Consider the following 216,350-nt stretch of genomic DNA (forward strand, 5'->3'; position numbering starts at 1 on the left):
GGTGTACAGATTATCATGAGATACTTTACCTCAGACGAGTAAAACCTCTTAGTATTTGATTCTGTGCACAAGCTATTATTGACAAATAGACACAGACTGCCACCACAAGCCTCTTAATATTTGATTTCGTGCACCAGCTAATATTGACAAATAGATACAGACCACCACCCCTTGTCTTACCGAAGGCAGTTGTTCTGTCTTAACGATGCACAGAAAAAACAGCCAACTGTATATTATCCATGTCGTCGTTCAACCACGACTTGGTGAAACATAAGATATCACAGTTTTAATATCCCATTGGTAGGATATTCTTGAACGGTGCCCATCCAGTTTAATCTCCAATGATTGCCCGTTGGCCAATAGGGTGGATCGCCGACAAATTCTCAAGCCACCCCGACCTGCGTCCCCTGTATCGGCGTCTTCTCTTCATGCGAATGGTGAGGATTTGGGCCTGGTCATATATCGCAAGTAAATCCTTCACGTCCATCTCGTTAAAGAAAAACTCTTCAGTTTGAGGATAGCAATCACTGTTTTGATGTCCAGAAGCCTTTTTCGAACATAAGAGACGGTGGCAGAAACATTATGTACAAAATAAGTTACAAAGATTGCGAAAAAACACACAAAATAGTACTATTGGTTAGGTGCCTGTAAAACGGCAGCCATTTTGTCCGGCGCCATTCAGCCCTAATCAATGGATTTTCATTACTATGAATAAAGATATACATATGTTGGTCGCAGATACCTTAAAAAAGGGTTGGGGCGTGGATCAGAAAACCAGTCAGTATCTGGTGTGACCACCATTTGTCTCATGCAGTGTATTTGCCTCATGCACATCTCCTTAGCATAGGGTTGATCAGGCTGTGGATTGTGACCTGTGGAATGTTGTCCCATTCCTTTTCAATGACTGTGCAAAGTTGCTGGATATTGGCGGGAACTGAAACACGCTGTCGTACACATTGATCCAGAGCATCCCAAACATTATCAATTGGCGACATGGGTAATGCATTTTCATACTGAAACATAAGGTGATGGCGATGGATCAATGGATCTCATCACGGTATCCCTGTGCATTCAAATTGCCATCAATAAAATGCAAATGTGTATTTCAGCTCATGAATCATGGGACCAACACTTTACGTGTTGCCTTTACATTTTTGTTCAGTATATGTTCTCTACTTTATGTAGACGCTCCGGGGTACATTTCCTCTACATACGATTCTAGAATCAGCTTCCCCTTCCCCAATCCTAACCCTAACCATTAGTGGGGAAAATGCTAAACTGACACTGGATCAGCATCTAGGGGCAACATAACCTTACTCCTATTTAGAATGTCTCCACATCTTAGCCACACATGTGGTGGTCACAGATCCCCTGTTGTGTGGATCATGCTGAGATGTAGGCTAGTTAAACATGTCCTAATCCCTGTTGTTTAAAGTGTTCATTACTGGCATACGTTCAGAGAGGGGCCAAACCACACATGGCAACCCCTCACCGCAGTCACTGCCTCAGCTGGGCCGAGGCCAGTTTGCTTCATAGCTACAATAACACAAGTTTCTATGCTAATCCTGCTAATCACTATGCTAAGCCACTCTGAGCTAGGCTACCTGTACACACTAAGCTTAGTTTACCTAAACACTATACAATGAAAGAAGGTAGGATATGGTATTTCCCCTGAAAAATGGAAGTGGGTCTCCACTCAAGCATATTTTTACGTCCTACTTTGTCCTCTCTGCTCTTTTTTTTCTTAATCATGTAAGATTTATTCCATGACAGACATTTCCAAACAACATTATGGACAGGACGAAGAAACAGAATGATGAATAATGTCATAAACATCAACATCCACCTTTATGGCTAAAGACCAGGGTCTCGTTTCCCAGCTGCGATGTTATGAGCCAACTTTTGTGTATCCCAAACAAGCATGTAGAGAGAACTTTCTCTAAGTGCATTATTAGACCACGTGTTGATATTGATAGGTTCAAAAGAAAAGCAGCGCTGCTCTCAGATCAGCTTTCTCCGTTCAAATCTTACCGTAACATTATAATTATTACACAATACTGACGACGGATCAGCTCCTAGAGATATATTACCACGCATAAGCGCATGAGCAATGGAGCAAACGGAGCAGCCGCATCCCCGCTTTTGAAATAGGGGTGCAAACGTATACTTTTGCACACCCAGTTTTTTACCAGAAAAGTATCATGACCCATTGAGTAATTGTCACACCCTGGTCTATATTTATTATGTTATCTTCATTTATTGGGTCAGGCCAGGGTGTGACATGGGTTTATTTGTAGTGTGTTTCGTCTTGGGGTTGTGTGGGGTGTATAGATTAGTCTATGGCTGCCTGAGGCGTTCTTAATCAGAGTCAGGTGATTATCGTTGTCTCTGATTGGGAACCATATTTAGGTAGCCTGGGTTTCACTGTGTGTTTGTGGGTGACTGTTCCTGTCTCTGTGTTTGTTGCACCAGTCAGGGCTGTTTCGGTTTTCGACGTTTGTTGTTTTGTATTGTTCGTGGTTTCTTCATCATTAAAGATGTATCTAACGAACCACGCTGCATTTTGGTCCGATCCGTGGTCCACCTCTTCTTCGGAGGAGGAGTTGGAAGAAACCCGTTACAGTAATTTGTCATTTTCAATGATTAGTCATGTTTTGAGCAAGTCTGTCTTAAAATAGATATGTATATAATAATACACTGATTTACATCCCCTCCCCCCCATGGCATCAACATGAATAGTTTTGCCCACTCAAAGGTTTCCCTTCCCGCCACTGTTTTGTTCAGTGCAGTTAGAAAGCACTAGTTGACAGTGATGGGGAAACTAAGCTTCCTGAAGCATTGAGCATTTCCAGCCAATTGTGTCGAAAATAGGTTAATTACTTGAGGCTTTGATTAACACGTTGTACACTAGTAGCACCTGCTGGTCAAAAGAATTTAGAACTGCCAAATGATTATAGGTGACATCGCACATCCCGTAGCACGTGCACAGGGTAGCCTTTTTGTCTTCCACCAAACCAATACCAAACCAATCAGGTGGTTGATCGACAAAACAAAGCTTCGGACGTTATTGATCACGCTTCTGATAAAGTGATACAAGCATCGGCACACTGCTTCCATGTTAACTGCGATTTTGACGCATGCCTCGGAGCTCCGATATCAAACATACCATCACTACTAGTTGCACTACTTGCGTTTAAAATGAAAAGGCATCTGCAAAATAAATCTATTTTGCTGTGCTCTTACATTTGTATCGATGTTTCATGTCCGAAGCACTCAGGGTGTTGCTAAATATCACTAGTAAGCCTAATATTACATGATTAAATCTGTTAATTACTTTTTCTCTCCAATCTGTTTACAGCCATTTAACACCATTCTGCATTTTTGCCATCTAGTTTCACAACATTAATCAGTTAAATCACGTTGTTAAAATGTTTTCATACAGTAAGAAAATAAACAATCCTGGATGAGCACCAAATGCATATGCGAGTGCCTCATTCACATAAAAAACAGTTTAAGCTTGCCCCGAAAATGTGGTCAGAGGCTCTGTATGGAGGCTGTGACACAATTGCAGAGCCTCTGGAGGCATGCAGAGGCCAAATTGAGCTCCGTACTGCATCGCCGTGCGCCTCCCAAATTTTGGAACAATGCGGGGGACATGATTGGTTGATGGAAGATAGGGGCGTGTGGTCCAGTATGAACCCAAACTCACTTCCTTGACAACTTCCTTCACAACAGCTCTGCTCTGCACAGCGAAGTGCAACAAGTATAAATGCCCTGACTTCTGCAGTAAATCTATATGGCCCACTACAGATTTCGGGTTGAACATGCAGAGCCTTTAAGTACTCCATTATGTTGAGCCAGATGTCATGCATTTCAATGGAGACGTTCACAACGGAGTGAAAATACAATGCCTCCTTGCTGTTGAAGGTTCCGAGACAGATACCGCATACTTTGACATTTTGTGAAATTTTGTATCTTCTTCAGTCCAGCCAGTCTGTCAAAGAACAGGAAGTTAACAAAACAGAAGAAGATAACAAATATGTGGTATTCGGTGATGGCTTCCTGGGATAGCTTGCAACTTGCAAACAATTACCCATTCTTACAAGTGAATACTATTTTAATAGTAATGTTAAATAATACTCATTGCCTGTTAAGCCAATTATATAATATAACTTTTGCTTCCTGTTGAAGTTGATAGTGATGGTAATGACGTTTGTTTTTGATGATAATTGCTAAGTGGAGTTCGCAGGCTACAATGGTGTCTTCAACCTCACCTAGCTTTTAGCTAGCTAGCTGCAGTGTAATCTAGCTTGACTTACAATAACATTAGAGAAACAAGTTGAGGAAAACTTAACTTAACAAAACCTGTCTTATCACCTGAAACAATTTATTTATCCTGTCTCGAATGGTCATATTTTGCAATCTCCTAAAATAAATGCCTTCTCTGATGAGAGACATGCTCTCCTCCATTTTGCGTTACAAACACTTGTCCATTCAGTAGCGGGGCAAGACTCCGTTTTTTAATTTTTTTATTTTACCTTTATTTAACCAGGCAAGTCAGTTAAGAACAAATTCTTATTTTCAATGACGGCCTAGGAACAGTGGGTTATCTGCCTGTTCAGGGTCAGAACGACAGATTTATACCTTGTCAGCTCGGGAAGACGAAGATGACAACCAGTGTAATGAAATACGTCACTATGTGAACGGGGCATTACAATGTAGCCAAGCTGCATGTGCCTATAGTATGTGTAAAATGAAAAAGAACAGGATATTTGTACCTCAATAAAAGAGCTCTGCTTTGCTTGGTAAGTAATATTAAGTATATCCTCGTTTCATCAAATGTGTATGCTGCTGAGACAGCTCTTCAAACAAAAAAAAAGTCCATGTCAGATGACGGGATGGGCATGAGTTTCGATGAACATCAAAACTAGATCTTTAACCAGAGATTACATTTTTTTCAAATACTGAACAATTATTTGGTGGAATGTGCTTAGAAATATTTGTTATTTTGTGAGTGTCTTGTCTGCTAATTTAACAAAACAAGGCACTCCATTCTGCAACCTCTCGTCTCTTGGCCCTCCCAACCCCACGGGACTGCAGCTCCCGCTCAACCCGCCCAACCCAGTCAAAGCTCTTCTCTGTCCTGGCACCCCAAAGGTGGAACAAGCTTACCTCTAACGTCAGGACAGCGGAGTTCCTGCCTATATTTCGAAAATGTCTGAAACCTTAGACCCCCCCCCCCCAAAAAAAACGTATCTTTTCCAACTAGCACTGACTTTGCTGATAAATACTTTGTTGAGAGAAAATGTACATGATAAGTGTGTGATGTGTTATTGTCTCACCTAGCTATGTAAAGATGAATGCATTCATAAGTCATTCTGGATAAAAGCGTCTGCTAAATGACTCAATTGTAAACATTTAAAATGTAAGGCTATGCCATTGCACAGCCATAGGATCCTACAAGCAAGCTCCACTACTGAGGTTACTGCCTTTTTGAAAATTGTATTCCACAATATAGTTGATATTATGGTTTCAATAAATCAATCTTAAATGGCACTTTTTTTAATTGACTGAATATATATGGGGCAAATTAGCCATTAGGATGGTTATGACAAATTAGGCATTGTTGCACACTGTTGGTATATAGGCCTAGATAAATGCACAGATTGTTTGCTGGCATTGTGTTCCAAAAATACATATTTTTTTCATTTGAGGACTCGAGTTCAATATAATTTGTGTCAGGACCAAAGAAAAACAGTTGTGTTCTGTTAATAAATATGGATTCCCCCTGTAAATAAACACTAGAATTGTAAGAAATGTTTAAATCCTTTTTTTTTACCCCACTTTTACCTATGGCTGGAAATAGGTTATTGAGGAGTCTTATTGTGCTTACCCAATAATAATGCACTAAATCACAGATTGAGCACATCATTGCGCATGTCACACATCATAAAACACATTGAGGCAAATGTTTTTGACAGTACCCTAGTTGCAAAATAGAACTCAATTGATTTAACATGGCGCCGGAGGAGATGGCTGCCTTTTTACGGGATTCTAACCAGCTCTGCTATTTTGTTTGTTTTTTCACATTGTTTGTAACTTATTTTGTACATAACGTTTCTGCAACTGTCTTTTATGACCGAAAAGAGTTTCTGGATATCAGAATAGCAATTACTCACCGCGAACTGGATGAAGATTGTTTCTTTAATGAGTCCGACGCGAAGGATATACTGCTTCCCTGAGACCAGGTCCAAATCCTGTCATTCGCTTGAAGAAAAGATGGAAATACGGGGGCGGAGGTCAGGGTGCTTTGTGAGTGGGTAAACTGCCTTTACCATCCGTTCTATTGGCCAAAGTGCAATCACTGGATAATAAACTGGATGATCTACGATCAAGACTATCTTAACAACGGGACATTAAAAACTGTAATATCTTATGTTTCACAGAGTCATGGCTGAACGACGGCACCGATAATATAGAGCTGACTGGGTTTTCCGTGAATCGCCAGGACAAAGCAGCTAGGTCTAGTAAGACGAGGGGTGGGGGTGTGTGTCTATTTGTCAATAACAGCAGGTGCATGATGTCCAATATTAAAGAACACTTGAGGTATTGCTCACCTGAGGTAGAGTACCTCATGATAAGCTGTAGATCACACTATCTACCGAGATACTTTTCATCTATATGATTCGGAGCCATCTATTTAACACCGCAAACTGATGCTGGCACTAAGACCACAGTCAATGAGCTGTATAAGGCCATAAGCAAACATGAAAATGCTCATCCAGATGTGGCGCTCCTAATGGTCGGGGACGTTAATGCAGGCAAACTCTGTTTTACCTCATTTCTACCAGCATGTGACATGTGCAACCAGAGGAAAAAAACTCTAGACCACCTTTAATCCACACAAAGAGACGCATACAAACCTCTCCCTCGCCCTCCAATTGACTGACCTTTATGTCTTAAAGTAATGATGGACTAACTGGTCACAACACAACTGATTGGTTCAAATGTATTAAGAAGGAAAGAAATTCCACAAATTAACTTTTAACAAGGCATACCTGTTAATTGAAATGCATTCCAGGCGACTACCTCATAAAGCTGGTTGAGAGAATGCCAAGAGTGTGCAAAGCTGTCATTAAGGCAAAGGGTGGCTACTTTGAAGAATCTCAAATATAAAATATATTTTGATTTGTTTATCACTTTTTTGGCTACTACGTGATTCTATGTGTATTATTTAATAGTTTTTAGGTATTCACCATAATTCTATATTGTAGAAAATAATTAAATAAAGAAAAGCTCTGGAATGAGCAGATGTATGGGTAATTTTTGACTGGTACTGTACATCTTATTCAATCATTGCACCCACACTGCTCGCGCACGTTAACAAGCCTCTGCGTAGCCAGGCGCTAAAATAGAAATTGGATCGATTTGTGACACTTTATGCACTGCAAGTCCCATCTCTCCCATCTCCTCATTGGTTTTTAGGAGCATATACGTGGGTGAGGTCCACACTCCAGTGCAGTTTATGGTGGTAATGCACCTTAAAGTTGAATGCCAACCTCCATATAAAGTCCAAAGATAAAGAAGTCTGAAGGAGAAGAGAGCCCATTACTGGTGGAGCCTGAGCCCATTACTGGTAAGTAATCTAAATTAACGAAAAGTAGCAGAAGCAGCATGTACTGTACATGGTAGAAAGTGTTGTATTAACACTGATGTATTGTTTTTGTCGGTAATTTTCAATGCAAAGAATCTATTCAACCACAGTGCTCTACCACCGCCGCCACCACCTCCACCGATACGGCCCCCAGCTCTACTGCCGCCACCTCTACCTCCATCACATCTACCTCTGCCACAACCTCCACCTGCAGCCTACACTTGCTCAAAATGTTGGTAATTTTAGGGAATATATACACTACCGTTCAAAAGTTTGGGGTCACTTAGAAATGAGTATTGTTTTTGAAGGAAAAGCACATTTTTTGTCCAGTAAAATAACATCAGATTGATCAGAAATACAGTGTAGACATTGCTAATGCTGTAAATGACTATTGTAGCTGGAAACGGCTGATTTTTTTATGGAATATCTACATAGGCTTACAGATGCTCATTATCAGAAACCATTACTCCTGTGTTCCAACTATTTATCATTTTAAAACTATTTTTCAATTATGTTAGCAGAGCTGAAAACTGTTGTCCTGATTAAATAAGCAATAAATCTGGCCTTCTTTAGACTAGTTGAGTATCTGGAGCATCAGCATTTGCGGGTTCGAATACAGGCTCAAAATGTCCAGAAACAAAGTACTTTCTTCTGAAACTCATCAGTCTATTCTTGCTCTGAGAAATTAAGGCTATCCCATGCGAGAAATTGCCAGGAAACTAAATATCTCGTACAAGGCTGCGCACTACTCCCTTCACAGAACAGTGCAAACTGGCTCTAACCAGAATAGAAAGAGGAGTGGGTGGCCCTGGTGCACAACTGAGCAAGAGGATAAGTAAATTAGAGTGTCTAGTTTGAGAAACAGATGCCTCACAAGTCCTCAACTGGCAGCTGTTTGCACTGTTCTGATAATGGGCCTCTGCATGACTATGTAGATATTATGCATTTTTTAAATTCAGCTACAATAGAAATTAACTAAGTCTGCACTGTATTTATGATCAATTTGATGTTATTTTAATGGACAAAAAATGTGCTTTTCTTTCAAGAACAAGGACATTTCTAAGTGACCCCAAACTTTTGAACGTTAGTGTACTTGCACATAGTAATTATAAGTGTTTATTGTACCAATACTCATGTGTTCTTATTGTTTGTTTTTTCTTAAACCAACAACCAACAGCTTCAGCAGTTCTATTGGAGTTTTCCCCCAGGCTGAGGCTCCAGGAGTTGAGGCCTAGGAAGAGGAAGGCGGAGTCTGCGGCTGTACTAACAGCCTCACCTTAAAAAAAAGGTTGCTGGAGATAAAGGTTTGACAAAAACATCAACAAGATGTTACGAGCTTGGCACCCCTATATTTGGGAAGTTTCTCCCATTCTTCTCTGCAGATCCTCTCAAGCTCTGCCAGGTTGGATGGGGAGCATTGCTGCACAGCTAATTTCCAGATCTCTCCAGAGATGTTTGATCGGGTTCAAGTCCGGGCTCTGGCTGGGCCACTCAAGGACATTGAGACTTTTCCTGAAGCCAATCCTGTGTTGTCTTGGCTGTGTGCATTGTCCAGTTGGAAGGTGAACCTTCACCCCAGTCTGAGGTCCTGAGCACTCTGGAGTGGGTGTTCATCAAGGATTTCTCTGTACTTTGCTCCATTCATCTTTCCATTGATCCTGACTAGTCACTCAGTCCCTGACGTTGAAAAACATCCCCACAGCATGATGCTGTCACCACCATGCTTCACCGTAGGGATGGTGCCAGGTTTCCTCCAGATGTGACACTTGGCATTCAGGTCAAAGAGTTCAATCTTGGTTCCATTCAGTAGTGGCTTCCGTCTGGCCACTCTACCATAAAGGCCTGATTGGTGGAGTGCTGCAGAGATGGTTGTCCTTCTGGAAGGTTCTCTCATCTCCATAGAGGAACTCTGAAGCTCGGTCCGACTGTCCACTTGGTCACCTCCTTGAGGCCCTTCTCCCCCGATATCTCAGTTCGACCGAGTGGCCAGCTCCAGGGATAGTCTTGATCGTTCCAAGCTTCTTAATTTTAAGAATGATGGAGGCCACTGTTCTCTTGGGGACCTTCAATGCTGCGTAAATGTTTTGGTACCCTTTCCCAGATCTGTGCCTCGACACAATTCTGTCTCGGAGCTCTATGGAAAATTCCTTCAACCTCATGGCTTGGTTTTTGCTCTGACATGCGCTGTCAATTGTGATACCAATCAAATGAATTTACCACAGGTGAACTCCAATCGAATTGTAGAAACATCTCACAGATGATCAATGGAAACAGGGTGCAAAGAAGGTCTATTTTGAGTATCATAGTAAAGGGTCTGAATACTTATTTAAATAATGTTTTCATTTTTAATCCATTTTGCAAACATTTCTATAAACCTGTTTATGGGCTATTGATAAGGAAATGTTTTACTTTAATCCATTTTAGAATGTTTATTTTACCTTTATTTAACTAGTCAAATCAGTTAAGAACAAATTCTTATTTTCAATGACAGCCTAGGAACAATGGGTTAACTGCCTTGTTCAGGGGCAGAAAGACAGATTTTTACCTTGTCGGCTCGGGGATTTGATCTTGCAACGTTCCGGTTACTCGTCCAATGCTCTAACCACTAGGCTACCTGTCACCAGAATATGTCTGTAACGTATGAAAATGTTGAAAAAGTCAAGGGGACTGAATACTTTCCAAATGCACTGTATTTATATAAAGAAATCTGAAAACTAAATTGCAATAGGTGGGCCCACAATATGCACAGTGCATGCTGCAAATACCAAATAGATGATTGTTGAGTTGTGACTGTCAGTGAAAACGAGAGACACCCAGATAGTTATATCACAATATTCAAAAATACGATTGTGGAAAAACTGTCTGAAAGCAAATGGCTATTGCTGTAAAGAGATGACAATGAAAAGACTTCAATCCGTCTTTTAGTTATCAAAATGCTTAGGCTAATGTCACCCGGTGAGTGTGCATATTCACTGCCTTTATCATTGGGTCAGTGCCACTTTTGTTTGTTTTTGGACAATAGTTTCCTCTTCCAGGTTAATAAATGGACATCATATTGTGTTTGTGACACCCCTTTTCGTAGGCCGAATACATGGATCAGACAACATTGTTTTTATTGATCTGTTTGTCAGTGTCAGCAGAGTAGGCTACCGTGTCATTTTTTTGTAGTATTACATTTTTTATTTGATTGTGCTCACTTGGGTGTCCCGTACCAGTAAGAAATTAAATCTACTTTCACCCCTGCATACTGTATAGTTATGGTAAAATGTCACTGTTTTTACATACTATTCTAATGACACCATATAGACGCACAGTATTATGTAACAGTAGGGGATGTGTCAGGTGTAAACTGACTTTCTTAATCCTGTCCTTGTCTCCTTCCTTTCTTTGTTTGCTTCATTCACACTGTGTTGAGAAGATGGGATGGGTGAAAGCAACATGGTGGATGGTGGAAAGCACTGGGCTTACTTTCACATGTCCAATCCTTGTTACAGTATATCAGCGCTGGTAAAAAAAACAACAACAACCTGGCCACTATTGACCAATGAACATTCATGTGGGCATGGTCTCTCACATAAATGCATACATATCAGACAAGGATCTTTGTATAGTGACACAAATGTGTACACAAGTTCCACACACTGTCAGACTCAACATATATAAGCACGATCACACGTTGGCGCAAAAACGGGCACATGTTTATGTCTCTTGATCTGTTTGACTCAGAGTGATGAAGTTTGGCACACACGCTCAGGGTGGTGAATCTAGCTAACCTGTAGAGTATGGTTGAGTTTGGCTGCATGGTGGCGGTGTTGGACAAGACAAAATGTTAACGCAAGCTTATTGGTTCATGGCGGCCACGTTGTTTTAGGTAGACTTGTAAGTAAGCAGACATTTAAAGTGGTCAATATCATTGAAACGTGTCGAAAATAAATGAACAGCATTTTGCATGACTTGGTTGACATTGAGTTCTGGTTTGCATCCCCTCTAGATAGTCTTAGAAATATGTTTCATGTGGAGGATGCACATTATCACTTGACTGATAAAAACCACCTACCGGCCACCACCTCAGAAGCTAGGGTCTTCATCATTGCCCAACCGATGGCAACAATCAAACACTGTGCATTATGGGCTTGTGAAGGGTTAATTGCTTATCTTATGTGTTAAAAATGTAATAGGTTCTACATTAAATACAGTATTTTGTTGCCCCCCTTCCTGACCCACACACATACTGTATAAGCTACACGTGTAGGCCATTTGTAGCCCATCTGTCGTCCTGTCAGGCTTCAGCAACGTCTGAGCTCTGGAATACGACCCAAGATTGATTTATAATTTAAACGTAACCAAACCTTTGTCCATCACCTTATTTACTGCCCCCCAGTGGCATGAAGTAACATCCCCAAAAAACACAAACTATAATCCTACAACACATAAATGGCTCCTAACCTCCTAAGCATAGGCTACTTTCAATCCCTAACACTAAAACTAAAACTGAAACTAAATAATATTTAAACGAAATAGAAATGTTTTTATCAAACTGAAAGTGGATAAAAACAAATAAATCAAACATGAAAACGAACAAACTAAACAGAATATCAAATAAAAATCCCAAAATGAATAGAAATATCAACTAATGTGAACACACACACACACAAATCAAATGTATTTGTTACAAAATGGATGGTGTTGAGAGATAGATGGGAGGGTTGAATGGAGATGATGGGTGGGACTACTATCAAGATAACCAATGTAAAATGTATAGAGTTTCAGATATTTTGTGAAATAGCAGTTACAAATAGAAATCAAACTGGATGGATATCAGAAATAGAGGAAGACAAAATATAACTATTGTAAAATAGATTGTGCCTGTAAAATGTGTATAATATGTATAAACTGAAGGTAGAAGCCTAAGTGTTATTGTTCATTAGTTTACTCCAATTGGGGGAAGGGTGGTAGGGTTTGTGGGGAATAATAAAGGTATATTCTAAAAAGAAAACGTATGTATGTCTATATAGGTATGTATATATGTGTATATGTATGCATATGTGTATGTTTATGAATATTTATATTTACAAAAAAAATATTAATAGGGGATTGGAAATGATGCAGACAATTACACTGATGGAAGCAACAATCTTTCCGCAATATTAAGCTGATCCACCCCTTAAAAGAAAAAAAAGAAAGAAAAGAAAGAAAGAAAAAAGAACCAAAGTATTTGTCACATACACCAATAACAGCAGGTATAAAAAGTGTAGCGAAATGCTTGTGCTAGCTCTCTCAACAATGTAGTACATTAAAATAATTACCAATAAGGTAACACCTCATTTTGAGTTTTCCTTATAATACTATAAGTATTGTAAGTGTAATAATTCATAGTTACACTGTAATAACAACGTACGGTATAACTGGTGGTAATTGCAGTCTGTAATTACAGAGGGGTAACAATGAATGCTTGTTACCATGCTTGTTACAAATGTTAAAGACTTCGATAGCATCCCAACACACCACATTTCAGCCTATACAAGCCACATGAGGAGTGTTAGCAACTGATAACCAGCCAGGGCTTTGGAGTCTACCCAAGCCCAACAGCAAAAACAGGTTCAAAAATTTAACATCAAAAAATACTTTCAATTGTAAAATGTTTAACTGTGCATTTGACAATGGGTCAATTACTTTAACTGGCAATTAAACATTTAGATATTAGACACATTAATAAACGGTTGTGGTTGAAATTGTGAGATCATCATTCGTGCTTGCCAAAATGTAAGCCTATTAAGCTTGGTTGAATAATGGTTTAGAAATGCACTTAAATGGTCATAAGACAAACTATTATTCCATCATGTAAAGGTATTACTGATGAGAAACATTCACACTTTTGGATGCATTGATAAAATTATTTATTAATCCCAGGAGGCATCATGTCAAGATCCGCCCATCTGCGCAACGCGCTTGATATAATGATGACATTGAGCGTGCCCACATGTGTTGACACTTACATCATGTGACAGTGTGCAAAGAACGGAGTCGAGAAAAAGGTGGGTGTACAAAATCCAGACATGAGAGATTGACTCGAAAGAAACAAAGACGTCAACATAGGAGAGAGAAAGTACTTTTTCATTGCAATTATTTGTTTAGCTTTTTGGATACATGAAATTCTGCTGGACGATTAAGCATAGGCAGTTAGTTAGCTAATTAACATTTGCCAGCTAGCCTAGACTTGCTAGAAAATGTTAGCTGGTGTTTTTGTTAGGCCTACCAACTATGCTAGCTAGCTGTATTTAACCCCTTATTTTTGGCACTAAACAGTCTCTACACTCTTAGAAAAAAGGTGCCATCTAGAACCTAAAACGGTTCTACATCTGTCCCCATAGGATAGCTGGTCAGTCACATGAATGAAGCAAACTTTTCTGATTAATTAATTATCAATGATGAATAAGTTAAACCATGCAAATATAACTTTCTGCAGTATATAAAATAACTAACGGGACTGCCCCGGTCGAGCTCCTGACAGATGATGACAATGATTCATTTAAGATTGACTTCCAGTGACCCATAAGTAGAATTTCCACGACAGTAGAACCCTTTTGGGTTCCATTTGGGTTCCATGTCAGCCACCAACTGTGCAAGTCCTCCAACTTAAAAAGATGAGAGAGGCCTGTAATTTTCATCATAGTTACACTTCAACTATGACAGACAAAATGAGAAAAAAAATCCAGAAAATCACATTGTAGGATTTTTTAAAATGAATTTATTTGCAAATTGTGGAACTTGCACAATTGGAGGCTGACTAAATACTTTTTTGCCCCACTGTATACTTCCGTTCATTTTTTCAACTGGTACCGGGGGACCATCAGACAAGGCCTGTGGGCGTCCTAGAGCAAGACAACTGTACGTGTTCGTGAGAGTCTCACCTTTCCACAGAGGGGTCATATTAGTGTGTAGCCAAAACTGTTCGGACTTTACAGACAGAGGTTGGCAGATCGACTCAAACGACTTCAGACGAGTTCCAATACGCTTGCGGGGGTTGATTGTGTGAGAAGACTGAAGTCTCATGGTCTGACAAACACCTGCCTTTCACCGCAGATGCGACATATGCAGATGCAATGGATTGAGACGCAGCCAATGCAAAAAAAGAGATTCTCTTGCTTAAACTGACAGATTTTCATGGGGATTGTTAAAATGCTAGTCAGATTTCCGTGGGGCACAGACATCAGTGGGCTAGCTAGCCACTTGTATCAACACACTGTGCTGAGTAACGTCAGCTAATTTCTTTTCAATGTAGCCACCTGTAGCTTATGAGTGTTAGCAAGCACTATTAATTCTAGCTGGATAACAAAACAACTACTAGCTAGGCCTAGCCTAAATTATTATTAGGAAGGTTTCAAGTTTTTAATGTCACATGGACAAGTACAGTGAAATGCCTTTCTTGCAAACTCAAAACCCAACATTGCAATAATCAATAACAATGTAATACTTTTAAAAAACTTGAGAAATAATAAGAAATATGAAGAACACAATAAGTAAGTAAGTAAGCATACTATATACAGGGTCAGTTCCATATTTACAATGTGAAGGGATTCTGGAGTGATATAGGTGGATATGTATGAGGGTAAGGTGACTAGGCAACAGGATATAAGATAAAAAGAGTAGCAGCAGCTTGTAGGTGAGTGGGTGTGCTTGTGTGTAGAGTCAGTATAAATGTTTGCACATCAGTGGTGGTTCCTCAAAGGTGGAAGGGAGGACCATCCAACTCAGCAAATTAAAAATAAGATAAAAAAGTTATCCTTTTTAGATTAAACCATACTACATATATTCACATCACCAAATAATTGATTAAAACACATTGTTTTACAATCGTCTACTGTCGTCTCAACAACACACTCTTGGCCAACACAATGGTGTAGCCGGAGGACAGCTATTCCCCGTCCTCCTCTGGCTAAATTGACATCAATACACAACCTAGGAGGCTTGTAGGCCTCACCCCTTTCCATACACCTAAATGGTAATTATGACCACTTCCGGAGGATGTCCTCCAACCAATCAAAACTTTTGCAATATGAACTGACATGTTGTCCATCCAATCATAGAATTGTTATCAGAGAAAAAACCTATTGTGGTGCATTGGGGTTGTGCCACAGAGTGTTATGGGGGTTCTTTGTTTTGAGAGGGAACGTTCAGCTAGCAAGGGAAACTACAAGGAGCTTGCAGAGGTAATTTCATGTTATATGATGCTTTACTTACTAACCATATGGACCTTTCTACTATCTTATCAGGGGTGTCGAAATCAATTCAGAATTATTTGATTGTTTCCATCACATCATCCATTAAAAGTGGGATTAAGAAGAGAGATTGACGAAGCACATTTTTAGGCTTTCCACTTTCCTCTGGTATTTATTTTGCATAGGTGATAACACAATCACTCGGACAGACACAAGCAAAAACTCATTACATGAATGTTGCAGCAGCCTAGGCTACACCTAAACATTAGAGATCTGATATGCTGTATAGGATGAAACGAGACGATTGTTCAGTCTGATCAACTGTAGACTACTAATAATAGCAGCTGTATACAGTCTATGTGCCCTGTCCATCTTGCAAGGCTGCCTAGACCATTTCAATCCAACATTATTAACTGGAATTAAGCAATCAACATAACAGTGATGACATAGACTTTAAATTAATTTTTAATTAAACCTACAATTGCAAAGGTCTGTATGATGCAAATATGCATAAAGCAAGTTCAGACCTGCAAGTTCTATTGTCTCTGTGTCTGGATAAAGGAAACCCCCTGTTAGTCTAGTCTAAATTTAAATAATATGAACAAGTATAAGATTGCTGCAGTTTGACAAGATGTTCATCCTCCCCAGGGCCAGGTGTTAGAAAAACTGGACCCATCATAGTCCATATAAAACCTTTTTGCAACTGATTAATCACTGTCATACCCTATAGGGTCCAGAGTTTTCCTGGTTAGGTTACCATATAAGGAAAAACTCTAGGCCTCAGGGGGGAAAATGGCCCCACCACTCTGGGATGTGTGGTGCCACCAGTCTGCTCACAGCTGTCAGTTATTGCCAGGTATGTGGATGATCAGGGCATTATTCAGGAATGTTTCTTGGGCTACTTTGATGTGTCAAGTGGGCAAGATGCACAGTCTGTTTGACTTTATGAAAATCTCAGATGTCTGACTTTAACTTCATGGAAATACATGTTGCACAAACCTATGATGGAGCTGCTGCAATGGAAAGTATCTGCAATTTGTATTTACAGCGACAGTTAGTCCCATCCTGTTCCCTGATTAAGAGGTGATGACCACTCCACTACCACTGTCAACTCTCTCCTGACATGAACGGAAGCCACTTCCTCTCCAAACACTGTGAGTAGACCTGTCAATTTTCTCTCATTATTGTATGCAGTCAATCAAATACACAAACACAATCACATTATTACACATCAAATGATTTTGTTCCTTGCTTGGACTAACTCATTCTTAGGTCTTTTGTGTTATTGTTTTTGTCTTCCCATTCAAATTCTGTCCTGACCTCAGTGGAAGTTGAGCTCTTCTCCAACACCATCCATCCATGATGAACCTCTCCTGCACTGACGCCTCTGAACACCTCAATCCCTGACTTGCATTGAAGACTATGAACACCTCAACTTATGCCTCATACTCTCATTCAATCACTGATGTGATCCCTTCCCAACACTGTGTAAGTAGCCCACTCATTCCCATTCCCCATAATATTGTACAATAAATGTCTTTATTCAATTCTACGAGATGGCACTGAAGGGTAGGGCTGCCGTCTTATCGGCTCTCAACCAATCATGCTAATTTGTTTGATTCTCCACGTTGTTCATAATTTCTTTTATATATAATGTTGCTGCTACCGTCTCTTATGACTAAAAAGAGCTTCTGGACATCATAACTGGGATTACTCACCTCAAGTTGGACGAGGAGTTCTTCTTCAATGAGTCGGCCGCGAGGGATATACTTAAATCAGTTTAACCAAATTTCTAACAGCATGTTAAAGTGCAACTAGAGTGAAAACAATTCTAGACCACCTTTACTCCACACACAGAGACGTGTACAAAGCTCTCCCTCGCCCTCCATTTGGCAAATATGACCATAGCTCTATCCTTCTGATTCCTGCTTACAAGCAAAACTGAAATCTATAAAAAAGTGGTCAGATGAAGCAGATGCTAAACTACATGACTGTTTTGCTAGTACAGACTGGAATATGTTATGGGATTCTTCTGATGGCATTGAGGAGTACACCACATCAGTCACTGGCTTTATCAATAAGTGCATTGAGGACGTCGACCAAACCACAGTGACTGTACGTACATACCCCAACCAGAAGCCATGGATTACAGGCAATATTCGAACAGAGCTAAAGGGCACAGCTGCCGCTTTCAAGGAGTGGGACTCTAACCTGGAAGCTTATAAGAACCCATGCTATGCCCTCTGACAAACCATCAAACAGGCAAAGCGTCAATACAGGACTAAGATGAAATCGTACTACACCAGCTTCGATGCTCGTCGGATGTGGCAGGGATGGCAAACTATTACAGACTACAAAGGGAAGCACAGCCGAGAGCTGCCCAGTGACAAAAGCCTACCATATGTGCTGAAAATCTTTTATGATCGCTTCGAGGAAAGTAACACTGAAACAGGCATGAGAGCATCAGCAGTTCTGATGACTGTGTGATCACGCTCTCCGCAGCCGATGTGAGTAAGACCCAGGTAAACATTCACAAGGCCGCTGGGCCGGATTACCAGGACGTGTACTCTGAGAATGTGTTGACCAACTGGCAAGTGTCTTCACTGACATGTTCAATCTGAGTCTGTAATACCAACATGTTTCAAGCAGACCACCATAGTCCCTGTACCCAAGACCACTAAGGTAACCTATAGCACTCACTTAGCCATGAAATGCTTTGAAAGGCTGGTCATGGCTCACATCAACACCATTATCCCAGAAACCCTGAACCCACTCTATTTGCATACCACACCAACAGATCCACAGATGATGCAATCTCTATTGCATTTCACACTGCCCTTTCCCAAATGGACAAAAGGAACACCTACGTGAGAATGCTATTCATTGACTACAGCTCAGCGTTCAACACCATAGTGCCCTCAAAGCTCATCACTAAGCTTAGGACCCTGGGACTAAACACCTCCCTCTGCAACTGGATTCTAGACTTCCTGACGGGCCAACCCCAGGTGGTAAGGGTAGGTAAACAACACATCTGCCACCCTGATCCTCAACATGGGGGCCCTTTAGGGGTGTGTGTTCAGTCCCCACCTGTATTCCCTGTTCACTCATGACCGCGTGGCCAGGCACAAGTCCAACACCATCATTATGTTTGCTGATGACAACAGTGGAAGGCCTGACCACCGACAACGATGAGACAGCCTATAGGGAGGAGGTCAGAGACCTGACCGTGTGGTGCAAGGACAACAACTTCTCCCTCAACGTGATGAAGACAAAGGAGATTATTGTGGACTACAAGGAAAGGAGGACCGAGCACGCCCCCATTCTCAGCGACGAGGCTGTAGTGGAGCAAGTTGAGAGCTTCAAGTTCATTGGCGTACACATCACCAACATACTAACATGGTCCAAGCACATCAAGACAGTCGTGAAGAGGGCATGACAAAGCCAATTCCCCCTCAGGAGACTGAAAAGATTTGGTATGGGTCCTCAGATCCTCAAAAGGTTCTACAGCTGCACCATCGAGAGCATCCTGAATGTTTGCACCACTGCCTGGCTTCAAAACAGCTTCTACTCCCAAGTCTCCCCCACGCTGCTGCTAACCCTACCTGCATGTACATAATTACCTCAATTACCTTGACACCGGTGCCCCTGTATATTGACACATTGACTCTGAACTGGTACCCCTTGTACATAGCCCCTCTAATGTTATTTCCTGCTGCTCCTTAATTATTTATTTTTCTTATCTCTTGCTTTTTCTTTGTATTTTCTTAAAACTGCATTGTTGGTTAAGGGCTTGTAAGTAAGCATTTCACTGTAAAGTCTACACCTGTTGTATTCGGCGCATGTGTGACAAATAACATTTGATTTCATTTAATTTAATTTGAAATGCTTTAGGTTAAAATGGTACGTTTTTGACGATTTTTGAAACATACTTTGTATGTGGTCTGCACCTGTACTGTGTGTCTCCCATCCTCTCCCATAAATTATTTAAGTCACCAGCCACCACTGATGTGCATATTATATGTGAGTGTGCATGATGATGGAGTGAGTGTGTGTGTGTGTGTGTGTGTGTGTGTGTGTGTGTGTGTGTGTGTGTGTGTCGGGCCCTGTGAGTGTACATAGAGACAGTGCAAAAATACAAACAAAAGGTCAATAAAGATACAAGGTTAACTCAGTCTGTGTAGCTGTTTTGTTATAAGTCTTATTGCTTGGGGATAGAAGCAGCTCAAGAGCTTGTTGGTGTCAGACTTGCGCTGGTACTGTTTGCTGTTCGGATGCAGAGAGAATAGTCTATGGCTTGGGTGGTTGGAGTCTCTAGCAATTTTCTGGTCCTTCCTTCCACACCGCCTGATATAAATATCCTGGATGGCAAGGAGCTCAGGCCCAGTGTTGTACTGGGCTGTCCGCACCGCTCTCTGTAGTGCCATGCGATTGAGGGCGATGCCATACCCGGCAGTGATGCAGCCAGTCAAGATGCTCTCAATGGTACATACACTATATATACAAAAGTATGTGGACACATCTTCAAATTAGTGGATTCTGCATTTTTCAGCCACACCAGTTGCTGACAGGTGTATAAATTTGAGCACACCACCATGCAATCTCCATAGACAAACATTGGCAGTAGAATGGCCTTACTGGAGAGCTCAGTGACTTTCAAAGTGGCACCGTCATAGGATGCCACCTTTCCAACAGGTCAGTTCGTCAACTTTCTGCCTTGCTCGAGCTGCCCAGGTCAACTGTAAGTGCTGTTATTGTGAAATGGAAACGTCTAGGAGCAATGGCGGTTCAGCCACGAAGTGGTAGGCCATACAAGCTCACAGAATGGGACCGCCGAGTGCTGTTGCACATAGCGCATTAAAATCACCTGACCTCGGTTGCAATACTCACTACCAAGTTCCAATCTGCCTCTGTAAGCAACTTCAGCACAATAACTTTTCTTCTGGAACTTCATGAAATGGGTTTCCATAGCCGAGTAGCAGCACACAAGCCTAAGATCACCATGTACAATGCCAAGCATTGTCTGGAGTGGTGTAAAGATCGTTGTCATTGGACTCTGGAGCAGTGGAAACGCATTCTCTGGAGTGATGAATCACACTTCACTATCTGGCAGTCAGACAGGCAAATCTGGGTTTGGCAGATGCCAGGAGAATGCTACCTGCCCCCAATGCATAGTGCCAATTGTAAAGTTTGGTGGAGAGGGAATATTGGTCTGGGGCTATTTTCCATTGTGCGGGCCAGACCCCTTAGTTCCAGTGAAGGGAAATCTTAACGCTACAGCATACAATGACATTTTAGACAATTCTGTGCTTCCAACTTTGTGGCAACAGTTGGGGAAGGCTCTTTCCTGTTTCAGCATGACAATGGCCATGTACATAAAGCAAAGTCCATATGGTTTGCCTGCACAGAGCCCTGAGCTGAACTCCATCGAACACCTTTGGGATGAATAAGAACACCGACTGCGAGCCAGGCGTAATCTCTCAACATCAGTGCTCAACCTCACTAAGGCTTTTGTGGCTGAATGGAAGCAATTCCCCTCAGCAATGTTCCAACGTCTCTTATAGCAGCAAAGGGGGGGCCAACTCTATATTAATGCCAATCATTTTGGAATGAGATGTTCCACGAGCACAAAACGTTTTTTTAGGATTTGATAGCCCATGTCAAACTTTTTCAAATTCATGAGTGTGAATAGGTGCTGTTGCACCTTCTTCATGACTGTGCGTGTGTGTTTGCATTTTACGTGTTCCTACTCAATGTATAAACACACATTAAGTTCCCCTCAATATATGCTTCATTTTAACGAGCTAAATCCTGCGTAACACTTAGTAGTTACATTCTCCTCATGCAGATATTACATGTACTCTGTTGTGTACTTGTGGGTTTATCCTCTCACTTGGATGGCAAGGAGGTTCAGGTTGTCATCATGGGTAATGTACATGTTAAGTGAGGATGACCTATATCTGGTCTGTTTTTGTAACCTCAATCAAGTTAACCCAGATACACTGTCAAGGGGGTAAGTGCTAGCAACAGCATTGAGTGGAGATTTGGAAGAATGCGCATTCACGGGTAGGTAATTAGAGCCTTTTGAGCCCCAACCTTTAATCTCGAACACCCAGCACATCTGTCCACACGAGATTATAGTCTTGTGACAGTTATTACAGAATTGGGATACAGCTAACAAGAAACAAAAAACAAAATTGGTGAATTTAGTGGAAACTTGCCCATTTGTAACTAGCACGTAACAAGCATTCATTGTGACACCTCTGTAATTTCAGACTGTAATTACCACCAGTTACATGTTGCTATTACAGTGTAACTATGATTTATTACAATTAACTACAATACGTGTTACGGTGTAATTAAACATGTAATCACATTGTAAGAAGGACCCCTTAAAAATAAGTATTAGTATCAATAATAATAATGAAAAGAGTCAAGTAAAAATAAAACAAGTAGTAGAAGAGTGAATAGTAATAATGGACTGTATTTACAAATATGAAGTGGATAGTTCAATAAATAGTAAACAATAAAAAAAGCAGCGTTGACTGTCTGTGTATGATACACGCACGTACGCACACGTACACACACGCACACACGCACGTACACACACACACACACACACACACATGCACGCGCGCACACACACACGCACACACACACACACGCGCGCGCGCACACACACACGCACACACACACACGCACACAATGTGTATCAGCTCAACCTTAAAGCCCCCCACAGAGAGAATTTGGAAAATCAATAGGAGGGCATGGGGAAAGAATCAAGGCTGAGGATGTCTTAGCCGTGATGTAGTTTAAGTCCCAAATGACACTCTGATCCCTATATCACGCAGTACTTTTGACAAACCCTATGGGCCCTATGGTCAAAAGTAGTGCACTAAATAAGGAATAGGGTGCCATTTGGGATATCACCTATATCAAGCCTAACACAGAGGGAGGGCAAAGTGTGTAAACTCCACGGAGGAAGCACAGCATGAGTGGGGGTGTGTGCGTTCCTGTGTGTGTGTACACACACATGTGTATGCAGAGACACAGTATTTCAAGTGTCACTCAGAGACCTCCTGAGGAAAATGTAGTACAGTATGATTTCAAGGATCTCTAGGCAATGATGAGAGGGAACAGAATGTTCAGCAGGATATGTTTAATGCAGCCACCACATGAAGCCTTATGCTGCGCAATAACTGCAGTACTGGTGTGGTGTAAGATTATGCTTTCCATCCAAATAGTGTCCTACGGTTATTGGCATCCTAGAAATAGAATGAGTAGAATGAAACCACTGGCTTTGGCAAATTGACTGGTAACTCATGAGTACACTTAAAAGGGCAAACCTGGATATCCGTTCTATTAAGTCTCATGTTGTGAAGCTGCTGAAGATACGACTGCCACTTATTGCTTTTTTAAAGGTGAAATGGCACGCTCTGACACATTCTCTACTGTAATAATACGCACGCACACATGTAAGCATACACTTCCTCCCTCTCGCCCACCCACAAATGTCTGATTTCGCAACACTACAACAATCTCACGCTAATTTACACAGAGTTCCGGCTGGTGTGTTAAACTAGGAGACACCTACGTCTTCTTCTGTAGTGTCACCGCTAAAGACGAAACCTGGCTGTTGACGTTCAAATCTAGTCCTCTAATGATGTATACATTGTCAGCGTAACTGAAGGACAGCCCCAGGTAAGACTATTTTATCACAATCTACCCTACTTCTCTCTGCAGCTGTCTTGAACATGTTTTAGAACACACCCTGTCGTGCGTGTGTGTGTGTGTGTGTGTGTGTGTGTGTGTGTGTGTGTGTGTGTGTGTGTGTGTGTGTGTGTGTGTGTGTGTGTGTGTGTGTGTGTGTGTGTGTGTGTGTGAAAAGATTATTATAATTTTCAGATTTCATATTAGTTTTCATTTCTATTAGTTTAATTTAAAAAAAATGTTTATTGTAAGTTAGTTTTCAGATTTGATTTACTCGTTTTTATTTACTTTTAGTAATGTATGTGTGTGTGTGTGTGTGTGTGTGTGTGTGTGTGTGTGTGTGTGTGTGTGTGTGTGTGTGTGTGTGTGTGTGTGTGTTGTTAGCTACCTAACTACAGTTGCTATCTATCTCTTCAGAAGGCTAGCTACTGCTGTTATCTATATCACTCAACAACAGCTACAGTGTACCTTTCCTCTTAACATACAACTTTTAGATACTAACCACAGGATTCAAAATAGAAGGGAAAGGTGAGATGGTTGTTGTCTGGAGGATTTCTGTATACATTCTGCATACATTCTGTATACATCTGGCCTTTCTGTGGACATTGTGTTAAGAAACCTCCAACCGAGCTTCAATGCCATACAATACTCCTTCCGTGGCCTCCAACTGCTCTTAAATGCTAGTAAAACGAAATACCTAGGTGTCTGGCTAGACTGTAAACTCTCCTTCCCTACACACATTAAGCATCCCCAATCAAAAATTAAATCTAGAATCGGCTTTCTATTTCGCAACAAAGCCTCCTTCCCTCATGCTGCCAAACATACTCTTGTAAAACTGACTAATCTACCGATCCTTGACTTGGGCGATGTCATTTACAAAATAGCCTCCACCACTCGACTCAGCAAATTGGATGCAGTCTATCACAGTGCCATCCGTTTTGTCACCAAAGCCCCATATGCTACCCACAACTGCGACCTGCATGCTCTCATTGGCTGGTCTTCGCTACATATTCGTCGCCAAACCCACTGGCTCCAGGTCATCTATAAGTCTTTGCTAGGTAAGGCTCTGCCTTATCTCAGCTTACTAGTCACCATAGCAACACCCACCCACTCCAGTAGCACGCGCTCCAGCAGGTATATTTCACTGGTCATCCCCAAAGCCAAAATCTCCTTTAGCTGCCTTTCCTTCCAGTTCTCTGATGCTAATGACTGGAACGAAGTGCAAAAAGCACTGAAGTCGGAGACATATATCTCCCTCACTAACTTTAAGCATCAGCTGTCAGAGCAGCTTACTGATCACTGCAGCTGCACACAGCCCATCTGTAAATAGCCCATCCAACCAACTACCTACCTCATCCCATATTTGGTTTTGTTTTTCTGCTCTTTTGCACACCAGTATTTCTACTTGCACATCCTCATCTGCACATCTATCCCTCCAGTGTTAATTGCTAAATTGTAATTACTTCTCCACTATGGCCTTTTTATTGCCTTACCTCCTTACTTCATTTGCACACACTGTATACAGATTTTCTATTGTGTTATTGACTGTACATTTGTTTGTCCCATGTGTATCTCTGCGTTGTTGTTTTTGTCGCACTCCTTTGCTTTATCATGGCCAGGTCGCAGTTGTAAATGAGAAAGTGTTCTCAACTGGCCTACCTAGTTAAATAAAGGTGAAATTTAAAAAAATGAATAATAACATCTGCTTTGACTTGCTTTCTTGTTGGCTAGCCAGCTAGCTAGACGCGATAGCTAACATTAGCATTTTAGCTACTGCTTTTAAATAGCGAGTAGGCCAACTCTTACAAACCCCGTAATTTGAAATAGAAGTGACTGGCGAGACAGTTGTTGTATAGGCTTTGTCCTTTTAGCTAACGCCAGTTGTGGATTGCTTGGCTTGCTAAATATCTAGCGTGTTTGTCTGCAGTGAGTGTGCACTCCTGAGCTTGTGTCTTCCCTTGTCTCGAGAAGGAACCTTCTAAACCACTGGAGAATTTTGAAAAAAAATGTAAAGCTGCTGGACAAATCACATGCAGGCTTGTCTCGGCCAAAGCATATGATGTCATTATCCAGCAAATTTCAAGTGTTTTATGTAACGATTTGTCTCAAAACAAGTTTGAAATGGGGTTTTACAAAGTGGATTTTCTCTAATTTATGCTTACTACAGTGGTTACTACAGTCCTCCTTTAAAAGTTGTGCCATTCTGCGGCACACTTTGCGTGCTGCTGCAGCATTCTGTGGCACATCATTTCATTTTCAGCCATTTTTTCTGTTACTGCAAGTTATTGCTAGTTTGACCATCAGAGGGCATCTTTGAGAAGCATTTGATAGTATTCCATATTGGCATTACCAGATAATTTAAACCCTTTTTCTGTAATAACATAGTATATGGGACTGATTTTAAGAAATTTGGCTTAATTATTTGGAGTAATATTATGGTGTTTTTATTCAGAGAAAAACAAAACCCTTAGGGTTTCCGCTGTACAACGTGATGGTCAGGAGTAGGCTACAGGATTGAAGGATTCTAAATTGTTTTCCCTCATGAGACAACTTTGTTCCAATATTTCTGAAAAATCAGTGATATTTATTCCCATAGTATGCATTTTGAAAGAGTATTTTTTTATTACTATTTTATTAACGAAATATATATTTGTTTATTAGGCTACTGTGCAGTTTAGAATACATACTGTAGTAAACATATTGTAGTTAACAAGTGCCTAATTCCTTACATAAGGGAGAGCAGGCCATGTCTGTACTCACGAATGTGGGGCATCTGGGAGACCGGTGTTATTTCATAGTTGTGATGTCCTCAATATTATTCTACAATGTCGAAAATATTAAAAAAATAAAGAAAAATCCAGGAATGAGTAGGTGTCCAAACTTTTGACTGGTACTTGCTTAATTAATTTGATTAATATCATGGTGTTTGTACTCCATGACAAATGAAAAACTCTCTTGGTTTCCGTTAGGATGGAACATAAAATATATCACTGTACAACTTGCCGCTCATAAATTCAGTGTTGTCAGATTGTCAGTTTGTAAATTCAGACCGTTTCACTCTTGGAGCCAAAGAGAAGGGTTGATTTGAGCGTTCTGGCCTTACAACGGCAGGCAAGCACCCAAGCTAACGTTGACTAGCTTGCTAGCTACTTCCAGACACAAATGAGACCACTCTGACCATTTTACTTGCTCTAGTAGAGCTGCCGTTTTCATGTTAATGAGGGCGTTGGTGACTGTTACTGTGCTGCTTGAAACAATTGAATTACGCTTTTTTGCCGACGTTTACTTACACCAGCCATATTCAACCGTTGTTGAGCACTCGTAAAATAATTATACTGCCCAATGGTACACTCAGACGAGAGTGCTCTGAAATCGGTGTAGATAGCCAGAGCGAATTTACGACATTGGCAACACAGGTCATCATGGTAATTGTCATTTCTGGTCACAACTTGCAGACTTGTTTACGTGCTGCTGTGCGTTTTGTTGCCAACCTTACTTTGCTACCTGACAACTTTACAGTTTTTACTTTTTAATTACCGTTTATATTTTTTGTTTTTCCCTCACTAAGCTTTTTTTTCATTCAACTTTTTCATTCCGGAAGCTTTATCTGGACATGGTTCGTCAAGACCTCCAACAGCCGAAGCTAAGTAGTAACATTAACTGATTTTTGTACTCTGACGTCCTTGGGTAGGCAGAGGGAGTCTGGAAGGGCATCAAGGAATCTTTGGGTTGTCTGAGAATTTATAACATGGCTTTAGATGCTCCTTGGTTGGGGTCTGAGAAGATTATATGTTGTGATTTCAAACGTAATAATAGTCCAGGATTCTGAGGAAAAACATTAAGATCCACAACATTTATTCCATGGGACAAAACTAGGTCCAGAGTATGACTGTGGCAGTGAGTAGGTCCGGAGACATGTTGGACAAAACCAACTGAGGCGATAATGGCTCCGAAAGCCTTTTGGAGTGGGACTGTGGATTTTCCACGTGAATATTAAAGTCACCAAAAAATTGAATATTATCTGCTATGAATACAAGGTCCGATAGAGGGAACTCAGAGAACTCAGTGAGGAATGCTGTATATGGCCCTGGAGGCCTGTAAACAGTAGCTATAAAAAGTGATTGAGTAGGCTGCATAGATTTCATGACTAGAAGCCTCTTGATGCTATGGGGGCGCTATTTCATTTTTGGATAAAAAGACGTGCCCGTTTTAAGCGCAATATTTTGTCACAAAATTATGCTTGACTATGCATATAATTGATAGCTTTGGAAAGAAAACACTCTGACGTTTCCAGAACTGCAAAGATATTCTCTGTGCGTGCCCTAGAACGTGAGCTACAGGCAAAACCAAGATGAAACGGCATCCAGGAAATCAGCAGGATTTTTGAGGCTCCGTTTTCCATTGTCTCCTTATATGGCTGTGAATGCGAGAGGAATGAGACTGCCCTTTCTGTCATTTCCCCAAGGTGTCTGCAGCATTGTGACGTATTTGTAGGCATATCATTGGAAGATTGACCATAAGAGACCACATTTACCAGTTGTCCGCACGGTGTCCTGCGCCGAAATTGGTGCGCAAACCTCAGCTGCAAGTATTTTTCCATGGAATTCAGAGAAGAAAGCAGGCTTCCACGAACGATATATCAATGAATAGATATGTGAAAAAACACCTTGAGGATTGATTCCAAACAACGTTTGCCATGTTTCGGTCGATATTATGGAGTTAATTCGGAAAAAGTTTGACGTTGTTGGTGACTGAATTTTCGGTTCGTTTCGGTAGCCAAATGTGATGTACAAAACGGAGCGATTTCTCCTACACAAAGATTCTTTCAGGAAAAACTGAACATTTGCTATGTAACTGAGAGTCTCCTCATTGAAAACATCCGAAGCTCTTCAAAGGTAAATGATTTTATTTATTTGGTTATCTGGTTTTTGTGAAAATGTTGCGTGCTAAATGCTACTCAAAATGCTAAGCTAGCTTTGCATACTCTTACACAAATTAGTGAATTGCTATGGTTCAAAAGCATATTTTGAAAATCTGAGATGACAGTGTTGTTAAGAAAAGGCTAAGCTTGAGAGCAGGCGCATTATTTTCATTTTATTTGCGATTTTCAGAAATCGTTAACATTGCGTTATGCTAATGAGCCTGAGGCTTTAGTCACGATCCCGGATCCGGGATGGGGAGTATCAAGAGGAGACGAAATCGTCGTTTTTTTTGTGTAAATTGAAATTTGCTATTGTATATGTTAGCAACACCTTCGCCTTTGCGGGATCTGTGGGGGATATGATCACTAGTGTAACCTGGAGGTGAGGCCTCATTTAACACAGTAAATTCATCAGGCTTAAGCCATGATTCAGTCAGGCCAATCACATCAAGATTATGATCAGTGATTAGTTCATTGACTATAACTACCTTGGAAGTGAGGGATCTAACATTAAGTAGCCCTATTTTGAGATGTGAGGTATCACGATCTCTTTCAATAATGGTAGGAATGGAGGAGGTTTTTATTCTAGTGAGATTGCTAAGGCAAACACCGCCATGTTAAGTTTTGGGGATAGCTGAGCTGACTAACACTGACTGTGCTAGTGGCAGACTCCAATAAGCTGGCAGGCTGGCGAACAGCCTGCTGCCTGGCCTGCACCCTATTTCATTGTGGAGCTAAGGGAGTTAGAGCCATGTCTATGTTTGTAGATAAGATGAGAGCACCCCTCCAGCTAGGATGGAGTCAGTCACTCCTCAACAGGCCAGGCTTGTTCATGTGAGGGGGCCAGAGACAATTTTTCGATACAGACACATCGTTCTAGCTAATTTACACGCCGAAGCTATGTTGCGCTTGGTGACCTCTGAATGTTTCACCCTAACATCGTTGGTGCCGACGTGGATAACAATATCCCTATACTCTCTACACTCGCCAGTTTTAGCCTTAGCCAGCACCATCTTCAGATTAGCCTTAACGTTGGTAGCCCTGCCCCCTGGGAAACAGTGTATGATTGCTGAATGATTCGTTTTAAGTCTTATGCTGCGGGTAATGGAGTCACCAATGACTAGGGTTTTCAATTTGTCAGAGCTAATGGTGGGAGCCTTCGGCGTCTCAGACCCGGTGACGGGAGGAGTAGTGACCAGAGAAGGCTCGGCTCACTGCTTAATGGGGAGAACCGGTTGAAAGTTTCCCTCGACTGAATGAGTGACACCGGTTGAGCATTCCTACAGCATTTCCCTCCAGAAGCCATGAGAAAGTTGTCCAGCTGCGGGGACCGTGCGAGGGGATTTATACTACTATCTGTACTTACTGGTGGCACAGACACTGTTTCATCCTTTCCTACATGGAATTTACCCTTGCCTAACGATTGCATCAGAAGCTGGGCTTGCAGCACAGCTATCCTCGTCGTAAGGCGATCGTTCTCCTGTATATTATGAGTACAGCGACTGCAATTAGAAGTCATCATGTTAAGTCTTTATTGAAGACTCATCTCTTCAGTAGGATCTGTTTGAGTGTAGTCTGGCCCAGGAGTGTGAAGGTGAACGGAAAGGCACTGGAGCAACAAACCACCCTTGCTGTCTCAACCCACCCTTGCTGTCTTGGTGTCTCTGCCACTCTCCACTGGGATTCTCTGCCTCTAACCCTATTATAGGGGCAGAGTCACTGGCTTACTGGTGCTCTTCTTGCCATCCCTAGGAGGGCTGCGTCACTTGAGTGGGTTGAGTCACTGACGTGGTCTTCCTTTCTGGGTTGATGCCCCCCTTTTGGTTGTGCCATGACGGGGATCTTTGTGGGGCTATACTCGGCCTTGTCTCAGGATGTTAATTTGGTGGTTGAAGATATCCCTCTAGTGGTGTGGGGGCTGTGCTTTGGCAAAGTGGGTGGGGTTATATCCTGCCTGTTTGGCCCTGTCTGGGGGTATCATCACTGTTTGGCCACAGTGTCTCCTGACCCCTCCTGTCTCAACTTCCAGTATTTATGCTGAAGTAGTCCATGTGTCGGTGGGCTTGTGTCAGTCTGTTATATCTGGAGTATTTGTCCTGTCTTATCCTGTGTCCTGTGTGAATTTAAGCATGCTCTCTCTAGTTCTCTCTTTCTTTCTCTCTCTCAGATGACCTGAGCCCTAGGACCATGCCTCAGGACTACCTGGCATGATGACTCCTTGTTATCCCCTGTCCACCTGGCCGTGCTGCCGCTCCAGTTTCAACTGTTCTGCCTGCGGCTATGGAACCCTGACTTGTTCACTATGATTACTATTATTTGACCATGCTGGTCATTTATGAACATTTGAACATCTTGGCCATGTTCTGTTATAATCTCCACCCGGCACAGCCAGAAGAGGACTGGCCACCACTCATATCCTGGTTCCTCTCTAGGATTCTTCCTAGGTTTTGGCCTTTCTAGGATATTTTTCCAAGCTACCATGCTTATACACCTGCATTGCTTGCTGTCTGGGGTTTTAGGCTGGGTTTCTGTGCAGCACTTTTATATATTAGCTGATGTAAGAAGGGCTATATAAATACATTTGATTTGATTTACGAAAGCATAGGAATGTCCATTGAGAACGCACAACAACTATACCATTTAGCTAAGCTAAAAATGACAGGAATAATCAAGTCAATAAACGTTGGGTAGATAGATAGCCCACAGTTAATATATTGGCACGTTTTATGTATAACTACTAACGTTAGGTAGCTAGCTAACATACCGATACATACTGCTGTAATGATATGCTATGTGGTTCGTAAGGACAGCATAGCTAACAAATTGTCAGGCAACATAACGTGTAAGGTAACATATTTGAAAAGTCATTACATTGAGTAGCAAGCTACCCCTTGGTCGTCAGGGCAAATCTGGTCTGGATAGCTGGATCTGAATCCCCCCATCCTATTAGACTTCTTTAGTAAAGGTTGAATAGTCTGTTGTAGTAGACTAATGCTAGTAACTTGCAACAAATTGTTGTTGTTACTATCTCGTTCCTTTCCCTCAACACCTGCACAGGATCAGTACATCCGACCTGCGGGACAGGTACAGAATAGCAACAACAACTGCCCGAGTTACACCAGGAATGCACAATCCATCCATCAGCACTCAGACTGTCTGCAATAGGCTGAGAGAGGCTTGACTGAGGGCTTGTAGGTCTGTTGTAAGGAAGGTCCTCACCAGACATAAATTTGGAGATGGAGGGTCCGTCATGATCTGGGGTGGTGTGTCACAGCATCATCAGACTGCGCTTGTTGTAATTGCAGGCAATCTCAACGCTGTGCATTACAGGGAAGACATCCTCCACCCTCATGTGATACCCTTCCTGCAGGCTCATCCTGACATGACCCTCCAGCATGATAATGGCACCAGCCATACTGCTCGTTCTGTGCGTTATTTCCTGCAAGACAGGAATGTCAGTGTTCTGCCATGGCCAGCGAAAATCTCGGATCTCAATCCCATTGAGCACATCTGGGACCTGTTGGATCAGAGGGTGAGGGCTAGGGCCATTCCACCCAGAAATGTCCGGGAACTTAGAGGTGCCTTGGTGGAAGAGTGGGGTAACATCTCACAGCAAGAACTGCAAATCTGGTGCAGTCCATGAGGAGGAGATGCACTGCAGTACTTAATGCAGCCGGTGGCCACACCAGATACTGACTGTTACTTTTTATTTTTGACCCTCCCCCCTTTATTCAATTTCTGTTAGTCACATGTCTTTGGAACAAATATTTACACATGTTAAGTTTGCTGAAAATGAACGCAGTTGACAGTGAGAGGACGTTTCTTTTTTTGCTGAGTTTATATTACATACATACATACCGGGATTGATAAATCATGCAATTATTATTCTCAAGCTAACCAAAAGCATTTAGCTACGAATGCCTGTTCTCGCCATTTTTCAGCTGAATTAATCTAACTTTCTTTCATGGCCACTCATAAGAAGGCCAAGTCATATGTTTCATAGTCGATATATAATCATGTTTCATGACAGTGTAACGGTTAGCTTTTCTTTTTTTTACAGAAGCATGAAATAACAAAATATGTCTGTCAGGGAATGCTCTTCTGATATGTCAGATGAAGAGTTAGACCAGATAGTCAGCGCCATTAAGGCAAGGATGCCCCACGCACGCTTCAGAATGGTCAAAGGAAGTCTCAGAGCAATGGGCCATCGTGTACAATGACGAAGAGTTATGGTATGGAGTCTTTTCAGCGTGTAGATGGTGCAGGTATCATTGCATATTTCCCATCACCTAATGAACAACCACAATACCAGTCTGGCGTTAAGCTTTCTGTGCTGTATTGACGTACCCTGAAAATGACATCTGCTGCTTTAGATTGAACGGTCATATCTCAGTTATTGTTTTCATATCTGCAAAATGTAAATCGTTTTCTTTACTTTCAGAGAGCGAGCTGATCCAGGGGTCAAAAATGTTGATATTGCCAGATGTTCACTATCTGAAGGAACAGGCTGTGGAAGCTTTATTGCTGGCAAAAGTGTCCATAACCACAGGTAAATAGACTGTTCTGTGTTATTTTTCTCTCTTCCTCTCTGCCTGTCTTGTTGTACATGGAACCAGTCTCACGTGCATTAATTAAAAAACACTTAAGATGTCAGCTGCTAATTTTCAGATTTACACTGGACTATCTGTTGCTATCTGTTGCTGCCAAGTCATGATTTCCCCAGGGGGTTAGCCTTGCAATAACCAAGTGGTGAGACACATAGATAGGTTCTGAACTGGTATTCATACCAAAGGTTTTAGGGTCCATACACAGATCGGCTACATACTGTAGCTTGCTACACATCCATAGGCATACAGTTATTTTTATCCTCCACTACACAATAAGAAAGTAAATAGTTAGCTAGCTGTGTTACTTCAGCTGCATTGCAAGGCAAGCTTACACAATTGTACATTCAATTTGCTGTAAATGCTATATTTAGCTGGCTAGATTCTTTACATCCACTGTTTCACAAGACAACAGCCTGGTTTGCTGATTTTCTCAGGAGTCCCTAAAACATTAAACAACACGAATTACACGAATTACACATTCCTTCTCATGTCATAACACTAGCTAGCTAGATGGCTAATGTTAGCTAGTCAGATTTGCTAACTTGCTAAATAGCACTTTATGTAAATTATCTTTAACAAACATTTATCTCTACATACTAACATATTCCTCTCAATTGTACATGTTTTTGCTTGACTCGTTATGACATTACAATGACATTTGGTTCCACCGTAATGTTGTGTCAGCCATCTTCACCCAGGGACCGGGTGGCTCGTGTCAAATTCATCATTGGAACCACTCGATATGATTGGTCATATAAAAACCTTGGGACCCAAGTGCATAATGAGTGCTCTAACTCCCCCTTGTGGTGGTCTGGAGCAATGAAGCCGTGACGCTGGGTACCTCTAAGTCCCGCGGTGTATGCTCGCAACTTTTAAAGGAGGAACCACTGTACAAGTAAGGGGCGAGTCAACAACATGATTTGGGTAAAACAGAATATGAGCTTTTAAAAATCAGACTTTCACAGGACAGTTACTTTAAGTAAATTGTTGGCAATAAATTCTACCTATAAAATGACCAACTCGCTTCACATTACCAATCTATCACAGACCAAATAACACATCATTTCCCTCTCTCTAGATGCTAATGAAATGGATTTGAAATGGATGTTTCTGGTAGAATATCGGCCAGGGATGGGCAACTACAGACCTCAGGGCCGGAGTTGTGTCACACTGTTTCCCCGTCTAGGAAACACATCTGATTTTAGGCTGGGTGTAGCACTTCGTGACATCGGCTGATGTAAAAATGGCTTTATAAATGCATTTGATTGATTGATTAAACTAATGCATTCTAAACTGAAGATCATAATTAGTTGATTATTGTAGTCAGGTGTGTTACCTGGGGCTGGGGAAAAATTGTGACACAAATCAGGCCCCCGTTGCGCATCCCTGATATAGACCTACATGTCCTACTGTAAGCAGTATGATCACACTCCGTTCTGGATTTGTCTCATTTGCATTAGACACACAGTGTGGAGTCCCTTGGGGGGCCAGCTGTCTCTAACGTGAGATTAGGAGAGATGTCTGATGAGTGCTGGAGCAGCATACACACAAGTTAGCACAGATACAAACATTCACGCAAGCACGCACACACACACACACACACACATGCTAGTACAGACAATAACATGTGCACGCACTCAATGTCACAAACACACAGACACAGATACCTTTGAGGAGTCCTGGAGACCACAGGAGGTTGGTGGCACCTTAATTGGGGAGGCTGGGGCGGAATAGGTGGAATGGTATCAAATACGTGGGTTCCATATTTTTGATGCCGTTCCATTTACTCAGTTCCAGCCATTATTAGGATCCATCCTCCCCTCAGCAACCTCCACTGCGGCAGACACGTACATTCACACACACACACTCTCCCCATGGACATGAGCTGCAAGCACTGCGTGAAGCTAGTACTCACTGGGGTCTGCCTCAGCGTGCGAGCCTCCCCACTATCTCCAATCTTCACTTGTGTGCTGTGCCATTATACACGCTAACTGACACACTGTGTATGTTAGCAAACGCGCGCGCACACACACACACACGCACACACACACACACACACACACACACACACACTGATAGACATGACATGCGTGTTTCAGTCTATGTGTGTATATGCTTATTGACATATCTCGTGCCACGCCATTACGCAGGCTTATAGCCATCAGCATATTTACCAGCAGTGTGCCAACTCATATGACCATCCTCTGTTCCAGAACTATGTGCATGACATGTAGCCGTTAAGAAACATGGTTGTCAAAAGGGTTTGTGGAAGGTTTATGCGTAACACAGGAAGTGGGTTGGAATGGTCCGATAGTGAGTAGCATCTGCTTAAGATCGCAGATGCATTTAATGCCAATGTAAGAAGGTAATTGTGTTTATGGTATTATAATCGGAGGCAAAGCAATATCAAAACAGGTGCAGATATAAAACAGGTGTAGAGAGGTTGGACGGTTTTCATTTGTTTTCTCATTAGATTCTCACACATTTTCCTTGTGCATTTTCACACATTTTTCTCCAATAAACAGAAACAGGCAGCTTTTTTTACATGTATTTTTATTTTATTTAACCTGTATTTAACTAGGTTAGTCAGTTAAGAACGATTTCTTATTTACAATGACGGCCTACCCCGACCAAACCCTCACCTAACCGGACGACGCTGCACCAATTGTGTGCCGCCCTATGGGACTCCCGATCACGGCTGGTTGTGATACAGCCCGGGATCAAACCAGGGTCTGTAGTGACGCCTCTAGCACTGAGTGCCATTAGACCGCTGCACCACACAAGGAAATGTTGGCCTAGTATCCATCCCGCCACCACGTGTGTTTCAGTTGGAGGCACATGTCAAGTGAGTGAGGCACGTCATCACAATTAGTTAATGTGCTAATGTGCAGGACAGAATAGTCCTCATCTGGTCAAAAATCCCATCTGTTAATCTTCTCTTAAACCACATGCAGCTAATCCTGCATTGGCCTGGTGCTGGACAATAACTATGGCCAACACTAGTCTTGTTAAATTAGAGGTGGCAGGTAGCCTGGTGGTTAGAGCGTTGAGCCAGTAACCGAAAGTGTTGCCAGATCAAATCCCTGAGCTGACAAGGTAAAAATCGGTTGTTCTGCCCCTGAACAAGGCACTGCTCCTAGGCCTTCATTGTAAATAAGAATTTGTTTTTAGTTTACTAATTAAAAATTTGAGAAAGGAGTTTGAAGTTTACAGCCATTTTGGCCTTTTAGCCTGTCAAGGAAAGCCGGAGGTAATGTTAGATAATGTTAACCGACCACTTTACCACTTAGACAGTTCCACCTCTTTTATCCCATGATACAAATGTTTCTGGCCTCAATTTCCCAGATTTAGTTTTGAGCCCTTTTCCCCCTTCTTTGTGCATGTCCATGCTAGAGTTAGAGACCCAGTGCAGTCAAAAACGTGAAATTGCTGTGTTCTATATATATTTCCACACCATGCGGTTGGAATAATATTGTGAAATATTGTAAAAAATTAGGATAATGCCCTTTCAGTGTACAGCTGTTTGAAAATAGTTTCAGCCTGTTTTGGTGGGATGGAGTTTTGGCCTGGCTGGTGACATCACCAAAATTAATCAATAGACCAATGAGAAAGAGTTCCAAACCTTTCTACCAATAACAGCTAGTTTTCAATTTCCCCTCCCCACTTAGACCACTCCCAATTGTCCTTTGCTAAGAAGCTATTTTTGTTTATTTTTTACCATTTGAATTGAAAACAATCACATTAAGGTACTTAATTGTTACCCAGAAATTAAATGACATTGAGATATTCATGTATTGATAGTGTGTGTGTGTGTGTGTGTGTGTGTGTGTGTGTGTGTGTGTGTGTGTGCGTGCGTGCGTGTGTGCGTGCGACAGCTCAAAGAGAGGGAGAGAGACTCATCTCATATGGTGAGCTTGCATATTCTCTCCATCCCTCTTTTATCCCTCTTTCCCCTTTTTATCCTCTTCCTTCTGCGCCCTTCTTTCTCCATCCCTCTTTCTCTCATTCTACCTTTCCTCTATCTCCATCCAACCTTCTCTCTCTCTACCATCTTCTACCATTTTCCTTCTCTCCCACTTTCCCGCTTTCCTTTTCTCTCTCTCTCTCTCTACTTCCGTGTCTCTCTAGGAGAAAAAGGTGTTTAATCAGGATAAAAGCGTTCCTGTCAGAAAGCTTCGCTGCTCAAAGCCAGATTACACTCAGTTGGCATTACCTCTGCAATGCTAGTCACAGTGGAATATGGGTTCTCTCTCTCCTATCTCTTTTTCTCTCTCTCCACTCTGTTACCTTCATTGTTGCTCCTCTGCTCCAAGCTTCTCGACAAGAGACGCATCACCTCTATAAAAACGTCCTCAATTCCCCTATAGTGCGGTCGTTATTTCCATGTACTGATAGAATAATCATTGGCAAACCTAGGACATAGACAGTACTAACCTACTCCCTCCCTCCAGCATTTGTGATAAGCAGGGTTGGGGTCAATTCCATTTCAGTGACAGTCAATTCAGGAAGTACACTGAAATTAGAATTAGAATTCTCTCCATTGTTTTTCAGCTAGGAAATGTGGAATTGGAATTTGGTTTACTTTCTGAATTGACTAGGATTGGAATGGAATTGACCGGTGTGAGTGTGTGTGCTTGTGTGTGTGTGCGTGTGTGTGTGTGTGTGTGTGTGTGTGCATTCATGTGACAGAAGACAAGGGGGATGTGGAGTGTCTACAAATCACACCGGAGAAAAAGAAAGAGAGTAGAAACAAGGCGAGAAAGAGAGCGAGCGTAGGTGCAAGGGAGGCTGAGCTAGAGATGGCAAATGTTTCTAACATCTGTTTCGCTGGCATTTCCAGTCTGATTGAGAGGAGGAAAGAAGGAGGGAAGAGAAAAATATATATAACTCATCACCCGGCCTTGTCTTAAGACAGACCTCCATAATCAGTCCTCACTCCTCCTCATCCTCCCCCCCACGTCTGTGCTTCTCCTACACACTGATAATAATTGGGCTGACCTCTCAGAGTGTAAGAGAGATCAATGATGTGGTTTGGATGCGAGTCTGGTCTTTTCTTTCTCCCCGACCCAGGCAAAGGTCATTCATTGTCAGTTGGGGCGTTGCAGCCAAGGTATGCATTGTGCTGTGTGTGTCTGGAATCTAACGACTGATATGAGAAGGATTCAGGGATTCTTACTTTGCAGCTGTGACACCTATGATCTTAGGATTTAAAAAAACTGGTTGTTTGACGACATGGTTGAGTAATTATCATGGTTATTAACAAATGAAGGACGCAACTAATATGTGTCAGCATGTGTGAGTGGGGGGTACCCAGGAAGTGTATTGTCCACTTCCTGGGTTACGACCTCATAGGTGGAGGCCAAGCACTGAAGCCACGCGATTGGCTCTCAGACAGCACTCTCTTTGTGCCAGTTAAGACACTGCGTGTGATTCTCCTTTGTTCCTTTTTCACGTGAACTAGAAATAGACGAGGGGAGAAAATAACTTGAGGCAGGCATCCTCTCTCAGCTGCTAAGTCACCTCCCACACTCAGAATAGACTTGTTTGCAGATTTAAAAGTGCAGCACTGGGGGTGATAATTAAGCAAACGAGCTGAGAAGAATTCAAAGAACCTCTAACATCCAATTCAAGAGGTGTTGACAGTGGAAATACATAGCTGTGAAAGAATCAACTCTGGGGGCGAATACAATGAGGTCGGAATACATTGTGCATTCACATTGCGTCCCACTCTTATCTCTTTGGGGCTTTCCTGGCTTTACTTATTCTTTTACTTCCATTGTCTGAATAAGTCACTGGTTGTGAGTCGTTAGGCTCGCCTGCCATCTTTTGACTCAAGCCTACTGTTGAGAATAGGATTATTTGAGATGTTATAGAAGCGTGTATTTTTTTTTTGGCCCAGGCTTTTGTGTTGCGGATTAAATACATTCAGTACTTTGAAATCAAATAGACATGCTCAAGGGTTTAAATCAAGCACACCCATAATGCCCAACAAGATAGTATTGTATCTATTGATATTTGGATCAAAGTCAATTACTTTTGTTTCCTTTATACCCAAATTTAATACCCAAACTTAATCTGAGTACTTACATGATGACATAACCCAAGGCACACAAGTTTTTTTTTCCTTTTTTGATTTGAATCCGTTCGAGCTGCCCAAAAGAAACAGAACCAGCATATACAAATAAAAAGTATCTCTGAGTGATCAGCTTTCTCTCTATATCGCTCTCTCGTCCTCTCTCTCTCTCGTCCTCTCTCTCTCTCTCCCTCTCTCTCTCTCTGTGTACTCTCCCTGTCTACCTCTCTCTAGTCAAAAAAGGGCAAAGGATTTGATGTTTAATTAACGTTGCACAATGCGAAAGGCCTTTCATTGACACCAATGACAGCCAGATCAGATGTTAACATTTGGCTGAAGCATTTGATGGGGCTCTGTAAATTGGAAGTGCACCACGGCTGTGTGCGTGTTGACTCTATCAAACAGGCCTGTGTGATTAAACAGAGGGGCCTGACAGCAGTGAATATACAGTGCATTCAGACCCCTTGACTTTTTCAACATTTCGTTATGTTACAGCCTTATTCTAAAATGTATTACATCATTATTTCCTCATCAATCGACACACAATACCCCATAAAGACAAAGTGAAAACAATAGAAATTTCTAAAAATAGAAATTTTAGCAAATGTATATAAAAAAAATGGAAATACCTCATTTACATAAGAATTCAGACACTTTGCTATGAGACTCGAAATTGAGCTCAGGTGCATCCTGTTTCCATTGATCATCCTTGAGATGTTTCTACAACTTGATTGGAGTCCAGCTGTGGTAAATTTAATTGATTGGACATGAGGTGGAAGGATCTACGTAGAGCTCTACATAGAGCTCAGAGACAGGATTGTGATGGGAGAAGCTTCCAGAAGGACAACCATCTCTTCGGCACTCCACCAATCAGGCCTTTATGGTAGAGTGGCCAGATGGAAGCCACTCCTCAGTAAAAAGCACATGACAGCCCACTTGGAGTTTGCCAAAAGGCATCTAAAGGACTCTCAGACCATGAGAAACAAGATTCGCTGGTCTGATGAATCCAAGATTGAACCCTATGGCCTGAATATCATCCATCATCCATCATCCATCACGTCTGAAACCTGTCATCATCCCTACGGTGAAGCATGGTGGGGGCAGCATTATGCTGTGGGGATGTTTTTCTGCGGCAGGTGACTGGGAGACAAGTCAGGTTGAGGGAACGATGAACGGAGCGAAGTAAAAAGAGATCCTTGATGAAAACCTGCTCCAGAGCGCTCAGGACCTCAGACTGGGGCAAATGTTCACCATACAACAGGACAATGATCCTAAGCACACAGCCAAGACAATGCAGGAGTGGCTTTGCGACAAGTCTCTGAATGTCCTTGACTGGCCCAGCCAGAGCCAGGACTTGAACCCGATCGAGCATCTCTGGAGAGACCTGAAAATAGCTGTGCAGTGACACTCGCCACCCAACCTGACAGAGCTTGAGAGGATCTGCAGAGAAGAACGGGAGAAACTTCCCAAATACAGGTGGGCCAAGATTGAAGCATCATACCCCAGGAGACTCAAGGCTGTAATCGCTGCCAAAGGTGCTTCAAGAAAGTACTGAGTAAAGGGTCTGGATAATTATGTAAATGTAATATAATAATATCACTAATCACCTTTCTACTCCTTCACACACTCTTTTGCCTTCTAGTTTTAGGCATGATTCCTGCAGCATTTCCAACACCTGTCAATGCTTTCTCACAGTATCTAGTAAATGTCTGGTAAATATCTGGTAAATGTCAGACCATTCCCAGACAGTTCTAACCAAATTCTTTCTTGAGAAAATGTAAGTATTTTTTGACCATTTCAATTGAAAACAATCACATTAAGCTACTTAATTGTTACCCAGAAGTGATATTGAGGTGTGTGTGTGTGTGTGTGTGTGTGTGTGTGTGTGTGTGTGTGTGTGTGTGTGTGTGTGTGTGTGTGTGTGTGTGTGTGTGTGTGTGTGTGTGTGTGTGTGTGTGTGTGTGTGTGTGTGTGTGTGTGTGTGTGTGTGTGACCTCCAGCAGGGAACACATATCAAACGTGACACCTGTTTTTTATTTAACATCCTACTTTGCTCTTAACCTCTATTACTCCATTCTGTTGTTATATGGCCATCTAAATGCGGCGTCATCTTACGGTACCGTACAAGAAAAAATTAAATGTATAAGAAGAAATAAAATCACATGAGTATTTTTTTATTGCCATGTTTTCTTCGGAATCATCAGTCCTTATGTAAATCACCGATCAAAGCAAGTGCAAAGTAGCCTGCTCCTGTCTAGACGCCCAGTGTGCTGTCCATGGTGCTGATTATAATTTCTATATCCCCGTTCCCCCATCTCTCTCTCTCTCTCTCTCTCTCTCTCTATCTATCTCTCTTTCTCTATCACACACACACACACACCCTCCTTCGCTCTGTTTTCCCAAGTGCACCATCTCCCTGCCTCAACTGCCTTGCCTCACAGTGCCCATGTCTAGGCTGTCTCCCTTATGCAAACGTGAATTAACTTCCCAGTAATGGGGATCGCTGTGAACCGGGGCGCTCGCATTTCCACCTAAGCGGAGAGAGACAGACAGCACGGACGAATAACAGACTCGACGTCGATGAAGTGTGTCATTTAATAACTGGAGCACCGCGTCCGTTTATCATACTCGTGCTTATAAGCGTTTTTTACTCTCAAAAAAGAGCCCCACTCGGCAAGTTATCGCCAATAAGACCAGGATAACAAGTCTGGTAAACCTCTCTACAGACCGACAAATAGCAAAGTTGATGACCCAGAAGGTATGATTTCAAAAAATGTTGAATTCATTGTGTTATGTGGTGTTTGTTGTTTCGGCAAATAGCCTCACCAAAAACATGACAGGAATATTCATGTTTATATGTGTGGAGAAAGCCAGTTATAATGTTATTCAGCGACTGCATACGTGTTTTTCATCCATTTATTCTGACTGCAGTAGTCTAGACTGTAGATGGGGTTTGAATCATTGTGTTTTGAATTCACAGGAATGAATTAATGCCGGTTGACACATGTAAAAAAAAAAAAAAAAATGAGAGAGAGGGAAAGTGGGTTATTTCAGCCGCTTGTGTGACATGTAGCCTAGTCGTGTTGTCCATCCGTATGAAGCTTCATTTACAGCGATCATCACTATTCAATGAAATAAATAATATGAGCAATAATGTTGAACATAGAGAGATTTTTCCATTGGCGAGAGAGGGGGGGGTTGGGCGACGACCAATTAGAATGCAGGAGGAAAGTGTAATATTAGTAATTTATTAAGATACAGTATAGTTCTCCTAGTTTTATTTTGCGCATGCCAATGAAACTTGTATGATCAAAGTGTGGTCACAGTTTAAAAGATGCCGTCCCAAATGCTATCGAGCATCTAGCCTACTCATGCGGAGCAAATTGCCTGGCTGTTGAAAGCGCAAGTGAAACAAAAGCACGTTTGGTTTTGAAGGTAAGAGGAGGAAGTGCGAGAGCTGTTACAATGTCAACATTGATCCTTGCAGTAGCCTTATCCGTGGTTTTTGAGTTGGCCCATTTATTGTTTTTGCGCAGCCTGAAAAAGATTGCAATCCTTGGATGAAACCAAAGCTGGGCAGGGGGGAAAAAATTGAGCTTTACCACACGCTGGGTTGTCAGGTGGCACTGATGTGAGTCTTGTTAGCAATGCTTGCCTGCTTTCAACACCTATGAGTCGTTCATGGGCCAGAGTACCATATGTCCACCTACTTTGAAGGTTGATACATTATCCAGAGCTGGCTGGAGCTTTTTGGGGGGGCTTAAGTGAGATTTGGGTTAGGGTGAGGGGTTATGGTGGGGGGGGGGGGCGCACCAAGTGGGCACATAAGAGGCGAGAGAAGATGTCGCAATTTTATAATTAATTTCCTGCAATTCTACACATTTAGCTATGACTTATGCCATGTTAATGATATCTGAGTGAGAGTGACTAGCAAAATCGATGGTGGTCCCCTGGAATCAGGGCCCCTGGGCACGTGCCCTGCGTGCCCGGTCAGTATTCGGTCACTCACGATTACTACATGTTTAGATAACTGGCTAGACTAACTTACCAATCTAAAAATTGTTAGCTGACATGGCTAATTGAGTGGCTGTCAGTCAGTGACTGACAAAACAAGATATAAACTGCTGAAGCGCAACCAAATTTAAAACTTGAACCTTGTATTTTACTATTCTAACTTTCAACAGTAAGTTGAGACCCCGACTGAGTTCCAAAAGGTTATGTCGCTTATGCCTGGAGCCGGCCCTGACATTATGTAACTAACTTCTCTTGCCTCCCCCTGTGACTTTGTCAGTGACATAGAACCCTTGAAGCCACCTATCCTACCACCCTCAGGGTATAAGGGTGTGATGAGGATGTGGAGTTATTCACATGTTTTCTGGAAGGGAGTGACGATGACTCGTCGAACTAGAGATGATGACCATGTCCTCACTCTGGCACAGACTCAGTCCCACAATTATAGAGTAATTTATACTACGAGGCAAAATGAGTCACCGCATCTAATTCACAGAGTGACAGACCCCACCACGCACCTGGCCAAAGATAGACCGCTAATCAAGATAAATCTATAGCATTTTTTCCACACCATTCATTTATATGTAGTCCATTATATCAAATAGACTTCAGCAACTCTCCCTCTACGGTGAGATTGGCATGAGGATGAGAGTTATGTTTGGCACTGAATAGTATGTGCGCCATAATGTTCCCGACTCTACAGTATTAGGTCACTGTGTCTTTCATGCCATCAAATTAACATTGGGTTTAGCGCCGGCGCCCTTTGAACATGAGCTTTTTTTCAAATGACCTCAATAGCGTGGCCTAACTGCATTAGTGGCTTCAGTTAGAAAAAAATGTCTGGAAAAGAGAAGAGAGCTGCCAGGCTATGGAAGCTTGCAGGCAGTTTTGAGTCTCTCTGTCTCTCTCATTTTCACTCTATCACTCTTGTTTTCACTCTATCACTCTTGTTTTCACTCTCTCTCTCTGGCTGCACTCATGTCAAACTTTCAGTACCTCCCATCGTGCTCCCTCTTTCTTTCACACACCACACACACACACGCACGCACGCACGCACACACACACACACGCACACGCACACACACGCACACGCACACGCGCACGCGCACACACACACAGGTTATTATAGTTAAGTGTTTTTATATTCGTATTTTATATGTTTTTTTATTTGATTTGAAAATCAGTTTCGTTTATGTTTTTATTTAGTATTAGTTGTATAAAAACATTTTTATTTCATTTTATAATATTTTGTTTCAGTTTTCGGGACACAAAGCATGCTTAGGAGGCTCGGAGCCATTTGTGTTTTATAGTGTGTCACTTCTTGCAAATGGGGTCAGTCATAGGTTAGAGGCTCGATTCAATAAGCATTGCCGAAGTTCAGCGCTATAGTGCTCCTAACAGCAAAAGCACATGATTTCACGTGGGAAATGTGAAAGCGTGTTTTTGGAACACCTCACATGTGATCACGTGAAATTCATGTGGTTTTCCGTAAGGGGCCTTGTCATGCCAAATAGTGTCCCCCTCTACGTCACAATGGGATTCGATAAACTATTAGCGTCCGTTGCTATATCAGCGGTGTGACGGCCTAACGATTCGAATTTTGGAGATCGTTACAGTCTAAATCACGTTCTTTTCATCATCGCCATGCAAACCAGGCCGTTTTCCACGACAATGGCAAAAGAAAAATGACAAAAGAAAACGTGTAATCTGCTTTACACATTAAAGTGACTTTACCTTACAGATCAGGAAGTCAGCTAATGTCCCACTCCATTCATACACTGACTTGTCTGGCTGTCATGCATTTATTTTATCCTGCCCTTCCCTTATCTACAATTTCAGTAGTCCTCCATTATGACCTTGCATAGCTCATATATGTATCTATTGTAGGTCCGAGGGTACAACTATGAATAATGTGGAACAAATAAAGGCCGTCAAAGGACATCTTACATCTTACAATAGTGACCACCTCAAAGGCCAGGCACTGCCACTCTCTTTGTTCTGAGTGTTTGCAGTGCTAGTGTTTTTAGTTAATTCATCTGTGTATCTCACATATTATGTGCCCAGTTTCATAGAGCGGGAAAACTTTCTTAGCAGATAATGACGACAACATTAGCTGTAGATGATGTAATGAAATGTTGGAGGGTGGTTGGTAATGGAGGACATCAGGTGGATCCACGTCTGGGTGTTGGGTAGGACCCCTAGGTCTTGGAGAACAGGAGCAGAGTTAACAGAAAAAAAGGTAGGAAATGTAAACAAGCAAACAGACAGGTTACACTTCACTGTGAGAACATGTGATGGATTAGTGCAGCGTTTTAAAATAAATTAACAGCAGGCTATCATTTCTACCTGGTCAAAAACCTACACATCCTTCTCAGCCCGTGCCTGAAGGTGGTCCTCGAAGGCGCTCTGATCTGGTTCGAAAAACTTCCACCACATCAGGTGGGGATTCAGTGATCTGAAAGTGCGTTATACAAAAAATAGCAATAGACAAACAACACTAAGTCAATCACAAAATTGAAAGACTACAGTTTATGCAGTAATTGTATATACAATTGCATTGTTTACCTCAGTCAATAGCTGTGGCTCCCGTCCGTACTCGGCCTGGATGCGGCTGTTGTCTGCAAAGAGAATTACCTTCACGTTGTTCTCCCACCATTCCTGGTACCAATCAAGGGACTTGCCCATGGCAGTCTTGAGCGTCTGGTTGGTCAATTCACCTGGAGGAGGGGGAATGGAAGCGATATCTATTGAAATATTTCTGATTATGTACCATGGAAAAACAAAAGAAATTTGACATAATGTTAACAAACAACATTTTATTTCAAACCCTGTTTTAAATAAGCTTTTATTAACTGGTGATGTTTATATCACACTAATTCCTTACCGGCATAATTCTTTGTATATCAATTCAGTGTTTAGAATGTTTGTTTACATTATGACCTGCCCCAAACCCTGCTGTGCCCATTCTTATATAAAACCTATATTTAACTCCAATTGTTTTACAGTGACCTACATAATGGGTAAAAATAAAGCTCATATCTCCTAACCCCAGGAGTATAAGGGCAGGTCATTACTATGTCCTTGATTTGCGCATAGAGGCCTGGTTTCATAGGATAGTATATGGCAGGGGCAGGACATGCATTATGTATAGCTCATGCTGTATTGAATATCTGCCGAGATGGAGGTGTGCATTCCAGTTCTCAGATGGACAGCTAGATTACACCATGTTGCATCAATGAGAAAAAGCTGAATTCTGAGAGTGAAATAAAAAATTAAATTAAAAAATCCAGGGCTCCCATTCCCCCGAGATAGCTTTTGCAAACATTTTCTATATTTTCTTGTGAGCTGGTAGATTTTGAAACCATTAATTAGTTAGTGCATCTATTGCAAAGTGATGGTTGTGGATGTGAGTTATTACGGATATCTGACAAGAGAGGGAAAAGAGAGAAATAATGTTGGAAGTCATTATATTGACTTCCTGGGCTGAGGGATGCGGAAGGAAAGGGGAAGCAAGCACAGGAGGATTCATACACAGAGGAAGCTCTTGGAATTTGAAGCTTACACAAACAGATAAAGTAGCAACTGTTTCTATTTAAACAACCTTACTCGAGGTAAGATGTCCTCCCTCTCTGCTTTTGTGCTAATCGTAGGCTTAGCATCTGCAGAGAAAAAAGACAAACTATGACTTCATATCAATATGTGTGCTTTGTTTTGGTGTAATATATCCTTCCGGTAAAGCTATAACCTATTAAGATCACAGCTTTGCTTTGTTTGACTTCAAACAAACAGAACTGTTTGATTTGATGTGATTTGATTTGAACTAGGCCCACCGAGGGTGAATCATTTTTCCTAGCTTGAGAGCAAAAACATTCGTTGGACTTTAAATGACTTTCCTGAGCATTTGCCACGTCTTGTCAAAAGAGTGAATAATTTAGCCTGTGAAAATGTCAAACAGACATTCTCAGTATGCGAAAAGATGTTTTGGGGTTTTGAAAAGTCAGCCAAAGATGTTTAAGCACTGACAGGAGAGGCTAGCTTGGCTTCTAATGAGCCAGTTGAAATGCAACTGAGATGCAACAAAGAATATTGAAAAGGAAGTGATGTTAGTGTTGCACAGCGATAGTTTATTCTGAACATAATTAATCAGCAGTCTGAGAACACAAAGAAAACACTGTTTGCCCAGAAGGAAAATGTAAATTGTATCGAGCGTTTTTCCTAAACATTTGTCGTTAGGTGTGAAATGAAGCTATCTACCATTGATTGTCTCTTCTTGTTGGTAACAGAACATTTCAGGCTTGTACCCTTAAAATGATCACTAGCGTTGTACATTTGTTATTTAATTTAAAAAATATATATATATATTTTCTATGCATCGGAGATTGTAGGCTACCTTCTCAAGGTCAGTTACTTTGTTACAGTATCATCATGTACTTTATAGGCCTTTCATTGTTTGTGGATATTTAGTACAGTACACATAGACACATACATATATGACACGAACAGGTTGGCTGTCTGTTTGCCTCTGCGGCGCACAGTTATGTTCCGGATTTCTGTGCTTGCCTCATAGACTGATTTGTACCTGGAAAACCAGGTGGGGTAGACTCTAGCCAAACGAGTATAGCATCCACCGATCAAATAAGCAAATGAGAAAATGAAAAACAGCAGGTGCTACAGAACTAAAAACCAGCAGCACTGCAGAACTGAAAACCAGCAGGACTGCAGAACACAAGTGGTGCTATCGTGCACCCCTGCCTCGTTCCCTGTGGGTTCTTTCCCGAACTCTGGTGATTGGAGTGTGGTCCTGCTGTCTTCTCCAACCTTCTCCCCCTCTCAGACTTCTCCTGGATCTCCGTGGAGACTGGATGGGAATAGAGTTAGTAAGAGACTCTTGACATCAATAAAGTACTCCCCAGTCATCCCAACACGAAGCGATATGCCTCTAATTAAAACGTCTGTCTTCACCAAGGTGTGTGTGTGTGTGTGTGCGTGTGTGGGGGATCTGCTTAGTCACGGGCGCTAAGGGTGCAAGTTACCTGCCAGGCCGTTAATAGCGACGCGAGCCGCCCATCTCTGAGAAACAAGACTGGCACGATGCCAAAACTCATGGCATGGCAGGGGTTGGTCTATGTTGCTTTTCTAAGAAGGTTGTTAATTCTACACACAGGCAGAAAGTACAAGTCTCAGGTTGGGGCGGTGCTAGCGAGTGATAAGGCTGGGTTTTGGCTAGCTGCTAAATGAAAGAGTTAAGCCTAGAAGGTGGACAGGGGTTCTTTAGTTTTCAAATATGCACATGCTTTCATACTGCTTTTTATACTTTGCAGGCTATTCCTCATTTAATCAAGTGATTCCGTTATTTTGGCAGTTACATTTGAGTCATTTAGCAGACACTCTTATCCAGATCAACTAAGGTTAAGTGCCTTGCTTAAAGGTACATTGGCAGATTTTCACAGAGTCAGCTCGCGGATTCAAACCAATTACTTTTCCGTTTCTGGCCCAACAATCTTAACCGCTACGCAACCTGCACCCTCTCAGTTACCTGTACAGTACATATGCAATTAATTTTCCAATAGAGATAGTGACTTCAACATCCAATCACGATATTATAATCTACAAGCTCTCACAGTCTCACGTCAGAATTAAACGTTCATCCATGTTTCTCAAACATCAAATTTCGAAGTTGTTCCAGATGACAATTGTTGATGTGTTTAAGGTTACGTTTAGGCATTAACTCTGAATTTTTAAGGTTAGGGTTTAGTTTAGGCATTAACTCTGAATTTGCAAGGTTAGGCATTAACTCAGAATAGTTAAGGTAACGGTTAAGGTTAGGGACAGGCTTAAAACAAAAATTTTGAAAAATGATGTGGAACGCACAACCTTTGGATCCAAAAGCAGATGCTTTTCCCCTTTCATCATCTACAACAGACTAGCAAAACTGAAACCTACTTGAAGGTAAGCGTGCTCATTATTGGCTCTAGTGACCGGTTTCCACGTCAGTTCCTGACGTTCTCAGACAAGGATGGACGTTGAATACTGACTTGTATCACGGGTGACCTTGCTGATAATGCTCGGTGTCCCATGATGCTTCTGTACCGACCTGGAGCATCCCTGGGTTCAAATACTGTACTGACCTGGAGCGTCCCTGGGTTCAAATACTGTACTGACCTGGAGCATCCCTGGGTTCAAATACTGTACTGACCTGGAGCGTCCCTGGGTTCAAATACTGTACTGACCTGGAGCATCCCGGGGTTAAAATACTGTACTGACCTGGAGCAAATCCTGACCTGGAGCATCCCTCAAATACTGTACTGACCTGGAGCATCCCTGGGTTCAAATACTGTACTGACCTGGAGTGTCCCTGGGTTCAAATACTGTACTGACCTGGAGCGTCCCTGGGTTCAAATACTGTACTGACCTGGAGCGTCCCTGGGTTCAAATACTGTACTGACCTGGAGCATCCCGGGGTTAAAATACTGTACTGACCTGGAGCGTCCCTGGGTTCAAATACTGTACTGACCTGGAGCATCCCTGGGTTCAAATACTGTACTGACCTGGAGCATCCCTGGGTTCAAATACTGTACTGACCTGGAGTGTCCCTCGGTTCAAATACTGTACTGACCTGGAGCGTCCCTGGGTTCAAATACTGTACTGACCTGGAGCATCCCTGGGTTCAAATACTGTACTGACCTGGAGCATCCCTGGGTTCAAATACTTTGAGAATTTGCTCTAGCCTGCCCTGGAGTGCCAGATGGGCGGGGTTTTACAGTTTTGCAACTATTCTATTGGCACCAGGCAAGCTAATCAATTCCAGCTAATTATTTGAAATTAATTGAAATACTATTTGTAACAAAGTCTGAGCTAGAGTCAGATCCTCAGCACCACAGTGAGAGGACCCATTCACTTCAATCTGATGAACAGGCCAGCCTAATAGAATATCTGATCCCCAATCATTGACACCGCAGCAGAGACGTGCGCAAGTAACCATGCCAATCTATAATGGATGAGGGCCAATGAAGTGTGAAATAGCCTTATGATGACTTGGTATTGGATTTTTTTGCTATGTCTACGTGTGTGTGCGAGCGTGGAGGAGGAGGAAGCAGTTGGGTCCTATCCGGGTGTGATGAAGGCTTCTGCTATGTGCAACAGTATGATTGCTTGGGCTATAAAGCCTCCCAGATTCCCAATCATTGACAGCGCAGCAGAGACATTTGCAACTGACCTATTCAAACGTTTTCTAATGTGTCCTAATGTCCAAAATAGCATTAGTATGCATTGCTAGTTTATCACTTCATGCTAATTAGGACTTCCATACAAACTCAAGCATGGTAGGCCTTTCCTGCTGTCAAATTACCTAGTGGCCTTATGAGTGGAATGTTATTAATATTTGTCAGAATTTCATAATTAAAAACCCACCCAAATCCCAGTGTTTCGATGTTAAACAGTTTTGTTAAAGTTCAGTCTTCTGTGATATATATAAAGTGTAATACTGGGATGCAAACTCAAAATGTAATTCATTTCAACTCTATATCTTCATAGTACAGGTGTCTTCTGTCCTTTAAGCCCATAACCATGGGTGTGAGGTGTATACCTTTTGTTTCAAAGTAGATTTGTTTAAGACGACCAAGAATCACTCTGTGTGACCCTGATTTAGCCCATTGCAGTAGAAGGTTAAGTACTTCAAGTTTCTGAGAGCGGCCCCCCATCCCTCTTTCTTTCCCTTTCCACCCTACCTAGATAGAGGAGTATTTTTAGAGGTTTGACCATGGCCTCTTTAACTCAAGGCTGTGACAAATAGAGACACCAGAGAGAGAGAGAGAGAGAGAGAGAGAGAGAGAGAGAAAGGCGGAGTTAGAGAGGAAGGCGGAGTTAGAGAGGAAGGCGGAGTTAGAGAGGAAGAAAAAACACCTCTCACTCTCCTCCGATTGTTAATTTGTCTCCACCTCACCCCATCAGTCTTCCATGTCACCCGGAGAATCGATTTTGACAAGTCATGGTACCACATAACCCCCAATATAGGCTTTGCTTTAGAAGGAAATGCCCACATTGGTCTTCCTAACCATGACTGTCCCAACTCAATACTGTAGCCTATCTGTTGCCTCTTGGCACTCTCTTCAACTCTCTCCTGTTTCTCTCCCTCCCTCTCATACCCCTCTCTCTCTCTTTCTCTCTCCATCCCTCTATCTCTCTCCCCAAACCTAATGACCAGTCTATTCCAGACTCCAGCAGCGTACATTAAAATGCAGATCCCTCTCTCCTCTCTCTGAATGGCCTCAATCAAATTGCCTTTCTTCCTAGTTTGAATGATAGCCTGGACGCTAACTACCCAGCCTGTTTCTGGAAGGCCCGGCACATCCCTAACTCTAATGGAGAGAGAATGGTCACCTCTCGACAGATGCATCACCGGTCCTTAGGTGACCGTTACATAGAATGCATTGTGGTGCCAAAGGTGAGATATAGGCCTGGTATACAGTTAACTCTTTTCTGAGCATTAGCACGAATCCGAGGACACCGTTTTAGATCCATCTCGCAAGGAGGTGAAATAATTATTGGAGAATTGGACTGAGATTCTCTTATTTCTTCTTTTTCTTTTTACTGAAAGCCCTCATTCTAACTGTCGCTGGATAAGAAAGAGATGTCATTCCAGTTGTTATGGGAACATTGGCATGGCATCTCTGCCCATCGATGGGACACCTAGTCAGTTGTGAAGGCGTTCCAATGAATTCTGCATTTAACCCAACTCATCTGAATTAGAGCGGTACAGGGAACCTGCCTTAATTGACATCCTCAGCACCTCGGGAGCAGATGTTGGGTATTAACTGCCTTCTTCAAGGGCAGATTTTTTTCCACCTTGCCGGCTCAGGGATTCAAACCAGCAACCTTTCTGTTACTGGTCCAATGCTCTTAACTGCTAGGCTACCTGCCTCAACCAGGTTGGCTGACATCATCACAGAAATAATCAGATAGCGAGCAACAATGACAAGAAGCTGCCATGTGGGGAATCGTACGTCGCTCGTTTCAGCTTGTTGTATCTTGTTATTGACATCATGTCCTGTTTTGAGGGGTTTTGATTGATGTCATGTCTATGCTAATATGGCAAAAATGTGTTAGCTAGCCAACAAGTATTTATGTTTTCAATAAACTTTGGAGGCAAAATAGAGTTTTCACGTTGTCAACCGTCTAAGCCAACCCCGTCTGTTTTGCCCCATAGTTGCGCACACGTTGGTTTTGTTGCTAAACAACCAAGCCGTCTATTGAGGTGAACAGAATCAATTATCCGACGGTGTCTGTGACGAGGATACTGCACAGTGTCATCTGATTGGGCTGTTGAGCGGCTGAGATGCAGTTGTCAGAGCACGTTGCTGACTCTCAATAACGCTGTTGCAGCTTTACAGTCTAGGGCCCTGTAAGGAATGCATAGCATATCATAATAGCATAATGTGACATAATACTTCCTGATGCCTTCATAAGCATGTGTCGTTAACGTGTGTTTTAGCACTATAGTAGTGCAATTTGACGCGGTTTCCTGTAAAGAAAGTCTAAGTGCATGCCTACATTTACTGTTTTGTGTGTGATAATTAAGTACGCTTAATGCAACATCTTTTTGAGGGCAGACCCATCACACTTTTTTTTGGCATGTGACCTGGGTTCAAATACTATTTGAAATAATTTCACTTACTATATATGTGCTTGTTTGAGCTTGCCTGGCTTAAGGGAACCATTGGAATACTCCAAATACTTCAAACTCTGCCCATATGGCATTTAAGCTCAAGTTAACACAACGTATTTGAAAGACTTCAAATACTATTTGAACCTATGTATGTATGGCTGTGTTTAGACAGCATTTCAGATATTTTTTTCACAAGTTGGTATTTTGACCAATCAGATCAGCTCTGAAATAGATATGATGTGGAAAGATCTGATTTGATTGGTCAATAGACCGATTAGTGGAAAAATATCAGAATTGGGCTGCCTGTCTAAATGCAGCCTTTGTGTGACGTTGCCCTTATTGTGTTTTCCGGTGGGGCAGACACATGCTGTGGCCTTGCTAAGCTCTGTGTACGACAAACCCTTTAATTGCTTTGTTGAACCTGATAGTTAGCTATGGAGCAAATTCACCAGCACATATGGCATATTAACTTTGACTACATGCACCCGGAGAACAATAGAAACAATGTGCCACAATTACAGTTTTTCTCAATTGCTAAAGCACTAAAACCCATTTGGCTGAACAAAGTTCTCAGTTGCATGGACTCATTTAGCTAATTATGCAGTCTTTTGTCAATACCTTAAACCATTTCACATGGTAAAACACCATTTGCAGATCTCACTTAGACTTTTCAGCAAAACTCTAAACACATTCTCATTCTCAAAACACATTCTGCACTCTAATGCACATGTCATCCATACTGGTAAACACAAGTGGCAACAATCAAATACAAATAGAGAACATATGTCATTGATTGAACACAACCACTCAAAATTGATTTAACCTGTTTCAAATGATGCGACACAACCAATATAAGCCAGTTCAGAGAGCAAACAGGTTGTTGAAGGTGGGAAGGAGAAAGTCTGAGAATGGATACTTTAGTACAGTGCATTGTAGGCTGTATACTGTACAATGGACAAATTGTATGGCCCTGAACATTGTGCTTTCCATTTATTAACAGTACTGACTGCTCAATAGATTTTGACTGGTTGCAGGTTCATAGAATTACAGTATCACAGAGACAAAGGACAAGTTTGTGAGATGCAGGGTACAGTACTGTAAAAATAGGGGTACAAGGAGGAGGAAGAATAAAAAACAAAATTGCAAAGAGCAAAGCAGAGTAGTAATTTCTGATCAATTTTGAGCTACTATGATAGAACATGTTTTCGTTCATCAAAAGACAATGACGGACAAAAATGAATATTTTTTTAGATTAAAAATGTATTTCTCTCTGAGAATTGTATGTTTTGAACAAAGTGTTTTCTATTTTTCTAGTGTATTGTTTACTGACTGCTTGAGAGCGTATATCATTTTGATCACTTTGGTTATGATTTGAGAGCAGTGATTGATTTTGAACACAGGTAAAACTGTTTTGAGGCGAATGTTTCATTTTGCAAGAGGAGACAGAGGTTATGTAAATAGTGCTTGAAGTTGAGGTTTTGTGTTTAGTGTTTTCAGGAAATGGAGCAAGGTTTCAGAAATTGTGTTTTAGCAATTGAGAAAAACTGTAATAGCTTGACACCACTGAAGAAAACACAGAGGAAACAAATTAGCAACGATCCATGATTAGGTTTTCCACATTGATTGTCTTGTAAGGCACAGATTCCATGTGCATTTTTCCTGCGTGAGTTTTCACGGTGCCAATAAATCAAGGAACCGATATTGTTGTGTATCAGTTCTTTTGTCTCCACAGGCTGAATTCAGATTTTTTTTTTGCCAAAAAAAAGTTTATTCAGAAGCTTCAGAGATTCAATGGAGGGGAGGGTGTGTGTGTATTTGTATGTGCATACATGCATGTGTGTTTTGTGTGTGCTTATACAGTATGTGCATACATGCATGTGTGTTTTGTGTGTGATTTTACAGTATGTGCATACATGCATGTGTGTTTTGTGTGTGCTTATACAGTATGTGCATACATGCATGTGTGTTTTTGTGGGTGCGTATATGCATACATATATGTGTGTATGTGTTTCCTGAATCTAGCGAGTGGGCGAGAGCCTTATTGCCAGAGTTCTCTGTGGTGCTCTACGATCCATTAATGGAGAGAGAGAGAGAGAGAGAGAGAGAGATATTGAGGGTATTGAGATATTCTGGCTGACTAAAAAGTATTTGGTCAGCCACCAATTGTGCAAGTTCTCCCACTTAAAAAGATGAGAGAGGCCTGTAATTTTCATTGTAGGTACACTTCAACTATGACAGACAAAATGAGGAAAGAAAATCCAGAAAATCACACTGTAGGATTTTTTATTAATTTATTTGCAAATTATGGTGGAAAATAAGTATTTGGTCACCTACAAACAAGCAAGATGTCTGGCTCTCACAGACCTGTAACTTCTTCTTTAAGAGGCTCCTCTATCCTCCACTCGTTACCTCTATTAATGGCACCTGTTTGAACTTGTTATCAGTATAAAAGACACCTGTCCACAACCTCAAACAGTCACACTCCAAACTCCACTGTGGCCAAGACCAAAGAGCTGTCAAAGGACACCAGAAACAAAATTGTAGACATGCACCAGGCTGGGAAGACTGAATCTGCAATAGGTAAGCAGCTTGGTTTGAAGAAATCAACTGTGTGAGCAATTATTAGGAAATGGAAGACATACAAGACCACTGATAATCTTCCTCGATCTGGGGCTCCACGCAAGTTCTCACCCCGTGGGGTCAAAATGATCACAAGAACAGTGAGCAAAAATCCCAGAACCACACGGTGGGACCTAGTGAATGACCTGCAGAGAGCTGGGACCAAAGTAACAAAGCCTACCATCAGTAACAAACTACGCCGCCAGGGACTCAAATCCTGCAGTGCCAGACGTGTCACCCTGCTTAAGCCAGTACATGTCCAGGCCCGTCTGAAGTTTGCTAGAGAGCATTTGGATGATCCAGAAGAAGATTGGGAGAATGTCATATGGTCAGATGAAACCCAAATAGAACTTTTTGGTAAAAACTCAACTTGTCGTGTTTGGAGGACAAAGAATGCTGAGTTGCATCCAAAGAACACCATACCTACTGTGAAGCATGAGCGTGGAAACATCATGCTTTGGGGCTGTTTTTCTGCAAAGGGACCAGGACGACTGATCCGTGTAATGGAATGAATGGGGCCATGTATCGTGAGATTTTGAGTGAAAACCTCCTTCCATCAGCAAGGGCATTGAAGATGAAACGTGGCTGGGTCTTTCAGCATGACAATGATCCCAAACACACCGCCCGGGCAACGAAGGAGTGACTTTGTAAGAAGCATTTCAAGGTCCTGGAGTGGCCTAGCCAGTCTCCAGATCTCAACCCCATAAAAAATATTTGAAGGGAGTTGAAAGTCCGTATTGCCCAGCAACAGCACCAAAACATTACTGTTCTAGAGGAGATCTGCATGGAGGAATGGGCCAAAATACCAGCAACAGTGTGTGAAACCCTTGTGAAGACTTACAGAAAACGTTTGACATCCGTCATTGCCAACAAAGGGTATATAACAAAGTATTGAGTTAAACTTTTGTTATTGACCAAATACTTATTTTCCACCATAATTTGCAAATAAATTCATTAATAATCCTACAATGTTATTTTCTGGATTTTTTTTCTCATTTTGTCTGTCATAGTTGAAGTGTACCTATGATGAAAATGACAGGCCTCTCTCATCTTTTTAAGTGGGAGAACTTTCACAATTGGTGGCTGACTAAATACTTTTTTTGCCCCACTGTACATAAGGTGTATATCTTTGTTTTTTTTAAATGTGTGTGTGCATGTGAGTGTGTGAGAGTTAGGCAACATGGAGGAGATTACTGAGTAGTTTGGTTCATCAGGCTAACCCCCAGTCTTCACTTGAAGTTATTGAGGGATGATGATGTTTTGGCAATGTAATGATTAGAATTCCAGAGTATGTTACCTTAATATCTGATAGAGAATTGACTATGTGAGGTGCGGAAGTGGGGAGGGTGAAGGATATCGCAGTGTCTTGTATATATAGGTGGATTTCAGAATTAACCTGGAAGAATCCATTGAAGGGTTTAGGTAAACTGTCTGGGAGGTATGAGTATTTGTAGATGGAAGTGCATAATTGGCGTACATTAATGTTGTAAATAGACAAGATATTGAGTTTCTTGGACATAGGTGCTGATGGTTCTGATGATACCAACATATGTCATCACTTTGCTGCAGACAAATTGAATACGATCTTTCCAGGATAACTTTTCGTTATTTAGAACTCAGAGGAATCTAGGAGATGTGACTTATTCTATTTCACTCCCACCAATTGAGATTCTGGCTTTTTTTAAACAATATTTATTATTCTTTCTATTGAAAACAACAATATTGGATTTTTTTAACATTTAAAAAAATAATGTGTTTTCTCTGAAACCAATTCAAAAAATTTGCCCATGCCAAATGTGGGGTTGGATAATCTGATCCTAGGTCTATGTCCAGGGGCAACTTTCTACATCTAATCCCAAGCCTCCGCAGATACAAAGATGCTGTAAAAGCCTCTAACATCACATACCATAGTGTCCCCTCCTGTATTCCCTGTATACCCACGACAGCGTGGCCTCACACAGTTCCACCTCCATAATCAAGTTTACTCACAACACAACAGTAGTAGCCCTGCTTATCAACAATGATGAGACAGCCTACACGGAGGAGATAGGACACTCTGACAGTGTGGTGCCAGGTAAACAACCCCTCCCTCAACGTTAACAAAACACGCCCCCCATCCTCATCAAGCAGGGCCGCCGTGGAGGCGGTCAATAACTTCAAATTCCTCATCTACAGCACATCTCAAAGAAGCTGAAATGGTCTAACCACACGGGCATCGTGGTAAAGAAGCACGGCAGCGATTCTTCAACCTCAGGATGCTGAAGAAATGTAAACTGTCCCAGAGGGCCCTCACTGTGTTCTACAGGAGCACCATGGAGAGCATACTGTTGGACTGCAACTCAGCCTGGCAACCCGACAATCACACCTGCAACCCTGTGCATGTGACCATTAAACACACTGAATCTGAATCATACCTTAACCATGCACGTATGTGGGTAGTTGAGCAACCAAACTTTAGTATGACCAAGTAAATTATTTCCTCAAGAGCTGGGTTTCTATTTCCATTGCCAGTTAATCTAATCTGTGTCCTTCAAGGCAAAAGATCATGTCAAACTTCCCCTGTTTTCGTTTCTAGCTGAGTATAACCATGTGTCCTCTGAGTATAATCTAGTCATGGAAGATTTAAGGGCCCATCCATGTCAGTTAAATCATAGCCACTTCCTGATAACTTTCCTCATCCTATCAGACGACCCTTATGGTTTACAGCCGAGGAGAACAGCTTTAACGACATCATCCGTTGACATCATAATGACATCAAGAGCTTAGGGTTTTGATGCTAATTCCTTCCAACCTAAACCCCCTATCCCCTTTTTGCTTGTCATTTTTCTTTCACTGGATCATTGTTGCTTTGATTGCATTTAAGAAGGTTTATAGAGGGACTATATTTGACCGGGGTTAGCTTTATGTCAGTCTTGAATGGCACCTTAATGTCAGTGGTGCATGTTGAACACCCACTGGTGATCGGTGAATCAAAGAGAAAGAGTTCTGTTTTGCTTGTAAAGGCTGTGCACATAGTGAACCGGAAAATGTTGTTCCTGGTGCCGATTTTTTTATTTCCTCCATCATTCCTAAGATTAGCTATAGGTGGGGATAGAATAGGATTCCTCGCGAGGTAATTGGCAGATATGTACTTTTATCCATTTGATCTGCTGTAGGGTTTTGGGGTCAGGAGGTGGGATTATAAGGTCACAACAACAAGTCCCTTTCTCTGTAATAGGAGTCCATTGTGTAGCATACAGAGCGAGTGTTTCAGACAGAAAAAGACATGACAGTTGTTTGCGTGTCTACCCCATGCCTTTTATAGCTCCCCCGTTGGACACACGGCCAGAGCCTTCAGCCTGCAGTTGCATCCCTTTGTAAAACATCCATGCGGTTTGATCTTCTATCACAGGTGCTGGGATTCCAACTGTCCATGTCATTAACCTTTCCAATGCCAAATAGGTCACAGCAGTTATATCTTGATGTGGTACAGTGCCATGACTAATACTATACAATTGTCATAATAATAGGATATAATGAAAAGGGAAATGAGATCATTCTACCATCAAGAGGTTTATCCCACGTGCATTTTTTTATCAACAAGTTAAATTGAAGGTATCAGTTATGACAATTTTCATCGATAACATGAAATGTATACCTCTTTTCACTGTAAAAAAAATCCTGTTGTTTTTACAGTAACTTACTGCCAGCCAGTTACCTGTAAGTTACTGAAATTAATATATCTATGTTACCATAAATTCCAAAGAAACGTTGGTTTCACATACATTACTGTAAAGTTCACATTAATGTTGTCACGCCCTGATCTGTTTCACCTGTCCTTGTGCTTGTCTCCACTCCCTCCAGGTGTCACCCATCTTCCCCACTTATCCTCTGGGTATTTATACCTGTGTTTTCTGTCTGTCTGTGCCAGTTTGTCTTGATTGTTCAAGCCTACCAGCATTTTGTCTCAGCTCCTGTTTTTCCCCAGTCTCCCGTTTTCTCATCCTCCTGTTTTTTGACCATTGCCTGTCCTGACCACTTTGCCTGACCCTGACCCTGCCTGCCATCCTGTACCTTTGCTCCACCTCTGGATTACTGACCTCTGCCTGACCTGACCCTGAGTTTGTCTGTCATCCTGTACCTTGGCCTCTAGTCTGGATTATCAACCCCTTGCCTGACCTTGACCTGACCTTTGCTTGCCCCTGTTGTTACAATAAACATTGTTGCGTCACACAGTCTGCACTTGGGTCTTACCTTGATTCCTGATAAATGTACTGTTAAACAAAAGTTTATTTGGAATTTACAGTAACATACTGTACTTTTTTTTACAGTAACTTACAGGTAACTGGCGGCCATTAAGTTACCATAAAAACAACAGGAAATGTTTAGTGTATGCGATCTCGATAATATAAAATGCTTGTGACCTGATTCCCTGAATACCCCTCTGCAGAGGCATACAGAGATGATGTACGCATATTGTGGGTTTGGATCTGGCCTATATACAGTAAATTCATTCCATTACTGGACATATTAAAGAAATCATGTTTGAGTGAAATCTTTGCTTATGCTATGCTCAAAGCATCCAAATGGCACTCCGGAGAAAGACAGTATGAGTAATCTGTCTGGATGGTATGCACTTAGTCCAAATCACTCTCGATTTGTGTTGGACTAGTCATTCCCGTTATACTGCATTCATGGGATTATGCAACCATCTTAAATAGGGCAAGAATGGTTATATATGTTATGATATTATATTGCTTGATTATGTGTGCATACAGGTGCACTTGATATCCTAGCCTAGCCATCTATCAAGCATCATGAAAGTGGTTTAGCATGGCATTGTTCACCATTGTTCACAGACAGGCAGACAAAGAGAGACAGCGAGTCTGGTGTAGAGAATAGTGCTAAATCACAAGCGTGGTAAATCGATTGATTTCAGAAGAGGAGAGCAACATTGAAGCCGCTACATAACTTGTACTGGAGTAGCGGCGGTTGGAGCTGAAGGGAATCACTTCAATAAATCGAGTTAAGGTCAATGGTGCTTTCTTCACACACTATTTTTCAGAGAGCTGTAAGGATCAGCCTTAAAGTGATGTAGCTGGCGGGAGAATGCCAGAAGCTTCATAAATTCTCCAAAAAAGGCAGAAGACAAAAATGTGGGAGCAAAGACCTGGCCTTGGTGTCTTCTTTAGATTCTCATTCGTTCCAGTCTCCTGGAATAACAAGGGCCTAAAGCATCCTGTGTAATTGAAAAAGGTGGGAATTTCTAGATTTGCACACACTGTTAAAGGGGAACGGGTTGGGTGGAGTAATTTTATCTGGAACTCCCTGCTTCCTCCAACCAATACCCATTTCAGACAGAATATGTACCTGTAAAAAATACAAGGCAATGTTTATATGACCGCCTTTCAAATAGCCCCTTATTTATCACTTTCTTACAGGTATACCCTTTTTCACTGTAACTAAAAATCCTATCGTTTTTATGGTAACTTACTGTAAGCTGTAAACTACTGTAAAAAAAATCCTCTTCATTCTGTACTTTAAACTTTAATCTTTCAGAGTCTATTGATGCACCCGTGCTTCAATCTAAGTAACACAATAAAAAATCCTCGTAAAAATGCGTCAGTTTAAGCTGGAGATATCATGGGCTCAATCCACCCAATCCACATCTGCGGTGGAAGGTGACTGAGTTAGAGCAGTGTTTGTCAGACAATGAGACATTCTGAAAACCGGTCTTCTCATGAAAACATCTTTAGCATCCGAATGTTTTGGCCTACAAACTGAAAGAGGAAACTGTCACAAACACAATGGTGTTCTCTGTTTTGCTCTATGAGTGTCACGGGACTCTGAAGGTAACCCAAACAAACAAAAGGAAGTATGGAGGTAGTTTTGTGCAAACAAAAATAAGGGGTTAAATATGTGTCCAAAAAAACTACAAATATTTCATGAGCTTTCTTATATCTCAGACACTTGAAAATTGTATTCGTTATGATACATTTTTTGACTGTCTTTTTTGCCATTTGTGAATGTGTTATTCAACGTGTTTCTATGGGCTATAGTAGTAAAAGTAGTAAATTCAATATTTTATCAAATAATTTTATATGTATATATTTTTGATTAGATAAAGGTGTTCTAAAAATTACATTAAAAATATCTAAATGATACATGATATAACCATCTTAAAATAATTCTGTATGTTAGCTTAGTAAACTCTAATGAGGTTCTCTCTCTACTTTTAGTAGGTTTTCACCTCACCAATGAGGGAGAGGGAATGGGGAGGATGAGGGAGTGGGGAGGATGAAGAGGGAGGGGGTAAGTGGGTGAGATATTGTCATTATACATGCAGTGGCCAGTTTATTACGTACACCCCTCTAGTACCGGGTCGGGCCCTCCTTTGACTCCAGAACAGGCTGATTTCTTTGGGATATGGAAACATTGCTTAATTGTTATCAAGTGACCTAACGTGTGCAAGAAAAACATTCCCCACACCATTACACCACCACCACCACCATGTATTGTTGACACCAGGAAGGATGGGGCCATGGACTCACGCAACAAGAACCGGGATTCGTCGGACCAAGCAACATTTTTCCACTCCTCAATTGTCCAGTGTTGGTGATCGTGTGCCCACTTCTTCATGTTTTTAGCTGATAGGACAGGAACCCAGTGTGGGCGTTTGCTGCAATAGTCCATCCCTGACAAGGACCATCGAGTTGTGCGTTCTGATATGCTGTTCTGCACATCACTGTTGCACTGTTATTTGCCTGTTAGCTTGTATGATTTTTGCCATTCTCCTTCAACCATTCTCCTTCATCAAGGAGCTGTTTTCACCCACAGGACTGCCTCTGACAGTTTTTTGTTTGTCGCACCATTCTCGGTAAACCCTAGACACTGCTGTGTCTACGAACAGTAACTGAATGCCTCGATGCCTGTCTGCCTGCTTTATATAGCAAGCCAAGGCCACGTGAATCACTGTCTGTAAGAACGAACCATTTTCGTGAACGGGGTGTACCTAATAAACTGTCCACTGAGTATAATTGCATAATGGAACTGCATGGGATTTGTATGTGAACTCTATGTCCAATTACAAGACAACCTTGTTCAGTAATCATCTCATATTTTAGCTGGCGGTGAACTATGTGGCCATTGAGGACAGCAATGTTATTTTCTGAGCGCATTCCACAAAGCTGTTGTCCGCCTTATCCACTGCCCCCATTTTGAGGTTATGGTCAAGCACACAGTTTACATTTTATGTGGCCAACATGGTTGCTGTCTGGACAGTGGAGAGGACATGGACGTCTCGTTTGTCATCCCACTTTACTGCCAGCTGTTGACCATTCTGTTTGAACTCCACCTCCCCTCTCTGCATCTACTGAATGCCGGCATCCCCTTCCTGTTCGACTGCACTGTGCCACAGGCCCCTGTGCTGTGGAGAGCAGATGCTGGAAGAGTGTGAGACTGCTGTACCAATTGACCACATACAAATTGTGAGCCTTCCCAAGATGAGGAGCCAGCATGGTCATCACCACGGACCCAGACACCCCAAGCCCCTCATAATGTTGGATGTCAGTGGTGGATCCTGTGTAGACTATAATGTCCTAGATAAATCCTGTCTTCACAAATCAAATCAAAGTTTATTTGTCACATGCTTCGTAAGCAACAAGTGTAGACTCTATGAAATACTCAGACTCATTGTCAGAATTTACAAAAATCTCCAGAATTTCCACATTTGTGAGTTGCCTCCTTTTGAAAGACATTGCTAATACTACCTATGAGTCCAATAGTAACATACATAAATGACAACACTGAATGGCTTTGAGGTTACGTGGTTGACTGCCAGCACGCACCAAGTCATCATCAGAAAATGGTTTGTGTGGTAATTCTTTATTTCTTTCCTGTTTTGTTCATGTTTTTAAGTACTGGTGACAAATCATGCATTCTGATTATTGCATATATTTAATGTACACTTATTATGTGTGTAAAATACTTTTTGATGGTTGTACTAATGCTAAGCAAATTGCCAGCTATATGTGGAGCCATGCTTGACAGCTCTTTGGTCTTGGCCATAGTGGAGTTTGGAGTGTGACTGATTGAGGTTGTGGACAGGTGTCTTTTATACTGATAACAAGTTCAAACAGGTGCCATTAATACAGGTAACGAGTGGAGGACAGAGGAGCCTCTTAAAGAAGAAGTTACAGGTCTGTGAGAGCCAAAATTCTTGCTTGTTTGGAGGTGACCAAATACTTATTTTCCACCATAATTTGCAAATAAATTCATTAAAAATCCTAGAACGTGATTTTCTGTATTTTTCTTTTATATTTTTTTTGTCTGTCATAGTTGAAGTGTACCTATGATGAAAATTACAGGCCTCTCTCATCTTTTTAAGTGGGAGAACTTGCACAATTGGTGGCTGACTAAATACTTTTTTAACAAAACGAGGTGAAGGGATGGTTCACTCGTCTTTGGAGTAAACTTCTGCAAGCTGCAAACAGGCCCAACTCATCTTGTCACCTCTTCTTATCATTGACGCGGAAAAACAAATATGGTGGCGAGCACAAACTCCACGTTGGATTTCTTTTGACTTTTAGAAAATGGTTTATTTGCTATTAGCTAATTCATATTATGGTTTCTATCAGCCGGGAGTTAGTTAAATATGACTGCTTGTGTTCCTCAGAGCGCAAGGACTAATGTAGCCTATGGGTATTCGGACAGGGCCATAGTTAGCTTACAATGTAGCAGAAGTTATTGCAGTCTTTGATCATCCCGGGGTGCCAAACAAAATGTAGGACCTTCACTCTTCTTCGAGGAGGCTTTAAATAGGCCATGGCCTGACCTAATTGCCTGAGTACTGCAGCTGTCAGTGCAAATGGGACTGGTACTCAGTTGAGAAGGTGGAGAGGAGGAGAAGGGAAGAGAGAAGAGAAGAGAAGGGAGGAGAGGGAAGAGGAGAGTAGTAGAGGATAGGGGAGTTTAAGAGAAGAAGATGGGATGTGATGGACAGGTTGAGATAGGAGGGGTGGATAAGAGGACAGGAGAGGGGGGAGTAAAATGAGATGGTTGGAGATGGGGAGGAGTAAAATGAGATGGGTGGAGAGGGGAAGGAGTAAGAAGAGAAGAGGTAATGAGGGAGGTGAAGGAAGATGTGGAGCGAAGAAAGGAGAAGAAAATTGGCATTGGAAAGCTGTCTGGTGGCCATCACTCCTGTGAAGGAGAAGGGCCGGACATGGCCGCTGTCACACACACACACACACACACACACACACACACACACAAACACACCCCAAAGAAAGCCCTGACCAAAAATAGCCCAGCTATATTCTTCCCTGCCTCACTGGAATTGACTGGGGGAAGAAAATTACAATCTGGAGGTTATTCCGTTCAATCTCGACCGATGACAGATTTTGACAGGTTTTGTTAGACCAATAAAGCAGGTGGAGATTGGGAGTGCGACCGTACGCGACTGTACCTGTTGGTCACAGCATTTCCTCTGATGAGGACCGTAAAGGCAGTTTGGAAACAACTAAAGCTCAACAAACACATTGATCTGTGTGATATGAACCTATCAAAGGTGGATTATTTGGAAGAAGAAACGTTTGATTGTTTCAAATCCCTGCTCTGTGATTGATAGCTTACACCAGGGTACCTCAGCTCTCTCGCTAACTCTTTCTCTCTCTCTCCCTCCCTCCCTCTTTCCCTCAGTCGCCTATTCCCTCTCTCACAAACACCCCCCCCCCTCTCTCTCTCTCTCTCTCCATCCCCCTCTCACGCGCTCTCTTACTCTTTCTCCTTCCTTTTCTCTGTCTCCCCCTCCCTACCTCCACTTTTCTCTTTGTTTCTCTCCCTCTTCCCCCAATTGCCACTGTCTGTATTTTTTAACCCATATTATGACCTGGAACAGTTCTGACATCATGAGGAAACATCAGATTTCCTGTTTCGCTGCATATCTGTTTTGAGAGCTTACTGTTAGCCTTGCCTACTTTTCAAATGTAACATATGGTAAAGGTCATTGTTTGAAGCTTCTGTGGAACTGCTGTGAATGATTTGCAATGGGGTTTTGATGTTAAACAATTTGTATTTGTATTGATTACGGATCCCCATTAGCTGCTGCCAAGGCAGTTACACAATTTTGTAAAACATTACAATACACTCATAACAGATTTCACAATGCACTAAGTGTGTGCCCTCTGGCCCCTACGCCACTACCACATATCTACAACACAAAATCCATGTGTACGTGTGTGTATACTGCCTATGTTATCCTGTGTGTATGCATGTGTCTGCGCCTATGTTTGTGTTGCTTCACAGTCCCCGCTGTTCCACAAGGTCTATTTTGATCTGTTTTTTTTTTTATCTATCAGATTCTACTGCTTGCATCAGTTACCTTATGTGGAATAGAGTTCCATATAGCCATGGCTTATGGCTATTTCTGCTTGGTCATTTTAAATGCGTAGACCCGGTTCATCCTTAATTACAGGAACCATCATAGAGGGAGGCTGTTTCCCAGGGGAAGGTGGTTACAGTGTGCATAGGGAGCTCACCTGCAAAGATTGCAACTAGTCCCATGCATGGCATTTCGAATGAGATTAGTGATTTGGTATGCCAGTGTGATATTTGAACCCTAGGGAAAGTTTGTGAAGTTAGTTATGCTGCGAGTTGACAGTGGTGTCAGAATGTCACTTTGACGGCAACGCCCGGCGGCACATTTACTGTTTGTGCTGTGCAGAAAGTAGTCATCAAAGACCCTGTCTCTTAGTTTTACGAGGGGGGCATATATAAAGGCCAAGTGAAAAAAAAGGATTCATCTTTATAGGGACGCAGCGGTCGCACGTAAGTGGATAAGCAGTGTTGAATTTTCTTTATCAGGATGTGCGTGTAACAAAAAGTGAGTGCGATAGGGGAGATATCTGAAAAAAAGAAATCACCTTTATAATAAACCATTGCATGCATATTGTCACATTGATGTACTGGCATAGAGCAGTAGAGTAGAGGCACTTACAGAAGTTGCACAGAAGTTGCACACATGGGAAACTGTCACGAACCTCGCCGAAGATGGTGCCTCTTCCTCTTCGGGCGGTGCTCGGCGGTCGTCGTCGCCGGCCTATTAGCTGCCATCGATTCCCTTTCCGTTTGTTTTGATTATTGGGTAATTGGGTACACCTGACAAACGACTGAACCCTGCTCTCTGCGCCTGATTCCACCCACCACTCCTAGTTAATCGTAACAGAATTTTTTTGTGGCCTAGGGTCAGGGAAGAATGTGTCCTTTTACAAACACATTTCATGCAAGTCTAAGTCATTTTACATGACTGGAGACTTTGGCAGAATGTTTTTAATACCGCACAAACGATCTAAATGGCAGGCTACTTTGACACTGACAAACTGAGAATCTAAGATCAATAAAAACGGCCTTGTCTTGAGTCCATCAATAGCCTAGGCCTAGGTGTGGAGACACATATCGTAGGTTACATTATGTGGAGGAAATTATAGTCCTAAAAATGCTTTCCAGTTTCACTGACTCACCCAATGATGTGCAGCTCACTCACGCTCAAAATTTGGAAGTGAATCTCGTTATAGTCATGTGAGATACGCAGGCCGTATTCACCAGTTGGTCTCACACATAGAGTAGGTGACAATCTTGTGCAAACCATAAACCTGGGCGGCCCAACCCGAATCAACTCTTAGAATATTGGGCCCGGGCTGAAAGTCTACTTTTTCATATGATGTTTTTTTTGTGGGGGGTCAGAGGAATTAACAAAGAGGCCATTCGAATGAACTATGGGCGCTTTTATTCTATATTTTACATTGCAAAAAGTGAGAGAGAAAAAAATGTATGAACGAGAGTTACCCGATCCGGCAAAATAGGTTCCGGAACAAAACAGTCCAAAACGGAGAGGTGCCGGATCCTGTTGCGGCAGGATCCGGCTCAAATGAAGCATTGTGGATAAATCACCAGTGGAAAACTGCAATCAGAGTTGTTGAAGGTGAAAATGCTTTCATTGATACAGTAATGGACACATTATCGTCTCACTGGAAGCAGTTCAATCATAATGCTGGGCTGTGGTAAAAAATGGCATAAAGCTGAACGAAATGGGAGTTTTATCTCATGTCATCATACGAATGTAAATGTCCATCTGTCATAATGCCTAGTTTAACTGGCACAGCTCTTTTATGGTGAAGAAAGTGATGAAATGATTGAATATAATGCCATTAACAGTACACGATGCATTCGAATGTCACAGTAATGTACCAGAATGCTTTTCTACTATTTGAAATGAGCATTTGCTTTAGGCTGCCAGGAGTGTACTTTTAGGACTTTGCTATTGATCCATTGCAACAGGCAATCTGAAACAAGCGCAGCTAAAGTATTGAAATGATTTCAAATAGTATTTACATTTAGGTCTGTTCTGTATAGTTCTGTATATTCATTTAGATCGACTGTTTGATGCAAAGTTTTTTTTTAAATTAATGATGAAAGCTAAGCATCGAAATGCTTTTAGAAACACTTTTATCCTCTAAGAGTTCCTGCATTTTCTCTTCACTTCAGCGTGCTTCTCTATTCACACACCTTGGTTGGCGAATGAGGTAGCGGCAGTGAACTCCAGTTAGAGAATGGATGCCAATAAACAGTCTGAAGAACCCTGCAACCAGGCAAAGCCTTGACCCAGGAAGAGGTGGCGGCGAGGTCGTATGCAGACGGACAAAGCGGCTAATTAGAATATCCGGAGACAACGGCCTTATGTGTGTGGCCAACAAAAGGGTTGTTCGACAAGCAAATGTGTCAATTGATTCATTCAATTCATTGGTGCGACATTCAATAGAGCCATCTCATGCCAATTTCAAAACACTCAAGGCCCTTTTTCCTTTATATCAAACATCTCGACCCTAGGTTTTGTGTTGAGACAAAATAATGATCTCCATGCACTATGAGAATGCATGTTTGGATCCATATAACAATGATGAAATTAGAGCAAATTACTCACTATTAAAGGAATAGTTCACTGAATATACAGCTATTCCGGATTAATTTAGTGATGTTGTTCATTTAACTTAACATACTTTCTTGTCGTATAAATTCTGAGTTGTCTTTGCGTAAACCAGTTGCGTAAACCAATTGAAGTCTGCCCTGTTCCTCAACAATAGATGGCAGCTGACAGACAAGCATCATGCTTCAGGTAAGACCCAGATTCAGATAATGTCGAAGTAACAAAAGTTTATTACTAGTACAGGGGCAGGCAAAACGACAGGTCAAGGTCAGACAGTCTCAGGGTCAGAGCAGGCAGGGGTCAATAATCCAGTGTGGTGTGGCAAGGTACAGAACGGCAGGCAGGCTCAGGGTCAGAGCAGAATGGTCAAAACTGGGAGAAAAAAATTGAAAACAGGAACTAGACCAGACAGGAGTAAGGGGAAAACCGCTGGTAGGTTTCACGAAACAACACTAACTGGCAACAGACAAACAGAGAAAACAGGTATAAATACACTGGGGATAATGGGGAAGATTGGAGACACCTGGAGGGGGTGGAGACAAGCACAAAGACAGGTGAAACAGATCAGGGTGTGACAGACAAGTGTTTTCAGGAGGCATTTTAAATCAAATTGTTCCGTACATTTTAACATTACACTATAATATCTCACAAAATGACATAGTCTATGAAACATGGTTGCGTTTGAAAGTTGTAAAATGTGACTTATGCGTGCTAATGTGTTAGCACGTGAGCTTAACACTTAATTTCCTGAAGTTGTCTGTGCCGGCAGTGAGAGACGGTGGAGATAATTCCATGTAATTGTTATTGATTTGGCCCATGGGTTCCATTTTTGGCTCTTATTAATGCAAATTCATTGTACTCAATGTTCTTGTAGCTCATCTTATCATGCAAAACCTTTGGAAGTCCAAATCATTGACTGAAGATTTTAGCAGTATTTAATTGCATAATTCAAATTCATTGTATCCAATGTTTGTGTTGCTAATCTTATCAAGCAAAACCATTTTGAATTCAAAATCATTTACTGTAGATTTCAGCAGTATTTAAAATGAACAAAAATCTAAACGCAATATACCTAAATTTCAACGATTTTACCGTTCATATAAGGAAATCAGTCAATTGAAATGAATTCATTAGGCCCTCATCTATGGATTTCACATGACTGGACAGGGGCGTAGCCATGGGTGGGCCTGGGGGGGCATAGGCACACCCAGTTTTTCATCACAAAAGGGCTTTATTACAGACAGAAATACTCCTCCGTTTCATCAGCTGTCCGGATGGCTGGTCTCAGACGATCCCGCATGTGAAGAAGCCAGATGTGGAGGTCCTGGGAAGGCATGGTTACACGTGGCCTGCGGTTGTGAGACCTTTTGGACGTATGCCCAAATTCTTTAAAATGACGTTGGAGGCGGCATATGGTAGAGAAATTCCTATTAAATTCTCTTGCAACAGCTCTGGTGGACATTCCTACAGCCAGTATACCAATTGAATGCTCCCTCAAAACTTGGGACATCTGTGGCATTGTGTTGTGTGACAACTGCACATTTAAGAGTGGCCGTTTATTGTCCCCAGCACAAGGTGCACCTGTGTAAAAAATATGCTGTTTATTCAGCTTCCTGACATGCCAAACCTGACAGGTGGATGGATTATCTTGGTAAAGGAGAAATGCTCACTAACAGGGATGTTAACAAATTTGCTCACAAAATTGGAGGGAAATAAGCTTTTTGTGCGTATGGAACATTTCTGTGATCTTTTATTTCAGCTCATGAAACATGGGACCAACATTTCACATATGTTTATATTTTTGTTCAGTATAATTGCATATGTGCGAGTGTGGGATGCATGCTTGCATGTGTAGTGTATATGTGCATGTCTGTGCATATCCACACAGTTGAGTTACGTTGAACATGAAACCGAGGTCATATTCATTAGGCACCAAACACAAAAAAACAGTCAAACTTGTAGTAAAGCACCAGAAGTTATAGTCTTAGCAAAGTGGAATTCTGCTGGTGTTGTCATCTGTGAGTAGGAAGTTGCCCCATTGTTTTTGATGAAGTAATTGTGTACCTTTAGCCTGTTGTAACAGGAAGTTTTAATAGTTTTCCTCCTCTGTGTTGGCTCAGTATTTATCCATCTGGGAAGCTTGTTGGTGTGTGTGTGTGTGTCTCTATCTTTCTCCCCCTCTCTCACACCCTACCGTTCTCTCACTCTCGCCCTGCACACTCTCTCTCTCCCCATCTCTTTCCCTCCTGTTCTCTCCCGTCTTCAATTACCCTCTTTCTCCTTCCATATCTCTCTCTCTCTGTCTCAAGGAGAGCAGGTGCCTTCCAGTGTTCTTCATTAGTGGTAAAGCAGCGTCGTGAGATGCTAGTTCCATCTTTCGCTCCGTCTCCCGTGGACATCCTAGCCTTCTAGCAGTGTGGCCTGCAGTTATAAATTACAACCCTATTCAACCTGTCTGGTTCCATTCAGACCGTGTACAAGTGCTGATGAAACAGACACACACACACCTACACGTACACTCACACACATGTGGAAAGACACACATATTCACAGGCTCAAACAGACACAGATGTGAACTCACACACTCTCTCTCACCTGCACACTCTTTGCATGCATGCAAGACACACACACGCACACACACACACACACACACACACACACACACACACACACACACACACACACACACACACACACACACACACACACACACACACACACACACACACACACACACACACACACACGATGTAGATTACAACCAGGTAAAGACATTTTTTTTCATGACGACATCTAGACGTCATCTTTTGGTTGTTAACTGGTCAGATTAGATTACAACCAATTTTCAAGCTCTTTTTCTGGTTGCTAAAAAGACGTCTAAAAACGTCATTTTACATCAGTTTCCAACTTGACCATGAGCTCACAAACAGTGTCAGAAGGATGCCATTGCCACCAATTTTTGCCTGCTGGGGTCAGTGCAGAATAAAAGGAAACTAAAGGAGGAAGGGAAACCTGTATGAGATGTAACCTCTGGTAATGTCTTCAACACTGTGGACACAGACCCTAGGAGTCAACCAGGGGTCACTAGAAAGGTCACCAGCTGTTTCTTTGGGTTCACTAGGGTCACTTTGAAGGTAAACAACTGTATAACACCTATACAGTACAGTCACTCACACCGCCCTGAGGAACTGTTTGTTCACAGATGGCATGTCCTGCCACCCTGCTGAGAGCATTGACCTTATGACGAGCCAAGACCACAGGCTGGAACAGTGATGGTGAGAGAAGACTAAAGCTGCATGAAAAACTGGATTTTTTGGGTGGGGGGGGGATATATTGCTGAGCGATGTTGCTGGCAACAGAGTGGGGTATGAGACTTTGGAGCAATGATGAGCAATTAGCAACATGGACATGAACAATAGATTTCATATGAAGCATAGATTTAAAAACGTAATTTTCCCATTTATTTACTGATCTTTTATATCTTGTAATTGCCTGTTGACTGCCAAAGCCGGACTGAAATGTATCAGCAGAAAAAACAAGCAACAAAGAGCAGCAATCCTATTCTGAAACGCTTTATGAATACAGGCTCTGGCGTCTCAGAGTAGGGCTGCATATCTAGGATCAGGATCCCTCCTGTCAATGCAATCTTATTCATTGTCATGTACAAAGGCGAAGCTGATCCTGGATCAGCACTCCTACTCCGAGGTGCTTTGCGGATACGGGCCAAGATCTGCTAGTATTACAAGCATTTCTCCACAGGGAGATTAGCCCTTTATACTCATACTCGTATACGGGTTGAAAATGGCAGATTTGGCCACTGATAAATGTCTCATTTGGAATGCAGTGGCTGTACAGTAACATGACGCTCTGGCTCTTGGCTTCACAGTGCTGTATAGGTTTTGACAGACAGACATTCTGAACTTGCCCCCCATCCCTCCCCTCTAATTGGGCAACTTCTGCAAATGTTTTGTTGTCTGAGTGAGGGACATTCTGTAAATTAAGAGGACTCTATGTATTTTGAAAGACGAGACATTGAGGATTAAAATAAATACTGCTTTGATGTCATGTAAGCGAGCCATACACCCAGGCTCTGTCTCAGCCGGCCGCAACAGGGAGACCCATGGGGTGGCGCAGCGTCATCCGGGTTAGGGGAGGGCTCGGCCGGCAGGGATGCTCTTGTCCCATCGCGCCCTAGCAACTCCTGTGGCTGGCCGGTGCACAATGCACGCTGATATGGTCGCCACGGTGTTTCCTCCGACACATTGGTGCGGCTGGCTTCTGGGTTAAGCAGGCATTGTGTCAAGAAGCCGTGTGGCTTAGCTGGGTTTTGTTTGGGAGGACGCACGGCTCTCAACCTTCGACTCTCCCGAGTCCGTACGGAAGTTGCCACGATGGGACAAGACTGTAGCTACCAATTGGATATCACAAAATTGAGGAGAAAACGATGACATGGTGTCATACTCTGGTTTGTTCTGAACAGAATTAGCATATGTTTGTCTATTGTGACGAACATTTGGTGTGGCACATGCACCTGAATGCACTCATGATTCCTTTCTATGAGCACCAAAATGATGATATGTTTTCCCTGAATTGCATTGTGAAAGCCTAACACTGTAATATTGTATTTTATAACTTAGCTCGTCATGTTGGCAATGGAACAAGCTTTCAAATGATGCCCACCTGACTCAGATTGCGATTTATAATGGACAGTCAGTCCTCTCACTCAAAACTGTGTATTTTTTTGTTGTCTTATGTTGCACCTACCCCACAATTTCCCGGAATTCTTATCATGTCACTTAATGTATCCAGAGTACTTCCCGATTTCGTTATGTGTGTGTGTGTGTGTGTGTGTGTGTGTGTGTGTGTGTGTGTGTGTGTGTGTGTGTGCGCATGAACCTTATGTGTGCATGCATACTGCGCGTGCATGATTGCAAGTGTGTGTGTGTGTGTGTGTGTGTGTGCGTGTGTGTTCACCTGTTTGAACATGTGTCTGTGTGCATGCTTTCAAGTGCGTGCACGTGTATGTGTGTGCACTGTGAATGCACACTTGGGAGTTTGTATGTCAGTCGGTCAGCACCTTACATGAAACCCCGTCTAGGTGCGTCTGGAGAAAACTCAGCAGGCTGTATGAGTGACTCAGCTCTTCAGCACGTTGTGTAATTTACACAGTGCTGAGGTATCAAAAGGTTATGCTTCAGGACGTGTGTGAGCAGGGCCAGCCAGGCATCCACAGACAGGAAAGAGTGGGTTGACACGGATGTTGACTGTGGCTGTGTCCCAAATGGCATCCTATTCCCTTCAAAGTGCACTACTTTTTACCAGGGCCCTATAATCCAGCTACGACAGGATCATTCAAACAAGATCTCATAGTTTCACTTCAAAATTTGACATATTATGGACACAAGTCAATTTTTTACTCTGCGTTTTTACTTCTGCGTAGTTACAGGGTTAATTCTGCGTATTTAAAATAGAAACAACTCAAAGGGTTAAGTTTAGGCATTAATTCCGAGTGGTTAAGATTAGGGCTATGGTTTGGGGAAGACTTCAAACAAAAGTATCATCAAGCTTTCTGTCAGCTTGCTAGAGCATTGTGAAATGCTGTGGCACAGTGGTCAGAGCAGCACGCTTCGGTCTGAGCAGCATGAGTTTGCACCAGTGCTGGGCAATAGGTTTTCATTTTTTTGGGCGAGCGCAGAGGAAGACATATATTAACGTTCTCAAGACCTTTTCAAACGTCTGAAATCGAAGTCTCTTTCTAGTGAGCCTGAATAATTCACAATTCTCCATGAATTGCAAAAATGTTGATTTGATTTCCGGGACTCAAAAAGGCTTGGACCTGCTGTCTTGACCCCAGAAGGCTCGGCTATGAAAAGCAAACTGAGATTTACTCCTGAACTGCAGCACCCTATAACCACTGTGGTTGTTATTTTACTTTTTGAAGAAAGATCTGGCCTTCTTAAAGAATAATCTGGTCTACTCATTTAATATCCACCCTGCACAGACAGAAGAGGACTGGCCACCCCTCAGAGCCTGGCTCCTCTCTAGGTTTCTTCCTAGGTTCCTGTCTTTCTAGGGAGTTTTTTTCTAGCCGCTGTGCTTCTACGTCCGCATTGCTTGCTCTTTGGGGTTTTAGGCTGAGTATCTTTATAGCACTTTGTGACAACTGCTGATGATAAAGGGGCTTTAGAAAACACATGGGATTGATTTATTGAAGGTGTAAATCAACAGGGATTACAACTTCATATCTCTGAGTATTTCTAGCTGGGTGTAAATGCCTGGTTTCTGGTTTTGGTTGAATGGGGCTCTGAGAACAAGGGGATATGAGAAGTTGGGCAGTGAGAGGGCAGACAAGGAGACACATTTATTGAATACTTCAGGTTTCAGTACAAGAGTTGAGTAGCTATTGATCAAACTAAAGTCAAATTAAATGTCCCAAAAATCTCCATTCTTTTCATCAATTGAAAAAACACCCATTGCTTTCTTTGAGGGTTTTCAATTGACCAAATTCAAATGAAAATGACCCTCCTAGTCTAGCCCTACAGTCGCTATTTATTCAAATTAGCCCTGGCACTTACAATGTTTTATATTTTAAATAATGTTTTATAATGTAATACAGTCAGTATTACCATCTACTGTAAGAATATATTAATATAACTCTTAAGGTGTCGTAATCTGAAAAGCACAATGAGGTTTTGTATGCCATCTTCGCTGTTGTACTCTGTGAGAGTATCCGTAATTGATGGTGCAGCACTCTCCAGTAATGCATCAAGACAATAAAACGTTATTCCCAATCAAATAGGCTTTATTATTTTCCCAAAATATGTGAATAGCTCAATACAGACAGTTAAAATGCACGTTTAATTATCTTGTCTCCCTAGCAACAAAGAGTACAAATGAAAGAACACTATGTATAAACTCTGGTCAAAAAGGCTTGATATTATTGAAAGCCAGCTTGCAACGGTTTTCTATAGGTGAGGGAGAGTTGGACCAAAATGCGGCGTGGCTATTGAGATTCATGTTTAATGAAAAAACAAAGGAAACACGAATCAATACAAAACAATAAACGGAACGTGAAAAACGAAACAGCCTAAACTGGTGCAAACTAACACACGCCAGGAACAGGAAACAAGGACAATCACCCACAAAACCCAACACCAAACAGGCTACCTAAATATGGTTCCCAATCAGAGACAATGACTAACACCTGCCTCTGATTGAGAACCATATCAGGCCAAACATAGAACTAGACAAACTAGACATGTAACATAGAATGCCCACTCATATCACACCCTGACCAAACAAAACATAGAAACATACAAAGCAAACTATGGTCAGGATGTGACACAGCTTGCCCTTTGACCAGGACTGCATTTCCCCCTTAGATTAGGATGTGCAGCTTTTCATGGCACAAATAGGACTTAAAGATCCCTTTAAACAAAAAAAGGTTTAGGAAAATTGAAAGTGTGGTAGCATAGCTTTACATCTGATGAAATGTGATTGCTTCCCTTTTTAAGGGAAGAGATTTAAAAGCGGGGCAGCCTTTTTATTTGCTTAAAGACCAACCAGCCATGACTGAGCACTTGGCAGAGGGAGAGGGAGGGGAAGGGAGAGAGAGGATAGAGGGAGCAGGGGAAGAAGAGAAAGAGGGGGAGGAAGAGAGAGAAGGGGGAGAGAGAGGGAAGGAGAAGGGTAGTAACAGAGGGAGAGAGAGAGGGGGAAGAGAAATAGAGGGGGGAGAATAGGGAGGGGGTAGAGTGGGAGGGAGATGGAGGGAGAGAGAGAGGCTGGGGCAGTATTATAGTAATCTAGAACAGATTGATGAGGAAGGGAGGGTGGGACTGGAAAGCAGAAGCTCCACGGTAGAGCTGTCTATGCCAACCCTCTCTCTTTCCTCATCTGTCAGACCTCTCCCTCTCTCTCTGTCTCTTCCCACCTTCATCCATCCTCCAATCTTCATCTCTCCTCTGTCATTCCTCCACCTTCTCTTCATCTCCCTCTCTTTCTTTGCCATCTCTGGTCCCTCTCATCCTTTAACTAGCTATTCTTACTTTACCTCTTTGTTCTCTCTCTCTCTCCCTCGCTCTCTTTCTCAACCACGGCCTAGCTTGAACCAGATTTGGTCTCCATGACGATCGCTGGAAGCTCCACTGCTCTTGCCAAGGGCACCTTTGCGTTAGTGTCGCCCATTGCAGCACTACTCACCGACAGCTGAGAGAGAGAGAGAAGATGAAAGAAGGGGAAGAAGGGAGAGATGGAAGAAGAGGAAGAAATAGAGAGAGCGAGGGACATGGAGGAAGAGAGAGGGAGCAGAGATGGCGGGGGTGTATAATCAAAAACATTGTGACTCTCCACAAGTAGGGGCTTGTTTAGGAGATGATCTGACCCCCACAGTACAGCCGATATAGTGAAGAAGACCCCTGAACAAAACACAGGCATTGCTATAGACAAGCTATTAAGAGGCACCATATGAGCTGGAAGCAGGAGAGTGTATAAGCTAGTTGGCAAGTGTTTTTGGTATGCCATGGGGATGTCAGCAAGGTTAGAGATTTAGCAGACATTCTCCAAAAGCACTGTTACGGATGGGCTGGTATACTGTAAATGCTACTGTGCAGTGCTAGTGTTGGGCTAACTGACTGAAGGGGACACCAATGATAGTTCATTTTACTGCGCTCAGATACAACGTGGAAGGGGTTAAAAGAGTGGGAGATTGAGCGAGTATCACATTCATATTTCACTAAAGATAAGTGTGTCAGATATACGTTCACCTACCACACACACACACAATTGTACACACACACACATGCTCACACACAAATGACGGAAGCACACATGACACACACACACACACACACACACACTCACCCAGACATCATCCCACTTACATAGGCTCACCCCTCTCTCCCTCTTTGACAGTTTTCTCCTCCCCTCTCTAGTCCTCCCTCTCCCAGTAGCATGGCATCCACCTCCCACGGAGTGCGCTGGAGGTGCCCTCTACCTAGAGACATGAATATTTCAGACACACGCAGACACACAGACACACTCCAGGGGATTCACATGTTCAGCCCATGGGAGAGAACAAGGTTCTGAGAGAGATGGAAGGGGGGGAATGGGTGATGGAGGGAAAGAGAGGGAGGGAGGGAGGGAAGAGAAGAGAGATGAAAAGGGGAGAGCGAAAGATGACAGGGAGTTGGAATGGATAAGTAGAGCGGGGTTAAGAGACTGAGCGATAGAGCGAGTATCAAACATTTGTGGGGAAATTTTCTCGCTTTGGTGGTGGCAGTAATCACCGTCATGCCATTAAAGTGTAACATTTCAATTGAGAGGAAGAGAATGGAATAAAGGGTGGAGGGGGGAAAGGACACAAGAAGGGGGGGGGGGGACGTTTAGACGGGCATGTGTGTATAGAAGACATTTCAAATACAAAGTGAAAATGTGTTTGTTTTTTAAGAAAGAGAGAGCTACAGCATATTATGATCCAATAACATTCTAAAGGAAAGTGAGGGAAGGATAGAGAGATGGTGCCCATTCGTGGAGGAGGAGGTAGTGAAGGGGGTGAGGGAGACGAGTGGGAATGGGGAAGGAGTGCCAGACACAGCAGGGTATCCTGTATGGCTGATGATTGAGGACTGTGGGCAGTCGGCCTTCCTCTTCTCCTCTCTGCGAGAGAGGGCTGCAGTGTGACCAACTGTTACCACGTTGCCACGGGGGAGGGCCGTCCCGGCAGCAAACCTGAGTGATGCTACACCTGCTGGTTACGCTGACATTTGAAGGGTTGTTTACATATTGTAAACCTACTAATATAGTGTTATGTATACAGCACTAGCTAGCCTTCAGTAGTGGCCTTGTGGTTAGTGTCTACTCTGAGATTGGAAGGTTGGGAGCTTGATCCCCGGCCGGATCATACCAAAGAATGTAAAAAATAGACCCGAATCGTCTCTGCTCAGCACTCAGCATAAAGTGCATAGATTGTGGGTAAAGCACTGCAATATACAGTGCCTTGCGAAAGTATTCGCCCCCCTTGAACTTTGCGACCTTTTGCCACATTTCAGGCTTCAAACATAAAGATATAAAACTGTATGTTTTTGTGAAGAATCAACAACAAGTGGGACACAATCATGAAGTGGAACGACATTTATTGGATATTTCAAACTTTTTTAACAAATCAAAAACTGAAAAATTGGGCGTGCAAAATGATTCAGCCCCTTTACTTTCAGTGCAGCAAACTCTCTCCAGAAGTTCAGTGAGGATCTCTGAATGATCCAATGTTGACCTAAATGACTAATGATGATAAATACAATCCACCTGTGTGTAATCAAGTCTCTGTATAAATGCACCTGCACTGTGATAGTCTCAGAGGTCCGTTAAAAGCACAGAGAGCATCATGAAGAACAAGGAACACACCAGGCAGGTTCGTGATACTGTTGTGAAGAAGTTTAAAGCCGGATTTGGATACAAAAAGATTTCCCAAGCTTTAAACATCCCAAGGAGCACTGTGCAAGTGATAATATTGAAATGGAAGGAGTATCAGACAACTGCAAATCTACCAAGACCTGGCCGTCCCTCTAAACTTTCAGCTCATACAAGGAGAAGACTGATCAGAGATGCAGCCAAGAGGCCCATGATCACTCTGGATGAACTGCAGAGATCTACAGCTGAGGTGGGAGACACTGTCCATAGGACAACAATCAGTCGTATATTGCACAAATCTGGTCTTTATGGAAGAGTGGCTAGAAGAAAGACATTTCTTAAAGATATCCATAAAAAGTGTTTTTTAAAGTTTGCCACAAGCCACCTGGGAGACACACCAAACATGTGGAAGAAGGTGCTCTGGTCAGATGAAACCAAAATTGAACTTTTTTGGCAACAATGCAAAATGTTATGTTTGGCGTAAAAGCAACACAGCTCATCACCCTGAACACAACATACCCACTGTCAAACATGGTGGTGGCAGCATCATGGTTTGGGCCTGCTTTTCTTCAGCAGGGACAGGGAAGATGGTTAAAATTGATGGGAAGATGGATGGAGCCAAATACAGGACCATTCTGGAAGAACCTGGGAGTCTGCAAAAGACCTGAGACTGGGACGGAGATTTGTCTTCCAACAAGACAATGATCCAAAACATAAAGCAAAATCTACAATGGAATGGTTCAAAAATAAACATATCCAGGTGTTAGAATGGCCAAGTCAAAGTCCAGACCTGAATCCAATCGAGAATCTGTGGAAAGAACTGAAAACTGCTGTTCACAAATGCTCTCCATCCAACCTCACTGAGCTCGAGCTGTTTTGCAAGGAGGAATGGGGAAAAATTTCAGTCTCTCGATGTGCAAAACTGATAGAGACATACCCCAAGCGACTTACAGCTGTAATCGCAGCAAAAGGTGGCGCTACAAAGTATTAACTTAAGGGGGCTGAATAATTTTGCACTCCCAATTTTTCAGTTTTTGATTTGTTAAAAAAGTTTGAAATATTCAATAAATTTCGTTCCACTTCATGATTGTGTCCCACTTGTTGTTGATTCTTCACAAAAAAATACAGTTTTATATCTTTATGTTTGAAGCCTGAAATGTGGCAAAAGTTTGCAAAGTTCAAGGGGGCCGAATACTTTCGCAAGGCACTGTACAACCGTCCTGACCAGGAGGAGTACTTGTACTGTACATCATGCTACAGAAACAGGAGATGGGCTCCTGCTCCTATGAGCCGTTCTGGCTTGCTAGTGCGAGGCTACCTGATTACTTTATACAGGAGTAGCTAGCCATTAGTAAAAGTGGTGGCTCCCATACACTTCTCACAAATGCTAAGTTTGCCGTATTGTACTTTTATTTCTGTTACTCTTGATGGGTAACGCCATTAGCACAGTGTACATGAGGCCAATTGTAGCTCCATGATGCTGGGAATTTGAAAAAAATGATTTATTAGTGCATCAAACCATGTCACGTACTGTAGTTTCAAAAGGCAGCTGCACAGTAACAATTACAGAGTAAATTTAACTTTGGCAGGTATAGTTGTTTTTTTCCATAGTTGTAAATGCTCAATTTAGTGTTGCCGCATCATTGCATTTCACTCTTTACCGTATTAATTGAAAAGAACTATGTTACTTTTTAACTCTCTGCAGTGTTATTCAGTCTTCTAGAGTAAATTACGTAGAGTAATGTTTACTCTCATTATATACAGTGAGGGAAAAAAGTATTTGATCCCCTGCTGATTTTGTACGTTTGCCCACTGACAAAGTAATGATCAGTCTATAATTTTAATGGTAGGTTTATTTGAACAGTGAGAGACAGAATAACAACAACAAAATCCAGAAAAAAAGCATGTCAAAAATGTTATAAATTGATTTACATTTTAATGAGGGAAATAAGTATTTGGCTCTCTCTCAATCAGAAAGATTTCTGGCTCCCAGGTGTCTTTTATACAGGTAATGAGCTGAGATCAGGAACACACTCATAAAGGGAGTGCTCCTAATCTCAGTTTGTTACCTGTATAAAAGACAACAGTCCACAGAAGCAATCAATCAATCAGATTCCAAACTCTCCACCATGGCCAAGACCAAAGAGCTCTCCAAGGATGTCAGGGACAAGATTGTAGAACTACACAAGGCTGGAATGGGCTACAAGACCATTGCCAAGCAGCTTGGTGAGAAGGTGACAACAGTTGGTGTGATTATTCGCAAATGGAAGAAACACAAAAGAACTGTCAATCTCCCTCGGCCTGGGGCTCCATGCAAGATCTCACCTCGTGGAGTTGCAATGATCATGAGAATGGTGAGGAATCAGCCCAGAACTACACGGGAGGATCTTGTCAATGATCTCAAGGCAGCTGGGACCATACTCACCAAGAAAACAATTGGTAACACACTACGCCGTGAAGGGCTGAAATCCTGCAGTGCCTGCAAGGTCCCCCTGCTCAAGAAAGCACGTATACATGCCCGTCTGAAGTTTACCAATGAACATCTGAATGATTCAGAGGACAACTGGGTGAAAGTGTTGTGGTCAGATGAGACCAAAATGGAGCTCTTTGGCATCAACTCAACTCGCCGTATTTGGAGGAGGAGGAATGCTGCCTATGACCCCAAGAACACCATCCCCACCGTCAAACATGGAGGTTTAAACATTATGCTTTGGGGGTGTTTTTCTGCTAAGGGGACAGGACAACTTCACCATATCAAATGGACGATGGACGGGGCCATGTACCGTCACATTTTGGGTGAGAACCTCCTTCCCTCAGCCAGGGCATTGAAAATGGGTCTTGGATGGGTATTCCAGCATGACAATGACCCAATACACACGGCCAAGGCAACAAAGGAGTGGCTCAAGAAGAAGCACATTAAGGACCTGGAGTGGCCTAGCCAGTCTCCAGACCTTAATCCCATAGAAAATCTGTGGAGGGAGCTGAAGGTCCGAGTTGCCAAACGTCAGCCTTGAAACCTTAATGACTTGGAGAAAATCTGCAAAGAGGAGTGGGACAAAATCCCTCCTGAGATGTGTGCAAACCTGGTGGCCAACTAAAAGAAACATCTGACCTCTGTGATTGCCAACAAGGGTTTTGCCACCAAGTACTAAGTCATGTTTTGCAGAAGGGTCAAATACTTATTTCCCTCATTAAAATGCAAATCAATTTATACAATTTTTGACATTTTCTGGATTTTTTGTTGTTATTCTGTCTCTCAGTGTTCAAATAAACCTGCACTATGCATAAACTGCTCCACCATTTTCTGGTTGCAAAAAAATTCTAATAGTTTGCCTAATTTCAGTTCATGTCACAAAAGAAGCAAGTATACTGTAGAGAATCATTGTACTATCTAAACCGCTGTGAAATATATTTTCCATCACCAAAAATATTGTATTTTGAGCTGTTTGAAGCTGGTGTACAAAACTGAACTTAAACGACTCAAAAACAAAAGTTAAGAATGGGAAATATAGAAATAGCTTAATAGACTTGCTTTCAATGAGAATGACATATCTACAACTCACATTTCTATGTAAATATGTGACATCCAATCAATAGTGGTATCTATTTAATAGGGAGGATGTCCAGCAATTTTACATCACGAACAACTCAGAGCAGGGAGGAGAGTACAGACATGTTATTAGAGACTTACCCACATCATGTAAAGTGGAACAGCCTTCTCAGTAATGGTTGCAATAAACCCAGCACTTCCAGATTAGTTTAGGAAAATGTACATTGCATATCATTGTGTAGCATAAAATCAAAAACCATTCATGTAAATGCAAGAATACAGATATTGAAAGAAACAATTCTAAAAATCATCTGTGGATACTCCATAGTTTTAACTCCCTGTCTCTGGTTACTCTTAATGGAGCGAAAAGTCCCAATCAACTCCAGTTATCCGCACTAACTCCAGGGAGCGTATCACTCTGTTGAGTCTTAAGATAACTCCAGTCGAGTCAATTTAGCGCTCCGTTTTTTACTATGTGATTTCAACTCTCCTTGATTTACTGTGTGATAGCTCTAGAACAATGATGCAATATCTGAATTCCGGCATCTTTATACACCTTCTCTATTGCCGACAAGTTAGATCACACTGTTGCCAGAGTAATAGTTGCAATGCATGTCTGCACCTATCAAGCGTTGGCACGTGTGATATTTTATTGTCCCTGTGAAAATTCTATAAATACCCGACGTTATACGCTCAATTTGTCTCATACCTTGAGACTTGTTACTAAAAATTCCCTTGACTGTCTTGCGACAGAAGACAATCAAATGTAAAATCAAACGACTTTGCAAACCACTAAGACATAATAATACTAGACATAATTAGACATCAAACTACAACGTCTTCACAAATGTCCCCATAATCTCTACAGTCCCAGAACTCCCCCTAAATGTAATGTTTATTCATTTCCCTTCTGCACCAGATCTCACTCACATCCAGTGTCTGTGTTTTGAATGAATGTGTTTTGGATTGACGTTTTTGATTCAAGCCTTTACCTAGCTCTGAACCGCATGTTTCTCCCCCGACTACCTCCAAGGCCTGTTGATGAGCAGAGAGAGGGGAACAGAATAACACTGTGACCGGCCATCCAAAACGGATTATGGAGGCATATCTACCATGGTGCATTGCATGTGCCTGAGCACCTTTAACAGCCGGGGTGGGGGTGGGGGGGGGGGGGAGAGAGAGAGAGAGAGAGAGAGAGAGAGAGAGAGAGAGAGAGGGAGAGGGAGAGAGAATGGAGGGGTTATATGTTCTGTTTGTTTATCTGGAAATAGATTTCTTCACACTGATCTCCCGGGCGGAGTAGCAACCGCTTTCTACGTGCCCTCTGTCATTTGAGTGTGAGAGGAGAGCAGAAGCATGGAGGAGGAGAAGAAAACGGGGAAGTGTGGAGGGTATTTTTGTTCATCTCAAGAAGAGTTTGGTTATTTATGCTATAGATGCCGAGGTAGAATGATAAAAAAGTGGTGTGTGTGTGTGTGTGTGTGTGTGTGTGTGTGTGTGTGTGTGTGTGTGTGTGTGTGTGCGCGTATGTGTGCATGTGTGCGTTTGTGATAAAGAAAGACAGACAGAGAGTGCCCTGCAGGTAAGATTTCTCTGAGTGGACTGTGAATGGTTGAGTTCAGACGGCCCCTCTGCACTGCTGCAGCAGAGCAGTATGTGTGTCAGTTGAGAGCTAGGCTAATGTACCGTAAGGCTAATGGACCACCACATACTGGGCTTCTGCATGCTATAAGGCCCTCTATGGGTAACATTAGCGATGCCCTGGATAATTGTAACTGCACTGTGGTTAGCGTTAGCCATGCCCCCGGGAAACAGTGTCTGCACTGAGCCCCAATGGCTGGTCAGCTACTGTACATGTATATAGTACATGGGTAAACAAACCCTCTAGTCAAGCTATCCTGTGAAGAATAATGTAAACCAGAGATTAGGGCTGGTCGGTATATCGTATTCTATTGTATACCTGTATTGATACACGGACCGGTTTGGGTTTTTACTCGACCCTCTACAATGATATTTCAATGGTTTCTAAAATGTGATACACAACTCCGGTGCGAGTAATGTCCATTTTCATAGTGTACTCTGTTTGCTACTTGAGTCCTCGCTCTCCCTCTCCTCCTGCATGCCGCTTCCCACACCAAGCCCTGCCCCATGTCACTCAAGGAGCCACCTTGCCATTCACTCTGCAGCCTGCATGGTCAGATGTTGCTTTCCACTTTGCTTCTTAATATAAATCCACAAGCTTTCTATAATTACACTATTCATTTGTGTATCTTACTGTCTGCAAACAGCTAGTTTTTTTTATTTTCTTAGCAAGTTGTAGCTAAAATAAATTGCGCTAACTGCTAATGCTAATCACGAGTTAGCTGACTAGCTAGAGCAAATGTAGCTAGCTAATACCGGTGCTGGTGTAGGCCTAGATCAGCATGTTTTTGCAACGGTATATAATGATTTTTTTTTACACCCTTTTTCTCGAAAAATGACACATTTATGGTCTCCACTCTGGTTCCCTGCAGCTAATCTGGGCGTATGGTCACCAGAGATGGCTTGAGCTGACAAATGAGTTGAGACGGCATTACATAGACAAGATGTGGTGGGTGTAACCGAGATAGAGATAGCCAGGAGGAGCTTAGAACAATTCCTCATTGTCTCTAAATCATCCTTTCATCTGGGAAACTAAGCCAGCGAGGGGTTAAGACAACTCCCACGTGCAGAAAATGACAGGGTGAAGCCAGAGTGGCTTATGATTCTCCTTGGTCTGCATGAGGGAGGTTGAACCAACCATGATTGAGCATTGTTAGTGTCAGCTATATATAGTACTCTGCATTTGTGTAAAGGTTGGTTTATTCAGTCCAACACTCAATGGTGGGGGGGGAGGAGGGGGGAGGGGGGCTTCGACCAGCATCATTATTTCAATAATTAATCAATATTAGAGAAAGATGATTGTTTGATGAAATGACCATATCTCTGCTGAGTGCTGAATTTCCTACAACAAGCTGTCATTGTTTTAGTCACAAGTTATACAGTCTCGTCCGAATATTGATTGAAATTCTTTTCTATCTAGTTTATTCTATCGGTCCTGTCACTATCATTAAATTATCACGGCTCTCATCTTGTGTTTATGTATGTACCAACACATTCGATTTATAAAGGCTAGAAAGCTCAAATCCCCCTTTTGAGCGTGTCTAAGGGGCTCTACTTGGTCAATCCATTTCTGATGTGGCCGTATGTGAAATGGCCTTACAGCATTCACTGAGAGGCACACAGCGATGCAGTACAGAGCTTGATTTGGCCTCTGCATGGCTCTGGAGGCTCCGCAATTGCATCACACCCTCCATACGAAGCGAAGCCTCCGCCCACATTTTCGAATCAGGCATAAGTTGGCTTTAAGGGGTCATGTTCCTACATGTACATACTACCGCAATAAGCCTGACTAACAAGATGTCTGTATATAGCCTTGCTACTCTTTTTTTTAAATGTCTTTCTACTGTTGTTTTATTTCTTTACTTACCTAAACACACACACACACACACACACACACATGCTTTTTTTGGCACCATTGGTTAGAGCCTGTAAGTAAGCATTATACTGTTTACACCTGTTGTATTTGGCGCACGTGACAAATAAACTTTGATTTGATGTTCTGTTTGATTTACAGGGCTAAACTGTGATAGCATTGATTGAACAAGTGCTTATCGCATACAGACATGCAGGCATGCAGGAGCACACATGCACGCACACAGGTTGCAGGGTAATAGCAGGATAAGGCCCCAACCTGGCATAGATTACCCCATTGGATCCAAGCCAAGAGAAGGTTCCACGGAACCAGGGTAAAACATAGCCCATTTACGCTTAGGCTACAATAGTAGCAATCTATTCAACCAAAGGTCAGGGCTGGTAGGGCCACATTTTCCATCAATCTGGGGCCTGTGACACATGTCCAACATTAATCAATTATCAGTGTGTGTCACCAAAGAGGATGACATTGAATCAGTTATTTAATGATAGACTTATCGTGGCAGCTCTTATCCTCTTTCTCTCAGTACCCGTACTTTAAGTTTTTGTCCTTCAAGCTATTTCTCAACTGAAGGCTTGGTTTTGAAGTTGAATGATTGTTACAGTCAACAATGCTTTTTCGATGCTATGTGATATCCTCATGATTGTGAGACATTTTCATTAGGCAAAATGAAAACTTAAAATTGTCCTCTTTTAAAGAGAAAATATTCACAGAGCTTAACTGCTTCCTGAAGGATGATCTTAATCCGAAGTTTGGATTGTTAATTCAATTGTCTGATCTCTAAGGTTGCTCCAATTCGCATACCTCAGAAAGATGTCTCTAATTGATTTCCAAAACAAATTAAATGGCTGGATAATTACATTTATTGTGTTGATAATACAATTACTGAAAAGACATGTAGGATTTGACGACAGTAGATGACGATGAAGGTCATTATGTCTTGTGTTGTTTGCCGTCTCGTTGCCTCTTAAGCTAAAGCCAGCCAATTCTCTGAAGAACCAATTCAAAATCAAATCAGCAATATTAACTTGCAAAGTCTGTATCCTTTGGTTCCTTGTTCCCTGTAAAGTCCTCTATTAACTACAGAAGGATCACAGAGGAATGTGAATGTGTATTTTAAAATGTCACACATTTTTCCCTCTCATTTTGTTTTGCAGGATCTCTTTCTCTTGGCCACTTCGTCACTGTCTTTGAAGACGGACTATCCAAACCATTCAACAAGGTATGTGAGCAGGGATATCCAATTTCTTCTCACAAAGTGTCTCTGGTCTTTAAAAGGGCAAAGTGACCTTCACTCCTCTTTGGGTCTCGTCTCCTCCTTGCTTTCTTCCTTCCATCCGACAGTGGTTGACATTGTGAAGGACACCAGTGGTTGACATTGTGAAGGACACCAGTGGTTGACATTGTGAAGGACACCAGTGGTTGAGTACTAAAGAGACACTAGCCTATTTGTGGTTGATGCTGGATTAACTGAAAAGTCTGAAACTACTCGAGGAATTAGTTTATAGGGCCACTAGATGGAGGCAGTTAGTGCAGGTTGACGATTATTGTCATGAATTTTGCCCTGGAGGCAGGACTGAGATATTTTCGCTAGATAGGCCAGCTGCAAAATCAAAATAGTCTATATCATAATAATACCTGAAAACAAAAATGTGCTTTTTGGTCTTAATCTAAGGTAAGGGTTAGGCATAGGGTTGGCGTTGTGGTTAATGTTAAGGTTAGGGTTAGGTATAAAATCAGATTTTATTACTTTGAGGCTGTGCCAGCTAGTGACCACTCTGCAGAGCTGCTTCTAGGGCAAGATTCATGACAATAAATGTAAACCTACACACTTAGCTTTGTCCTTGCCCAGGTTGAAAATTGATGGAAAGGAGGAATTTGGATAGAGCATCGCTGTAAGCTGAAAAAAAGAATGGGTTAAGGAAAGGTGGAACTTGTCGCTGCATGTTACGAGCTCTGATGAATCTCTTGTTCACTCCTGCCCTGACTTATTAGAATAGAAATGGCGGTGTATACAATGATAAATGGCTTGGATATTGATGGGCGTGCATGTTGAAGTAGTGTTCTGCTGTTTCAGGGATGAAAATACATGTTTTGTTATCCTGCAGAGCATTTAAAACTTGACTGAACAAGCCCAACACTCAACATTTTGAGGGGTCTCGAGATAGAACCCTGAGCTCCACCACTGAACAAGTCATTTCTTATGATCGATTCAAAGCACTTGTAGAGATGTATAATTTTATCTGAGATTATCGTCTCTCTTGTATAGCTACTACCCAAGTGCAGTGAAACATTTATAAAAAAGATCTCCTCTCTCTTCTGCAAATTCAATAAATGTTGACACTGCTTGGGGATGTTCATTAATATTTTGTATTGTTTCACAACAAGCCATTTTTCATGTTTTAAAGATAAAGAAATCAATTAAGATTATTTGAAGTGAATGAGATACATTTTGGTTTTGGAAGAACACAGGAATCTGGGTATTGGTACCATGTGATAGCAGCATGACTCTGGCTAGTTAGGCTTTGTAACTGTGGGGTGTTAAATCTTTCTAGGGGAGGACATTGATAGTGGCTACTTTGTTATCACACTTCAGAGACCAATTCAACATTTTTCAGCAGCTGTTGCGTTGATTATTCGCTCTGTTGAATTCCCAGAACATGAAAGGCCATGAGACAGGGAACAATTTGCTCAAAGCTTATTGAAAAAAACATCAGAGGTTTGAAGCTCCACATACTTAGAGCTGTTCTTTTCAAAGAACCCCAAGCAATTAGGAAAACCTGCATGCTACATGTATGCACTCTGCAATCCTCAAACATCGTTTTTACATATTAATGCATGTTGCTGCATCCTAAACCAACACACACACACACACACACACACACACACACACACACACACACACACACACACACACACACACACACACACACACACACACACACACACACACACCTTATAGGGTTCATTTAGAGGAGAGGCCAGTATATGAGCCTTTCACTATGTAGCAACATGGTGATGTTTCAGGGCTCGAGGGGTCTTCAATTAACACATGGCCTATGGCCTCTGGAACAGCCATTAATGACATTCATAATCGTTTTAGGGGGAAATAGTCAAATACACAGACGTGTTAAGGAGGAAGGAACCTATCATTTGTATGGTTATTTCCATAACTGTTCCTTTCAGGGCAGTGTGTTGGAAAGTTAAGTGTCTCACTTACTCCGAGCAAGGCTTGAGCTCCGCCCTCCAGGGATTTGAACCAGTCAATCTGGTTGTCAAATCAGTCAATCCCCTTAACCTTCCAGGCCAAATTGTAGACTTCTGTGGATTTTTACATTAGGGTGTTCTGAAAGGCAGCAGAATTACACCTTACATCGTCATCGTCGTAGGATTATTCCACTGTCCTCTGCATTGAAAGGGAAAAACAACTCATCTATTCCCTATAAAGTGCACTACCTTAATTAACCAGGAAGTGCACTATATAGGGAATAGGGTACCATTTCAAACAGAACCCCTGCTTAAGCTTTTTGAGAGTAGATGGTTGCAGGAGTCCAAATTGGAGGTACCAGTGTAGCCTTGGTGCTTCAGGGAATGCACCAGTGAGCTATGGTTGCTGTTCTACTTGAATGTATGAGTGGTGCCTGTAGGTGATACTCATACAGGAATTGCGAAACGAAGTAAATAAGAGGTACTGTAAATAAATATATATGCATACTAACGACAATGTCCTGTGTGTTTGTCACCAAGAATACAAGCTTCTGCCCACCTATGATGATTTACGATTTGATTACGTACATTTCCACCTCACTTTTCCAATGTCAATCAAGCAAGCACGCCTTTGACAAAATGTGGTTACACTTAAAAGTGAAGATACGTGGCAATTGATGATAGCTGTGCCGTAAACATACTGTCTATAGACTGTTGTAAGGCTAGCTCTATGCTACCAAAAGGCTACGCTACATTGACATTTCAGAGGGAGTGCCAGTAACTATGGCCAATTTATCACATAATGATACTGTGTGAGAAATATTCAATATCCAAGCACATGAGAGATGATCTAGTTTCCCCCGAGGCTTATTACATTTGCTTCAATCAGCCCACTCACTTCTATATTGTTTTCTCTGAGAGCTTGGCTTATTGCATTGCATTTTATGGAGTTGATGAATTGCTGATGCTATTATTCTGTTTTGATTTCATCTCTCTTGAGGGGACTGTGTGCCAATGCAACCAACCTGCAATCCGCATGGGTTATTTAGAAGGAGAACACTGCATGAGAGTTTAGCAATTTTCCCCATATGACTGTGGTATACTATGTAATCAAAGTTAAACCATTTACCATAATTTCAAATGGAAACCAATGTGATGGAAAAAAAGGAAATCGTACAATCAATAGATGCGTGTGAAGTGGTTAGCTTCACAAAAGTCCATGCCATCACCTTTTCTTCCGGGGATGTTGCGTAATTATACTGTACACAACGAACCCATTTGAAAATAAAGTTATAAGCTATACTGGCTTTGTTTACATTAGCTCATAGGAAGCCCTCGCAAGGTATAGAGCCACACCACCAGTCCTTTGTACCACTCCACAGCACTGCGTATACCTTCCAGTCTTACCTTTGGCTTAATGGAACCATGTCCATACTCCATATGTTATGTCCACACTCCATACGTTATGCATGGATGCTTTCTCATCCCTGTGTCATACTCCCTCGCCAGCTCTCTCAGTTCATCTGGCTTCTCCATTTTACTGTCATGTTACAGGCTTCCCATTGACTGCCATGAGACGGCCTCGCCATAATAATATTATGTTGTGTTGCGCACTTTGACATCGAATGCCTCCCTGATGTACATTCTTCTTGTTCTAACGTGATGCTGTCTGAGTTGTAGTTTTGAGTTACTGGGGTGTAGCAAGCCCAGGTGTAGGAAGCAGAGCTGCGGCGGTTTCTCCATAGGGATTCACCCTCTCCTGGGAACCTATTGTGCGTTAGCTTCGCTAAGCGTCGATATTTTATCGGCTTTTACCTACCCTGTGTTCCTAATGTGAGAGTTGTTGGTTGTTGACATGCACAGTATTCTTGGTCCAACACAACCAATTTCCAGCTGTCATTTGGAATAGTACTGAGTGACGAATGACGAAATCCGGCCTCGACTGAGTCTGTGTGTACGTGCAAGCGTGTGTGTGCACTGCATGTTCTGCACTGCTACCGTGTGTGTGTTCACTCTCTCACATTCTGTCTTTCTCTCCGTTCCTCCCTCTGTTTCTCTCTCTGTGTTAGCAGTGTCCAGTCTGTGAAAGGCTGTAGGCATTGCATTAACATGCTCTAATCCTGTGGGTGGCTTATTGGAAACAAATCCCTCCCAACGCTTTTAAAGCTCCTGCCTTTTCATTTTTAACCCACTCTCCTCGTCCTCCTCCCCCACAAGTGGCTATACTGGCCCTATGGCTAAATTTGAAATAAACCAAGGCCCCCAAAAGCACCTCTCATATTTGTTAAAGGATTCGATAGGTATAGGCATAAGCATGGCCACTCTGCTCACACAGGAGTAATAAAGGCCTAGTGCACTAATTTGATGGGGTAATTTTAAAATATATATATATATATATATTGTTTATATATATACTGCATGTTTAAATATACAATACCATTCAAAAGTTTGGACACACCTTCTCATTCAATGGTTTTTCTTTATTTTTTACTATTTTCTACATGATAGAATAATAGTGAAGACATCAACATTATGAAATAACACATGAGGAATCATGTAGGAACCAAAAAAGTGTTAAACAAATCAAAATATATTTTTATTTGAGATTCTTCAAAGAAGCCACCCTTTGCCTTTATGACAGCTTTGCACACTCTTGGCATTCTCTCAACCAGCTTCATCTAGAATGCTTTTCCAACGGTCTTGAAGGAGTTCCCTCATATGCTGAGCTCTTGTTGGCTGCTCTTCCTTTACTGTGTGGTCCAACTCATCCCAAATCATCTCAATTGGGTTGAGGTCGGGTGATTGCAGAGGCCAGGTCCTCTGATGCAGCAGTCCATCACTCTCCTTCTTGGTCAAATAGCCCTTACACAGCCAGGAGGTATGTTGGATCATTGTCCTGTTGAAAAACAAATGATAGTCCCACTAAGCGCAAACCAGATGCAGAATGCTGTGGTAGCCATGTTGGTTAAGTATGCCTTGAATTCTAAGTAAATCACTGACCGTGTCAACAGCAAAGCACCCCCACACCATCACACCTCCTCCTCCATGCTTCACGTTGGGAACCACACATGTGGAGATTATCCGTTCACCTACTCTGCATCTCACAAAGACACGGCGGTTGGAACCAAAAATCTTTCTTTCCAAAAATCAGACCAAAGGACAGATTTCCACCGGTCTAATGTCCATTGCTCGTATTTCTTGGCCCAAGCAAGTCTCTTCTTCTTATTGGTGTCCGTTAGTAGAGGTTTCCTTGCAGCAATTTGACCATGAACGCCTGATTCACGTAGTCTCCTCTGAACAGTAGATGTTGAGATATGTCTGTTACTTGAACTATGTAAAGAATTTATTTGGGCTGCAATTTCTGAGGCTGGTAACTCTGCAGCAGAGGTAACGCTGGGTCTTCCTTTCCTGTGGCGGTCCTCATGAGAGCCAGTTTCATCATAGCACTTGATGTTTTTTGCGAGTGCAATTTTCCGCATTGACTGACCTTCATGTCTTAAAGTAATGATGGATTGTCATTTCTCTTTGCATATTTGAGCTGTTCTTGCCATAATATGGATTTGGTCTTTTACCAAATAGGGCTATCTTCTGTATACCACCCCTACCTTGTCACAACACAACTGATTGGCTAAAACGCATTAAGAAGGAAATAAATGAACTCTTAATAAGACACACCTGTTAATAATTGAAAAGCGTTCCAGGTGACTAACTCATGAAGCTGGTTGAGAGAATGCCAATAGTGTGCAAAGCTGTTATCAAGGCAAAGGGTGGCTTCTTTGAAGAATCTCAAATATAAAATAGATGTTGATTTTGGTTTTTGGTTCCTACATGATTCCATATGTGTTATTTCATAGTTTTGATGTCTTCACAATTATTCTACAATGTAGAAAATAGTACAAATAAAGAAAAACCCTGGAATAAGTCGGTGTGTCCAAACTTTTGACTGGCACTGTGTATATATTTGTTATGTGATTTATCAGGTGGTGGTGCAGCACCCTCAGCACCCCTACTTCCCGCAGCTATGGAAATAAGCAATATGGCAATATCTCCACCTTCTCTAATAAGCTCTAATAAGCTAAATCATTTTTTTTGTCCTCTTAGAGGTCCATTCATCAAGGCTTTCGATTGAGGCGAACTTAATAGTATAAACCATTTGAACAAACCTTTCAAAATGATACTGGAAAATAGCTAATTTAACCAAGGCCTAGCACTCTTGAGTTGGTTCACATTATTTCCCTGACACGGCATATCTAAAATGATATTTTTTGTGTGCTGTCCCTCTAGTTTTTATTCTCTTTTCCTGGGAACTATGAACCATTGAGACATGCAATGAGGTGTGTGGAGAGTGAATGAGTCATTGTTGACTGTGGAGTGTATGGTTGTCTGAGGCCTGAGCTGACAATGCATAATCTGGCTGCTGTGAGGGTTCACCTGAGGCCATAGATATTGATATTGTTCAAATCAGATCAGTTGTCCTTGTATGTGCTGAGTTTATTATCTGTGCTATTAGATGAGGACACATGCAGAGTATGGCCTTTGTGGTTATAGCTTCTATGAAAAGCTTCTGTTCTGTAAACTGTCCCCATGTGCCCTCCCTCGCAGATGGAAGAAGAACGTGGATATAATCTAATCAGATCCACAGAAAACGGAAGGACGAAACCGGACAAAGGAGACATGGGCATTGTAATTCAGTGTTCTACGTCATAACTTGCATTTCCAGCTTGGAAAATGCTTTCGGTAGAAGGTGCTCTGATCCTAAGGCACAGATCTTCGATCAGATTAGCCTTAATAAATCCTAACCTTAACGATATGGGGAAGAACACGCAAAACTGACCTTAGATCAGTGTTTAGGTGGTGATTTTATCTCCCGGTTCCTTCTCCATCCGGTATTCATCAATGGCTACTTCTAATAGAGTGTGAACTATAAAAGAGAATGAGTTTGAAAATGAACAAATTTTATTTTCTGTTTATTGGTGGCAGCCCTCAAAATAGAGAGAAAAATGTCATTCTCTTTTATGTTCTCATTATTTCAAATGCCTAGCTTTGTTGACATTTCACTGAGTCAAGACAACTAGAATGATGCAATGGGCCTATTATTAACTTGTGGTTCCATTTTTCTTCATACCATTCCTCTGCTTTGGTATTCCATTGGCAACTAACAACACATTGCAATGTAGTGTCACCTGATCAATGTGACATAGACAGATAGTTGTGTCGCTTTTGGTATTGAGCAGAACTCTTCTTGGTACTGCTGTGATGTTGTACCAGTGGCGGTCAGTGCTGTTTATGATGAGGGAGGACAACAAAAATAATTCTCATGAGGCATGGCCTTATTTCTATTACAGAATATTGGATGACTGTCCATTCATATTCCATTCACCCAGTTCAATGTCACATCGATAGGTTTAGGCTACTACATGATACTCAAATGTTCCCTATACCCATCATGAGGTTGCTACAACTTAGCCTATGAATGAACGTTTACATTAGGTCGAGAGAAACATTTGAGGTGACAGACAGTGACACATGGACAGACAGTGACACATTCAATACCCCCTTGCACACTCTTGCCTGCAAGTGTAATCATTACTCCAACAGTTGCAAACAAGAGTTTATATTGGACAAGTTCAGGTATTTTTATCCCTGTTTTGTTTGTTTCCGTTTAAGAAACGAATACAGATATGCATCTGTTGGTCACAGATACCTGAAAAAAAGGTAGGGGCGTGGATCAGAAAACCAGTCCCTATCTGGTGTGACCACCATTTCCCTCATGCAGTGCAACACATCTCCTTCGCATAGAGTTGATCAGGCTGTTGATTGTGGCCTGTGGAATGTTGTCCCACTCATCGTTAATGGCTGTGTGAAGTTGCTGGATATTAGCGGGTGCTGGAACACGCTGTCGTACCCACCGATACAGAGCATCCCAAACATGCTCAATGGGTGACACGTCTGTTGAGTATGCATGGAAGAACTTCATTTCAGCTTCCAGGAATTGTGTACAGATCCTTGGGACATGGGGCGATGTAACATCATGCTGAAACATGAGGTTATGGCGGCAGATGAATAGAACGACAATGGGCCTCAGGATCTCATCACGATATCTCTGTGCATTCAAATTGCCATCGATTAAATTCAATTGTGTTCGTTGTCCGTAGCTTATGCCTGCCCATACCATAACCCCATCACCACCATGGGGCACTCTGTTCACAACATCAGCAAACCGCACGCCCACACGACGTCATACACGTGGTCTGTGGTTTACACGTTTGAAGCGGCTTATGGTAGAGAAATTAACATTCAATAATCTGGCAACAGCTCTGGTGGACATTCTTCAGACAGCATGCCAATTGCGCACTCCCTCAAATCTGTGGCATTGTGTTGTTAAACAAAACTAGGATAGGATGAGGCTAGGATGCCTCGAGGCCTGGCTATTATAGTGTTTACTCTTTAGTTATATATATTGATTCCTATATAGTGGTTAATTTTGTTGGATACAAAACAAAATGTTCACTTCAGACTACCTTAATACTTAAATAGTAATGTATAAAGGATTCACATTTTTACAAAGTGATGATAAAAATGCTAGACAGCAAATTATGTGTTGGTACTTCCTGTTCAAAGAGTTCAAAATGGCAGCCCTAATTTATGTGACCTTCTTGCTCATGCCTACTATACATTACAGTAGTACACACCTTGCTGACCTGTCGGGATAACAGACAGCGAGGTAATTGTGTTGACATAATGGGAGTCAATCCCCAGCCAGACGTCAACAATAAATTGACAGCTGCACAACAAAATGGCCAACGCTGAACAGTCAGTGCTATTTCCTCTATCGACACTGCTTGTTCAATGTTCCTGGAACCCAGCTACACTACCGTAGCTCTCATATTTTCATTTTTAGCTTCATCGAACGGTGAGGTCATTAAATATACATAAAACCCTTCAGTTTTATTTCACCTTGATATCTTAGCCTTGTGAGTTCACCTTCCCTTGCAAGCCAACATGCCTCCTTGTTCTAGTTATTGAGTGAGTCTGAAATAGCTCTGTTTTAGTGCCAGAAATGAACATCGGTCAATTCATTATGAAGACATACTTCTGTAAATGAGGTGTATTTAAGGAAACTCTTTTTAGTCAGGAAGTTTATTAATATATTCCATTTAGCAGACGCTTTTAACCAAAGCATCATACAGTCATGCATGCATACATTTTACACAAGTGTGGAATCAAACACACAACCCTGGCATTGCCATGCTCTACCAACTGAGCCATACCAACCAACTGCTCTACCAACTGAGCCATATTTTCCTCTCATATTGTCACTGTTGTTGTTGTTGTTTCAACACCTGGCTTTGCCCTATGCATAATTCAGAACTTTCCAGAGTTTTCAACGTGCATATAATGACAGTAGAATTTTTGGGGGGACAGTGTTGTGAGCTACTGTGCACTGCTTCCTAACGTGCGGTAACAGCAGGGTTCATACTTCCTGTGATTTTCACTGACCTCTCTCTCTCTCTCTCTCTCTCTCTCTCTCTCTCTCTCTCTCTCTCTCTCTCTCTCTCTCTCTCTCTCTCTCTCTCTCTCTCTCTCTCTATTCCAGTGGGTAGGCAGTGTTTTGCCTTAAATCTGCGAGGCCATCTGCTCTCAAGGCTTCATCCCGTGATGTTTGTTTTGTAGTATCTCTATGCTCGGATTCCATTTGATAAGATTAATAAAGTGAATCTCAGTCAGAAATAAGCTGCTCATTTCGATAGGGGATTTATGAATCGCTCCAGGCACACAACTTCTAAGTTCAGCCCTGGTCGGGAGCTTCCTTTTATTCCTTCCTTCCTATAAAAAAAAAATTCTATATATTTTTGGGACGGTTCACCTGGCGAGTCAGAAAGGGTTGTGGGTAAACACTGAACTGTGACCTATTTCTTTATAACACAATATGTGTTCTGCATTTTATAAAAGGCTAAATCCATTGACCCGAAGAGGTGTATGGAAACCAGACATTATGCAAACATGACCCTGGTGTTTTCGGGGGCCATCTTGGGTCATAGACAAATTGGTTTGCGTTGGAGGACCTTGAAAACACTGTTGACGTGAACTGGGGTCAGATTTAGGTAGCATCAGGTTCACTCACGACAGAGTCAGAGTAATTTATAATGAGGTGTCCCTTTCATTTTGGAGACAGTGGACTATGATCCTCTGCTCTAATCCTTTTTTTGACCTTGCAGTTTGATTTCACAATGACATGAATGACAATTGATAAATAATGTAAATATGTTATTTTTGATTGGACAGAAATGACATTGCTTTCTTCCTGGGCTTTGCTCTTCCACTATAAGACTTAATGCACTAAAAATAACATTTTTTAGTTATTCACTGATGTACAGACAAAACACAGTAGCCCTTAACACAGTAGCTTGGACATCAGTGATGCTTTGAATTGCTGATTCATTCAATGTTGGTGGTTAAAGGGATATTTCACCAAATATCAAAATGACTAACACTATATATACAAAGGTATGTGGACACCCCTTCACATTCATGGATTCAACTATTTTAGCCACACCCATTGCTGACAGGTGTATAAAATCGAGCACACAACCATGCAAACTCCATAGACAGACATTAGCAGTAGAATGGCCTTACTGACAAGCTCAGTGACTTCCAATGTGGCACCATCATAGGATGCCACCTTTTCAACAAGTCAGTTTGTAAAATTTCTGCCCTGCTAGAGCTGTTAGTTGAAAGTGCTGTTATTGTGAAGTTGAAACGTCTAGGAGCAACAATGGTTCAGCCGCGAAGTGGTAGGACACAGAAGCTCACAGAACGGGACCGCTGAGTGCAGAACCCTTAGTTCCAGTGAATGGAAATCTTAACGCTACAGCATACAAGGACATTTTAGATGATTCTGTGCTTCCAACTTTGTGGCAACAGTTTAGAGAAGGCCCTTTCCAGTTTTAGCATGACAATGCCCCCGTATACAAAGCGAGGTCATAACAGAAATGGTTTGTCGAGATCGGTGTGTAACTTGACTGGCTTGCACAGAGCCCTGACCTCAACCCCATCAAATACCTTTGGGATTTATTGGAATGCTGACTGCGAGCCAGGCCTAATCGCCCAAAATCAGTGCCCGACCTCACTAATGCTCTTGTGGCTGAATGGAAGCATGTCCCCGCAGCAATGTTCCAACATCTAGTGAAAAGCCTTCCTACTGTAGAAGAGTGGAGGATGTTACAGCAGCAAAGGGTGGACTAACTCCATATTAATGCCCATGATTTTGGAATGACATCTTCGACAAGCATATACTTTTCGTCATATAGTTCATTTGTTTCCTTACCTTCTAAGCAGTCTGTGGACATTTGGTAATTTGTGTGAACTGTCCCTTTAAGTGAGAACAAGAGAGATAGGAACAGCATGTTGTTTTTCAAACAGTACGCTCGGGGCTTTTAGAATGATGGTGGATGAAAGAGGAGAGGAGATGTTGGGAACAGGCACTGCCTGTCACAGGGGGACAAACCAACTGACACTGTGACAAACCACTGGGACAAACCACTGGAGCAGGGGAGGAGGGGTGGATTATTTAGGCGGTTAGGGCAAGGGGCATCTAAGGACAGAGAGTATACTGTCTCTGTAGAGCAAAGTCAGTTGGTGAGAAAATCAATTACGTGTATATTTTGTCATAGAGATATCGGTTTATACTTCTGAAATTGATTTGAACCTCGACCTGCACAAAGAGTAATTACACTACTAAAATAAGTTTCTGCAGTTTATACTGTAATGTCCATGCATACATTTGCATGCAAAACAAACATACAGATATAAAAAACAATGTACCTTTATTTAACTAGGCAAGTCAGGTAAGAACAAATTCTTATTTACAACTCCCAATCACAGCCAGATATGATACAGCCTTAATGTGAACCAGGGACTGTAGTGACACCTCTTGGAATGAGATGATTTGCCTTAGACCGCTGCGCCCCTCCAGAGCCCTCATTCAACGCATTTGAATGAGGAAGTACCTCTTCTTATACAGATGAGCACACAGAATAAGAATATAATGACATAGAATTTTATGTCTGAGGCTGAGCATAATGGTTGAGAGACATAAACGTAATTATAATTTGTTTAAATATGGCACGATGGACGGATGTGATGTGATGTGTCCTCACCCTCCTGCTGTGATGGGGCGGGGACTGCCTAGTGGCCAGATTGTCAACTCTCTGCAGCTCCCTCACTATTTCCATCAGCCATCACACCTCCTGTCAATCACCCACTGCCCACACCGTTCCACCCACCAGAGAATCCCCCTATAGGGGAACCCCATACAGTGCTTCATCCTTTGTGACTATCGTTGTGCCTCCCCACCATGAAATGTGTTAGAACTCAGAGCTCATTGCCTGAACCTGAAGTTCCCTCTTGGAGAAAGAAATTATACATAATTAAGTTCAATTATTTTATATTGCCAGAGAGCAGTAGAAGTGCAGAATCTATAGGCCTATTTATGTCAAGCTAAAAAAAAAATGAAACGTGACCTGAACATGTATTCATCATTTGATTCCCTCTCAAAAGGGACAGGTTTAACCTCTATCAAATCCAGGCTATGTTCTTATTCCACAATATGGGTTTGTTCTCAATGGAGTCCTGGTGAAGACCAACCTGAGTGGCCGAAACATTGTCAATAAATGTCATGGGAGCACAGCATGCAGTGTACACAGACTCTTTTCCTTTTTATTCCACAAACTTCCAGACGCTTACCAGAAAACTCCCCTTAGCTTACCCCGGTGTCCAGGTGAAAACACATGCAACAACCAAGCAATTATTTTCATGCAGTCTGTCAACATGTGACATCTTTTTTGTGTTTACTCTCCCAGTTCTAGCTCATAGTATGCCAGACTCATTCCCGCTCTTCCTCTCTTCTATTTTCTCTCCAATCTCTTAACTTCTCGCAGCCTTGCTCTGCATTTTCACTTTCCAGCCGACTAATTTAGTTTGTGAGCTAATCAACAAGGTTGACCTCAATTAAAACCAATACTTGTACCATTACATTTGGAAACCCAGATCGGGACACATCGCAGACACAGTTTCACTGCTAACTCATAGGAAGCCCATTGCAGCTGTAGGAAGTCCATCGTTCATTTTCATTGCAACAAGTAACTACAGATAGCGGAAACAAAGCACTGATGAAGACTACCATGCAGACAGAGGAGAAGAACACTTACTCTCCTGAGAATGGGGGGGGCTTCGATTGCAAATCATGCAAATATTGCTTACGGAGACTTTGAGATAGGAGTAATTTAGCGAGGAACAATTGCCGACCAGCAATTGGAATTGCCTTGAGTTTTTCCTCCGTAAATGTCCATTCTTGTTGTTTCCAGGCAGCTGAGGGAAGAATAGAAGTATATTGGGAATGGGATGGGATTTGACATCTGGTACCTTTACTGATGGGCTGGTAGCTCACAGCTTGTTAGCCAGACAGGGAGGGGAGTACAGTGGAGGAGGCAGGATGGACTTCTGATCTTGTTAGTGTTCATGTTGGATTGACTAGGTCAGATGATGTACTCAGACTAGGTCTCATCTCATATCATCAACCTACTTTAGGTTCGGCAAATACCCTGAAAATCAGTGTCTCCATCCCTCACTCTCTCTTTCTATCTCTCTCTCTCTCTCTCTCTCTCTCTCTCTCTCTCTCTCTCTCTCTCGCCTCTCTTCTCTGTTTATAAGAGTTTGATGATGGAATATCATCCATAAAAGACTCAGTCTTTAATTCCATATGTTGTATGCCTACATCAACAAAAGCGCTTGCAAAAGATTGGTGTCCCAGTGACCCACAACCATGATTTATTTCCTATGATCATTGGGAACAGGTAATAGAACTCTATGACCTACAGCAACGATTATGCTAATACAGAAATATTAGACATATTTCTCCTAGAAATGTCACCTGATTATATCCATGCTAGGTGCGTTGTGAGATGTTGTTAGATGGCTGAGCTATTGCCTGGGTAATGAGAAGTAAGGGAATTGCTGAACATTTACATATGATACTAGTGCGTTAGGTTATGCAGATAATTATTCTCTCAGAACCTGTGACAATTTCTCGCCCATATTATTCAAAACAAAAGTGTTACCGACCTGTTGTTCACTTTCACCATCATGGAGGAATTGTCAATGCAACAGGGCAACTCATCTGAAATAGTATTGTACAGAGAGGCTACTTACTACAGACCTTTGGGTATAGGCAGTAGCTTTAGTTTATAGTCCTTTCTCTTTAACGTGGAGCGAGGGATAGTACAGGTAATGGCTTGCCAGTCTCCAGTACCTAATTGTTGCAGATGAAGGAGGGAATATTGTACATTAACGCTGCTCTACTGTTTTAATGAGGGCAAAGCAGGCTGGGATTAGCATTGGGAAGAGGCAAGCTGCAGATGTTGCCAGGTGTAGCGCTCAATAGCACGCTCAGGGGGAGTGGTGTGACAGCAGTTAGCAGTCGGATACTACAGTTAGCAGTGGGAGGCTAACAGATATCCCTGAGTCTCACATTCCAGGCCAAGATTCACAGTTCTGTTTGAGATGGTGTTTCCCCCCTCTTTACAAGCCTTCATGAGAACAAACAAAATACTATTTGCCTTTTACGACTCTGAGTGGCCCTGAGCAGGTCCGAATTTTCACCCTGGTTGTCCTATCATTGTAATATAAAATGATTGGTACCTACACTATGGGCTACGTAATTACATCATAGGGACTGTTAAACTGTTTTTGTACAGAACGGAACATTCTGTGAACACTTATAAGGAAATTTGATGTATCTCTCTGAACCTAAATGTGCTGAGTTTTTAAAATCAATGCGGTCCCGTACCACCCTATCAGAGCCCGCCCTCTGTGAGATTCCATATAAATTACAGGACTTGCAAACAGATGTCAGATCAAGTTTCTGCAAGGTGCGGCCTCGCCCATTAGATGACTGATCCCATCTTCTTGGAAATCAAACATCTTTTGACACAGACTGATCCTACTCAGACCGAAGAATCATCCCAGAGGGGGTTCCTGCAGGAACGCACTGTTTGCATTTGAGACTACAGTACATCCCGTTTGGGTTAGGAGAAAGAACAAAAACAACTCTTATAAACTTTGCTTTGCTGGACTAAGAACGGAGAAGAGCGAAAGAGAGAGAGAGAGAGAGAGAGAGAGAGAGAGAGAGAGAGAGAGAGAGAGTTGGGGACAACACTATTTTTTCCTCGCAATCCATCCAGGCATCATCCCATCCTAGTGGAATCCAACTGGGCAGGCAACATCGAAATAAATTTAATTGCCCCATTGCATAATTGATTTCCTCTGAAAATGGCACTGTGTGTGTATAAAGTAGTGTTTTTTATTGGGTGTTGTAAGATGATAGGTCTAATTTACAAACTAATGATCAACACTGTCTCTGCACTGTCTACACCGGATGCAAACTAGCCCATTGTCTATTCCTGGTTTGTGAAGCTCTCTATAATTTCATGGTTGTGAAAGCCTAAGTGGAGGATGTAGCCCTCTCACATTTTCTCTTTCAATTGTTAAGACCATATCATATCAAAGCCTTTTGAATGTACTTTATATTTGCCTGAGTTGAGTATCGAAGTTAATTTCTATTGACCTGTGGAGATTCTCACCTCAATAACTGTGTTGTATTTCGTTATACCCTGCCTTTAGCATGTGTCTGTCAGCTACCTAATTGTCCAAATTATTTAGTGTAGTAAATAAAACCTTGAATTAATTATTTGTTGTATTGAGTTCATTTACGAGCGATTGAGTTCTTGAGGTTCCAGAGCTCCACAAGTGTTCAGAATGAGAATATGGTAAAATCGACAATAATAATACTATTGTTGATTATTAACAGTTAATTAGTATTAACAGTTAATTATAACTGCTGATAGTTAATTCAAGAGTCTCTCTATATCCAACCATTAATTGTGCCCTTCTTAGATTAATTTGGATAGGATAAACAAATGAACCAAATAAATCAGTTCAATTAATTATTCCAGTAATTCATCAGCAAATGGTCTTGAATATTAATTAGCCAAAAGTCACAACATATTTTGGTGCCCCCATGGGGGAACTAATAGAGAGATTATATTCATGTTTACCAATACTGATACCTGTTACGAGTCCTGTCTAATTCTTTCTGCAAGTGGTTGAATTGCCAGTGCAAACAGAAGCGGGGAGAGAGGACATCCCTGTCTTGTGCCCCTTTCTAAAAACATTTAATCAGATAATGTATTATATGTGTATATTTTTGCTTTGGGATATTTATATCATATTTTCATAAAACATGTTATTTCAGCTGGAAAGTTGAAGGCTTCCAAAGTTTTGAATAGAAAAGGCCATTCAAGAAGATCAAAAAGCCTTTTCGGCATCTACAGCCATTATAGATACATCTTTATCTTGTTTTTAGCATATTTTGATAGCATTTCTCATAACCTATTGTGGCAACTGGGACCATAGAGCCACCTCTCCTGTAGGCTGTAGGATAGGGGTCATTCCCCCTTTTGAAATTAGTGCATCAGTAAGATTATTGCATGTTCCAAGAAAATCTGATTGGAAGTGGATGAATTAATGCGTTTTGAATTGTGTGTTCTAGTGTTTCTAGCAGAAATAGCCAAAACTAATTTTTTCTATCGGTTGCAGCACTGTCAAAATTAGAGCTTCTGGGAATGACTGCATGCTTCAGGAAAACAGAGTGGAAGTGAATAAAATAAAAATGTTTTGAACTGTGTGTTCCTGTTACAGCTGTCGTCGGAATGAGACCAAGGTGCAGCGAGGTAGGCGTACATTTTGAATTTATTAAATGAACAACCCAAAACAATAAGAAAGATAAACAGCATGTAAAGTAATGTAGCGCTAAACCAGCAACTAACAAAAACAAGATCCTACAACAGAAAGTGGTAAAAAGGGCTGCCTAAGTATGATCCCCAATCAGAGACAACACTAGACAGCTGCCTCTGATTGGGAACCATACCAGGCCAAAACCAAAGAAATAGACAACATAGAATGCCCACCCCAAATCACACCCTGACCTAAGCAAATAGAGAAATAAAACGTCGCTCTAAGGTCAGGGCTTGACAGTTCCAGTTTTAAGCCAATTGTTTAGCCAAAGTGTTCAACATGAGACATCATCAGTAAACACATTTACCCTGTCACATTCGCCAGAGGGGGATGAAAACCTCTATTCCCTCTTGGGTGATCGATAGGAAAATAATTTCCCCATTGATTTGTTAAAAGTGTGGTTATAAAACTAATTTTGGTGACAGAGAGGGAGTGTATGACACTGGAATCTGAATAAATTGCTTAAATGATTAAGCTACCAATTGGTAATCCTGTATGATCACGTTTTAATAAATGTTTGCCAATTTTTGCCAATTTACAAAACAATTAATTAAATAGTGCAGCTTGTTTGGGCACTGACCCTCAACACTGATCCCGAGTTGATTAATGAGTCACTGTTATCAAACTGTTATTGTTGATCCATTACCCTTTTATTGCTGATTCATAAGATATTCATTCATTAATTTTCATTGATAGTTTACTGCTTGATTATTGATTATTCATCGACTGATCAATATTTTAACCATTTCAAAACAGTTTGACTATTGCACACAACATAACACATTTTATTTATAGCTTATTAATTGATTATTGAATATTAATCAGCACTATTCAATACTTTAATACTTTCTAAACAATTAGCCTCTTGATACTACCCATCCCGGAACCGGTATCGTGAATACAGCCTCAGGCTCATTACCATAACGCAACATTAACGATTTCTGAAAATCGCAAATGAAATGAAATAAATATGCCTGCTCTCAAGCTTAGCCTTTTCTTAACAACACTGTCATCTCAGATTTTCAAAATATGCTTTTGAACCATAGCAAATCAAGCATTTATGTAAGAGTATTGATAGCTAGCGTAGCATTTAGCGTATCATTTAGCACGCAACATTTTCACAAAAACCAGAAAACCAATCAAATAAAATCATTTACCTTTGAAGAACTTTGGATGTTTTCAATGAGGAGACTCTCAGTTACATAGCAAATGTTCAGTTTTTCCTGAAAGATTCTTTGTGTAGGAGAAATCGCTCCATTTTGTATATCACATTTGGCTACTGAAACGAACAGAAAATTCAGTCACCAAAACGTCAAACTTTTTCCAAATTAACTCCATAATATCGACCGAAACATGGCAAACGTTGTTTAGAATCAATCCTCAAGGTGTTTTTTCACATATCTCTTCATTGATATGCCGTTCGTAGAAGCCTGCTTTCGTCTCAGAATCCCATGGAAAAATACCAGCAGCTGAAGATGACGCACCACTTTCGACGGAGGACACCGGGCGGACACCTGGCAAATGTAGTCTCTTATGGTCAATCTTCCAATGATATGCCTACAAATACGTCACAATGCTGCAGACACCTTGGGGAAACAATAGATAGGGCAGGCTCATTCCTGTCGCATTCACAGCCATATAAGGAGACAATGAAAAACAGAGCCTCAAAAATCCTGCTCATTTCCTGGTTGCAGTTTCATCTTGGTTTTGCCTGTAGCTTCTGTTCTGGGGCACTCACAGACTTTATCTTTGCAGTTCTGGAAACGTCAGAGTGTTTTCTTTCGAAAGCTATCAATTATATGCATAGTCGAGCATCTTTTTGTGACAAAATATTGCGCTTAAAACGGGCACGTCTTTTTATCCAAAAATGAAATACTGCCCCTAGAGTTCCAAGGTTAACAATTTCTCTCCAACTTACCTTTGATATAATTAATTTTAATTCATTAGTAATTAATTTTAAACTACTTTAAAAATATGTTAGTTCTCAGTTGACCAACCGCCAAGTACTAATCAATGAAGTGTATTTTTCATTGCCAGTTTACCTAATTGTAAACAACCTAAATAACCCATTAATATACCGGACATAATGTGATCCACTCTAAGTAAGACATTCCAGAGAACAATATTAAAGCAATAACACCACTGGCATGTGGATTCAAACAGTTTTGCTTATTGATACTCCTGTTAATCAATAAATTGCCCTACTAATTCCTACAGGCCAACCGTGCATACTGTAATTGACTAAATGCAGTTATCCAATGTCGGTATACCCCTTCTCATCAATTTCTAACAAGACCTTAGTAAATTAAGAGGACACCCTTCACATATTTGTATTCAAAACTTGGCCAAACACCATGGCCAAACATTCAGAAAGGATGCCTGAGATGTCTGCTGTATGGAAATAACCCTCTGTTATGGAGAAGTTAATCGACGACCTACGCAAGGATATTAACCCAAACTATGCATAAGAATGGAACATTCTGAATAATGACCCAATAAGCAACAAAACAGCAGATATAGCAACTGCCGCCCTTCCAAATAGGCCTTCTGCTCCAGCCCTGGTGAAGGTCCTCTCCAGTCTAGCCATGAATGATAGTCACCAGCTATGGTTAATGATAATCCAGTACCGCAGGGTAAAGGAAAAACATGAACAGGATGTGACTGACAGCTGGAGAAAACCAGAAAGGGGTTGTAAGCAGTCTGGATTCAGGGAAATAACACAACTGCAAAGAGCAAACCCAAACCCGAGAGCGAAATATTCACATTCAAGAACAGCTTGATAAAGCATCACAGAAATATGTCAAAATTAAAACCCAACTTGAAGAATCAGACAACCAAGCTGCCCAAATGGGCTGCAAAACTCCATACCATTGAGGCATCTTTGTGCAATGCTATCAAAGAAACCGCTGAGTTAATCAAGAAAATATGGGTTAAAGACAACATGCTCCTCGACGCGACAAGAGAGTTGGAAAGAAAAAAAGACAGAACTCTTGGAGACTGCAGACCACCTGCAGGATGAGAATAACCAGGTAAGAAGCCTAGAGGAGAAGATTGCTAAAGTTTTTTGAAAGCAGCACTCTATGAATTAGAAGGCAGCACTCCATGAATGAGAAAGCAGCACTCCATGAATGAGAAAGCAGCACTCCATGAGCGGTCCTCAAGACAGCCAGTTTCATCATAGTGCTTCATGGTTTTTGCAACTGCACTTGAAGAAAATTCTTGACATTTTCCTGATTGACTGACCTTTGTGTCTTAAAGTAATGATGGACTGTCATTTAACTTTGCTTATTTGAGCTGTTCTTGCCATAATATGGACGTGGGTATTTTACTAAATAGGGCTGTCTTCTGTAAGCCACCTCTAACTTGTCACAGCACAACTGATTGGCTCATTAAGAAGAAAATAAATTCCTCAAATTAACTAATAACAAGGATCACTTTTTAATTGAAATGCATTCCAGGTCACTACCTCAGGAAGCAGGTTGAGAGAATACCAAGAGTGTGCAAAGCTGTCATCATTGCAAGGGGTGGCTACTTTGACGAATCTCAAATATAAAATATATTTTCATTTGTTTAACACTGTTTTGGTAACTACATGATTACAAATTTGTTATTTCATAGTTTCTTCTACAATAGAATGTTGTTTATCTATAGAATATGCAGGAGAGAATAGTATATGTACAGAAATAGTTAAATATAATGAACAAAAATATAGGGGCGCAGCCATGGGTGGACCTGTGAGGGCATAGGCCCACCCACTTGGGAGACAGGCCAACCCACTGGGGAGACAATCAGAGTTTTTCCCCACAAAAGGGATTTATTACAGACAGGTTTCATCAGCTGTCTGAGTGGCTGGTCTCAGACGATCCAGCAGGGGAAGGAGCCGGATGTGAAGGTCCTGGGCTGGCGTGGTTTCATTTGATCTGCGGTTGGACGTACTGCCAAATTCTCTACCAAATTCTCTACCATAAGCCACCTCCATACATGGAGGTGGCTTATGGTAGAGAAATTAACATTCAAATCTCTGGCAACAGGTCTGGTGGACATTCCTGTGGTCAGCATGCCAATTGTACACTGCCTCAAAACTTGAGACATCTGTGGCATATTGCATATTTTAGGCATTTTATTGTCCCCAACACAAGGTGCAAATACCTGTGTAAAGATCATAGTTTTTATTCAGCTTCTTGATCTGCCACACCTGTCAGATTGATGGATTATGTTAATAAAGGACAAATTTCTCACTAACAGGGATGTAAACAAATTTGTGCAAAACATTTTTGAAAAATAACCTTTTTTCACGTATGGAATATTTCTGGGATCTTTTATTTCAGGTCATGAAGCATGGGACCAGCATTTTACATGCTGCATTTACATTTCTGTTCAGAGTAGGATAGGCCTGGACTAGAATACAGTATATACATAAGAAGTGGGGAAAACTGAATGTAAACATCATTAAAGTGACCAGTGTTCCTTGACTATGTACATAGAAAGGGTGTCAGTCTCTAGGGTGCAGATTTGAGTACTGGGTGGTAGCCATCTAGTGACAGTGACTAAAGTTCAGGGCATGGTACTGGATGGAGGCAGGCTAGTGGTGACTATTTAACAGTCTGATAGCCTTGAGATAGAAGCTGTTTTTCAGTCTCAAGGTCCCAGCTTTGATGCACCTATACAGACCCCGCCTTCTAGATGTTAGCGGGGTGAACAGTTCTTGGCACGGGTGGCTAAGCTCCTTGATGAACGTATAGGCCTTCCTGTGGCACCGGGTGCTGGTGCTGTCCTGGAGGGAAGGCAGTGTGCCCCCAGTGATGCATTGGGCAGCCCTCACCTCTTTCATGTAGGCTGTCGTTGTTGGTAATAAGGCCTACTGCTGTTGTATCATCTACAAACATCATCATTGAGTTGGAGACCAGGCAGTGGCCAGGTAGTCATGGGTGAACATGGAATGGCTGTGCACGCACCCTTGTGGGGCCCCTGTGCTGAGGATCAAAGTAGCAGAGGTGTTGGCCCATGAGGAATTCCAGACCCAGTTGCAGAGGGCGAGGTTCAGACCCAGGGTCCCCAAGCTTAGTGATGAGCGTCCAGAGTACTATGCTGTTGAAAGCTGAGCTGTAGTCAATGAACATCATTCTTACATAGGTATTCCTCTTGTCCAGATGGGATAGGGCAGTGTGCAGTACGGTGGCGATTGCGTCCTCTGTGGATCTATTTGAGCATTATGCAAACTGCAGTGGGCCTATGGTGCTGGTAAAGTAGGAGGTGACATGGTCCTTAATTAGCCTCTCAAAATAATTCATAATGACAGAAGTGAGTGCTATGGGGCAATTGTCATTTATTTTACTAGACAAGTCAGTTAAGAACAAATTCTTATTTTCAATGACAGCCTAGGAACAGTGGGTTAACTGCCTGTTCAGGGGCAGAACAACAGATTTGTACCTTGTCAGCTCGGGGATTTGAACTTGCAACCTTTTGGTTACTAGTCCAATGCTCTAACCACTAGGCTACCCTACCCTGGTTAGTTACCTTTGCTTTCTTGGGTACAGAAACAATGGTGGACATCTTAAAGCAAGTGGGGACAAAAGACTGGGAGAGGGAGAGATTGAAATTCTCCGTAAACACTCCAGCAAGCTGGTCTGCACATTTTTTAGTTGACCTTTTATTTAACAGGGCAGTTGAGAACAAATGCCTATTATCTGCCTTGTTCAGGGGCAGAATGACAGATTTTTACCTTGTCAGGTCGGGGATTTGATCTTGCAAGCTTTCGGTTGCATGTCCAATGCTCTAACCACTAGGCTACCTGCCGCCCCACACATACTCTGAGGAAGTGGCTAGGGATTCCGTCTGGGCCTGCAGCCTTGCGAGGGTTAACACACTTAAAAGTCTTCCTCACGCCGGCCACAGAGAATTCGAGCTCAACGCCCTCGTGAGCGGCGGTGGCCCACATCGGTGACACTGTGTATTCCTCAAAGCTAAAAAAGGAGTTGTTTGCTTGCCGGGAGCAAGTCGTCAGTGTCTGCGAGGTGGCTGGTTTTCCCTTTCTAATCCTTGATTGTCTGGAGTCCCTGCCATATGCGTCTCGTGTTTGAATTGTGACTCCAATTTGTCTATGTACTGATGTTTTGCCTGTTTGATTGGCTTAAGGAGGGCATAACTGGACCGTTTGTACTTGTCCATGTTCCAAGTCCCCTTGCCATGGTTAACCTTTTCACACGTACCAACACACGGGTGTGATCATCCTACAGTGGTCCCTGTAGCGTTTGATCAAACCGGTGTGATTAGAACTCTTATTTAGAACTGCCAGTCTCGGTATGACGCAATCAGCATTTAAGCTGGCTACGCTGTTTCTTTCAGAAACATTTTGCCCAAACACAGTCTTTACAGAGTTATGTCCAGAATGTGAGCAGTTTATTTTTGGATGTAGTATTAAGATATTCACAGAAGTAGCTACAGCATAACGCAATCATCCAAACCGGACAAATGTAGGCTACATTTGTCCTAGCGCTAACTGAGGAAAGATTGACATAACACAAGTGGTCATATTTTTACAACTCTCGGCTGACAGAAACTACAACATGAAATAGCTAATAGCAATTACTATTTATAATTAATCACATCACGGGTGAGCTCACCATTGATCGAAATAACTGAGTACAACACTTTCTATAAATCAAAAGTAATCCGATGATGGGTAGTTTCTGCGAGCCGCCATGCTTGTTTTTTTCCCACATCAACCAATAACAGCTTAACATCTTTGGTCTGACAGATGTGACACCCAGAATGCATTGTATAATGTCAACAAACATGGCACCCCACATACAGTGCCTTGCGAAAGTATTCGCCCCCCTTGAACTTTGCAACCTTTTGCCACATTTCAGGCTTCAAACATAAAGATATAAAACCGTATTTTTTTGTGAAGAATCAACAACAAGTGGGACACAATCATGAAGTGGAACGAAATTTATTGGATATTTCAAACTTTTTTAACAAATCAAAATCTGAAAAATTGGGCGTGCTAAATTATTCAGCCCCTTTACTTTCAGTGCAGCAAACTCTCTCCAGAAGTTCAGTGAGGATCTCTGAATGATCCAATGTTGACCTAAATGACTAATGATGATAAATACAATCCACCTGTGTGTAATCAAGTCTCCGTATAAATGCACCTGCACTGTGATGGTCTCAAAGGTCCGTTAAAAGCGCAGAGAGCATCATGAAGAACAAGGAACACACCAGGCAGGTCCGAGATACTGTTGTGAAGAAGTTTAAAGCCGGATTTGGATACAAAAAGATTTCCCAATCTTTAACCTGTTGAAACTCCCCATCCCGAATCCGGGATCGCGACTAAAGCCTCAGGCTCATTAGCATAACGCAACGTTAACGATTTCTGAAAATCGCAAATAAAATGAAAATAATGCATCTGCTCTCAAGCTTAGCCTTTTCTTAACAACACTGTCATCTCAGATTTTCAAAATATGCTTTTGAACCATAGAAATTGACTAATTTGTGTAAGAGTATGCAAAGCTAGCATAGCATTTTGAGTAGCACTTAGCACGCAACATTTTCACAAAAACCAGATAACCAAATAAATAAAATCATTTACCTTTGAAGAGCTTCGGATGTTTTCAATAAGGAGACTCTCAGTTACATAGCAAATGTTCAGTTTTTCCTGAAAGAATCTTTGTGTAGGAGAAATCGCTCCGTTTTGTACATCACATTTGGCTACCGAAACTAACCGAAAATTCAGTCACCAACAACGTCAAACTTTTTCCGAATTAACTGCATAATATCGACCGAAACATGGAAAACGTTGTTTGGAATCAATCCTCAAGGTGTTTTTTCACATATCTCTTCATTGATATATCGTTCGTGGAAGCCTGCTTTCTTCTCTGAATTCCATGGAAAAATACTTGCAGCTGAGGTTTGCGCACCAATTTCGGCGCAGGACACCGGGCGGACACCTGGTAAATGTGGTCTCTTATGGTCAATCTTCCAATGATATGCCTACAAATACGTCACAATGCTGCAGACACCTTGGGGAAACGACAGAAAGCGCAGGCTCATTCCTCTCGCATTCACAGCCATATAAGGAGACAATGGAAAACGGAGCCTCAAAAATCCTGCTGATTTCCTGGATGCCGTTTCATCTTGGTTTTGCCTGTAGCTCACGTTCTAGGGCACGCACAGAGAATATCTTTGCAGTTCTGGAAACGTCAGAGTGTTTTTCTTTCCAAAGCTATCAATTATATGCATAGTCGAGCATCTTTTTGTGACAAAATATCTTGTTTAAAACGGGAATGTTTTTCATCCAAAAATGAAATAGCGCCCCCAGAGTTTCAAGAGGTTAATGCGCATTATGATGGTGCAGGACATATTGACCTCAGCTACAACAGCTACCGTAAAACCACTAGAGGTCCACATAGCCTTCGGCCTAGGAAGTGCAATTCCCACGGAACAGCAAGGTGGGATTCTTGCTCACACTCCCTGTCATTGATGGAGAGAATACTGTAGCTACAGGTTAAAAAGCATACGCAACAACGTAGGGTTCATCACACCCCTGGTTGTAGCCTACCAGGAAGAAACCCCTGATGTTCATCACACGCCTAATTTGTTGATGTGCACTCAAACCAAAGACGGTCATTACCATGTATTAGGGACAAAACCGAACACCACTGCAGCCTCAAATGGAGGTGGTAGGAGACAAGTGGCTTGTTAATTAACACACCACATTCACTTCCGCTACCATGACCTACAACCGTCATGGCTCAATCACCAACTTGCCATTCCAAACCAGACAGTCTTTGTTAGTGTGCCTGGCTCTGTACCACCTCCACGGAGATAGACAGGACACAGAGATCGAAATTCATGATGCCTTTGTAAACCGCACTCTTGAATAGGCACCTACCATTCAAGACCAAATTCTTTATGAGGGACCAATGGTCGTTGATCTTAGTCTACTTGATGATGGCTTGGTCATCAACCCCGCTGACTATAAGCCCAAAGACTGGTCCGTCACCCACTCGTGGACAATGCCTGACAGTATTTTGACTGCTATCATTATCCTTGGTTTTATTGCCCTTGACATGTAAGGGGTCTTTTTGACCTTATAAGTCATCTACAACTTACACTAGTGCCGTAAAGGATCGTTTTGGGTTGGAATTGTCCTTTAAACAACACATCATTGAAGTAGGATCGCCTCAGGTAGGACACCTTAAACAAGTGTCCTAATAGAGTAATTTAACCCAAAGGTATGGACGGTATACCCATTTCCGCTTAGATAGCTGTGGCACCCCAAATGAATGTGTTTATATACTTAATTTTGTTATCTTCCGCAATAAATAGTCTTTCATACAACCACATATTAAGTGCCACAGCGTCCACTCATAGGAAAGGAAATGTAATGGTGTATTGCTTGAATGTCACGTGCCATTAACTTTGTCACCAAGTTCCTATCTAGGTTAGAGATGGGCAACTCTGATGGGGTGGGGGCCACAAAAAATATGAATCCAGTGTGAGGACTTAGTTACTAATGGGTCTGCGCATCCACATCCATAGGGAAATTGACTTTTCAGTGGTTTGCTTTCAGATGCTATATTGTTAGAATTATCAATGGGCCATTGGAGTAGATATAGTAGTACCTACAAGGCCTACTAACTACCATTAGCTTTTTGTGTATAGTGAAATGGAGCACGGGATCTCACAGTTAGAGGCTTCAGTTAGCACTCAGATGCTAGCCCATTGTATCCCTGTGGAAAATGCTACATTCACTGCAATTGTGCCAAGGGAATTGGAGCAAGTAGCTATCGACAGTCGGTAGCGGTCTGAGGCTACAGGGGTCGCTAAACCCACTGCATCCGCAAGCCATATGCTGACTTTCACTAAGCTCAAATGACTGGATGAATTAGATTAAGGCCATGGTCCATGCTGGTCACTTAGTTTTAGCATCGCTGGCGCGTCACAACTGTATGTCATTGCCGACACGCAAAGCAAATACCAAAATGTTCCTGCCCAGATTTCCCTCATCCTGACAAATGCACTCTCTCTTTCTCTCTCTCTCTCTCTCTCTCTCTCTCTCTCTCTCTCTCTCTCTCTCTCTCTCACTGAATCACCCTGCCAATAGCCAAATAACTGCCATTCATCAATGTCAACAAGCCACAACATATATCTCTCTCTTGCTCTCTCTATTAAGCAACTATGATATGTTTGACTGTAGTCTTTTTCAAAGCTTTCATATCTGTCTACTAAACTTTCACTTTTCCCCACATACCAAAGACCCATTGTCTGGCAGTCTCTCTCCTTATCTATTCTAGCGAAATGCCCTTTCGATGCCATTATCTGCCATTAGAAAGGATGACCTGTGACTCCTGTCTGCCTTAGGAGTTTTACCACCTGGTATCTGTTGCTCCCAATCAGGGATGGAGGGATGTTGATGGAGGGATGTTTTTTGATGGAGGGATGGATGGAAGGATGGATGAAGTGAATTGGGGAAGTTTTTTTTTGCTTCGTCACCGCTAACCCTGACCCCTCTGGTTTACCCTGGGTAGATCACATCTGGTGTGTGTTCAGAGACCCATCTGGACAGGCATTGGACAGCAGCACTGAGCCTTGAAGGCATGATGGAGGGCTGCGTGTACACTTTAGGAACACAAGCATACATGGAAAATCTCCCTCTCTCCTTTTCACACACAAACACACACACATACTACCCACAAAGTCAGTGTTAATACAGATTCAATCAGATACAGTGCCATCAGAAGTATTCATAACCCTTGACTTATTCCACATTTTGTTGTGTTACAGCCTGAATTTAAAATTTATTAAATAGATTTGTTTCTCACCCATCTACACACAAATATGAAAAAGTGAAAATGATTCTAGAAAAATGTTTGCAAATGTATTGAAAATGAAATATAGAAATATGAATTTACATAAATATTCACTCCCCTGAGTCAATAATTTGTAGAAGCACCTTTAACAGCGATTACAGCTGAGTCTTTAAAAATGATATATTTTTGTTTTATTAACTGCTCCCCCTCTTCGGAGGACACATATATATTTGTTTTTTTTTACATCTTTTCTGCTACATATACATACAGTTGAAGTCGGAAGTTTACATACACTTAGGTTAGAGTCATTAAAACACGTTTTTCAACCACTCCACAAACATCTTGTTAACAAACTATAGTTTTGGCAAGTCGGTTAGGACATCTACTTTGTGCATGACACAAGTTATTTTTCAACAATTGTTTACAGACTGATTATTTCACTTATAATTCATTGTATCACAATTCCAGTGGGTCAGAAGTTTACATACACTAAGTTGACTGTGCCTTTAAACAGCTTGGAAAATTCCAGAAAATGATGTCATGGCTTTAGAAACTTCTGATAAGCTGAGTAACCTGGTGTAATGAGTAACCTGGTGTAACCTGGTGTAATGAGTAACCTGGTGTAATGAGTAACCTGGTGTAATGAGTAACCTGGTGTAACCTGGTGTGATGAGTAGCCTGGTGTGATGAGTAACCTGGTGTAATGAGTAGACCTCTACAAGTCTGGTTCATCCTTGGGAGCAATATCCAAATGCCTGAAGGTACCACGTTCATCTGTAGAAACAATAGTAAGCAAGTAATAACACCATGGGATCACTCAGCCATCATACCGCTCAGGAAGTAGACGCGTTTTGTCTCCTAGAGATTAACGTAATTTGGTGTGAAAAGTGCAAATCAATCCCAGAACAACAGCAAAGGACCTAGTGAAGAGGCTGGAGGAAACAGGTACAAAAGTATCTATATCCACAGTAAAATGAGTCCTATATCGACGTAATCTGAAAGGCCGCTCAGCAAGGAAGAAGCCACTGCTCCAAAACCGCCATAAAAAACATTCTACGGTTTGCAACTGCACATAGATCGTACTTTTTGGAGAAATGTCCTCTGGTCTGATGAAACAAAAATATAACTGTTTGGCCATAATGACCATCGTTATGTTTGGAGGAAAAAGGGGAGACTTGCAAGCCAAAGAACACCATTCCAACCATGATGCACGGGGTGGCAGCATCATGTTGTGGGTTGCTTTGCTGCAGAACTGACTGGTGCACTTCAAAAAATAGATGGCGTGATGAGGAAGGAAAATTGTGTGGATATTTTGAAGCAACATCTCAAGACATTAGTCAGGAAGTTAAAGCTTGGTGGCAAATGGGTCTTCCAAATGGACAATGACCCCAAGCATACTTCAAAGTTGTGGCAGAATGGCTTAAGGACAACAAAGTCAAGGTATTGGAGTGGCCATCACAAAGCCCTGGCCTCAGTCCTATCGAACATTTGTGGGCAGAACTGAAAAAGTGTGTGCGAGCAAGGAGGCCTACACGAGCTATGTCAGGAGGAATTGGCCAAAATTCACCAAACTTATTGTGGGAAGCTTGTGAAGTCTACCCGAAATGTTTGACCCAAGTTAAACAGTTTAAAGGCAATGCTACCACATACTAATTGAGTGTATGTAAACTTCTGACCCACTGGGAATGTGATGAAAGAAATAAAATGTGAAATAAATCATTCTCTCAACTATTCTTATGACATTTCACATTCTTTAAATAAAGTGGTGATCCTAACTGACCTAAAACAGGGACTTTTTACTAGGATTAAATTGTGACAAACTGAGTTTAAATGTATTTGGCTAAGGTGTATGGAAACCTCTGACTTTACATACACATCTTGCATCAACATTTTACGTACATGGTACTTTTATATAAAGCATTCACATAACAATAGTACATTACCAAACATAAGCTCTTTAATCACAACTCTCAGCCACTCTCAGCCCTTCCCTCCTATTGCCATAGACCACCCCTGTTTGGTTTCCATGTGCCATGTATTTTCATTTGTGCTGTGATGTTCTATATACTTTTAAACCTTTCTTATCGTATAGTATCCACAGATTGTGAGCTAAAGATTAAACCTTTCCTAGGAGTATTATTATATTATTTATTGACTGACAATGGCTTTTCAAACACCGCTATTTAACCATTCCTGAACCTGTGACCAGAAACAAACTACGTAGGGGCAATACCAGAATAAATGGTCTATTGATTCTGTCTCTTCACAGGCAAATCTACAGCGTTGAGATTGTTGTATCCCCCATATATATATATATATATATATATATATATATATATATATATATATACAGTGCCTTGCGAAAGTATTCGCCCCCCTTGAACTTTGCGACCTTTTGCCACATTTCAGGCTTCAAACATAAAGATATAAAACTGTATTTTTTTGTGAAGAATCAACAACAAGTGGGACACAATCATGAAGTGGAACGCCATTTATTGGATATTTCAAACTTTTTTAACAAATCAAAAACTGAAAAATTGGGCGTGCAAAATTATTCAAATAGCTTAAACTAGCTTGCAAGTTTGGGCTATTGTAATATTGTTATTGCACATGACGCACCATACCTAGGGTGGTCTGGTCTAAAGCATGGCAGGTGTAAATGTAATGTCATGCCAGAACTGCATATTTCATGTAATAAGAGCATATGTAAAAAAAATAAAAAAATAAAACACATCTATACTGAACAAAAATATAAACGCAACATGCAACATTTTCAACGAGTTACAGTTCATATATATCACAGTGCAGGTGCATTTATACGGAGACTTGATTACACACAGGTGGATTGTATTTATCATCATTAGTCATTTAGGTCAACATTGGATCATTCAGAGATCCTCACTGAACTTCTGGAGAGAGTTTGCTGCAATTAAACCAGTCTGTAAAGTATGATTTGATTTAGTCCTATTCTTTAACTTTGATTCTTGGTTGAGATGGAGATGTGAATCCAACCTATCAATTATACATTTTTAAACAAACTGAAATTAAAGTCAGACTAAGTCAGTTGCACAATATATATATATATATTTCCTTAAAATGTTGATATTCGGTTGCATTGACAAACAAACACAATTCAACATCACTTTTGCGATACAGTAAAAAGCCTATTAAGTTGTCGACAAGTTAACAAATGATATTTCGGATTTAGTCGAGTAAAGTAACCAAGTACATTCCTAAATAAATGATGTACTTTTTACTCCCATGCATTTTCTTCTGGCACCCAAGAGTACCCGTTACATTTCGAATGCTCAGGCAGGACATCAATATGATCCAATTCATGCACCTATCAATATAATGTGCTTTCATCCCTACTGCCTCTGATCTGGCAGACTCACTAAACACAAATACTGCATTTGTAATTGATGTCTGAGTGTTGGCGTGAGCCCCTGGCTGTCCGTAAATAAAATACAAAATCGTGCCATCTGGTTTTCTTAATATTCTGTAAGTAATTTGATGTACGGCATTTACTTTTACTTTTTACTTTTACTCAAGTATGACAATTTAGTACTTTTTCCATCACTGTACTTAAGTACATTTAAAAACAGATACTTTTAGACTTTTACTCAAGTAGGATTGTACTTTGTGACTTTCACTTTTACTTGAGTCGTTTTCTATTAAGGTATCTTTACTTGTGACAATTGAGTACTTTTGAGTACAATTGAGTACTTTTCCCACCACTGGTTGGATTCACGTCTCCAACTAAACCCCCCAAAACGTTAAAGAATAGGATTAAGAAAGTGGATTCAGGTGAAACTATCTAAGCATTAGATATGCTTTAAAATGTTGATATTTGGTTGTGTTGACATCCAAACACAATTCAGTCTTACAGTGAATAACCTGAAGTTAAGGCTATCTTACAAACTAATGTAACAGTATTTATTCAATCTTATATCATGTAAAGGTTGCAGGTCTGTGGAGATGTGTATATATATATATACAGGTCTTGGTGATCTTCACAATTGCTATAATAATCTATGCAGAATCTCAAACATCATTGATTCCTTGCGCTTTGTACTTTCAATGTAATTTCAGCTGCAAACCAGGTCATTTGGTTGTGTTATTAGATGAAGCACAGTGATAAAACCTTAAAGTTGTAGAAATACAAATATCTGACATTGAATTCCCATTTGAACTTTGTTGTGCTTTTAAATGGTTTAATGCGCATTGATAACACATTTAGATGACAACTAAAAAAAACATCTTTCATTTCTTTTCCATTCTAATTTGCTTGTGCTTTTAGATGGTTGAAATTATAGTGACAGTGAAGGTTGAAATCTCATTGATCTCATTGTCTCTACCAAATATTACCCACATTTCCATCTTGGAATGACATGGCGTCCCCAGTGGGCAGTAGGTGAAGTGGATTTACATCCAGCCTTTGTTGTCTTATCTATGATGCAATGTGTTTTCGATACCAGAAGACTGCGGTGGAGAATGTGACATCAAACTGACCAAGCAGACTTATTCTGGGGTGGAAGGTAGCTTAGTGGTTAGAGCGTTGGACTAGTAACTGAAAGGTTGCACGATTGAGTCCCCGAGCTGACAAGGTAAAAACAATCTGTCGTTCTGCCCCTGAACATTACAGTTAACCAACCAACTCCTCCTAGGCCGTCATTGAAAATTGTTCTTAACTGACATGCCTAGTTATGAAAATAAAACTCTGTAAAGTTGTCAAGAGAGACATACTGCTAACTGGAGAGACATAGTTACATTTTACAGAGTAGTTGCACATTGACAATAAAAACAAACAGTCGGAACAATGCCATCTTTGCTAGTAGATAAACACACACAAATGTTCCACTTTGCCCTAAAACGAATTCTCATCCTCTCTGTAATCTGCCCAGCGGACCTGGGTTCAAATACTATTTCAAATCTTTCAAATACGTTTAGCGATTGCTTTTGCCTGCCAGATGGGCAGGGTTATGCAGTTTTACAAAAAATTCTACTGGTCCCAGGCAAGCTCAATAATGCCGAGCTCAAGTATTTGAAAGGATTTCAAACAGTAATGGAACCCGGGCCTAATTATAGAGGATTACTTATCCAAAGCTGTTTGACCTACTGTTTAAATAGACTTATGATCTACACATCCAAAGCCCTCATTGACATAATTATATTTGCAGTGCGGACGGATGCACAAGGTGCCAAGTGTGAAGTGGCACTTATTGCCAATAGGGTGATTCCATGCCAGCATAGGCGGATAATATTTAGATTGTTCTGGAACTTCTCGAATAGGAACTTAAATTGGGAGGAAGGGTGTTTGGCATGCTTTTTACATTTGTATCACAAACCATTTTTGAGAAAATGATGATCATAGTGAAGCCTATGCCTGCCGTCTGTAAGACCTTATGATCAGTGAACCATGTAGGCACTTTGCATACAGTGCATACCTTGCCTTCACAAGGTGTTCACAACCCTTTGTCACTAGCCTACACACATTATCCTATAGGTTTTTGCTCCCCAGTTGTAACTAACCTGGTTCAGTTTATCAACCAGCTAATTATTAGAACGTGTGCTAGATTAGGGTTGGAGTGAGAACCTACAGGACGGTAGTTCTCCAGGAACAGGGTTGGGGAGCCCTGATTTAGAACCACCATAAAATATATATGGATATTTTCTATCAATCTTTAAAATGTGTCTGTCATTATGGATTCACAGAAGATATTTATATAAGCTGTACAGGGCTAGACATTCAGTTATCCAAATAATGTTTGTTTATTTGTCAAATTCTTAAATACAGCGGAGTGTACACGATTTAATGCTAACTCAAGAGGACTGAGTACTCACCAAGAATGTTACATGGTAAAACTAACATCCCCCAAAAAAGATAGTATGAACAGTGTAGTACAGTTCAGTGTGTCCGATTGTGTCTCAGGTGAAGAGACACACAAGTGCAGAGAATTGTACCAATGGTGTGTATTCATGGATGCCAAGGCAAGCCAGGCTTCCCCCAAAAAATGTACCAAGAAAATTATTCAAGTTCTTCCGGTTTTGACCATTCTGCCTGCCCCGACCCTGAGCCTGCCTGCCATTCTGTACCTTACTGACTCTGCCCTGGATTACTGACCTCTGCCTGCCCCGACCCTGAGCCTGCCTGCCATTCTGTACCTTACTGACCTCTGCCTGCCCTTGAGCTGTCATTTGCCTACCCCCTGTTTTGTAAATAATCAATTGTGATTCGTATTTTCTGCATCTGGGTCTTATCCTGAGAACTTAATTTAGCTATACTAAGTATTGTTTACATAGTTCTGTATCCTGTTGCTCTTCCAAACGGTAATAATGGCAATAAATTGCTAAAAGGAATATTGCTAAATAGGCCGCAGCAAAGCATTGGATTTTCCTGAACGGGCTATCAACTGGATAGGTGAGCATATCTGTCTGCTCCTGACAGTTTTGGTTCCTTGGTAGGCAGAATATCTCTTTTCTCTTCATAATAGTGAAAGAAGCGATATAAGCGCTGTAAACATGACTTGACATAAGGAGGCTGCATTCAACAGTCAAACTTTCCTCAGCAAGTTAACACAGCCGCTAATTAAGTAAACAGTATATATCTGTTATTTAAAACCTCATTCTAGTCTACAACTTCACTTCTATTGCTGAGCTTCATTTCCTAAACATAATCTGACTATTCACTGTTCCACAAATTGCTGAAATGGCCAATAAAAGAGACACTCGCTCTAAAAGAGAGCCTCCCAAAGGAGGCCCCATTAAAGCTTTTGGGTGGCAGGTAGCCTAGTGGTTAGAGTGTTGGGTCAGAAACCAAAATGGATCGAATCCCCGAGCTTACAAGGTAGAAATCTGTCGTTCTGCCCCTGAACAAGGCATTTAACCCACTGTTCCCCGGTAGGCCGTCATTGTAAATAAGAATTTGTACTTAACTGACTTGCCTAGTTAAATTAACTTGCCTAGTCAGAAAAATAAAATATAAAAGCTGCAGGCTTTCCTGGGCGACTAACCCCGCCAAGCAACTCGCCAGGTCGGGAGGAGGACAGCGATGGCCAGAACGCTGTCCTTAGTTTGAAGCTTTGGAGTTCACAGATGTTTTGGATGGGCTCAAAAGAGACAAAGTATATGATAAACTTGACACGGATATTGACACTCTCTCCACAACTCTCCGCTCAGAAATGTCCTTAGAAGAACTGAAATCATATGTAGCTGCACTACAGGCAACAGTGACTACACAGGGCACTACCATACTTGAACTTGAGCCCTCTGCTGTGTCTTACAGTGATGACCTAACCACCCTTCAGGCCACAGTGAATTCGCTCTCATCGGATGTTAAAGCGCTTAAAGAAAAATGGGAGGACCTAGAAGGACGTCAATGCCTCCACAATATACGCCTGGTGGGCATTGCTGAAGGTCTGGAGGGTCCCACCCAACAGATATTTTTTTCCCAACTATTGGAGGACATGCTTAACCTCGAAGAAAAACCCTTCTTAGACCGTGCACATAGGTCACTGCGAGCTAGACCCAGAGAGTGTGACCCCTCACGGACCTCCGCCATCAGAGTGCATTACAACCACGTCTGGGACCAGATCCTGCGCTGAGCTGGAGAAGCATCGCCTTTACAGTACAGAGGCAAGAGACTGTCCATCTTTCCAGACTTCACTGCCTCCGTGGCCAAGAAACGAGTGGAGTTTAGTTACGCAAAGCGCCTTCTGCACACCTGTCCTGGAGTCAAGTTTGGCCTCTTCTTCCCAGCCAAACTCAGGATCACACGACCAAGCGAAGCTCTTCACAAGTTAATGACCAGACAGCTGCAATTGACTTTATCAACAAGAACTTGACGTGAACTGCTCCCCCAGACTGACCAGAGCACTGAGATGGACATTTAGCCTATCTGCAGTGCAGCGTGTAATAGGTAAGGCCCATCACTACAGTGCCTCCTGTTTTATATTTGCATTATATGTACATTTTCCTCATTGTTAGCTGAAATAGTAAACCTCTATTCATATAATTTATACTGTACATAATTTGTATTGATTTCTTTCATTGTTTTCTATGTAGGCTTGTGGAAAAGGTTCCTTTTTATTTTGTCAAGGCCATAAGCTGTCACACTGCCTATGTTATTTGATTTAACCCCCTGTTGTCACTTCACTTGGCACTATTGGTAAACTGGGCTTTCCAAATGTTTTTACATATTTTTCTATTTTATAATATTATTGTCCCAATGCTCCACTTGGTAAAGGTGGGGGGGGTCTTGTTTGGGAAGATGCCACAATGGGTGGGAGGTAGTTCAAAAGTTTATTTTTGTATTTTTTTGGTATGTCAGATTCGGTCTTCCGCTTATATTAAAGAGGTTACACTCATTTCCTCTAGATTTCCAAAGGATGACTCAACAACCTAATTGGGCAGTCGACTGTGAGTATACTGGCATTCATTAGTTGGAACTGTAAAGGTTTGAACCAACCAGTCAAACGTAGTATAGTACTTCATCGTCTTCAACATCTGGGAACACAGATTGCTTTCTTACAAGAGACCCATCTGAGAGTTTCAGATCACTTTAGATTGTGAAAAGGCTGGGTAGGCCAACTTTATCACTCCATTTTTCAAAATAAATCGAGGGGAGCTGCAATTCAGATACACATATAAGTGCCCTTCGTTTCTTCCAATGTTATTTCAGATGCCAATGGCAGATATATTATTGTTACTGGCATAATTTATAACACTCCATTGATCCTTGATCCTTGATCTATGCGCCAAATTGGGATGACACAGTTTTTGTGTGACTTTCTGTCTTCCATACATGACCTCACACTTATTAATCTTGGGAGCCGATTTTAATTGCTGGCTTAATCCTACTTTGGATCGGTCCTCCAACAAAATTACCACACTCTCTAAGTCTGCTAAGGTTATACAAACTTTTCTTGAAGAGTTTGCCATTACAGACCCCTGGCGTTTTTTCTATCCAACTAGTAGGGAATATACATTTTTGTCCCATGACCATCACATAAATACCTGCATTGACTTCTTCTTTTTAGACAACAGACTTTTCCCCTCTGTACGTTCATGCTCATATAATTCCAATGTCATATCTGATCATGCCTCTCTGACTTTAGAGCTATCCGTTGGTGGTGGGACTGAGCCTTGTGTACCTTGGTGTTTTAATATGTGCTTGCTGTCTGATTAAAGTTTTCTCAACTTTCTGACTGCTCAGATAGCTACTAACGACACACCTGATGTTTCAGAATCTGTTCTGTGGGAGAATTTTAAGGCCTGCATTAGAGGTCAAATCATGTCATAAACTAGATTTGAAAGAGAAAATAAGAAAATAAGACTCTGACTCCAATTAGACAATATTTACACTACCTCACCATCCCCAAATGTGGACAAGGATCGTCTCTCTTTACAAGCTGAATTCGATACCTTGTCAACAGGCCCAATTGACGAACTGCTGCTTAAGTCGAGACATACTAACTATGAGTATGGTGACAATGCAAGAAAATTGCTTTCTCATCAACTTCACCATTCTTCCTCTGCTCAACAAATTTCTCAAATTCAAATGCCTACAGTTGCAATAACAGATCCCCAGCTAATACATACCAGTTTAAGGATTTCCATGCCTCTTTATAGACTTCGGAAGAGCCCCAACAATTGAGTCAGTCTTCAAGCTTCAATTGGGGGAGCCTACCACCATGGAAGAGATTTCAGAGGTGGCACATGCAATGCAAGGCGGTAAATGTTTTGGACTAGATGTGTACCCAAAATAATTTTATAAGAAGTTTCTGGATCAATTAGCCACTCTTGATTAATATGCTTATTGAATCCTTTGAATCAGTCTCTCTCCCTCAATCCTTAACACAGGCCTCAATTTCATTGATATTGAAAAATAACAAAGACCCTCTCTCCTGCGGGTCATATTGCCCAATCTCACTGCTCAATGTGGATGTTAAGCTCTTAGCTATGCATTTGGAGTCGGTTTTACCATCTGTTATTTCTTCTGACCAGACAGGTATTATAAAAAATAGAGATTCTTTCTCAAATATCAGACAACTCTTTAATGTTATGTATAATACATCTATCTCAAAGCTCCCAGAGATTCTAATCTCTCTAGACGCTGAGAAGGCTTTGATAGAGTGGAATGTGGCTACCTTTTTTCATCATTTGGAAAAATGTTGCTTCGGGCAAATAAAAATGTATTGCTTGGATCAAGTTACTATAAACTTCTCCAATTGCATCTGTCATGACGAATAACACCCACTCTGACTATTTTTCTCTCTTCAGAAGTACTAGACAGGGGTGTCCAAAGGCTCCCTTGCTTTTTGCCATTGCCATCGAATCCCTCGCTATTGCATTTAGACCCAACCCACATATAACAGGAGTGTTCAGAGGTGACATCGTACAAAGGGTCTCTCTTTATGCTGATGACTAGCTTCTTTATATCTCAAACCCTGATGTATCCTTACCCATTGTGCTATCCATTGTGCTATTAATGACTGAAATGAACTACAAAAATCTGTGAAACTGGAAACACTTATCTCCCTCACTAGCTTTAAGCACCAACTGTCAAAGCAGCTCACAGATTACTGCACTTGTACATAGCCCACATATAATTTAGCCCAAACAACTACCTCTTTCTCTACTGTATTTAATTTATTTATTTATTTTGCTCCTTTGCACCCCATTATTTTTATTTCTACTTTGCACATTCCTCCACTGCAAATCTACCATTCCAGTTTTTTACTTGCTATATTGTATTTACTTTGCCACCATGGCCTTTTTTTGCCTTTACCTCCCTTATCTCACCTCATTTTCTCACATCGTATATAGACTTGTTTATACTGTATTATTGACTGTATGTTTGTTTTACTCCATGTGTAACTCTGTGTCGTTGTATGTGTCGAACTGCTTTGCTTTATCTTGGCCAGGTTGCAATTGTAAATGAGAACTTGTTCTCAACTTGTCTACCTGGTTAAATAAAGGTGAAAAAATATAATAATAATAAAAATATATATATATAAAAAAAATCTGTTCTTGATGCATTTGGCCTTGTCTCTGGTTACAAGTTAAATCTGAATTAGAGCTACACAGGGCACTACAAATTAGCAGACACCAGACTAATTAGCCAACTCCAGTCATGTGTGAACGTTTTCTGGTTTTCTGGGAAACATAGCTTTAGGTGGGTGGGTGGGTGGTTGTAATGTTGTTGCTAGCTAGACATAGCTACAACTTAAAAGAGAAGAGGTTTTACAGGCGAGATACAAATGATCTCAGATTGTAAAACCTCTTCTATTTTTTTTGTCACAGATATGGCTACCGGTAGTTGTTTAGCTAGCTAGCTAGCTAAGTTAGCAAACAGAAAAATATTTCAATTTCACCCCACTGTAACACAGTATGTCTCCGGAAGATAGAGCATTGCTTACAAACATTAGCGAGCAGTTAAAAAATCTGGATCTATTGACTGGGCTACTGGGGGAAGTTGAGGCCTTAAAAACAGTAATAAAATGATGGAAGAAATGTAAGCGGAAAATAAGATATTGAAAACTACTGTGGACTCCCTAAAAGACACTACAGAGAGGCTACGGTATGATAATAAAACAATCTAAGCTGAATTACTTGATCTAAAGTGCAGAAGTATGAAAAATAATATTGTTATAATGGGAATAAAGGAGGATGAAAATTAAAACGAGCAGTCAATGGAGGAAAAAGTCAAGGTGTTCACGAAACATCTCAAAATGATAGACGAACAGGTGGAAACAATTTATTTTCAAAGGGCTCACCATTACAGTGGCAGAGCAGAGGGAAGCCCTGGTCCGATCATAGCTATGCTAACCCACTACAAACTGCATTGTTACAAAATGGTAGGGAATTGAAGAACAACTCATTCTCTATTAGTGAACAATTTCCCCATGAAATAGTGGAGAAACGACGTGCCCTGTACCCCACTTTCAAAAGGCTCCGAGCAGAGATGATGAATGTTCCGTGGACTATGTGGACTTAAAATAAGGTTGGACTTATGGTAATGCAGAATGGGTATGATGAACTTATCCTTTTTCTATTTAGGCAATATGTAACTTTGGATTATATGGACATAATACCAGGTCTTGATTTAGGGGAAGGAAAAGATGGGTAAGGCTGACCTTTTATCTTTATGATTTTTTATTTATTTAATTTGAAGATTGTTCATTAGAAATACCAACGCTGTTTTTTTAGTTTGATATGATATGACCTAGTTCTAGAGGTCGGGTATATTATGACTTAAAAGCTGTTATATAGTGCAGAACTTGTTTTCTGATGTAACACTTGTCGTCTGGGGGAGGAGAGGAGGACCAAGGTGCAGCGTGGTAAGTGTTCATATTTTAAATATTTTAATGAACACTGAAAACAAAACAATAAACAACCAACGACCAGTCCTGTAAGGTGCAACACAACACTAAACAGAAAATAACCACCCATAGAACACAGTGGAAAACAGGCTACCTAAACATGGTTCTCAATCAGGGACAATGATTGACAGCTGCCTCTGATTGAGAACCATACCAGGCCAAACACAGAAATAGAAAATCATAGACAAACTAACATAGACAACCCACCCAACTCGCGCCTTGACCATACTAAAACAAAAGACAAAACAAAGGAACTATGGTCAGAACATGACAGCTGATGTGAATCGGAACGAATAGCTTTTAAGATAAAACATAAATAAATAAGAATAGGTTTATTATAGGGTTATATAAAGGATTATATAATTAAAAACATGCCTAGGTTCTCTATTGGAATAGGCTTATGCGATCCTATAATAATTGGTGTTATTACCCTTTTACATGTAAAAAAAACGTATTTCAATATAAAAAATGTAAAGGATGATTATTGTTCCGATATACACCGGCAAATGGATTAGGTATTGTCAACAGGGTTGATGTCTCTATTAGTGTGTGGCGGGCTGGTTAACACTGGTATAAATTGATTAAAGTTAACGGTAGAACTAACACAATAACTGGCTAATGGAAGGCCTTCTCTAAGCGAGAGAGAGAGGTACAGACTACATAAAATGTCAGTGAAGACACTTGTCATTTCATGCTCGGAGTACACGTTCTGGTAATTCGTCTGGCCCTGCGGCCTTGTGAATGTTGACCTGTTTGAAGGTGTTACTCACATCGGCTTCGGAGAGTGTGATCGCACAGTCGTCCGGAACAGCTGATGCTCTTATGCATGCTTTGGTGTTGCTTGCCATGAAGTGAGCATACAAGTTATTTAGCTCATCACTTGGCAGCTCGCAGCTGTCCTTTCCTTTGTGTTCTGTAATAGTTTGGATGCCTTGCCACATTCAAACGACCGTTGAAGCTGATGTAGTACGATTCAATTTTAGTCCTGTATTGACACTTTGCCTGTTTGATGGTTGGTCGGAGAGCATAGCGGGATTTCTTATAAGCATCCGGGTTAGAGTCTCGCTCCTTGAAAGCGGCAGCTCTACCCTTTAGCTCAGTGTGGATGTTGCCTGTAATCCATGGCTTCTGGTTGGGGTATGTACGTTCTGTCACTGTGGGGACAACGTCATCGATGCACTTATTGATGAAGCCAGTGACTGATGTGGTGTACTCCTCAATGCCATTGGAAGAATCCCGGAACATATTCCAGTCTGTGCTAGTAAGACAGTCCTGTATCTTAGCATCTGCGTCATCTGACCACTTCTTTATTGACTGAGTCACTGGTGTTTCCTGCTTTAGTTTTTGCTTGTAAGCAGGAATCAGGAGGATAGAGTTATGGTCAGATTTGCCAAATGGAGGGTGAGGGAGAGCTTTGTACCCGTCTCTGTGTGTGGAGTAAAGGTGGTCTAGAGGGTTTTTTTCTCAGGTTGCACATTTAACATGCTGGTAGAAATGAGGTAAAACGGATTTAAGTTTCCCTGCATTAAAGTCCCCTGCCACTAGGAGCGCCACCCCTGGATAAGTGTTTTCATTTTTGCTTACGGCCTTATACAGCTCATTGAGTGCGGTCTTAGTGCCAGCATTAATTGTTAATTGGTGGTGGTAAATAGACAGCTACGAAAAGTATATATGCAAACTCTCTTGGCAAATAGGGTGGTCTACAGCTTATCATGAGATACTCTACCTCGGGCGAGCAAGACCTTGAGACTTCCTTAATATTAGATTTTGTGCATCAGCTGTTGTTTACAAATATACACAGACCGCCACCCCTTGTCTTACCGGAGGCAGCTGTTCTATCTTGCCGATGCAGCGTAAACCCCACCAGCTGTATATTATCCATATCGTCGGTCAGCAACGAAACATAAGATAATACTGTTTTTAATGTCCTGTTGGTAGGATATTCGTGATCGTAGCTTATCTATTTGTTATCTAATGATTGTACGTTGGCTAATAGGACTGGTGGTAGAGGCAGATTACCCACTCGCCGTCTGATCCTTACAAGGCACCCTGAGCTACATCCCCGATATCTCCGTCTCTTTCTCATGAGAATGACAGGGATTTGTGCCTTGTCGGGTGTCTGTAAATCCTTCGCGTCTTGCTCATTAAAAAAAAAATTGTCTTCCAGTACAAGTTGGGTAATCCCTGTCCTGATGTCCTGGGGCGGCAGGGTAGCCTAGTGGTTAGAGCGTTGGACTAGTAACTGAAAGGTTGCAAGTTCATATCCCCGAGCTGACAAGGTACAAATCTGTCATTCTGCCCCTGAACAGGCAGTTAACCCACTTCAGTTCCTTGGCCGTCATTGAAAATAAGAATTTGTTCTTAACTGACTTGCCTGGTAAAATAATGTCCAGAAGCTCTTTTTGGTCATAAGAGATGGTGGCAGAAACATTATGTACAAAAGAAGATACAAATAATGCAAAAAAAACACACACAATAACACAATTGGTTAGGAGCCTGCAAAATGACAAAATTAGTATAGGCTATGTTTTTTATGTCAACAAGCTCCACAATATGGCGACCATGAGGTGGTCTGGTGACGGTGAGTCGTTTGGCATTCCGTTTCTTTACTAAAAGAACTTGACTCTAAAATTAAGAAATAACTGAAACGTTATGTTGGCAACTGCATGTTATGGCAAATACTAGATTGAGAAATAGAGACAAACAGACACAACAAAACAACGGACCAAGTAGTTGCCGTTTCGACTAAGTTTCGACATTTTCACTGGTAATGAGAAACTGTCTAAGCAGATGAAGACAATATCTGATGATATTACAAAAAATATCCAAACTGATATGACTAAACTGGGCAAATGCGTGGAGGAGGCCGAAAATGGGTTAATCCTGGAGAAAATTACATGAATAAATCTCCAGAAAATTGTGGCTGAACAATAATACATCATTTTGGGGCTGACTGAAAGATTAAACGGGATGAAGAACTTCAATTGCCATTCAAATCTTCATTTTGTACATTTTCCCAAATGCTGTTGAACAACCAGAATGGAAGAATTCCTGGAAACAACTACTGGGCCAGGAAAACTTCACACAGGCTCCCACAATCGAACAAGCACATCGAACAGTCCCCGAGAGGGGACACGATCAGCAAACCAAGGGGCATCATTGCAAAGTTCCTTATCTATAGGGAACAAGATTAAGTTCTACGACTGGTCATCCAAGCCAAAAAGTCAGGAATCTGACCTTTGATCTATGAGGGTCGTCGGATCTAGACGGAACTGTGTAGACTAAAACAGCCTGTCAATAGACGATGTACGACAGATGAGACACTGGACAATTGAACTGTCTAAGTTCTGAAATGAGGTGGACTATGATGGACTATGACACCCCACCACATCAAAGACACAAAAAAGAAAGGTATGTGTTGTTAATGCCTTTAGTCACACGCCTATTGAATAGACAATCACAGCACCACTCAGGCGATCTGTCTAAATGAAGAACACTTTCATGACTATTGGCTATGCAGCAGTAATGACAACCCATTAACTGGTAGGCTTAATCTATTCGTTTAAGTTATCAATTGCTATCATCTGAACAATTATTTTTGAAAGCTACATAGCTGATAGGTGGGAAGAATTTAAATGGCCCATATGTGTAAAAAGACTGGGAGAGATCAAATGTTATACAACCTCATGTCCACCAGAAGGAGTCCTGTAAACCGCTAGGCTGCGGTACGTTCTGTGTAGCGCATGTATTCAATAATTTCAACTCATGCATTGCTTTATCGTAGGGTGGTACAAACGTATGTACACACACCATCCAACAAGCTTGCTTTCAGCTAGTTGAAAAGCGAAGCACGTGTGTCAAGTACGGAAAATGCGGGCTAGACATCCAGCAAAACAAAATGCACATGCATCTGGTGAACTTCAGGCATCAGACGATGACATTGTGAGCACACAGTACTTTTATTTCTGTTGATCTCTCTCTCTCTTCCTTATTTTTTCTTATTTTATTTACTTTCGCCTGATTGAGGCATGATTAACGAAGAAATTGATATACGAATTGAAAAATGTGTCACCAATGTGAGCAGCAGGTGTCAATTATATTTTCTTATTTTTTCCATAAAAAGTACAATGAAAAATGTCAATGAATTGGTTGAATTAATGTTGAAGAAACATGGGCAATTGACGAGTTTATAAAAGTGACAGACAAAATAAGCAGGTTATGTGTGCGAAGCCCATAATTACGCACCTTTCAGTTATTAATTTCAGCTCTCTGTTGGACAATTATATAGAAATTAATTAATTAAGTGAATCCCAAGGCGGAATGTATAAGAAATGTAGCAGAACATGTAGCTGATAAACATCAAATCTAGTGAATAAATGGATGCACTCGCTTTGGCTCTACTGGTGCCCAGAGCGCTGTTGTCTCTGTTGTAATCTGTTGTAATCTGTTGTCTCAAATCAAATTAAATGTATTTATAAAAGCCTTTTCACATCAGTAGATGTCACAAAGTGCTTATATAGAAACCCAGCCTAAACCCCAAACAGCAAGTAATGCAGATGTAGAAGCACGGTGGCTAGGAAAAACTCCCTAGAAAGGCAGGAACCGAGGAAGAAACTTAGAGAGGAACCAGGCTGTGAGAGGTGGCCAGTCCTCTTCTGGCTGTGCCGGGTGGAGATTATAACAGTACATGACCATTAAGACCAGATCGTTCTTCAAGATGTTCAAACGTTCATAGATGACCAGCAGGGTCAAATAGTAATCACAGTTGTTGTAGCTGGTGCAACAGGTCAGCACCTCAGGAATAAATGCCAGTTGGCTTTTCATAGCCGAGCTTTCAGAGGTCGAGACAGCATGTGCGCTAGAGAGGGAGCGAGAGAGTGAGGGAGGGAGAGGGAGGGAGCGGGAGAAGGAGAGGGAGAGGGAGGGTTGAAAACAGCAGGTCCCGGATAAGGTAGCACGTCTGGTGAACAGGTCAGGGCTCCATGGCCACAGGAAAAATGCCAGAAAACTGGATCAGCAGCACAACAAGGTGGACTGGGGACAGGGTCAGCCAGGAGTCATCAAGCCATGAAGTCGTGAGGCATGATCCTAGGGCTTAGATCCTCCGGCAGGGGGAGGAGAGATAGTGAGAGATGGGAGAATTGCACTAACCATACTTAAGTTCACACAGGACACCAGATAGGACAGACAGACCCTAGCCCCCTGGCACATAGACTATTGCAGCAAAACCAGACAGGAAGATCACCGAGTATAGCGAAAAAAAGCCTGGCACAACGTGACGCACTGCTCCTAGTGATGGCATGGAAAAGCACTAGTAAGCCAATGACTCAGCCTCTGTAGTAGGCTCAGAGGCAGAGAATCCCAGTGGAGAGAGGGGAGCCGGTCAGGCAGAGACAGCAAGGGTAGTTCATCACTTAAGTGCATTGCCGTTCACCTTCGCACCTCTGGGCCAGACTCATTCATAGGACCTACTGAAGAGATTCATTTTCAGTAAAGACTTAAAGGTCGAGACAGAATCTGCGTCTCTCACATGGATAGGCAGACAATTGCATAAAAATGTTGCTCTATAGGAGAAAGCCCTGCCTCGAGCTGCTTGCTTAGACATTCTAGGGACAATAAGGAGGCCTGCGTCTTGTGACCGTTGCATGCGTACCTGTAGGTATGTGCAGCTGGACCAAATCGGAGAGATAGGTAGGAGCAAGTCCATGTAATGCTTTGTAGGTTGGCAGTAAAACCTTGAAATCAGCCCCGGCCTTAACAGGAAGCAAGTGTAGAGAGGCTAGCAGAGGCTAGCAGTAATATGCAGTAATATGCAGTAATATAATATGATGTTTTGGTTTTAGTCAAGATTCTAGCAGCCGTGTTTAGCACTAATTGAAGTTTATTCAGTGCTTTATCCGGGTATCCGTAGAGTAGAGCATTGCAGTAGTCTAATCTAGAAGTGACAAAAGCATGGATTAGCTTTTCTGCATAATAAAAGGTTTTAGATTTTTGCAATGTGAAGAAGATGGAAAAAAGGTGCCCTTTAAATATTCTTGATATGTTCATCAAAAGAGAGATCAGGGGCCAGAGTAACACAGGGACCTCACAGTTTTTTTTTAGATGACTGTTCAACTATCAAGATTAATTGTCAGATCAGATAGCAGATATCTTTCTTTATTGGGACCTAGGACTAGCATCTCTGTTTTGTCTGATTTTAAAAGTAAAACATTTGCCGCCATCCACTTCTTTATGTCTGAAACACAGGCTTCCATGGTAGGTAATTTTGGAGCATCACCATGTTTCATCTAAATGTACACATAGCAGTGAAAGTTGCTTGTTTCCAAATGACATCACCAAGAGGTAGAATATATAGTGAAAACAATAGTGGTCCTAAAACGGAACCTTAGGGGACACCGAAGCTTGATTTGTCACAGGACAAACCATCCAGAGAGACCAGGCCAGAACTTGTAGACCAATTAGTGTTTCCACTCTATTTTATAAAATAGCTTCAATTGAAACAGATTGTGTCAATTGTTGTTTTATTTGTCAATTCGTAGACCCAATGCCAATGTATTGGGACATGAAAAACCTGTTCCCAACTGGCTTTAATTTTATACGGTATTGCTGTCAATATAACAACACAAGGCGAGACCCCGATGCAGACAGGAGGCAGATTTATTGTAGTCCAAGGGGTCGGCAAAAGGCAGATCGGGAACAGGCAAGAGTTTATAGAAGGCAGAGTCCAAAACGTTACAGGGCGGCAGGCAGGCTCGAGGTCAGTGGCAGGCAGAGTGGTCAGGCAGGCGGGCTCAGAGTCAGGACAGGCAAGGCAAGGGTCAGAACCAGGAGGATGAGTAAAAAGAGAGACTGGGGAAACCCCAGGAGCTACGAGGAAAACCACTGGTTGACTTGGCAAACAAGACGAACTGGCACAGACAGACAGAAAACGCAGGTATAAATACCCAGAGGATAAGTGGGGAAGATGGGCGTGAAACAGATCAGGGTGTGACAGTCAAACCTTTTGACTTTAAGTAAAAATTATACATTTGTCAATTGATACTGGGTGGCAGACAGACAGACTAACTCTGTAATTTCTTCTTTAAGTAATTCTCTCTTCCTATTTTGTGGCAGAGAGTTGCTTATAATTTTGTATTGAGCATATGCCTCCATACCTCCAGGTGTGGAATCGCATCTCTGCATGTCTGGCAGACATATCAGTGTGGATGACGGATCACCACCTCAAGCTGAACCTCGGCAAGACGGAGCTGCTCTTCCTCCCGGGGAAGGACTGCCCGTTCCATGATCTCGCCATCACGGTTGACAACTCCATTGTTTCCTCCTCCCAGAGCGCTAAGAACCTTGGCGTGATCCTGGACAACACCCTGTCGTTCTCAACTAACATCAAGGCGGTGGCCCGTTCCTGTAGGTTCATGCTCTACAACATCCGCAGAGTACGCCCCTGCCTCACACAGGAAGCGGCGCAGGTCCTAATCCAGGCACTTGTCATCTCCCGTCTGGATTACTGCAACTCGCTGTTGGCTGGGCTCCCTGCCTGTGCCATTAAACCCCTACAACTCATCCAGAACGCCGCAGCCCGTCTGGTGTTCAACCTTCCCAAGTTCTCTCACGTCACCCCGCTCCTCCGCTCTCTCCACTGGCTTCCAGTTGAAGCTCGCATCCGCTACAAGACCATGGTGCTTGCCTACGGAGCTGTGAGGGGAACGGCACCGCAGTACCTCCAGGCTCTGATCAGGCCCTACACCCAAACAAGGGCACTGCGTTCATCCACCTCTGGCCTGCTCGCCTCCCTACCACTGAGGAAGTACAGTTCCCGCTCAGCCCAGTCAAAACTGTTCGCTGCTCTGGCCCCCCAATGGTGGAACAAACTCCCTCACGACGCCAGGACAGCGGAGTCAATCACCACCTTCCGGAGACACCTGAAACCCCACCTCTTCAAGGAATACCTAGGATAGGATAAAGCAATCCTTCTCACCCCCCCTTAAATGATTTAGATGCACTATTGTAAAGTGGCTGTTCCACTGATGTCAGAAGGTGAATTCACCAATTTGTAAGTCGCTCTGGATAAGAGCGTCTGCTAAATGACTTAAATGTAAATGTAATACACTGTTGTTAGTCGTTTGTGTGACAACATTTTACCGTTCTTGGGCAGCAGCCTCCAACGTGCAGGGTTGAGTAACCGGGTGGTAGCCGACTAGTTCATGGCTATTTAACAGTCTGATGGCCTTCAGATAGAAGTTGTTTTTCAGTCTCTCGGTCCCAGCTTATATTTACCTTGTACTGACCTTCATAATGGTAGCGGGGTGAACAGGCCTTGGCTCGGGTGGTTGATGTCCTTGATGATCTTTTTGGCCTTCCTGTGACATCGGGTACTGTAGGTGTCCTGGAGGGCAGGCAGTGTGCCCCCGGTTATGAGTTGGGTAGACCGCACCACCCTCTGGAGAGCCCTGCGGTTGCAGCCGGTGCAGTTGCCATACCAGGCTGTGACAGGATGCTCTCAATTGTGCATCTGTAAAAGTTTGTGAAGGTCTTAGAGCCCAAGACAAATTTCTTCAGCCTCCTGAGGTTGAAGAGGCGCTGTTGTGCCTTCATCACCACACTGTCTGTGTGGGTGGACCATTTCAGATTGTCACTGATGTGTACACCCAGGAAGTTGAAGCTTTTCACCTTCTCCACTGCGGTCCTGACTAAAAGTCTACTCTGAATACCTCTTCTCCGCCGGCGGCATCTTGGAGCAGCCTCTGGGATAAGTTCAACAAAGGATCCAATTCGGGAAAGTCTTATTCCCAGTCGTAATGCTGGTGAGTTACCGTGTCTTACCAGAGGCTTCTGTTCTGTCTTGCCGATAGAGTGTACAACCCGCCAGCTGTATGTTCTTAATGTCGTTGTTCAGCTACGACTCGGTGAAACATAAGATATTACAGTTTGTAATGCCCCATTGGTAGGATATACGCGCTTTCAGTTGGTCCCATTAATTTTCCAATGATTGAATGTTAGCTAGCAGAACGGAAGGCAAGGGCAGATTAGCCACTCATCGCCTGATCCTCGCAAGGCACCCTGATATTTTGCCTCGAAATCTCCGTTTCCTTCTCCAGCAAATCACGGGGCCTGGTCGGGTGTCTGCAGTATACCCCTCGCATCCAACTCATTGAAGAAGAACTCCTCGTCCAATTTGAGGTGAATAATCCCAGTTCTGATGTCTAGAAGCTCTTTTCGGTCAGCAACATGTACAAAGCAAGTAACAAACAATGCGAAAAAACAAACAAGATAGCATGATTAGTTGAGAGCCAACGGCAGCCCCACCCTCCGGTGCCATCATGGTGAGGATGTTATGTGATTAGATGTTAATTATTTGACTAGGCTACTTGTATTTAACATTGTGTTGTTATTTCGCTGAACACTAAAGTGTTTAATTTTATTTTTGGCCGTGAAACGAGGCTACTCAGGTGAGAGAAAAAAACGTACCCAAATGTATAGCTCCGTTGGAAAATATAATATATTACTGTTTGAAAATGCGATTTTTTTTTCAGAAGAAATGTGTCATGACATATCTGACAACCCATTCTTTCTCCAGACATCTTTGAATCTTAATTCAGAAAAGATATTTAAGAGTTGCCCAGGTGCTCTTTGGTTTAGGGGTCATGTATTGTCATTGGAAAGTAAAGGACCAAAGACTCTTCAAACAAGTCTTTAAAATAGCTTTATAAACACAGCATAGAAATAGTCGCTTGAAAGACTAATTTCAAGAGGTCCTTGTTATTCCCACGAAGGCAGAACAGGGCATCTAAATAAATCGTCACTCCTTTGAAAACATCTGTCTTGGTATGTCATCATATCAGCTCTCTCTTTGCAATGGAGCCATATCTTTTCCTATTTTTCTCTCTCCCTCCTCTCTTCCCATCACTAATTTCTCTCCCGTTTCTCTGTAAAAGTCCTTTGTTCCAGACTTCCAACGTAGGAGAGTTCCACTGACTTCCATTCGGGATTTCTAGCAGGGATGGAGAAATCAGACTGGTCAGGTCCCTGAGTGAACCCTGTGTCTCTATCCCAAATATGGACGCTTCCAGATAGAGGGGAGTCGGGGACAAGCAAATAGTTGACTCTGTTATACCCCTAAACCTTGAGTTAGAGTCACTGCGGGCTTGAGTGATAGCTAACCCGATTTACTTAATTCTATATGGGCATTTCCATTGAAAAGTACCGATGAGCACCAAAGTGAAGTTCAAAGGAGCATATCAAATTGGGTGTCAATTGAAAACTAAGGGTATATATTTTGGGGAAATTAAGACATAAGCAGTTTAAATTTTCAACCATTTTCCATCTTAAAAATTAAGGGGTGTCAAATATTAATTAAGGGGAGTACAGTGCAGTACAGCAGAGTACTGTACAGTGAGTAGTAGAGTACAGTAGAGTACAGTCCAATACTGTAGTATAGTACAATACAATACAATACAATACAATACCGTACTGCATTGAACTCTACTCTACCCTACTTTACACTGCTCTGCTATACTGTATTGTACTGCACTGCACTTTACTGTGCTCTGCTAGGCTGCGCTGTGATGTCCAAACTTGTCAAACATGAGGAGAATGACATTCATATCCATAATTGTACATTTCTGTGTAGTACAGATCGGGGACCCATGATGTAAATCCGTTACCGTAATTCCGTTACCGGGTGCAGATCCCCATCACTTACTGTTGTTCAATAACCAAAATAAGTTATTTCAAACTCAAGGTCATATGTCATAGCTGACACCCCATTCTTTCTGCAGACATCTTTTAATCTTATTTTGGAGCAGATATTTAATAGTAATTACATCATTCCGTTCACAAAGTTTGCATATGCACAGTTCTTCCACTAAATTAGATTTTGTAAATGTTTCCGTGGACTTTGTTCAAAGGAGTCATTGTGCATAGCGTTGTATGCTTTGTTAAACTTGACACCGACACTTTTTGTTTGGCATATATATTTAAGTAGAAAGAGTCTAAGCATTATTCCATTCCCATGGAATTGCTCTTATCTAAATCCACAGAAAATATGGACTAATGGCATTGCAGTAGCTTGAGAGACACAGTAGCTTAGCTTGAGAGGGTCGTGGAAGGGAATCGTAGAAATGGTGTCCTTGATCATGGAATCTGTCTGAGGCTGAGACGGGAGACAAGCCGGAAATAGATGTAAACAAAGATGTAAACAAAGACAAATGTGTCATCAGCTACATTCACAAGTACGTTTTGAGAATGCTTTGTGTTCTGATCATTCCCCATGCCCCGTAACCATGTCAGGGTTTCTACCTCGCCTAAAGACTATATATTTAAAAGCAATTTTCAGGTATTTTCAGATTTTGTTGAACAGATAGTGAGAAAAGATGACAATTTGGAAAGATCGAGGTTGTGTCGCGGGCAACAAACCTGTGTCAATATCATAGTCCTTTGTGTAGGAGGCTGCAGCAGTGCTAACCCAGCCAGGCCATAGTCTACATGCTACTTTTATGTTCTTCATAATTGTTATTGGAATTAATTATGAGCAAATAAAGAAAACTAATCTAAACTATTATTTGGGCTGGATAGATGCAGTGACTATCTTATCACAGATGTCAAAAAATCAATACTTGGCCAGATCAGTGTACGTGGTGAGATGAATGTTTCTAACCCAAGTCCCTAATGTGATTAGAGTTCTCCATTGATTAGCAATAATCTTAATTAAAAAACCTCCTCCCCTGGCATTAAATTCTTCCTGGCATAGCCTACCTTTGATGAGAAATCAACAAATTGCAGAGATAAGCTTGGGTTTAAGATTTTGCGATTGCACTTTTTGATTGAGATAAAACCAGGCATCTGAAATTCGATGGAATGGAAAAATTAGTTGTGGAAATACTTGTTGATGTCACCAAAGTCAGAAAGTTACTTCTCTAAAGAGCTGTGAGTTAGTGAGTGAGTCTGAGTGAGGGGATGAATGAGTTTAGTGTGTTTGTGTGTGCATGCGTGTGTGCTCGGTGGCTGGGTGGTTTGTTTTTATGTGCGCGTGTGTATTTTTCAGCAAGCTGAGCAATGTTCTTCTACAGTCCTCCATGTGCATAGACGCTCCTAGACTATAAAATTAGGTTTCGAAGAGCTCACACTCTGAGCAACAGGCATCACACCAGTGGTCTGTAGTTAGGCTGTGTGTAGCAAAATCAAGTTCTTCACACACACACACACACACACACACACACACACACACACACACACACACACACACACACACACACACACACACACACACACACACACTGAGTGCACAAAACATTAGTAACACCTTTCTAATATTGAGTTGCACCCCCTTTTTGCCCTCAGAACAGCCTCAATTCATCCAAGCATGGACTCTACAGGTGTCGAATGTGTCCCACCATTGTGTCAAGTTGGCTGGATGTCCTTTGGGTGGTGGACCATTCTTGATACACACGGGAAACTGTTGAGCGTGGAAAAACCCAGCAGTGTTGGAGTTCTTGACACATTCAAACCGGTGCACCTGGCACCTACAAGCATTCCCCGTTACAAGGCACTTAAATATTTTGTCATGTCTATTCACCGTATGAATGGTGCACACTCCATGCGTCAATTGTCTCAAGGCTTAAGGTGGGTTTAACAAGTGACATCAATAAGAGATCATAGCTTTCACCTGGATTCACCTGGTCAGTCTATGTCATGGTGTTCCTAATGTTTTGTACACTCAGTGTATACACAGACTTATGCACACACAAGCAAATATGTACTGCATATACACACACACACACACACACACACACACACACACACACACACACACACACACACACAAATAAGTACAGAGACACCCAGATTTGGTATTTATTAGGATCCCCATTAGCCACTGAAAATGTGCCAGCTACTCTTCCTGGGATCCACATGAAACATGACATAATACAGAACATTATTACTGAAGGACTGAAATACATACATTTAAAACGTCACACATAGCCTACATACCAGTACGGGACATACACACAATATCTAGGTCTGGTACAGTGTAAATTACAATACAAGATATATAAAATGGCTGTCTCTTCACAGTCCTCTATGTGCAGTGAGGCGAGTTCCATGAAGTCAAGGTTCTATTTAATACTGTGCGTTTCCCAGCTTCTGTTGTGGACCTCAGAACTGTGAAAAGACCTCTGGTTGCATGTCTTGTGTTGTACCGATGAGTGTCCGAAATGTGTGCCAACTGAACACAGACAGTTCGGTACCTTCAACACATCGATACCTCGCACAAAGACCAATGGTGATGCAGTCAATCTCTCCTCAACTTTGAGCCAGGAGAGACTGGCGTGCATGTTACTGACACTTTCCCTCCGTGTACATCGAAGTGCGATACGCGCTGCTTTTTTTTGGACCAACTGCAATTGACCTATGTCCGTCTTTGCAGCACGTGAACACACAGCTGGGCAGTAGTCCAGGTGCGACAAAACTAAGGCCTGTAGGACCTATTTGATTGACTGAGATGTCAAGGCAGAGCAACGCCATATCATGAACAGACCTCTACCCATTTTAGCAACTATTGAGTCTATATGTTTTGACCATGACAGCTTGGTATCTATGGTTACACAGCAGCAGTTTAGTCTCCTCTAACTGCTCAATAGCCACATTATTCGATAATAGATCCCGACGAGGTTTAGCATTGATCAAGTGATTTGGCCCGTAAATTATGCTTTTAGTTTTTGAGATATTTAGCACCAGCCTATTGCTAGTTTCCCATTTTAAAATTGACTGAAGCTCTATGTTAAGTGTCTTAATTATTTATTTTTACTGTTGCAGCCGACGGGTATACTGTTGAATCGTCAACGTACACACAGGCTGCCCTGCGGTACACCGCACTAGGGTTGAATGGCGGGAACCCGGTTACCGAGATTTACCGCCCAAAACCACTTCCTTTTCCCAGGATAAATAACTGAGAGAAACCGGTATATTATAATAATTTATTTATATGAACAGCGTGGCGTGAAATGGAACTGTTAAATGATATGCAATGTCTAAATCGGGCTGCTCAACAGCTTCTGCATGATGAATCAACGCTCAGGGTGGGGACAGACAGCCCATCTCAGTATAGAGTGCAGTTCACAATGCATGTAGACCAGTGGAGGCTGCTGAGGGGAGAACGGCTCATAATAATGGCTGGAATAGAGTAAATGGAATGGTATCAAAAACATGGTTTTCATGGGTTTGGATACCATTCCGTTCACTCCATTCCATCTATTACACTCCGTTCCAGCCATTATTATGAGCCGTTCTCCCCTTAGCAGCTTCCACTGATGTAGACCTATCATCTGTCTCATCATGGTAACTTTTTTTCTTGTGACAGGTAGGCCTATATTTGCTGCAGCATAGCCAATGCTACATTAATATGAAGACCGAATGAGTGTCTAATTTACCCATCTCCATATGGCTTTCGGGGGTCAACTTGTTTTTTAATTGAAAATATATATATTTGTTTTTTTACTGCAGCCCCAGAGTTTTAAAACAGCCTATCACTCGAATATCCTTGCTTCAAGTCAGTGCACACGCGAGCACTGTCTGGCAGTTTTTCTCTCGCTCCATTAACTTCATTCAAATTGCATCCAAAATAGACAATCCTGTTCTAGATTTATATATAGCCCTATATATAGATGTCCTAGCCTACCTCTTTCAGGTAATACATTCATTGCAGTATTAGCCTTATATTTAGCTAATTAATGAGGGGTTATGCATAATAAGATTCTAGACTAAAGCCTCCATCTCTTAAGCAATATGGAAGCACCTCTCCTTAAAAAAAAAGCTCCTTAGCTCTTGGAGTCCAATGCAGGAAAAGCTAGACTAGAATAGCTTGTCGGACATACATTTTTCAAATAATTAAAGAGCAGCAGTAAAATAACAATAGCGAGGCTATATACAGGGGGTACCGGTACAGAGTCAATGTGCGGAGGCACAGGTTAGTCGAGGTAATTGAGGTAATATGTACATGTAGGTAGAGTTATTAAAGTGACTATGCATAGATAATAACAGAAAGTAGCAGCAGCATAAAGGGGGAAGGGGGAGGCAATGCAAATAGTCTGGGTAGCCATTTCATTAGATGTTCAGGAGTCTTATGGCTTGGGGGTAGACGCTGTTTAGAAGCCTCTTGGACCTAGACATGGCACTCCGGTACCGCTTAGTGTGCGAGAACAGTCTATGTCTAGGGAGACTGGAGTCTTTGACAATTTTTAAGGCCTTCCTCTGACATCGCCTGGTATAGAGGTCCTGGATGGCATGGAGCTTGGCTCCAGTGATGTGCCGGGCCAAAGACACTACCGTCTGTAGAGCCTTGAGGTCGGAGGCTGAGCAGTTGCCATACCAGGCAGTGATGCAACCCGTCAGGATGCTCTCGATGGTGCAGCTGCAGAGCCTTTTGAGGATCTGAGGACCCATGCCAAATCTTTTCAGTCTCCTGAGGGGGAATAGGTTTTGTCGTGCCCTCTTCATGACTGTCTTGGTGTGCTTGGACCATGTTAGTTTGTTGGTGATGTGGACGCCAAGGAACTTCAAGCTCTCAACTTACTCCACTACGTCGATGAGAATGAGGGCGTGCTTAGTCCTCATGTTCCTGTAGTCCACAATCACCTCCTTTGTCTTTATCACGTTGAGGGGGAGGTTGTTATCCTTCCACCACACGGTCAGTTCTCTGACCTCCTCCCTATAGGCTGTCTCGTCGTTGTCGGTGATCAAGCCAACCACTGTTGTGTCATCGGCAACCTTAATAATAGTGTTGGAGTCGTGCCTGGCCGTGCAGTCATGAGTGAACAGGGAGTACAGGTGAACAAGGAGTAGGGGACTGAGCATGCACCCCTGAGGGGCTGCCATGTTGATGATCATCGTGTCTTTATCTACCCTTACCACCTGGGGGTGGCCCATCAGGAAGTCCAGGATCCAGTTGCAGAGAGAGGTGTTTAGTCCCAGTATCCTTAGCTTATTGATGAGCTATGGCGTTGAACACTGAGCTTTAGTCAATGAATATCATTCCCACATAGGTGCTCCTTTTGTCCAGGTGTGAAAGGGCAGTGTGGAGTGCAATAGAGATTGCATCAGCTGTGGATCTGGTGCTGCGGTATGCAAATTGGAGTTGGTCTAGGCCAAATTATACAAATAGGTCCTATTATATTTCAAATTTAAAATAAAATTCGCTAGCCTATACTTGTGACTTTGTAGGCCGCATGTGCTGCACCAGAATCAAATGTTCTCTTCTTCTTTCTCCTGGTTTGTATGACGTGTGTAATTCCAGTCCATGTAATACAGTATAATACAATACAGTACAGTAATACAGTATAATACAATACAGTACAGTAATACAGTTCAAACTCAAAACAATTTGCCGACAGAAGCTAGTTTCATTTGTTTACCCAAGAGACCAAATATCTAGCTACATCTATGGACAATCATTTGGGCTTTTGCTCAGGTAGAATCGGGTTTTGAATTTTCATGTTGATCAACGCTCTAATCAAATCCAGACATATTTATATTCTTTATAATGATTTTGAATGACACCTCCGGTATGGGCAGGACATTTCTCCAGTTTACCCAGGAGAAAAGTGGTTTATTCTCAGGCTGGAACATTTGTAAAATACTGGGAAAATATTAAATCCTACACCACACTCAACTGAATTTCCATGACAGAGGCTTCCATTGTAATCATGTATTAACACCTTTGGGGGAAAAAAAAAACACACACACACACAGCTTCCCTGTAAGCCAGTGTCAGGCAACGTGGCCAAATCGTATCATGTCAGTGCAATACCGCCAAAATTCCACCAAGCCTATCAGAGGGTAAGGTGGTGCTCTCTCTATCTCAGCACTCATCAATCCCTCTCAGTCCTTGGGAGAATCTCAATTGCATTTCCTTGATTCATTGCATCCTCTCTCCTCGTGTCCTTCTCAAAAACCCATTGGATGAGAGGGTCAGAAGTCTCCCCCCTCACCTTCTTATCCACTGGGTTTTGAGAAGGAGGTGAGGAAAGGGAATGTGAGGAATCAAGGAAATGCAATTGAGATTTTCCACTTGTTTCCTCCATTCCTCAACTCCATCTCAAAGCACATTGGGGGAGAGGAGTGAAGGTTCCTTCCCTGGGGTCCAATGCACTTTCAAGGAGAGGCAAGGAGTGGAGGAAACATGGACAGAGGAAGCGGTGTCCATGTTTCAAGTGACATTTTGAATGACATGTAGATGTTTTGTTGTTGCTACGTGGAGTTATGTCCTCTTTCTGCCTATCAACAAGCATATCCCTGTAACTACACATGTGAAGCTGCAAGAAAATCACATTTAAATGTGTATCAAACCATTTTTAAATGTTGACCCTGACACTTTGGCCCCTTTATTTATAGAAAGACCCATATACAGTATGTATGAGTTGAGGCCGACAGCTAAATGTGTACTCTACAGTCAGAGACACCAGATGGCTAATGTGAACGCAACGAGGAGAAGAGATCTGGTCCAAATCCTGAACTAGTTCTTCTCCATGATGTTTTTAGGACAGCATGTCCTGGACCCATATCTCTCTCTCTCTCTCTCTCTCTCTCTCTCTCTCTGTTCCTCTCTCTCACTCCCTCCCTCCCTCCCTCCCTCACTCTCCCTCACTCTCTCCCTCTCTCCCTGCCCAGCTTTTCAAAGAGCTTTAAGGATGCCTGAGGGGCTTAACCACTTTAACATTATTACACTAGCCTGTCTCACTCAAACAAATCCAAAACCAATGAGAAGCTTACATCTTTGTCACAGAGGCTTTTCCAGGAAGAGAAGATGTCTGCGTATCGAATTGAACCCTATTCCCTATAGACTGCACTAGTTTTTACAATGGGCCCTGGTGAAAAGTCGTGTTCTAAATCAAATCAAATTAAACTTTATTTGTCACATACGCCGAAAAGTGTGGACCTTACCGTGAAATGCGCACTTACAAGCCCTTAACCAACAGTGCAGTTCAAGAAGAGTTAAGAAAATATTTACCAAGTAGACTAAGTAAAAAATAATAATAAGTAACACAATAAGAATAACAATAACGAGGTACTTTGTACATGTAGGTAGTGGTGAAGTGACTATGCATAGATAATAAACAATGAGTAGCAGCAGTGTACAAAAGGGAGGGGGGGTCAATTTAAATAGTCCGGTGGTGATTTTATTAATTGTTCAGTAGTCTTATGGCTTGGGGGTAGAAGCTGTTGAGGAACCTTTTGGACCTAGACTTGGCGCTTGGGTACCGCTTGCCGTGCAGTAGCAGAGAAAACAGTCTATAACTTAGGTGACTGGAGTCTGACAATTTTATGGGCTTTCCTCTGACACAGCCTATTATATAGGTCCTGAATGGCAGGAAGTTGGGCTCTAGTGAAGTACTGGGCTGTACGCACTACCCTCTGGATTTTGCCTGCTATATGAGTTCTGTTATACTCACAGACATCATTCAAACAGTTTTAGAAATGTCAGAGTGTTTTCTATCCAACACTAATAATAATATGCATATATTAGCAACTGGGACTGAGGAGCAGGCAGTTTAACTCTGGGCACCTCTCATCCAAGCTACTCAATACTGCCCCTGCAGTTTTAAAGGAAAAAGTTTATTCCAGTCCGCGGTGAGTAATCGTTGTTCTGATGTCCAGAAGTTATTTTCGGTCAAAAGAGATGGTAGCAGCAACAATTATGCTCAAAATAAGTTAAAAGATAAGTTACACAAAACGCAAACATTTTTTACAAAGTAGCACAATTGGTTTGGAGAATGTAAAATGTCAGCCATGGTCTTCGGCGTCATCTTTTTAGGTTTAATCGGGACAAAATGAAGGATGTAATTCAGAGACTTTAATGCTCTGTAGTCACATTCCAGGTCAAACTATGGAACCATGGAATCTCAACCAGGAGATGCATGCTACTGCATTATTTGTGACCACATGTTATTGTGATCCATACTTTATTATCATTATGAATGTGACCATTTTTGTCCGTAAAAGATGTATTGGATTTGTTAGATTTGTTAGATAACCATTCAAGTGTTTTTGGTAAGTGTTGTATGCTGTGTAACATCACATTAGATACCTACTGTATGTAGAAACATTATTATAACACGTGTTAGTTTAAAATAATTGCACTCCAGATAATTATGTTTTACGGTATTTGTTGTGCTCTTTTGTGTGACACAAATGTTACCCATAGCCTATAGACAGAGCAGACACAGACCAAGTTTTTCCAGCATGGGCTAAATACACCAAACACAATCAAGAATTCGGACTATAAAAAACACGTTTCCCTCTCTTGACAGAAACACTCCTCACGATACAACAACATTGCCAGTAAGCGAAAGACAGACAGCACAGCTCATAAAAACACAAGTTGACACAATATGATACAGAATGATGAATGTTCTTCACATCAATCTACCCTAGAAGCCACTCAGTGGGACGCTGAAAGGCTAATTGTTTGTTTCCCATTGAGGAGGCACTTGTGGGGGCATGTATAGGCTGCATCACAAATGACACCCTATTCCCTATGCATTGCAAAGGTAGTGCACTACATAGGGAGTAGGGTGACATTTGGGACAGATTGATCCGTCCAAGCTAAGAGGCAGCTTTCACAATACAACAGCCTTGGCATCCAAGGATGGAATATATATGCAATAAATAGGGCCTCATCCATAGTGAAAAGGTCAGTACACTCCATTTGATGATGATTTGAATGTGCACTTGATGGATGTTGTGGGTGTGGCTATGCTGGTTGACTGGCCTTGTTGTATAGAAAGTGATTGGCTGTGCCACAGAGAAGGTTGCATTATGGAACCTTTGATGCATTGTGCACAGAGAAGAGTGGTCTCCTTTTGCATCACTTGCACCTGTCCAATCCTCTCAGATCTCCATAAGTGTCTAGGGGTGGGGGCTAGGGGGTGTTTCTAGACAGCACTCCTTAACAATTACAAGCATACCCATAACATGATGCAGCCACCACTACACTTGAAAGTATGGAGAGTGGTACTCAGTAATGTGTTGCATTGGATTTGCCTCAAACATTTTTAATTTTTGCAGTATTACTTTAGTGCCTTGTTGGAATATTTTTATTCTGTACAGGCTTCCTTCTTTTCACTCTATCAATTCGATTAGTATAGTGGAGTAACTACAATATTGTTGATCCATCCTCAGCCATTCAATTCTGTAACTGTTTTAAAGTCACCATTGGCATGGTGAAATCCCTGAGTTGTTTCCTTCCTCTGTGGCAACTGAGTTAGGAAGGACGCCTGTATCTTTGTAGTGACTGAGTGTTTTGATACACCATCCAAAGTGGAATTAATAACCTCATCATGCTCAAAGGGATATTCACTGTCATCTTTTTTTATTTACAGATTAGGTAAAAATCATGTTAAACACTATTATTGTACACAAAGTGAGTCCATGCAACTTATTATGTGAGTTGCTAAGCACATTTCTACTCACAAACTTATTAGGCTTGCCATAACAAAGGGGTTGAATACTTGAATACTCAAGACATTTGAGCTTTTAATCAACTTTTAATTAATTTGTAAGAATTTCAAAATACATAATTCGACTTTGACATTATACATATTCAACACACATACACTGAGTATACAAAACATTAAGAACACCTGCTCTTCCAATGACATAGAATGACCAGGTGAATCCAGGTGAAAGCTATGATCCCTTATTGATGTCACATGTTAAATCCACTTAATTCAGTGTAGATTAAGATGAGGAGGCAGGTTAAATAAGGATTTTTTTTTACAGTGTCCCATGTGTATCAAGAACGGTCCAGTACCAAAAGGACACCAGGCTAAGACATAACTGTGGGAAGTATTGGAGTCAACATGGGCCAGCATCCCTATGGAACACTTTTGACACATTGTAGAGTCCATGCCTGACGAATTGAGGCTGTTCTGAGGGCAAACTTAATATTATTTTTATTTAACCTTTATTTAACTAGTCAAGTCAGGGTCAAATTCTTATTTACAATGATGGCCTACCAAAAGTCAAAACGCCTTTTATATATAAACAGTGGGGCAAAAAAGTATTTAGTCAGCCACCAACTGTGCAAGTTCTCCCACTTAAAAAGATGAGAGAGGCCTGTAATTTTCATCATAGGTACACTTCAACTATGACAGACAAAATGAGGGAAAAAAATCCAGAAAATCACAATGTATGATTTTTTATGAATTTATTTGCAAATTATGGTGGAAAATAAGTATTTGGTCACCTACAAACAAGCAATATTTCTGGCTCTCATAGACCTGTAACTTCTTCTTTAAGAGGCTCCTCTGTCCTCCACTGGTTACCTGTATTAATGGCACCTGTCCCCTCTATGGGGACCTTTAACAGAATGTGACTGGCAGAACGGGTGTTGTATGTGGAGAATGAGGGCTTTAGTAGGTATCTCAGATAGGGTGGAGTGAGGCCTAAGAGGGTTTTATAAATAAGCATCAACCAGTGGGTCTTGCAATGGGTTTACAGAGGAGTATAAAGTGCAGTGTTGTGTCCTATAAGGAGCATTGGTGGAAAATCTGATGGCCGAATGGTAAAGAACATCTCGCCTCTTGAGAGCAACCTTACCTGCCGATCTATAAATTACATCTCCGTAATCTAGCATGGGTAGGATGGTCATCTGAATCAAGGTTAGTTTGGCAGCTAGGGTGAAAGAAGTCTAGATTTAACTGCAGCTTTGATTTGTGCTGAGAGAAGGACAGTGTACAGTCTAGCCATACTCTCAAGTACTTGTATGAGGTGACTACCTCAAGCTCTAAACCCTCAGAGGTAGTAATCACACCAGTGGGGAGAGGGGCATTCTTCTTATCAAACCATATTACCTTTGTTTTGGAGGCGTTCAGAACAAGGTGAAGGGCAGAGAAAGCTTGTTGGACACTAAGAAAGCTTTGTTGAACAGCATTTAACACAAAGTCCAGGGAGGGTGCCAGCTGAGTATGAGACTGTATCATCTGCATATAAATGGATGAAAGAGCTTCCTACTGCCTGAGCTACATTGTTGATGTAAATTGAGAAGAGCGTGGGGCCTAGGATCGAGCCTTGGTGTACTCCCTTGGTGACAGGCAGTGGCTGAGACAGCAGATGTTCTGAATTTATACACTGCACTCTTTGAGAGAGGTAGTTAGCAAACCAGGCCAAAGACCCCTCAGAGACACCAATACTCCTTAGCCGGTCCACAAGAATGGAATGGTCTACCGTATCAAAAGCTTTGGCAATGTCAATAAAAATAGCAGCACAACATTGCTTAGAATCAAGGACAATGGTGACATAATTTAGGACATTTAAGGTTGCAGTGACACATCCATAACCTGTGGGGAAACTAGATTGTATACCAGAGATAGTACTATAGACATCAAGAAAGCCAGTCAGTTGATTATTGACAAGTTTTGATAAACAGGGCAAAATAGAAATTGGCCTGTAACAGTTAGGATCAGCTTGAACTTCCCCTTTAAATAAGGACGTACCGTGGCTGCCTTCCAAGCAATGGGAACCTCAGAGAGGATAGACAAGTTAAAAAGGTCATAGGCTTGGCGATGATAGGGGCTGCAACCTTAAAGAAGAAAGGATCTAAACCATCTGACCCAGATGTTTTTTGGGGGGTCAAGTTTAAGGAACTCCTTTAGCACCTCAGACTCAGTGACTGCCTGCATGGAGAAACGTTGTAGCGGGGCAGTGGGAAAAAGAGACATTTGGAAGGTGTTCCTAATGTTTGGTGTACAGTACTCAGTGTATACATTTACTTTTTAGCAGGTTCCTACCACAAGTGAGTGACAGACAACTGTACTTGTCAGCACTCTAAGTAGTTTGGCTTTATATCATCCGAATTGAACTGAGATGTGAAGACCTGCATAAACCATCTGAGTTAATACCTAGTCTTTAGCTCAGCAGGCAAACATGTGGTGCGCAGGAGACCTTGGCTCACTTACATAATTATGGTGATGTATTGTATACTGTTGAGGGAAACTGTAAATAAGTGGACTAAATAGACCACTACTACACGCCTATGTTTGATACTTACAAATAGATCATGTAGGATAAAGATGGTGCACCTGAGAGTTGGAGAGAGAGGTTAGGTTCCAAAGGGTCGCAAAATATTATGACAGTTTGAATTGACCCTTGGACCCTTTAATTTGACACAAAAAACCTTGCCCTGCAAGTCAGAGTTGGCATGAGATTGTAACGCTCTAATTTGTTGACATGAATCCTTCATACAATTGTTTTGTAATGGTCCACAGAGTTTGAAAGTGGCTCTCCTACTCAAACCACGATTTCCCCCATTTTTCAGCAATGACGTGGCTTCCGACCCATTGAATTGCTAGACATATGCTCGAAAAGATGGAACCCTTTCAAACTCACTCATGACATATGCCACATAACACATGGATATCAGCTCAGGATTTCAGGCTTGGATTCATCCACGTGGTGTAAACATCAGTAAAGATCTATCTGTCGGACTTCGTCAAAGTCAGGAATATGCTGGATCGTCTCCGTGCTTTCCTCCAGTTGGTTTGGTAATCATTCATGAAGCAGACGATTGTTGCAGGGCTGTAGTGCTAGATAATTTTTGATAAACCTGACTATCTGACTCCATTTGATATTCACAGTAAAACCATGTGCAATCAAGTATTGTATGTTTAACTGACCGAGGTCGGGGAATGGTCATGAGACGTGAATATCAAAGCAAGCACTTTTTAAGAGCTTTTGTCAAATTAATGGATTCACACACAAGGCATAAAGCTTAAGTTACAAGGCAATACTGACATTAAAAAAGCACAATTCTAGGCATATAGATCCTAAGGTTAACTTACAGGACAAAGCATGAACAAAGAGATGCCTGCTAGGCCTGAGGCCCTAGAAGCCTAGTAAATTAAAACAAATATCATACAACCGTTATCCAATGGACAGGATACAGGATAAGAGACAGAACAACAGACCATGAAGCTAACACCCTTTTATAGGAATCTGAGTTGCTTGGATTCAAAATCTGATCTGTTGACCAATAGCATTACTGTTGAGTTAACCTCCAATCAGATATCAGATGTACATGATGTAAAGTCAACAGAATCTCTGCTACCCAGAGTTGTGACAAGAGGGGGTTGGTGAGATACGGCAGCTTTACTAAGACAACAATTGATTCGAAGAGTCACTTCCGGGGCGGGGCCTCGCTACATAATGCTCCCTTGTCTGTTTCTGCATCAGACAAAAGTGTTAAAAACCGCTCGGCCAGCATTGTAGTCACTGTAGACGATCTTCAGACCAGCAGTTCATGGGCCTAGCAGCGTTACTTCAAATTTGTCCATTTGGCGGGTAGCGTTGTCTTCTGCTTTAGACATGCAAATGTCCTTAGGTTACACCTTCCCTGCAAGCACACTAGAAAGGAATGCTCCATTCTTCTTTGTAAGAGCAAACATAACTGAAGGTAGAGCAAGACATCACAGATTCATTCACATTTCAATGAACATGAGATAAGAAAGAGAGCCTCCTCCGCCGCCACGCTTGACTGACAGCTTGCTGCTGAAAAACACCTGTTTCCCTGTCCTCCGACCGCAGCACCGCCTGTCGACGTGACATGAGGCTTGGTACTTTGTCATGTTAATGCAGTCTCCCTGTCAGTGAGGACGAGGCAGTGAATGAGACGACAAGCAGTGCCACTGGGCGAAAAGGGTCCACATCAGGGGATATCTTTACAAGACACATTTTTGATATTCTATACAGACCACTTCCAATGCGCATTTTGAGTTTTGTGGATTTGCACCATCCTGACAAATTGGGAATCCAGATGTGCATTTTAGACATATATGATATTGGGATTACTCTGAATATCACACATGGACTAATTCAATATCCTGAGATATGTGATATCTTATTTTCTCTCTGCATGTTGACAAATACTGACTGTATATATTGCATATGTGTGTTTCCACAGCACATTCAAGATATGAAGCTATATTGATTCCGGTTATGCTTCTCCTGGCTGAGGTCCCTACGAGGATCTTGATGTGCTTTCTGATATGCTGAAAATAAGGACGATTTCTGATGAGTTTCTTAGTTTTCAGCATCTGCTCAATAATTTGACAAATATGATATCCTTATTCTTTTTAATGCAAAAGTTATTTTTTGATTCCCTCCCGATATCACACACAGTATGGCTCATTAGACATCGTACATGGAAATGGATATTGGTATGGATATTGACTCATTAGATATCTTAATATAGGCCCATGTGGATATCTTATTTTCTCTATATAACATTTAACATTTAAGTCATTTGGCAGACGCTCTTATGATATCAAAAACTGGCAATGATAGGGGCTGTATACAGTGGAAGTCAGAAGTTTACATCCACTTAGGTTGGAGTCATTAAAACTCATTTTCAACCACTCCACAAATCTCTTGTTAACAAACTATAGTTTGGCAAATCGGTTAGGAAATCTACTTTGTGAATGACACAAATAATTTTTCCGACAATTTCCGACAATTGTTTACAGACAGATTACAGACAGATTATTTCACTTATTTCACTGTATCAGTGGGCCAGTGGGTCAGAAGTTTACATACATTAAGTTGACTGTGCCTTTAAACAGCTTGGAAAATTGCAAAGAATTATGCCATGGATGTAGAAGCTTCTGATAGGCCAATTGACATAATTTGAGTCAATTGGAAGTGTACCTGTGGATGTATTTCAAGGCCTACCTTCAAACGCAGTGCCTCTTTGCTTGACATCATGGGAAAATCTAAATTAATCAGCCAAGACCTCAGAAAAAAAATTGTAGACCTCCACAAGTGTGGTTCATCCAAGGGAGCAATTTCCAAACGTCTGAAGTTACCACGTTCATCTGTACAAACAATAGTACACAAGTATAAACACCATGGGACCACGCAGCTGTCATACCGCTCAGGAATGAGATGCATTCTGTCTCCTAGAGATGAACGTACTTTGGTGGGAAAAGTACAAATCAATCCCAGAACAACCGCAAAGGACCGTGTGAAGATGCTGGAGGAAACAGGTACAAAAGTATTTATATCCACAGTAAAACGAGTCCTATATCGACATAACCTGAAAGGCCACTCAGCAAGGAAGAAGCCACTGCTCCAAAACAGCCATAAAAAAGTCAGACTATGGTTTGCAACTGCACATGGGGACAAAGATCGTACTTTTTGAAGAAATGTCCTCTGGTCTGATGAAACAAAAATAGAACTGTTTGGCCATAATGACCATTGTTATGTTTGAAGGAAAAAGGGGGAGGCTTGCAAGCCGAAGAACACCATCCCAACCGTGAAGCACGGGGGTGGCAGCATCATGTTGTGTGGGTGCTTTGCTGCAGAAGGGACTGGTGCACTTCACAAAATACATGGCATCATGAGGAATAAAAATGTTGTGGATATATTGAAGCAATATCTCAAGACATCAGTCGGGAAGTTAAAGCCTGGTCACAAGTGGGTCTTCCAAAATGACAATGACCCCAAGCATACTTCCAACAAAGTCAAGGTATTGGAGTGGCCATCACAAAGCCCTGACCTCAATCCTATAGAAAATGTATGTGCAGAACTGAAAAAGTTTGTGCGTGCAAGGAGGCCTACAAACCTGACTCAATTACACCAGCTCTGTGAGGAGGAATGGGACAGAATTCACCCAACTTATTGTGGGAAGCTTGTGGAAGGCTACCTGAAATATTTGACCCAATTTCAACCATTTAAAGGCAACGCTACCAAATAATAATTGAGTGTATGTAAACTTCTGACCCACTGGAAATGTGATGAAAGAAATAAAAGCTGAAATAAATAATTATTTCTACTATTATTCTGACATTTCACATTCTTAAAATAAAGTTAACCTTTAAGGCTAACTGGCCTAAAATAGGTAATATTTACAAGCATTAAATGTCAGGAATTGTGAATAACTGAATTTAAATGTATTTGGCTAAGGTGTATGTAAACTTCCGACTTCAACTGTATGCTCTTGACTGAAGTCCATATCAGGATCTTGATATGCATTTTGATTTTCTAAATGAGGACAATTTCTGATGCTTATTTGAGTTTTGAGGACATGCTCAATAATTTGATAGATATCAAATCCATATCATTCTTTCAGAAACTTGATGTAATTTTTATATTCCCTCTGGATAAAGGCACGAGCAAACTGCAAGCTAAAAGCACTGTAACTGGTGGCCTAGCAGCAAGAATCACATATTTGTGCTGTGGAGTTCCAACTATCATTTTTGAAATTTTGGGCCACAAATGTGTGTGCAAACAATGTGTGCTGGAACTGACAACTGGAGAAACAAAGAAGTGAGAAGCTGTTCAGAAAATCCCTCAAATAAGTTAACGCTAAAGTGAGGAGCTAATTTGAGATCTAGTAACTAGAATCAAGAATAATGAGGGTAGGCTGGGGTGTAAATGGTGCTTCCAGGTTTAGCACACTGTGTGTGTGTGTGTGTGTGTGTGTGTGTGTGTGTGTGTGTGTGTGTGTGTGTGTGTGTGTGTGTGTGTGTGTGTGTGTGTGTGTGTGTGTGTGTGTGTGTGTGTGTGTGTGTGTGTGTGTGTGTGTGTGTGTGTGTGTGCTGGTATCACTCACTACAGAGACAGCCATTACAGAAAAAGAGATGCGTGAGTTATTGAAACTTGAAACTTTTAAGGGTCATCAAATACATTAACATAATTAACCATGTTAAGTTTGGCATTGATATCTTAAAGAAATAAGGATACTTAACAATTCAATTATTTTCACTATGTAACACTAATGCTTAACATAATACTTTTTTTATTTTTACTTATCATGGACTACAAGTCAGATTCATTCAAAAATTTGGACTCTCATCATAATAGTCCCTAAAGAGTTTGAGAAAATGACGTTGATGCATTCAAAGATGGCCACACTATACAAGTATTTTGGTATTGGTATTTTATCAGGATCCCCATTAGCTGTTGCAATAACAGCAGCTACTCTTGCTGGGGTCCACACAAAACATGTAACATACTGTAATACAGAATGACATAATACAGAACATCAGTAGACAAGAACAGCTCAAGGACAGAACTACATTAAAAAAGAATAAAGGCACACGTAGCCTACATATCATTGCATAAACACAAACTATCTAGGTCATATAGGGGAAAGGCGTTGTGCCGCAAGGTGTTGCTTTATCTGTTTTTTGAAACCAGATTTGCTGTTTATTTGAGCAATATGAGATGGAAGGAAGTTCCATGCAATAAGGGCTCTATATATATTGTACACTTTCTTGAATTTGTTCTGGATTTGGGGACTGTAGATGCTAATATGCTCAAATATGCAAAAAAATCTTCTTCAAATAAACCATAAAACCAAATTACATGTGAACTTAGTTTGAGAAAAGCTAAGTTATTGGTCAAAATAAGTTATTGATAAATCAAAAAGTTTACGTGCCCATTAAATGGTTAACATGTAAAAGGCACTGTGGGATGGATTTATAGTGGTTAAAAGTTTTGTTTAAAAATTTAACGTTTTTAGGCTTGCTTGTTTTGCATGTTATTTTGGCATTAATACGTGTCACATATCAGTTTGCAATCAATGTAAAATATATACACTACCTTTCAAAAGAAAACCCTTTGGCAATTATGTTGGCACAGCTGAAAACTGTTGTCTTGATTAATGAAGATTTTCTTTGCAACTCTGCCCAGAAGGGCAGCATCCCAGAGTCACCTCTTCACTGTTGACATTGAGACTGGTGTTTTGCAGGTACAATTTAATGAAGCTGCCAATTGAGGACTGGTGAGGCGTTTGTTTCTCAAACTAGACACTCTAATGTACTTGTCCTCTTGGTCAGTTGTGCCTCCCACCCCTCTTTCTATTCTGGTTAGAGCCAGTTTGCGCTGTTATGTGAAAGGAGCAGTACACAACATTGTACGAGATCAGTTTCTTGGCAATTTCTCTCATCGACTAGCCTTCATTTTTCAGAACAAGAATAAACTGATGAGATTCAGAAGAAAGTGATTTGTTTCTGGCCATTTTGAGCCTGTAATCAAACCCACAAATGCTGATGCTCCAGATACTCAACTAGTCTAAAGAAGGCCAGTTTTATTTCTTCTTTAATCAGAACAAATTGTTTTCAGCTGTGCTAACATAATTGCAGAAGGTTTTTCTAATGATAAATTAGTCTTTTAAAATGATAAACTTGGATTAGATAGCACAACATGCCATTGGAACACAGGAATGATGGTTGCTGATAATGGGCCTCTGTACGCCTATGTAGATATTCCATAAAAAATCTGCAGTTTCTAGCTAGTCATTTACAACATTAACAATGTCTACACTGTATTTCTGATCAATCTGATGTTATTTTAATGGACATAAAATGTGGGTCAATGTATAAGTGACCCCAAACTTTTGAACGGTAATGTATTGAGTTAATAAAGTCGCATACAAACATGGTCTCATTTTTGTTTGCTTGAGTAAGGCAGCTCCAACATGTGGGGGATTCAGCTATCATGATGGAGATCAAAGGTGCAGGCTATCCAAAGGTTTCAAGAACCCCCCCCCCTTCCCCCCTCTCCTGTGGGAGTTTGCCAGTTTTATGCCGGTCGTAAATACCTTGCAGGAACTCTCTCTCCCACTCTGCAGAAATATAAGTTTAAAATCCCTTTGTTACAACAGAGAGAGATGTTGCAGCACTGTAACATCAAAAAGTTGGACATTGAAACAATATTTCTAACATAAATAATGTGGGAAATGGTTGGTGGGACTTAAACAATAATCATATCAAATCAGTTGTTGTTTTGTGATATCGTTATGACAGTATAACTAAATAACTGTATCTCTAAAAGTGTACGCATTCAAGGGGCCAGGTTTACATCTAAATGTTGTAAAACTTATATGATTAAATATAAAACTATTTGTGACAAGATTAAATGTTATTTTAGCCTACTAAATGAGACAGTTGTTTTTCATATAGACTTTGGCAAGTCAGTAACCACGCCCATGTGAGCACAGACATGGTGGCAACGTGATGGAACTGCCCTCCAATGCGAGTGTTTAAAAGGACTCACTGAAGAATTAACATACTAGACTGGTCGACAGCATGAGTTGAACGATACGAAATGGTTAGAAACTCTGAAACTTTCAACAGAGAGGAAGAAAATCTATGTAGACCAGTACATTGCCGGGTTGTAAAATGGTTCTAGCTGTACCCTGAATAATCAACCATTGAGACCAGTATACCGATGGTGTTGAGTCGGACGCCACGAATGGTTAGACTCTACCAGACCAGAAAATGGTAAGACTCAAACTCTCGAGTTAACAAGATAAAGATTACATCGGAACATTCAGTCTGCAGCTGTTGAAGTACTTTAGTCTAGTAAACTTGACCGAGGACCACCGCGTGTTTACCTTTGATTGATCCAATCTAATGAAGACAAGATGGGAAGAACATTTCCCTCCCACCATCGTGTGGTACTCTGATGGATCCAGGCTAATGAACACTTCCAGAACAAAGAAAGCTTACTACCACAATTACTAAGTACATTGTGACCTCTGGTGGATAACCAGAGACTTACACACCCAGAGATTTCTGTCTAACTACTCTCCACAGACTGATCAATTGATTTCAAAGACATACAAGTGTAAATATGTACATTGCATGTCTAAATCCGAATGAGCGGTTGTTTGAGTGTTAAATATCCATATTTATGATGAGCATATTATTCAACTGTATGTACGATAGTTTAATTCCTTTGTCCCTCCTTATACTGCTCTTTCTCCCCCCCCCCCCCTCTTTTATCGTGTAACATCATATCAGGTTAGTCCACTAGGGGCGTTTCATTGCATTATGCACAATCTATCCTGTGTGTGTGTTTATGTAATTCTGTGTGATTATTTAGTTAGTTCCTAAAAGCCAATTTGTGTATCGCTGAGCATCATACTTTCAAAATCTTAGCTAGCAGTCATCATCATGAATCAAGTTGACAATCTCCTGGAAAATCCGATTTAATCCTTGTCATATGAAAAGAATTAATGAAGAGAAATTATAGATAAAAAGTATCGGTGCTCATCGGCCATTGGACATTAACATTACACAACAAGTTGGAAATCGCAAATTCAACAATGAGTGGTTTGAAAGGAATCCGGGCTTAAGGGGCTCTTTTCCTAGTTTAAAATGATAAACATTCAACATTGGCCATGCTGTCAATGAAGCATGATTTGTGCCGTGCACAAAACAACTTAATTCGGACCTGCAAAAACTTGACTTCATTGAGTTCAAGACAATTGGGAATTCTGGAAAAATAAGCTATAACTGGGAAATACGTTTTGAATGGTCATCCAACTCGGGAGTTGAGAACTCTGGCCTCTTTTTAGAGCTATTCCATGAAGATCAATGACGTCATCATGATTCAACCTTGTTTTTTTCAGACTTCCCAGTTGTCTTGAAAACACCATAAATCCAGAGAATGCCAGACTTTGATGACAAAATTTGCCCACGAAGGACCGCCACACCACCTTCCTGTTCAAGTGAGCACAGCACAACAAGGTGAGTCCAAAAATGTCTTGTATGCTGCTGCATAAATTATGTAATATGCCAGGGAGATATGTATACTGTAGCTAAGAAATTAATACTAAGTGCATGTTGTATAGTAAGCTGTTAGTAGCCCATGTGCCTCACCCTAATAATTTGGTCTATTTACTCCTCTTGATTTGGCCTATTGTTCTGACTTGGAGGTGCCCATGTAGGCTATAATCTGTTTTAGAGAAATGTAATCATAAAATTTTGTAAGAACTTTCATTGTGTGCTTATATGCCCCCTTTATTTTTCCTACGGTTCTGACTTGGTGTACTGTGAGAACACTGTAAGAATGGCCCATGTTCTGAATTCTGTTGCTGTATGTTTCAAACGTGCTAAATAAATGGTTATATTGACTACGTCCGTCCTAGCTCGCTCATTAATGTCTTAATCGAAAATACGGATTGCCTCTTATCTGCTTGTCGTCCCCTTATGCCACACTTTGTATATCTCAATTGTCAGTAGAAACCACATTTGTTTAAGCAAGTCAGCCATATCAACTATGTTTTTTTAAGGCAGTAAATGAGGCTGAATGAACTGTTTCATTGCCAGACAAGGCTCCGCTGATAACCCGGGGTGGCAGTGGTAAGATGCTGGGACTGCTGTTGGGACTCTGTAGGTTTGTGTGCACCTTTGTCACCGTTATAATGCAGTTAATGTATTGTGTAGTGTTGTGTTTTGTAGTGGCTTTGCTGGCATGCATCCAACTGTTTATTTTTTTTGCCCCACCAAGATTTACATGCTAAAATCGCCAATGATATGTGCACTTGTTTAATTGGATTATTTTGGATAATCCAAAAATAGTTTTATGTAGTTGTTCTATATTGAATTCAAGAAAGGAATATATTCTGACACACTGTGTTTGTGGATCAGCAGATTATATTTTTGGAAAAGTGAGGGAAAAAAAGTTGAATTCTTAATTGCCAGAAATGGCAACAGCCATGTGAATTATCTTGTCACAAACTCAATGATCTCTCAAGGCTGGCACCAAATCACCAGCTGAGTCATACACTGAAGAAAGTGGAGTGTCAGTTATATTCACACATCGGGACAGACAGGAGATAATATGCCAGAGCCAAAATGGTGACACATTTCAGCCTGGCCTCAAAGATTAGACGTAACACAGTAAATGTAAATCTGTGACACTAAAATGTGTATGTTACAACAGACAAAAGGCTTTTAAGGCAAAAATAAAAGGTTGGAGGTTGGTCGGAGTGGATGGGTGGGCGTTTTAAATAAAGGTTGCGTGTTTGAAAAACATCACGGACTACTTTAGCATTTTATTAAATTAGCAATTTTGCAACTACTTACTACTTTTTAGCTATTTTGCAAATACTTAGCAGGTTAGCTAACCCTTCCCCTAACCCTAACCCTAACCTTAACCCCTAACTCCTAACCCTAACCTTAACCCCTAACCCCTTGCCTAGCTAACGTCAACCACCTAGCCATCTAGCTAATGTTAGCAACAACAAAGTGGAATTCGTAACATATCATATGTTTGGCAAATTCCTAACATATTGTACAAATTGCAATTCGTAACATATCATACAAATTGCAATTCGTAACATATCATACAAATTGCAATTCGTAACATATCATACTAATTGTAATTCATAACATATCATACAAATTGCAATTCGTAACATATCATACAAATTGCAATTCGTAACATATCATACAAATTGCAATTCGTAACATATCATACAAATTGCAATTCGTAACATATCATACAAATTGCAATTCGTAACATATCATACTAATTGCAATTCGTAACATATCATACAAATTGCAATTCGGAACATGTCATACTAATTGTAATTCGGAACATATTATACGAAATGGATGATGGACGTACACAAATTAATACATACCATATGAAATGTAACATATCATACTTAATGCAGGGAGACAGATTTATGTTTGCTGTGTTATGTCTATCCCTGAGTCCAGGTTGCACATTTTCACTGTATCCCAAGAGAAATAGACTAGAGCATTCTGGAACATGGAGCCCTGGGACCATAATCACAAACTGATCTAGGACCATGTCATCCTATTCATTATCATCTTTAAGCCAACCCAGATGCTAGATCAGTACTATTCCGAGACGAGTTTTGAATACAGTCCCTGATAGAACCACTTTCCCATGAAGCATCTCAACAAAGTGCCCAATGCCTTTAGCAGAAAGAGGTTGAGCTCCCAAGTATGACAGAGCCCAGCTAAGCATCTCTCTATGAGTCTGCCAATGTATTAGAACTTTCAGAGAGAGCGGCCTGCCATTAAGAAATAGACTATTTCTGCAAGGGAAAATGATTCATATAGCCTTTTGAATGTTATACCCCCAGCCCCAGATCTCTCTCTGCACTTTGTTGAAACTATTTAGCATTCTGATCCTAAGCCCTGGTCTCTTGGCAGTAGCCACTGGACAACAACTGTCAGGTTGAGGATTACTGTAAGCCTAACTTGAATCCACGGTCATACATTCACAGGAATCACCACAATCATACATTTCTTTTTCCCCAGTCTGTATTGTCTGTATTATTTGCTCCCAAGTTTTTCTCCATCTGATTTTTCCTCGCTTCCAGCTTTCCTGGAGATACCTAATCTGATAACACACATTCCCCTTTTGTCTAGAAAAGCTGTTTCTCCTTGTTTCTAAGAAACATGGATTTATGCATGTAAGATGAATTTGGCCAACAAAATGTACGCTTGACATACACAAATGCTATTCAAAATCTACCTTTCAATATAATCTGCACACGGTCTAAAAATGTTTTTTCTATGTGTGTGATTTTCCCAAAAATATATACACTGAGTGTGCAAAACATACCTGCTATGATCCCTAACTACAGATGTTTATTTCAACCATCAGCAGGGCAATAGGGAACAGATATCACTGAATGACAGAGCATGGGGACTGGTCTTTATAAATCAATCACATTTTTGATGTGTAAATGTAAGGATTATTTTGCTCTTCACTCGCAGTCACTTAGGAGCCTAGGCCTACTCCTGACCGGTCACGTTGTACAGTGCCATATTTTCCTAACTGAAACCCTTAATTAAATCGCTTTAGCCGTGATTGTAAAATGAATCAAGGCTCACTTTGTTATTTTGTTTTATAACTAAAATGCTTGACTGTATTTAAAGACATGGATGACTTGTATGCTGTGTGATGACATGCACAAATTATTAAGTGATCGATTGATGTACTGTATATTTAAGTAGGCCTTTATGCCAATAAGTAAGTTACGCTAAAACAGCTACAGTAACAAATGCATTTTAGTTTTTCTTGGAATAGAAACACATTGTACAGTGCCATATTTTCCCTAAAGCCTAAGGTACATCGGCTACATCCATTTTTTTGGAATGGAAAAACCATAATATTCATCAAATGAATCAAGCTACATTTCAAAAAATCAATCCCATATATTATATGTTCTATTCAAGGCTCCCTTTGACTCTTAGGCCTAGGGCTCCATGTAATTTCAATAACTTAGCTTGATGCAACTTTTAAAGGAAGAACCACTGTAACAATCCCCCCCTGCTGATGAAATAGAGGTTGCATCCCAAATGGCACCCTATCCCCATAGGGCTCTGGTATAAAGTAGTGCACTATATAGGGGATCGGGCACCATTTGGGATGCATACCCTTTCAGACTTTAATAAAGTCGAGGTTTGTTCACTCATTTAGCTCAGACCTCTTCCCAATTGATTCAGGTCGCATTAAACACAAGAGTGTTTGTCATCCACTACACAACTGCATTCATTCCCCCTGATTAATTATCCTTCAGAGTCAATTGACGCACATGTGTTTAATACAAAAATCCCCATCAATATGTGTCACTTTAAGATAGAGATATATTTTCTTTTTTTGTAGCATTGGCTGTGTCTCAATACACCGCATCTGCCTAGTGTGTGTCGGGCTTCCGCATCTGCAGTAGAAGGCAACCGAGCTACAGCGGTGTTTGTCAGACCATGAGACTTCCCAAAACTTTTCTCACGAAATCGGCTGTGGCGTCCATCTCCATTTTGCTCTACAACCCCCACTGGTGAAGGTAACCCATACAAACAAAATGGAAGTATGGAGGTAGTTTTGTGCCCCCCAAAGAATAGGTTAAATGTGACCAAAGAAATATACATTTTCCTAAATTGATGTCTCCTAGATATAGGACAGACACATCAAAACCTTACTCCTTATGATATCTTTTTTGATTGCCTTTTTTGCCATTTATGAATGTGTTATTCTATGGATTTCTATGGGCTATAGTAGTAAATATGTATATTTGATACCTAAAGGAGTCCTAAAATTCTAAATCAAATAGCTAAATCATCCATTGTATGACTATCTTAAAACAATTCCATATGTTAGCTTAGTACCCCCAGCCCCCCCCCCCCCCCCCAACAGCTTATACTTTTAGAGGTTTTTAACTGCCCAATACGAGTCATGCTACAACCCCAAAGGCATCAATTCAAAAACGAATCCACACCCTGCTCAAGTTTTTTCCCCCTCAGTTTAGGGAAACAATACAGGCAAATGAAGTGATTAGATCCATTTCCAGGGTACTGTAATTGCATGATCTTCTTGACGAACACCTGCGTGTTGACATTGCCCCACGTCTTATTCAAACAGCCTTGCTGCAGTAATGCTTAGGCAGATGTTAGCATTAGCGCTAGCACTCGAGGAGCAGTCCAGATGTCTGCTTCGGCCTGTTCTCTGGGGAAGAATCGGAGCAGATTGTAATGGTGTGTTTGGATAATCAGGATCCATATTATGCCAGGGAAAACACACCCGGGCACTATTGTACATTCTGGCTCGTTCTCTACCCTTCTGTCCTCCTGCTTCCTATGCTTGGCCATGCGTTCTATGTGAATACTTTACGCTGTCTCTTTCAAAGAAGGACAATGTGCTTAAATGGGTATTTTAGGTCAAAGAAAGGGCAGCGCCTTTTAACATTGTATCCCTTCATACACCAAATGTCCCTGAAGAGTATAATGTAACCCTTATGGTTATGTCATTATAGGTGAGCATACCCAATTGCCCCTCTACCACATTAAGGCCTCTAAAAAAAACAGAAGTTAGATGCCAAAAAAATACGACTCGGCTGAAATCCTCTGCAGTAGATGCAGCTACAATGGGCACGTCAAAACGGATAATCAAATGTGATTTCTCTCCATGTAGTCTGTGTGCTTGGTGGTCCCATAGGCTTTTACGGTAGATCAGTCTGTTCTTGTCCCACTTTCCAGCAGCCCCACAGCGCGTTGTCTAGCGAACATGAGGAAACGGCCCCCCTCTAAGCAGATCCCTAGAGATATCAAACAGTGCTGCCACTCACCTCAGAAATGGGGCGGATTGGATTTCATCCCTCCATCTTTTTTCCCCTCTATCAGATCCAATCCACCATGCAAATCCAATCCACCCTGCAAGTCCAATCCACTGACAACCATCCATATATTTGATTCCCAGGGACTACAGATGAAAATGAGCCATCTAGCTATATCTGGTGCAGTGACATGCTGTACATGGTCTCTGACAAATAAACAAATGGAAGAATCATCCGGGACGCCTGGTTTCGGCCTGCGGCCCACTCGAGTTGTTTGTTTTGGTGTAGATCCTTATCAATCTTGGTCTATTTACCTCCTTTAACCTAAGAAGTTACAGGCTGCAGCCTATTTTAGGAGTGAAATTAGGAATGAGTTGACACTATATTTGATGCTAAAGATATAATTCCAAGAATGGGAAGTGAGGAATGGTTTTTGATGCGAGCTCCAGCTGCCTGGAATCAATAAAATAATGTTGCGTTGCGATTCATGACCAGAACTACATTGTTGGGACCGTCAGCGATATTTCGACAGATTTGTGTGTATTAGGTATTTGTTGTGAAGTTGTTAGATATTACTCGTTAGATATTGCTGCATTGTTGGAGCTAGAAGCACAAGCATTTCTCTACACCCGCAATAACATCTGCAAAACACGTGTAGGTGACAAATATCGTTTGATTTGATTCAATTTGAGGTCTGTGCAATAATTGCGGTGTTCCTCGAGGTCTAAGTATGGCTCCACGCAATAATTGAAAGCGACTAATTCGGTTACACATATTTACGTCTCCCACAGGTCTTCGGAAGCATAATGTTTGGTACTTAAGTGCCTCCAGTGTTTTCAGCAACTGCCATTTAGGAAGGAGAGGCCGTAATAATGGCGACTGTAGCTCGGCTCACACAAAGGCGGCTCCACGCCACAATAATTGAGAATTAGAGACGACACGCTGGTGTTGTAGTATTGTGGCCCGGCCGAGATAATTACGTTAATACGAAACACCCTACGGCCGAGATCAGAACAGCTGGCGCATGAACGGTAGCGCCCCTGGCTTGCCGTCACCACGGTGACGCTCCTGGGATGTGGGCCGTCACTGAGAAACCATCCAGCAGTCCTCTTGTGTGTCTAGTAAGGCCAGTTTTTCCCCTCAACAGGGCAACCGGGGCATTGGGGCGAGGGCTATAGTGAACACTGACTTGGAATGCTATACTGAAAGGCCTGATAGTTGGTCCGGCGCAGGATGCGAGATGTACAAACGGTCCGTTTATGACACCATTCACAGTAACAGCCTTGCTTCCAAGCTGGCAGGGGGAAACAAGTTCCTGTGTGGTGGGGACTTTGTACTTAACTGTCTCAAACGTCTCCCAAGAGGCCACAGAGCGTAACAGGGAGGTTTACCTGTTGTTCCACTGTCCAGGTTACAAGAACAGGCCTCAGGCTGTGTACCATACAGGTATAGCTGCTCTTGTCAGCATTAAAATCATTCAGACTGCTGTCTGTCCATCTGTCTGCCTCTCTGCTTTCCCTCCAACTTCCAGGGTAATATATTTTGTACCTTTGCCTATTATTGCCTATACAATATTTAATATGTAGTAGAATTACATTGTTTGGCTGCTCCCCCCTCCCTTCCCTGGTGTTAACGGGAGGTTTTCAAAATATAACTTTTTCCAAGAATAACTAGATAGCCTACTGAAACGTAAACAATTTTGTTCTTTGAAATATGTATATTTTTGACCCAAGACCTTCATAAACACAATCCAAGGATTTTCTGATAGCATATATGCAATGTATTTATTCGACTGTTAGAATGTTTGAGTCAAAATCCTGAGTCAAAATCGAAGTGGGGTCCCTCGAGGCCTGGCTTTTGTGGTGTTAATGTGAGGCATACAGTACAGGTGCCTCTAGACTCCAGCCATCTCTGCTATCCAGTATGTGTATAATCCATCTAACCAGAGAAAGGGCGTGTGTGTGTGTGTGTGTGTGTGTGTGTGTGTGTGTGTGTGTGTGTGTGTGTGTGTGTGTGTGTGTGTGTGTGTGTGTGTGTGTGTGTGTGTGTGTGTGTGTGTGTGTGTGTGTGTGTGTGTGTGTGTGTAAAACAATGCATGGTTTGGGCAGCTTTATACCGAATTTCCGTGGGAGTGGATTTATTTAGAGTCTCATCCGACCTTCTCATAGCTTCTCCATGTCATAACAACTGAGTCATGAATGGTTCGTGTTTTTGTCTCCGTCAAATAATTAAAAAGAAATACAATAAGGAATAATCTGACGCGTAGAATATTTACTCACTTAACAGCGCTCACACACACAGACACAAACACAAGATACACACAAACACACACACAATTACTCAATTTCAATAGCTCTCTCGGGATTGAATAGAATCCTTGAGTGTAACTGGTCCTTAAATCTTGACAGCGGCCATCAAGAACGACACAGACAAGCAATATTCTTTGAATCTGAAGTATTATCTGCCCAACTCCTACACCAAGGACAGGGGAACACGTCTAATGGTTGATCTGATTTAGTTGGCCTTGCCATTTAAACGACCAATTGAACCAGTCTAGCGTAAACCCTTCATCCCCCCCAGTGAGTTTAGTTACTCGGTACTGTATTTCTGTACGCAGAGCAACTCATTAAAGTTCTAAGTGTGTGTTCCCGACTTTGGCTTGCCACACGCGGTTAGAGAGGGTTTTGTATCACACGTTCTGTTTTCCGAAGCGAGGCTTCGGAGCCCTAAGGAGTCAGGGTTTGCTTTTCGAAGCGAGGCTTCGGAGCCCTAAGGAGTCAGGGTTTGCTTTTCGAAGCAAGGCTTCGGGGCCCTAAGGAGTCAGGGTTTGCTTTTCGAAGCAAGGCTTCGGGGCCCTAAGGAGTCAGGGTTTGCTTTTCGAAGCGAGGCTTCGGGGCCCTAAGGAGTCAGGGTTTGCTTTTCGAAGCGAGGCTTCGGAGCCCTAAGGAGTCAGGGTTTGCTTTTCGAAGCGAGGCTTCGGAGCCCTAAGGAGTCAGGGTTTGCTTTTCGAAGCGAGGCTTCGGAGCCCTAAGGAGTCAGGGTTTGTTTTTCGAAAAAAGGGTTTGGAGCTCTAAGGAGTCACTGTTTGCTTTTCGAAGCAAGGCTTTGGAGCTCTAAGGAGTCAGGGTTTGCTTTTCGAAGCAAGGCTTTGGAGCTCTAAGGAGTCTAAGCAAGACTTTGGAGCTCTAAGTCAGGGTTTGCTTTTCGAAGCAAGGCTTTGGAGCTCTAAGGAGTCACTGTTTGCTTTTCGAAGCAAGACTTTGGAGCTCTAAGGAGTCACTGTTTGCTTTTCGAAGCAAGACTTTGGAGTCAGGGTTCTAAGGAGTCACTCTAAGGTTTTTGCTTTTCGAAGCAAGGGTTTGGAGCTCTAAGGAGTCACTGTTTGCTTTTCGAAGCAAGGGTTTGGAGCTCTAAGGAGTCAGGGTTTGCTTTTCGAAGCAAGACTTTGGAGCTCTAAGGAGTCAGGGTTTGCTTTTCGAAGCAAGACTTTGGAGCTCTAAGGAGTCAGGGTTTGCTTTTCGAAGCAAGGCTTTGGAGCTCTAAGGAGTCAGGGTTTGCTTTTCGAAGCAAGGCTTTGGAGCTCTAAGGAGTCAGGGTTTGCTTTTCGAAGCAAGGCTTTGGAGCTCTAAGGAGTCACGGTTTGCTTTTCGAAGCAAGGCTTTGGAGCTCTAAGGAGTCAGGGTTTGCTTTTCGAAGCAAGGCTTTGGAGCTCTAAGGAGTCACGGTTTGCTTTTCGAAGCAAGGCTTTGGAGCTCTAAGGAGTCACGGTTTGCTTTTCGAAGCAAGGCTTTGGAGCTCTAAGGAGTCACGGTTTGCCTTCTTTTGTATCTCCGGCTCCCTCTTTTGCTCAACTAAATAACACTCTGCCTCCTCGCTCAGCAATGAGGAAGTTCAAAGGACCAATACAGAGAGGGAGGCTCAAACAGCTAACACACACACACACCGTTCCCGAGTAATCGAGTTATACTCTTTCAGGCTGTGCCGTACAGTACTCAGGAGAAAGGTCTTTGAACATGTTATTTTTTTTGAGGAATTGCGCTCTAACTTTGTTTTTAAGCAGTGCTAGCAAGTTTAGATTCCGTCCCTGTACGAGCTCTCACTCCTTATTGTTGCCTATCCTCCCCAAACACAAACATTCCTGTTTTATATCTCTCTCATAACGCAAGATATTCCTTTTCTCATCTTGACTTCAAGTTATTCTGCGAAGGGGTTTGAGTGTGGGCCTTGAATGTGCTATTTGTTTCTTTGAAATAAATGTATTCTGGGTGTTGGGTCCAGGACATGCTGTCCTAAAAACGTCATGGTGAAGATAGAGAACTAGTTTAGGATTTAGACCAGATCTCTTCTCCTCGTTGCGTTCACATTAGCCATCTGGTGTCTCTGTAGAGTACACATTTAGCTGTCGGTCCTCCAACTCATATATACTGTATATACATGAAATAACATAATCAACATACATACATACACATTGACTATTTAGCAGGTTTCTACCCAAAGTGAGCGACAGACAACTGTACTTGTCAGCACTCTCAGTAGTCAGAATTCATATCAATAGTGTTTGTATTGAGATGTGAAGACTTGCTTAAACTCTCAGAGTAAAATGAAAACAACCGAAAAATCTACTTTGGTATTTGTTTCATTAGTCCATTGTTGGTATAGTCCCAAAAATATTTTGAATGTCGGCAATCAAGTTCTCAAGATATGTAACTTTAAAAATACAGAAACCTGGCCCATATGATGCAGAGAGAGAGAGAGAGAGAGAGAGAGAGAGAGAGAGAGAGAGAGAGAGAGAGAGAAAGGGGGTCCAAGCAATAAACCACAAGGACAACATGGCCTGAGATGCTTGAATGGGATTATTCTACAACCTCAGGCAAGAGGTAAACGACAGACTTCACTGTTAACGCTCCTACCAATCCCTCCCCTGTGCTTATGAAGAGGTTGTTGTTTTTTGCGTCATGACTGATGCCTTTATATTCACCGGTGACACTCTAACAATCCTCTTATCTATAGAATCGCCGCCCGGTGTTGTCTTTTTACTGCCTTAAGCTTCTACAGTACTTCTACTGTAGTTCTACTGTACATTCAATCAGTCATTTGTGAGGTAGCTTTCTGCTCAGACAGGTCAGACATGCTGCTCAGACATGGTTTACCTGCAGGGGAAATATAATATATTGTATGTGATGAAAAAAATGAAGGGGGAAGAACATTGTCTTGTATATGCACATACTATATGTCCAGTACAATAGTGACTATAGCGAATCCAGTAGTTGTAGCTACGAATGCCAACATTCAATTATATTAGCACACACAGAAAGACAGATGTGCAATAAAGAGAGACACACAGATAAGATGAGAGGGTCATAGAAGTTAGATGGCCACATTCCTGACACACAATCCATCTATCCATTAAGTGAAATGTGGAGTCAGAAGTCGGATGCTTGCTATGTTATGGTAGGAATGTTGGATTGGTATGGATGGAGAACTGTTTGTTTACTGTAGATTGTTAATAGCAAAACATCCTCATTCAACAGGAATGGACATCTGGTTTGATTGATTTTCTGGCGAGCTAATGTCTGCACACTTCTGTTTGAATACACATCAGAAATCTGAAAGTTTGACAATGATCACATTTTCTCGAAGATCCTTGTGAGAAAGAGAGCTTTTTGCAGACAAAATGGCTGCATGGATTTTCCTTGGCTACATTCGTGCTCTGAAATTAACTCAGCGCTTAATTATCATCGCCTAGTTGGAATCACCCATACAAAACCTCCAACAGATGCATTGGTTTTTTGGAGTGTTTTTTTTCATCTTTATTTAATCCGGTAGACCAGTTGAGAACAAGTTCTAATTTACAACTGCGACCTGGCCAAGATAAAGCAAAGCAGTGCGACTAAAACAACACCACAGAATTACACATGGGAATAACAAACGTACAGTCAATAACACAATAGAAAAATCTATATACAGTTTGTGCAAATTAAGTAAGGAGTAAGGCAATAAATAGGCCAATAGTGGCGAAGTAATTACAATTTAGCAATTAACACTGAAGTGATATATCTGCAGATGAGGATGTGCAAGTAGAAATACTGGTGTGCAAAAGAGCAGAAAAACAAAAACAAAATATGGGGATGAGGTAGATAGTTGGTTGGATGGATGGGCTATTTACAGATGGGCTGTTTACAGCTGCAGCAATCGGTAAGCTGTTCTGACAGCTGACGCTTAAAGTTAGTGAGGGAGGTATAAGTGTAACGGCTCTCCTTTGTAGAATGAAGAGTGGACCAAGGTGCAGCATTGTAGGCGTACATTGTAACTTTACTGATGACACCAAACAAACTAACAAACTCAAAAAACAAAAGCGCACAGTTCTGTCAGACTCAGACACTAAACAGAAAACAAGATCCCACAAAACCCAAAAGGAAAATGACAACTTCTATATGAACCCCAATCGGAGACAACGATAGACAACTGCCTCTGATTGGAAACCACACTCAGCCAAAAACAAAGAAATAGAAAACATTGACTTTCCCACCCGAGTCACACCCTGACCTAACCAAACATAGAGAATAATAAGGATCTCTAAGGTCAGGGTGTGACAATAAGTCTCCACCTTCAGTGATTTTTGCAATTCGTTTCAGTCATTGGCAGCAGAGAACTGGAAGGAAAGGCAGCCAAAGTAGGAGTTTGCTTTGCGGATGACCAGTAAAATATACATGCTGGAGTGCGTGCTACGGGTGGGTGTTGCTATGGTGACCAGTGAGCTGAGATAAGGCGGAGCTTTACCTAGCAAAGACTTATAGATGACCTGGAGCCAGTGGGTTTAGCGACGAGTATGTAGCGAGGACCAGCCAACGAGAGCATACAGGTCGCAGTGGTGGGTAGTATATGGGGCTTTGGTGACAAAACGGATGGCACTGTGATGGACTGCATCCAATTTGCTGAGTAGAGTGTTGGAGGCTATTTTGTAAATGACATCGCCAAAGCAAGGATCGGTAGGATAGTCAGTTTTACAAGGGTATGTTTGGTAGCATGAGTTAATGAGGCTTTGTTTCAAAATAGGACGCCGATTCTAGATTTAATTTTCGATTGGAGATGCTTAATGCGAGTCTGGAAGAAGAGTTTACAGTCTAGCCAGAAACCTAGGTATTTATAGTTGTCCACATATTCTAAGTCAGAACCGTCCAGAGTAGTGATGCTCCTTGGGCAGGTGGGTGCGTGCAACGATCGGTTGAAGAGCATGCCTTTCATTTTACTAGCATTTAAGAGCAGTCGGAGGCCACGGAAGGACTGTTGTATGGTGTTGAAAGCTTGTTTGGAGGTTTGTTAACACAGTGTGGTGTCATCTGCGTAGAGGTGGATCAAAGAATCACCCGCAGCAAGAGCAACATCATTGATATATACAGAGAAAATAGTCAGCCCGAGAATTGAACCATGTGGCACCCCCACAGAGACTGTCAGAGGTCCAGACAACAGGCCCTCCGATTTGACACGGAATGTGAGAAGTAGTTAGTGAACCAGGCGAGGCACTCATTTGAGAAACCAATGCTATTGAGTCTGCCGATAAGAATACGGTGATTGACAGAGTCGAAAGCCTTGGCCAAGTTGATGAAGGAGGCTGCACATCTTTTATCGATGGTGGTTATGATATTGTTTCGGACCTTGAGCGTGGCTGAGGTGCACCCGTGACCATCTCGGAAACAGGATTGCATAGCGGAGAAGGTAAGGTGGGATTCTAAATGGTTGGTGATCTGTTTGTTCACTTGGCTTTCGAAGACTTTAGAAAGGCAGGGCAGGATGGGTATAGGTCTGTAACAGTTTGAGTCAAGAGTGTCTCCCCCTTAGAAGAGGGGGATGACTGTGGCCGCTTGCCAATCTTTAGGAATCTCAGACGATACGAAAGAGAGGTTGAACAGACTAGTAATAGGGGTTGCAACAATGGCGGAGGATAATTTTAGGAAGAGAGGGTCCAGATTGTCTAGCCCAGTTTATTTGTTATTGTTGCTCAGTAAAGCCATTTACCGTTACTGAGGACTCCCACCCCAAACCCATGCTCACTCTGGGAGAGAAATGTATGCCCAAAAGTGAGTTGACATTCATTATACATTTCCTAATTTAAGAGCCTAATCAAAAAGTCCTTCACCCACTGATGCCTCAATTTGCTTACTAATGCTCTTATTTTCACACTCCACAGCCACAGTGTGTGTGTGTGTGTTGTGTGCATGGTTGTGCCTGTATTTTTTCAAATTCATCTGCAGTGGGCTAAAAGAAGTGAGTGAATTCTGTTCAACATTACTCCCCATGCTTCTACTTAAACCGCCATACTCCATAAACTGCCATTAATTTGTCTGCTTCCTCCAATTCAAGTCCACTTAGCCGACACTAATGCTATTCGTGTCTACTTAGCCGACACTAATGTATCGTGTCTAACATCCAATGGACCTCCTCTTTCTCCACAGCTAAAATAGATGATTTTCATGCCATCCTTAAATGGGTACAAAGTTTCTAACTGTAAGTGTGTAGGATGCACATCGTGGATGAATGAGAATGGATGACATCGTCAACGATCATCATTAACCATCATTATCTGATTTAATCCACTTGGAGCCGATGGCCGCGTTAATTCCTCAATTAACACATTTTCTGTGTTGGTTTGAATAATCGTAATGCTGCCATGAAGGGAATTATTTAATTATGATCAAAATGATCCTGTATTGTTACACTAAGTGCTTTAAATCGATAGAGGGCTATGGGGATATGAAATTCACTCTGATAGAAATTGTGACAACCAGGTGTTTTGAAATAAATCAGACTGAAGCAAAAGTGTGAGTGTGGAATGGAAACGGAAATAGAAAGATTCATCCAATGCACTTTTTCTTCAATGAATTGTTCAAGGGTACTTTCACACTTGCTTGGTTGTGGTAAATTAGCTGTGGTCAAAACCTGACAAGGAATGTAGTACCAAAACAGATTCATTTTAAAACAAAAAAGGTCAAATGAGATTTCAGTACTTGTGCATACTGTGAAACAAGACAGAAGTTGAGGTAGACACAGCAGCACTTCTCGTTAACACAAGCATTTTCTCCTCTCCAGCCAATCTTTACTGCTGTGGTCTGTTTTCCCTTGGCTCAGTTAGCTCCCCCCTCTGACTCATCTGCTGTGACTTTCTCCTGCTGAGCCATCCAGCCCTGCTAAGGATGTCGAGGAACCCAGGAAAGGTGGGGGCGAGATGGGGCTGGGATACACAATATGATACGCACTGTATGGCTGGGGTTTTGGTGTTACGGTTAGTTATTTAACCCTTATCTGACCAGGCATGGTAATAGGAACCCAGTGAAGGTGGGCAAGCTGAGGCTTGACTGGGATACACAGTATGAGACTTATGAATAGGGTTTGGACTTAGGTTTCCTTTTTTGACCACAGTATGTTGGTGTCTAGGAACCCGGGGAAATCAGGGTCTGGGATATACAGTATGAGTCTTACTGTATGGCTGGGGTTTTGTTGTTTAACCCTTATTTGACCAGGTACAGTATGTCGAAGTCTAGGAACCCTGGGAAGGTGGGGGTGAGATGGGGCTGGGTACACAGTATGAGACTTACAGATTTGGACTGGCAAGCTGGGGTGTTACGGGATCATTGTTTAATCCTTGTTTGACCAGCTATAACACATTGATATCTAGTAGGAACCCAGAAACGGTACATGGGGAATCTGATACAGGTTTGGGCTGGTATATACCTTTTAACTTAAAAAAAAAACTTAACTATGTTGGACAGGTACAGTGTAATGTTCTGTAGACTAAGCTTGGGCTTGGTCAAGTTGGGGCTGGGTTATGGGCCTTTAGACTGGGGTTGGAGCCAGTTGACTGGACATGGGTTAGCTTAGCGAAGGGAGTTCAGCTTGGACCATCGAATTATAGTGCCCCTCTCTGGTTGTTCTGGGACTATAGTCTGGAGTTTGGACATGGTTGGGCCCTGTTGGGGCTCCCTGATCCAGGCCCATAGTAGGTCCCAGCAAAGGCATCTCTGGTGCATGGAGGGCTCATTTGGACAGAGCTTACAGTGGCCTGAGGGCAGAGGCTAATGTTTCAACTACACAGGGGGAGCGTCCTCAGAGTGTCTCTGTCAGAGATGGCGTTTAGAGGGTGTGTGTATGTGATGTCGGAGGGTGTGTGGTTGCGTGCGTGCATGTGCGCTTGTACAAGGAGCATCAAGTGCTGCTCTACCCAAAAAATCTAAGACAGACTCCAAAAGTTCGTGAGAGGGAGATAGAAGAAACAAAGCATAAAACATTTAATAATTTTCCACATGAAGGAGGGGAAAATATGCTCTTCTATGTGGGTTGTATAAGTGAGGTGAGAGTGGGGAAGGAGGAACAAAGCATCCGAGTTTTGAAGAAAGTGATGTTCTATGCAGTTTGAAGAACTCAACCTGTTTCTCTTGATTTTCAAAAGGCACATGCCGAAGCGGATGTGGGGAAGAGGGCAAGAGGCTCAAACCATGGATGTTTGCTGTCACTGTGGAAGGACTGGAAGTAGAAATCCTATATTTTGTACGAGGATGGAGAAAGGGGGCCACAAATCACCAAGCTCTGCCTGTAAAAAGTGAAAAGTGTCATAAATATACCATAAAAGTCTTTGTTATCCCCTTGGCCCAGGATATTCTTTCTCTCTCTATGGATGATGGCGTTTGACATGAATACACACTTGTCAGTTCAGGGTCAGTGAGCAGTGTATGGTGGACAGAGTCTCGCACCCACACATGCACATACACACACAAACACACACTAACTAAGGCTGCAGTGCCCTTACCTCCACTTCTATCCGCTGTGGCATATCCTTTGTGCATGGCTACACACACACACACACACACACACACACACACACACACACACACACACACACACACACACACACACACACACACACACACACACACACACACTAACACACACACTCTTGCATAATGTATAGGAACACACAGTACACCCAACGTCCCGGTCAAGCCCAAGTGTGGAAGCACCCTGCTGCTGTTGTCATTTGGGTCTTGAGAGGAATCTGAGCAAAAACCATAACCCAATGCTTTGACAACCCCTAACAAACAAAAACGTTGTTACGCAACGGCTTTTAATATGGATGAGGATGGGAATGTTATTGAAATGTTGTGAAGCGAGTCGGTGCCTTTGTACTCTATGCTGTCAGGTGCACAGAGGGAAAAAGATGAGTAGTAGACCAGGGAAGCACAGTTCGGTACAGTACAAGGTGGAACCGCATTGCATGCCGCTACTTTGGCTTGTTGGCTTGGTCCTCCTGGGCAGAAGATGCTCCTAAAGGCCCGCACAGATGATTTTAGCAGTCTTACGCCACGATTTTGCCCGTCCCAGACAAAATATCCACGTTCTGGGCAAATTCTTCCGACGTAAATGATTGACGGACATATCGGTCTAGGTCTGCCGATGAAGTACCACTATGTGTGTTCATAGGCTCACACAAGGTTCAGATAGTGTCAGATTTAGGTTTTATCGTGTAGTGTGGCTGGTGCTGCGAGCCCATCCCGGTTACTGACCAATAGGAACCCAGCCGGCACTGACTATGCACGCGGTAATATGATTATTGTGAATAATCAGATGAATATAATAGTTTGATCTAAACATTCACATACTCTGCAAGAAGAACGATTTCCCTAAAAGTCTGGTTCAAAGGCACAAGATCGCCGATCAAAATAGGCGTTCTACCACGTTATTTTTGGGAAGCCTGTTTGATTCGGGGGTTTGGACATATGAAGTCTCTGTGTCAAAACTATTTCTAAGATGCAAACTTTCAGTTTTTCCGAACTAACTTGGGAGGCTTGCAGTTGCTGGTGCTGGCATGTCAAATACACCGCTGCAGTTGACCTAGCCAACGTCGGCTGACGTAGCCTCGCAAGCCATTCACAGGATGTGACGGCAGAGCTTAAAGCGAATCGTTCAAATTTGGCCAGATTGATATCGAGATTGTGATTTGGTAACATCGCACAGTGTGACATGTAATAATCGCAAAAGACTGAATCCAACATACAGTGTGGGAAGGCCTTAAGGACTGGTCTACGATCAGATTATATAACTCAATGCTGGCTAAGAATTTGTGTGTGTGTGTGTGTGTGTGTGTGTGTGTGTGTGTGTGTGTGTGCGTGCGTGCGTACGTGTGTGTGTGTGTGTGCGTGTGTGCGTGCGTGCGTGTGCGTGTGTGCGTGTGTGTGTGTGTGTGCGTGCGTGCGTGCGTGCGTGCGTGTGTGCGTGCGTGTGTGTGTGTGTGCGTGCATGCGTGCGTGTGTGTGTTAGTTACTTGGGGATTTGGCACAGCGTTTACCTGTTACATTGGTTATTCCCTTTACATTACTAAGCCTATCATTTTTATATGTTTGTTTGACAGGAAACTCCTTTCTATCGAGACCTTGGCTCCTGAAGAATGAGCAGCCAATGTAAGTCCCTGCGTTGAATAAATGGATGAATAAATGAATGAAATGAATGTCTTGATGGAAGATCATAGGAACACCGTTTCAAATGCAAATCAATAGAGTTAAAACACAGTCCAGTGTCAACATTTTCTGATTATTAGAGCTTTCTTTGCTTTGGTCATCCTCCACACCAGGAGAGAAAAGGCAGAGAATTCAAAATGGATGACCCGGGCTGCTTTCAAGGAGCGGCACTGCTTTCAGTCCTAACCTCTCGGGCCTGTCCCTCCCTGTCCCTTGTAAGGAAGGGTTGTGATGCCAGTGTTCAAGGAAAATCAATCCCCTGTGCTAAGCTGCCATCTGAGGGTTGGGTTCCTGGGTATTCTGAGGTTCTCTTGAAATTTTAGTCTGTGTCATCAGAAGTTTTCAATCAAGCCTCAAATGAAAAGGTCTGCATTCATAAAGCGTCTCAGAGTAGGAGGGATGATCTGGGATCAGGTCCTGTCTCTCCCATTCATTTAATTCATCATGATCTGAAAGGCAATGATCTGATCCAAGACCAGCACCAGGAAGTTCCCTCGTCTGAAAGTTGAAGTAATAATCAAATTAATGCTTCAGTGCCGGCTTATATCCAACTTCAGGACTGCTTCATATTTTGTCAGTTTGATGTGGCCCTCCTACTGTATATGTGTGTGGTGCAAGGTTGCACGGCTGGGGTGTGTACGTGGTCTGACGCAGCCTATGGTAGTTTGTGGTGTGTGCGTGTGCGTGTGTGTGTGCGTGTGTGTGTGTATGTGTGTGTGTTTTGTGCAAATATTGAGTCGGTTGAGGTCCGGGGACATAAGACCTAGGTCAAGTACCAATTATTTAAAATACTTCAGGACAACTGACCTTGATTTAGCTTGCCCGGTACAATGGTACCAATTCCCAAATGTGCCAACGATGTCCCCTTTGAATGCTGACCATCCTCAATCAAGCATACCTAAAGTATATAAAAGTGTTTGATCTCATGGATGTGTATTTGACCCAGGTCTGATACAGAATGATATACTCGGCTATCAAAAGAAAACATTGAATCCATCTCCCCTCACCCCTGTATCAATTTCTGGTCGGGACTTTGCCTTTCCACTCCACTGCTTTTCACACTCAGATGCTGCTGCATCCACAACATATTCAATGCGTCACTCTTCTCTTGCTCCATCTCTCCCTCACGGACGACTATGTTGGTCTCTCTTTGATGTTTAAGCTGATCAATGCTTCATGCAACCGCATGTACACACGCACACAAACACACACGCACACACACGCATACATACACACGTATACATACACACGTACGCAAGCAAGCACACACACACACACACACACACACATGGCCATCTCATGCTGCTGGGTTGTCCCCCTGCTAGCCATGTTGCTCTAGTAAGGGGAATAACACATTACCTTCAAGGCCGACCCATATCCATCCTTCTATCCAGTCAGTCAGTCAATGTGTCTTTCCATTTATCTGAGTCTTTCTATCTCTCTGTCCATTTGACCGTATGTGTGTTTGTCTGCCACATTCTACAGTATATAATGCTTCTACACCTGCATTGCTTGCTGTTTGGGTTTTTTTCGGCTGGGTTTCTGTACAGCACTTTTTTGTGACATCAGCTGATGTAAGATGGGCTTTATAAATCAATTTGATTGATTGGTAGTCTTTTTGTTGCTGTGTGTGTGCCTGGTCTGTCTGTCTGTGTCCGTCTTATGTAATCCCCCCTCCCATGCCCCCCTCCTCCAACTTGAGGCCCTGTTCCAATCCTTTCAAATGCATCCTTCCTGTTTTCCTTCCTTGAAAAGATCTAACATGCTTCAATCACTGAAAGCCAGGGTTCCACTGCTTTCACCAATCCAGTCATTACTGATCCCTTGATTACTTTCGTTAAATGAGCAAGGATGGGTGGGTGGATGGACGGATGCATATTCGTGGTAATTGAATGCGGCCTTAATATAAAAACAGCTCTGCAAATGAGGATGGAAGTGAGGAAGGAAGGATTGGAAAGAGAATGATGTGATTGATGTATTTGACTGTCCCCACTGTCGCAACTGGGGAAGTAGGCAATTTCCCTGAATCAGAGCGCAGAACTTCTCTTTCTTCCCCTTTCAATCGCTCCAAATTCTCCTCCCTCCCTCCTCTCGCTCTTTCGCCTCTTTTTCTTCATTAGGATATCATTCTTTCCATTAAAGAAAACAACAACAAACAAACAACACATTTGATCCTCAACTGCCCTACATACATACACTGAGTAACATTAAGATGTTTGATATACTCAGTGTACGTGTAGACAATGCTAACGAGCTCACACTGCAGGACATTTAGTCCATCGCCTAAACCAAACGTAAACCACAGCCTAGCTTAGCATAGCATCCTTAATGTCATCCTTTTTATGACAAAGCTTGAAGAACCTGCTCTTTCATAGACTGACATGGTGAAAGCCGCATTCCCTTATTGATGTCACTTGTTAAATCCACTTCAATCAGTGTAGATGAAGGGGAGGAGACAGGATTTATTTAAAGCCTTGAGACAATTGAAACTTGGATTGTGTATATACAGTTGAAGTCGGAAGTTTACATACACCTTCGCCAAATACATTTAAACTCAGTTTTTCACAATTTCTGACATTTAATCCGAGTAAATTGTCCCTGTCTTAGGTCAGTTAGGATCACCACTTTATTTTAAGAATGTGAAATGTCAGAATAAAAGTAGAGAGAATGATTTATTTCACATTTTATTTTTTTCATCACATTCCCAGTGGGTCAGCAGTTTACATACACTCAATTAGTACTTGGTGGCATTGCCTTTAAATTGTTTAACTTGGGTCAAACCTTTCGGGTAGCCTTCCAAGAGCTTCCCACAATAAGTTGGGTGAATTTTGGCCCATTTCTCATGACAGAGCTGGTGTAACTGAGTCAGGGTTGTAGGCCTCCTTGCTCGCACACGCTTTTTCAGTTCTGCCCACAAATGTTCTATAGGATTGAGGTCAGGGCTTTGTGATGGCCACTCCAATACCTTGACTTTGTTGTCCTTAAGCCATTTTGCCACAACTTTAGAAGTATAATTGGGGTCATTGTCCATTTGGAAGACCAATTTTCAACTAAGATTTAACTTCCTGACTGAACCTAGCCCTGGCATCTGTATGTTGTCGCCGATGAAAGGTAAACAAACGTGAAATTGAATGCCTAAATCGGCCCTGGGCTAACAATTCATTTAAAGATAAGAGTTGAGCTAGAACCTCTGTTGTGGCTAAAATCCTGCAATATCTCTGAAATTCAGAATAGGAGCTATAGACAGTGTTAGAAATACCATTTCTTTATAACTATGCAAAACGTGCTTATGTATATGCCGTGCCATGAGGCAAATGACAATCCACAACCAATGTACTTATATTATACTACTTTCAAATGATCATTAATTCCATTGCTGTAAATTTCTCTACCTTTCATTAATAATAGACCCAAATGAAAACAGAGGAATTCCATTTCGCACGGCCACGCTAACTACTGAAATTAGATCATAACTCAGTATCCGTGTTCGCCTCTTAACTTTTAAAATAACAACTTTTGAAGGGCACGGAACATACTCCAATCCGTCCCCGCCTTTGCTGGTGAAGTAATGTGTGTGTGTGTGTGTGTGTGTGTGTGTGTGTGTGTGTGTGTGTGTGTGTGTGTGTGTGTGTGTGTGTGTGTGTGTGTGTGTGTGTGTGTGTGTGTGTGTGTGTGTGTGTGTGTGTGTGTGTGTGTGTGTGTGTGTGTGTGCCATGGTCTATAGAGATTGGCTGAAATGAGTGGACCACCAAGACTGGTAAATTTATAGATGTGAAACTAGGCCAGAGCCCAGAACTGACGGCATACAGCCTAATGTAATTAGGAGCTACTGGTGCTTCACACATACACACACACACACATTTGATTAAACACACAATCTCAGGAACACATAAACACAATCTTGTACAGCTAACTTTGTGGGGGAACATTTCAGTTCCATTCAAAATCAAATTTAGCCCTGAACCTAACCCTAGTTCCTTACCCTAACCCTTAACGTAATTCTTACCCTAACACTAATTCTAACCTTAACCTTAAACCCCTTAGCAATAGCATTTGACCTTCATATTTCTGTTTGATGGCTATCCTTTTGAGGACTTCTGGTCCCCACAAGAATAGTTCATAGTTACTCCACCTATGTTCTCTATTTATTCGTCTTCCCTCTCACCATATCTCTCCATCTCTTCCTCCATATTTTCCTCCCTCCTCCTTTCTCGCTCACTGTATCTCTCCATCTCATCCTCCATATCTTCCTCTCTCTCTTCCTCTTCCTGCTCACCGTATCTCTCCATCTTATCCTCCATATCTTCCTCCCTCTCTTCCTTTCTCACTCACCGCATCTCTCCATCTCTTCCTCTATATCTCCCTCCCTCTCTCTCCCTTTCTCAACCCCTCTCATTTTAGATCACAATTTTCGCATTTTGCATTTCCCATCAGATTGTTTTCATTCAACACAGCACCTCGTGTTTACTCCTCCCTCCCTCCCCTCTCTCTCCCTCCTCCTCTTCTCTACCCCTCCCTCACTCCCTTCTCTCTCTCTCTCTTCCTCCTCCCTCCCTCCCTTCTCTCTCTCTCCCTCATCCTTCTCCTCTCTCTCCCTCCTCCTCTCTCTCCCTCCTCCTTCTCCTCTCTCTCCCTCCTCCCTCCCCTCTTTGTCACTCCTCCTTCCCTCTCTCTCTCCCTCACTCATATCTCCCTTAACTTCCCGACTGATGTCTTGAGATGTTGCTTCAATATATCCACATAATTTTGATTCCTCATGATGCCATCTATTTTGTGAAGTGCACAAGTCCCTCCTGCAGCAAGCACCCACACAACATGATGCTGCCACTCCAGTGCTCCACGGTTGGGATGGTGTTCTTCGGCTTGCAAGCCTCCCCCTTTTTCCTGCAAATATAACGATGGTCATTTTGGCCAAACAGTTCTATTTTTGTTTCATCAGACCAGAGGACATTTTCCAAAGTCTGGATTTTTTATGCCGGTTTTGGAGCAGTAGCTTCTTCCTTGCTGAGCGGCCTTTCAGGTTATTTCGATATAGGACTCGTTTTACTGTGGATATAGAGAATTTTGTACATTTTCCTCCAGAATCTTCACAAGGTCCTTTGCGGTTGTTCTGGGATTGATTTGCACTTTTCACATCAAAGTACGTTTATCTCTAGGAGACAGAACGTGTCTCCATCCTGAGCGGTACAAGGTCCTGAGGTCTACAATTCTTGGATGATTTCTTTTGATTTTCCCATGATGTCAAGCAAAGAGGCGTTGAGTTTAAAGGTATACCTTGAAATATATCCAAAGGTATGCCTCCAATTGACTCAAATTATGTCAATTAGAAGAAGCTTCTAAAGCCATGACATCATTTTATGGAATTTTCCAAGCTGTTTAAAGGCACAGTCAACTTAGTGTATGTAAACCTCTGACCCACTGGAATTGTGATACAGTGAATAAGTGAAATAATCTGTCTACTAACAATTGTTAGAAAAATGACTTGTGTCATGCACAAAGTAGATGTCCTAACTGACTTGACAAAACTATAGTTTGTAACAAGAAATGTGTGGAGTGGTTGAAAAATGAGTTTTAATGACTCCAACCTAAGTTTATGTAAACTTCCGACTTCAACTGTATGCACTCAGTGTAGACACAGTCACTCAGTGTATATATACCTTCACTCCTCACTCGCTTGCTTGGCGGCAATTGCCGTCATTGCCATGGTAATGGCTCATCCCATCTGAAGTGTTGATAGGTTGACAGAAGATCATTAGGTTACTATGCTGCCCTACCAAGCAAAAGGCAATAACTGCTCATAGCGTGGAAATGAGAAAAATTGACTTTATTTACCTTGGTTTCACAGTAACTTTATGCAGTTACTGCTAATATGACCCCCATTTTCTCCAAAACACAATAAAATAGAGGCAGGATATTTGTCCATGTGATTAAACATGTATTTAATGTTGCAGCAGTTACATTAACTCATTTTTGACCAAATGAGCAGTTACTGCCTTTTTGCTTGGTAGGGCAGTATGGTGATATCACAGGGGGATTGATACACTGACTGACCAAGTTCTCTGAGAGGACAGGGAACCCTGAACTTGTGTACTCTGTTCACACTACGGTCACTGCTGTCACACTGCCAGCCCATTGAAATAGCACAAACAAGAAACACAGAACATGACCTCTGACCCACCTGTCAAAACAGGAAGTTCCTGTGGAAGGTCAAGGTTATGTGAACAGGTCAGAATGGCCACCATGACCCCTGGATGCTGTGGATTGGCTAAGCATTTGTGACCGGCTCAATTCGATCTTATGCAGCAAAATTTGAAATTGTGTTTTTTAATTGGATAAAAGTAGACACTCAGAGCTAGAAAATAGTTTATCATACACTGCAGTTGAGGAACAATGGGAAAGTAATTCTGCTTTGATAGTTGATTAACTTGTAACCTCACTTTTGAGAAAATGGCCCTTGAATGTTTGATACAACTACTGGAGAGCTGTTCTTTGTGTACACCCATTAAGCATCATTCACACCCTCTTAAGCTTTAGCTCCACCCATCTCTTTAAGGATTCACATGTGAGGCCATGTACTAAACAACCAAAGATTTCAAGACTGATGGCTGGTTTATATTACAGGTGTGCTCGTAATCTCACGTGCTAGAGTGAGTCTGGGCATTCGGAAATTCAGAGCGCTGTCAGATAGTCCGTTCGTATATTCAGAGCATCAAACTGGACGCTCTGGCCGATGAGTAGGATTGATCCAAGCATTCTGACCTCACAAAAGTAGTCAAGCACCCAAGCTAACTGGCTAACATTGGCCAACTTGCTAGCTAGTTCCAGACACAAAGTGAGCTCACTCTGACAATGTTACTCGCCCTAGTAGAGATGGTTAGGCTGTTTTTATTTTATCCAGAGTGTTGGTGACTGCAACTGTGCTGCTGGCAACAATTGAATTACATTTTTCCCCCAACGTTTACTGACACCAGCCACATTCAACGGGTGTTGAGCGTTCGTACATTTGTACGTTTTTCTCCACTCTGGCACACTCAGACGAGAATGCTCTGAAATCGGAGTAGATAACCAGAGAAAATTTACCAGCTACGCCAATCGACAGTTGTCACAGTGATATCATGAACATGCTTCTCCCTCTCTGTCGCGGATGCCATCATTGCCCTGAGTTTGAAGATGCAATCCAGGGACAGGTGTTTTATACAACAGCCTTCTGTGTGTTCTCTTGTCGACTCCGTCTGCATATTAGCAATCAAACGGCAGGATTTTCTCCATCTCCTTAGCTCTCATACTCTAATTCCACTGATTTCAAGACTCGGTCCTCCAGAAAGTGGAGAGTAACACTTATGCAGTTCTACTACATGATATCTTTCCAAAAATCTGCGTTACAAAGGATTAACTACAGATACTGACCAGTTCATGTTATTGACAGAAGCGTGTTACATGGCAGACCAATTCAAACTGGCAGACCAAGCCAGTTGATGGACAGAGAAACTGCTCTAGTGTGAGTGCTTAGTGTTGATTATTTGGATCGTTGGACTAGGTGTAATGGAATGGTCTTAATTTAATAATATGCACAAGATGGGGGGTTGTAGCGTAGAGTGATGCAGCTTTATAATACAAGGGATGTTTTAGCCTTCTGCCTGGGTCTTTCTGGTGGGTGCGTGTGTGTGCGCGTGTGCATGTGCGTACATGCATGTTTGCAAGTGCATGCATGCGTGCGTGCGTGCGTGCGTGTGTGTGTGTGTGAGTGTGTGTGCACACGTGCATGTGTCTCGCATCTCTGTATGTCGGTTTGTATTAGGGTTTCTTATCTGCCCTGGATCTAGAGATAGCAGACCCAGCTGTAGCCTAGAACACCCAGCTCTACTGCTCTGCTCTGTGCGCATGGTACTCTGGGATAGCTGCCCATGTCCGTTTTATTCCCTGCTATATAAATACCCACTGTGCAACACACACACACACACACACACACACACAATCATGCTAAAAGTAAAGTAGTACAAGACAACCTCATAACGTTTCTCCAAATTGTTTACTGCAGCATACATCAGGGTAGCCTCATTTTCTAAAGGGAAGCTCTGTTGAAACAGGGTTAAAGAAATGTGGCGTGAGTTCCATTCTGACCGTTATGACTTTACCCTCCTGAATCTGAGTGGAATGGTTCGTTCTGGTGGAAGTGTCCTGATGATAGGGTGATCCATCCTGTTGCTCTCACCTCTCCGATCCATCTCAGATCTACAAGGGGAAGTCAACAAGGGCATATGGGAAGGAAGAGTGCATGTTTTCAGAGTGGAACCTAGCCCGGACATCTGTATGTTGTCGCCGATGAAAGGTAAACAAACGTGAAATTGAATGGCTAAATCGGCCCTGGGCTAACAATCCATTTGAAGATAAGAGTTGAGCTAGAACCTCTGTTGTGGCTAAAATCCTGCAATATCTCTGAAATTCAGAATAGGAGCTATAGACAGTGTTAGAAATACTATTTCTTTATAACTATGCAAAACGTGCTTATGTATATGCCGTGCCATGAGGCAAATGACAATCCACCACCAATGTACTTATATTATACTACTTTCAAATTATCATTAATTCCATTGCTGTAAATTTCTCTACCTTTCATTAATAATAGACCCAAATGAAAACAGAGGAATTCCATTTCGCACGGCCAAGCTAACTACTGAAATTAGATCATAACTCAGTATCCGTGTTCGCCTCTTAACTTTTAAAATAACAACTTTTGAAGGGCACGGAACATACTCCAATCCGTCCCCGCCTTTGCTGGTGAAGTAGTGTGTGTGTGTGTGTGTGTGTGTGTGTGTGTGTGTGTGTGTGTGTGTGTGTGTGTGTGTGTGTGTGTGTGTGTGTGTGTGTGTGTGTGTGTGTGTGTGTGTGTGTGTGTGTGTGTGTGTGTGTGTGTGTGTGTGTGTGTGTGTGTGTGTGCCATGGTCTATAGAGATTGGCTGAAATGAGTGGGCCACCAAGACTGGTAAATTTATAGATGTGAAACTAGGCCAGAGCCCAGAACTGACGGCATACAGCCTAATGTGATTAGGAGCTACTGGTGCTTCACACATACACACACACACACACACACATTTGATTAAACACACAATCTCAGGAACACATACACACAATCTTGTACAGCTAACTTTGTGGGGGAACAATTCAGTTCCATTCAAAATCAAATTTAACCCTGAACCTAACCCTAGTTCCTTACCCTAACCCTTAACGTAATTCTTACCCTAACACTAATTCTAACCTTAACCTTAAACCCCCTTAGCAATAGCATTTGACCTTCATATTTCTGTTTGATTGCTATTCTTTTGAGGACTTCTGGTCCCCACAAGAATAGTTCATAGTTACTCCACCTATGTTTCTATTATTTTATTTCTCATTCCTTCATTCCTTCTTACTCGTCATTGATTTCTCCCTTGTTCTCTATTTATTCCTCTTCCCTCTCACCATATCTCTCCATCTCTTCCTCCATATTTTCCTCCCTCCTCCTTTCTCGCTCACTGTATCTCTCCATCTCACCCTCCATATCTTCCTCCCTCTCTTCCTCTTCCTGCTCACCTTATCTCTCCATCTTATCCTCCATATCTTCCTCCCTCTCTTCCTTTCTCACTCACCGCTTCTCTCCATCTCTTCCTCTATATCTTCCTCCCTCTCTCTCCCTTTCTCAACCCCTCTCATTTTAGATCACATTTTTCGTATTTCGCATTTCCCCTTCAGATTGTTTTCATTCAACACAGCACCTTGTGTTTACTCCTCCCTCCCTCCCCTCTCTCTCCCTCCTCCTCTTCTCTACCCCTCCCTCACTCCCTTCTCTCTCTCTCTCTTCCTCCTCCCTCCCTCCCTCCCTTCTCTCTCTCTCCCTCATCCTTCTCCTCTCTCTCCCTCCTCCTCTCTCTCCCTCCTCCTTCTCCTCTCTCTCCCTCCTCCCTCCCCTCTTTGTCACTCCTCCTTCCCTCTCTCTCTCCCTCACTCATATCTCCTTTCTCTCGCTCCTCGAACCCTCTCTCTCCCTCCCTTCTCCTATCTCTTTCTCACTTCCCTTCTCTCTCCTTCCTCCTTCCCTCTCTCCCTCCCTCCTCCCTCCCTTCTCTCGCTCCCTCCTCCCTCTCTCCCTCCTCCTTATCCTCTCGCTCCTCCCCCCTTCTCTCTCTCCCTCCTCCCCTCTCTCTCCCTCCTCCTTCACCTCTCTTGCCCCCCTCCCTTCTCTCTTTCTCTCCCTCCTCCTTCTCCTGTCTCTCCCCCTGCCTTCTCTCTCTCTCCCTCCTCCCTGACCTCTCTCTCTCTCCTCTCTCTCTCCCTCCTCCTTCCTCTCTCTCCCCTGCCTACCTCTCTCTCATTCTCCCTCCCTCCCACTCTCTTCCACACACACACACACACACACACACACACACACACACACACACACACACACACACACACACACACACACACACACACATCCCCCTCTCACACCCTGTCCTCTAAGCCAGTGGAGCAGATGGGGCTCAGGGCTCCATGACTGAGATATGTTCTGACAAAGTACACATCTTCCACACAGCACTTCTCAGATGTGGCTATACCTTCCCCACTGTGAGGTAACCCGCCCTCAGGCTCCCATGCAGTCTGGATCTGGCAACCTGGAGGTTCAAACTTTGCTATTGGCTTTAGATGGCCAGCTTGGCTCAGGGTTTGAGTTTGGGATTTACCTGTTTGAGGACATACACTGAGTGTACAAAACATTAAGAACACCTTCCTAATATTGAGTTGCATCAACCTTTTGCTCTCAGAACAGCCTGCAAGGTGTTGAAAGCATTCCACAGGGATTCTGGCCCATGTTGACTCCAATGCTTCCCACAGTTGTGTCAAGTTGGCTGGATGTCCTTCGGGTGTTGGACCATTCTTGATATACACAGGACACTGTTGAGTGTGAAAAATCCAGCAGCGTTGCAGTTCTTGACACATTCAAACCGGTGCACCTGGCACCTACTACCAGACCCCATTCAAAGGCACTTAAATCTTTTGTCTTGCCCATTCACCTTTGAATGGTACACAATCCATGTTTCAATTGTCTCCTGGTTTAAAAATACTTCTTTAACCTGTCTCCTCCCCCTCATCTACACTGATTGAATTGTATTTAACAAGTGACATCCACAAGGGATAATAGCTTTCACCTATATTCACCTGGTCATTCTATGTCATGGAAAGAGTCTATGGTGAGTCTATGTCATGTTCCTAATGTTTTGTACGCTCAGTGTATGTTCGACCCTGTAAAACCACACATTTCACTGCACCTATCGGTGTACATATAAATATATGTTGTGCGTGTTTCCTTGTAGCTAAGCAGTCACGACGTTGGAAGACTGGACTACACAACTGAATCACGGATTATTCAAGTGTCCACAGGATTTTCAGATACCTCAACGTCTCAGTGTCAAATGTTATTTGTATAGAGCTTGTACGTTTAGCCTTCTGAGTGGGGACCTTGTTGATAGTAGTTGGTATGAAAGCATGTGCTTCCATAATTGGAGATGTGGGTGTTGTCTCCTGTGGGTCGTTATTTAGTCCTGAGACTAAATGAGACACCAATGCCAACCTTGAACAAAATGAATATTTCCCCACGAGGCTTATTAGATCCAATAGCTTTCACCTGAGAGACTCTTCGAGGATTTTAACCTTGGAGTTTATCACCTCTTAAAACCAAGCAGTAAAACAACCAAGTCCAGATGGCCATTCTGAACAAAGCAGTCCCACAAGCAATAATGACGCATTTTACGCCGGTGTTATTGTATTAAAAAACTATATTGCCAGGCAACTGTTGTAAAAAAGAATTTGCTCTTAATTGACTCGTCTGGATAAAGGTTAAATAAAAAATCTAATGAATTGTATTGTATTCCACATATTAAAACTGTGTATTATGATTGGCCACCGGGTAGAAGTTGCCGTACAGTACAGATCTAGGATCAGTTTACCTGCGCCAAATCCTAACCTTATCCAATAGGAAGAAAAAACACACAAATGCAAAACCTGACCTTTCCAGTGGCAAATTCACCTTACTGCATGGAGTCAGTGTTTTTTGTATTGGATAATGGCACCCCCTAATGGTTAGAAGGGTACATTATTTATATGGTTGTGGATGGAAATGTGGTCAGGTCAGGGATTGGACACCATGCCAAACTCGCCCTTTCCATTGGAGTATGAGCAGATGGCAGCTCCCCTGTGCACGAGGCAGGGAGAATCTCTTCCAATAAGCCGGTAGCAGCGCATGTCTTTGAAGCGGCTACCGGTAACTGCATAGTGATGTTTCCTGCTCTACCCCCCTTTTATCTGTTCTGTCCTCCTCTTGAAATCGCCTCTTCTTTCTCTCTCCCGTTAAAGATATGTTATGGCTATAATGGCAATGGGGTAATGTCTATACCATGGTGCTGTGAACCAGGCTACTATAACGTTTGAAGAAGTAGACTGGTCTAATGGGGTGTTATTTCCGACCACAAGTTTCTCCACAATGAAAAGTACCTTGACACCTCACATTGACCTGGCTGCTTTATGAATTATTACAGTGCGAAGCAGCGAGACTCCAACTCAATCTTTCCACCAAATGGAGAAATAGCTGAATTAAATGGTCTCCTACATCCGCCTCTGCTTTCATCTTTTCAACCACATGGGCTCATTCAATAATAGAACATGATTTATTACAGTAACAGAAAACACTGCATGCAAAGAAATATATAAAAGGAGAGCGCAAGAAGCTGTCGTCTCAGGCCGAGCACTTCTCAAAAAGAGGGAAGAGTACATCCTCCTCGACACGCAGCGTGGCGTTAATCAATCGATCCCAATTTATTTGTGCCGCTTTAAAAAATGTAAAAAAAATATGTTTCACCTGGACTCGATCAGCCCAGCCTCTTCTGGCTTTCTGGGTTGTTCAGAGTATATCATCATCACCATCTAGGCCAATGCAAGGCAGAGCAATAAGCAAAGGCAAATCCCTTAAAAAGACCTAACCCAAGTCTATTCCAAAAAGAGGGCTACTCAGAGTAGACTAACTAGGCCAATGACGCAGTATGTGAAGTTATATTGGAAGTGACCTAAATATAATTAAAAGGAGTCTTTCTGATCACGTACTGCATATTGACTCCATTAAATCTTCAGAAATGTGTGTGTGTGTGTGTATCTTCACTGGCTGTCTGCACATTGACACTATTCGGGACTTAATCAGAGGTTCCTGGAGAAGTGGGTAAATTCTAATTTTGCTAAAACAAAAATCCCACACGGGACCCTGTGTGATTAATAACATGACAAACAGTGACATACACTCTGAACTAACTAAAAATGATTATCTCATATTGTTTATTTTCACAGTCATGCCAATCCAAGCTTTACCGTGGCAGTATGCTAATAGTAGGCCTACTATTTAAATGAGGCTGTCAACTGAGTCAAAAATTCCCAGGTTTCAGATTTGATTTCTTTCTTTCAGGTGTTTGCCCTCAACGCTTTTTTGAAATAGAAAAACACACATATCGGATGTTATAAAGTCCACGACAACGCTTAAACCACATCAAGAGACTGCGCTTGAGGTTTGAGAAACGTTGAATACATTTCAACGTTTCGAGTGTAGTTACCCTTTTAATTAAACTGTGCAGGCACCTAGTACTGTTGTTTGGTTAGGGGTGTTTCTGGAGTGCACATGAGATGCCGGTTTGCAAAACAAATGGCCACTGGACTGATGTAATAATCGTGATATCATTCTGCCAGGTAGGCATAGACTGATTTGTAGCGAGTTAACATTGAATTTGAGAAGGTGTTTGGGAAAGCCTTTCCATTGACCAGAAGACGGTTGGCCCTTTCATTAGCATCGCTATATTTGTTCTGTTCCTTAATTGCTTGAAACCTGGATGTTTTACTTAATATTATGTCTTACCTTACTTGAAAGTAGCCTATATCCAAAATCCCACCATAGAAACATTGAAGAAATTATTATTCATTTATTCATTATTATTTTTTGTATGTCTAGGGGTTTCTCTATCCTAGGGGTTTATATGCGGTTGCCTAGATTGGTTCTCAATCAGAGGCCGCTGTTTATCTTTGTCTCTGATTGGGAACCATATTTAGGTAGCCATATTCCTTGGTTTATCTGTGGGTTATTGTCTATGTGTTGTTGCCTGTGCCCGCACTCAGTTTATATAGCGTCACGTTCGTTTTGTTAGTTTGTTTAAGTGTTCTTCGTTTTAATTCAAAGTAAGAATGTATTCATCTCACGCTGCGCCTTGGTCTCATCGTTACAACGAACGTGACAGAGAGGCAGGACCTATTTCTATAGAAGAAGCCCATTTCTACTCGCAGCTTCTTAACTAACTCATCAATATGCTTTTTAAAGGACAGATTTTCATCTATCCAGATGCCCAGATATGTGTAAGCATGGACACGATCAAAAAGGACACCATCCAAAGTACATACAGTGCCTTCGTATTCAGACCCCTTGATTTTTTTAACGTTAGCTTTATTTTAAAATAGCTCAAATAAAATATTATAAATTGCTCATCAACCTACACACAATACCCCATAATGACAAAGCAAAAAACAGGTTTTAGAAATGTTTGCTAATTTATATTTAAACAGGTTTTAGAAATGTTTGCAGCTCCTTTAGGATTATCTTTGGTCTTTTTGTTGCCTCTCTGATTAATGCCCTACTTGCCTGGTCCGTGAGTTTTGGTGGGCGGCCCTCTCTTGGCAGGTTTGTTGTGGTGCCATATTCTTTCCATTTTTTAATAATGGATTTAATGGTGCTCCGTGGGATGTTCAAAGTTTCAGATATTTTTTATAACCCAACCCTGGTCTGTACTTCTCCACAACTTTGTCCCTGACCTGTTTGGAGAGCTCCCTGGTCTTCATAGTGTCACTTGATTGGTGATGCCCCTTGATTAGTGGTGTTTCAGACTCTGGGGCATTTCAGAACAGGTGTATATATACTGAGATCATGTGACAGATCATTCATGTGACACTTAGATTGCACACAGGTGGACATTATTTAACTAATTATGTGACTTCTGAAGGTAATTGGTTGCACCAGATCTTATTTAGGGGCTTCATAGCTAACGGGATGAATAAATATACTCCCTTTTGCAAGGCACTGTACACAAAGACACTCTGCTGTAATCGCTGCCAACGTTGCTTCAACAAAGTACTGAGTAAAGGGTCTGAAATCTTACGTAAATGTAAAAGTATTCACCCCCCTTGGTGAATTTTCCTATTTTGTTGCATTACAACCTGTATTTAAATAGATTTTTAATTGGATTGAATGTAATGGACATAAACAAAATAATCCAAATTGGTGAAGTGAAATAAAATAAAAATGTAAAAACTGAAAAGTGGTGGGTGTATATTTATTCATCCCGTTAGCTATGAAGCCCCTAAATAAGATTTGGTGCAACCAATTACCTTCAGAAGTCACATAATTATTTAAATAATGTCCACCTGTGTGCAATCTAAGTGTCACATGATCTGTCACATGATCTCAGTATATATACACCTGTTCTGAAAGGCCCCAGAGTCTAAAACACCACTAATCAAGGGGCATCACCAAGCAAGTGACACTATGAAGACCAGGGAGCTCTCCAAACAGGTCAGGAACAAAGTTGTGGAGAAGTGCAGACCAGGGTTGGGTTATAAAAACATCTCACAGAGCACCATTAATTCCATTATTAAAAAATGGAAAGAATATGGCATCACAACAAACCTGCCAAGAGAGGGCCGCCCACCAAAACTCACGGACCAGGCAAGGAGGGCATTAATCAGAGAGGCAACAAAGAGACCGAAGATAACCCTGAAGGAGCTGCAAAGCTTCACAGCGGAGATTAGAGTATTTGTCCATAGGACCACTTTAAGCCGTACACTCCACAGAGCTGGGCTTTATGGAAGAGTGGCCAGAAAAAAAAGTAATTGCTTAAAGAAAAAATAAGCAAACACATGTCATGTTCCCAAAACATATGGAAGAAGGAACTCTGGTCAGATGAGACTAAAATTGAGCTTTTTGGCCAGGAAAACACTATGTCTGGCGCAAACCCAACACCTCTCATCACCCCGAGAACAACATCATGTTTTTCATCAGCAGGGACTGGGAAACTGGTCAGAATTGAAGGAATGATGGATGGTGCTAAATACAGGGACATTCTTGAGGGAAACCTGTTTCAGTCTTCCAGAGATTTGAGATTGGAACGGAGGTTCACCTTTCAGCAGGACAATGACCCTAAGCATAATGCTACAGAAACATTTGAGTGGTTTAAGGGGAAACATTTAAATGTATTGGAATGGCCTATTCAAAGCCCAGACCTCAATCCAATAGAGAATCTGTGACATGACTTAAAGAATGCTGTGCACCTGCGGAACCCATCCAACTTGAAGGAGCTGGAGCAGTTTTTCCTTGAAGAATGGGCATAAATCCCAGAGGCTAGATCTGCCAAGCTTATAGAGATATACCTCATACTACAAAGTATTGAATTCGGGGGGGTTAATAGTTATGAACGCTCAAGTTTTTTTTGTCTTATCTCTTGTTTGTTTCACAATAAAAAATATTTTGCATCTTCAAAGTGGTAGGCATGTTGTGTAAATCAAATGATACAACACCCCCCCCCCCCCCAAAAAAAAATATATATTTTAATTCCAGGTTGTAAGGCAACAAAATGGGAAGAATGTCAAGGCGGGTTAATACTTTCGCAAGCCACTGTGTACCGCTACAAGCTTGGCACACCTGTTTTAGGGGAGTTTCTCCCATTCTTTGTTGTAGACCCTCAAGCTCTGTCAGGTCGGATGGGGAGTGTTCCTGCACAGCTATTTACAGGTCTCTCCAGAGATGTTCGATCGGGTTCAAGTCCTGGCTCTGGCTGGGCCACTCAAGGACATTCAGAGACTTGTCCCAAAGCCACTCCTGCGTTGTCTTGTGTCCTTAGGGTTGTTGTCCTGTTGTAAGGTGAACCTTCTCCCCAGTCTGATGTCCTGAGCGCTCTGGAGCAGGTTTTCATCAAGTATATCTCTGTACTTTGCTCAGCTCATCTTTCCCTCGATCCTGACTAGTCTCCCAGTCCCTACCGCTGAAAAATATCCCCACAGCATGATGCTGCCACCACCATGCTTCACCTTAGGGATGGTTCCACGCTTGGCATTCATACGCTTGGCATTATAAGGGCACAGGGCGAGACCCAAATGCAGACACAGGAGGCAGCTGGTTGAGCTCCGATATTTATTATAACAAAAGGGGTAGGCAAAAGGCAGGTCGGGGATGGATGAGAGTTCATATACCAGGTCAGAGTCCAAACAGTACCAGGCGATAGGCAGGCACGAGGTCAGAACAGGCAGAGTGGTCAGGCAGGCGGATACAGCGTCAGGACAGGCAAGGGTCAAAACTAGGAGGGCTCGGGAAAAACAGAGACTGGAAAAATAGGAGCGAGGAAAAACGCCTGTTGACTTGGCAAAACGAGACGAACTGGCAAAGAGAGATAGGAAACACAGGGATAAATACACTGGGGACTAATGGGGAAAACAGGTGACACCTGGAGGTGGGTGGAGACCATCACAATGACAGGTGAAACAGATCAAGGTGTGACAGTCATTCAGTTTCATCAGTCCAGGGCATATTGTTTCTCATGGTCTGAGAGTCTTTAGATGCCTTTTGGCAAACTCCAAGTGGGCTGACATGTGCCTTTTTACTGAGGAGTGGCTTCCGTCTGGCCACTCTACCATAAAGGCCTGATTGGTGGAGTGCTGCAGAGATGGTTGTCCTTCTCGAAGGTTCTCCCATCTCCACATAGGAACTAGACCTCTGTCAGAGTGACCATCTGGTTCTTGGTCACCTCCCTGACCAAGGTCCTTCTCCCCCAATTGCTCAGTTTGGCCGGGGGCCAGCTCTAGGAAGAGTCTTGATGGTTCCAAACTTCTTCTATTTAAGAAAGATGGAGTCCACTGTGTTCTTGGGGACCTACAGTACTGCAGACATTTTTGGGTACCCTTCCCCAGATCTGCGCCTCAACACAATTCTGTCTCAGACTGCTACGGACATTGCTTTCGAACTTCTTTGTCACGTTCTGACCTTTATTTCTTTTGTTTTGTCGTTATTTAGTATGGTCAGGGCGTGAGTTGGGGTGGGCAGTCTGTTTGTGTTTCTATGTTTGGTTTCTGTTTTGGCCTAGTATGGTTCTCAATCAGAGGCAGGTGTCATTAGTTGTCTCTGATTGAGAATCATACTTAGGTAGCCTGGGTTTCACTGTTGGTTTGTGGGTGTTTGTTTCCTGTGTCAGTGTTTGTGCCACACGGGACTGTTTTGTTTATATTCACTTTGTTATTTTGTATTCTGTCGTGTTCAGTTTATACTATTAAAACATGGACACTTACCATGCTGCGTTTTGGTCCGATCTCTGTTACTCCTCTTCAGATGAAGAGGAAATCTGTCGTTACAGAAACACCCAGCATCAAAGGACCAAGTAGCGTGGTGAAGGGCAGCAGCAGCGGCGACAAAGAACACAAGACTCCTGGACATGGGAGGAGATTCTGGACGGCAAAGGACCCTGGGCACAGCCAGGGGAATATCGCCGCCCCAAAGCAGAGCTGGAGGCAGCGAAAGCAGAGAGGCGCTGGTATGAGGAGACAGCACGGCAGCGCGGCTGGGAGCCCGAGAGGCAGCCCCAAAAATGTCTTGGGGGAGGCACACGGGGAGTGTGGCGAAGCCAGGTAGGAGACCTGCGCCAACTTCCCGTGCGTCCTGGAGAGCGAGAGGGACCGGGCAGGCACCGTGTTATGCAGTGGAGCGCACGGTGTCCCCAGTGCGTGTGCATAGCCCGGTGCGGTACATTCCAGCTCCTCATATCGGCCGGGCTAGAGTGGGCATCGAGCCAGGTGCCATGAAGCCGGCTCTACGCATCTGGTCTCCAGTGGGTCTCCTCGGGCAGGCGTACATGGCACCAGCCTTACGCATGGTGTCCTCGGTTCGCCAGCACAGCCCAGTGCGGGCTATTCCACCTCGCCGCACTGGCCTGGCTACGGGGAGCATTTAACCAGGTAAGACTGGGCAGGCTCGGTGCTCAAGAGCTCCAGTGCGCCTGTACGGTCCGATCTATCCGGTGCCACCTCCACGCACCAGCCCTCCGGTGGCCAGGCTGTCTCTCCGTCTCCTCCCTACAGGTGCTCCCGCCTGTTCAGTCCTGCCAAAGCCTTCCTCCTGCCCAGTGCTGCCAGAGCCTTCCTCCTGCCCAGCGCTGCCAGAGTCTCCCGTCTGTCCTGAGCCGCTAGAGTCTCCCGTCTCTCCTGAGCCGCTAGAGTCTCCCGTCTGTACTGAGCCACTAGATTCTCCCGTCTGTCCTGAGCCGCCAGAGCCACCAATCTGTCCTGAGCCGCCAGTCTGTCCTGGGCTGCCAGAGCCGCCAGTCTGTCCTGGGCTGCCAGAGCCGCCAGTCAGTCAGGAGCCGCCAGAGCCGCCAGCCAGCCAGGAGCCGCCAGAGCCGCCAGCCAGCCAGGAGCCTCCAGAGCCGCCAGCCAGCCAGGAGCTGCCAGAGCCGTCAGCCTGCCAGGAGCTGCCAGAGCTGTCAGCCAGCCAGGAGCTGCCAGAGCCATCAGTCAGCCAGGCGATGCCAGAGCCGTCAGTCAGCCAGGCGATGCCAGAATCGCCCTTCACTCCGGAGCTGCCGGAGTCTCCCGCCTGTCCGGCGCTGCCGGAGTTGCCCGCCTGTCCAGCACTACCGGAGTTTCCCGCCTGTCCAGCGCTGCCGGAGTCTCCCACCTATTCGGGACCCATTTCGAGGGTCCCCAGTCCAGGGTCGGTGGCGAGGGTCGCCGCTTTAAAGAGGCCACGGAGGCGGGCAAAGAGGCGCACTAGAACTATGGTGAAGTGGGGTCCACGTCCCGCGCCAGAACCGCCACCGCGGACAGACGCCCACCCAGACCCTCTCCTATAGGTTCAGGTTTTGCGGCCGGAGTCACTGAGTGAATTGTGATCGAATCAACGCAATATTAGCCACTTTCAATGCAACATATCAAACTATGTAACAAAACAAAACAAACTATGCAAGACTTGGTATGCAAAAATAACTATGCAAGAGATTTTGTTGTAGGCAGAACGCATTGGAGTAGGATATTACATTGACAGGCACAACTTAGCCCGTATTCTACACAGATCGGAGCTGCATAACCAATCAGAGCTGCAGTAGGCCTATATGCAAATAGACCATTGCCATATGGATCGGTGCAATTGGACTGGACTGTGTTTACAGCATGAGAAGTTGTGAGTAGATGCGCTTGTTTTGTGATCAAAGCGAGAGCTGCATGTCGCCAAGTGTGCACATTTGTTTATATCCTTTACTAGTTAGTGAGTTATTAGCCCAGTTATAGATCATTTGTAGTCAGCAATGGGGGAGTGATTGGTTCCTAGTGATTGGCACAACATGTGTACATTTCTAGACATCTTTGAAAAGCAAGTCAGGTCAATGACTTTTTTGGTCTTAAAGGGGCAGTGTTGTATTTTGAGACAGGCTTGAATAAGCTAGGCAGCCAATAGGCAGAGGGTAGCATAATTTGTCTGATTCTCTGTAATAAAGGTATGGCAACAATAATAAATTTTATTTTGTAAAGTAGGTTCTTGCATCAAACACAACATTTTCAGTCACCTCCTTGTCTGAAGGACAAGTGGATAAACATGTTAATGTCAAGCCCAAAAGTATCATGGAATGGAGGCCTACATTGAACACCACACATTGGCTGCTGCTGTAGGCGAAACTATAGAACAGCTATTTCCAAGTTAAAGTTTTGATGGTAGGCCACTCTGGTAGTCCTACATTATGATCAAATAGCCACAGTAGCCTACTTGACCACTGTCTGAAACTGTAAAGCGGGTACATCCTCAGTGTTCACAATAAACACGTGCTAGAATTTGCACATCCTTTTTACAAAGTTCAAGTTTGTGCTCAGCAGACCTGAAATTTGCTCAGTGACCAAAAAACATTGATTGAACATTGATTGTGGGGATTAAGAAGTGAGTACATGCAATGGCCACAAACATGAAAGGTAAATGGTGTATTCCTGCGTTTACCCTCCTACTACAGCACATGTTTTATGCTCATCACAGAGGACAACGCTGATTAGCATTCAGGAGGCTACGCTAAACCAAGCCAAGCAGTGTGGCAGGATGCGATATGAGACTGTCAGCTAAATGTGCTGTGAATTGATAGGGAGGAGTTGACCCTCTGGGCTATCTATCAGCAGAGAGATTGTATTTAAACAGTTCTCTGATTATCACGTTAAATGAGCATGAGTCTGTCGCATGCTAATTGCGGTGGGATAGAAGTGGCAGTCGGTTGTGTGGGGAGAGATGCGCTAAATCAATCGTTAGCGTATACGGATGAGTTAGACTACTCTCCGGGAGCTGGGTTATCCAGCATGTGTGTGTATGTGTGTGTGTGTGTGTGTGTGTGTGTGTGTGTGTGTGTGTGTGTGTGTGCATTCTTTCCTGTTTGTGAATGCATCCAATGCGCCTGTGTGTATGTGTGTGTGTATTCCAGCTGCACCTTCAGAATCATTCATCTCATTTGCCTGCTAGAAAATCACACTCCATTTACATGGGGCTGTAAATTAATTGAGATATAATGTGTGATTTATTTGTCCGTTGCTATCATTTTCAGTCAGCGTGGTAGTACAATTATCATATTTTCTGCTTCGGAAGAAAATGTATACCTTATATTATTTCCACCCTCGTTACATTGAATAAATTATGCAATTTTGTCAGCCAAATTAGCTCTTTCTGCATGGGCCTTTTGCTCTTGTCCTGTCCTTAGTCAGAATTCAATGCACTTGTATTAGTTGTTCAGAGCTATCAACTTGATACTTTTTGATATAATAATATATACCATTTAACACACACTTTTATCCAAAGCAACTTAGTCATGCCTGTACACAATTTAAGGATGGGTGGTCCCGAGAATCAAGCCCACTGTCCTGGCATTGTAAGCACCATGCTCGCCCAACTGAGCTACAGACAATAAAAACAACACCCTGACAGTTTTTCAGAGTGTGTAGAGAGCCACAAGAGACAACAGACTAGAGTCAGTTCCACTTTTTATTTATTGATTTAACCATTCACCAAATAGATTAATCTGACCCTTTTTGCATCCAAGAAATCATTGAGAAATCAGACCCAACTTGCAGTCTATCAGATACTCATTATTGAGCACATACATATGTAAAACACAAAACACACCAAACTAAACATACAGACTTTGCTGTTCAAGTCTATTTTCAATTGTAAAATAGCAGAAATCTGTGTAGAGCCACACCCATTCCCTATAAACACACACTCACTAAATGCACACACCTTCGATACATACCCCTATAAAAACCTACTCTCCCATTCAATACTTTTAATACCACTAAATATACAGTGTACACATACTATATATCCCGACTAAAATACCTTTGGCCTACTACTCCTGCTGCATTCAGAAAGAGAGAAATGTAGCAAATGTTTATGTGAACAGAACATTGAGGAGTATTGTAACTCTTTGCTGTTGATCGGGTGACTGCGTATAGTGCGCTCCTCTTCAGCAGGATTTTTTTAGCAAGCCAAGACCCCTTCATGCCCATCGAGCAAACGTATCTCAGTTGTAAAAAAAAACAATGTAGTTCAGCACACTGTCGCAAAACATAGCAAGACGTTTTACCAACTGAACACACCCTTGGTGTTTTAAAGGCCAAGCAGCTCCTTGGGGCAGTGGTTCTTAACCCTGGTCCTGGGGACCTAAAGGGGTGCACATTTTTGGTGATCATTCTTTTTTTTGCTTGACACAAACAATTGTTGACTTTTCCAAGAAGCAGGACTCGATTATCACAGAACTCTTGTTGTTTGACATAGCATTGTGTAGTAAATAGTGAAGCAAAATATTATGTGTGTATAAAGACATGGCTTTATACCGTTAATGAAACCGTCGCTACGGTTATTCAAATACTGTAGAAAAGATTGTTGTAGAAAATTGGACACATTTTATTACTAACGTATTTAAACTGAATGCTCACTTTTACTGCTGTTAGGCAATTTGTGAATCGCTGCCTCCTCTTGTGACTGTTGGTGCTGAAGCAATGTGCTGCACCCTGCAACCAGAGTTTTGTTTCCGTCTAACTATATTATTTTCCCCTGTAACTAGTCTGTTATAGCCCCTCAGAAAGTGTTTGTAGTCAAAAACCCACTCCAGGGTAAAGATCAATTCTGATTGGTGTCCTTTCGTATCCAGTACTGTCCTGGGCTTGGCCTTGTGCCCACAACCATAAACTACAGTAGGTGAGATGTCTTTGAGAAGAATAAAAAGTGTGTGCAGTACAGACAATCTGTACACAGTCTGTCAACGCCATACTGTAGCAACAACATGTTGAAAGCATTTTAGGTTTACACCAAATGATTGTATTCCACAAGAGGTTGTAAAGGAGCTTATTGTGTCCGTACGTACCTGCAGTTTTTGAGAGTGCATATGGAGACACAGGAGACAACAGAGACAGTTACTCTGTATTTCTTTAGTTAACCATTCCCATAATAGATCAACCAGACCCATGTTACATAAAGAAAACACAGATAAATCAGACACAACTTGCTTGCAGTGTATTAGATACTCGTTGTTGACCCCGTAAACCATCCTTCCGTAAAGCTCCATCCCTTTGCAATGGCAAGCGTTAACCACCTTGCCAGGCTGGGCACTGGCACAGACCGTCTTGGGCTGGGCAGGCGGGCAGCGGGGCACCAACCAGCCAATCCCCATCTGCCACCCCCTGCCACCAATCCTCTTAACCCTCATCATAATACCACTGGGCGTGCCAGTCTTAGTGCCCCGTGCCAGGGATGCCCGCTGGAAAAGCTCTCATGTATTGGAGACTGGCGAGGGAGAGACAGATGGGAAGCTGGGAGAAGGGAGGGGTCTACCCGGAGGTAAGGGCTCTCCTGGTGATAAGGCACTGGGTACCTCCCGGCTGTGGAGGATAGTTGGTGGCAGGAGGTGTTGCTATCAGAGTGGAACAGAAGCGAGGTGGAGGTTTGATGTTGGACGTGTGAGAGGATAAAAAGGGATGTCTTGATGGGTTTAGCTGGCTACTCATGCTATGCCGAGAGCAACGACAACAACATCCCATCCCCATGCACGCAACACAAAAACGTACACTATCCACTCTCTCTCTCTCTCTCTCTCTCTCTCTCTCTCTCTCTCTCTCTCTCTCTCTCTCTCTCTCTCTCTCTCACTCAGATTACAATGTCAGGTTATCTCGTCAAGAAATGTTGATAAGGAGAGATGAATTGCCAAAAGTCATAATTTTCCTTGTGTTGTTTTCTGTGCTCTTTTCAGTTGAAAGTTTAACTCTACAATGCCATGGATGTAGCTGTTTGTGGCTGCCAGCAATTGTTGACAAAAACAAACCTTCTGACCCACTGGTTGCAACATTGCATTGTTTCTAGTCTTGTTGTTCCTATATATTTCCAACATCTTAACATTTGAAGACGTTGTTGTTCTTAACATCTTAACATTTGAAGATGTTCTCCGTGGGAGGCTATGGGGTGTTGGCTCATTGAGATGACAATATTTCACAGTGCTAGTCTGTCTGTGAGCATAAATGTTTTGTTTCTGTTTGCCTGTGCATATGTATTGCATGTAAGAAATGGTGTGTGTCTCTCTGGGTAGAAGCTGACCCCCCCCCCTCTCTCTCTCTCGCTCTCTCTCTCTCTCTCTCTCTCCCTCTCTCTCGCTCTCTCTCTCTCTCTCTCGCTCTCTCTCTCGCTCTCTCTCTCTCTCGCTCTCTCTCTTCCAGGAGTCATCCTCCAGGCCTCTCGTCTCTCCCTGGCTGGGGAGTCTTCTAGAAGGGGGCCCCTCCTGACCACCATGAAAGGGTTAGGAGCCAACCGCAATCGCTCTGACTCCTGCGACCCCACCCAGGGCCCTCCGGAGCCCTTGTACCCCCACCAGGCCTCCACACTGCCTCGGAGTCCCTACCTTCTCAGCCCCACCAGCATGGACCACTACGGCACCATGGACCCGCACCACTACAACCCCTCTGTGGACCACCACTACAATCAGGGCTCCCTGCCCCCTGACTACTCTCTCCCCCTCAACAACCAGCTGTCCAACAGCAGCACCTTCCCCCGCATCCATTACAACGCCCACTACGACCCGTCCGACTTCTCCCCGCCACAGGGGGACAGCATCGGGGGCATTAGCACGGGAACCCTGGGCACCTCCATGTCCATGGGCATGGGAATGGGCATAGGGATGCATGGCTCGAGTGGCATGGGGGGCCTGCAGAGCAGTCGGGGGCCCATGATCACCAGTGGCTCTGCCACCATCTCCGGCGGGGCCAAGATGAACCGACAGCTGGCGCCTAACTTGCTGGACCAGTTGGACAAGCAGCTGCCTGGGGGGCCCAGAGATGGCTTCAGCACACTGCAGTTCCACCGGAGTACATCGGCCGCCCTCTCCGCCGCCTCCAAGCAGCGCAACGACAGCCCCGGGCGCATCCGTAACCTGGTGTGCTCTGTCCAGAAGCTCTTCGCCAAGTCACAGTCCATGGATGGCCACAACCTCAAGGGTGTCAATGGGCGTTCGGGGGCAGGAAGTGGCAGCGGCGGGACCTCATCCGGGACTGAGGATGGTGGGAAGCGGGACCAGCGAGCAAAGAGCAAAGACCGGGGCGGGTCCAAGTCAGACGGGGGTGGGACGGGCAAGCGGCGGCCGCGCTCCAACATGTCGGGCTATTGGAGCTCGGACGACCTGGACAGTGCTGACCTCAGCAACTACCGCAACCCCATAGCCATGACACTGGGACGACCAACAGCGCATGCCACCCAGCACACCACCCACGGTACTGCCTACGATTCCCAGCAGGGGGCACTACAGCAGCAGCAGGGGCACCAGAGCCGCTACATGGTCCACAGCGGATACAACACCATCAGCTCATCCAAGAGCCACAACGAGGTCATAAAGTATCAACAGGCACTGCCAGGACCTGGGGGCGGAGGTGGGGGCGGAGGAGGTGGGATCAGCATGGGGGTGAACAGTAATGACTTTATGAAGGGGGGTTCGTGGTCGACACTGACCCTGGGTCAGCCCAGACAGGTGCTGCAGAAGGGCCACTCGGCCACCCTGGACCGGTCCATGCTCAAGTCCAAGTCGTGCCAGCAGGAGCTGGCCTGCAACTACCTGCAAGTGGGCCGACAGGTGAGTAGTATCTAAAGAATGTCTGTTGTCAAACGGATATGTGCTGGACATAAAGAAATTGTGGAGAGATAGAATAAGGCATAGTGGACACAACCCTAAAAGCGGCAACATATTAAAGATTTTAAGGGTGATATTTTTTTTTACCAAAATAGGAAAATATGACAAAAATACACTTTCTGTCAAACAATAACACTTTTTCTTTTGTTTACATTTTGTAACACAAGTAAATAGTTTAAATTCCCCCAAAATAAGCATATATTTTGAAAATAATTACACATTTATAGTCAACTTTGATGTTTCAAAATAAAAGTTTTCGTATGGTTTCATGTTTTGAACAGATATTTTGATCAATTTCATCCATAGCCACTTGTTATGAACATGTTATTAATTCAAAGTGTTTTGTTTCTGTGATACTCAGAGGCTGAGACATTGGCGAAACAGCTAATCTGACCTACTGGTATGACCTAAGATGGCTGGCAATATAGGCAATATGGGCGCCGGTGCCATCGGATTCTTAGTTCTAACTTTGGAATGCTATGGGCTATCAATTCAGTTCCTATTGCATCTAAAAGATGAGACTCTCTATTTGGTATTTTTTTAGTTACAGTGGTTGCCATGCCCCCCCAGGGGCCAGATCTGGGGTAGCTCCATAGAGCCAGTGGTGGAAAAAGTACTCAATTGTCATACTTTAGTAAAATTAAAGATACCTTAATAGAAAATGACTCAAGTAAAAGTGATAGTCACCTAGTAAAATATTACTTGAGTAAAAGTCTTTATTTGGTTTTAAATATACATAAGTTTCAAATGTAAATGGAATTGCTAAAATGTACTTGAGTATCAAAAGTAAAAGTAAAATAAAAATAATTTCAAATTTCTTATATTAAACAATCAAGAAGGCATTTTTTTATTTTTTTATTTTATTGACAGATATCCAGGAGCACACGGCAACACTCAGACATCATTTAGTTTAGTGAAGTAAAAGTTGCCCAAAATATAACTAGTAAAGTGCAGATACCCCAAAAAACTACTTAAGTATCACTTTAAAGTATTTTTACTTACGTACTTTACACCACTGCATAGAGCCCCACACAATACCCATAAAACCTAAAGGTCAAACAGTGAAATGGTTCCAATCGTTTTACCACCATTCATTTTTTCCACAGGGGATTTTAGAAACACCATGCTGTAGGTCATGTAACTGTCTGCTACTGTACATGCGATATGCTTTGTGGGCTTCACTGGACAGAGGTTGCCGTCCGGTTTTGTGCTAAAACAAACGTGTGGTTGAATGGTTGAATTTATTCTGCCAATGCGTCTTCTTATTGTCTCGGCCTTTAGGCCTATATATCACAGTCACAAGGCATATAAATTAACAGGTTATAGAGCAAACAACGCAATTATCACAACACATACGTTGTAATTTGGCATTTTTGGCTGGGGGTGGGGTGGAACTATTAGAACCATTTCGCTGTTTGACCGCTAGGGTTTATGGGTATTATGACTTTGTTATGATACTATGGTATTCCATATCTATATCTTTTCAGGGTACAAATGTGGTGCTTTTATCACTAAGTTTACTAAGTTTACATTTTTAGTTTAGCCACGCAAAACAAGTACACAAAATAGAGATTACTATGTTAACACAGAAATCATGGTAAATTGTGGGGGGTTGTTTGAAATGGCAATTTTTGACCACTTGAGGGTCAAAATTGACCCCTGTTGGCACTTATAGGGTTAAATATTCCAACAAATATCCAGACAGTTTTTCAGGTTTGACAAAGATCTATTTGGATCGAAACATAAAACTTGTAGCCTTGTGACTACAATAAACCTACTATACTGTATGTGTTGGACCATGTGCATCATCCATTTTATCAGCCTGACTTCATGTCGTGACATTTATTAATGTGACATTAACATGCTTTTTTTTACCCATAGAATTGTTTTGATACAAATTGTTTTTACTTGGTTTTCAAAGTAAAGATATTGAGGGAGGAGTTGGTCAAATGTAACAGCCCTATAGCATTCTGAATGATTTAATTCATTTTTTTTGTTCAAAACGTTTATTTACATGTGCAATCGATAACACCATGGCTATGGTCAAGAAAAGTAGGATGGTGTCCCTCAGGGATCTGTTGTGGGTCTTTAGAACATACTGTAGATACTTTAGATTACTGAATGAATTCAGCAAAACAAATTATATTATGTGACTATCACAATACACACACAATCATCTCGATATAAATTACATAGTGGTATATTGTCATATATAAGAATATATATGGGCTTCTGCTTGTAGGGGGACTGGAGTAACACGCTGGGTCGCAGCGGTGGAGTAGCCGGAGCCAACGAGATCCCATGCAGGCGCATGCGGAGTGGCAGCTACGTAAAGGCCATGGGTGACCTGGAGGACAGCGACGACTCAGACGTCAGCATCAAGCCCTCGCCCAAAATGGCCGCCCGCCGCCAGAGCTACCTCAGGGCCACCCAGCAGTCTCTGAGCGACCAGCTACCGTCACGCAAGTAAGCTCAGCACCAAAGTATCCCACATGGACATTAATTTAGGCAAACATGCATTCATGTCAGCATACTAACATGTAGACTTTTTTGATGTAGCGATTTGATCAATACTGCCTTGCTGACATAGAGTTTGTAGACTTTATAACCCGAACTACACTGAACAAAAATATAAATTCAACATGTAAAGTGTTGATCCTATGTTTCATGCCTTGAAATAAAAGATCCCAGAAATGTTCCATACGCACAAAAAGCGTTCTTTCTCTAAAATGTTGTGCACAAATGTGTTTACTTCCCTGTTAGTGAGCATTTCTCCTTTGCCAAGATAATCCATCCACCTGAGAGTGGCATATCAAGAAGCTGATTAAACAGAATGATGATTACACAGGTGCACCTTGTGCTGGGGACAATAAAAGGCCACTCTAAAATGTGCAACACAATGCCACAAATGTCAACATTTTTGAGAGAGCACGCAACTGACATGATGACTGGAGGAATGTCCATTTATTTCTTTACCATAATCCACCTCCAATGTCGTTTTAGAGAATTTGGCAACCGGGCCTCACAACCGCAGACCACATGTAACCACACCAACCCAGGACCTCCACATCTGGCTTCTTCACTTACGGGATGGTCTGAGACCAGCCACCCGGACAGCTGATAAAACTGTGGGTTTGCACAACAGAATAATTTCTGCACAAACTGTCAGAAACCTTCTCAGGGAAGCTCATCTGCATGCTCATTGTCCTCACCCGGGTCTTGACCTGACTGCAGTTTGGCGTCATAACCGACTTCAGTGGGCATATGTTCCCTTTTGATGGCCATTGGCATGCTGGAGAAGTGTGCTCTTCATGGATGAATCCCGGGTTTCAATTGTACCGGGCAGATGGCAGACAGTGTGTATGGCATCTTGTGGGTGAGCGGTTTGCTGATGTCAACATTATGAACAGAGTGCCCCATGGTGGTGGTCGGGTTATGGTATGGCCAGGCATAAGCTACAGACAACAAACACAATTGCATTTTATCGCTGGCAATTTGAATGCACTGAGATATCGTGACAAGATCCTGAGGCCCATTGTCGTGCCATTCATCCACCACCATCACCTCATGGCCTGCATACTGACCAGACACGTCACCCATTGAGCATGTTTGGGATGCTCTGGGTCGTGTACGACAGTGTGTTCCAGTTCCCACCAGTATCCAGCATCTTCACACAGTCATTTAAGAGGAGTGGGACAACATTCCACAGGCCACAACCAACAGCCTGTTCAACAATGTGAAGGAGATGTGTCGCGCTGCATGAGGCAAATGGTCACACCAGATACTGACTGGTTTTCTGATCCACACCCTTACCTTTTTTTCAAGGTATCAGTGACCAACAGATGAAATCCATAGATTATGGGCCTAATGAATTTATTTGAATTGACAGATTTCCCTATAGGAAGTGTAACTCGGTAAAATCCTTTTCATTGTTGTGTTTATATTTTTGTTCAGTGTAGTATCAACTCAATTGTATAGGATAAGCATTAATAAGGCTACGTCGCATAGCATACACACATCCTTTCACTCTCTCTTAGACGCCCACACACAAGCATACAGATGTACACACAGTTACATGATGTATATTTTATCTTTATTTAACTAGGCAAGTCGGTTAAGAACAAATTGTTATTTACAATGACGGCCTACACTGGCCAAACCCAGGCGATGAATGGCCAATTGTGCACCGCCCTGTGGGACTCCCAATCATGGCCGGTTGAGATACAGCCTGGATTTCGAACCAGGGTGTCTGTAGTGACTGAGATGCAGTGCCTTAGACCGCTGCGCCACTCGAGAAGAATGAATAAGGCTATGTCACATAGTATACATACACATCCACATCCTTTCACTCTCTCTTAGATACACACACACACACACACACACACACACACACACACACACACACACACACACGAACACAGACATACACACAAACACACACACATAAACAAACACACACACACTGAGCCCATGGCACCATTTCAAAACAGAGCTGTGACATGCAGGAAGGAGACGGCCATGCTGCCAGCTTTTGGCATGCCAGTAAACAGGCCTTGCATACTATAGCGACTAACACACACAGTCAGACAAGCTGTGCTCACTCACGCGTGGGATTAAGCACCGTCAGACTCCTGCCTCCTACACATGCCAGAGCTCTGATTATGGTTTCCTCACCGTTGATTCACTAACATTTCCGCAACGTAGCGGCTTGGCCTGGAAAGGATAGAGTCCTCTTACCGTAACATTTTCGGAACATCACACACACGATGCCGCCTTCAGCTACTGCACAGGCAGATAGTGAGTCACCACAAACTAGGCTATAGTCTCCTCTTCTCCCCCTGACAGACTGACTCGGGTTTCTAGTTCATTGTCTCTAGATTACATGCTTTCTGAAGCAGACAGACACACATTGGGCTAGACACAGGGGGGGGGGACAGTGCATTGGGGGTCCTGTTTATTTTCACATAATGACAAACGAATCGAAACCCATTTTGATTAATAGTCGCAGAGAATGGGATCAACAATGAGCAAGCTGCTGGGTTTACGGTTTCCTCTAACGTCTCCTTTGATTTGAAGGAACTTAAAGGAGTTTGTACGGTTTGTGTTCCTCATGTTCTCTGAGGTCAGGGTTAAATGGCATGACATGTGTGCCAATAATATCCTAAACCTTTGCGTGATAGAATTTGACACGGATGTATTTCCATAGGGACGTGTTGTTGCAGACTGGCCATTATTTGGAAACATACAGTCAAGAAAAGAGTAACAAGAACAGGATTACAGTAAACGTTTAGTCCACAAGGCAGCAGCAAATCAACAAGCTATAAGCATACTGGCCAGGCAATCACAAAGCAAAAGTGAAAATATTCTGTTACGTCATGATAGACAGCTTTTTGTTGAAATTGACAACACACACAACATGATAAAGTAGCAGGAGTGTTGCTTAAAAAAATGACATGCCATTAAAATACGTACATGATTTCAAACCTGCATGCTAAATGACTCTAACCCTGCTCCCCCCCCCCCCCCCCACCCTGCCAAAACCCAAACGCCAAACCCCTGTTCTCCCGCCGTGGTCTGCTCCACCCTGGTTGGCAGGAGCAGCAGAGCCCTGGATTACGCCATGCTGCAGGGGGAGCTGGAGGCACTGTGGTCACCTCTGCACAGTGTGTCCTCTCTGCACCAACTGGGCAGGTCAGTGCTAGGCAGCCAGCTAATCACCATTAGGTGGCAGGCTTACTCTTGCACTGGATTGGATGCTGCCCCAATCAATCAATCAATCAATCAATCAGTCACCCCTCCCCCTGCCCCCCAGGTCTTGCCCACCTCTTCGGTTACCCATGCCACGTGAGTGCCAACGCCATGCCAAAGTCATGCCACCCACCACACCCGCCTTTTCCTCCAAACTAATTTGCTTCCCCCACTGCCCCCTCTGCCCTCACACAAAGTACCCCCCCCCCCTCCCAAATAAAGGATTGCCAATGCCCAGCTGGCCTTCCATGCCAGGGATCTCCGTCTGTAAATTCATGACAAAAGTATATATTGCTCAGAGAAATATGATTAAAAATGATTGGATCTCCTGTTATCAATACTCCTGCACCATCCACTTGCGAGGATAATGACACTGAGCCTTTTTCTCAAATGTTTTCTGAGATAGGAGATCACATTGGGAGGGATCTTCAACCACTCATCCATACAGAATCTTACCAGATCCTTAATCATCTGTGCTTATGGACTGCCCGCTTCAATTCAAACCACAGGTTTTCTATAGGGTTCAGGTCCGGGTACTGAGATGGCCATTGCAAATTGTTTATTTTGTGGTCAAATAATTGATGAATTTCTTTCTTTGTTGTTATCCTCGCAAAGGGAGGGTGCCGGAGTATTGAAAACCGGGGTGCCAAAAATATTGACCCCTATCCTTTTTCGTTCCACAAAATGAGTATTTTAACAATTACACAATGCACTTCCATTCCCCCTGTCACAGGGGGATTTATGGCTGATTTAAGATTAAATCGTCAACCCTGTTACTGTCAACCCTGTTACTTTATTTGGCAGTTAACAGGCACTTAATACAGTATTTTTTAAATTAAACCTCCTGAGATGGGAAAAATGTTTTAATTAAATTAAACATGTGCTCTTTATGACAGAATATTAACATTAAGTGAAATCCCCCCAAAAATGTGATCAACTTGAATTGGTGGAACGACCCACTTCTTAAACAAATATCTTTCTCTGAGCAATTGTATTAGTATAAAATAATAGAATTATCCCATTTATTTAGAAATGTCGGTCTGTACAGTTGAAGTAGGAAGTTTACATACACTTTAGCCAAATACATTTAATCTCAGTTTTTCACAATTCCTGACATTTAAATCTAGTAGAAATTCCCTGTCTAAGGTCAGTTAGGATCACCACTTTATTTTAAGAATGTGAAATGTCAGAATAATAGTAGAGAGAATGATTTATTTCAGCTTTTAGTACTTTCATCACATTCCCAGTGGGTCAGAAGTTTACATACACTCAGTTAGTATTTGGTAGCATTGCCTTTAAATTGTTTAACTTGGGGAAACGTTTCAGGAAGCCCTCCACAAGCTTCCCACAATAAGTTGGTTGACTTTTGGCCCATTCCTCCTGACAGAGCTGGTGTAACTGAGTCAGGTTTGTAGGCCTCCTTGCACACACGCGCTTTTTCAGTTCTGCCCACAAATGTTCTATAGGATTGGAGGTCAGAGCTTTGTGATGGCCACTCCAATACCTACTATTTGTTCTCCTTAAGCCATTTTGCCACAACTTTGTAAGTATGCTTGGGGTCATTGTCCATTTGGAAGACCCATTAGCGACCAAGCTTTAACTTTCTGACTGATGTCTCAAGATGTTGCTTCAATATATCCACATAATTTTCCTTCCTCATTATCTATTTTGTGAAGTGCCCTCCTGCAGCAAAGCACCCCCACAGCATGACGCTGCCACCCCCGTGCTTCACGGTTGGGATGTTGTTCTTCGGCTTGCAAACCTCCCCCTTTTTCCTCTAAACATAATGATAGTCATTATGCCCAAGCAGTTCTATTTTTGTTTCATCAGACCAGAAGACATTTCTCCAAAATGTACGATCTTTGTCCCCATGTGCAGTTGCAAATCGTAGTCTGGATTTTTTATGTCGGTTTTGGAGCAGTAGCTTCTTCCTTGCTGAGCGGCCTTTCAGGTTATGTCGATATAGGACTCGTTTTACTGTGGATATAGATACTTTTGTTCCTGTTTCCTCCATCACCTTAACAAGGTCTTTTGTTGTTGTTCTGGGATTGATTTGCACTTCTCGCACCAAAGTATGTTTATCTCTAGGAGACAGAACGCATCTCCTTCCTGAGCGGTATGACAGCTGCGTGGTCCCATGTGTGTTTATACTTGCGTACTATTGTTTGTACAGATGAACGTGGTACCTTCATGTATTTGGAAATTGCTCCCAAGGATGAACCAGACTTGAGGTCTACCATTTCTTTTCTGAGGCCTTGGATGATGTCTTTAGATTTTCCCATGATGTCAAGCAAAGAGGCACTGAGTTTGAAGGTAGGCCTTGAAATACATCCAAAAGTACACCTCCAATTGACTTAAATGATGTCAATTAGCCTATCAGAAGCTTCAAAAGCCATGACATAATTTTATGGAATTTTCCATGCTGTTTAAAGGCACAGTCAACTTAGTGTATGTAAACTTCTGACCCACTGGAATTGTGATATAGTGAATTATAAGTGAAATAATCTGTCTGTAAACAATTGTTGGAAAAATGACTTGTGTCATGCACAAAGTAGATGTCCTAACTGACTTGCCAAAACTATAGTTTGTTAACAAGAAATTTGTGGAATGGTGGAAAAATGAGTTTTAATGACTCCAACCTAAGTGTATGTAAACTTCCAATTTCAACTGTATGTACGGAAGGATCATCACAATCACATGAAAAGTGAAATGTCATGTCGCTATCACTGTGGGCCAGCAAAGACAAAATAAATACTAGGTTCTCTTTTGGTAATCACATTTATTATTTCTGATGTGAAGTGAATTTGGATTGTTTTCCCTGCTAGTCTTTGATATTGGCACCCTGATGTGTGGAATAAGACTTTACATATGCTTGACCTGTGTATCATTGGCTTTGCAGTGTTTGAGGGCTACAGTATATGGGTTATATTATTGTAATGAGATGAGATGGGAGAAACATTATTCACAGGTGTCATGATAGGGGCAATGATGCTGACAGGTAATGAAAATGAGAATGAATGGAACCAGGGATGAGAAGCGACCTAAACTGAATTTCTCTTCCTTTCATCTCCTGTCTGCCCCTCCCCTCTACTTCTCTCTTTTCTTTCCTTCGTAATCCCTTTTCCCACTCCTCTGCTCTTCCATTCTTTGCTCATTCTCTCCTTCCCTTCTCTCTGATATCATCCCCCTGTCTTCTCACGTCAACTCTCCTCCCATCCTCTCCTCTCTTCCCCTCCTCCTCCTGTCCCCTTCAGCTGTCTTCCCTCTCTGAGAGAGCTGTCCACCAACCGTAGCCTGGACAACCTGGACTGTCTGGGGGGTCCGGTGGGGGGCTCCCTGTTCCCCCGCTGGGATGATGAGGACTTCAGCCAGGGTGGCGGATGCAGCACCCTGGGGAGGAGCAGCTGCATTAGCCAGGTCAGAGGTCACCTGTGATGGGGGTTGGAGGGGGGGGGGCGTCTTTGGGGTCATACAACTAGCATGGGACTTGAGCTTATCTCAGCATTAGACTCTATTTTGTTCTTCTTCTTTCCGATCGTACTTAATTATTTTTGTGACAGAATAGTGGGGATGTACAGAGAAAGGGAATTAGATGCAGGAAGGAGCAGATGGGGGGGGGGGAATTACCTCTACACCAGACTCCGGCACATATAATTGGACATATTTTGATTTTGGAGTGAAGTATAACATTAGCTCTCCAATTCTCCACCTCAGTTGATTCTGTTCTAATGAGGTAGAAGAGAGTATTTATACACCTCTCAAAAATCACCTAGCTCATTCCACTCATTCCACCTGCAAATCACTCAAGTCATTTTCAAGAGGCCCCTCTTTTGCCTCGAAATGAGAGTTTGCCTTGTCAAATGGGCAATTACTCTGATAACAGCCTTCAGCGACATGACTGCAATAGAATAATTATCCTATTGAAAAAAAGAGTCCATTTTCATTATGTCTCTCATATTAATGTTCTGAGGCAAAAAAGTTAATTCCTCCATTTACACAGAAAGATCCATTACCTTTCTCGGTCATCATGGTTATGAAGAACGACTCTTGATCCTCTTTGATCTTTTACAAAAGGCCTGTCAAACTAGGCTTTCAAATCCATTAGTATTAAGCATTCTGACCCCATCTTGGGAAATGTACAACGTTTTATGAATTCAGGAAAATGCAGGCGGATTTTAGGCCTACATGTAAATTACTAATCTTCAGAGCTGCAAGGTACAGAACGCCTTTCTGTGAGTTGACTGTATATCAACCAAAAACAGCAGAATAACATTCAATTAATGACACATTATGCTGTTATTAATAAAGGGGACTGCAAAGTACAGACATGACGATGACCCTAAGAGTTGGCGAGACAGCGCTAAACAGATCGGGGATCAGGCTATAGATCTCATGCGCTCACTCATCTCAGGCCCTCACTCTTTCTCTCACTTTCTCCCTTTTTATCTGTCACTCGTTCTCTCTCGCTCTCTCTCTCTCTCTGAGCTGTCGTTACACCCCACTCTTTGATTTACTGAAGCGTGCGACAGAGCCAACTGCATAAGTGACAACTCAAACACCATACTCATCACGTCCCTGTCACTCCAACACTGCGTTAGGCTCGCCTCGTAGAAAGATTGTTCATGTCCCTCAGTCAAACCTCAAGAGTCCTTCATTTGCACTGCTGCGCCTTTAATCTGGTTAACCAATTGAATGTAAGTCAATCAAATGGCTACGTTTTTATGAGAAGTTAGACATCTTTGATTAATACTTACAAAGTGATACTGAAACTAATTGGCAGTTAAAAATTGCATGGTTGTTCGCTTTGCTTAGCTTCTCAACTGCCTTAGACTTTGACAAGTTGCTATGAGGAGTTGATTTGGGAGAAAGTGTTACTGCTGCACTTTCCTGACCCCTCACCCAGCCTTAATACTGTAACGTGTCCTCTTGGGTGCATTTTACTGCATCCCATCCAAATGTGCCACACCACCGATAAATCTACGATAATCGAGAATTTGAATAAGTATTTTTCGACCGCTGGCCATGTATTCCACCTGGCTACCTGCGGCCAACAGCTCTGCACCCCCTGCAGCAACTTGCCAAAGCCCCCCCCACCCCCCGTCGCTTCTCGTCGCTTCTCCTTCACCCAAATCCAGACAGCTGATGTTCTGATGAAAGAGCTGCAAAATCTGGATCCCTACAAATCAGATGGGCTTGACAATCTGGACCCTCTCTTTCTAAAATGATCCACCAAGATTGTTGCAATTACTATTACTAGCCTGTTCAACCTCTCTTTCGTATCGTCTGAGATCCCCAAAGATTGGAAAGCTGACCTATAGACCTATATCCATCCTGCCCTGCCTTTCTAAAGTCTTCAATCACCGACCATTTCGAATCCCACCGTACCTTCTCCACTATGCAATCTGGTTTCCGAGCTGGTCATGGGTGCACCTCAGCCTCGCTCAAGGTCCTAAACGATATCATAACCGCCATCAATAAAAGACAGTACTGTGCAGCCTTTTTCATTGACCTGGCCAAGGCTTTCGACTCTGTCAATCACCACATTCTTATCGGCAGACTCAAGAGCCTTGGTTTCTCAAATGACTGCCTCGCCTGGTTCACCAACTACTTCTCAGAGTTCAGTGTGTCAAATCGGAGGCCCTGTTGTCCGGACCTCTGGCAGTCACTATGTGGGTGCCACAGGGTTCAATTCTCGGGCCGACTCTTTTCTCTGTATATATCAATGATGTCGCTCTTGCGGCTGGTGATTCTCTGATCCATCTCTACGCAGACAACAACATTCTGTATACATCTGGCCCTTCTTTGGACACTGTGTTAACAAACCTCCAAACAAGCTTCAATGCCATACAACACTCCTTCCGTGGCCTCCAACTGCTTTAAATGCTAGTAAAAACAAATGCATGCTCTTCAACCGATTGCTGCCTGCACCCGCCCGACTAGCATCACTACTCTGGACGGTTCTGACTTAGAATATGTGGACAACTACATATACCTAGATGTCTGGTAAGACTGTAAACTCTCCTTCCAGGCTCGCATAAAGCATCTCCAATCCAAAATTAAATCTAGAATTGGCTTCCTATTTCGCAAAACAAAGCCTCCTTCACTCACGCTGCCAAACATAGCCTCGTAAAACTATCCTACCAATCCTTGACTTCGGCGATGTCATTTACAAAATAGCCTCCAACACTCCACTCAGCAAACTGGATGTAGTCTATCACAGTGCCATACGTTTTGTCACCAAAGCCCCATATACTACCCACCACTGCGACCTATATGCTCTCGTTGGCTGCCCCTCGGTACATATTCTTCGCCAAACCCACTGGCCAGGTCATCCAGGTCATCTATAAGTCTTTGCTAGGTAAAGCCCCGCCTTATCTCAGCTCGTTGTTCACCATAGCAACACCCACCATAGAACACGCTCCAGCAGGTATATTTCACTGGTCATCCCCAAAGCCAACACTTCCTTTGGCCGCCTTTAATTCCAGTTCTCTGCTGCCAATGACTGGAACAAATTGCAAAAATCACTGAAGTTGGAGACATATCTCCCTCTCTAAATTTAAGCATCAGCTATCAGAGCAGCTTACCGATCACTGTACCTATTCACAGCCAATCTGTAAATAGCACACCGAACTACCGCATCCTCATATTGTTATTTATCTTCTTGCTCTTTTGCACCCCAGTATCTCTACTTGCACATCATCATCTGCACATCTATCCCTCCAGTGTTAATGCTAAATTGTAATTATTTTGCCTCTATGGCCTATTTATTGCCTTACCTCCCTACTCTTCTACATTTGCACACACTGTACATAGATTTTTCTATTGTGTTATTGATTGTACGTTTGTTTATATGTAACTCTGTGTTGTTGTTTTTGTCACACTGCTTTGCTTTATCTTGGCCTTTATCTTGGCCAGTTGTAAATGAAAACTTGTTCTCAACTGGCCTACCTGGTTAAATAAAGGTGAAATAAAATACATTTAAAAAACTGGAATTAGCTCACTCCTCTAACAGACGCAGTCAGCTGTGCTCTCAATGGCAGACCTGGTTCATATAGTATTTGATTTCATTCAAAACACTTAGTGTTTCCGTGAGCCTGCTTGAAGTATTACATGGGTATTACATGCACTTTTGGTTCCATTGGTTCAGGAAATGTATTTGAAAAATGCAAATACTATTAGAACCCAGGTTTAATCCATGGATCTCTAACAACCATGCATCTCTGGTCCCGGGACAAACCATGCCTTTCTTTCACTCTCCTGCTAGCAGCAGGAGCCGTGTAACACTGTCCCTCTCTCTCTACCTCTGCCACCCATGCCAAGATGCCAACCTATGCCACCCATGCCAACCTGTCTTTCTCCTTCCAGCTACGAGACTTGGAGATGTTGAGCCAACGCTACGAGGATAGCTGCGCCGAGTCGTCATTCCGAGATTCCCACACACTCTCGCGCTCCCATTCCCAGGCAGTGGAGCCTCCCGATCTACCCATGCCCACGTGCTTCCGATCTCGTAGCCATAGCTACCTGCGGGCCATCCAGGCCGGATGCTCGCAGGATGACGACACTGCTTCTGTGGACTCGGATTCGCCGCCGCCAACCGCCACTACTGTTCGTACCTACAGCACCAGCACTGGTGAGTAGGCCTACCTTAGAGGCTGATCTTAGGTCATTTTTTTCACTTTTACCTGCTAATGGTTGAGGTTATCATTATAGAGAGGGTAAGCGCTCTACTGTCAGACTACTCACCACCCTGAACACCAACCTGGTCTCAGAGCATTGTATTAATCTGTACATAAATCCGGG

The 216,350-nt window shown here is 42.3% G+C and overlaps 1 protein-coding gene and 2 long non-coding RNA genes across 4 annotated transcripts in view; all 3 read left to right on the forward strand.

The window, feature by feature from the left end:
• Window positions 1-16,924: 16,924 nt before the first annotated feature.
• Window positions 16,925-30,685, forward strand: LOC135526783 (uncharacterized). The gene is made up of 3 exons (XR_010453352.1): window positions 16,925-17,027; window positions 17,199-17,361; window positions 30,669-30,685. It is a non-coding gene; the product is annotated as an uncharacterized LOC135526783 (long non-coding RNA).
• A 10,985-nt stretch (window positions 30,686-41,670) lies between these two features.
• Window positions 41,671-176,485, forward strand: LOC135526787 (uncharacterized). Its single transcript, XR_010453354.1, has 3 exons — window positions 41,671-41,939; window positions 87,065-87,129; window positions 176,436-176,485. It is a non-coding gene; the product is annotated as an uncharacterized LOC135526787 (long non-coding RNA).
• A 24,867-nt stretch (window positions 176,486-201,352) lies between these two features.
• LOC135539617 (disks large-associated protein 4-like) overlaps window positions 201,353-216,350 on the forward strand; it is a 49,374-nt gene continuing 34,376 nt past the window's right edge. Inside the window, exons 1-5 of one of the 2 annotated variants that reach the window (XM_064965607.1) lie at window positions 201,353-202,745; window positions 205,045-205,268; window positions 208,398-208,493; window positions 211,805-211,967; window positions 215,916-216,180. In XM_064965607.1, the coding sequence (XP_064821679.1) occupies window positions 201,414-202,745; window positions 205,045-205,268; window positions 208,398-208,493; window positions 211,805-211,967; window positions 215,916-216,180 (2,080 nt within the window). In that variant the 5' untranslated portion in view covers window positions 201,353-201,413. The remainder of the gene's footprint in view (window positions 202,746-205,044; window positions 205,269-208,397; window positions 208,494-211,804; window positions 211,968-215,915; window positions 216,181-216,350) is intronic. The other variant, XM_064965608.1, reaches the window with a different exon arrangement.

Source organism: Oncorhynchus masou, chromosome 5 (genome assembly GCF_036934945.1).
Source record: "Oncorhynchus masou masou isolate Uvic2021 chromosome 5, UVic_Omas_1.1, whole genome shotgun sequence".
NCBI classification, from domain to species: Eukaryota; Metazoa; Chordata; class Actinopteri; order Salmoniformes; family Salmonidae; genus Oncorhynchus; species Oncorhynchus masou.